The 288,358-nt window shown below is 39.7% G+C and overlaps 3 protein-coding genes across 4 annotated transcripts; 2 read left to right on the top strand and 1 right to left on the bottom strand.

Annotated features, from left to right (window-relative positions):
• Positions 1-16,013: 16,013 nt before the first annotated feature.
• LOC134527897 (skin secretory protein xP2-like) lies at positions 16,014-17,006 on the top strand. Its single transcript, XM_063360908.1, has one exon. The coding sequence runs from the start codon at positions 16,014-16,016 to the stop codon at positions 17,004-17,006; it is 993 nt and encodes a 330-aa protein (XP_063216978.1).
• A 96,784-nt stretch (positions 17,007-113,790) lies between these two features.
• Positions 113,791-280,806, top strand: LOC134527890 (synapsin). Its single transcript, XM_063360895.1, has 10 exons — positions 113,791-113,883; positions 121,394-121,464; positions 128,253-128,554; positions 140,358-140,457; positions 143,930-144,215; positions 152,196-152,300; positions 267,772-267,977; positions 269,675-269,939; positions 271,254-271,437; positions 280,640-280,806. Exons 1-10 carry the CDS (start codon positions 113,791-113,793, stop codon positions 280,804-280,806), a joined length of 1,779 nt encoding a protein of 592 aa, XP_063216965.1.
• Positions 154,234-258,883, bottom strand: LOC134527865 (metalloproteinase inhibitor 3). 2 transcript variants are annotated; one of them, XM_063360844.1, is made up of 6 exons: positions 258,766-258,883; positions 225,899-225,944; positions 175,870-176,002; positions 172,541-172,620; positions 170,836-171,066; positions 154,234-159,340 (listed from the first exon to the last, which is right to left on the bottom strand). In XM_063360844.1, exons 3-6 carry the CDS (start codon positions 176,000-176,002, stop codon positions 159,089-159,091), a joined length of 696 nt encoding a protein of 231 aa, XP_063216914.1. In that variant the 5' UTR covers positions 225,899-225,944; positions 258,766-258,883; the 3' UTR covers positions 154,234-159,088. The 2 variants fall into 2 exon arrangements, with proteins under 2 accessions (XP_063216914.1, XP_063216915.1); XM_063360845.1 differs by lacking the exon at positions 258,766-258,883 and adding an exon at positions 236,370-236,646.
• Positions 280,807-288,358: the final 7,552 nt, after the last annotated feature.

Below are 288,358 nucleotides of genomic sequence, written 5' to 3'. Positions count from 1 at the left end.
ACAAACAATGTTCCTGAGGAATTTTTCATTACGATGGTTCTGCGTTATTTGGAAATAAAAGAGTTTATTAAATTATCTTTGTTTATTTCTTTTAAAAAAAAAATGTTTTTTCTCATCGTTACATGGCCTCAGTACACAATTTTACAAATGAATTCAGTTAGAAAAACTTCGTTACTTGCACAGTTTTTGTCTTTTCTTATACAAATTTTAACGATGTCTTTGAATTTTGATAAGATGAGGTCCAAATGCATACCACAGCACCATACATCTTGCTGTTGATGGTCGAGGAGTCTTGTCACTCGCCAAAGAAAAAAAAACTTAGTAATGTCCCTTGGTTAATTACATAACTCAAGGTACCGTCGATCGCGGACCGAAATAACACGAAGTCGGGCCGATGCCGACGCCTAGGGCCTAAATTTATAGTTAATTAGTCCGAAAAAACAATGAACTTAGGTTGAAAAAATACGGCCTGGCCCCAGCCCCTAGGCGTTAAATTGTCTCTTAGTAACTTTCCATGATGTCTTGCGACTTGCCGACGACGCAACCGGCTTCGGCGACGATCGAGCAACAAGTGACTTGGTCGACGAGATTACCTTCCCTTGTTAAGGTGAAAACAAGGGAGGCAACCCCGTGGGCCAACTGACCAATCAGCACACATAATTCCAAAACATGACCATATAAGGAAATTCGTACGGGAACATCACTTGACGCCAGGGCTCGCCCTGATTGGCTGGCTAGTGGTAGCCTCCAGAGACCCTTCCAGACGGTCGCTACAGCTGTGCGTACGTGACGCGTAAATCCCAAACACGCATTTACAAAGTGAAAAATAACTTTCTGGTGCCAGAGTGTCGCGCCTGTCCGCTCTTCCTTCTGTACCTTCCAGACTATTCTCAAAATATTACACTAGCAATATCCAATAAAATATAAAATTACCCAAAAAAATTCAAATACAATGTACAAAATTTAGTAAACAAAGTTGAAATTCATACCATATTAAAAACTTTTGTTTGAAAATGATGTCCTGTAAAATTATAATCTATACTGCTTTAAACAAAACAATTACTGACATTAATTATCAAATATCAAAATTAATTATTATGAACTGGAGTTAACCCTCATATTAATAATTAAGTATCTCAAGGAAATAAGTATTTTAAGGCTTTCCATGAAATTTAACCAAAGTAATTAATAACAACTCTGAACTATCCTTATCTACATATTAAATAATTACTATCTTTCATATCAAAGTTACTCTTAATCAATATTCTTATGACCAATAAATATATATATGTATATGGCATACTCATTGTGCAATGCTACATAACCCCCCTACTTTTTGATTGAATTTATAAAAAATTAAATCAAAAAGTACAAAAGTGTCAATTGAAACAAACGATATACCATGACAAATCAACAAAGTGTAAACAAATGCAACAAATTAACCTGACCATGAGTATTGCAAGATCTTTTTAACACAATAACAACATACCATTACTTTTCATATGATTATAACTCCTTAAAACAAATTTACAAAATTATAACCCAAACATTGAAAAATTACATACACAAAATTATTTCAATTCTCCATACCAAATTAAAAAGTGACAAATAATCGAACAAAAAACACAATTAACACTTGATTATAGAGCACTCCATATCAAATTAAAAAGTGACAAATCAATCTTGCCCAAGAACACAATTAACACTTGATTATAGAGCAAATGTAACCCTTAACAGGTTATACGTCGACACTACCAACCATTTCGTTGGAATTTCATGTTCATTTGTCATTTAAACAATATGCAATTATTCACTATACTTAAGTGAGTGTCTCTAGTCCAACATGATAAAATTCTTGATCACATTTATATACAATATCAACATAAAGATACCTTACACAATAATCAAACCTTGTACAGTTGATTGTCCATAAAAATATTTCATTGAACTATACAAAAAAAAAAAAGTACATACACAACCTGCTTAAATTTATTAATTTTTTTTTTAAATTTTTCCATTCATTCTTCTTATGCATCGCCCACTGCATTGCAACCCCATCCAATTTAGTGATAAACAATTCTACCTGTTGCTCATCCGAACCACTAAAATAGCTAACTACTTTCTCACATTTGGTTACAAATTGTATCGGAGTGACCCCTCGATCATCTCCAAAAAATTTAATCACTGTCCCTTCAAAAGTGTTCACTTCATCTACAGTCAAAACTGAACCTCCAATGCTACCCTGTCCATCCCCTCCAATCTTACTCAGCCCTTCCTCGATTTCCTGTAAACATTCTCTACCCACATCATACCTAAAATTCTCCAACTGGCCACACACCTTTGAACTTCCTGTAAACGTCCTTTCAACATCAGCTCCAATATTCCCTTTAATTTCCTGAACCACTTTCAACTGTAAATCTGTGACATCATCTTGATTTTCGAGAATTCTGTTTTGTACACCCTCACTATGTTGTACCAACTCAGAAATTTTTTTACTATGCTCCTGAACTGTTTCACCTGTTTGTATCAAATTTTCCTGAACTGGGCCCACTATTCCTTCACATGTTTTTAACCTAGACTGTGCCTCCTCCATCTGCACTTCACAATTATTTACTTTACAGACAGAGGAAGAAATTTGTTCATTAAGATCATTCCTAAGTACATTAAATCCTATCTCAACTGTCTTGGTTAGTTCTCGTCTTACTTGTACAATTTCCTGTGTAAAGACATCTAATTTTTGTTCCATCATCTGTCTGAATTCAGTCTGACCCTGTAACATGTTATGCATCATTATCATTAATTTTTTTAACATTTGATTAGACCTTTCTGACCCCCCCATAACCTCTACTGGACTACCATTTGCAGACTGTTCCATGTTTTCCGACTGCTCCTGTATCAATCCAATATTCAAATTCGGGTCGGAATTTCCTGAAGTTTCAGGAAAACCCGCAAGGTCATCCTGACTGTCTGTACTCATTTTTTTACTATTATAAATTACCAAAAAACGTAAACAACCCTTGAAAAACACATTTAAAAAAAACTTGAAACAATACCACAAATACAAAAATTTAGACCATAAGAATGTAAGTTTCTGTCCAATTTAGACTTGCTGTTTCCGGCGATTCATCCCTCGTTGTCCCGCGAAGTACCGATTCATCCCTCGTCCCGCGAAGTACCGAGATGATTTATGTTGCTGGAATCGTGTCCCACGATGTTCTGCGAAGCGCTGTTCTACGATGTCCTAAAATGTAGTTCTCGTCGCATTCCTTTCCCACGATGTCCCGCGATGTCCTTATACGGTGAATGCTGGCTTCTCACGCTCGTTTTCGTTTGTTGATGTTTACAAGTACGACGCGAAGATCACACGATGCACTCTCGAATCACTCGTTCACAAGTTATAATTTTGCCGATGTTCCAAAAGGTATTTCCACAGTTAATTTAGACATGATTGGCTTTTACTTGATAAGTTTTTAATGAAGTTAACTGTTTTTTTTTTCAAATGTTTATTTTATTATCATCAGGCAGTGTCTAAATTCGTGCCCCACGACTGGGCAGCCATGTTGTTACGTTGTATGTTTTTGCCCGGCTAAGCACACAGAGAAACGTAACAAAACAAAACAAACAATGTTCCTGAGGAATTTTTCATTACGATGGTTCTGCGTTATTTGGAAATAAAAGAGTTTATTAAATTATCTTTGTTTATTTCTTTTAAAAAAAAAATGTTTTTTCTCATCGTTACATGGCCTCAGTACACAATTTTACAAATGAATTCAGTTAGAAAAACTTCGTTACTTGCACAGTTTTTGTCTTTTCTTATACAAATTTTAACGATGTCTTTGAATTTTGATAAGATGAGGTCCAAATGCATACCACAGCACCATACATCTTGCTGTTGATGGTCGAGGAGTCTTGTCACTCGCCAAAGAAAAAAAAACTTAGTAATGTCCCTTGGTTAATTACATAACTCAAGGTACCGTCGATCGCGGACCGAAATAACACGAAGTCAGGCCGATGCCGACGCCTAGGGCCTAAATTTATAGTTAATTAGTCCGAAAAAACAATGAACTTAGGTTGAAAAAATACGGCCTGGCCCCAGCCCCTAGGCGTTAAATTGTCTCTTAGTAACTTTCCATGATGTCTTGCGACTTGCCGACGACGCAACCGGCTTCGGCTCAGTATCAGTGCTTAATGAAGCACCCCCCCCCCCCCCCCAGCAGACTCTCGTCTGACTGATAAAGGGATAACATCATCGCCAGTGAGGGCCGCGGGGCCCGAATGCCGCAACTTGGCATCGAACTCCGCGACACTTTAGGAGTACCAGGTGGCTTCCTGCCACCCCTAACCTCCTGTTTTGACCTATGTGAGTTCAGTTTTGACTTTTGTAAATGACTTTCTAAATAAGCTGCGAAGCTGTGTTTTGTTGCAAATGGCCTGGTGTAATCTACTTTAATTTCGTGTGGTGACTCTACTTTAAACTCGTGTGTTGTCCAGCCCTCCCTTTAAGTTTAAAATTTAAATTCAAAGGGGTGGGAAGGTGGGTGAATATTAATTTAAGCTGAGCAGTTGGCCTTGGCTGCTCAGTTTGTTTTGATTATTATTTTGTTATTTAAAACGTGTTGAATTATTTATTGCGTGTGGGCAAAGGCTGGACTAATTTACTGTGTTAGCTAAGTGTGTTGTCTGTGTGGCGAGATTCCTAGACCGTGGGCTGCTGACCCCCTCCCTTTAACGGGAGAAAGGGCTAGGCCGGCGGAGGGGACGAGTCCCCTCTGCCCACGGCTGGCTCGTGGTGTACCTGTGACGGCTCAGCACCGCAGCTAGCATTTCTGCCAACTGCAGCACTGCGCCGCGAGGGGTTGGTTGCAGCTCGTCTTGGCCCCAGGCCCTGGGGAGCTGCGGCTTGGAGTGTGCAGCCTCTGCTGCGTAGTGGGCGCCTCTGATGGTGAGGCCGGCCTCTAGCAGGCGAGTGGCCTCCTGAACAGTGGCGAAGGCCACTCTGTAGAGGCCGGTGAGGCGCCCTGTTGCTCTGCTGCAGATTCTCCAGCACCTGGTCGGCATGTGGTCGGCCGAGCGCAAGGCTGCTTCTATTTCTGCTGCAGGCACCCCAGCCCCTCTGCCGTCCCTGAGGACGACAAAGTGCCAGGGCGCGCGGTGTTCTTGTGGCGGCTGTCTGGGCTGCTCCTTTGCAGGCTGCCGCGCCGATTTCCCCGCAGCTGAGGCCGCCTTGGGGGCGGTCTGTGTAGCCGCAGAAGCTACCGGCGGCGGCAGCAGCGGAGAGAACTCTGGTGCCACGTGGAGAGCTGCAGTGGTGCTCTTCTGAGCTGTTGCAACTGCTACTTGAGTGCCAGTTTCCTGGCATATTTCTGGGGCGGGCGTCTGGCACCACTGGTGCCGCGACGATCGAGCAACAAGTGACTTGGTCGACGAGATTACCTTCCCTTGTTAAGGTGAAAACAAGGGAGGCAACCCCGTGGGCCAACTGACCAATCAGCACACATAATTCCAAAACATGACCATATAAGGAAATTCGTACGGGAACATCACTTGACGCCAGGGCTCGCCCTGATTGGCTGGCTAGTGGTAGCCTCCAGAGACCCTTCCAGACGGTCGCTACAGCTGTGCGTACGTGACGCGTAAATCCCAAACACGCATTTACAAAGTGAAAAATAACTTTCTGGCGCCAGAGTGTCGCGCCTGTCCGCTCTTCCTTCTGTACCTTCCAGACTATTCTCAAAATATTACACTAGCAATATCCAATAAAATATAAAATTACCCAAAAAAATTCAAATACAATGTACAAAATTTAGTAAACAAAGTTGAAATTCATACCATATTAAAAACTTTTGTTTAAAAATGATGTCCTGTAAAATTATAATCTATACTGCTTTAAACAAAACAATTACTGACATTAATTATCAAATATCAAAATTAATTATTATGAACTGGAGCTAACCCTCAAATTAATAATTAATTATCTCAAGGAAATAAGTATTTTAAGGCTTTCCATGAAATTTAACCAAAGTAATTAATAACAACTCTGAACTATCCTTATCTACATATTAAATAATTACTATCTTTCATATCAAAGTTACTCTTAATCAATATTCTTATGACCCAAAAAATATATATGTATATAGCATACTCATTGTGCAATGCTACAATTTGTTCTTCATTCCCATCCCCATAAAAAATTTCAATTTTAACTACATATTCTAACATTCATCATGCTTTTCTAAACCTAATAAAACGTTATTTTCATATCCAGATATACAAATGTTAAGTCCATTAGATAGAAAAGTTTTTGTGAAATTTTTTAATTTAAAATTCCAGTAATTTTACAAATTTTTTTCACAAAATAAATTATTTAAATTTTTTAAACTTTTATACTGATAGGCTATTGGCTATCATAGAAAGTGATTCTGAATATTTAAAACAAGATCTTATAACGGAAAATCTAAAGCTCTTTCAAATTGTGTAATTGTATTTACGTATTTCTGAAATTACTACCGTTTTATACGGAAATGTTTGATGATAAGTTGAAGAAAAAAAGTGAAATATCTCCTGTACGTAGAATTTTTCTAGAAAATGCTACAAAGCAATTCGTATTGGTTTTAAACTGTAAAATTGATTTCCAGGATTTGGCCATAAGTAACTGAGGCATTTTGCATACATTTTTTGCTGCCATTACATGTGCACCAAACATACGTCAGTCATCAATGTTTAGAGTTGTTTTAATCGAAATGTTTTGGAGAAATATGTTTAATTAAAATTGAACATATATTATGAAAAACCACTGGACGTCAACACATTTCCAATATTTCACAAATCAGATTAGTAAAAAAAAAAAAACACAAATTACACAAATATTATTTTTCATTACCAATGCACCAGTTATTTCTTAAACGAACTTCTGACGCTTATTTCAATAACTTTGTATGTGGTGAAATTGAAAACCTTTCTAATTGTAAATTCTGTCGAGCTTCGAATTTCGTTGCGTTCATGTCACAGATCTGTAGAACGTGATTGGCTAGGAAAGCATGTCAGCATCAGCGGACATGAAAAATTACGCGCTCGATGTTCACAAATGGCGCTGTTGTGTAATTATAGCAAGTATGTTCTAAAGGCAATGTCACACTTTCAAATTTTTGCTTCCAACACCGTCCAATATGTTGTGTCAAATAAAGTTGGAGGTTTGTGACGTCACCTAAAACGTCACTAGAGCAGGCATGTTTGTTTGATTAGTTGGATGACTTGAGTTTCTATCAAATATTTTACATATAGAATGGGTTCTAAAATAAGTTGGATGTTGGATGCGCTCGGTCAATCCAAATCGTGCATAGCGAAAACGGAAGTGACATCCGTTCCCGCCTCTACTATTCTTTAAAATGGCGACGAGCACATGGCCTATTAAAGAGGTCAAATAAAAGTTGAATAACTGAAAAAAATGGTTAGTATGAATTTCGTATGCGAAAACATTTTATGCGTAAAAATGAAATTATGTTTCAATAACTTTAAAAAATCTCAGAAAATTGATTTCGTTGTGTAACGAATATCATTGAGATTCAAATGAAATTATGAGTAGTATATAATAGTTCTTCCGGCGCCAGGCTTCAGGCTGTGGTGCCTGTGGTGCCGACCGCCATCTCGGATTGTGACGTCACGGCGGCCATCTTGGATGAGTGTGACCTTGACCTTGACCCCGGCTGACATTTTGTATCCGCCATCTTGGATCCGCCATTTTTAAATCGAGGACCCCACTCACTCTTGATGAAATTTTCGTCATGGTCGCCATATTGGTTTTTTATGTTCCGCTGGAGGCCGCCATCTTGGATGCCGTCTCGACTTAGTTTCTGTTCTTTGTTCCTAGAGAGCGCCAGCGATGCTCTTGATTTTTTCTGTTCCACTGGAGGCCGCCATCTTGGATACCGTCGACTTTGTTTCTGCTGTTTGTTCCTAGAGAGCGCTAGCGTCGCTCTGTCTCATCACATATGGTCGATGTTCCATTACCTACCATAGCTATTATGGTCCTTATCGACATATTAAATTTAATTTTTTATGCAAAATACATTGGAAGCGCTGTGATTCGAACCATCGCAGCTCTGATCTCTAGGTTGGAAAACATAAGCCTTTAACCGCACGGCCATCGAGACATTTACCAGACTGAGAATTATATAAGGTATATATAAAAATAACATGCATATTCGTACATGTAATTTTTTTTTAATTTGAAGTAATACTATCATCACCTGTTCGAGACAGAACCACCATCTTGTATTAAGAAGTAACTGTTGCAATTATCGTTACGGTCGCCATCTTGAAAATCTGCAATTTTTATGCTAGAAATTCCGAAAAAATTCCAAAAAATATTTTAATAATTGCCTACTTCAAATGTTTAGTTTTTAAAACGATTTCGGTCCTCGGTTCGATTTCCGGCGAAAGTAAACCAGTAATTTATTAATATATTTAAAACATTCTTAATAAAAAGGAATAAAAACATCTTACACCACACACGACATTCTGAATTGTCACCACTGTATCAATTATCGTTTCGGACGTCATCTTGAAAATCTTTATTTATTATCCGATTTAAATGAAAAAAATTCTAAAGTTCATTAATTTAATTGGTAATCATTATACTGATTGATTATATCGATTCCCGTCCTCGGTTCAATTCCCGGCGAGAGTAAATGGCTGATCCTTCCTCCATGGAAGCTACCTAGACGGACCTCACACCACCAATACCAAGGTATATGTCGTCAACTGGTATGTCATGTCCGCCACCTTGTCTTCGTCCGCTGGAGGCCGACATCATGTTTTCGTATGCTAGAGTGTGCTGGCAACATGCCAGTATAATTTTGTGATCACCATACCTTTGACCTCGACTGTTGTTATTGAACTTTGACCTTGATATTTGACCTTGACTTTGACCCTGGTGACCATCATGGATCCGACATTTTGCGTTTAGTACATACTACCAGGAGCTACCACCTGCTAGAGGACATTGCCGCCATCTTTTTTTTCGTCTGCTGGAGGACACCATCTTGCGTGTGTACTCGTCTCTACCATCAATACCATCATTACCATCATGCTAGTTTTATTCTAACCCGCTAGAGTGCAGTAATAATTTATTATTACTGAGGTGCACACCATCTTGAAATTCGGGCGCCATATTGGAATCGTGTAATTATTTAGCTAGAAATGCGGGAAAAATTCCAGAATACACCAAAAAAATTTACAATTAATTTACAAATTGATTCTATCAATTCCTGTCCTTGGCTCGATACTTGAACAGTGACAAGTGTAACTAAATATTAAATAAATTTTAGATTCTGTTTTCCATTACCTTTCGCGGAGTTTATTAATCATTCTCTCTTCAAAAATAAAACTCAAGACAATGTACGACAATGTTCGACGAATTAAATACGTTGCCGATAAGCCCAACATGAAAGTCTAGTTTTTCGATAGTCTGAATAACCTCCAAACCGTTTATGTACAAAGCCATACATGCAGGCCAATTGTCGTCGGACCACGAGACCGGGTCATAAACAATTTCAGACGTATAGATCAGTCATTTCCGAACCTCACGTCCTTCTTCATCGACAGATAATTATATTAAATTACACCAACGTAACATGTTTTTACGCTTACAAGAGGACCAAGAATCCCATCAAAAAGGCAGCACATTTTGGAAGCACAATCATAAAAGGAAGCACATTTTGGAAGCACCGTCAACAAAAAGGCAGCACATTTGGAAGCACAATAAAAAAAGGAAGCACATTTTGGAAGCACCATCAACAAAAAGGCAGCACATTTTGGAAGCACAATCAAAAAAGGAAGCACATTTGGAAGCACCATCAACAAAAGACAGCACATTTTGGAAGCACAAACAGAAAGGAAGCACAATTTTAAGCACAAACAAAAAGGAAATACATTTTGGAAGCACAATAAAAAAGAAGCACCTTTTGGAAGCACCATCAACAAAAAAGGTAGCACATTTGGAAGCACCATCAACAAAAAGGCAGCACATTTGGAAGCACAATCAACAAAAAAGAAGCGCATTTGGAAGCACAATCAAAAAGGCAGCACATTTTGGAAGCACAATAAAAAAGGAAGCACATTTTGGAAGCACCATCAACAAAAAGGCAGCACATTTGTAAGCACCATCAACAAAAAGGCAGCACATTTGGAAGCACAAGTTACGAGAACTAAGTCTTAGTAAATAAGAATACAAGAAATAAAAACATTAAATTTTTACTTTCAATATTTAATTTATTTCTCAACATTATACAAATGCAAGTAAAACAAGCCATTATTGTATGTAGCCAGCTTTCCTCAGTTCTTTGAGTATGAAGGATATTTCTTTGATGCTCGAATAGTTTCCTGCACAAAGCGAACCATGTAGAAGTCTTAGCAGGTGAACCAATATGTTTCGATCCTTCCATGATGTGTAATAAATCTGTTCTACCACCATCTTACTTGCTTGTTTATTATAAATACTTTTAATATCACAATCGTCCCAGTTATCAGAATAAGCTTTATCTGATTTATTTACTATAACATGCCGTTTCCATCGTTTCGGTCTCAGGACACCACCACATTCTTCGATCTTGTCAGCTTTAGGTGCTTCATCACAGTCTATGCCTTTGTCAACAGCCTCAGAGTCACTATAGCAATCAACGTAGAAGGCATAGTCTTCACCCAGATTACCGTAAGAATTCGATATCGATGATGTCGAAGTGTCTTCATCGTCTTCATGCTTCCTTTTTCGGAGTTCATCATTTTTACAAAGAAGGAAAGATCTACTTGAATTCGGCTGGAATGTATTCTCACTTTTCACGTTAAGGAATCTTCCATTGTCTTCATTCTTCCATAAATCATCAACGTCCTTCAATTTAAGTTCTTTGTCGAGATCGGAAGAGCCACGAACATAATCTCTCCCAAGACAAGAAAACTTATTGTCGTAATGCAGATCACTCTACCTTAGTCTAATAGGTCCATCGTTTCCTCTAGCGTGTACGCAGGCTTGGCGTTACAAGTTCTGTCATGTCTTTTTAAGCTCTATCTCCACGTAAACGACTTGCTACATCGAACACAACTTATCATATTGCGTAGTGGATGTTTAACACGGTCATTCTTCTCGTGTTCTCTTCCATTCTTTCTCAAGATAAATTCTTTGCTGCAAAACTTACACCTGTGTTCTTTCGAGACAATGTCAGACACCGAATCAGGATTCATATTAGTTACTGAGACTAATGCCAGATGCAAAACTGAGTGTTTTAAATTAGATCCATTACTTATATATAATTTTTTTCATATTTCATCAGCGAGAATTAAGTTACCTCATACAAAAGAACTTGTTACAAGTATCCCGATTATTAGCATGAGATGTCGCCACGTGTTGTGTTGAGTCATAATTTATTTAGTTCTTTTATGTGGGATGCGGGATGCTCACTAACGATCGCAAAAGAAGGGTGGCTTCGCTAGACACCAAGGAGTAGGAAGTTCGTCTTGTATGTTAGTGCTTCACAGATGTCTCATGGTATATGATTTGACTGTTTATTTTTTTTAAATTCCACCTGGTAAAAAAAATTGCAAGTGAGGATTTAGTAGCAGAAATTAACGAATTAAATGTAACTCCAAATAAAATGTCATGACATATTAGGTAAAAAATCCTTAATGCAGAGAGCTGTTTCTCAGAATAGACAGAAGCACTTGAAGAAACCACACGGATTATCAGGAGCACACGGAGTAAACCATAAACATATTGAAAATAATATTCAGGAGCAAACGTAAAGACAAGAATAATCGGGAACACACGGAGAAATCCATCAAAATATTGACTAGAATAATCAGGAGCAAATGTATTGACAAGAATAATCGGGAGCACACGGAGAAAACCATTACACTTTTATTTGATATCATAAAAATACAGAAAAAAATATTTAATAAATAAAAATAAATTATAAAAAAAATTAATGAAAAAATATTACAAAAAATACATAAACAGATTCTGCTAGCTTGTGAACTTCTCATTGTTGAGCAAAGATAGAGTTCTAGTACAAGCCAGAAGTTTATGTATTTTTTGTAATAATTAGTGAAGATCAAATTGTGTGTGGATCATCAGAAGAAAGTAACAGCTAGATCCCTTAGGCCACGAGGCACGAACCCTACTCTACTCCACTGAGCAGCCGGAGACGCGCCACTAGTAACAGGGACTAGCCGCGGCCTTGTCATCCACCGCGGGCGGTCCGAGACAGGTGTCTCGAGTCGGTCGGCCGTGGTGCGGTGCTGCTCTCTAGCGTCCTAGTCCGCAAGTACCGTCTCCGAGAGGAGGTGCCGGAAGACTCATCACAAAGTAAAAACAAGCGAATGTCGGCTGCAAGCTTCAGCCAAGCGGAGAGCACGAAAAGATACAACGCAAACTCACAGTTAAAGTGTTCTAGGGAAGACTGACTTAAAGTGTCATGAACCTCATTATCCCAACAAAACTTTAAAAGAATGAGGGTAGTCTGTCTGTGTAACAAATATTTATTAATTTCGATATGTCAATACCAGAGAGAAGATTATATATATATATAGTTAATATGGTATGTATTAATGAAATTTTGTGGCGAAAGGTTTACAATATTATTCTTGGAGAAAAAGGACCCATAGCAGTATAGATCTATATTCCTCTCAACTCTACTAATTAATTCCGCACGAAACAAAACAGCAGAATTACGTCCCACACGATGCAATTCGTTACAAGAAACGGTGAACTAAATTTTATTTTTCTTTAGCTGTTACTCAATTTCCTCCGTTTTATCAAACGTCCTTGAAACAATACCTTCCTCCGTCTAGTTACCTGCGCTTCGGCCCACTTTCCTTTGAAAAAGACGGTTTATCATCGCTGGCCCACACTGTACTGGTTGGTGTTACTGATGGGTCTTCGGTGCCATATAACTGTTCTTGCATCTTTTGGAACTGTTATACGTTATGTTCATAAAAGGTTTCCCATTTTCAATGATATGTTATAACAGTTTAGTTTATACTATTTGCAACAAATCGTACATCAAAATGAAGGTAAACAAACCTAGTTTTTTTTCTTACGAATGTTCAATATGTGCACCTTAAGATAAACAGCACATATCCAATCTAAAGTCACATTCTTACCACACTTTGGTTAACAAGTCCGGAGTGATGGCAGCGATAGCCGCGTCAACTCTGTGTCTCAACTCTGGCAAATCATTTGGTAGCGGCGGAACGTAGACACGATCTTTTATAAAGACTCAAAGGGGGAAAAAAATCGCAAGGCGTTATGTCAGGTGAACGTGGAGGCCAGCGAAAAAGAGCTCTGTCGTCTCGACCATTACGACCAATCCAACTGTCATCTGGGTTTAAAGCATGCAGCAACTGTAACCGACACGGACTTTCAAACGAAGTGAACGCTGAACTGAAATTACAGATTCACTCTTAGGAAACTGCAGAACACAAAAAAGCTTCACGCTTCAGGAGTGGCAATTTCGCGTAGTAGGTAGAGAGAAAACAACAAAGCAGTGGTACCTCGCACATGCGCTTATTCAAAACTGTTTTGAGTAACTCTGTAATTGCGACATTGAACACTCTATATCGCTTACAAGCAGGGGCGCAACAACTAAATTTCCGAAGGGGGGGCAATATACCTTTTTATAAAGAATCATCGATCCCCCCTATTGAAGCGGGGGGTCCGGGGACCCTCCCCCGGGAAAATTTGTATTTCAAGGTGGAAAATGGTGCTATTTAAGCAGTTTTATATCTAAAAATTAATTACACATCACTTTCTTTGCCCTCGTTTGCCCCCACTTCAAGGTTTCAGAAGGGGGGGAGGCAAAATACCATTTCCCCCCCCCCCCACTGTTGTTGCGCCCCTGCTTACAAGTAGACGCTATTTAAGTTTATAACTGGGATATATATTTTTTTACAGACACACTGGCTTGTAGAGCTCTGTGTGCGGATCACCCCTGCTGCAGAACTGCCGCAATGGGCGCGGACCGTTAGCCGATGGCGCGGCGCGGGGCGGGCAGATAAGCCCGGCCAAGTGTGCCAGCGGTACCGTAGCCGTCTCCATTGTGGCCGGCGCGGTCCAGCTGCCCGGGGTCTGCGCATCCGGCCGGAAGAGCGCGGCCCCCGGACTCGGGCTTATCCGCCGGCGCCGGACACGGGCTTCGGGCTGCATGCAGCGCCGGTTTCCCCCAAGATACACCATACTCATTTAAAATATTTTTAATCAATATCAAGTTCCAATTATTTTTTACTTGGCTCTCAACTTCTAATTTATTTAAACATTTATAAAATAACAACTTTACGGCGAAGGTAATTACGGACATTACAGATGTTTAAGGCAACAGATAAAATACTAACATCAGAGTAGAGATTTATACCTTTTATGCGTGCGCTCTTCGAACAGTAGTTGATAAAAACATTGACATACATTCGTCACATTTATGAAAATAAAATAATTTGTCTTTTTTTGACGCGACAACGTCTAATAAATCGATGAACGCCGGCTGCACGCACGAAAAGTTGTCCCATTACGCTGTGTCGTGTGTCCCGTTACGCTCCTTGTACGCTTGCGCCGCATCTAACTCTCTTCCACTCGATCGGCCTATGCGTCCGAGGAGAAGAAAGTCAGCGGCAGCACACAACTTACATCTACACGTGAACTGTTTCGTCGACTGGTTATAAAGTGAAGTGAAAAGTTAATGTGGTTTTCATTGCTTATTACAACAACAATTTCGGCAATAAAGGTTAATTATTCTTGCATTTTAAAAATCTGATTACTAGTATAATTTCAAGTATTTATTCTTTTATTATTAAAATAAAAATGATTCAATTTTATTCATAAAAGTATATGCAATCATTTCATCAATGTTTTGTTATGACGTCACGTTAAACTATCGTCCGAAAACCAACTATACAGACAACCAATTTTTTTTTTTCAGGGTAATTTGTATTGCTCATGAAACATGAATTTGTAATGGCATAAGTATTGAATATTTTTAACTAACGAATTGCATGTGATAAAATCCAATATGGCTGCCTAGACTCAGATTGAGCTTCTCTTTGAGGAAAATTTACCTTTGGTACATTTTTGAGGATTTGGAAATTTTTTTTTTAAGAAAAATTAAATTTTGCTCTTGAAATATACACATTTAGTGTAATTCTGAGTAATTTTCAGTCTCTTTGAGCGAGAAAAACGGGGATTATGGAAGGTGCAGTGCTGTAGCCTGCTGGCCTCTCGAAGGGAAAGCCTAAGAATCACAACATTCCGTTCCGAGGCCCGAACTGTTCCGAAAGTCACCAAAGTTCACCGCTCACTCGTGGCACATACTATAAGATAAAAATGCACGGGTAAGACGTCGAGATCGTTTTTCATATACTTCAGTAAAGGATAAATTAGACGATTGTCAAGCTGCATAAAAAATACTTTAAATAAATGCGGACATTTGAATAGCTTACGTACAATAAAAAATACTGTCAAATCGTGTGAATGGTTGGTTAGGTTAGGTTGGCTAAATCACAAATTTTATGGACTATTAAGGGCAATTGACTTCGCTAAGTTAGCTGCATCTTAAATGGGTAGTTCTTAATGAACCGTTAAAATTTATTTTACAATATTTTTAATGCAGCTATTCACGCCTAAACAACAATTACCTAACCCAACCAACTCTTAACAATATTGTAAGTATTTTTAACGTAGCTAACCTAACCTAACCGACCAATAACAAACATTATTAATATTTACACCTAGTCTTTAAATGATTAACTACTTTCTTTATGGAATTTTTAATTTGAATTTCCATTAAATTGTCCTTCCTTCAGAATTACTAATCTTTGAAATAATCAACATTATATTTCTAGCCATGTTTGTTATAAATCGAGCTAACAGTTCATATTCTCAACGTGTTGAATGCGTGTAAACAGAGAGAGAGTGCATGTCGGTCGCCCGGCGGGCGGCAACAATGCGCGGGTTGCCCGGGGACGAGCCCGCAGGCATGGCCGCGCAGGACGGGCCGGCGGGCTTCCTCGCGGCGCTGGACGCGCTGGACCAGAAGGTGGGCGCCATATGCGAGGACGTGAAGAGCACGGCGGGCGAGCTGGAGGCGCTGCTGGACCAGGCGCTGGCGGCCGCGGGGGAGGACGGCCCGGGGCTGGAGGCCCAGCGCGCGGCGGCCCTGGCCGTGAGGGACGCGGCCTCCGTGGCCCTGGACGCCGCCCAGGCGACCTTGCTCGTGGTGCAGGCCGTGCGGCTGCTGGGCGAGAAGGGCCCCGACGACCTGAAGCAGACCATCGTCGCGGCCATCGCCCAGGTCAAGAAGCTGATCCAGGACGCCTTCGACGCGGCGGGCCGCGCCAGGAAGGCCCTCGCAGTGCTGAAGGAGCCCGGCTCGGCGGCCCCCGAGCCGGAGGTCGCGGGCGAGGACAAGGCGAGCTGGCGCCGGCAGGTGGTGGACGCCGCCAGGGACGCCCTGAGGCAGGCCGAGGCGGCCAGGGCCGCGGAGCCCGCCCCGGAGGCAGGCGAGGCCGCAGCTCAGCCCGGCGAGCCAGAGGCCCAGCCTCAAGCAGACGACGGCGAGGGCCAGGCCGAGGCGCCGCCTGCGCCCGAGGCCCCGGAAGACGGGGAGCAGGCACAGCCGCCCCCGGAGGACGGTGCGGAGGCACAGCCGCCTCCAGATGACGGCGAGCAGGCAGAACCGCCCCCGGATGACAGTGCAGAGGCACAGCCGCCTCCAGAGGACGGTGCAGAGGCACAGCCGCCCCCAGAGGACGGTGCAGAGGCACAGCCGCCCCCGGAGGACGGTGCGGAGGCACAGCCGCCCCCAGAGGAGGGAGAGCAGGCAGAACCGCCCCCGGAGGACGGCGCCACAGCCGATGCGGACGCAGCCGAGGACGGCGAGAAGGCTGAGGCTGTCCCAGAGGAGACGCCGGCTCCAGAACAGCCGGAGGAGGGGGAGGCTGCCCCTGAACAGGCGGAGGAAGGTGAATAACCAGGAGATGAACAACGGCGAAAATATATTTCCTTTCAGTCGGCTGGATGCTTGGGTTATTTGGAACAATATCGTGTGTTAACGACGCACTATATCACCGAGAAAAAGGCGGTATCAGGACTCTCAGTAAACTTTTACCAAAGCGCCTTTTAATGTTCTTCCGAAATTTAGATACAATAATATAATAAAATGAAACAGAAATCACCAAAATACTGTATTTATTCCTGCAAATGGTGTCACATCAGGGCTTCGACACCCACTGAAGGTTTAGAGGTGTCAACTCAAGCTTCATGCCACACAAAATCATATCGCTAAATTTATAATATCTGAACGTATTTAAAGTTTTATTTTAATGATGTGTTTACGTTAGCGCTACTGATACGATGCGACAGCCAATAATCGCTTTATTGTGAAGATGTGGCTTTTAGCCGCGAGAAAAATATAAACATACAACAAGATATGAAACATGTCTTGCCATTTGGTTTGCACTACATATACGACCGCTAATAATGTTAACAAGTTTGTTTTAACGAATCTGTTCGTAAACATTTTTCTAATACAAATTAACTACTTATTCGGAAAAATAATTAAACTTGAATATATGAAAAAAATTCACAAACGAATTTAGTAAGCAACACCTAAAACAAAATACACAAAATATAATTATTTAACTGAAACACAAAGTTAATTATCGTTCGACTGCAAAATTTTGATGCTAAATTCAAGAACATCGCTAACGCGATGAGATGGAAACAGAACAACTTTTCTAATCTGAATGTCTGTCGGTCCGCGAATTTGGTCACACTGAGGTCACAGATGTGTAGAACGTGACACTATCATCAGTTGCCAGTTGGCGATAAGGCAGTCTGGCTGTGATGTAACCAGTGTAACTGATCATCATGATCCATGATGATGGCGATTGTAAAGACAACCGAAGCAACGTCGACTTAAACGGCGATGATATTTTGCTTCGACGCGGCTACAACCCAGAAGCCAAGCAAATCCAAGTGTTTTGTTTTGTTCGAACACTGACTCTCCTGGAATACAATGTTTCACTGCAGGAAGCGGAACATCCGAAGTCCGCCGCTGACTCGCTTAAAAAAATTATATATTTATACAACATTTTGAGAGAACAGTTTGGTTTTACGATTTAAGAGTACCTATTTTTAATGTCGCCGACCTGACCTTGCATAACAAATCTAACATGTTAGTACTGTGACGTGTGTGTCACGTCACATTTGGTGGCGGTTATTTTTGTGTACTGGCGCAGTGTTATTTACCGTTAGCCGTGTGGCGGCGCGAGCCGTACCCTCAGATTTGGTGTTTTGGCCGGTGTGGATCTAGGAGCGCGGGCACGTTTCAGATTGTCAGGATCTAGAGCCGATCGTGCTCTTGTGAGGCTCTGATCGGCAATTTTCGGTACTCGGTGTTTGCGTTTGTCATGTGTTTTCCTTTTGGTGGGTTGAGGTTGGTACCTGTGGCGCGCTGGGTTGTTGACGAGTTTTCTCTGGGGAGGGTCTGTCTGCTACGAGCCATGGCCTGAGTGGGTTATCTTTTTTACTGCTGATGGAGTGGCTGCGGTAATGAAATTCATGGCTGTAACTTTTTGTGGAAGTTTGGTAAACCTTGGTGGAATATAAAAACTTAAGTTACGGCAGGTTTTGCTCCGTCGGTTACACCATGTTCGAGTGCAGCAGTGTTCTACGCAGTTATTACCAATGAGGAGAAAAATTTTATTTTTAGTATATTGAGAATTTTAAATTTTTGTAGAGTGAGCCTAGTCGCTAATGTCGTGGATGTCAAATGGTGCCGTGCGTGCTGCTGATCCTCCTTCAGCCCGGTTAAGGCTTGTCTGCGAGGAAGTGTAAATGCTTGATTTTGAGGCTTCTTGATTGGATATCTCCGGAAGCAGATGGCAACAGACAAACTGTAAGTTTTTAAATTTAGTCTTCGTCTAGATTACGTCAGACGGACCTTCTGTGGACCTTCGCTGGGTAGACCTTGTGGGCTACGCTACGCCGGTATTTTTCACCTTCGAGATAACGTTTGGATATAACTGTAATTTTTTGAAGCAATTTTTTTTTTTGATTAGACACAGCTGCAAGTAACTACGTCGTCAAGTCTGGAATTGAGTCGTTACCTATTTGGGAGGGAAATTGTTAATATTTTGTACCTTTCATGCGAGTTATGCGCACTGGGTATTTTTTTTAATGAGATTTTATTGTAATTTTTTTTGCAATTTTTATAACATTATAAATTTTTATGTAGCTATTTATCAAGTTAATTTCGAAAGGTGTGTAGTCAGGTGCTCGATAGGGTATTTTGTGAGGCAGAAAATTGGCTGTGAACTATTATACTCATTTATCGTATATAAATATTTTTTCTTTACTGCCTGATCATGAACTTTCGAATTGGACTGGAAGAGTTTGAGGCAACAAGTAATTAATTTGCCAAAAACATTGAATGAGTAGATTAACTGAACCAAGCACCTAATTTATTTTGTGAAAGGTGGTAATATTATATATATATATATTAGGTTGCAGTTTTAAGTGATATTGTTTTTTAAGTAATATTGTATTTTATATTTATTGTGGTGGTTTTTGATGTTAACCAAGTTAGTAAAGGAACATCTAGTTCATGTGCGACACCCGTGGTGCACCGGGGTGGTATAGGTATACTTGTTATTTTATTGCGTTATGTACTTCTAGTCAAGAGGGGCGAAGCCTGATATACCCTGTTGTTAATTGTTAAATTTAATATACTTATATATTGTTTGGCATGTTCTGCTTATATTTGTTTTATGGTCATATAAATAACCAAATAATACATAATTAACTCACTATTTCGCTGTCAATTCTTTGTATCCTGCCTTCCGCAAATTTTTGGTCTAAGGGGGGGTTCAGTACTGTCACCTAAACGTGCGAATTCCCACCCTCCATAGGAAAAAAATTGCGAGAATTTTATTTATGTAACAGATCTAACCTAACTTACCTTTTACTTTTACATCGGCGCAAAAAAAATCCGAACATGCGCTTAAGCTGATTATTCATGCGCATTATTACCTGTCTATGAATATTATGATTCACTTCGCAGTGCGTGCGAGCGCCAGTAGACTTGTCGTAGGAGGCAGGCTGTTACTGTGGCTGGTACTACAGTGGTTTTAACAGTTTTTATACCATTTTTATTGTGATGTATTGAAAATTTGCCTTCTTTAATGCATACATTGCACATTCAAACATTTTCGAAGATCAAAACTTAGCATATTTGGACAGTATGATTACAATTGTAAACATTACAAAATATGAACAAAATAATAATCATTATGTATTCACGGGGGAGACGATTTGTAGCAGCGAACCACTTTTGACTTCAGGCGTTCCAATTAAATAATTATATAGTAGGCCTTAACGAAGCCAAATATTAAATATAAAAATATGAAAACTTGTAAAAACAGTTGAAACTAAGATGGCGTTTTCTGGTTTCTGCCTCTCCATATTAAGTAAAAATGGCCTTCACCTTTATACTGCGGAAGGAAGTGGCGAACCACTGCAGTATCTTCTCGACTAGTGCAGCCCCAGCCACGCCATGGTCATAACGCTGCAGAGATTACTGGGGTGCGGAAGCCGTCTCTGCTGACTTCCTATTGGCTGACAGTTCTATGCAGACGTCGTTGAGATAATATCCCACACGTCTGCACATCAGGAAGTGATCCTACACGACATGATAATGAACAGCTTAGTCACAATACACACGTCTATGTTTTTTATGTTCACGTCGAACAAAACTTGCAAATCGAATCTTGTTTAGGCATGTGTAATGTCTATGCAATAATAATGTTCACAATCGAACATCTTTGTACGATATTCGATCGAGTAAAGCGAGGTTTTCCACACAATAATCGGAAAATTTGGCGTTTTTATGTATTTGACTTTGTCCAACGATAACTGTAGCGCCATTGATCAGATTTTCACGAAATTTGGTGCGTGTAGCTAGATGTAGATGTAGATGTAGATGTGGCCCATGGAATTTAAAGTTCGTGTATGAGCAAAAACGGTCTAGGGATTTTGATATATCTAACAAAATACACATTTAGCTTTCAAAATCACACGCATTACTTTAAATTCTGGCTTAGAATCCAAAGAGAATATTGTCCATAGAAATCATGATACTGCATGCCTCAGCGCGAAATAAAGACAATAGCAAGCAATTAAATGTAGATGAATTTAATTTATGGACTTGGAATCCAAACAGGATAGTGTCCATAGATATCATGATAATAAGTAAGCAGGAACGTCCCTTGATTATAAATAATAATTATGGAAGTCACCAAGCCATTGAGATTTTTCATTTTAGAACGCATCAGGACTGCCAGACACGAGATGGCATTGTTATCACCGCGTCAAGCTGGTGGCGCCGTGGTGCGGTGGGCCGGGAAAGTTATCATTCATTCATAATTCCGTTGTTTTATTTTTGTCTTAGATATTGCGTTTGCTGTTTTCATAAATGTCCCTAGAAAAAAAAACAGACTAAGGATGAAGCTGCATGCGGCCTCCTTGGGATATCAAAGGGTTATGTTAATTGGCTTGAGGTTCAATGTTTTACATTTAGCGATTTATTTTATACTTAAAACGGGAGCACATCTATCACTTATGTTACTTGTGTGCTGATATTCTGACTGTGATTATTTTGAAATATACATTTTGCAATGAAAACTTTGAAATCTGAAGAACTTTACAAATTGCATCATAACGTGAAACAACCAAAACTTTCTACATATAAATCCAATGAAATATTAAATGAAAATATCTTAATACATTTTTAAATTTAACTCTCCCGATTGTTCTGATAATAGCTTAAGTTTAAAATCTATAGATTTTGTGGTAGAAGATTCATTTACCTGTAATTCGAAAGTAGAAAGTGGGACTTATCAAACACAATCCAATATCACACAACCTTTAAAAGTGAATTTCTCACAATCATTAATTTCAGCATAGGGAATTTGTTTTCTATTAATCTTTATAATTTAGACTTTTGTTTAGGTATTGGATGCTATAGCCAGGAAGAAAAGTGCACAATAATGTTGACTAAATGTCACGAACATTTTTCTGACCGTAAGACCATGTTTTCATTTTTTCGCGAGAAAAAAAAACTCTAATGTGAAATATTTAGGCGTTTTCCAATACTGTTTTTCACTAGGTTGTTAAGTTTGGAAATATTGTTTGTCTGGTAAGAAGGAGGTTTCCGTTTCTTGACGATAACCATTGAATTTGCACTTCATAAACTGGTTTAATCTTGTGTTGTCTTGAACGTGCTTTATATATATATACATACATATATATACATAAACATGTGGTTATACAATAACACATGGCTATACAATAAGATGACTAAATTTTGTCTCATTTTTACTCCTGCGATTTGCAACAGAAGTGTCAAATTAGTAAATGAATTCTTGTAAACGGCCCCCTTACCTAGAAAAAAAACCTTTCATATTGCTGAATGTGTTTTAACGCGTGATTAGCCTAAACTACTGCCTGTGTTTTCTTTCTTGCAAAGAATATCTGAGACAACAAGTGCATACATTCCTCATTTATTTTGTGTAAAATGCACAGAGAAGCTATAAAAATGGCACTTTTATCAATTCGGACATTTTTTAATGAAGTAAACTTTGAAAAATAAACAATGAAAAGCATACTTACATAATTTTTATATTTATAATAAAAACTTCGCTTCCCTATTTATATTATAAACGCTGAGAAAAAAGTCAAGCCGCAAATACCGATTTAAATAAAATATTACTAGGAAGTTCCTTAAATATATCACAGCGTTTAAAACAAATTAATTACACAGTGAATATTTTTGTATAAATCTTTTAAAGGTAAAAAAGAATAAGTTTTTCCTTCTTTATAAAACGTGATTATAGAAATAAACGTCTTGAAGCTCAAACAGTTTTATTTCATGCACTCATGCTTATAATTGACAAAATGAAGCTCATATATAAAATTTTACAAATTTCTTTTGCTGAACTTTTGTGACGGTAGAGTTGAAACTTGTTAAGTCTAATAACTCACAATTATACAAATCTATAGTAAGAACGTCTATATATCTGCATTTTGCTTAAACTAAAGTGCAAGATTGCGACTCGTGTATTGAACTGTTGCGATTATATCAATATATAAAATCTCTTTATTTTCAAATGCAATTAAATATTTGGCACATCTTATTTGCGCATCACTCATTTGCTGTTCAGTGAAAATAGAGACAATTACTGGAATATAAATGCAGTGAGCAGGTGAAAACACTTAAAGCTGGTTAACGATTGGAAACTTAAGAATTATCGTTAATAGTTAGTCGTGTACGAAATATGACACTATGTAAACTAGTATAATAGTTTATGATTGCCATGTAGAAGTTTTGACGGGTCGTGTGCGAATTAGCAGCTGACTTAAGAATTAATGTCTACTTTGCTTTTGTATACCAAAGAGCAAGAAAGTTAAAAAAAAAAACAATAACTTTTCTCCTTATCAATTAATACATTCGAAATTTTTAATCTTACTTCGGTTTACTAGCTGGCATACGAATCCAACGAGGTTTTTGTAAAAATTTGTCTTGAGTTCCCGCTACAGCGATGAAACACAGTATTTAACTATGTTATGTAGTAATGTTTGGAGGATAACATTTTACGAATTATGGCTTCCAAATGTTTTCATTGAATAAATTTTTCGGATATGTTTGAAAACTTGTCAGATATATTTTAACTATGATTGGTAAAAAATTTAATTTGAAATGTATTATAATTTGTAATAATGCATCATAACGCCGTACGGAAAAACTATTAATGTATGAAGTTTTTAAAGCATTTATTGGAATTTTGTTAGTGTATGGGCTGCAGGGATTGCTAATACGTAGGGTCAATGTATTCCAGACCAGATATGTGTTAAAACTTTGTAGCATTTTCTGGTTTCGTGGTTAGCTGGGTGCATGTTTACTGTCGGCACACCAACCACAGGCAGTGCGGAAGCAAACACGTCCTGATTGGGCTGGTCTCTTACTATATAATATGTAATTTGTATCTCAGAGGATTAAAACTTTAACAAGAAATTATAAAGTTGATTATTCCGGAGGCTGACTTGGAGCAACAGTAATGAAAATATAACAGCGTCGCGTGGCCAATCTTTAGATGAAGGCGTGGTCGATCGTGTAATGGCTGTTTATTCTTGGGTAATGATTGGTGAATTGCGATCCACCGCACTGCTGTCTAGCTCGGCTGTCTGGTTGGCGTGTACGGCGGGAGCTCGCGATGGACAGGATAGTTTCGCTTCTGGATGCTCAGACGTTCTCAGCTTGAGCTTCTGAGAAGGGTCCAGCCCAACTAGGATACTCTCCGCGTAATAAAACCCCTTTTTTCACAATCTTGAAAGATACGTAGGTTTCCGTCGGTCTGAGGGTTTTCTTGGTGTATTTGGTATTCCTGTTTCCCCACTTATCAATGCATTACGATGCCGCTTCGTCTCACTGTGGCTTCAACAGTCTCTAAAGACTTCATGTCGGCGAGACGTTATAAATTCATGATGTATCTATTCCATAAGTCGGACCCAGCCCTCCATCTTGGACCTCCTGTCCGAAACTGCTCATGGCTTCACCGCCCAAGCCGACATTGAAGGTGTTTTCTGGCTTGCACGCCCACGCGGAGATTAAACCATCAAGCACGTGCAGGAACACAAGTGCAAGCCGTTGTACACACATTTCCACGTACATCAACTGTAGGTATAGACAATTCTCTACCGTACTCTTCTGTCAAGCAGCTTTTAAAGGCTCATTAAATTTTCAGCGTTTAAATCCTTCTCTAGCCCCTGATGTTAGGTATCAATCACACAATATTTTATCAAACCAAAGTAATTATTATTCTGCTTGACATGAAAAAGTACTTTTTTATTTTTCTTCTCGCGTGTTGATCAGACAGAGCGATATTTTAAGGTAATTTCCCTGCTCACCGCACAACGGCGCCACCAGCTTGCCGGACGATTACAAGGCCATTTCCTGTCAGGAAACCCTGCTAGCTTTCTTAAGTGTAATAAAAACTCCCAATTACTTAGCGACTTCTATACGTATTATTTATAGTAAATGGCACTACTAACCTTGGTCATTACGTAACGTAACTCTGTGAGATCTCAGTTCGGGGTAAAGTACTAGTCAAAAGCTAGTTGGTTACTGAATCTCCCTGCAAGTCATTGTTTGAATGTTGACATTATCTCGGTGTTCCTCCTCTGATTGTTTCGCCCGCGCCGGCACCGTGGCGCGGTCTCGCTGCTCGCCCCTGACCGACACAGAGCAGGCAGCCGGCGGTACTCGACCATAGCGAGGGCGCACATTGCTTTAGGGGCAGGGCACGTTCCGGGCCACAAAGTGTGAGTTTGCGACCCATGTTTACAAACCAAACACGATACTTACTACAGAAGATATTTTTGTGAAATCGGTATTTCAATTTTTTTTCGTGGTGGCTGAATTTTTTGAATTTTTTTTCTAGAACTACAAAGAAATTGTAAGTAGTAGTCAGGACTCATTTTCTTAATGATGCCATTATTTAGGTACAGCGGATGGAGTTTCTCTCTAATCCATACCACCGCTGAACTCTCGATGCTGCTGATTGGCTCTCTGCATGGCATCTCCTCCTCAGCTGTCTGTTTCAGTCGTACAGCCGACACTTCCCTGCCTTTCCGATTAGGCCACTTTATTTATACCTGCGTCTGGCTCGTCCTGCTTCCACTGTATCTTCATGTGACTGCGACTTTTGACGTGAAACGTCTTTAATATCAAACAAAAATGGTATTGCCTTAATAATTACCTAACTATTAGTCTTAGAGACGTAAGAGTGGTGTCATTGTGTCAGCTGATACGACCTTGAGCTTGCGTCGCAGGCGGGCGAATTGGTGGGGAAGGGGAACTGCGTAGAACCAGTGCTCTCGCTCCTTTCTACTCAGCGCAGTTAGTGACTCAGACATGATACCGTGGTGATTCGTGTGTTTGTGTATAGAGTTCGTTTAGAGAGATCGATTTAAGCCAAAAACAGTGTATTTCGGAAAATGTTTATATTTAAAACTGTTAATTTAGCTCATAAAAAGTATTAAAATACACTATATCAGCCTCAGCTCGTGCAAGAGCCTGCCTAAAACAAATCACGTCGATCGTTGGAGGGAGGAGTCTGTGCCACGCACAGGCGCCCCAGTGTCCGGTGCCGGCACAGAGACTGTCTAGATAGCGTTGCACAGCCGCCGCGGAGAGCTCAGTGATCAACACCGACTCCGCGAGCTCCTCCTCCGCTGTAGTGCCTGCACCAGTGGACACATCGAGAGAAGATGGCACCCACACATCTGTCGAAGACGTCTCCGAACTGAGGTATGTGAACATCAGTCGAAGTGAAGTGATGCAGGAACACAGATGTTTCACGTTATTCCAAAATCCGCGTGTCTCTTAGACAGTCCCACCCAATTTTCTTTTATACTATAATGAGCGACAGTTTTTTTTTTCAAATGTATGAACGCAAGGCTCTAAATGGCAGTGAACTTGCCCTCAGAGTTGTGTTCTACGGGCTAGGGCAATTCTCTCGCCCCGGGCCCCGCATTGCACCGCACTACCGCTCCGAGTATGCAACGCTGCGACTCCTCTGTCCCTCGCTATGCTTCCAGCTACAGTCTCCAGCTGCCAGGGTTGCAGGCGCCATCACTTCGCTGCGACTCCTCTGTCTCTCGCTGTGCTTCCATCTCCTGTCTCCAGCTGCCAGGGTTGCAGGCGCCATCACTTCGCTGCGACTCCTCTGTCTCTCGCTGTGCTTCCATCTCCTGTCTCCAGCTGCCAGGGTTGCAGGCGCCATCACTTTGCTGCGACTCCTCTGTCCCTCGCTGTGCTTCCAGCTCCAGTCTCCAGCTGCCAGGGTTGCAGGCGCCATCACTTCGCTGCGACTCCTCTGTCTCTCGCTGTGCTTCCATCTCCTGTCTCCAGCTGCCAGGGTTGCAGGCGCCATCACTTTGCTGCGATTCCTCTGTCACTCGCTGTGCTTCTATCTCCTGTCTCCAGCTGCCAGGGTTGCAGGCGCCATCACTTCGTTGCGACTCCTCTGTCCCTCGCTGTGCTTCCAGCTCCAGTCTCCAGCTGCCAGGGTTGCAGGCGCCATCACTTCGCTGCGACTCCTCTGTCTCTCGCTGTGCTTCCATCTCCTGTCTCCAGCTGCCAGGGTTGCAGGCGCCATCACTTTGCTGCGACTCCTCTGTCCCTCGCTGTGCTTCCAGCTCCTGTCTCCAGCTGCCAGGGTTGCAGGCGCCATCACTTCGCTGCGACTCCTCTGTCCCTCGCTGTGCTTCCAGCTCCAGTCTCCAGCTGCCAGGGTTGCAGGCGCCATCACTTCGCTGCGACTCCTCTGTCCCTCGCTGTGCTTCCATCTCCTGTCTCCAGCTGCCAGGGTTGCAGGCGCCATCACTTCGCTGCGACTCCTCTGTCCCTCGCTGTGCTTCTATCTCCTGTCTCCAGCTGCCAGGGTTGCAGGCGCCATCACTTCGCTGCGACTCCTCTGTCCCTCGCTGTGCTTCTATCTCCTGTCTCCAGCTGCCAGGGTTGCAGGCGCCATCACTTCGTTGCGACTCCTCTGTCCCTCGCTGTGCTTCCAGCTCCAGTCTCCAGCTGCCAGGGTTGCAGGCGCCATCACTTTGCTGCGACTCCTCTGTCACTCGCTGTGCTTCTATCTCCTGTCTCCAGCTGCCAGGGTTGCAGGCGCCATCACTTCGCTGCGACTCCTCTGTCCCTCGCTGTGCTTCTATCTCCTGTCTCCAGCTGCCAGGGTTGCAGGCGCCATCACTTCGTTGCGACTCCTCTGTCCCTCGCTGTGCTTCCAGCTCCAGTCTCCAGCTGCCAGGGTTGCAGGCGCCATCACTTCGCTGCGACTCCTCTGTCTCTCGCTGTGCTTCCATCTCCTGTCTCCAGCTGCCAGGGTTGCAGGCGCCATCACTTTGCTGCGACTCCTCTGTCCCTCGCTGTGCTTCCAGCTCCAGTCTCCAGCTGCCAGGGTTGCAGGTGCCATCACTTCGCTGCGACTCCTCTGTCCCTCGCTGTGCTTCCATCTCCTGTCTCCAGCTGCCAGGGTTGCAGGCGCCATCACTTTGCTGCGACTCCTCTGTCCCTCGCCGTGCTTCCAGCTCCAGTCTCCAGCTGCCAGGGTTGCAGGCGCCATCACTTCGCTGCGACTCCTCTGTCCATCGCTGTGCTTCCAGCTCCTGTCTCCAGCTGCCAGGGTTGCAGGCGCCATCACTTCGTTGCGACTCCTCTGTCCCTCGCTGTGCTTCCAGCTCCAGTCTCCAGCTGCCAGGGTTGCAGGCGCCATCACTTCGCTGCGACTCCTCTGTCTCTCGCTGTGCTTCCATCTCCTGTCTCCAGCTGCCAGGGTTGCAGGCGCCATCACTTTGCTGCGACTCCTCTGTCCCTCGCTGTGCTTCCAGCTCCTGTCTCCAGCTGCCAGGGTTGCAGGCGCCATCACTTCGCTGCGACTCCTCTGTCCCTCGCTGTGCTTCCATCTCCTGTCTCCAGCTGCCAGGGTTGCAGGCGCCATCACTTTGCTGCGACTCCTCTGTCCCTCGCCGTGCTTCCAGCTCCAGTCTCCAGCTGCCAGGGTTGCAGGCGCCATCACTTCGCTGCGACTCCTCTGTCCCTCGCTGTGCTTCCAGCTCCTGTCTCCAGCTGCCAGGGTTGCAGGCGCCATCACTTTGCTGCGACTCCTCTGTCACTCGCTGTGCTTCTATCTCCTGTCTCCAGCTGCCAGGGTTGCAGGCGCCATCACTTCGCTGCGACTCCTCTGTCCCTCGCTGTGCTTCTATCTCCTGTCTCCAGCTGCCAGGGTTGCAGGCGCCATCACTTCGTTGCGACTCCTCTGTCCCTCGCTGTGCTTCCAGCTCCAGTCTCCAGCTGCCAGGGTTGCAGGCGCCATCACTTCGCTGCGACTCCTCTTTCTCTCGCTGTGCTTCCATCTCCTGTCTCCAGCTGCCAGGGTTGCAGGCGCCATCACTTTGCTGCGACTCCTCTGTCCCTCGCTGTGCTTCCAGCTCCAGTCTCCAGCTGCCAGGGTTGCAGGTGCCATCACTTCGCTGCGACTCCTCTGTCCCTCGCTGTGCTTCCATCTCCTGTCTCCAGCTGCCAGGGTTGCAGGCGCCATCACTTTGCTGCGACTCCTCTGTCCCTCGCCGTGCTTCCAGCTCCAGTCTCCAGCTGCCAGGGTTGCAGGCGCCATCACTTCGCTGCGACTCCTCTGTCCATCGCTGTGCTTCCAGCTCCTGTCTCCAGCTGCCAGGGTTGCAGGCGCCATCACTTCGTTGCGACTCCTCTGTCCCTCGCTGTGCTTCCAGCTCCAGTCTCCAGCTGCCAGGGTTGCAGGCGCCATCACTTCGCTGCGACTCCTCTGTCTCTCGCTGTGCTTCCATCTCCTGTCTCCAGCTGCCAGGGTTGCAGGCGCCATCACTTTGCTGCGACTCCTCTGTTCCTCGCTGTGCTTCCAGCTCCAGTCTCCAGCTGCCAGGGTTGCAGGCGCCATCACTTCGCTGCGACTCCTCTGTCCCTCGCTGTGCTTCCATCTCCTGTCTCCAGCTGCCAGGGTTGCAGGCGCCATCACTTTGCTGCGACTCCCTTGTCCCTCGCTGTGCTTCCATCTCCTGTCTCCAGCTGCCAGGGTTGCAGGCGCCATCACTTCGCTGCGACTCCTCTGTCCATCGCTGTGCTTCCAGCTGAAGTCTTCAGCTGCCAGGGCTGCATGCTTCATTACATCGCAGTTGTTTCCTTGCGTCGCTTCCAGACAAGAGCCTGTTAGTGAATATTTTTTTTTTGCTACAATGTGTAAGGTCTGAGAGATATAATTTATGCCTTAACATTCCAAAAATTGGTATTAATAGTTTAAAATTAGAAACATAGTATAAAAAGATAGACAAATCTAAGTTGGCAGGCCTTAATCCCCCTTAAGCTTCGCTCAGTGGCCATTATAACTATGAGCTCGAGTCTAGAAAAATATTATAACTTCCTAATTTGCTACTATTCCTATCTTTTTAAAATATGTTTAGCCACATAACCATATTAAACATTGAACAAAACATTTAATAAATCGCAAAGGCAGAAAGATAGTAGCATGCAATAGGAGAGCGTAAACATTTTATAAATGTTTCTCAATTTGGTACCAAGATTTATTGTATGACAGAAGATGATTTAAAATAACTTATTCTGATATGTATGTTAAAATAGTTGAAAACTGTTATTTAAAAGCTATGAATAATTTTTGTTCTTATCAGGGTCGAAACCCGGTAATATAAATTCACAAAATTTAATTGTTAATTGTATCCAAAATGTTTATTTATTGATAATTTATAAACATTTTATATTGGAATTAGCTGATAAGTAACTTTAAATTCATATAATTTGTATATGAATAAGATTACTGGCAAAGAAAAATATATTTTACATTTTGAGTGAATGGTTTATTGTGGTGGTGGCTGATTGATGGTTATAATTTATAAGTATTTAAGTTGAAAAATGTTTAGGTCATTTTAATTTCTTTTAAGTTTAAAACATTAATTTTTAATAATTTACTGATTCTCTCATAAATTAATCCCTCATTAATGTGACTTCGTTAATTAAGATTATTTATTTTAACCAGCAGGTAAGCAGAAATTTTGTAGCGCGTTCCAACTTATCCAGAAACAAAGTTGGGTGGGGCTATAAACCTTCAATTGAACAGATTGAAAAATATTTTTGTCTAAATGTGCCCTCCTTCAAATGTAATCATCCAGAATACACTTATCCACGGCAAAATGTTTTTATAATTTTTCTAAGGATTACTTTTAGACTTCGCATTATTTATCACGTTGACAGGATAATTGACACAGGTTATTTAGACAGAAAATTTGGATAGTTAGTTTTTAATTAATATATCCACCTTAGTTAAGGCTTAGTTAAATCTCACCTAAAAAATGACAATTTTTTGGTTTCAAGTTTTAAAATAATTTATAACAAAGTATATAAATAACATACGCTCATTATTATGCATTAACTCTAACCTTTTATTTACCAACCCCTTGTAACTGTTTTGTTCCTTGTATAGCAATTTTAGTATAAAATAATAGTTCTTAAATGATTTATAAAAACATCTTTAAAAAGGTTAACACTGATGGTGGAACTGTGACGTGAGTTAATGCAATAGCCCTCATTGGTCGTTGCGCCCTACATAACGTCAAGACACATCGAAGGTCAGGAACACACGGAAACCTACACAAGACCCAGCCACATCGAATTGCTTTATTCACGGCACTGCGCTATTAGGTTACGAATGATAAAAAAAACACGTTTTCGTAAATGATTTTATATATAAAAATTATTAATATGTAACAAAACTAATAAGGTAGATAAATTTAAAAAATATATATATTCGGGTGCATGGCTACGCTAGCTGATATGTCCATGCTTCGCTACGACAGTCTGCAGACGAAACCCACCGGAAACTCAAATAATGTTGGCGGCCACACACTACTGCAGTAAATAAAGCAATAAAAATGAAATATGCTGAAAATAAAATATTTAAACTGTAAAAATGTAGCAAAGATGCTTGCAGTTTCATCTACTTAAATTTTTGTAAGGGCTTCAATAATTGCTAAAAAAAATTTATTTATTTACTTTTCAAGTTGCATACAACCCCCCTGAAGAATCCATGTACAAAATGTCACGGCTATAGAACTTTCCATCTCCCTGCTTAAATTTATTATAAAATTTAAACAAATAATACCTACATAGCTATGAGTATTTCATGTTCATAAATTTATATCATTAAATGTAAATATTAATTATGATTATAAATGGTTGGTTCCATCAAAAGAGAAGTTTATCGTTAATACATATGTCATTTTAGTAGCATGATAAAAATCCAAAAATTAAGAGTGCAAAGAAAAAGTTTACCATGCACAAATAATTGTTGAAATATTAAAAACGAATTACTATAAAGTACTTATATGATTGTAAAATGTTCAAAGCAAAAACACTATTTGTTAATAATACATGCTAATAGTTGTTAGAAGTGTGGAAATGACGAAAACTCGCGTGGTGGGGTTGGCCGAAATGAAATTTTTTTTTAAATAATGACTCCTAGTCAAAAACAAAAAAAGAAGAAAATATAGGAACAGGCTTATCAGTACGGCGCATCAAAACGCTGCTACAACACTGTCACAATGCTGCCACAAGGTTGCCACAAGACCACAACAATGCTACTTCAAGCCTGTCACAATGCTGCCACAATGTTTAAACAACATTGGCACAGCCACAAGGCTGCCACAATGCTACTAAAACACTGTCGCAATGCTGCCACAATGTTGTCACAAAACTACCACAGCCACAATGCTGTTACAGTGCACCTACAACATTGTCACAACACTGCCACAATGCTGTCAGAACACTGTCACAAAGCTGCCACAACACGCTACACGAGACAGCACATTCAGCCCAGCATGGCTGCGTCATGACAAGCAGCTCCTATTGGAATTAGCTGATAAGTAACTTCAAACGCATATAATTTGTATGAATAAGATTAGATGAATAAGATTTAGCGAACCGCTAAAACATCAAATATTTCCAAAATAAACATTGCATTGTTGCATAATTTTAACATCACAAAATATAGTTGCAATAAGAAACTAAATATTTATAAAATAACTAAATATTTATAAAATAATAATTTATGAATTTTTCGTAAAAGAAGATTGGGGAACAAAGACATATATTATTTAAAGCAATTACAAAATTTATGACCACAATAAAATAGAAGCAAGAGCTGGACATGGCACAGAACACATATACATATGTAATACGACGCATCCAATGAAACTGTTATTTGACCACTCCCTAACATGACTATATTTATTAAAACGAATTTTTATTAAAAATTTTATTTTCGAAAGTATTGGTAAGAACTATTTAAATATGTTTAACACCAATGGAGGAACGCAAAAATGAAATATTACGCATTACGTCTTAAATGTTATCTTTGAAAGATTTGTGCAATGAGAGTGCATGACTTGATGTAAGTTTTTAGACATACGCCATTGCTAAGAACTTTTCTGTTGAAGAAAAACTAAAAAATAAAAAATACATGAATAAATAAATAAAAATACCCAAAAAAAGACAAAAAACACAAAATTAGGCAAAAAATTGCTGTTGTCAACAAGGATATAAGCACCTCAAAATATTCCGTAACAGGAATATGGTCAACAAACAAAGAAAAACAGAGAAAAATGTACTAAGAGAACGAAAAGAAAAACCCACAAATGATGACACAGAAATATTGAACCCAAAAAATTCAGCACAACGGTTGAAACGAAACAAAAACACGACAATTTGTTGACCATATTCCTGTTACGGAATATTTTGTGGTATTTATATCTTTGTTGACAACAGCAATTTTTTGCCTAATTTTGTGTTTTTTGTCTTCTTTTGGGTATTTTTATTCATTTATTCATTTATTTTTTAGTTTTTAGTTTTTCTTCAACAGAAAAGTTCTTAGCAATGGCGTATGTCCAAAAACTTACATCAAGTCATGCACTCCCATTGCACAAATCTTTCAAAGATAACATCAATACCCGGTATGGACCCGGTATGCATATTTCTCTGAGGACGTCTTAACTGTTGTATATTAACATACATTAAACTATTTTGTTATTATAATGGCAAATTTTTATTAAAAATAACACTGTAGAAATAATTGATAAGAATTCCCTAAATAAGTTAAACAGTAAAAAGAGACCATTCATATATAAAATATTACGAATCTTATCAAAACTTATATTTATTAATCCCTTGTAACAATTTTGTTTCCTGTGTATACAAATTTTTATATAAATTAAGGTCACACCATTATAATTTATTAAGTTTAAGACTAATGAGTGACCACATGAAATCTAAACGGGTTTTTTAATAACCTTATAGAAACTTTTTTATTGTACCTATTTTAATAATAAAACTTCTCTATATAAAAAGTACGTTTCTTGGGTGAAATTATGGGGAAACTATTCGGAAATGGCTATTTACATTATATAAAACTGAAAAATTAAATTCTAAACTTTTTGTATGTTTGTCCCTTTTGTTTGTCTGTTTGTTCTGGTATCAATAGAAAACTACTTGAAGCAATTTGATAAGAAAATTATTAATAATATATTTTGTTAACTTAAGCACTAGGCTATATACCATTACAAATTTAAACCCCTAAAAATATAAAAAAAGGGTTAATATGGTTTTATAACTTTTTTAATATCTCCGAATCAAATCAAGCGAAAGAAAAGATATTGGGTATCAATAATAAAAAAAAACACAGATATCAAAATTTTTTCTCTCACCATTTTAAGAATTTCCACTTGAAAATAAATTGGTTTCTTGTACAGAAGATTTTATTCAAACAAGAGTTTTGAACTTATATTTATTTTTTTAATTTCTTACTTGAACCACTGAGAGCAAACCTGTCATGGACGAGCAGATACCAACACGACGTGGCAGTGCGCGGTGCTGTGCTCTGGCAAAGAGCCAGTCTCAACCACCACATGGCTCTAAGCATCAGTTACTGGCCAAGAGCAGAAGGTATGCAGTGCTTGATTACATTACGAGCGAAGTTCAGGCCATTTACAACAGCTGCAACGTAGCACATAGTCCGGTCAATTTAGACATCCAAGGTTACAAAAATTCCCACTTGGCTGAAAATTGGTAGGATTTTTCCATACACTATTATAAAGGAAATGTGAAAAGTCCTCATCGATCCGGCAGGTGCAAAAAAATTTACTCGGGGTCAAAGGTCACAAAAACGGTTTTTTTTTCGCGATTTTCAGCAAAACGGCAAGTTTTATCATAAAATTAGTTTGGACAAAAATTGTAGATGAGATAATTATCAATAAAAAATGAAAAAAATACTTGTTTTCCTAAGAGCCACCGTTTTTGAGATATAACGATTCAAAAAGTTCAAAGAGTTGTAATCGTCATAATATGCACACGTTTCCACGCCACCTTTGAGGTAGTGTACTTAGCGCGTTTTATTAAATGTGGTTTCCCCGGTAGGCCTATTCCACTGATCTGTTGTGATTCTGTTTAATTTGAAACTATTGAATAACTGTAGATATTGGCAAGGGTTGAAAATGATTAAAGGGTTGTAAATTGAAAAAATAGGAAAATTGATACATCTGAATCTAAATTATCAGAAACTTGTTTCCTCTTCTCCTTGTTATTATTCTTCTTGTTCTTCTTTTTATCCTTGTTTATATTCTTCATTCTGGGTGTAGTAAATTGCCCCAATAATGACACATCGCATGTCTCTTCGTTAGCATCAAATGAATCTTCAATTGTTGGTGGTTCAACATTGGAGCATGACCGGCCTTGATAATTTGTACATGCTACAGAACAAAAGAGTCCAACTTTTTTGCAACCACATTTAGCACTACATCCCTTTTTACAGTTGCATAAAATTGTGTTTAGTAGTTTTTATGGTGCAGGTGGGAGTAAAGTTTGAACTGGCTCTAATGAATTGTCGACCAACTTCCAACCCCAGTCTTTTGGGTCTAACTGATAACCAAGCCACACTTGAACTTGGTAATATACCCGAGAAAGATGTTGATGAGCAGCCGCTGAGGTTGGAGGAAGACATGCTAACTGCACTTGTTTTTTATTTCGAGTATTTTTAACGAAACATGCATATATAAACTTATCTAAGCACGTAATTATTTTAGGAGCTCTATACATAGAGAGAAGAAAGCGAATTTCGTTGGTGATAACTTCTTGTGGAGTTGAATTACTCTTTTTAAAAACTTTTTGAATCGTTATATCTCAAAAACGGTGGCTCTTAGGAAAAATAGTACTTAGACATTTTTATAGATAATTATCTAATATACAAGTTTTGTCCAAGATAATTTTATGATAAAACTTACCGTTTTGCTGAAATCGCGAAAAACCCGTTTTTGTGACCTTTGACCCAGAGTAAATTTTTTTGCACGTGCCGGATCGATGAGGACTTTTCACATTTCATTTATAATAGTGTATTGAACAATTCTACCAATTTTCAGCCAAGTGGGAATTTTTGTAACCTCACCCCTATTTTTTAGTCTAATTTGACCGGACTACACAGCGCGGAACTCAGCAGGTGTGACATGTGTATGCTTGTGTACATGTGCATACCTCACAACTGGGAAATTTACAGGTGAGTAATTGTATTAGCTCTTTCAAATGTTACAGTGTTTGCCAGTAATTTCCATCTGCTTGTAACCGGCAAGAAGGAACTTATTAATGATTTCTTAAAAAAAGGGGGGGGGGGGGGAGGAGGACTTATCCCAACAGCCACAGCAACATAGGTAACATTGTAACGACTTACGTATTGTCTGAATCGAATAAAGCTCGGATCTTTGTCTCTTATAACTCTCGTTAAATGCTTTAGAAAAATGTTTGTTTGAGTTACGATGTTCGGGTTCGATTGAAAACGAACCTTAAGACATAGCCTGAAATAATATTAATATCACCAAATTTTGACTTAGGTTCTTTGGTTCTGAGATACAGATATTCGACTAAGATGACATTTTCTTGAGATAGGTTATAAATAATTCGTTCGTGCAATCATCTTTATTAAAACATTTCTAATGTAAGTTAATTTTTTTTAAATTAGGAATTTTTATTACCTGTGTTAATAAAGCCTTCATTGGCTTAAGGTGGGGATCAATTTACATGGCAAAGGAATACCTTTCCCCGGAAATCCGGGGCAAACTAATTACGGGGGGGAGGAGGAGGGGAGATAATTGCCTCCTTCCTCGATTAATTCGTATTCGGTTAGACACCCTTTCCCCTTTACCGGCTTAAGCCCTTTGAATAAGGCAGTTTTGACAGAATACACCGAGGATTTCTTTAACTTTTTGAGTTAGCTTAGCATTTGTTTCAAGGGTATCTACTCTCGAGATCAACTAAAAGTGTTTAATATGAATTTCCTGCAATTGAAAAAAAGGTATTGGCTTTTAAGTTTAGGATAAGTCCGTAGAAATAAATGTGCCCAACGTTTCGATATGCCTTTTTGTAACCATATTCAGCGAAGACCTACTGTCATGGCACAGTGTTTTTATAGTGTCATTCACATCCGAGCTGTGATTAGTCCCTATTGTTGGTCATGAATGGAGGGTCTGGCCAACCAGCATGTATCTACTTGCTAGGACAGTGGCTAATTCTTGGATGGTGACGTTTCATGATTATGGTGAAACAAATAATTTCAAATATTACTTAATCTGTACCCATCTTCTCTGGTGATGATATTGGTTTATATATTTCTACAATAAAATATATATGTTTTCTCAGTAAAAACCATTAAAAAGTATCTGTATTCACTCTCTAGGGCAGGAAATTCACTGAAGGTATTTGCTATCTGATGGGACAGAGGTCTGTCGCATGTCTGAGCGCGGGCTGTTACGTCGCCAAGTCACGCACGAGAGCTCGAGGTGAACTCTGAGATCACGCTGAGATCTGCGCTCATGACCGCGAGGCACGCCGGGTGTGGCTACGGCACCCACGACCCTCGCCGTAACAGCGAGATGCCCTAGCGATCACGGTCACCGAGGTAGGCGTGTGGCTAAGCGTGAATGCTTTGGAGCCATGACGACTCCTGTCCTTGACTGACAGTTCTGCCTTATCACGGCCTGTGTCCGTTAGAGGTGTAAAAGTAACGAAAAAAAGCGTACCCGTATGTATTCGTTACTATAATAATTAGTACTCGTTACTATCGTATCGTTACGTTACTCGTTACTTCTGATACCGCATAACATGATATGTTATGTTGCAGCAACGAATCGAGTCGTATTGCGTACGCGTACAGTATGACGTCGCGTAAATAATAATTAATAGAATATAAACAATTAATATTTGATAGTTAACAGTTTTTGTTAACCAAGAAACAATAAATCACATTAGAGCGGCTTTTATTATCTCTTTTAAGATAACAAAAAAACGTGAAAATACGCGATTATAAAAAACAAAAACATACATATTTCTAATTTGTAAAAAATACTTTCTTACGTTGTTTCTGTTCCAATCTCAAACTTTGTCTACAGACACAATACCTTTAATAAACAGTAAAAAACTTGGACGACGAATTTCCAAATTATACTTTACTTAATAAACAAACATCGTTCTTTGTAACGTAAATTCATCGAATATGCGCGCGCATGCGTAAAACATACGAAAAATGCGAGTAACGAAATGCATTCGTGTGTAACGTTTCGTTACTCGTTACTAGATGGCGCACCCGTTACTCAGTACCGAATACATACGGTTTGCTACAGCTCTAGTGTCCGTATCACTGGCAGAAGTGCTCGTGCCGCTAGCAACGCATACGAGAGCTCAAGTCGGCTTGGCCTCCGTGCGCGGGTAGGTTTCAAGTTCATATATTTTTCGAGAACATTCGGAGTGTAAGAGAACAATGGAACATTCGGAAAACTTATGTACAAATCGTTCTACATGTTCTTCAACATTCCGCAAGGATATCAGTTTCCCATGCTGCCAAAATGTTCCAAATGTTCTCCATACAATGCATCTACCAATGTTTTAAAAAAACCTTTAGAATAAAAGGTTTGGCACTACTTTTAGGAGGTAAAATTACACTTTACAGGTGCAGTTTTTTAATACAAAATGATTTATGGTAATTCTCGTATTATTTTATAAAATCCATGAAACCATCTTTTTTGTCTGTCTGACTTTGTCCATTTAAGAACTTGACCCAGATTTTCCATCTTCGTATTTTATGTATCAGTGTGGAAGCAGTTAGTGCGAAATTGTGGCAGTTATCGTGTTCATCAAGAGTGCTTGATATATTTTAATATATATACATATATATTTTTATGGCCTAAGAATTATTAAATTAATAACTATGTTAAAATTTTTCGGAAGTGGCAAATTAGTAACGATCTCAATGCATAATCTTTATTCGAAGTCTACTTCAAATAATTCCCCTGGAGACACGATATAGACCAACAAGATTGAAACTTCAAACACTGAGTTCACTCAAAGGTTGAAGAAGCTGCGTTAAAAAGTTGAAATTTGTAAAAAATTGGTTCTCTGTAAAGTCGGTTTACGGACGATATTTTAACGTGACAACGTCATAACAAAATATTTATGAAATGATTGCATACTTTTATGAATAAAATTGAATCATTTTTATTGAATTATCACTATTTTGTATGGATATAAAGGAGTGAAATGAAATCTACAATTTAATTGATAAATTTACTTTTATTTGCATTCATTAATTCAAATATGTTTATTACTTTAACGAAGAGATTATTTTAAATATAACTTTTATACATGTTTGCTATTTAGGTAACTTCTTCCAATCTGTGTTATTATGTTAAGGATAGGACGATGATAGGAAAAGTAGGAAACGAATGGGAGTGTTTCAAGTTTAATGTGCCTCGAAAAAGTCAATTCGATGGTTGTTCCAATCGAGTGGAAGAGAGATGGGGCGCAAGCGTACAATGAGCGTAGTGGGACACAGCGTAACGGGACAATGTGCGTTACGGGACACTTTTTCGTGCGTGCAGCCGGCGTTCATCGATTTATTAGGCGTTGTCACGTCAAAAAGTTAATTAGTACGCAGATCGAAGAGGTGTTGGCACAGACGCTAAGTCGAGCCAGCTAGAGGTACCGTGAACGTTGCCCCTGACTGAACACATTCCGCAACCTAGCAGTACACTTCTGCTTCACTAGTTGCAGGTGTACGAAAATTTAGGGACAATCATAGCATAGCCAAGGAATTTTATTTTTTAAGGAATAAGGGTTGTAAATGTGAATTTACGGTTTTTGTCACGGACATAAGCGCTGCACGCACAAGGCGATGAAACCTCCGAGATCACAGCGGCTCCGAACCACTTGGTTCTTAATGAGACGTGCCGGAGTTGAAATAGAGCCACAGACCTTACATACTGTTCAATGGGCGCATTTGATTTCTACTTGGTCTCGTCTACAGCGAGGAGTATAGGGACTGATAAACTCAACACAAAGTTCAAGGCCACTGTCAAAAAAACGGGTCAAGTCTATATTAAACAACTATTTTGAAATAGTTACTTCCTGGTTAAAATGAAAAACAATTAAATGTTCAAAATTAAAAAAAAAAAATGTCCAGCGTCACTGCAATTAAAAAAAAAAATGATTCCAAATATAATAGTTTTTTCAAGTGCATGCAAACATTTATATGAAAGTTTCCAAATGATTGTGTCAAAAAAAAGTACAGATGGGTCTAAAGTATCCCAAATATCTTGGGAGAATAGCTAGGTATATTTTCATTTTTATTTTGCGAATTTATAATATAAATACCGTCATTACTTAGAATTTTATTTTTTTACCAATCATACGACATGTGGTAGGAGTATTTTCGTGATGGAACGGAAGTCGAATGAACGGAAATGTGTTACCACGGTGTTGAAGTCTTCAAGGTGGCTGACCCACGTGTAACAACATAAACACGTATATAGTCACTTTCGTAAACATTAGGGGACATACCAAAAGTATTGGTGTGCTAAGTGAAACTTTATGATAGTGAAACTACCCAGGAATTTATTTGTTAAATTAAAATAGTCATAATTAAAAATAATTACAAGTTTTCAAATACTAAGAAAACTGAAATTACATTAAATATAATATATACTCTCTTTGCAAAATCCAAACAGGTTCAGTAATACACTGATAGATCACTTTTAAAGCTCAAAGACAAATATTATATGTGGATTTTTACCTGGTCACTCGAAAAAAAAATTACTTTTTATAACTTAATAATATTATGTAACAATAATGTTGAATCAACTAAATAAGGTTAAGGTTTGTTTGTAGGAAGTAGTTTCAGACTGATTTCAGTCATTTAAGAAAGAAAAAATACAAACATATACTTAGTGTTGTAATATGTGTTTTAATATGTTTAAAGTTTATATTTTAGTAATCTCATAGAAGTACAACTTAAAATGTGTGCGGAAATTTATAGTATTAACTATTTACAAGATAGGTATTGTTTTAATAAAATTCCTTGTCGAAAAACAGGTCTAATGCCGGTGTTTAGGATTTTTTTTCAAGTATTTTTCGCTTTGTATTTTAATAGTTTAAAATTTCCATGTGTCTCGTGCTGGTGGCAAGCAGAGTATACGATTCAGGCAGAGAATTATAGTGGCAAGCACAGAAGTTCGTGTGTGATTAGCACCAGAAATTTTGGTATTTTAAAAGTGAATATATTATTTTTTAGTACATTTATTACGCTCGGCATTATTTTAAAGAATTATACGTTAAACTTCGTGTCCGAGTTTTGTATAATAAGTTTATTTGCAACATGAACAACATGAGAACACACTAATTTTCTCGTTACCGAGGTTAGATGTTTACACATCCCTGGCGAGTACTGAAAGAATACTCCCAATTTTTTTAGTGTTTTTTTTTTTTTTAGAATTTAAAAACCAATTTAACTATGATCCAAACATGAATTAAATCACGTGATATAAAGTTTTGTATTTACTTTTTGTGCATAGGATTCACCGAGAAACTTATCAGTGTTAGTTTATCACTTCTTAAGTAATAGTAACCTGAGTTTTTTTTAGGACTTTAAGTAAAACTATCTTTTTTATATTTTAAGGGTGTTACAAAAGAAGGTTTTAAGCACCTTAAAACATCTGTACACAACACGGTTTCATGTTCTCGACTAAAAAGCAAAGTGGCCATTAGGGCTTTGAAAACTATCAAACAAACACCTGTCGAATTGTTATAACGTATTATTAACATTACCGATGATTATTAATTTATTGAAAAAAAAGAGAGATTCCATGAACTGATAAGAGCAACATGGTTTAGGATGCTGCCCAATTGAGTTATTGTATATTCGTTCGTTGATTCAGTGTGACAATGTGACCGTCAGGCGCAGCGATGTGCAGTCACGCAGGCACTGTCACTGGCGGGTAGGCACCCCCTCCCCTCCCCCCCCCTCTGTTGGGTGCCGCTGTGATAGCGGAGCGGCTTCTACGACCCTCCCCTGACCGCCGCGTGGTTGCGCGCGCCGCCGCCAGGGCGCAGGCTCGCCAACCCGCCGGGGAAACGGGCCGAGGAGCACTACAGACGCTACCTCCCTCTGACTGGCGGTTTACAGTCACATGTGTTTCTGTTACGCTTCAGCCGGCTCCACTGATAAGGGAGCACGATGCATTCCAATTTTTGAGTTTCAAGTTTGTTTTAAATTCTCAATTTTCTGGTTTTAATTTTTTTACTCAGTGTTGTGTAAACACTATATAGCATCTGAAAAGCGACACTGGTGTGTGTGTTTTTTTTTTTTACTTAACTTGCCGCAACACTAGTTATTCGCAGTATAAAGTAACTAAAAGTGTCACATGCTCCCGTTCCTCTGTAGGGCTCGACGCATGCGCCATGTTTGCCGTGCGAGCGGCACTGCCCGGACGTGGGTCAGTGGATGGACAGTCTTCACTGGCGGCTGGTCGCTCCAGCGAGCACCGCTGACTGCGTCACTGCCAGCCACGGTACCGCCCCCCCCCTACTGACACAGTGTCTGCCAGGCCTCTCCAGGGCGACTCTGTGGGTGTTCTCGGAGTGCTCCCGCCTCCTGCACGGGCTTCCCGGCGCTGGCCGGCCACTGTAGGCCAGATCCTATTGGCCACTTTGGGGAAACTAAATTGGTGCGTGTACTGACGTACGCGCGTTAGAAGCTATTCTTACTTGGTGTAATTAAAAACTAACTTTAATTTTGAATGCAAATAATTAATAGAAATAAAATACTAAAAGGACTGGAGTGATATTATAAATACGGTTGGTAAAGTATAAATCCAATCAAATAATAAAATGTAAATAAATAATCAGTATTAAATATTAATGTAAACACGTACATAAAATTAATAATTTAATATGGTAAAATAAATTAAATATTTTTTTATTAATAATGAAAATCAATAAATATTTTGAATGTTTATTCTAATTTATTAATTTTAATTATTTATTAAATAATAATAAAATAAATAATAATGCAAATAAAATGTATACATGAAAACATAATATCACTTATGTAAATACACTTGAAAATACATTTGAAAACATTTATAAACACAATTTATATCTCTAATATTCACAATAAATAAATGTTTTTAATGATATGGACCAGTATTCAATGTCAATCATTAAAGTATAAGATTTAATGCATATATATAGTTTTTATTTGCATGGAGTTTTTACTATAAACAGTTTTTTTTCATCTTGTGAAAATTTCGTTGCATGATGCGTGCGCATCGTAAAATTTCAATCTAATTTTTTTTCATAACGCGCCTAAAGAAATATAACTTAAATAATGTTTTAAAATTTTGTCAAAATAATTTTTCCACTTACTGTCTGAAGATGGGTTGAATTCCGCCTCGAACAAAAAAAAATTAAAAACCATCTTATTTATGGTTAGGTAAAATAAATAATAGTACTAAATTCAGTTACAAAATTTTAATAAAATAAATTAAAACATGTATTAAACTAACAATAAATCCCACGGTTAGCCGTCTCCTGAGGAACAAATATCAAACTAATGGCTTATCGGAACAGCCAGTATTTAAGTTCCTGAATTTCTTAAACCATGGAATTGCAACGCACATTTTTCTGTCCCACACAAAGCCGTTTGAAGCACAGATGAAAGGTATAGGTTTAAAAAATAAAATAAAAGCTTTTCACTCGGCCTACAAATGCACGTAGATATCGAAGTCCATTTTAACCAAATGTCACTTCATGCAGTAATAGTTGATTTTAAAACCTGTTTAAAAATAAAGTCTTGGACAGTGTTCGGAAGGTTCACAATCATTTTAAATGGATTTGATACTGTTTCTACTATGTGACTTAGTCCTTAAATACTTATTTTTAACTATCCCTTGAGCTAGTGGTTTGTGCTACCAGAAAACCCTTTAAACAAAAGTTACCGGCACTACTCTTAGGTTACGTTATAATCCAAACGTATTAAAAAAACGTTATCGTATTAAGGGAGTTAAAGTAATATTTCCATTTTCAAATACTTTTCCACCTTTGGCCATATATTCCTCAATAACCAACCCAACATATTTTCTACTATTTATTTTCTGTATCGGACTAGAATAAATTTTTGGAAAAATTAGGGCTGCTATCTTGTCCGTAAAAGCTATATATATACATACATAGCCTAAATAAACTTTTGAAATGACTATGTCATTGGGGACTAGGAATGATGAAACAATGAACTACACATTATTCCCGGAAGTTGCTCCATGCTGACAGTAGTATAGGAAAGGGGCTTCTGGCACAGGTGCCAGGCGCTGGAGCCAGGAGCAGAACCGCCATCTTGGATTCTGACGTCACGGCAGCCATAATGGATGACCTTGATCATTAACCATGAACGTGACCTTAATATTCAAAATTTGCCAAAAATTTTCTAAAATTCGCCAAAATTTCCAGTTTTTTTGGGAAAAAAATTCTCTTTTCGAGGAAAACTTTCTCGTTTTATACCTCAAAAATTCAAAAAATAGGATTTAGAAAAACCTCAAAAGTCATTTTGCCTTAGAAAGAACACAATGTCCATATAGAGGCTTAAGCATCCATTTCTACAGCCTCCGATAAGCCTCTGATGTCATCATTGATTATGTCATCATGGAATATGATGTCTCCGTTGCAATTTACGTATTGGCCGCCATCTTGAATATCATTATTTATTATCCGATTTAAATGAAAAAATTAAAATTTATAAAAAAATCAATAAAAATAAATTTTTATAAAAAATTTAAAAAACATACATTTACGACATGGAGCTTGGAGTCCTCGGTTCGAACCCGACGAGGTCAAAAATAAAAATAAATGATGTCAGGTCCTTCCTCTAGGCAAGACACCGGCATACATACCTCCCAACACTTATGTCAAGATATATATATATATATCGTCATCTAGTATGATTTAATGTCCGCCATCTTGAAAATACGCAATTCTTATGTTAGAAAATCGGGAATTTTTTTAAAAATCATTAAAAAAAATTAATCAATCGAATTTAATAATAAAAATCTAATAAAATATTATTAAAATATCACCATTGCACATATTGTTATGGTCGCCATACTGGAATATATAAATGTTGCATGTTTCGTTACGCCCACCATCGTGGTTGAGTACGATGCCATCGTTACACTTTTCATTACAGCGGTCATATTGGATTATATTAATGTTGCTTGTTTCGTTAAGGCAGCCATCTTGAAAATCCGTAATTCAATGCTAGAAATTCCGAAAAAATTCCAAAAAATATTTTAAAAATTGCCTACTTCAAATGTTTTTTTTTTTTATTATTCAAACGATTTCGGTCCTTGGTTCGATTTCCGGCGAGAGTAAACCAGTAATGTATTAATATATTTAAAAATTCTCAATAAAATGTAATTAAAACTTCTTACACCACACCCGACATTTTGAATTGTCAGCACTGTATCAATTATCGTTGCGGACGCCATCTTGAAAATCTTTATTTATTATCCGATTTTAATGAAAAAGTTTATAATTAATAAAAAAATAACTTATAAGAATACTGATTCATTAGATTAATTACCGTCCTCGGTTCGAACCCAGTAAGAGCAAAAATAAAAAAAATGACGATAGATCCTTCTTACATGGAAGCCACCTACAGACTGACCTCCCTCCACCAGTACCAAGGTATATATCGTCAGCTGGTATGACGCCATGTCCGCCATCTTGTCTTCGTCCGATGGAGACCATCATCTTGTTTCATCTGCTAGAGTGTGCTGACACCATGTTAGTATAATTTTTGTTCACCATACCTTTGACCTCGATTGTTGACACTGATCTTTGACCTTGACCTTGAACTTTGACTTTGACCTTGAAATTTGACCTGGACCTTGAAGTTTGACCTGGACCTTGAAATTTGACCTTGTCCTTGACGACCATCTGAGATCCACCATTTTGTGTTTAGTACTCGCTACCAGGAACGATAGTCAAATATATTACCTGCTAGAGGACATTGTCACCATCTTGTTTTCATCTGCTGGAGGACTCCATCTTGTGTGTGTACTTGTCTGATAGAGCGCACTACCATCATGTTAGTGTAATTTTTACACACCAGAGTACAGTAATCAATTATAATTACTGAGGCACCAGCCATCTTTAAATTTGGAAACCATCTTGAAATTGTGTAATTATTTAGCTAGGGATTCGGGAAAAAATCCAAAATTCATAAATAAATTCGCAATAAATATACTTATTGATTCGATCGATTCCTGTTCTTGGTTCGATCCTTGGTCAATACAAAAAAATTTAATTTTATGTAAAAAATAATAACTTCTATAAATCATGTTCATAATCCTAAAAGAGGCTACCAGCCTCCAGTAAGCCATTTGGACTGCCATCCTGAAAAATTGTATTTATTGACCTACAAATTCGAGAAAAATTCCAAAATTCACCGAAAAAATAACTCCTTAATTTACATATTGAATCGATGGATTCCTGTCTTCGGTTTGCTTCTTGACCAGTGACAAGTGCAACTAAATATTAAATAAGTTTTATATTTTGGTTTCCATTACCTTTCGCGGAGTTTATCAATCATTCACTCTACGAAAAACAACTCAAGACAGTATACGACAATATTCGACGAATTAAATACGGTGCCGATATGCCTAACATTAAAGTTTAGTTTTTCGATACTTAGAATAACATCTAAACTGTTCATGTACAAAGCCATTCATACATATAGACCAAGCGTCTTCGGACCGCGAGACCGGGCCATGAAAAATGTCAGACATATAGACCATGAACACCCAATACACACAGTACACACAGGAAACGGAATGAACACACAGTACACCCAGGAAACGGAATGAATACACAGTACACACAGGAAACAGAATGAAAAATGAGTACACACACAGTACACACAGGAAACGGAATGAAAATTAAAAATAAAAACAAAAAATTACAAAACAGATTCGCTCTCATTGTTGTGCAAAGTTAGAGTTCTAGTACAAGCCAGAATTTTTGTATTTTTTTTTTGTTTTTATTTAAAATATTTTATTAATTTTTTAATGTAATTTTATGATATCAAAGAAAACTTGCGGCGGTTTTCTCCGTGTGCTTACGATTATTCTTGTCAATATTATGGTGGTTTTCTCCTGATTAATCTTGTCAATATTTTGATGAATGAATGGAATATGTAATAAAATCTTTCATTCAATTTCTACCCACTTTACGACGTCTGAATGTTATTGAAATTATACATTAATATAAAGAACGACTGAGAATACAATATTTTGATAACTTAAGACCTTAGAGTTAAGGGGGGATGGGAGGCCAGAGGGTCAAATACCACTAATTTCGAGATGGGGGTTCAGAGCGTAAAACTAAAACCACTAATTTTTAAATATGGGTAATAACCATGCTTTTTGTGTATTCATAAAGTCGGGACATTGTGGGAATTTGGTCCGGGGGTGCCCCTAGGGTGGGGTTTAAAAACCCAAAATTTCAAAATTTTTAAAAATCAAAGCTTTTTCTATTTGGAGCGTTTCTGTTCCAAAAGGTCGGATTATGATGGAAAATGTGCCGGGGAAGGTGTTAGAGCCCTAAAATCATTAACGCTCCCGTAACCCGCCTTGGAGGCTGATTTGAGGAAAACCCCGTGTTAAGTTAATGTAAATGTAATATAAAGAATATCCCTGCCAAGTTTAAAGCCTGTAGACATATACTTGAAATACGATTAAGAGCTTTCATTTTACCTAGAACTATCAAATTTAGATCATTCTTCATTTAAATTAGTTTTTCAAAACTATAAATGTGTGTTATTTTTTAATAACAATTTTTAACTGTCAACATAAAACCATGGTCGACTTAATTTTTATTTATTAATTAATGCCTATAGTACTGTGGTAGTGCTGAAGTGCTAATGTGCTGTGGTAAACAATAAAGTACGAAATGGGTAATGACAATTGTATCAAAAATGTCATTTAATTTTGAGACTAAAAATAGTAAATAAACTTATTGTTTAAAGAACTAAAAAAGAGCTTTTATCTTTGAATGAAGTTATATTAAAAAATAAAATTTAAATTTAGTTTTTTTGTCCAGCAACCAAATAATGCACCACAACTCTATACAACTAAAAGTATTGGGTGCAGTCTTATTTCATTTTAGTAATATCTATATCCTAAAATTTTTGTAATGGCTATTACATAAAATAAGTGACAGAAAATTGATAACAAATCATATTGTTATTACTGATAGAAAATTTAAGACAAATGGTATCAAGCACCCTTTGCTTTTAGTTTTACAGAGTTGTGGTGCATTATTTGGCTGTTGTGCAAAAAACTGAAAATTAATTTTTTTTAAATATTAGTTTATCAAACGATAAATATTGTTTTAGTATTTTAAACTATAAGTTTATTTTTTAGTATTATATATGTAATTATTACCTGCAAGGAAACTTAACAGTTTGGTACAACATTTATAAAAGTAATTTCACGTTAATCAAATATCAGACAAATTTGAGGGAAATGACCTTGTTATGTCTGCCAACTCTATATGATGTTCTGGCACAACCCAGTGTATTCAGAAATTTTACTCTGGCATAACGATGAGTAGGAGCAGGTAGTTTTCGTGAAAAAACAAAACAATTCTGCCGCAATAAGGTGTGCCAGGGCTAGCGGTTTCTACCTCGTAATTGGTGGCCGCCTGCAAAAGAAGCCATCGACGACTAATTCGGCCGGGCCATTCAGGACACGTTTGCTCCCGCACTGAATGGCTGTGATTCGTTTGCCGACAGTGGGCAGTGGAAGAAAGTCAACCAATCACGAAACACAGCAGAGACTACAGAGTTTTAACACGCAGCCTATGTAGAAAATTTTTCGCAAAAAAAAAAAAACATGACGCTAAAAATAACGTGTTTTAGCATTTTAGTTTTCCAAACGTTTCTCTTGTAGACAGTATAAAAAAAATGTTTTATTTCGTGTGCAGATTTATAAATGCACCATTGTTTTTCGACTTCCCATAGGATTCGTAATATGTCCCCAAATGAATTTCCAAAAATACCCTAGTTCAGTGCATATATTATTAAGAAACTATGTCAGCATTTATAGTAATACATAAAAGAAAGTATTTTTTTCAAGAGTTAGTAAGACGTATCTAGTTTTTTTTTAAATTTTAAGTGAAGATATTCTCTTCAATAATTTGTTTCAAACTGGTGACATAATATTTGTAGATAAGATGTTTTTTTTTCAAGCAATAGTAATAGTTTGTTAAAGACACGGTTATTTTGTGGATTTATTTAATTCCAGACTAGACTCAACTTGCCTATTATAATCAAACATTTTCAGTGCTCATAGGTCGACAGCAAAATCACATATTTTGACGGGCTACACGTGAGTGGGGAAGCAATTCTTCTTCTCTTTTTTTTTCCTAACCTAACTAATTACTAAGTGTATTTGGGAGGGGTCTGGGTAGGGAAGACTCTAAGTGCGTCTCAGGCCGAAGCCTATACTCTCTAAGCATGCAGGTTATGAACCATGCAGGAGAGGAAGCATGCATCATGTGCTAGGAGGGGATTGGCCAGCCATGGCAACGTTTTAGCCATGACTAACTCCCCTCACTGACTATTCTAGACTATAACTAGATAAGATGGGCCCAGGTAAAACCTGCATAGACACAGGGAAAACCCTGGGCACTGGCATGCGGGATGCAAAATTTCATGCATTAATTACAAGCAGGTTGGTTACAGGAACAGAAGGATGGTTCTGGAAGAAGAGTTGGACAGAGTAGAAATGCTACTATGCAAATGGGTGGGAGCTTGGACATTTTGTCCGCATTTGGTTTTGGTGGCACTGGTTGTTTTGGGGGCGACTTTAGTCGTTTCCCGCCAGGCTGCCAGCCAGCCGAATAGTTGAAGAAGTATTATATTATAATTATACGACCGCAGCGCCCAGGTTGCCCCAGTTGCCGCGGTCGTGTGTGTCGACTCATTGTGCTGCCAGCCTGAGCATGTCAATCATCGGCTAGTTCAATGTTGCATATTTGCGCCGCAGGACGTGGTCAGGCACATGGTCAGACACCTATTATTCAATAGTGAGGCTGCTCACTGAATATATTTTAATCTAAGGGTCAGTAAATGTCAGGACACATGTGTGTAATTCATTAGAGCCCCGCTGGGCCAAAACGCGACTGGTTTCATTAGAGCCCTGCCGGGCCAAAACGCGACTGGTTTCATTAGAACCCCGCTGGGTCAAAAACACGACTAGATTCAGCGAGCGGCGCGACGAGTGTACTGGGGGGTTGTGGGGGCCTTAATTCTTCTTGTTTATGACAGGCTTAGTGACTTAAAGGGCATGTCAAGAGCCCTGTAGCCCCATTGTAAACGTGGCGCTTCTCTTGGCTCTATAGCTATATCCGAATAGATAGGGAAGCTCCCATAGCACACACATTCCTACGTCCCGTAGCAAATGCAGCCACAATGTATAGGACGCATTTCTAATGGATGGATGGTTTCCAAAGACATTTACTGCTAGCACCACCTGTTGACAGTTGGTCTTACTAATGTTCACATAGCCATTTTGAGTCGTGATAACTACGAATATTGAGCAAAACGTAAATAACAACGACCAATTAAAAAAAAAAGTAATGCAGCGTGACTGTTATACATGTCAGCGATCAAAATTAAATTTTTATTATGAATTTCAAAATATTAAAAATACTTATAATGATAATTAAATACCGTTATAAATTTACGTTCGCTTTTCGGAAATTTTAATTGAGATTTTTATTCGTCTCTATTTGAGTTCCCTTATGCTTACAAGGTTTTTTTTTTTAAATATGCTAAATTAAAACACAATTCCGAAGCTAATGTATGTAGGGGCGCATTAATGGATTCCCCTAGTAACCTTGATTTTAGTGGACGCATGACGGGACGCCGTTGCATCCCTTGTGAGAATTCGGAAGCAACGAATAGATGGCCGCGACCACTACGATGCACTTCTTCGGACGCAGCTGAAGATAGTATGTATTGCCCCGTGTCGGCGTGCGACTGTAAGACATGTGGTGCGGTCACCGCGGGGTTGGCAGCCCTGCGGGCGCCGGCAGTATCGATCCAGCGCCGCTCGCCGCGCGGAGCGCTGGTGTCGCGGGCAGGCAGTCGAGTAGCGGGCGAGCGAGTGACTCAGGGATCGTCTGTTGTTCCCGGGAGCCAGCCCCTTGTCTCCAGGACCCCGTGCGGGCGCAGCCTCTCTAGCGGACTCCAGGCGCCCAGAGAACCAGGTGAGTGCGTCTCGGGGTGTCTCGGAGGGCCACGGCAGAACAGCGCTGACGCAGCTCCCCGCAGTAGTCGATGCTGGTTCCTCCCGGTCGCCACACGCCTCCCTGTACGCTGTTAAATTTCACCTTCGACTTACGAAGAATGCTGGTTACGAATTATCCAGGGATCTCGTAAATTTACGGCTAGTTTCGTAAATTTACCAACACTGTTCACAAACTTAGAAAATAAAAAAATATATTTTTGGTATATTAACAGAACATATCAGAAACTGGTTGAATATACAGCAAGAAAACTCTTCTTTTGCCAACGTGTGTGTTTCCCTTCGTTAAAAACGAAACATACAACTCGGAATTCGAAATACAGCGTAATTTCTACGAAAATTCAGTTATTTGAAATCACGAAGAACTCTTTGTTTATTCCAGTTGAATTATTTCTTAAAAAGCCCGCAAATTTACTGTAATTTCTAACAGTGTAAACGAGGCGTGGCGTTAAAATACATTTGATAATGAACATTATCATAGAAACAAAATGAAAAAAAAAATTGCATTGAAATGTTGCGAGAAAAATATTAAGTCACAGCTTTTCAAAGCATGTGCGTAGAAAATCATCTGGTCTTACCAGGTCTTCACCATTCTTAGTTTTAATTACCCAACAGCAACAGATACAAGTATTTTGCTGTTAACAATGACACCAAATTGTACTTTCCAAAATGTTTTCATGTCTGAAACATCCAAGAGAAACACGCTTTGCACTTCCTGACTTCTTCCACACACGATACCGTTCTCTTCGCCCGGGATATTACGAAACACCATGTGAAACTGGACTACAAACTTCCCCCCCCCCCCCCCCCCCAAAGATGTAGTCTCATCTCATTTGCCAAAAAAATATATATAATAATTTCCCTCTTGTAATTTAACAAAAAAAAGTATGAAACTACTTCTAAAAAATATTCGTGATATTGTAAGAAAGATTTATGCTTAGATGTTTATGTTGAAGTCACTATTTGTGAAGAATATAGAAGATTTTTAACCGTAATATTGTAATAAATAACAGTTCTGGTAAAAACAAATGTTGATTTAAAATTGCCATTTTAACTTTCTAAACGCAATTCATTGGCAAAGGATGGCCGTTAAACGAAGGTTTCTATATAGAGACCATATACGCAATTCTACCTCTTGTACCCCTGAGAAGGGGTCAATTCACCATAGCCTGCCACAAGCAGACTGCCTCTAGCAGATTACCTCTATGAGACATGCCTCTATCAGACTGCCTCTATGAGACATGCCTATATCAGACTGCCTCTAGCAAAATGCCTCTAGCAAACTGCTTCTAGGAGACTGCCTATAACAGACTGCGTCCGGAAAAACTTTAAAATGTTGACTTGGGCAGCTTATTTTGTAAAAAACATATGATTTAGAATATATATATATATATATATATATATATATATATATATATATATACTCGTCTTATAAATCGTAGCCAATTAAAATAATTCTGGTTTTACAGTGTTTAACGTAACTATCCAATGGTGACCTGAAATATGCTATCGCTAACTTAAGGGGGAGTCAAACAAACCATGAATAATTACGAATGATATTTAATTGATTTCAAAGGTTTTAAACTATTACTGTTGTAACATGTCCTGTTTAGATCTTCTGGGACGGAAAAATAAGGTTTCTTTTTTTATTAAAACATTTTATGTTATTTAAAACGAACTAATACTGAAGAGAGAAATACTCCTTCACAAACATAACTATTTGTAGAGTTTTAGTCTTACATTTAATAAATTCAATGACGACAGAGTTAATCGGGTTCAGTTGTTTCTTTTTAACGTCATAAAAGTAGTTAAAGAAAAGAATCTATCTCAAATTCTTTATCCAAAGTATATTAATCAATCCGGTGATGAGTCTTTACTGTAATTGCAGGTCAGTGATCTGAATGTCATCCTTTTCGTAAACATTTTTGTTGACCAATCAGTGGCAGAAACATGTCCATGACAATCAGTATGCTTTGTAGACCATCTAGGGAACATTATGAGAGCCGATAGGTACGAGCTTTTGCAACTCATCACTGAGGGGAAAGGTCTGTTGGGAGGAGGGCATACTGAGAGGTACAACTGCACGTCAGACTGCAACATATATAGTATATAGTGTTCATTGAAACACTTTTTATAATAGTTGTGGGTAACACCTTTATGTTCCATTCATTTTTGTGGCACATTGATACGTCCAATGTCGTTGTGATTCTGTGGCGACAAGGAGAGAAATACTAAATTCAATATTTGTTCTTAACTTCTTATATATGTATAACCTGAAACTTTAAATATCTACTTGAAACCACTGGAATAAAAGTTACACTCTTCAAAAGATGTCAAGAACAATTACTTTGTACCTGTACTGTGTTTCTCTGTACACTATATGTGCTTCTCTTTCCGCCAGCCCGCGCATGTCGTCCATCTCGCTGGAGATAAACAGCCATCAAGCGCTTCACTGGTTCAGTTCCGAGCATTCGTTATATGGTGACTTGTGCCTTGCCCAGTTGCGTTCTATCACTTCCTTTGAACTTTAAATAGCCTGTGTATCGCGAATAGTACAACTTATACCTATCATAACATAACATACAATTTTGTGTGTGCTTTTAATGCCTAAGAACCGATCAAAATTTAACCATAAAAAAAGTAAACTAGCGTGTTGGTTTAGTGTCGATGGTTGAATACAATAATTGTTTACAGTGAAGCAGTAATGCGCTTGTGTAGTCGTCTCCTTAAGGAGTCTTCTCCTAACGGAGGTGGACGCCCACGCAGCCAGCTCTGACGTGCAGTTGTACCTCTCAGTATGCCCTCCTCCCAACAGACCTTTCCCCTCAGTGATGAGTTGCAACAGCTCGTACCTATCGGCTCTCATAATGTTCCCTAGATGGTCTACAAAGCATACTGATTGTCATGGACATGTTTCTGCCACTGATTGGTCAACAAAAATGTTTACGAAAAGGATGACATTCAGATCACTGACCTGCAATTACAGTAAAGACTCATCACCGGATTGATTAATATACTTTGGATAAAGAATTTGAGATAGATTCTTTTCTTTAACTACTTTTATGACGTTAAAAAGAAACAACTGAACCCGATTCACTCTGTCGTCATTGAATTTATTAAATGTAAGACTAAAACTCTACAAATAGTTATGTTAGTTATAATAGTGTTTCATAATAGTGTAATAGTGTTGAAGTGTTTCAATGAAATCATTTTGGGACAGCCACAAGTTTTACGAGGGTTGTAGAACTTGGTTAAATAAAAAATTATCTAGACTCTAAGTATCATTTCCTTACTATGTGCCATTAACCAGTCATTCAGCTAAAACTCCAAAGGAATAGACTAGAACTCAAGACCATAAATTGAATGAAGGGGAAATCCTTAGGCATACTTCTTGCTTTATTCTGGAGAGTCATCATCTAACTTAAATATGTTTTATAAGTTTCGTAACTCAGAAAGAAACATATATTGTGATGTATAAATTTGTATTAGGGTAAGAAACCACCTAATTGATTTTTTAGTACGTAAACAAACGTAGTAACATCCTCAATTTACTTTTCGCACGAGAGAAGAAAAATAAATAATTAATGATTTTATTTTATGGTTGACGAAATACTTAAATTAATAACAGTTGTCAATATCTGTAATTCTATCAAGGCTGGAGCTAAAATAGATAACTGTCAAATTAAGTTGTGGAGAAATGTACAAACATTCAAAATGTAGTAGACCTACCCAATTGGGTTGATGAAATAAAATCGTGATTTATATTCTCTAACCGGTTTGGTGAGGCACAATTTTCGCCTATGTCAAGAAGAAACACGGTTAAGCAATATTTAAAAATCGACTGAACTTTCTGGACGCGCACTGTACTAAATGTTTATAGAAATTCATTAATTGAACATTGGCCATAATTTTTTAGTAATAATTAAATTATACAATTAAAATTTATAGTTTTCTACGATTATTTATGGTGAGTTATAAAATTAAAAAAATATTAATATTTAAATCAATCTTTTCATCTCGCACAAGTTTCGTTGTTCTATTAATCACACTACAAAGTTTTTGTACCATATAATATTTATAGCCTACAAAAAAAATTAAAACTAAAGCCGTATATAGTAATACATAACTATTAATAACATTACGAAGGGTTAACAAATCATTTTCAGTTTCGTATGCTTCTATAAAAGCTCAGTACAATGTACGATCATAAGATATCACCCGATTTTAAAATCAATTATGTAATTTTTGTCATCAGTTATGGAAAAAAATATTTCCTCACCATAGTAATTCGAAGAAACTTACTTATTTTTAATCCACTCAGCCATCCAAATAAGTCCGCGCAGCTCTGACGCGCGCGCCCGACCTTTATGACAAGCCACGCCCTTCACCTCGTCTGGCACAGGCAGGGACAGTCGGCGTTCACCCCGGGTATATGCCCCTCACCCCGGTTATATACCCCTCACCCCGGTTATATGTCCCTCACCCCGGTTATATGTCCCTCACCCCGGTTATATGTCCCTCATCCCGGTTATATGCCCCTGCACTTGCCGATTAGACGGGATGTTAGTACTCATTTTCCTTGGGGATAAATTAACGATGCTAGGTCTTTTATTCTTCCATCTCCTGTCTCATATCGCCAGAGCTACTCTGCACTTAATGCCACTCAGATACTATTAACTGTTTGCTTTATTCAATACTTTAAATAAGCGGCCTCTTCATGCGGTGTTACATCATTGACAATCATAGCAACTTATCATTGCATCGAATGAAGGTACAAATTTTTAAAGAAGTTTTAGTTGACTGCAGGCTTTCGAAGGAATTTTATAATAAGCTAACTTAGTTTCCGAGGCTGGACCATGTTGCATTGGTAGTGCTTACCGACGTTTCGATCAGCTTTGCAGCAGGAATCTTATTTGTTGAGGTCAACTGAGAGCTGGGAAGCGGTATGGATGTATGTCTGTATACTTGTCAAGGGTCTTCTTCAGGATGTCTCTCGTGAATTGGATTCTTGGAGAAACTCCTCTCAATAATATGTACATGCCTACCGTCGATTATATCTAAGATCATTGTCTGAAGATGCTTGCTGCAATGAGGAGCGAAACGTCGGTAAACACTACCACTGCTACGCGGTTAATCTTCTAAGGAACTGTTTCTGTAACAGAGTCATTAGGAGCGTATAAAATTGCCTGCGACATAAGTATGTTCAAGTATTCGTATGAACGTAAATACAAGTTTCTGAAATGTTAACCCGACACGGATTAATTACAGGAATGATTCAGAAATATTAATAGTATTAATAGATCATGTTATATCTAATCCATAAATATAACATGCTTACTTTCCTTGTACGAAATACAATACCTATAACTTGAGCATTTCTTTTTCTTTACTTAAATTAGTCAGCATCACACAATTGCAGTGCCGGCTTAATTCAGACAAAACCCGCTAGGCTGCGCTGTTTCCGCACGAGGGATGACGTCAGACGCTGTCAAGTCTGCGCGACACAATACTATCAGAAGAGAGAATGTTGTGCGTTCACCGTAAAACAATATAGTTTTGCTAAGCCGTTATTTGAAAACTAGCTGCAAAAGTCTTTAGGGTACTTGTGAATCTCCAAATATAAGCGTGTATAGTGCACGTAAAATTAGTGTGGGATTTCAAAATTAATGTTTAACATGAAAAAACAAGTTTTTATATATACTTAATTTTGTTAAACTTGGAATTACACCATACATTATGTGACGATCGCAGGAATGTGTTAGCACTCGTACGAATTTTCATTTACTGGAACACAATAATGCACCTGAATCGCTGGTTTTAAAAAAATAAAAAAAACATTATTTTTTGCTCTGTGTATTGTTAGACTCGACAACACCGCGCGTTCCCTCTTGCCACGCCTTCTTCGACCAATAATAACATTTCTACTTCGTGGGAATTGGCACGTCATTGGCTGAGTCCTCGCGTCCCAGTCAGAGCGATGTTTCTATGGCAACGGGGTTGATATCGTGACGTCAAGATCGTGCGCGAGTTTGTAAATGCAAGCTTCCAAAACCTTATGACTTTTCTTCTTGAAAAACTAAAACTAAAAATATAACTTAATAATTTAATAGTTATGAGATTTCTGGAATATCTATGTAGCATTTTTTCTGCTAGCTAATATAAATTAATTTTTCTTTTAATCATTATTTTTAAAAATTTTGATTTTGAAAAACAAACTTATATAACAATTAATTACAATTTCATACAGCTGCCATTAAAATAATGTGAGCGATTCTTTCTGTACTTGCCAGTGATGTGTAACATCTAACTTCGGTAGCGAGTGAATTAATGTGTTCTCGTGTTACAAATATACTTAAAATACGCAAACTTGAAAGTCTTTAAAATAATGACGAGCGTGATAAATATAAGCAAATTGTGTTTTCAACTTCATTTCTAGACGAAAATCACACGTAGTTTCCGCACCCGCCGCTAGAATTCGCTTCCGTAGAAGCTGTGTCAGTCATTTGATTAGTAGACCGAAATTTTAAACTATATAATGAAACGGCTCCGATAAAAGTTAAAATTCGCTACAATGTTTTTGACATACACTATATAATTTTTTGCACTTTTTGTCATAGAAAAAATTCATGAATGCAAAATAATTAAATAAAAATGAAGAAACAAACACACCGAAAACAAGCCTAAATCAACTTATGTTGACCAACTGGATCCAACGGTGAAACTAAACATGTATTAAGGACTACAAAACAACGAAACCACCGACGAATACAGTAGGTTACCTATGACAAAGCAGTTGCGACGTTTCGGGAACTGGCATCCGTTATCGTTATCATGCACAAACAAATTAGTTTCGTCGTTGTGTCCATCTGTTCGACATCAGCTCATTTAGGCTTGTTCTCTGTGGAATATGCATTATTGAATTTTTTCCATGACAAATAGTGAAATACTGCAATGGCGTATATCCAAAAACTTTTCTTAAATCAAAATTCCCCATTCATAAATCATAAAAAAAAAGCGAAAAAGAATTGAAAAAATACCAAAACCCGTCTTTGGACCTGATTTTCGACAAGGAATTTTATTAAAATACTGCCCATCTCGTTAAAATTCATTAAACATTTCCTTTTGGCTTTGCGACCTCTGGTTCGCGCCATCCTCCACAGATGGCAGCACCGCGGTTGTTACACATTTCCGTTCCTAGACTTCCGACACAATTACAAAACTACTCCCACCAAATGCCGTATATCGAGAGCTAAGACATTACACATCAATAATTAATACTTTTTTGCGTTTTATTTTACATAATGGTTTATATAAGGGTACGTAGATATAAGAATAAAGAAATTAAGTAGGTAAATATTAACAATAATAATAATAAAATCTACTATGTCGTTTAAAGAGAAGTATTGTTAGCATTAATTTACAAGCTATTTTTGCGTTATGTTTGTTTCTTGTAAAAATAGTCTTTAATTGTATAAATGAGGTCAAAAAGGAACATAATAAAAAGTTGAAAAGGATCTTCAATTGCGACGAAGGCCATACACGATGTACAAAGCCGCCCAGTAGGAACATAAACGGGAACACTATACAGATCGCAGAGGGGCGACAGAGCAGTCTCGAATTACAAGTCGTAAAGCTGGGCCAGGCGTCGGAAGAGGAGGGGAGGAAAGAATCTAGATTACTGGCTGCAGATAGAACCACTCTACTCCTTCGTAGCCAGGGTCGATAAAATAAACCAATAAAACAAAGTGAAGAGGAGGCTATTTTTTGCGAGAATTCGTACCGCCCGATTCGACTGCAGTAAGGTACGATCATGCCAAAGGTTTCTTCCCTGTAATTGGCGACCGTCTGCAAGAGAAGCCATTGCCTTATCTGTCCCGACCAATCAGGACGCGCTTGCTTCCGCACTGAGTGTCTGTGACTGGTGGGTCGACAGTGGGCGTGTACCTGAAGGAAACTCAACCATTCACGAAACACAGACAATGTTACTATGCTTTAATATACAGCTGCTCATAACCCTAATAATATGGCCGACTTTCCAACGGAAAACAATCATTTATACTAGTTATGTGTTTAGCTTATCGTCGCCCATTTCCCCATATAATTTTTGAAAGAGATGAGTTATGTAAGTACTAAATAGAATTGCTTGCCTTAACTTAGGCAAAAAAATATGTAGCTGTTGAACAGTTTATTGGGCGCCACAACTTTTTGACGTGATAACGTCTTATAAATTGATGAACGCCGCGCCGGCTGCACGCTCGAAAAAGCATTACTCATTGTCACGTTCCGCCTGAGCCGAGCGTACAGAACCGGCCAACCACCGTACGAGAAAATCTTCTATAAAATCAAACAGGTTAAGTCGGGCTTTTTAAAAGCAGCAATTTAAAAAATTTGATATGACGTTATCACGTAAAATTATCGTCCGTAAACCGACTTTACAGACAACCCCCCCCCCCCCCATTTTTTTTATAAGTATTCAACCTGTTAAAAAGGCCATGGTTTTTGCATTAAAGAAGACGTGGTTATGAATAAAAAGATTGCGGTGTTACTGAAATTTATTGGTAACCTACAGAAACAGGTACAAGAGTTTTGCTGTCAGTTTGAAAAAAAATTTAAATTACAAAAATCCATGAAATATTTGTACATTTCCTTACTTTTTATGAAACAGAAACCGTTTTCTTCGGATAGGCACTCGTTTTATCATCAGGCTTCAGAAACTTGGCGTACCTACTTTATTCCATTTACCGCACAATATGCGTGGCCTCTTAATAATTATTTTGCCGTAAGCACAAAATATTTGGCCGTTAGAGTGAACAATTAGCGAAATAATTTGTAACAGTGACAAAGCCCTGGTGTCACTTTGGTTAAGAATTTTTCCTGTCCAAGGGTGTCAGACAGGCTGATGATGGAAGACCATGTTGTTTCGGGAGACGTCATCATTAATTACATGTAAAAATACTTTCTTTGTCACAACAAATGGTTTGTTGAGAAAAAATTAGAAAAACTTTCTGCCAGCCATAATTGTAGTAAGAATTTTTTTTCATTTTGAAAACTATGATGGAGCAAGTCTCCACAATACACGACGTTTCAACTGCAAGTGTTCCAAGTGATGAACTTGTCACTCCTTGCTGCCAACTGTCACTTGTGTTCAGTGCTGTTGGTTTGAACTGCAGTAGTGTATAATGGCCGATTAAAAAAACAATGTTTTATCTTATGGGGCTGCGGTTTGTTGGCTTGCTCGGCTGTGGCTGGACATTCGCAATCATTGGGCCCTGTTCAGGCGTATCCGTACCTCGATGCTCATTACCTTGTGGCCCTTTCCTAGGCCGCAATAAATATAGGGAGTATATTTTAGGTCTTTTAATTCTTGGCACTCTTTTTTTTATTTTTGTAGTTATTTTATTGTAATTCTTAATATCTCACAGGCAGCTCTAATATGTAGGTAATGGTAATTTAATAAATGTACGCAGCAGCTCTTTACACTTGTCGATACTTATTTATTTCATGGTGTATTTTATTGTGGGTTCGTCAGCGACGATGATATAAATATTGAGAGTGAGCAGAAACGGTAACTGTTGGGTGGGAGTTTGGAAACTTGTCGGTAGTGCGGCGCTGATTGGACTCCGGAAATTGAACAGCGTGGTCGTGTGGTGACAGATGGCAGTAACGCGCGGAAAGAAGAGGGGGAGACCTCGGCGCACTCGACAGTCGCCTCGTGGCGCGAACCCGTGCAGCATAGAGTAACGGTCGTCGACTGTTCGGCGCACGGCCGTGATGACGCTCTTGGCTGCGATTAATGCTGGAACGAACATGCACACTGGGCGTGTGTCGCCTACGACATGTGGAGAGAAACTGCAAATTTACAATTTTATATTGCTCGTGCCAACTTCAGCCCGGTCCCTGGAGGACAGCAGAGATTCAGGCGGGGACTTCGAAAAGGATCAGTTTCAAAATTCGTGAAGCTGTTAACGTAAATACGGAATATTACGTCGCCGAGTGTAGTTAAAAAATTGCTGTGCAAATTTTGTAGCTTTACCGTGTAAAATCTTTAGTGTATATCTGCTGTCAGTAACTTCCCCATTAGACTGGAGAGACATGTTCATGGAAAGTGACTACGATTTTAGCTTTAAAAAAATGGTTCGCTCACAGAAGTTACGAGTGGATAATTTTTGTGTTATTAACAATTTGGGTACCCACATTGGCGACATTTCTGATTATTAAAAAAATTTAGTAAATGGTTAGGCAGGGAAATTTTGAGGAAATTTAATATATTTGAAAATCTTTCCACTCATAATTTTTTAAGAAGATTAAATTGTAAACCTGATGATCTTTTTAAATTCATAAATATTTAATATTTTTTTAGGTTTTTAGGCTAGAGCTGTCCGCCTTTTTTTTAAAGCCAGTAAGTGTAAACGTAAATATTGTAATATTTATCATAATTTTAATGTTCTTTATTTTAATGTCAGTCTTTTATATAATTTTATTAAGAGGTGCCGATTATTATTTTAATAGCATTATAGGGTTTTTGGTAACAGCCATTTGACACGGAGTAATTGATGTAGTTCTGTTCTGAGTTAGCTGGTCAGTAAATATACGCATTATTCAACTGAAGTTAATAAGTATGATTGAGTTAGCACTGTTTACCTTTTCGGTCGTTTCCGAGCAGTTCTGCTGTTTGAGTATTTCTGAACTCGTGGAGTCACTAGGACCGTCGCCCGGAGAGTCGGCAATGCGCGGCTCGTGTTGAGCGCGGCCCGCCCGAGTGTGGCGCCCCCGCGCTCGCCCGCGGGCCCTGGCCTCAGCCTCCACTTCCACCTTTACCTTCAGTATTGTCCTGAAGTCTCCCTGAACCAACTCGAAGTCTTCTGTTTTTGAATCAAATATTCCCGCAAACATTTCTCAAAACATTTGAAAATTCAAAATTACCAAAAATGGCACAAATTTCCCCTTTTCGAGAAAAACAAAATGCAATTTTTGAAAAACATTTTTCTGCTTTGGACTTTAAAAATGTCGGTGGATTTAAATATCCACATAGCGGCTTTAATTCTCCCTCCCTTAGCTACCAGTAAGAGCCCCCTCCCGGAAAAGGGAAGGAGGGGGGGGGGGGGGGGGGCCTTATGTCATTGAACTGGGACAATACGTGGTTTGAACTCACGAGAAGTTAAAAATTTTAATTTAAGCCACTATAAGGATATTTCATACCACCGACATTTTTGAAGAACAAAACGGTTAATTTTATCTGAAAAAAAAGGATTATTTCCCTAGAAAAAAAAAAGAAATTTTTTAGTCATTTTGGGGAAGTTTGAGTCAGTTTTAAAGGTAAAAAGTCAAGGTCATAAACATCGAGCAACCGTTACCCCCGAACATGGCGTAAGGATTGCCAATGCCAAGCCACAGCCAATCAAGCTATTAAATCATAGTTCCATAAGAAAAACATTGTTCCAGAATTGGTTATTTTATACTACTACCTGTTCCAAGACGATAGACCTGGCAACACTGAGCCTGTCGTATGGGCTTCCTTCTCCAAGGTCCACGCTACCAACGAGACTTAAGCCCAAATGAGCAGAGATCGGACAAATCCACATTATCATTTCGCGACAGACTGAAATTATAACAGCTTTATCCTTGGGCTGCTTCAGCGATTTGTCCCAAAAGTTTGTGTGGACAGCTCTGGGGGCAATGAGATACCTCAACGAGAGAACGTCGCATCACGTTGGGATGTCTCTCAAACTGCTTATAAGCCAATGGACAGGTGACATTTTTACTGAGTGTCCAGATGATTTTGGAGTCCATCCTGGAGATCGTCAAACCCACAGATGTTTTCAGTCCCTGCAAAAAAATTAAGACCAAACTCTCACTGATACGCACGGTGTTAGCACCGCCGATGACAGGACGACTGCCATTGGCAACTAGTGATGGTCCAAAGAAATAAGGCGTTTGCAAGGCAGCATGGTGGCAAAAATGTACCATGAAATAATGGAAAAGTCAGAATTGTGCCTCGCTGTTCGTTTTCCCGAGGACCGCAGCCGTGTTCGTTCATCCCTTCATTTCCGTCTTCGCGAAAAGGAGAAAGGAAAAAAAAGATTGGATTAGCATTCAGCGTAATTGAAACGAGACAGCTTATCCACGCAGTCAGAGAAGGGAGGGGAGGAAGCCCGTGCTCCCGCTGGGAGGCGACCCAGAGGGTCGTGCACGAGCGAGCACAGGCGCTGAGCTGGCTGCCCCGGGCCACATGGCCAGCTGCTGGCCGTGTGGCCTGCCGTTCGCCGCATGCACGACTGCCTCGAGACTCCTCTTTCATTCGGCTGCTGCTCATAGTGCAATTTTACACTAATGTTCTCGGAAAACCAAAATTACACTACGAGGGATATTCGTAAAGTAAGCTTCGTTTGGTCATTAAAAAAAATTAACTCGTGAGACAGTGAAAGTGTTAGATTACTACAGATCTACTTCACATTTTCACACAATCGCCATTCGGTTCCAAGCACTTTTCGTAACGCTTTAACATTTTCTTAACCCCCTTGCATAGATTTTTGCCGTCTGGAAATTAAACCAGTTTAAAATCGTAATTGTTTTTAGTTTTTGCTGTAATTGTTGACCGACGTTTAATTAAATCTACCAAAAGGACACCCTTTTCCTAAAAAAAAAAAAAAAAAAGAGGTACCTATCATTTTTTGACTCTAGTATGGAGATTGCTTAAACGTTTTCAAGGGATGTTTACTAGGCGCCTGCGCGTAGGCTACACGCATTGTGTATTTGAGGTCCACGATGCCTATGGCCAAGGCGTCCATTTCATTCCCAGGCGGTGATCTATGCAGAGGGGTTAAAGAAACTGGTGCAGCGTTACGAAAAGTGTTTGAAACCGAATAGCGATTATGTTTAAATGTGAAGTAGAAATTTAATAAACTAAAACTTTCTATCAAAACCTTTTTCTCACTAGTTAATTTTTTCTTATATCCAAACGGAGCTTACTTTACGAATATTTCTCGTACAAGCCTTGATTAGATAGAGAGAATGATCATCTTCAATTACCATAACTAAATTGTACATTTGGATGTATATGTGAAAATACATCTACGATGAGTCTTTAATCGTTTGAGGGACGTGTTATTATCTCTGCACTGTGTTAGTTAAGCCAAACTTAAGCCTACGTCATTCTAAAGTGCATAATAATCGTCAGTAAATTTACAACAAATAAATATATTTTTCATATTGAAAAAATCATATTAAATAAACATATTTAAGATTATTGTTAATAAATCACTAGTTCGATACATCATTATGCTCGTGCTGTTCACATTACTTCGTGCTTTCTGAGCTCATGAGTTCAAAATTCTACCAATTCACCCAGTTCAATGAAAGTGTTCTTTAAATATTACTAACATTCAACTATCTTTAAAGTATACAATATGAATCAATAAGACTTTGTTACTAAAATGTTAACGAAATAATAACAGCTTTAGAAATTTATCGTTTGTGTGAATTTTCTAAAAATTGTATTCTAAATAACTGGAATTTCTGGTAAATTTATAAACTACGGAGTATTAATACGCTAACTACCACTGCATATTCACAATATAATGGCAATCGTACATTCACGCCTTTGATAGTATTTGTATTCCAGCAAAAGAGCAAAGATACACCAAAAAGCGTATGTGTAGTATTTCAGTAAAATGCTGTCACATAATACACTTTGAGTAGAATTACGCAGATCTGTGCAGACGCACCTGTAGGCGTGTGCCCGGTACACACTTAGCCAATCACGGAACACGATGAAACATTTTTTAAACACAGAGCTATGTCTGGAAATTGTTTTAGGGGCAAATACGAGCCCCTAAGTGCCAGAAACAGTAATATCCATCAAAATGTTTTTCGAAGCAAACAAATCTAAAATTAAATATAGATAGTATTAAATGCTTGTATAAAAATTATGGTAATTTTTATATATATTTAGTTTATTTGAAAAGTAATTTTACTTTGGTATCATTAATTTGTATTTGTAACACCAGCTTTTCTTTATAGCAATATGTAAGGGACTTAATCTTCATTAGGACATTTTCTGCACTATTTTATTTTCAGTGTTATTCAGTTACAACTCAGTTTAGCAGTAAGCTGCCTTCAGTACCTCTGTGTAAGACAACAATATCTCCACAGTGCACATAGTCTGACTCCTCGGCCGGCCTGGCTGAGTGCTCGTGAGGTGGAGGCTGGAGGAGAGAGAGGAGACAGCAGGAGATAGCAGGAGACTGGGTAACAAGGTTACCGCATAACGAAGTAAAGGCGTGGAAAACGAGCCATTAGAACTGTTTTCAGGAAATTACGGAAGAAGTGTCGGCTAAAACTCTCTAGAAACCTCTATAGAGTTTCAGAAATTGCCATGAATTACGCAACTATTTTCTCAAACATCAAGTTTCATTTTCTGATACGGTGAATATACTGTATAAAAAGTTAATTTAACAACAAACTGAAGTGGTTTTGACTATAACGTAAATAAAACAAAATGAAAGTTTTGTCTTTGTTTCTGTTATCGTACTAAATTTTCGTACAATAAATAGGAAAACGTTTGTATTTATACAAATAATTCGAAAAGCATAAGTTTTCTGCCATTTTCAAGATTTTCAAGAGTATTATCAGGGCTGGGTATTTTTCCCGAAAAAAAATCTAACGACTCACTACAATTACAATAGTTATGTCTACGCCAGCGGTTTCTTTCTTGCAATTGGCGGTCGTCTGCGAGAGAAGCCACTGAATTTAATGGTCGGGTCATTCAGGACGCGTTTGCTTCCGCACTGAGTGCTGACAGTGGGCGTGTACTTGAAAGAGACGCAACCAATCACGTAACACAGACAATGCTGCAGTGTTTTGACACACAACTAGTATCGAAGCCTTTCCGCGAAAAGTGCATGCCCCTAAGTAATTTCCATTTCTGCTGGTTTATTGTCACGTGTAATGTTGTAGAAACAGCATATTTTTGGGCTCACTGGCCCAAAAGCTGAGTGTGCACTTGTAAGCTGCCACGTGGTTATCTTGATGCAGATACAGGATCATTTTCATTCAAGATTATATTCTTGAATAACCGCACAGCAAGGTTGGACACGTTCAGGGATATTCTCGTACGTCACACGGGCGCCGATATGTGTACTCTACACAAGCAGCAACGTTCCTTCATCTTAAACACGCTTTCCCGGCTAACCATGGATGTATTTTATAAATAAAGGAACGAAAATATTATACGCCAATCATGCTGACCCTGTAGCATATTTATATGCAGAACTAAGAACAAATTTACAACTAAACCATATTATTATTTTTTTAAATTAGCATAAAAAGTCAGTCAGCCTCAAAGAGTACATACATGAATTACTAGTCTAGAAAGTGTATACCTATAAGCGTGGTTGTGCAGGAATTTTTTTTTTAATGAGGTAGCTGCTAAAAGTTAATAAATTACTTTTGGTGGCTTTAAGCCAAACGACCTTTTAAAACCTTTCCTCTCTTTCGTTCGTTGACATTTTTATCTTGTTTTCCTTATTGACTGAAGAGCATCGTGAGCTTAATTGGTGGTGTGCTTTTTTTGTGTTATCTTCTGAGCGAGACACAAGGAAAAATATTACTATATACGCATTTATTTAATTCTTGTATTTATAATTTTTTTTCCTCATCCCCTGCAACCATTTGTGAGTGTATTAATAGCGAAATTTTATGTCTCATTAAACAACTTACCACTTGGTGTTAATTTCCTGGTATTGAATTAATTAAAATAAGCATAATGTGAATATGCTCGCGCTAGACAGTTCTTAAAATAGTTTCTGCAATATGTTGGTATGTATGAGTGACGCCGTTCAACAATTTCTTTTTCACAGAGCCTAAATATTCGTGGTGAAATTGTTAGAACACACGTCAGGCAGCGCAAGTTAAAGTCTCCCATACATATTCACCCAACTAGAGAGTATATTGTATTATACTGGTTTCACAGTTTCTACCGCTCGTTTGGAAAGATTGGCGTGAACTCGCCAGCGTGGTGAAGGTCGAGCACAAGAGCTCTGAGACTCGTGACGTAGCCGCTACTGCGGCAGCCCGAGTCACCGAGAGCTCGCGCACTTCGTGTTGCAAGGTCAGGCCGAGACAACGAGCGCATAAGAATAAACCTCGTCATGAATTATGCAGAAGAAAACGTGGCGTAAAATGAAAGAAAACGTTTTTAAATTTCGGCTCGGCAGCTGCGCTAAATAAAATGCCAGAATGTCTCCCTCTCCACAGTCGAATAAAACCGCAAAACACATAATTCAGTAAAAAAAAAAATCCAATATCAAAAAAAAATTGTTAAAATTAAATAAATAAAACATCATTTTGGGCGGAGTTTATGTATTTTACATGCTTCAAAGTTAATTTTTTTAACACAAACATTTTTTCAAAACCATTCTATTTTGTAAGTAAAAATTATTGCACTATTTTAATGACATTAAATAGAAGCGTCTACTGTAAATTTTCACGTCGAACAAACGTTTGTGTGCAGCAACTGAACTCTGTAGCGAATCACACCCAAAAAAAAACTATGCAGTGACGAGGAGATTACACGCCCACTGCTAGCACAGCCCTCGCAGCAAACCTGCGCAGAAGAAAACGCCGGTCGAACTAGGCAGACGCACCAATCACAAGGAAGAAGCACTGGCGCGGGCATACCTTGTTGCAGTCCAATGAGCAGTAATACATATACATACTTAGGGGCAGGCATTTTTCGCGAATAAATCTGAATGCTTATTGGACTGCAACAATGTATACCTGCACCAGCGTTTTCTTTTTTGTGATTGGCGGCCGTCTGCGAGTGAAGTCGTTGCCTATTTGTTTGGGCCACTCAAGGACGCATTTATTTGCACTGAATAACTCTGATTGGTGTTGTAACAAACGACGTGGGCCTGAAAGAAACTCACCCAATCACGGCAAACAGACGATGCTACAGTGTTTGAACTTTCAGCTAGTCTCGGAATCTTTTCGCGAAATATCCACGGTCCTACATATACTGAACGTTAGTAGCAGCTAGCTTGTAAACTGTTACAGAGCAGTTGTCTGTTATTTTCGCCAGTGTTGAGGGAGTGGTTTAAGGTTAATGGTCTGCGGGACGCCTCACCGGCTCCCTGGGGCTTCCGAAACTTGGGTCAACTCGTCAGCCCCCGCCGACCAATTAGCGTCTAGTCGAGCACCCGCCCTCTGCCAGGCGATCCCCGGCGCGACTCTGATTAAGGGTGTAGCAGCGCCGGGCCGGGCTGGAGCTGTGATGCGGGTGTAATAGCCAGCCAGGGGCGGCGCTTCACGCGGCTCCTCTGCAGCCGGGCTGCGCTCAGTTCGTGGAATATTATAAACTGATAGAAAAAGCTTGGCTGGTTATCATATTAACTGGGTTCTATTAAAAATGCATTATTATGTTTAAATCGTTTGATTATAATCTTATATTTTTTAATACACAAAATTTTTGGAGCGCATACTTAATAATTATTTTGATATTTTAATTTTTTATACTGGTGTAGTGAATGCATGCAAGGAATATACTTAATACAAGCATTTTACATATTTTATTTTAGACCAAGTTAATCCTGCTGTTTATATCAACGTTATAATTGTTAGAACATGCAAATAAAATAAGCAGTTCATTTGCAAAACAATATTTACCAAGGATTATAATAAAATATGGCTTTCATTAGATACGCATGTGTTTCGAGGTAAATATTTTGTTTGCAACACTTTCGCAAACTGCGTAGAATTGTTCAAATTACTCCTCTTATTTGCCGTATTCGGTCACTGCACTTGGTTAGCCAATGAGACCGTGGTTACTGTACTGCTGGGCATCCATGACATCCGTGACATAGCTAAGTTATGTTGAACATCACTTAACAGAACACAACACTTAGAATGAGCTATGATATGTTGAGAAATATCCTGATACGAAAAGTTTTCGTAAGGTATATTTATTTCAACTAAAAAGGTTTTTAAATTAACAGTATTAAAAAAATATATATTGTGGCCGATGGTCTCTGTCAAACTTCAAAATTAATTTTTATTGTAAAAATTTTATGAAGTACCTATTCCTCTACTGGCATGTTTTTGTTTTAACTTTTGATTGTTTCTCATGAATATAAGTCCTTAAGCCATTTTTATTACTTTCTTTAATATTGAGTTTTAATGTTGATAATTAACAAATGCAAATTATTTATATATATATATATATCTTTCATGTTACAAAATTTTTTATGTCAGCTGAATGGGAGTTGGCTATGCGCAGAAATGTATTGGTGGCACGTAAAACGCCGTGAGCAGTGACGTGTGACGAAAAAGCAACAAACTGCGCCCATCTGCTGGGCGGTATGAAATTGGGCAATTAATGTTGACTATATGATATTCATTATTTCAGTGACTTCATAAAAACGAACTGATGAGTAATTTGAAAGCTACTGGTGTGGAGTTCAGTGGGAATGAAGAAATATACATATTACGTAAGAAGCTTGCAATGCATATTAGAGGAGGCTATTTTTAAAATGTAGGCGAAAAAAGGTAGGTGGTTTGAATAGTTTGGTGGATGTGCCAGTATTGAAAGCATAATTTCAGTGCATAATTTAGGTGATATTCCTATGTTACAAAATACCAATACCAAGGAATTTACACATTTTTGCTTGGCTGCTGATAAAGTTAAAGAACTGCAGTTTATGTTAAAGACAGCGGAGTTAGCAAAATGATTAACTGGTAAATGCTCTGGAATAGCTCTTGATATTACCAAGTTGTTTTACATAAGGATGTGAAGTTGAGTTATGTTGAAAGTAAGTTGTGGGAAACATTTGTGCCCCAGACAGGTAAAACAGGGTTTAGTGAACGAGTATGTTTACTGTTTTCAGAAGGCTGGTGGGAACCACTGTAAATTTTGTGCAAAACGTTATTATGCTAATGTGTTTGGTAATATTTTTGATTATCAATAACTTATGGTCTTGTTAGTGAAAAATATGAATCCTAAAATCATAGTGATGCTCTTTTGTTTCGCGGCCAGTTACTCTGAGTCAAGCAATGAACAGTTGTTACTGCGCCCGACCTGAGCCTGATCAAAGTCAATAAGAAAAGCAGTAGAAAGCATTAGATGAACAGCTTAGTCAGAAAGTAAATGAAAGGTTGCAAAAACCCAAGTTATTTAGTTTTAAATGTGACAAAGAGGGGCATTTTTCCAGAGCACTGCAGTGAGTTGTGTGATAGTACAAATGTGTTAGATGTGCGGGGAAAAGTGGACATTTGTTAGATACCTATGTGTAGTAAAAATAAGATGGTGTAGAAAATTTGCGGGTTTTATGAAAAATTGGGAACTTGTGCCGAAGGTGTGAATTTAAGGCTAAAGATAAGACGGCCAAGTTTGAAAATAAGCGTAGGTTAGCCGTGTCGAGAAGTAGAAATTTTTGTGTGAAAACCAAAATGTATGGAAATGAAGTGGATTAGCTGCAGATTTATAAAAACCAAAGATTTTCGAGCAAATTTACTTAAGGAAAGGAAATATAAAAATATACGTTGAAAACACAAAAGGGCATAAGAATACATATCTGGTGGATGTAAAAGTGCACCGGGTAAAAAAAGGGTGGTTTTGTATTTTAAAATAAACATATTTTTGTGGACCTGTAAATTATAGGTGATTCCAAACTGCATTTAAGAGCTTATATTTGGAATAGGATTTTTACGAGACTCACAAGCTGTGATTGGTTGAAAACAAAAAACCCTAAAAAATCTTGTTTGACCAAAAGATAAATATTAATATTTGTTGTAAATCTAGGAAGAAAATGGTGGTGCGTGGCGGTACTGAGGGAGTAAACGGGTGCTTAGGAAACAAGGAAGTCAAACAAATTGAAGATTTTATTACTGAATTTAGTAACGTGATAACAAATAGAGATGGTATATGTACCTTGATACCATAAAAAGTTTAAGTTAAAGATGAAGAACGTGTGCATTGCGTACTGTATCAGTGTTTTCGCCGAGAATGAAAACCTTCAGGGAGATTATAAACGAATTGGAATTTATTCTAAGTAAAATGACGCTTCCCCAGTATTTTTAGTGAGTAATATAAATAAGGGGAAATATCGTTTGGTACTGGACTCTAGATTTTTGAATGAAAAATTTAAATTGGATTAGTATCTGGGAAAAGCCAAATTAGGTATATTTCGAAAAAATTAAATACTACCTATTGTAGCCGTTACTATGGTGCAACTTACGGAAAATTTTACATAGTTTTTCGTTTCATGATCCATAAACACCATCGTCAACTCAAAAGTTATATATAGATATCACAATTTTAGAAACACGATAACTGCCGTTATTTTTCATAAATCACTTCCAAACTGATACATAAAATATAATCATGGAAAATATCTGTTGAGTTCGTTAATGGGACATATCTAACCAAAGTTGTAGAAATGGGGAAGGTTTTTTTTGAAAAACAGAAAAATCTCAATAATTCCCATAATATGTTAAATATTACTTCCGTTTGAAAGTATTATAACTCGTAGGGGTAATATCAAAAACTTTTGTCTAAATACATTTTTTATACGACCAATCATAACTGCAAGGGGTGGAAAAAACAAGGGGTTGAGGACAAAACAATTTATAACTCCCTTAGTAAGCACACTATCGGATCCGTTCAAATTATTTGTAAATGGTATAATTTTTATCTAAAATATTTGTCTAAAATGATTTTTAATAAAACGAACCATTGCAGAAACGGGATTAAAAACAGGGTTACAATCCAAAAAAAATCATAGATTTTGTATCCTGTACACTATTAAATCCATTCTTATTTACTGTAAAACCATAAGTGATTATCTAAAATTTTCGTCGGAAATAATTTTTTTATAACCAACTATTAATGCAAGGGGTGGAAAGTATCAGGGGTCGGACAAAAATTATAACTCTCTTAGTAATTACAACATTAAATCCTTTAAAATGTTTTGCAAAATTTATAAATATTGTATAATCATTGATACAACTATCCATTGATGCAAAGGGTGGATAAATATGGGTTAAAATACGAAAATAAAATCATAACTGCCTTAGTAATCACACCATCAAATCAGTTTGAATTGTTGATAAATATTTTAATTTTTATATAAAAATATTATCTTGAAAATGTTTTTATAAGATGAGCCAATGCTGCAAGGGGGTTGAAAAAACATGGGTAGAAATAAAAATAAATTCATAACTTCCGTACCATGTATACTATCAAATTCGTTCTAATTTACTGCAAAACCATGAATTATTATCCAAAACTTTAATTTGAAATATTTTTTATATGGCCTACCATTACTGCAAGGGGTGTAATAACAAGGGGTGAATGACAACAAATTTCATAATTCCGTTGATAAGCACAATATAAAATTCGATTAAATGTTTACAAATTCTACAAATATTACCTAAAACATTTGTCTGAAACAATTTCTGATACAACCAACCACTGCAAATTATGGATTAAAAGGGGTTAAATTACGAAAATAATTTCATAACTCCGTTCGTAAGCATACCATCAAAACAGTTAAAATGGTTTGTAAATCTAAAACTGTATTCTGAAACAATTTTTGACAATACAAACGATTATTCCAAGGAGTAAAAGAATCCTGGGGCTGTACGCTATGGAATATATTCTTATTTTTGTTTTACTTTCTAAATATTGTCTAAAACTATTGTTAAAATAATTTTTTATCTAACAATTACTGCAAGAGGTGGAAATAAAAAGGTTTGAAAGTATACTGTCAAATCCGCTATAATTTATTGTATAAATCCTAAATTTGATTTAAACGTTCATGTGAAATTTTTTTGATGATACGAAATATTAATGTAAAAACAGGGGTTGAAATTTAAACAATTCAAACTTTCTTAACATCAATTCCGATCGAATTTATAAAGCTGAGTGGTGGCAAATTGGCTACAAGCAGGAATTTCTTGGTTGCAAGCAAAACGCGGCGTCCAGAGGCAAGTCGAAGATGTAACATCGTGAGCTTTATTGGTCCGAGGCTCTAACTACGTCTGGTTATCTGGGTTGAGTCCGCATCCACGAGAACTTTGTTTCGGCATGTCTTATTACAGCCATCTGCCAGCGCGATTACCAACTGAGAGACTGGTGTTCATGCACAGTTTATATATACGAAAATTCACAACCGAGCTGTTATTGGTTATTGCGAAAACCATGATCGGTATCTGAATCCCGATTGTCCAGAACATATTCCAATCATAGTATTCCATAGAGCTATATAAATAGCCTAATGCGACATAAAGACCTTCAGTTGTTAATTGCCCTTGAAGATAACTTTAACAAGGATGCCTAAACATCGGAGCACACAATCATTTTACAGACGGGCCTCAACCTAGAAGCCAAGAAGCACACTAAATTAATTTTAGTATAACATTGCACTGGTCTCTGGTTTTCGTACATGAAATTCAAGCATACTAGATAAAAGAATAATGCAAAGTGCAAAATGATTGCAGTGTAATCTTGGCATTGGATTGCACGTGTTGCTCTCAAGCTGAAGATTCAACTCTGGACTCTGGACCCTGGCCTTTTCTCACTGTTATATGGACTCTGGGACCTAGACACTGTTCCCTGTATTCTGGACTCTAGACAGTGATCCCTGAACTTTGAACTCTAGACACTGTTTCGGACTCTGGACTCTGGATTCTGGATTCTGGATTCTGTACACTGTTTCGAACTCTGGACTCTGTACTTTTCACACTGATTTATGGATTATGTACTCTACACAAATTTTCCTCGTTTCTGGACTCTAGACACAGTTCCGGCCTGGGGACTCTGGACTATACAAACTGATTCTTAGATTCTAGAGTCTAGACACTATTCCATACTGTATACTCTAGACTCTACACACTAATCCCTGGAATCTAGACTCTAGAAACCGGTTCCTGTACTTTAGACTCTGGACTAGGATCTCTTGGCGCTGGACTCCAGGCACTATTACCGGTATTCTGGAAACTAGACACTGTTTCCTGGAAGGTGGACTATTGACACTGCTACTTGAACTCTAGACTATAGACAATGTTCCGTATACTTTGGACTCTGACACAGCTCTTTGGACACTGGAATCTGAACTATAGACTGTACTCAGGATTTTATATGCTGTTCAGTGGACTCTGGACTATAGATACTGTTCTCTGGACGGACTCTGGATCCTGGACTCTGGAATCTATACTCTGGACTGCCGGCTAGCGGTCGATTGGGGCGGGCGGGCCGCGAGGGTGTAATGGCGCGAGTGCGTGTGAGCAGGCGGAGGGACTGCGTCTGGGATCAATACCCCCACCCCTCTGCTGAGCACCCACCCCTCGCCCCTGCCACCCTCCACCCGCGTGCCTTCCTCGCGGGCTGCTTCTCGCCGAAGCGGGGGTCGCCAATATATTTCTCGCCGACGTGTCTCTCCCTCGACGCCCGACACTCCTTCGCAACTCATATTGGAAAGAAGAAAAGATATTCCTTCCCGTGGAAAAACGAAATATTGACATTTCTCCGTCACCCACAACCACGGAACTTGGAATGTTTGTTGTACTTTCCCACTGAAGACAACGAGAATTTTTTGTTACAATACAATATGGATCAAAAATATTTTCTTCGCATTTTTACTCAAAAATATTTTCTATAATTGCGTTCTTTCTTCAAGGCATATTACGAGTTTTGTATAAACCTAAAGGATTAATTTTTCGACAGACTAAAATTCAAATCTTTATATATTTAAGCTGGTTCTTATATTTACCTCACAGTTAAACGGGAAGATTCAAATTAAGAAGAGTCAAATTATTGCCTAACCAGTGGGGATTCTCATAAGTTATCAGTCAATGAACAGGGAAAATTATCTCCAGTGTTCAGAGGACATCAAAATATTTCCTTGGGGTAATTTAACCCACTAATATCCCCCGTCTTTACCTGTAGAGACTCTTTAACATTGCCTATTATTTTACCAGCAGGATGGGCTTAGAACAGCTCTAGAATTTATTCTTCACGTGTGTGGTTCGTAGGAACTGAAATAAATGTGGTGGGTTCAATGACCTCTATGATGGTCTCCAAAATCGTTTGAGTACTCAGGAAAATGACATCAGCTCATTGGCTGTTGGCTTGAGAGAATCTGCTGGGCACCCTATGACCAAATGCTTATTTGGTTGAAAATTTCATATGGGCCCAGAGCCCTGCGGGTCCAAAGTGAGTTTGTACCAGAAACAGCAGTAAGACTTAAAGTTGTTGTAGCTTATCACGTTTTGAATTCACGCGTGTGTCACGACTCTAATGTTTGTCCACAAAAATAAATTAAGTATTAACCCCTGTGACCTCACTATTTGTAGAAGCCAGTCACTTTCAACTTCAGGCCTTCCGCTGAATTGTGTACTATGCTTGAAAAAAAAAGTGTCAAATTCGGACAATCGATCGATAAAAAAGCGTTATGTCAAAAAAAACTGTAGAGACAAGTGTGGCTATCGCTCGCAGATTAGCGACAAGATGAACACAGAACACCTGAGGGTTTCTGCAGTGTTTCAACACGCAAGCCCCGAGCCCCGGAGAAGGCGCGCCGTGTGCGGGCACTAGGCCGAGACGGCTCGTGGAGCCAGGCGCACGGCTCTGCCTGGTGAGCGCAGGCAGACTGGACATGACCATCCTGGCCCTAGCCTCGCCTTGCTGGGGCGGGCTTCTTCGCTGTCCTAGCTTCTCGTGGGGAGTGGCTCCAGGGTTAGGATGCTGCCAACACTCATGAAACTAACAGAGAAGATTCAAGTATGAATACTTACTTAAATGATTGCAAATAAAACATGACTAGAAGCAGAGATTTAGAAAACAAATTTACAACAAAACATAATTTGCATTTATTTTATATAGGGACTGAAAATATTTCGCAGTGTCAATGACTTCTAGGATGGACTCCACAATCTTCTATGCACTCGCGGGCAAACACCGCTCGGTAGTTGACTGCTGACTTTTGAGAAATGTTAACTGGTATGCTTGTGATTCAGTACTTCTTTTGTTTGATCTCTATATAAACTAATGATGAATGTATGATTTTTTTGCGAATTATCTTTCCTCCAGGTTAGACTCATGTTACCTACCAATATATAACTAAGCCTAATTAAAATGCTCACTGGACGATAAAAAGTATCATATTTTTTGGCTGGTAAAACAAGATTGGATAACTACTTATGTCCGTATTATCTTTAAGCATTATGTTAATATATAGGTAAGCGTTTTCGAAGCCAGATTAAAAAAATTAAACAACAGAAAATTGTCATGACTTAAATACTGTTGAAATCAAACTGTTTTGGTTCCTATTCCTCCCCCGTAATAATTTCAACTGGACAGGCACAGCAGACATAACATCAGCTCTTGGAACACACAGCCTTGCGCGCGAGTTGCACTAATGCAGTAACGGAACTCGGCTGACATGGCGGCGCAATACGGCGCGGCGAGCGCAGAGGTCAGAGGTCACCGCCTGCTGCTATCGGTCGACAGGTCTTTGCAGAGTGGCGCCTGCAGGATGCGCCCGGCAGGGTTATTGCTAGCGCTCCCCCATTACCGCCCGCGCGCTGCCTTGGCGGACCTAGGCGCGTGGTCCTGCTCTGAGCTCCAGCCCACGGCAACTCAGAGATCATACCAGCTGGCCAACATCGGCGAATACAGGGGGAGTCTGTTATAGGCAAGGAAGACTTTATTTCTGACAAAGGGAAATATATTAGGTATTAGAATTGAAATAATATATTTATGCAAGATATTACAAATACCGCCCAATCACTTACTCCACTTACTCTCTCACTCATCGTGAAATATTCCAAACTATAGGGCCTGTGAAACTGAATGTTTTGCATGAATACTTCTTTTAGCTTCTGTGTGCTCTGTAAGAACTGGTTTTAAAATGCAAACACGGAAGTGGTGAAATTGTGAGGAGGAGAGTATTTATGAAAATTCTAAACATTAGGCCTAAAAATTATGGAATTTAATTTTTTTAAATCATTCATAATGTGCGCGCATCATGTAGAAACCATTTTTCGAAAATAAGCTTCTGGGAAGTAGAAATGGGGTTTGGTTTCAATACTAAGTACACTGTAAATATATAATATTTATCTACAGTAGCCTTTTTGGAGACGAACTTTTAAATATTGTTTATGTTGTTAATATATATTTGCGTTGACGAGTAAAATTCCTTAAAATTAAAAGTACTGTTTACCAAAATTTATAAATGTTGGGGAAAACATTCGGTAGTATCGAGCTCAGCTCAAGAGTTGAGTCAGTTCAAGAGCTGAGTCAGTTCAAGAGTTGAGTCAGTTATGTGTTGAGTCAGTTAAGGAATAGTCAGTTCAAGAGTTGAGTTAGTTCAATTGAAGTAGTATTATTGTAAAAGTGGATGCGCGATGATTATAATGGTTGAATAAACAGTTGTAACTAAAGAAGTTCACGTTCGTTGCCGAAAAGTAAAAACTCTTGGTGATGGAGCGTTCTTTCCGTCCTATCTGTTGTATTGTACGACAACGTCTCATTGACTGCCCAAACTGGGGCTGAAGTTGTGTGTCACGTGACCGACAACAGGCAGAGATTCAAGCCCTCCACCCGGTGTGGCGTGGCGTTCTCTGATGCAAGGACGCTCTTTTCAAGCTCCCCAGATGCGAGGCTATGCCCATATGCCTGCGGATGGTTCCATTTGACCAGTTCATTCAAGTGGCCAGTGATTGTAGCCTCGTGCACAGGAGCTTGAAAATAGACACTATGTTGTCGTGAGCGACTAGCTGCGTTCGAACTCCCGCCTGTGGCTTATCGTTATTTGAGAATACCACAATGAGGCCCACAAGTGTGACCCAGTGTTCACTAGTTCACCTTTTTTTATGCCTGTTGATCTTTTGTTGCATTTAATTTTTCTGGGTTTCGCGTGATTTTATATTAGTATTTTCGTATAGAGTTCATTTATTTAAATTTTTCCGTTTTAAGTATTTGCACTTTGCCTTGGTGAGTTTTTGTTAAAGTTGGTACAACTGGCAAGATGGTTTCTGGAACGATACGGTAGGTTTTTTATTTGAAAGTAGTGTATTTTATATTTTAGTATAATGGAATTTTGGAAACTGTATTTTCGTTTGTAATTATTTTTATATTTATTTTTATATTTACGTATTTTTATATAAACTTTCTGCTTGGTAAAATGGCTGCTGTGGTCGGTGACGTGCAAGGTGCAGGGGAAAGAGGCCGGCGCTCGGGGAAGGGGAGGGGCAGCCCAGCGGTCGAGGCGGACTGACGGGCGCCGCGCCGCGGGGAAACAGCTGACAGGCAGGCAGAGCGACTGCCTCGCGGGATGTTGCGCGCCTGGCGTGAGGTAGATTAGTTAACAGGAATTTCCTTCGAGTTTGCTAATTACGTGAAACTGTTTCGCGCAGCAGCAAAATACGTCGCAACGAGTTAAGTTACCTAACGTGTTACGGGAGAGTTAACTTCTCGCAAGGTTGCAGCAAGAAACGGTATCGTCGCTTCGCTACGAGCGCATCGGGGTTTAGAGATCGGTATTGAATTTGAGGGCGCAAGTTTCTGGTCCGAGCCTACAAGAGCTCGGGTCGTGGCCGTGGTTTTCGACGGTACGCCACAATGCGAGGGTGTAATCGCCAAGTTACTATAATCAAGTGACAGCATTGCCATCGCCCATTCCCTATTCGACGGCTACCTGCATCGAGCCCAGTCACGTTCCGTGGCATATATCTGTTACGGAAGAATTTTACAAGTCTGTTTTCATGCTCACAATTCACCGCTAAATGCACGCAAGCCTTAAAACATTTATGATACAGTTGCGAACTTTCATTTGTTTCGCTTCTCTCGCTTTTTTGATAGACTGAGACTGTTTTTTGCGAAATATAATAAAATCGTAAATCAATGGCCGTTGAAAAAAAAAGACCTAGTTTAAAGGAAAATGTACAGTGATATTGCTTGTTGGACACAAAAAAAAATTTGAGCAATTTTTACCAAATTGTAATGTGATGGATGATAAATGTATTTAAATTTGGTGTAGGTCAGAGAAAATAAAATACTTACGCGCTTAAGTTTTAATTGTGAGAACTTGAAGTTCAAAATATTTTTTTATTATATACTAGCTGCAGTACCCGCCGTTTCTTGGGCAGAACACATGTTATTATATTTTGTCCGCGAGTTAAAGTAAAATGGATATCGTGAAAATATCCTCTGTGTGCAAATATATATGCATACCAATTTTTGTGGAGATCGGGTGAACGGCGCTGCAGAACAATCTAGTGTCCAGTTACAAAAAAAAAAATGGATAGCATGAAAACCTTCTCCATGGAAAAACACTTCGATGTGCCCACTTTTATGGCGATCGGTCAAACGGTGTCGGAGTTTATCAATTTCATACATACATGCATACATACATGCATACATACATACATACATACAAACAAACATTTGTTCAAAAAATTATACCCGTCCTCTCCTCGGAAAAATATCAGCGGGTATTGTAATGCATCCCTACGAACGATGGGTTTCGCAGATACGCTGAAGGTTATAACCACCACGTCGTCGAATCACAATGTCGCGAGACATCAAATTCTCATCAACAACCACAATGGCAACTTCATTTAACGTCGGTGCATTGAAGTGTCTTTCACAATGCTCCCGCACGATGGTGAATTTGTCCCTGAATCTGTAAAATAGAAAACAAATACTTGATTTAAGAGCCTCGGTGAAACGTTGTGTGATGTGTTTGTGTATGTGATATGTGATGCAGTCGAAAAGGAATTTACCTTAAAAGTTGGTTTGAACCCTCATTCTTCGATAATATTCAACCTAAACGATGTCATTTGAGAGGAATTGTACTTTTGTATATTCTGCAAGAAATGCTTCGATAGAGGTTCTTGGCCAGAAAATAATTATGTCAGTGGCTCTGGAGGTGGCAATTTGACCTTTCCACTCGCACAATATAATCCTGGTGGTTCATGTGTAAATCTCAAAGCATTGCAATGTTGACAAACAGTGCTCATTGTTCCGAAGTCGACCGATACATTCGCGGCGTAATTGACTGTTGGATCATATCTGAATGCCAAACGTTTATGTCATAATGTCACGCTTGACAGTCTGCTTTGTCGCCGTTCCAAATTATTTTGTGTGTAGGCTCCAACTGAGCGAGTCGAACTCAACTGTATTCGCTGTTCTGGAGTCATAATGGATCGCGCTTGAGAAATTCTTATTGGATTTTCTTCCAAACAGTTTCTACGCTCTTCGTCAGTCTCAGTTACTCGACAATACGTAGTTGGCTTGCGTTGCGCGTACGCCGACCGATATTTCGGTGCCTCACTGCTGGCATTTATATCAATTAACTAAAAACTGAAATCAATGTAATGTTCCAATTTGATAATTTTAACGGTTATGTTATGCTATGGAAACATGTTGTGGTTTTGAATGTACCAAAATATGATAACTACTGATTAAACACTGAAATATTTAAGGCCAATTTTTTTGTTCTTATGAAAACCTGTGACAGCAGAACTCTCAAACTGAACAAATTTTTCAGAATTTTCCGGTGAATTTTCCAATAATATTCTTTCTTACAAACCTTGTCTTGACAATTACGAGCACTCGAAAAAATAACAATGATATCGAAGGAGTATTTCTCAAGTGATGATCTTTCATACATGCGGCAATTTATATATATATTATGTATGTATGTATGTATGTATGTATGTATGTATGTATATATATATATATATATATATATATATAGTAAGATTTATTACCGTATTGATACAATATTAACCCAGCTCATCTTCTGTGTAAAAAATCATTTCAAATTAAAGAACTCTAATATATTTATTATAAGAGATTGAAAACCATTTTTTGGGGAATTTAATTTGATATATTTCCTGCAATCATTTGTAACTATCATGTTTCTACTAAATAGTTTATAAAACAAAAAGATTTATAATTGTACTGGCTCACACACTTAAGGGTAACGTACAGATAACAAAGCATAATGTTTTTTTTTTTTTTTACAATTTTATGAAAACAGTCAGGTATATAATAGCAGTAGTATATAAATGTATGTTCTGGCACAATGTTATATTTATGGGACCATGGCTTAGTGGCTTACTCAGTTGAAACTTGCCGATCGGAAAAATTCGGCCATGTTCGGGAGTGTCCGTCCCTGGTTGCTTATGATCGGGACCTCGTCGGTCATTTTAGATGACTCGGCATCTGCCATCTTGGAATCCTCAACACTGAAAATCTGTATTTGTTTAGCTATAAATTCGGGAAAAAATTCCGAAAATCATCTAAACATTAGCTTATTCAAATAATTATTGATCCGATTAATTTTTATCCGTGATTCATTCCTTTCTCGATGCAAAAATTGTAATTGCAAGTCAAAATATATTTATTTATTAAAATATGGTAGACAACGAAGCTACAGTACTACAAGACTAAAGGCTAAGCAGCTATAAGACTACAAGTCTACAATATTCCAACTGGCTACGAGGTTATAAGGTTACGTGGCTATAAGGCTACATGGCTACGACGATACGAGTTTGCAAGGATGCAAATGGCTACAATAGCTCCATTCAGCAGCAAGAATTAATTTATCTCATGCAAATAACTTGTTGCAAGTAGTTCCTATTCTGGCAACAGTTGACGCCACATTCTGTGTTATAAAAGCAGTCGCTCTTTCATGTGGGATGCGGGATGCTCACTTACGATCGCAAGAGAAGGAATGGAGCTGAATGAAGCTGTAGCCAGTTGATCTTTGTAGACTCGTATCGTCGTAGCCATGTAGCCTCGTAGCCAGTTGGAGCCTTGCTGTCTCGTAGTACTGAAGCCCCGTAGCCATGTAACCTTGTAGCCTCGTATCCTTGTAACTTCTTAAGCCAGTTGGAACCTTGTAGACTCGTAGCCTTGTAGCTTCGTAGCCTCGTATCCTTGTAACTTCTTAAGCCAGTTGGAACCTTGTAGACTCGTAGCCTTGTAGCTTCGTAGCCTTTTAGTCTTGTAGTATTGTAGCCTCATAGTCTCGTAGCCTCGTAGTCTTGTAGTATTGTAGCTTAGTAGCCAAGTCGCCTTGTAGCCAAATGTTGTTGGATTAAGCCAGCTGAGTCAATGACTTTAGAAGCCAATAACGTTTGGAGCTAAGGTCTGTTGGAGCCAATGACGTTTGTAGACAAAAGCTGTTGGAGCCAAAGACTTTTAGAACCAATGACTTTTAAAGCCAAAGATTGTTGGAGCAAAAGACTATCAGAGCCAAAGGCTTTTGGAGCCGATGACATTTGGAGCCAAAGACTGGAGGAGAGACTTCTCGTTCGGGTTCGTACTCTAGGAGCCTGAAGCATTTTGTGGTTTACTTATTTCATAGTTAAATTATAATCTATGATCATTTCGAGAATCGGTTATGCATTTTTTCATTCATTTTCATTACTTTATTTTGGCACTATATTCTTTCATTACTTCATTATATATGTGTTTTGGAGCCAATGATATTTGGAACCAATGACATTAGAAGGCAAACACTGTTGGAGCCAAATACTCTTGGAGCCAAAGGCAGTTGGAATCAAAGACACTTGAGCAATGACATTTGCAGCCAAAGACTGTTGGAGCCAAAGACACTTGGAGGAATTGTAACTTACCGTAAGTAGTCGATCGCATCCTACTGAGTTGAATGCTCGTGAAAATGTACATCCTTTTCGTTAAATGTACGTAGTAAAGCCTGTATTATCGTATCTTACTGATGAGATCGTATCATTGTGCCGTATTCCTGCGACGAGATTGTATCCATGAGACCAGTTGTATCCCTGTGGCTAAATCGTATTCCTGTGCCGTATCCCTTCGACGAGTTCGTATCCTACCACATTGAATTTTCGTACAATTATGTGTCCTTTTCGTTAAATGTGCTTCCTTTTTTAATGATCTTCCTTTTTTGAATGTGCTTCTAAATCTGCTTCTTTTTTGACGAATGTGTTTCCTTTTCTTGAATGCGCTTCTGATTGTGCTTTTTTTTAAAATGTGCTTCCAAATTTGCTTCCATTTCGTTGATTAAGCTTCCGATTATGCTTCCTTTTCTTTGATTGTGCTTGTTTTTTATTGTGCTTCCTTTTTTATTGTGCTTTCTTTTCGTTGATTGTTCTGCCGATTGTGTTTCCTTTTTAAATTGTGCTTCCGATTATGTATCCTCTTTTTAAATTTACTTCCTCTTTGTCTAATGTGATTAACTTTTTGATTGTGCTTGCGATTGAGCTTTATTTTCGTTGTTTGTGCTTCCGAATGTTCTTCCTTTTCATTGATTGAGCTTCCGATCGTGCTTCCTTTTTTTTTATTGTGCTTCCAATTTTGCTTCCTTTACGTTTATTGTGCTTCCGATAAAGCTTCCTTTTTTAAATGTGCTTCCTGTTTTGATTATGCTTCCTTTCTTATTGTGCTTCCTTTCTTATTGTGCTTCCTTTCTTATTGTGCTTCCAAATGTGCTTCATTTTCATTGTTTGTGGATCATTAAGTCTGTACTCAGGACATGATTGGTCTCGAGGTTCGGAGATGCCTGGTATAAACGTCTGACATTGGACATGGCCTGTTTAAAATGTTCGTCTAGTATCATAGAAAATACCTCTTGTTTCGGAGATGCTAACATTGTACAAGACCTGGTTGATACGTAATCCAAGTATCGAAAAATTAGACTCCGAAGGTAAGCACAGCGAAAACATATTTATTTCTTAGGACAGGTATCTTGTACAGTGTCGTTTTTCGTAGGGAGAATGATTATTAAACTCCACGAAAGGTAATAGGAAACATAATTTAAAATATATTTTAAGCTTTAGTTACTCTTATCACTGGCCGAAAATAAAACTGAGGACGGAAATAGATCGAGTCAATCTTACATTAATAAACACGTTTTTAAAATGGTTTTAGAATTTTTTCCGAATTTCTAGGTTAATTGTTACGAATTTCCAATATGGCGACCAATATGTCATCGTTGGTTTACTGGAGTTGGTAGATGAAAAATTTAAGCCACTTTTATAATTTATCACCATATTTTATTTAATAATTTTTTTTACCTGAAATTAACCTTTTTAATCAGTCAAGTATTGAACCAAGGACGGATATCGATCCAATAAATTATTATTTTAACAAGCTTTTTTTAAATTATTTTTGGAATTTCTTCCCAATTTCTAGGTTAATAATTAGAATTTGCATTATGGCAGCCATACCGGCTTACTGAAGGCTAGTAGATGAGGAACTTAAGCAGTTTTTAGGATTTTGAACCTTTTTTATTAAATAAGTATTTATTGTTTAAAAAAACTTTTTTAATCGAGCAAGCATTGAACCTAGGACAAGAATCAAACGTATTAATTGGAGAATGGTAGATGAGGAATTTTTATCTCTTTTAGGATTTTTTCACAATATTTTGTAAATAAATATTTTTTTACCTGAAATTACAATTTTTGAATTGAGGAAGGATAGAATCAAGGACTGAAATCAATCGAAACAATAATTATTTTAAGAAGCTAATGTTTTGATAAACTGTGGAAGTTTTTCCGAATTTGTAGCTAATTAATTACAGATTTTCAATCTTGTGGATTCCAAGATGGCGGGTGTAGAGTCATTTAAAATGGCCAACGAGTTCCTGATCAATAAGCAACCAGCGATGGACACGCCCGAACACGGCCGAATCTTTCCGATTGGCAAGCCACAACTGAGTAAGCCACCAAGCCTTAAGTCTCATAAGAGTTACATTGTGCCAGAACATACATTAGATACTACATATAGCCATTATGGTATTGAGACGTTGTCCTAGTGTGTGGGGACGTGTGCCACAGGCCCTCTTAAATAAAGGGAGCGGGGTTTGCCACACAAACGGGAGAACATGACATCATTACCGCCGAACAGAAGATGACGGACCAACGTGTTGCAGCATACACGAAGTCTACTATACACAAAGTCTTTGCAACACGCCCGAATATTTACCTTCGAATAACGTATCTTTACGTCGAAGACACCGCGGGACTTAAGCCATTTAAAGCGAGAAAAATGTTTCAAAATTATGGTAGTATTTTCGTTACGTCACTCGATAATTTTCGCTTCACGACAAATTCTGTTTTCAAGGTCATTGTAATATTTGAGGCCAGTTGTTTGCAAGCACAGTAGGGACTCACGCACGGCGATGCCCTCGTAACTGCAAAGGTGAATGTTAAACGGATAATTACACGTAAAGTAATAAAAAATAAGGCCAAGTTACTCGAAGGCAAGATTTCCGATGTGTGTGACAGAATATGTGAATCGTGTGGACCAGGGGACGCACCAACAGTGTTGGTGTGGTGTCAAATGAAACTTAATAATAGCAAAATTATCCGGAAATACAGTAGTCATAGCAAGAAGTATTCACAACTTAAAAAAATACGATAGAAAACTAGTATTATTTTCTTGACTGCACGCAACTGTGGCGTGTGGCTTCGCTGCCTCCTGCGAGCTCCGTGTGCAAGAGACGCGAGGCCTAGCTCCTGTCTCGTCGCAAGGGCGCAGCACGGTCGCTCGAGCGAGGTAATGCCCCGGGGGGGGGGGGGGGGGAGGGTGTGCTCGAGCGATGAACGACCGCGAGGGGCTGGTGGTCTCGGCCCGGAGCCGAGGGACTGTCGAGGCCTTCATGAATCATTCACTTCCTCAAGGATGTGGTTGAAGCGGAAAATATACTGCCAGATCGCAGGCACAGTGCTGGCGACAACCACTTGCCATGTCCGCTTCGACAAGTAGGCAAGGAAATTAATAGAATAAAACATAACCTTGGTGGTATAGCACGATACAGCAGTCAAGCTATTTAAACTTGATCAATGAACTCTGTTTCATGTCACCGGTGTTGCAGTACAGCTAGACGCAAAGTGCATAAAAATTGTTCATACAACATTCCTACTTAAACATTAAAATTTGTGAACCCCTGAGAGGAGCAACAAAGAATTTAAACCGAACGAACACAATAACCGTGCTGATTGAATCGTATTTTTTTTACAAGTAAATCAAGCACACAAAATTCACAATAGTTGTTTGAAATAACACATGTTCTCTTGTTCTGAAATACAATCTTACTGTTATACCCAGGACTCGCTTTCGAATAAATAATTTTGACAAACAAAGAAGAAAAAATTAATAATTATCATAACCAACGATTTAAACTTATAAAAATTTAAAAGACTTCTTCAAAAATATCTGGTAAATATTTAGCTTGAGCTAAAGACACATTTTATTACAAGGCTGTCTGAAAGAAAACTGGCTGTTTTTCTTGAAGAGCATTAATGTCAAACCACTAATTTGACTTGGTCGTGGGAGCCACAGCAATGTAAACAACCTCCCTATTCAAATCGTTTAAGAAAATAGCTCATTTTATAATTATCTCCAAAATAATTATACCAGGTAAAATGTTGGATACACTGGATACTTATCACGAGGTAGGTAATACAAACAATATATGAACATAAATGACTTTTACAAATTCCTACAATCACTAATCATCCCCCTCTGAAGCTAGGGATTTTCGAAGGTGGTCACTCGTCTCAAAATCCTGTAGACGTCCAATCCCGGGTCTGCGGTGAGTCGTTTTCCTGCGCCAGTAGCACTCTCCTTCCCCCACAGCGCTCTTTCCGGACTGAGTGGGCGGGAACAGCTAGTGCGAGCTCCTCAAGACGCCCCTCTGGAAGGCACGACCACTTGGACGAAGGACTGGCCACGATAGTAGTAAGTAAATGGCGGTACTGGACCTTGAGTTGGAGTGTGGATTGTGGATGGGGTCAATGACCGACTGCCCTGACGTTAGGCACAGTTTTTTTGGTGTAAAATTTTCTTCAAAATTCCTCAAAAAATGACTAAGAATGACTCCAAGTTCCGAAAAATTTCCCTTTTCGGCGAGAAAAAAGTGTCAAATCGTCGGCGAGTCTTCTAAAGTACCAGGTGTAATTCTGACCACCTTACTGTACCCAAATACGATGAGCGAGTTTTCGCAACTTACTCACTCAGCCGAGTACCAACTTGCCAGAGCGAGTTGAGTAAATCAGTCCTCGAGAGAGTTACCTTCACACACTGCAGCACTCACTCCCCGATGGCAGTCACTTCCTTCCTCGTGGCCGCTGGTTCTAAGTCCTAACACATGATTAGGTCAAGTGTCTCTCATCCAAATCTGTGGTTAAGCCCAGCATCGGGCATCACGTGGATTCCGGCAGCATGGCGGCGGCGTGACGTTCTTCTGTGCTTCTGTTGTTCGGCAGTTCTCTGTGGCCCCTCAAAGGGGTATAAGTACATACCCAACAGCTCGGCGCCCAGAATGAACCCGTAAAATCGCGCAACCAGCAGAAGTATCGCTCCGCGTCCAGAGTTAGGAGTAGGGGTCGCGAACAGTCTCGCAACGTAAATATTTGCCGGTCACATGACTCGGTCACATGACCCGGTTAAATGACTGGTGCAGACTTCTTTTGGTAGTTAGGCAACCGTAAATGCTTCTATGTATGGCGGGTGGTAAGCACTCAGGGGTTAACATGATACTACATAAGTCTGGAAGGAAGGAAAATCGTTGCGGGCGGCAAGATTACACCCGGAACAAATTAATTGTGTATTTTTATTCCACATTCAAGTTTTATCATTGGCAAGGATGTCTTCAATCACCCGATCTGAAATAACCTTGGTGTAAGAGCTTACTGCAACGAAGCGTACGCCTTTTGCGTCTCTGCCCGGTACAGATGCAAGTTACCAGACTGCGAGTCAATGAAACCACCCCCACCCCAGAGAACTTGTGATGCAAGCAAAACGGACCTGGTGTAAGATAATGTAGTGGATCCCTGGTCTACATAAGAAGGTTATTCCTAGGGAGTACATAAGGTCGCCGAAGAGGCGACTCATCAGGAGTCACCAGGAGACACCAGCTCATCACACATTGACGACGCCAGGAGTCAACCAGGACCAGCCCGACGCCGCCATAAAAGATGGCGACATGATGCTGATCGGCGTCACTGATGACGTGATGAGAGATCTCCACCAACGAGTATCAGCTCCCTGGGATTGGCTCGAGTGCAGCAACCGCGACCGCCCTCTCGCTGAGCGAGTCACGCCCCATTTGCCGGAAGGAGACGATGAAGCAGAGGAACCGCCCCGAGGTCCGACCCAGAGCTGGACGAGCGACGGGTGAGCCATCCGTGGCGAAGACTCCTGGGAAGATTGTGCGAGGAAAGACGAGCACCATCGCCAGTATTTGCCCACGTCACTCTGCGGTGGTTACAGAATTCTTCCCCTCATCTTGTATTGTAAATTTAATGTTCAAGTTACCTCCACAATGATACAGAACCTGAATTCAGAGAGAGTTTGCATAACACAATATAATAATTGTTTTGAAGAAGTATTTAACATTTTAATTCTTGCGAGCGCTGTCTAGTAACTATGGCGAGTGCCGTCTTTTAGTTCATTTAATAATCTTTATAAAGCGTATTTCCAAAGAGAATTTACTGACTTTTTAAACAAGCAGGAAATTATTTGTATAAGTTATATGGATCCCAGATGTTTTTACAGCCTAAAGAGAATATTTGGTTAGGATTCTAGTCGCAGGAAGCGAACGCACTATTCGTGCAGAACTAATATATTGCCGATCTTTAGTGAATTTTATTTAACGTATCATTGTAATTAACAAACAAATAGGAACGTATGATTCTTTTATCAGTCCACCCGTAGTTTACTTATAACCCCGTTGTTGTGTGTTCAACATAACACCTATCGCATAACTACCAACATTACAATTTCTAGGATAAGGAAAAGTAATTTTTTCCTACACATTAACATATCTTAATGCGGTGTGTAGGATCCTAAGACTTTCTGTGCGTATTTATTCAATCTTGGTTCAATTGTATTCCAGATAGATGTGACTTATGTGAATTCATTCGTTGCATGAACCTCATGTCTATAGCATAAAGATTTTTTTCTTTTAAATTGTTTTAATGTGAAGCAGTTTACGTAACTTCAAACTCTAACTTCTTCACACAGTGTTAAACAAAGGCGAGCTACACTGAAAAAATCATGGTTGTGTGGGGACAAGCTCACACAGTAGGTGTTAAAATAGATAACACTCACATAAGGTGTTAGTATAGGAACAACTCACATAGGATATTAGTTTAGGAACAACCTGCATAGGGTGTTAGTATAGGGACAACTCATTTAGGTTGTTGGTATAGAAACAACCCACATAGGTTTTTAGTGTAGGGACAACCCTCAAAGGTTGTTAATACAGGAACAACCTCCATCATAGTACATTACTTCATTATAGTACTGTAACCGATCCGGACACACCAGGTCGGCCACAACCACTAAGCGGACATATCACCCTTATACACTTCACTAGTGAAACACTAGTTCGGCAAGCACTGTAAGTGTGAGTTAAAGACGTAATGGGGCTGACCCTAACGAACAGACTTAAAACAAGAGGTACCAAAATATATATTTTATTTTATAACGATTCAGAACAATATCATCACAAATAACAAATGTATAAGATATTTATATAGTGGAAATAGATACATTCATATAAAACAAATTTATGTTAAACGCCCATGTCTATATGAATTGCGCTATAATTACGGGCGCACAGTCACATACGACTTACAAATGCAACACACATATATGTCTGCAAAATCTGACTTACTTCCTCTAGACCTTAGCCTTAATAACGTTAGTAATCAATAAGTTAGAGCGCATATACAAATCAACGCACTTGTACAAACAGTACATGCCTTAAACGCATACTTATGTACGCCATTCAAGTGTTTGGTAGCTAAGTAAATTATCATGAACAAACATAAATATACCCGTATAAATATCTGTAATTAAGAAATCTTAGTACACAACACGAATAAAACAGAATGCATCTCCTACTAAAGTTAGATGAGCCTAACCGCCCCTACCAAATTTAAGAACGTAAGGAGGTACTATACCCGAAATTACAATAGAAACACCGGACATGTGTAGCACAAAGACCGTCAAAGACAGACACCGAAAAACGGAAAGTCCAAGTACAACCTCAAAATATAAACACCTAATGAAAACGCGCCCGAAGAAATCCGCAAATCCCGAACACAGACCACTAGCTGTGTTTGCAAAAGGAAAAACGCGCAGCTAATAAAGCGCAGTTAATAAAGACGCGGCTCTATGTTCAAACATAGTAACGGCTTACAACAACTGCCATAAGGGCGATCAAGGAGCCAACGGGCATAGTAACGGTGTCATAACGAGCTCGTAGTGCACATGTCGGTGGACAGCCTTGCTCAGAGGGAGCGATGACTGCAAGGAATAGCCTCAGGCCAGGGGCTTAAATACCAGCAAAAACTAAGCCGATAGGGGCGCTAAAATCGCGGTACACAGGGGAAAGGAGGAGAAAAGAGGGGAAGGAGGGGCGGCATAGCTGGACTAGAGGTGGGGCGGGCAAGTTTAAGAAGGAGAGGGCAGGGAAAGTATTGGCGGGCCGCCGGGGCTTGCTGAAATTGGCTACAATTCATTAGTAAAGGGACAACCTACATAGGGTATTAGTATAGAAACAGACCACACAGTGTGTTAGTATAGGGATAACCCACACATTGTGTTATGTTAGTTTAGGGACAACCTACATATGATGTTAGAATAGGGACAGCTCACAGAGGGTCTTAGTATAGGAAAAACCCACATAGGGTATTAGTATAGGTACAAGTCACATAGGGTGTTAAATGCCATTTGTTTTATGAATTGTTAGACCCATTTAACTGTTCGCACAACACACAGAACTGATATATACTGTTATCTGATGTACTCGTGCTTTTCTGCGGCAATCTACAGAGAGAAAACTGTCGCATTGCTCGTTATACATGCCCCTCCTCGTGGGTACGCCACTGCCGCACCTTGATCGAAAATTAATTAATTAAATGTTTAAAATCACCTTACGAAACAAAAAAAATAGAATTGTTAGAACTAAGATAAACTAGAATAAATATTAAACCAAAACCCTATCATAAATTCAACAGTTCTTACGGCGCTATCGTGAGTTGGAAAAATCTCCAAAAATAAAAAATTAAAATTAAAAACCTTAATCTAATTTTGAAAAACAAAATACTTAGAGATACTCATGGACCCCGCCTGAAGGATCTATCTACCATATATTAATGCTCTAGGTCTTACTACCTCCGAGCTACGCGAGCGACAGTCGGGCAGAAGGACAAATGCTCTCATGTAATACAATACATGGCAAAGAATATGAAAATAAACAAAGATCTCTGTTGTGGGTACAGGAGTTTGGTCGCTGATACAGTGAAATCCTGTTATACAAATGTTTTGTTTTTCCTTTGCTTGCTCATTGTTCTCGATGTACATTTGAGTTCAGGGCTTATTCCACCTCAACACGCCCTCCATAGCGTGCGTGCCTTCAGTTGTGAATCCTTCGGGTGTCGTAGAACCAGACGATATGACAAAAACGTGATTCTCATTTAGAATCAACTCTAAAAGCCTTTAGCTGTTGGTAACTATACAATTAGATATTTACTCTGAAATATTTAAACTGAAAGAAATTAAATGCCATTAATACTCATGGTTTAAACTAAGCGATTTAGCCAAAATGTTTGATGGTTCTGCGTAGAGAATGTAGAGATGCATGCCATTAACCTGCGGCATTTGTTTGTATTCTTGTACTGGCCCGGCAAAACTAGTTGTGTCTCTAAAGGTTGTGTCTCTGTAGTCATTTCATCTAAGGAACTTGCTCTACAGTACGACTAAAAACTATAATCAAAACACTTATTTCATGCCTCAGGAGGAACACGTTTGATGAGCAGTTTGTTTATTGTATCGTCGAGGATATGAGCCTCCCTGACTATCAATGGGCTTGGAGAAGAACAGTTTACAAACCAAATGTTGCTTGCGTAATGGCAGACAATCTGCACTTAGGCATTATCATGAAGGTCATGAGGATGAACCTAATGTGTCAGGGTTTATACCTTATTTTGTATACTGAAATAAAGGTATCAAGGTGAGGTATGCTAAGTACAATTTATTCACAAATATCTCATTCTCTGTTCCAAATATCCCAAAGTCAGACATGTCAACAGCGCTCTGTGAACTTGAGGAGGTTTTCCCTCGACAGCAAGACATTAGGTTTTGATGGCTAGAAGGCTCGTTCACACGAGGCGCTGAAACAGGATAATAATACAGAATTAAACTTTTTCATTGAAATTCATTTTGCGTACAAATTCCATGTAATATATTCTTAAGGGAGCCTTTCACAAACAATATTGTACATACAAAATTATGTGTGGTGACATCCAAACACTTGGGGTTAAACTATTTAAATCAGACTTCAGCTTAACATATAACATTGAATGTATGTGTCGCTCTTATCCCTACACATTCTGCGTTGCGACTAGGTGTTAGAAAATAATGTTTACTACAAACTGTGCACACTGATTAACGGCCTCAATGCTTACTTCACAACAAAGCCTCATTTATTTACAATTAAAAATTGATTTACAATATTTACTTCAAGATATAGTTTGTTTCCCGTACTTAAACTCTCAAAGTATTTTTTTTTCCAATGAAAATTTTAAGTTTTTATATAGAACTCGTTTACGTAAAACCCCGCTGATGCTAGCGGGAAGGTACTCGTCGTCACTTGCCTTGTAATTGCCGTAGCAGTCCTTCCCTGGCCACACCATCACTGATGACGTCGTCGTCCCTGGTTCCGCCTTAGGCAGCTGCTCGGAACTCGGGCGAGTCGCGCTCGTGACGTGGCCCCTGGGGTCGCGATGTTCGCCGGGAGCAGGGACTTCAACTACACCCGCCTGGGCTCCGAAGTGGTCCCCCAGTAACTGCTGCACCTCTTGAGCTGGGCGGCTGCACTCCGCTCGTTCGCCGGCGTCCCTCTTCGGAACGAGCTGGTGCCGCCTCTCCCCTGGTGCGGCCGCTGGTTGACACGTGGGCCGGCTCGCCGGCGACGTCCGCTTTGTTGCGACTGCCTCCAGCTCGTTACAGGGCTTGGATCTTCGTCTCCTGGCGTTTCTGCAAAACTCATCGTCCTAGGGGGGCCACGTTATGCTTGTGGCACCTCATTACACGTTCGGTCGTCACCGGGGGTTTTCTAGAGCCACTCCGAAATGTTCCGATTTCTTCTGCTACTACTATGCAGCCCGCTGACGAACACTATGCTCTAGCGTTACGTCTCATGTCACTACGTAACCTACTTAATGTCTCTCTTTCTTCAGCGTCAGACTGATCCGTGCTAACGTCTGCGTAAATCTCCCGATGCATCTTCCGCTTCCGTGTAAACCGCGCTTTGTTAAGTTTAGTTCTGTCACTCTCGTTCGGGTGTCTTGTCTCACTTCTTTCTGCAGTGACACGGAGTCGATGACTTGTGCCGTCTTCTGCTACCGCGGCCCTGTTCATACAGATGGTCCGCGGATGGTTGTGCCACAATGCGTCACATTCAATCAGAACGTCTTATTCAAAAATATCTGCATTGCAGATAGTTGTGTGGCTGGTTGCATAACTCCTGGACGTTCCGCCGGTTCCACCTGCACTGGTTGCCTATCCATTAGGGATGCCGCTCGATCGCCACCAGGAGTCTCTAAACTGGCTACGGGTGTGGTGCTGCTGGTCACACCACAACACAGCCATTGTAATTACTTTCACCGACCTGGGGTTCGACAGCGGCTGGCATTTCGGCGGACACCGAGACCAATCAGGTCAGCCAACCACTCTTTTTTAGTCATATAAAGTATTTGGGAAGTTAAAAATGTACGAAGACTCGTCTGTAGTGTTATACTGCTGGTCAAGGAGCCTGGGTCCCTACGGGAAATGATTGCTGACCAACGACGTGTCGGAGCTGTAGCCGGCTCTAGTATCTGAGTGATGCGAAACGGGCGTGCTTTGCGAATATATAGCCTCTCCCGCTTACAGCAACCCATAACCTTCTCGTGGCGCCAGTGTTGTTATACAAATAGGGAAATGCCGGGGGTGCTCACTCCTCTGACTTCCTCGGTGTGTCGGGACGAGTATTCTGGTAGACTTGTAGGCTGTGGACGGGTGGCTGCGCCGAGGACCGGCCGAAAAGCTATCGGGGGATTTTGGACCCCCAAACCCTAGGTGGTGTCGCTAGACATCGGGTTCGCTGTGAAGAACCACTGGTGTGTATGGAATAGCGAAGGGCTGCTGAGAGACCCGAGGGTCGCCGTGGTCGCGGACAACCCGGGCCTTAAGTGGCTGTAACCCATAGGCGGGGGAGATTCCAGGTGGGTAACTGAGGATACCCCTGCCCCCGAGGGCGTCGGTCGTTGCGCCTGTAGGCAGAGCTGGGAAAGCACTCTGTCTGAAGATGAAGGGTACCATGGGACTGATCCTTTAATGGGACAGATCCCCGCTGAGGTTTTCTCTAACGGCCCTGATCAGAATTGAACATGGATTCGTGGTGGTAGTGGTAGCTACTATCGCTTGGACCACACTCAGAGGAGTCCCCAATTCGTTGACGAGTGGAGGTGGTGAGCTACTTAACGCTCGGGTACTAGCCTGCAAAGCTAGTAGAGGGGGGCACCCTCAGCTGGATCACGAGCAACTGGGTGACCGGGGGGTCCCAGGGATGTGAGAGGCATGGGTCGTGTCGGTACTTACCAGGCCCACAGTGGGGGCAAGCACTGGTAGTTCCCGGGGGTATTCGGCGGCTGGGGGCAGTCCGGTGGCGTAGCAAGTTGGGATGGGTTCTCCTCAATCTTTAGAACCATGCTGCGTTTGAATAGCGTATCATTCCAGGTCCGCCGGACCCGTGGTAGGGGTGGGCACTTGTGCTCACTCCGGCCATGTAAAAAAGATCCACCACGGAGCAAAACCCCGGATTCAGCCCATAGGGAGTAGGTACCGGGTTCCTGGTGCCGTGCACAGCTAATAGGTCTGCGACTAATCTGTAGTGTTATATTGCTAAGTGAAAATGTGCATTTAAAAAATTGTAGCTGCGTCAATACATATTTATCATGAGACACAATAAGAAAGAAAACAAATATTTATTGTTTAGAGCTTTTTTTCTGTAACTGATATGTAAAGGCAGTTTAAAGTCACGAAAAAATCTGACTGCTTATTAGATTGCAGTAAGAGTTTGCTCTCGCCAGTGGTTTCATCCTTCTGATTGGCTGAGTTTGCAAAAGATGTCATTGCCTTATTTGGCCGGGTCTTTCTGGTATTCTTATTCATTGAATGGCTGTGATTGGTGTGCTGACAGTGGGCGTGTATCTAAAATAAATTCAACCAATCAGGAATCACAGATTATGCTACAGTGTTTTTTACATACAGCCGATCTCGAAATAATTCGAAGACAATATATGCCCCTACTGATAAGCCACCGTCAACCCAAGATATTTGGCAGGGTTTATTTTGCGGAGGTCAGAAAGTCCTTCCCCTCCCTTCTGTGCTTGTTTGGTCCTGTGATGCGATGTAGGAATGCTCTCCTTGTAGGACGAGAGATTTTCACGCAGTTCCGTCTTTTGTGCGCGGTTGCCGTGGCGACCAGGCGACGCGCGGTCAGGGGCGTCACCGCAGAGGCACCCCTCCCCCCGCCTACCGGAGTAGCGCGGGTTGCCCTGCTGCCCTCACCGCCCGCCGCTAGCGCTAGTGCAGAGACCTGGCGAGTCACCGGATTAATTTAACGAAGGCGCGACTTCAGAAGCCCGCGCGGCTCTGCAATCAGGTCACAGCTTTTCTCTTGTTTCGCCGCGTGTAAAGGCACGGGGGGAGCTATTAACAAACCGCAGGAATGAAGCGAAGTGTGGTGCAGTGGTAACACAACGTACTCGCATTTCGGAATGACAGGAAACAAATGAATTAAGGAAAATGTTTAACTCAACAACTTCAACTACACGAATCCCTCATCACAACAACTATGTACTTAAAGTTACTGCCGCCAACAGTGACGCAGGCTGTTCTCACGTCTTGTTGGTAAAAGTGCTCTGTTCACTCTGTGCTTCCCTCGCCCTTCAGTCCGCCAGCCGCGCCTGTGATGCGTCGGCCTTCTCTAGACCCGAGCGCATCCACCTCGCTGGTGATACACGGCACAGGTGACGGCTTGGAAGCGATCTCTAACGCTTCACGGATTCAGTTCTGAGCATACATAGTACGGTAACTTGTTCTTGTTATGTTGCGCTATATCACTCTGGGAGCTGTGCTATTACTTCCAGCGAGTGACTTACGTCCCCTGCGACCTGCTTGTGTCCTCAGCGGCATCATGACATTTTCGAGGAATGCCCGTAAAATAAGTATCGTTTGGTCATTAAAAAAAATAAACTCGTGTGAAATAGTTTTTATTGTCAGCTTTAGTTAACTACATATATACTTCACATTTTCACATAGTTACCACTCAGTTCCAAGCACTTTTCGTAACACTGCACCAGTTTATTTAACCTCCCTACAAAGACGTTTGCTGCCTGGGAATGTATCGGACGCCTTGAACATATGCAGCATGAACTTAGAGTACACAATGCGTGTAGCCTAGGCACAGGCGCTCAGTAAACTTCTCTGGAAAACGTTTAAGCGATCTACGCACTAGAGTTGAAAAATGATGGCTACTGTTTTTTGAAACGAAAAAGTCGTAATTTTGGATGTTTTAATGAAACGTGGTCAACAATTAGCACAAAAATTAAAAATTACGATTGTCAACTGTTTAATTTCCTGGGGGCGAATTTTTAAGCAGAGGTGTTAAAGAAACTGGTGCAGCGTTACAAAAAGTGCTTGGAACTGAGTGGTGACTATGTGAAAATTTTAAGTCTATATGTAGTAAATAAAAACTGCCAATAAAAACTATTTCTCACGAGTTTCTTTTTTAATGACCAAACGGTCCTTTCTTGATGGATATCACTGGCATATTTAAAAGTAATTATGGGCCACCTGAGCATTAAAAACGCTCCGACAGCAAAAGGGTGTGAGCCCAAAACAAAACAAAAAAATAACTGCTGTTCAAATTTAAAAAAAATCAGAATATTAGGCAATGTGATAGTAGCATAGAATATAAAAATCATAGAGTAACTTCCTGAGCAATTAATATAACTTTAAAAGTAAGTATATCCGTACCACAAACCAATTTTAACAAACATAAAAATGCAATAATGTTTCTTTTTGTTTAGTTTTTAGAGTTACTTAAAAATATTTACCATTAAATAGCATACATCTTAAAATATAACACTTACATACGTGATAATGTATAATATATGCTTAAAGTATTTATCAAGTATTTATTCTTTTATTATTAAAATAAAAATGATTCAATTTTATTCATAAAAGTATGCAATCATTTCATCAATGTTTTGTTATGACGTCACGTTAAACTATCGTCCGTAAAAACTCACTAGATCGTTCCAGAAGGTGTCTAAGCATTGTTACCAATTTGTACAAAAAAAATCAAGAAAAAGTGACAGCCAAAATGTAAAAAAAATATATATAAATAAAAAACTCACAAAAGCAAATATATAAAAATTACGTGGAATACAATATAAAAAAATTATTGTAAATACATACCAACAGTAAAAAAGCTTAAAAAATTAAATTGTGAACTAGTGGGCACTATGTAACAAATGCAAAAAAAAAACACGAATAGAATGATGTGTGACCCGGAGAGAAGGTAAAAATTTTCAGCAGCCAATAAACACTAGGGCAGCGACTTGATAAATGCAAACGTCTGTGTATTCTAACCTGGCGCCAAAACAACGCGAATCCTGCATGTCCATAAATATAATATAAAAAAACACGAAATATAATCTGAAGACGCAAGTATAAAGGTGTCTCAAATTAAAACATGCATGTGAAACTCAGGGGAGAGATTTTAAGTCAGGACCGGGGAAAGGCAAATAGACGGCCTCTTCATTTGCGTGCTCCAGAGAGTCATCCGTGAATGGCACAAAGAAATGAGCAACAAAGGGGTAAACGTGAAGCTGGCAGTTGACTGTCTAGCCTTCGCAGATAATCGTGCAATTATTTCAGATTGCCTCCACAAAGCAGCTCAACCAACTCCAGACACAAATAGATCTCCTTTGAGAAAACACAACTCACCACTGTCATCAAGCCAGCGCCCAGAGAGTCGGATGTGGGACAGGGGACGATCAAGAGGACAGGAAAGTTCAAATTTCCGGGTCGAGTGGCTAGAGCCCAACATCTCTGAGAAGGAAGCCTTCGCGTCACGGATCAGGACAATGGAAATGACACACCACCTAATTAAGGGCATCTGCAACAAGAGATCAATATCCCGAAATGCCAAGCTCAGACACCACTACACAGTCATCCGACCGGAGACCCTATACGCTGCAGAGTGCCTTGCGATGTGTTGGAAAGGACTAATGTTAAAAATTTAAATTAAAGAAAGTAATATCTTGGACCCTGTGAAATAAATACGGCACAGCTCTACGCACACGTAAAAAAAACTGATGATAAGGAGGATTGCATTTATGGTCACATAGCACGAATGAGCCCAACGAGATTGGCGAATAGGAGTTTTACCTTCTTTTTAGAAAATAAATCCAAGGGGACCTGCTTCACTAAGGTGGAAATAGATTTCCAAGAAGTGGGGATTACACGTAATAATGTCCGAGAAGAAAATTAAAGCACACCGGATATTCCAGGGAAAGCCTGAGCTCAAAACAATCAAGACGTGGACTCAAGAAATGAAGCAACAACATGGAGAACGAGTGCGGCAGTGCTGGGCAAATGTTGAATCCCGAGGAAGGAAGCAGTAATAATAACGTGTTCCATACCTGGCTGAAACGACACGAACGAACGAAACATGCATTTGAGCGCGTTAATTTTGTAATTCGTTCGGAATCATGTTAGAAAGTGTACAATTATTTTTCTTACAGAAGTAAAATATTTTGGATAAAAATGTTTTAAATCATATTTCATAAACACGCACACAAAATATACGCGTATTCAAACTGTGTGTGTGTGTGTGTGTGTGTGTGTGTGTGTGTGTGTGTGTATATATATATATATATATATATATATATATATATACAAAAAACGTACATACAAATATTTAAATTTATATACATCCATACATGTATAATACCCACACAATACATGCTTATATAACATTAACTCAAGTATATGAATTCATTATTTGGACTGTTTACCAACGATTGGGAAGAATTACGAGTGTACATGCCTCAACACCTGAGCGTTGAACCAACAGATTTTTCAAACATAATTTACAACTAAATAAATAAACATTTCTCACCACGTGGGAGAGTTCGCAGTCACATGTGTCATGCGCTCCATGTTCGTACATAAACGCGCAAATAACAATAAATGTCTTATGGCCACTACTACATATAATCACTGGTTACAAAAAATCTAGGCCCTCGTTAAACTCGTTCGATATGGTAAACAAAAAGTCTGACTCTCTCAACGGAAAGGCCAACTGTTCTTCTTTACTGTCGGCTCTTGTTCATAGACTGCCAAGATGTTGGTGCTAAAAAGAATGTTTATACTTACGTTTTTGGTTGCGTCACAATGACTGCGAGCTTCCCGAACCTGGTGCGGCGTTTGAAGCATGTCTCAAGTGAAAACAACCACACAGCTTGAGCTCCACTTTAACTTGCCGTACGTGAGCAGACGAGTAGTCGAGTACTCGGGGAACCACACATAACTTAGAAACACACAACTTAAAACAGTCATAACTTAGAAACCTCGAAAAAATCCACGTAACTTAGAACTGTCATAAGTTATAACGATCATAACTTAGAAACACATAACTTAGAAACACGAAACGCAGAACCACACAACTTAGAAACGTCGTAACGTAGAAAGTCATAACTTAGAACTATCACAACTTAGAAACACACAACTTAGAACTGTCATAACTTAGAAACACGTAACTTAGAAACGCGCAACGCAAAACCACACAACTTAGAACTGTCATAACTTAGAAACACGTAACTTAGAAACACGCAACGCAGAACCACACAACTTAGAAACGTCGTAACGTAGAAAGTCATAACCTAGAACTATCATAACTTAGAAACACATAACTTAGAACTGTCATAACTTAGAAACACTTTACTTAGAAACACGCAACGCAGAACCACACAACTTAGAAACGTCGTAACGTAGAAAGTCATAACTTAGAAATATCACAGCATAGAAACACACAACTCAGAACTGTCATAACTTAGAAACACACAACTTAGAACAGGCATAACTTAGAAGATTCTATCGTGTGTGTTTCTAAGTTAAGTGTTTCTAAGTTGTGTGTTTATAAGTTGTAACAGCACCCCGTGCAGCCCTAGGACCGCTGTCGGGTCTAGTATCCCAGTGAAATTTTCTCGCCAACCGATTGTGGCTCTTGCACACGCTGTATGTATGCCGCCCTGCCGGGCTGTTGATTGCTGCGCAGTCCCCCTTCGGACAGCTGACTCACCACCCAGTCAAGTATACACCCCGAAGCCTACACTAGGCGACTCTGCTCGCCACTCGACGTTGCTAGTAGGACCGTCACACAAATGAGCGCCGTGTAACGGGCGTACGCTCCGTTTCAATGCAAACGCGCATTTGATCAGAGTCCTATTATGAGTATGTACACGTAGGGAAATGTTTAATTTTCTTCGGTGCATTATTATATTGAACTTACGCGTTTGAATATTGTATTTTCTCATAATTTATCAGTATTTGTATGCCTTGGTTATTTCCTACATGGTTTGTATTTATGGGTGCAGGCTTAGAAGAAAAATTTGGCCTTTTTTCTGCTTTAAGTTGGAGCAGTTTACCCCAAAAGTTACCATCTTCAATTTAAAATTGTCATAACAATTTATTTTACTATGTTGTTGAAAATTTTATTTAGTTAAAGAATGAAACACAATTTGAACGAATGCCTGTAGTTGACACTGATGAGTAGAGACTTTACAAGTTCATATTATTTCCCGGTGCCAGTTTAGTCTCCACTATGTTGGGCATAATCAAGTCTCTGCCAGGTGTTCATAAGCTGCTGCCACAGTTAACCTTCTCTCCGGGTTGCACTTGACCGCTGCTACTGACTTGTTTCAGGTGTTTGTCATGGGCTGCCAGTCCTTCAGGGCGTGTCTGACAACCCCCTATCCAATGCCAAGGGTCTTAAGTGCACAAACATGATAGGCTTCAACAAGCAGTTTTTACTGTGAAATAATTTGGGATTCAGGGTGTAATTTATTTCAAATAATGACTACAACTGTAAAAATATTAGTAGTAGTATGTTTTGGTATGTCCTGTGCCAGGCGCCAGGTGGTGGTTTGTGGGAGTTTCTGCTGCCTTGGAACCTACATCTCCGATGACGTCACGGCGGCCATATTGGATTCTGCAAGCTTGTGAACTTCAAATTGTTGAGCAAAGATAGAGTTCTAGTACAAGCCAGAAGTTCATGTATTTTTGTATTTTTTTCATTTTAAATTTATTATTAATTTATTTTTATTTATTAAAAAAAATTTCTGTAATTTTATTATATTTATAAGAAAATTGTGGTGGTTTTCTCCGTGTGCTCCCGATTATTCTTGTCAATACGTTTGCTCCTGAATATTCTTGTGGTTTCTTCAAGTGCTTCTGTCTATTCTGAGAAACCACTCTCTGCATGAAGGATTTTTTACCCAATGAGTCATGACATTTTATTTGAAGTTACATTTAATTCGTGAATTTCTGCTACTAAATCAGCAATCGCAATTTTTTTACCAGGTGGAATTTAAAAAAAAACATTACTCAGCCAAATAATATACCATGAAACATCTGTTAAGCACTAACATAGAAGACGAACTTCCTTCTCATTGGTGTCTAGCGAAGCCATCCTTCTTTTGCGATCGTTAGTGAACATCTCGCATCCCACATAAAATAAATAATTAAATTATGACTCAACACAACACGTGACATCTCATGCTAATAATCGGGACTACTTGTAACAAGTTCTTTTGTATGAGATAACTTAACTCTCGCTGGTGAAATATTAAAAAATATCTATTTTAGTAATGGATCTAATTTAAAACACTCAGTTTGCATCTGACATTAGTCTCAGTAACTAATATGAATCCTAATTCAGTGTCTGTCGCTGTATCGAAAGGACACAGGTGTACGTTTTGCAGCAAAGAATTTATCTTGAGAAAGAATGGAAGACAACACGAGAAGAATGACTGTTAAAAATCCACTACGCAATATGAGAAGTTGTGTTCGATGTAGCAAGTAGTTTACGTGGAGAGAGAGCTTAAAAAGACATGACAGAACTTGTAACGCCAAGCCAGCGTACAAGCTAGAGGACAACGATGGATCTACTAGACTAAGTAAGAGCGATCTGCATTACGACAATAATTTTCCTTGTCTCGGGAGAGATTATGTTCGTGGCTCTTCTGATATCGACAAAGAACTTAAATTGAAGGACGTTGATGATTTATGGAAGAATGAAGACAATGGAAGAATCATTAACGTTAAAAGTGAGAATACATTCCAGCCGAATTCAAGCAGATCTTTCCTACTTTGTAAAAATGATGGACTCCTAAAATGGAAGCATGAAGACGATGAAGACACTTCGACATCATCGATATCGAATTCTTACGGTAATCTGGGTGAAGACGATGCCTTCTACGGTGATTGCTACAGCGACTCTGAGGCTGTTGACAAAGGCATAGACTGTGATGAAGCACCTAAAGCTGACAAGATCGAAGAATGTGGCGGTTTACTGAGACCGAAACGATGGAAACGACGTGTTATAATAAATAAATCTGATAGAGCTTATTATGATCACTGGGACGATTGTGATATTAAAAGTGTTTATAATAAACAAGCAAGGAAGATGGTGGTAGAAGAGATTGAATACACATCATGGAAAGATCCAAACATGTAGGTTGACCGGCTAAGACTTCTACATGACTCGCTTTGTGCAGGAAACTGTTCGTGCATCAAAGAAATATCCTTCATACTCAAAGAATAGAGGGAATTTGGCTACATTCAATAATTGATTGTTTTACTTGCATTTGTATAATAATGAGAAATAAATTAAATCCCACCAAAAACATTCTGTAAAAAAATTAGCCAAGTCTCGATGGAGCTGCTTGTTTATCTCTAAAAAGTAATGAAATCTAGACAAAGTCGTGCCAAGTCTAAGGTCCCTTACTGCGAGTTCTTTATTATTATAGGTAATGTTGTGTGACTTGGCCGTTGAACATTCTTTATACGTTAGTGGGTACAAGTCAATTTTGTTTACACGTAATGTTATATCTGTTTGTTAAGCGAGATAATAGCCCATACTGGTATTGGTAATTGGACGCTAGTGTCTCATTTTAAGCTGTTGTTGATTGTGCAACACATGCATTCAGCATTGACAATGCTGACTTCTGCTCTCTTCTTTTTGGAGCGTCAAATCGACCACCGATCTAACATAAAATAGACGTACAGACGGACTTCTATCAATGATTAGAAGTCTGTCTGTACTGGAAATAATTTTTATACTGTTTGTTTCAGGCTCGCCTACACATAAGTATTATTGAAATACGCAGCTTTATCAAGCCTACAATTTACTGGTTATTGAATCAACGTTTTCCAAGTGGAAATTTTCCATCGTCAATGGGTAGCGGTTCTGGCGACAGATTGGTGCAATTGTGTCATGGAGCACCTGGTTTTGTACCCTTGTGTACCCTTCAACGGCCAAGTCACACAACATTAACTATAATAATAAAGAAATCGCAGTAAGGAACCTTAGACTTTGCACGACTTTGTCTAGATTTCATTACTTTTTAGAGATAAACAAGCAGCTCCATCGAGACTTGGCTAAATTTTTTACGGAATGTTTTTGGTGGGATTTCACTTCTTTTTGTAGAAACGTGAGCATATTGATTTATTTTATTAGATTTTCTTATTTGATATTTTTTTTTTCTTTTTAAGATAATTTTTTTATTATTACAAATCTTTCTTTTCTTTTTTTCCGGTTCTGATTCTTGTACAGTAGCAACAGTTTTTCGTATTGCCCATTCGCGTTCATTATTTATTCTTTTAGACGGTTTAGACGGTTTAATTTCTGAAAGATTGGCGCGGTATTTACGCCTAGTGGCCGCTTAAGTAACTACCGGTAAAACGTAAACACTTTTTTTTGGCCAGCATCGTCAAAGGAACCTCTTAGTATACCGTTCTCATACACTTAAAGTGAAGGGAAAGATTTTTCCAGCAGCCATAAGCTCAGAAGCTGAGCCGTAGGTAGTGGGTTTCATCATATCGCTCTTGTAGGATTGCGCGCTCGTGTACACTTGCATTTCGTCCCAATTTTCAGCAACGTATGCAACTATAGCAGATATGATACTGCAAGTTGAGTCAGTTCTACCATACACCAAGAAAGATATTGAATGGAAGAGACAAGATCCGTCTTTGCGCATACCAACTACTTGGTAGTCACTAAGTTCATCGTCGTCTTTTAATATTATCGACATTTTTTACGATATTATCTTGCGAAATCAAACACAAATAAACTCAACGACCTTTAGTAAATGGACAACAAATCAGAAATACCGATAATATTTAGACTAAAACAATAATAACCTATATCTTTAAGACTTATGTTGTCTTAATAAAAAAACTCAAAGATAATATTATACTCAGCCTACTCAATCTATACAAACTATAAACAAAACTTTAACTCTTAATTATTAGACAAGTGTCAATATAATTAATTATCAATGAACTTTGTACCAAAGTTATTACCTACCTAGTACTGAAATACAGCTATATTAATGATATTTTTAAACGAAACACAGTAATATCTACCTAAATAAACTAAACCTAGAATACTAGAAAAGTACTTACTTATAAACACGAACGCGATTCGAAGTACTGCCTAACTGTAAATTAAACCTAGAAAACTAAGTGTACTAAATAACTAACAATTAAATAAAGTATTCTATTAAAAGTACTTTTAAATCTAATAATTAAGTAATAATCAGTAATCCGTCACTAATTATAAATTTCCTAACCTATTAAAATCTTCGAATTTTTCTAATAACAACCTGATAATTAACCTTAGCAAACCTCACGAAATAATAAGCGGAATCAACGAAATGCAAATAATCCCTCCTAATCCCTAGCAAACGTTTTCAAGCGCAGTAGAAGAATGTCGTAAACGACTGTAACGCGGCCGATTGCCACTTCGCCATATAAGGTTATCGGAAAAACAAACGTAAGCGCGTTTTAAAATACAGTCAGCGCCATCTAGCGACGTGTGCGGGTATCACCGCCACTCTTAGTCCAATGAATGATATTTTGAACAAATTCTGAGCGAAATTAATTAATATTTTAGTGTAATTTGTTTATTTAATGTGTGTAATGTTCGAGTAGAATAACGTTAATCGTTCGACTATTTCTTCTTGTGAACTTGTAAATATAAGTATAAAAGCCAGTCTAGTCTTATCCAGAGTTTTCCTTTAATTTTATTTATATGCGTATTAAAAGCAGAAGGGGAGGCATTCACCCAGCAGTGGGAAGCAATAGGCTAGATTAAATTAGAAGATGTGTCCCACTACGCTGGATTTTTCAATGACAGTCGATTTTTTTAGGGGGCATTACCATATCTCTAATACAGCTGAGACAAGCTGAAGGTTCTTCATCAGATACTTCAGACCTTCGATTTTTGACTTCGAATGAAGAGGCAAACAAAGTTGAATATTTTTTGTAAAGGTGGTATGTCGATATTTAATAGTTCGGTTGGGCTCTTGTGTTTTCAATAAGGGCCACCAGGTACTCCAGATGTTCGATTATCCTAGTTTTTATAGTTTTCCCTTTATGTGGCCATTAAACCCTAAATCTGTACCAAATTTCAGCTCTCTGAGTTTATGGGAAGTACTAGTTCTATTCTGATGATCATGAGTGAGTGAGTGAGTGAGTGTCATAAATGCGAAACTTTGCTTTCACTTAACTTCGGAACTAAATGACCTACAGAAATGAAATTTTATTTTTAAGTATGTGATTTTATAGCTTACTGAATGACGAACATTTCTGCGTTCTGGTCTTATCCAGAGGTTCTCAAATAGGGGCCTGAAAATGCGGCGAAATGGTTCCAGTAAAGGATGGTACGGCAATGTTTGCTTCGCGCTCGACTTGGCGGGGGCACTGCCGTGCCCCCCGATTTTTAAAGTAAAAATTTAATGTTTCATTTCTTGTATTCTGATTTCTAACTAAGAATTAGTTCTCGTAACACAGCTGCCTTTTTGATTGTACTTCCAAAATGTGCTGCCTTTTTGTTGATGGTGCTTCCAAAATGTGCTGCCTTTTTGTTGATGGTGCTTCCAAAATGAGCTGCCTTTTTGTTGATGGTGCTTCCAAAATGTGCTGCTTTTTTGTTGATGGTTCTTACAAAATGTGCTGCCTTTTCGTTGATGGTGCTTACAAAATGTGCTGCATTTTTGTTTATGGTGCTTCCAAAATGTGCTGCCTTTTTGATTAAGCTTCCAAAATGTGCTTCCTTTTTTGTTGATGGTGCTTCCAAATGTGCTGCCTTTTTGATTAAGCTTCCAAAATGTAGTGTCTTTTTGTTGATGGTGCTTCCAAAATGTGCTGCCTTTTTTATTGTGTTTCCAAAATGTGCTGCCTTTTTGTTTGTTCTTCCAAAATGTGCTGCCTTTTTGATTGTGCTTCCAAATGTGCTTCCTTTTTGTTGATGGTGCTTCCAAAATGTGCTGCCTTTTTTATTGTGATTCCAAATGTGCTGCCTTTTTGATTGTGCTTCCAAATGTGCTGCCTTTTTGATTGTGCTTCCAAATGTGCTGCCTTTTCGTTTATGGTGCTTACAAAATGTGCTGCCTTTTTGTTGATGGTGCTTCCTTTTTGGCCTGTATGTATGGCTTTTTACATGAACGATTTAAAGGTATTCAGATTATCGAAAAACTATACTTTCATGTTGGGCTTATCGGCAATGTATTTAATTCGTCGAAAATTGTCGTATATTGTCTTGAGTTTTATTTTTGAAGAGAGAATGATTAATAAACTCCGCGAAAGGTAATGGAAAACAGAATCTAAAATTTCTTTAATATATAGTTACACTTGTCACTGTTCAAGTATCGAGCCAAGGACAGTAATTGATAGAATTAATTTGTAAATTAATTGTAAATTTTTTTGGTGTATTAAGGAATTCTTCCCGCATTTATAGCTAAATAATTACATGATTCCAAGATGGTGCCCAAATTTCAAGATGGCGAGCACCTCAGTATAAGTAAATGATTACTGCACTCTAGTGGGTTATAATAAAACTAGCATGATGGTAATGTACTTTATAAGACGAGTACACACACAAGATGGTGACCTCCAGCAGACGAAAACATAATGGTGGCAATGTCCTCTAGCAGGTGGTAGCTCCTGGTAGCATGTACTGAACATGAAATGTCGGATCCATGATGGTCGTCAAGGTCTAAGTCAAATTTCAAGGTCAAGGCCAATTTCAAGGTCAAGGTCAAATTTCAAGGTCAAGAACAATTTTCAAGGTCAAGGTCAAATTTCAATGCATGATGGTAATGTACTCTATAAGACGAGTACACACACAAGAGGTTGTCCTCCAGCAGACGAATACAATATGGTGGTAATGTCCTCTAGCATGTGGTAGCTCCTGGTAGCATGTACTGAACATAAAATGTCGTATCCATGATGCTCGTCAAGGTCAAAGGCAAATTTCAAGGTTAAGGTCTAATTTCAAGGTCAAGGTCAAATTTTCAGGGTCAAGGTCAAATTTCAAGGTCAACATCAAAGTTCAATGCCAACAGTCGAGGTCATAGGTATGGTGAACAAAAAATTATACTAATATGGTGTCAACACACTCTAGTAGACGAAAACAAGATGGTGGCCTACAGCAGACAAAGGCAAGGTGGCGGACATGACGTCATACCAGCTGAAGATATATACCTTGGTACTGGTGGCAGTGTTGCCAACCGTAGCATAATTATGCTACATGTAGCAGAATTTGTTGTTGCTGTAGCATGTAGCATATGAAGCCAGTTATGCTACGCAAAAGTAGCATAATTTCTTTTTTAAGAAGAAATGAACTGTAAAGAATCGAGTTCAAAAGCTACAAATGTAACCAAATACAGTAGATAACACCGTTTCGGTGCTACATGCAAGGACTGGGATCTCTGATTACACAGCCACACACACTGCTATCTTTCAGCGACGTCTTGAAAGCGGTATCGTTTGTAGGGAAATGATGATTACTTCCACGATCAATGGAACACTTCTAGCAAGACAAACAGTGAAGATGTCTGGATGTTGTACAGGCTTCACTCCAACCAAAAGCATGGTTGGCCGCATGACAAATACATCTTTGTATCCCAGGACCAGAACTTTGACTTCTGCGAATGTGCTAAATTCTGCTGACGACAGCAGTACAGAGGATGAAGCTTTTCCTTAGCTGTATTTGGCTATTAATATGTATGTGTGTGTGTAAAGAAAAACAGCTTGGACTAAAAAGCAAAAGGATATTAATTTATAATAATACATATTATCATAATTTATGGGTAATATTAATTTTGGCAAATTTTTACAGTTTTATTATTTTGCATCGTAAAATCAATGTTTTTCTACCTTAATAAATAACTTAAAAGAAAATTGGTTAAATGTAGCATAATTTTTCTCAAAATAGCATATGTTTTTCTGAGTTGTAGCATAAATATGTTTCAAAAGGTTGGCAACACTGACTGGTGGAGGGAAGTCAGTCTGTAGGTGGCTTCTGTGGAGGAAGGATCTGTTTTTATTTTTTATTTTTTGCTCTTACCGGTTTCGAACCAAGGACGGGAATCTATCTTATCAATCAGTATTATAATAAGTTAATTTTTTGGTGAATTTTGAACTTTTTTTTATTAAAATCGGATAATAAATAAAGATTTTCAAGATGGCGTCCGTAACGATAATTTATACAGTGGTGACATAATTCAAAATGTCGTGTGTGGTGTAAAACATTTTTATTACTTTTTATTGAGAATTTTTCAAATATATTAATAAATTACTGGTTTACTCTCGCCGGATATCGAACCGAGAACCGAAATCGATTAAATAACTAAACATATAAAGTAGGCAATTTTTAAAATATTTTTTGGGATTTTGTTTGGAATTTCTAAAATTGAAATTACGGATTTTAAAGATGGCTGCCGTAATGAAATATGCAACAGTTGTGACTTATTACAATATGGTGGTTCTGTCTCGAACAAGTGGTGCTATTATTACTTAAAATTAAAAAAAATTACAAGTCCGAATATGCATGTTATTTTTATATATACCTTATTTAATTCTCAGTCTGGTAAATGTCTCGATGGCCGTGCGGTTAAAGGCGTATGTTTTGTAACCTAGAGATGAGAGCTGCGATTGTTCTAATCACAGTGCTTCCAATGTATTTTTCCATAAAAAATTAAATTTAATATGGCAATAAGGACCATAATAGCTCTGGTAGGTCATGGAACATCGACCTTATATGATGAGACAGAGCGAGGCTGGCGATCTCTAGGAACAAACAGCAGAAACAAAGTCGGTGGTATCCAAAATGGCAGCCTCCAGCAGAACAGAAAAAAAATCAAGAGCGACGCTGGCACTCTCTAGGAACAAACAGCAGAAACAAAGTCGATGGCATCCAAGATGACGGCCTCCAGCGTAACAGAATAAAATCAATATGGCAACCAAGACGAAAATTTCATCATGAGTGAGTGGGGCGCTCGATTTAAAGATGGCGGATCCAAGATGGCGGATCCAATATGGCCACAGGAGTCAAGGTCAAAGGTCAAGGTCAAGGTCAAAGGTCAAGGTCACGACCATCCAATATGGCCGCCGTGACGTCGTCGGAGATTTAGGTTCCAAGGCAGCAGAAACCGCCACAAACCACCGCTAGGCGCCTGGTGCAGGACATATCAAAATATACTACTATTATTAGTTGTTACTTTTTGAGTCTCAAAATATGTCTTAATGTGTGCTCTTTGTCTTTACTAAGATGAATCTTTACTAAGATGAATGAAAGTAATAAAAATAATGAAGTCATCAATACAAATAAACAAAATTAAATTGTATGTTGGTGTTGTTCCAATTACAAAAAAAAAAAAAAAAAACTTTTTTTTCCTGTTATTAAATACGATACCTAAACCAAATCTAACATTAGAAAAAACAGATGTGTCTGTTGGTCTTTCTGTACGAAAAATTTAACTCAATATCATCAGCTGATGTTATTGATTTTAAATTCAAACACGTTGTTGGTAGTAACCCCCCGGAGTTAATTATGTCTTATTTAACTGCAATATATCAAAAGGTTCCGTAGCTATTATGATCATTTTAAGCAAAAAGTGAACTACTGCAAAGCATTATAACGCGGAGTTATAACTCCTTGCTAGCTCCTAAACGTAAAACAAAAAAAAAGTTGTTAACGTGGAAGGTCAAACGTGAACTTATCTTTAACGTTAGTGCACATAATAAACAAACATTAATTATTATTTTATAAAAAATTTCTATCTTAAATAATTTAGTGAATTACTGTGCATTCGCAATTTAAGACACAGGCATAGCCAAGGACCTATAAAAATAGTTGATGCTATAAAAATGGTTAAATACAAGATGGCGTCATACGAGTTTTAATTCCCCGTATAAATGGGCCTCTGTTAAGAAGGAATTCACCGTACAATCGACAGGAGTGTAAACAGGACATGTTAAGTGGTGATCGTTAGTGACGGAGGAAGGGACAGTGTTGTAAATGAACATTCTCCTGAGGATTTATGTGCGTGGATTCAGTTTTATCCGTGGGCGCCAGCTGGCGTGGAACCAAGCCCCACAGCCTCGCCCACACAAGGAGCGCCACGACCTTTCCTGCAGTGCCGCGGGGTCAACGACCCTTGTTATCGCAGTTGCCGGCACAACTAGTGGCCTGATATAGAAGCAATTCAAGCTGGAACACTTAGAGCGTCTAGATGTTTGATTGGACAAAGTTCTACAACCACCGTAAAACATGTCGTTGTGAACTGATTTAATTGAAATAATGGTGGAGGGTGGTGGCGCCATGCATGTGTGTGTATTTCTCTGCGGTTGTGTGAGCCGCCCTTACGCGCCACTTCGACATCTCGCTCATCCTTGTGGTTCGATTCCCAGCCGCCAGAGCGCTCCGCCGCAGGGGCTGAAGGGCGCGGCCCTAGTTCATGGGCGGAGAGAGGGGGGACTTTGTGGCGCGCCGCCAGCCGCCGACGCCCTTCACCCTTTGCCATAGTGGGTCAGTGTGTGGGTGCGCATGTTCCAGCATCATGCAAAAACTACTCCATGAGCTTCGATGAAACTTTTACCCCTAAAGTAAAGTCTTCAGCTTACTTAAACACTAGGCTACATACGATAACGAAATTATAAACCTAGGGAGGAAATAATACCGGGTTTTTAGTTTTATGAATACGAAATTATCACATCTCCAAATAAATCGGTACAAAATGAAGATTGAAGACTAAAATAAACTGTAAATAGGTGTTTCTATATAATTTTTTGATATAATTCTTAAGGCGTTAAAAAAAAGGGGGGGAGGATGTTCGCTTGTATGGTAAAATATTATGCTTTGAAGTTCATTATGTATGAGATAAATGATTGGGAATGAATAATAAATACACAGTAATCTCAAATTCCTTTTTATTTATTTTTTTCGCTAGTGTTTTCACCCTAAAGAAGAAGAACACGAGTATATTTGATTTTGCAATAAGAAATCAACTCTCCGAAGCAAATCAAGTTGAAGTTACATATAGTATGAATAATAAACATGCAAAATGTACAAACTTCACTATGCCCCTTCTGAAGGGATTTCAAGGAAGTATGTTCGGGTGTTGAAAAATAAAAATAATAAAATATACCAGAATCTGCTAGAGCGGGAAATAACAAACTGACAAAGAAGAATATAGATAAACAGTAACATAATGAGTATCTGATAAGTTACGTAGCTGAAAAAAGTTTTGTTTAAATGCAAATGTGAATTGAAATTAAAATCATGCAATAATTTTCTTAATGATAGAATTATCTACTATTGTTCTAAAATGCGTTTTAATTACAATATAAGTTATTTTAAAGTAGATGCATTATTGATTTTTGGATAAACTAGTAATTTGAAAGAAAACTTGTACCAGCAACACTCATACGTAGTGTCCGGCCGGGCGCTATGTAAATGAGCCTGGCGATACGTGGATAGGCAACCAGCGTGGCACGCAAGACCTGCCGGTTGCCTGTAAACCTAGTACACTGTACGTGTTCCCCGAGAGTTGGAGACTGTTGGAACAATCGAAAGCATATTTCTGGTTATAAACATCAGTTATAAATACATTTTTTCAAAACATTATTTTGTGTGTTTCGAAAAACACGTAGAAAAAATATCTGCTACATCAACACTGTGAGTTTCAAAGAATTTCAATTAGTAAATAAATTTGTAGAAACGGTATTTTTTGTATTGTACAATATTAAACCACTGTGACACCGCTTGGTCATCTTTTAAAACCGTAAAATTTTTTTTTAAATTTCCTTTTTCAGGTCAATTATTGCTTCGTGGGTTAAATTTTGTAAATAAATAAAGTGAAACTAATAAGAAAAAATTATCATATTGTCTCTTAACGGAAGCAGCTTTCTTTACTATGACGATGTTTTTTACTCCCCACGAGGAACAACAAGGATGTTTTTCTATTATAGAACGATAAATTAGAAAGCATTGTTAATTTATTAACAATAGTGACCAATTAAATAAACAATACGCTAGACGTTTGAAATTGAACATGTTCTCTTGCTTACATTGGAATATCTCATTATTCTTTCTCATTACTGGAATACTCGCTGTCAGGCCTCGACTAGCTACAATTAAAGAAAACACTGAGTTAATAGATAGCATATTAAACGATCATAAAAGCCTCAGAAAATATTTATAAATAACAACAAAGGCATGTTCAAATTTTCCAAAAATTAACAATACCTATAAATATCGGTTAAACTACTATAAAAATGCGTAGGAAACCAGTTGCGTTAGTTCGTAATCACCTTTTTTTCATACAATCGCCACTTTAACAAACATGGCGATGTTGATTTAACTATGTTGCACAGCTAAAGATATTTACCAACACCAATCGCCATTATAACCACGATTAGTAACATATGAAATACAACATATTATATTTTATAAAATATTATACAATAATTATAAAACTGATATAGCAATCAGGGGAAAAACTTGAATATAAATAACTCTACCTCAAAAATAAAGTTCGTTACGACCAAAAGGTTAATTACGAAAACACCAAACAAGTTACTCTGTTGAATAAGACACCCACTGAGCTTAAAGCGTTTACACGTTCAACACTTGCCTTAAAATTGACGCTGAGATGTCTCGCCGGGAAACCACAGCGAGCCGCCTTCTTCCACCTACTCGCCTGTCGAGTAGCACCCTCCCTCCCTTACGATGCTCCTCGCAGACTTCGATGGCGGCGGTACCTTCCGGAGCACCAGCATCGACCCGTTCACCGCGACGAGATCTCGGCACGATTCTTCAGCCGTGACTCCCAGCAAGCACAACTCGCTCGCTGCTTTACCCTCGTATCAGTACGGTCCCAATCATCAGTGTTGTGATGGCATTTCCAGGGGCATGACACTATCAGATATTTATTAATCGATAACTATTAATAGACACCGAAACTATTTACGCCGCTCTTGAACTACCAGCCCTTCTTGCTCGTTGCTACCACGATGCAACTTATACCACTCTTGAACCAGCCTTAAGCACCCTACTCGCTTCCTCGTTACTCGCTCGACGAGTAACAATTTTCGTTCGTCGGCGGGAAGTAATTTAAGATACCTTCGGGTTCCCTACACCTCTAGTACCTTTGAATTCTGAGGAGTTTTTACCATTTACTCGCTTAGGTGTCGACTCATATAGCGAGTGTTCTCTTACACTCTTAGGCTGGTATTTATAGTCGCATCTTGAGCAAAGTCTTGAGACCGTCTTGACGAAGACGGTCTTGTTTCTCAAGGCAGCGATTTCAATCTCCATGTTTCATAGTCCGCGAACAAGACGAGCTTCATGAAGACAGCATGCTCAAGCAAGAGCTTGTTTGCCGTACTTATGGCTTGACGAAGATTTTTTTTTTTCCTAACCTAACTAAAACTAAGTGTATTTTGGAGGGGTCCGGGTTAGGGAGGGACCTAGGTGCGTCTCAGGCCGAAGCCTATACGCCTAGTCATGCTGGGATTAGCCATGCAAGGAGAGGGTCGCATGCATCATGTGCTAGGAGGGGATTGGCCAGCCATGGCAGCGATTGGCGCCATGACTAACTCCCCTCACTCTTAAATCTAGACTATAACTAGAGATAGGTTGGGCCCAGGTAAAACCTGCATAGACACAGGGAAAACCCTGGGCACATTCATGCGGGATGCAAATTGGCATGCATTACGTGTAGGAATTTACAGGAGACAGAGGATGGTCTGGATGAAGTGTTGGACAGAGTAGAAAAGAGTCTACCATGCGGGGGTTGGGCACTTGGACTCGTGGTCCGCTTTTCCAGTTGTCCAGTACTGGATTTAGTGACCAGGGACGCAAGCGCCCCTGGTGGTGAGTGGTTGCACTGACCACTCACTCCGCCGCCAGTCAGCACCTAAAAAACTAAGAAACTAAAACAGAAAAAAGATAAATGACTTACAAACTAGGCATTTCGTTACGAAATATGCAAACACCCAACTCAGGGATGGACGTGCAGTGCTTATGATAAAACTAAAATAAGAACTAAAAATATTTTTTTTATTTTTTTTTTTTATTTTTTTATTTTAGATTTTTTATTATTATTTTAGAAATATATATTTTTGATTACTATTACTAAGTATCTAGGACTTATTACTAAATTACAAATCTCTAATATCTACTATACTACTAGTTAAATATAGAGGAACTGTCGGTGTATAAAGTTACAGGTGAATTAAGTCAAGACCTATTCGCATTCTGGCATTTGTTGCAAGCTTGCAATTCAAAATCCCATGTCTTTCAGAAACACAACCGGCACTGGAGGTGAAGCCTGCCAGGCGGGCCATGCCCATCGGACATAGGGAGTCAGCCCTAACAGCACAGGCAGTGGAACTCCCGGGAGCCAAACCTACACCTGCGTGCTTCGGACCATTTTGAATTAGCTAATTATTCATTAATGTCTATAATTTAGGTTTCAACTCGCGGGAGACTGATTGGCCGATCGCTCAGCCAGCCACAGCACACTACGGAGGTCTGTGAGCCAAGATTGAATTTGGCATTTTATATTTTCCATGCAACTCTGGATCTTGTTCGCCCAGTGATGAAATATATGGGTTTCTGCTTATGGCACATTTATCATAGAATTTTTGCGCAGTTCGGAAATAATAATGTTTTAAAAGTTCAAGTTTGAGCTCTCTGTGCATAGCCCTTACGGGGCAATACACAGGCGCATCTGTCGCAATACGAATACTCTTATTCTGAATTCTCTGTAGCTTGATTAAGTGAGATTCCGCTGCTGTTGCCCACACCGGCGCTGCATACGTGATTATTGGTTTTATTAGTGCGTTATAAATTATTATTCCGTTTTTAACAGAGCTACCTAAACGTCTGCTCATGACGGGGTAGAGGGCCATGAGCCTAGTGAAAGCTGTTTTTCTTTTCGCCTCTATGTGATCGCGCCATAGTAGTTTCCTATCCATGTGCACGCCTAAATATTTAACAACATTTTTGTGAGGAATTTGCTCATTGAAAAGTGTTAGTCGTGGTCTATCTTCGAGTGGCGGGAGATGTTTACGCGTAAAAACTATAGCTTCTGATTTAGTAGGGTTTACCTTAATTCGCCATTTTGTGCACCACTGTTCTATTGAATTTAACGCGGTTTGCAATCTGCCTGCTGCGAGTTCTAGAATACTAGATCTGCTAAACAATACCGTATCGTCCGCGTAGCAGCCAAACTGAACTGATCGGTGTGCGGGCTTAGGTATATCATGGATATAAATATTGAATAAAACCGGCTCCAAAATGCTGCCTTGTGGGACTCCTGCTTTAATTATTTTTAAATCGGACTGTGCTCCTTCTGTCGTGACTTTAAACGATCGATTTTCTAAGTACGAGGCCAGTAATTTAATATAACAATCGGGGAAGCCAGTTTTATATAATTTATAAAGTAAGCCTTCATGAAGTACTCTATCAAAGGCTTTTTCTATGTCCAAAAACGCTGCGAGATTATAGCTATTCTGATTGAACGCAGTTATTATTTGTTCTGTCAAACGGACCAGTTGATGCGTTGTTGAATGCGCGCTGCGAAAACCAAATTGTTCGTCCGGCAGTACGTTATTTTCTTTAATGTGAGCATTTAGTCGCTGCAGAATTATGCATTCGGCTACTTTTGACAATGTACTCAGCAGACTAATGGGCCTATAATTTTGGGGCAGTGTCTTATCTTTTCCGGATTTATGAAAAACTATCACATTCGCTTCTTTCCACTGCAATGGAAAATACTGTAGTTTAAGTATTTCATTTATTAATTGAGCTAGGTATTCCAAAATTTCGTCGGGCAGTTTCTTAAGGACTACTGCCTGAATGCCATCGTTTCCCGGTGCCTTACGTGGTTTCATACGCCTGATAGCCTGTTTAACTTCCTGAGATTGAGTTAAGTAAGGTTTTGAAGTTAAAGGCTGATTAAGTTTAATTGTAAGGTCTCTGTATATTCCGGCATTAAATTGCGGGTCACAGGGTTCGATATTAGGTTGAAAGGCTAATTCAAGGGTATTCGCGAAGGCTTGTGCCTTGTCTGTCGGTGTAAAAGCGAACCCAGTGCGAGTTTGTAGCGGAGGTATTTTATCTATCTTATGAAGGAATCGCTTTGTCATACTCCAGGTGCTACCATCTTGCACCTGTAGCTGAGAGACTTTCGTCTCCCATTGGCTGCTCCTCCATAGAGTTATTTCATCGGAAATTATTTTCTGTAATTCATTAATTCTCGCTTTAATGTCGCACTGCCTACGTCGAGTATATTCGCGCCTTAATCTATTTTTCTGAGAAATTAAATCCCTAATATACACCGGCAGTACATCTTGCTTAAATCTAACCACCTTTTCTGGGATGCACGAGTTAATTGCAGTTTGAATTTTAACTGTAAGTTCAGTGACTGCTGATTCGATGTTATCTTTCGTTTCGAAGTTGGCAGCATCGGCTGCAGGCAAATTATCGACTAAATACGACGAAGCACTTACTTGAGACAGCCGAAAAGACACGAGCTTACACGAACTTTGCCGATTGAACTGTTTTCGTTAAATATTCTGGTACTATTCACACCAAGCACTGAAACCCCAGAATTTGAGGCTATTTATAGTAACAAGATTTAGTGAGTATATATCACTACATTCGAAGTGCGTTTGTGCGTTGATGTGAGGAATTCGTTTATTGTTTTAATACTCTTGAATCACACATTGAAAAATTGATGTTTTGCGACCACAAATATGCAAACCTTCTAGTACATCTCAGCTTGTGTCACTTGAGATGAATGAAATTAAGAACTTTATAGACTTTTGTCTTTCCTGTGCTAGTTTAACATTAAGAAATTATGTATCTAACGATTTAATAATACCCTTTTAAAAAATAATAAAATTAAGTTAGCATCTTCAGAACTGTTAATACTGAATTACTACTTGTTTAAAAGCTACCTGTCTTTACAGAATTATCAAAAAATATTTCAGGTAGTGAAAAACTTTTTTTGATAAAATGTCACTCTGCTTCAGCTTCAGGATAAGGTACAGTAAATGTTAGTTTATTAAAAATATCAGATTTAACTACACAGTAAAAGAAATTTTTAATTTAAGTAAGAAAAATGTATGTTTAGAATTGTAACAATAAGTTTGAACGAATCTGACAAGGGTACATAGTAAGGAACTTAAAATTTTGTAAACTCCTTTATAAAGTGTTTGATCATCAATAATATAAGACATTAATTTCCTCATATGATAGGTTAGTTTTTCTTGTTCAAATTACTTGTGATTCTATAATTTAATCGTATTATAAGTAAAATATATAGACTACAGTATGTCTCAAAGCCTACTGTGTATGAAATAACCAAATCATTAAAATGAGCTATGTATTTAAATATATTATAACAATTATATTTTAAAAATTTAATCTAATAAAATTTCTCTTAAAGCTATATTTGCATTTTTCATTTACTGTAACTATAAAAAAAATATATTGTCAGTGCCAGGATTTGAACCACATTCGCATTGTTTTCTCAATATACGGACGTGATCCTATCTCCCTAACCATTACACTACGAAACCTCTAACGAGTTTTTTGTGGAAAATTATGGCATATCAACAGTGTAATGCCACTTTTTCTTAAATTATTTTTAATGTATTTTGGGTGTCACGAATGTAGAATTAAATTTTCTGATTGTGATATGTACCATCAACCATCATTATACGCATCGTTTTCCACATCCATGGTACTCGTTCTGTGATCGATACGTAAATAAACGTGACTGTTTAGCACTTTAAAATGTAACCACTGGTCACAAACAAACACTAAACTCATTTAAAATACATATAAAATTGCTTCAGCACTTCATACAGGATTTATTTAAGTTTAAAAATACGAGGTTCACGAGAATCCGCCATTTTATACATTGCGATCAGAACAAGCAATTGCTTGAGACATGCCTACAGTGGTCTTGGCAAAGACGATCTTATTCGTGTTCTTAAGCACGGTCTCAGCGACTATGAAACATGCTTCTACGATGGTGTGCTCAAGCAACGACTATGAGACAGGAGAATGCCCTCTCATAAATAAGAAATATGGGACTATCATAAGATGGTCTTCATCAAGATTGTCTTGTTTGCGATCACTTGAGATCATCTCAAGCAACCTCTATGGCACACAAATGTTAAATAAGAATGCATATAAGAATTTCTTGACGAAGGAATTGCTCAAGACGTGAATATAAATACCACCCTTAGAGCGAGATACCTTTCACTTGTAGTCTCCCTTCTCTTCTAAGAAGGCCACTGGCGGCCTATACTGCTGCTCTGCTAAGCCCGTCTTTACTTGTAACAGAGATGGCGCTTAGCAATGTCAGAGGCTAAATCCAAACTTCGGGCAGCGTGACGTCATGCAGGCGGGCGGTGATCAAGGCAGCTGCGGAGCGGTGTTTTTGTCTCGTGGTCTCTCTTCCTTCTCTGTTGTGCTCTGTATTGTCTCGGCCAGCGGAGGGTTATACATACCCGCCCAAGAACCGACAAAAACGATCGATGAAAAACTCGTGCCGGAACTAGTTACCGGCCACGTGGTCTGACGTGGAGCATGGCGGCGTAGTCTACCCTCTCCAGGATGAGCTGAAAGCCACTACACAATCAGCGGAGTGAGGCGGTATGTGTACCAGCAGGGATTAACACCAGCTGCAACCGGGCGGGAAGGAAGAGATTTACGGGCGTGAACATTACCCCCATAACATATAACACATATATAGTTTCGAATAAGTATGTTTTGCTGCAGGCTTATCCAGTAATACAAAACCAAATACAAACTCCTTTATTTTAAACAAAACCAAAGTATCACTGATTTGGAGCAGTTACAAGTTACCATCGACAGGTAAATCAGGGAACTCCACTATGATCTCAAAAATAACTATTTTTTAATGTTTTACAGTAAAAACAAGAGGGAATTTTTTATAATCCAGTAGAACTCACTCACAAAGAAGTAAAATACTGCAAATAGGTCTGAAGACAGTACCCTGAGTTAGTTGTTTTAAAACTTTCATAGTTTTATATCCCTAAATTTCAGAAATTGGACGTGTTATAAGTACAGCCACGATGATTTCGCGTATTCATTTCACTTCACAAGCTAGACTCAACTTGCCTATCGATAATAAACTTTTTTTAATTGGACGATAACGAAGTCATATCTTTTGGCACGTGATTGCGTAACCACTTATTCCCTTTTTTTATAACTGGCCGAGCGTCTCGAGGGCTTTACAAGAGCACTGTAGTCCAATCATCAACGCGAAGAGGGTGTGGGAATCTTCAGCCCGCTCCTCCGACGGTTGGGTCGCCATACGACGGAGCCATCCACAATCGAAACGTCTCGACCACTTCAAAAAACCGCCACCTCTTATGTGAACCCAGGTAGGAGCATCGGAACAATATCCATTGGTTACATGACCGCTTTCCCGCGAGATGCTCTGCTCTCGTGATACACGTATTGCTTCGCAAAGAGAGTGCTCGCGGATTGCCGACAACATGGCACCCCGGGAATCTTCAACCCGCTTTCCCAAAGGGTGGATTCCCGGACGACGATGTTCCACGATAAGAAGTAGCAAATGCCGACCGCTGCTGCCAACCGCCGCGGTCGGCAGTTCCAGCGAAATAGTACCTTTAGACTGCTTACGGCATCGCCGTCACAAATGAGAACCCGGGGTTTAAGCATCAGAACGAGGCCCGACTGGTGACACATCCGCTTTCTTGCGATAGCGATATCTCTCAGTGTAGTTCGCTGATTGCTGCTCAACCAAGGTGCTCTCCCACTTCTCATGCCACTTTTCGTCTAACCCCCGCCACTTACAATTTTAAGGAGCCAGCGACCTCACACATCTTACAACACGGCATGGGGCAACACTATTAACTTCAATCTCTCTAGCGAATGATACCCATGTCGATCTGAGGGATGGCCCAGTCATGTTTGACGAGAAATAACCGTCTAACCGACTGTCACAAGGTCCAGGTGGTTCCCATACCTGAAGCGCAGTGGTTGGCTTTTATTTTCGGAACCTTTAGGGTGAGCAGTGCTCGGGGGAACTCCCTTCTTAACCACGTACACATTTATTTGATAATCCAGTAATTCTCATGTGCTTCACGTCTACCTGTCTTCGTGATGAACACAGTTGTGTACTGAGTGTGTGTCGTGTTGCAGGCCGCAGAGACCGGCGCGACGTGATTGGTCGAACGAGGAGCAGGCAGAGCCAATCACAGCGCGCCGACCACCTCGCTGAAACATTCCGTCCATCTGCTCTCGTTTCTGCGCGCCGCAGCCAGCCGCCAACATTTCCTTCTCAAGCTTCAAGCAGTCCTTCACTTCCAATGTCAACTACTTGAAACGAAGGTAGCTCCCTCCTTCCCTCCACTGCATCGCACACTGCGACTTGGTGATGACAGAAGTCGCTCTTTGTTTCAAATAATTTTTTCAAGCACTCCCTACATTAAAGGAATCTATCGAGTGTTACTACTCTTTAAACTCTCTATCACTTACATGTTAGTGACTGAAAATTCGTTCTTATGATGTATAGCAGTAATTATTTGTGCCAAAACGTAATTGTAACATTATGCTTAATATTTACTACAAAACTAAATATATATACAAATATAATAAACGGAGAAATAAAGATACATTATTCCAATTGGACACTGAATAAGATTTATCTTAAAATATTATTATTTTGCAAGTTATACAAAAAAAGTTGAACAAAAATTGTAATAATTTAACCAAACTCACTGCGTTATAGTCTCTAAATGATAAAACAGTTTATATATATAACATAATAACCATGTCGTAGCAGCACATTGTGCACAAGTGCATTCTAAATAAGCTGCAATATACATACATATTACACATAACAGCTGAAAGTACCCAGCGTTGCCAGGGCATAACACATAGTGAAAAGGCTTCTTTAACTGCGATTCTTACGTAATAAAAGAAATTACCTGCTGAGTTTCATGTTTAAGGATTTTATTGTGGATATCGTTAAATTTTTATCCTTAACACCCCAAAGCCCAAACTTCCCTTGAAAGCTGATTTTCGTTAAATAGGTTTTTAGCGGATGTCTACGTAACGAAAAAAATATACACGCCAAATTTCAAATCTGTAGGTCTTATAGTTCCCCAGAATTCGTGGTGAGTCAGTGAGAGGTATTTTTCTTTTATATACCTAGAATCATATAGGTATATCTGATACACATCTTACAAAATAAACATAATTTTTGGATCTTGATCTAATATTTCGGTAATTATGTTTTCCATAATGTAAGCAACTTTAGGTTAGATTAATTTAAATTTGAAGATCTAGTACGGAAAAAAATTACTAGAGATTAATTTTGATATCAATTTAAAAAGTATTTCTTAAAAATCTCGCGCTGTTAAAATTCTTTATACCTCGTGTATGGCTAGGTACCTTAACTACGTCCTCATAAGAATCTTTAGTAGTGTGGTTAGGTCCCGCCCATTTCACACAGAGCCATTTTATTTCTCTTTGTTATACGGTATTTGTACTTGGTCTCAGTTGTACATACTATCTGTAAATTAGTTTGAGAAAACTTGTAGTAACATCCAAAATTCTTCCTTAAACTTCCCTGCATACATACGTAACACAAAATATAATTTACGTTAGCAAACTCAAATGAACAAACCTGGTTTATTATTATAAAATATTTATTTATATAATTACTCGTCCTATTTTTAATTAGGCGAAGTTAAAGCTCTAAACACAAGGTCTTACACTTATTACTTTTGTTAATAAGAAAAATAAATATTTTAATTAACATTAGTGAAAGTTAGTATAATTCAGATCTAAGATAGCAACTCATACAAAAGTAACTAAACTAAAATAAATTTTTAACTAATAATATAAATAGATGATTTTTTAATTAAGGACCATTAATTGGTCTAATATTTACTGTGAAATCTTTGACAATAATATAACAATTAAAAATTGTATTTAATATGAAGGCAAACTTCCACACAAAAAAGGACTACAGTAGTTACGTTTGAAATAAAAAAAAATGTTTATAAATAAACTGTAAATCTATAACCATTTATGCTATTACAATACGCCATGTCTTAACTTCACCACATGAAATAAGTCAATTAAACAAAAAAACCACACTTGTAAACACTCTTTACGAAGTTACATGGAAATAAAAATCACATCCACTACTCATTAAAAAATTCAGTATTTTTTCTACTTGTTTTAAAATCTGAGTGCAAAATTTTTGCCTTATGAGCTCTTTAAGTGTATTACAAATCTAAAAAATAAAAAAATATTGTTGCTGCTACAATGTCTGTGTTCAAACTAATTAATCCATTTGAATAACATTATTTAATTAGTTTGGCACAATGTAAAGAAATATCTGCAACACCACCTATCGTTTCTCTCATTTAAAACGTAAGGTTCAAGTTAAACTTGTGACTAAATCTACATCGTATTGTTCGCTACAAGTAGAATCAATGAGTCTCAATGACTGCGAAGTTTTGCTAACGTTATTAATCATTCTGAAACGGGGAAATTCGAAAGTACATTTACTAAGAAAACTTCAAATTACAGAAGCTCTACCGGCCTTTTCAAAACCTCAGCAAAGTCTTCACAATAGCCAAAATGAATGGTCGTTTCGGTTGATGGTTAGAGTGATCGTTATTTACTTGTTTATTTCTTCCCTCAGCTCTTTGGCAGGTTCTCCAACCGTTATGCAATGACTTATGTTCTTCGCAGGAAAAGTTCTCAGCCAAAGAAAGTGTTTCTTTTTTACCCTCTTTGGTAAGTTGGAATCGTTTTTGGCCGTTAAAAACTTTATACGTGTGTACAATACTGTCGCAGTGCGCTTCATAAGTTCACTTACAACCACCGGACACAGGAAATATACGTCCAACTTCACTTTGTGCTGAGCACAGTTTATAAATGACGCGTGAATTCAGCCCATTTTTCGTGAATTCAATCCCTTTTGTTCCCCCCTTTCTTAGCGGCACTACACTTCAAACACACACAAAGTTTCACCAATGGAGAGTATGTTTATAAGACTTCCCTTGCGGACTCTTAACCATTAATAAAGAACTTGAAATATATTGCTAGAATACTCAAGGCCTACAACACAGTCTATGAAATGAGTTATTTCTACTGCGCTCTCCTTAAGTACTACTAGTCTTGAGTGCGTACTTGTCATTAATAAAAATGTGTACTTGCGGTTAAAAAGCGAACTTCTGGCGTAAAGAATTCCAAAGAGTGTAGTGAGGCTCGTTGCTTGTACTTCGTGAACATTCGTGCCACACGCACAGTTTCACCAACACACTGCTGAGTATCTTCTGAGGAGGCCTGCATTGACGCTTGTTACAAATGCCACAATCAGCCCAAAATTTTAAGTATTAAGATTTGTTTGCCTTTATAAGCAACATTTTTTGACTGAGATGGAATATTATTCATCTGTAACTAATGAGGTATAAGTGTAACTTCTTTACTATTATAAAATTGTAATTTGTCTGTTTGTTTGTTCGAGGTTGACGCACAAACTACTGCACCGATTTTGATGAAACCTTCTGTGTTTAAAAGCTTATGGTTATACTTAAAAGATGGATTATATTTTATCCATCTATAGTGAAGGGAACCAGAGATATAAGAATAAAACCACATTTAATTGATGATATTTACTTCGTTTCCATGGCAACGGCTTCTGCAACGACAGTAGCGCACCCACGTGGGCGTGTATAATAAGTGCGAGTATTCAGCCTACAGACTGCTGCAGCGACTAGTTTGATATACATGTAAAATAACTGTTGACTGACTTCGCGTACCCATGCGAAGTCAGTCAACAGTATATATATAATTCTACAGTTATTTTCATCAGTTATAGAATCACAGTTTCTTATGGAATAGACATTACATTTAATTTATAAATAAAACACATAGTAACACGAACCACAATAGCGATACGAATAGGGACTAACCTATTATCTGTGTTTAAAGTTTAAATAAATATTTCGTTTGTATTATTGTGTAAATTATAAAATTTTTATATCCACGTTATATCTGTAACTTTTTGCTTGTCCTAAGCTAGCGAAAGCAGTTAATAAAGTCATTTTTCTGTAGTTTTACGTAATAATATTTCTATATATTATGGAACTATCATTTATAAAAATCAAACATTACCTTTGTTCATCTGGAATAATGATGCTATATGAAAGTTAAAAAAATTTTTTTTTTGAAATTGGTCAGGTAGTGTAGCACTCTAACTCTCTCTTTATAATAACAGTATGGACGTTCGATGGAGGTTCCAGCGTAAGGATTGACGGTTGTTGGGGTTCCGCCATCTTGGATGATGTTACAGTTGCCATCTTAGAACAACCTTGACTCCGATGACTTAGAACTTTGCTGTCATCTTGAATTCTAGAATATTCTGACATTTAAAATTTCAGAGTATTACACACGCCGCCATCTTGAATGTATATTAAAAATTCTTGTATAGTTTTTTTAATTTATTTAAAATTATATAAATAAGAAAGAATATAAATAATTCTTAAATAAAAAAATCACTAACGTAATCAAGTGTGAAGTCCTCGGCTCGAGCCCAAGAAGGGCCATCAACAAAATTAATACAAATTAAAAAAAAAATCAAATAAAAAAATTATAAAACACTTTACCACATTATAGGATTGAAAGTAACTGGTTTAAAACTGGCAAGTAAAAACATAAAATACAATAATTAAAAATAAATATAAAATATAAAAAATAAAAACTTAAAATGGTTTTATAAACGTTTATTTAAAAGAATTATATTGCATTACGTACTTTGGAGACACAGAGTTCTATCCTAGATGGATGCTCTTGCAAATAATAGCAACACAGCCTTCATGCATGGTGTGCACCAACAGACTAACCCTAGCCACTTACCCCTAGACTTATTTAACTCCCACCAATGTGACGTCATGCCAGCCATGTTGATCGCCACATTGCCTGCCATATTAAATTCTTTTCCGTCCGCTAGATTGTGCTATAGTATATGAGTGCCCTACCGCTAATTACCAGATCGGCAGGCACCGTACGAAACCCATCTTGTCAGCCATATCGGCAGCCATATTGAACAATATTTAAGAATCACCCAAAATTTTTGTAATTTGTTTAATTTTTTTTGGAAAATAATATATTTATTGATTTGGTTCATTGCGATCCTCTTTTAGATGTGTCATCAGCGCATAAATGTAACTTAAGCTTCAAAAAATATATATTAATAATATATTGAAATAAATATCGTCTACTTAATGAATTTCTGTTTTCTGGGTTGAGTCATGTGTGAAATCGTAAATGACAAACCTTTTAGAGCAGCCTTCTATTCCATAAAGCCGAAGGAAGCACTTACACCCTAAGTCGAATGTATGTATATATCTACTATTTATTTTTCGTTATGATCCTTAGTTTAAGTTTGTCAGCCGAATTCTGACTTATTCTATACAGAGCACTTAATGCCAATTGCTTTCATTTAAATACTGATTTTTTTAGAACTCGGTGGGACCCATACCATCAGCTTCGGTGACTTCAATTATCAAAGAGGCATTAACTGGTGATATTCCTTCACCAAACAGTGCCTACTGTAGTAATGCCGTAAACTTGAATGGGCGTAGGTGTGTGATAACGCGATTGTAATAATTCTGAACGTGTTTGGTATCAGTGCAGTAAATGTTGTAGCCAGTTTATGTATGGAACTATAGAAGACCTCTTTATGTGTTGGCAAATGAATGGTTGTACATACATCAGGACCTAACTGTAACTTCTTTGGCAAGACATTTACACACGTTTTTAGTGTAAAGTCTCATGAATTATTAAACTATCCAACAAAATCCACAGAAAAATCTCAGCTGTGTAAAAATATGCTGTGAAACAACCTGTCGTTCATTACTTAGCCTGGCCGCTGTCTTGTAAAGAGCCATTGTTTGTTGTGATGACGACTAGTGTTCTCAGTGATGTGAAATATAAGGTTGCACTAACAGTTCCTCATTTGCGATTTCACCCATGATTCAACCCGGAAAACACTCTTTATGGTGTAAGTAGAAATTCACTAAGTGAGACGATATTATCTTGAATACATTATTAATAAATATTTTTGAAACCTAAGTTAAATTTTTTAGCTATTCATTGATATAACCAAGGATCGTAATCAATCATATCAATAAATATCATACAAGATTTTTAAATTTTTTTTAGAATGTTTTGCAGAATGTTTGGGTGATTCTATAAAGAGTTTCAATATGGCTGTCAAGGTAAGTTCGATATGGTGTCTGGCGATCTGATGATTGACAATAGTGTGTTATAGCGAATAACAACATATGGGGATCGATCCTAACACACTAGTGGGCAGAAGAGAATTAAATATGGCAGTCAATAAAACTACTAACATGGCGAAATGACGTCACTTTTTTGGCACTTATTTTGCCATAGTAAATGTAGTGGGAGTTAAATTGCTAGCAGACACAACGGAGGACATATGTGTAGCCATTTTTACAAATTGCATCATTCAAAGATTGAACCCTGACCCTTAAAGTTGGTGATGTAAGTTATAATGTATACATTTTAAATAAAATTTAATTTGACTTTTTATATTTTGAAATGACGAATTTTATATTATTTATTGATTTATTATGAATTTTTTTGTACTTATTATGTTCGAAACAAGTACTCCGATGTAGATGATGTGAGCAACTGATTAGTATATTTCCAAAAGATTTTTGATTTCCTATAATTTTTTTATATTTGTTATTTTTTTTATAAAATTGCCTACGTATGGTTAAAACCGAGGACTCCAAACTCGATAACTGGATGACATGAGTGCTTTATATATATATATATTTATGATAGCAGCCAAAATGGCAGTTAATTGTAACAGCTTATTAAAAATATCGATATTTTCTAGAGTCTAATATGGCGGCCAAGGTCAAGGTAAAATATATAGGTCATTCAGTATAGTGGCTATGCCGTCATAAAGATAGCAGCCGTAAAATCATAAAACCAAGGGGAAAAAACCAAGAAAACCACGAATCATAAACTGTGAAAAGGAACTTACCGTCGAGCATTGTCCACGTGTATTCACTACTGACACATCACAGTAGAGCCGGGTTCACATGACCTCGCCTCCCCAGGTTCTCGTCGGGCGACCTCTCCTCCGAGTTCGATGACGCGCCCGACGACGCCTCCACCACGTCCAGCACGCACGAGACGCAGTCGCAGAAGCACGCGCCGGCCTACCAGCCGCCGCCCGCCGCGCCGCCGGCCGGCCCCCAGCCGCCCCCCAGCGGCGGGGGCGGCGACCTGTCCCTGAACCTGCGAGGCAGCTCGCGCACTACCAGCGCGCCCTCCTCGCCCGCCAAGACCAGGGAGTCCCTGCTGCAGAGGGTGCAGTCCCTGACGGGAGCGGCGCGCGACCAGGGCGCCTCCATCCTGGGTGAGTGCGCGACATCTCGTGTAGTCGGCCAGACCCCATGGAGTCTGTAGCAGGGGCCGCTAACACAAACAAAAACCAAGGTTTTGTTCGTGCGGACTGTGATGGGTATCCTCGGCCTCTCGGTAGAGCCTCCCTTACCGCCTCCAAATTGCGAATAAATGCCATAGACATTCCCCCATGGCTTATCAGGAGCCCGTGTCGCCGTGTATCTAACATACAGAGGGTGTACATGCACATAAAGGCATGTTAAAGAAAGTTGCATAGAAATGACGATGAATAATCTGTAACTTTTCTCGGGGTATTACCGCGAACCTTTGGAAAGTGCCCGCACTGGTACTTGGGTCTTGTACATTAGCTCAATGAGGTGTCTCGCTTGCATTGCGAGCCGTTTGCTAGTTACTGTGCAGTCCGAACTGTGAGCTCTCCTGTTGCTCTTCGGAGTATCGGTGAAGAGGTTCAGTACTTAACACTCTACTTCTTCATGGTGTAGTGTTGGTAAATAAGGTGGGTAACATAACAACTAGACACAAATAAGGCAGTGTGTTGCTAATTCCTAAATTAGAGGACTCTCTGTCACGGCAAAGCGAGTGAACATTGGGTAGTTTATGTGCTGTGGGATCCTAGACCCCAAAGCGAACTCAAGGAGAGATGACTGTAGTCAAAAATGAGCACAAAGCCTTCCTCAGCCTGTGAAACTGGCAGCAACCCCAGAAATATTACCTTATGTCGGGACGTGATGTCTAGTCTGTTCAGCATCTTCCTGCAACTGACACCTCTGAAGTTGTCAGTCATATGGAAAGTGAGGACCCTTCAAAGAATAGTTGTGGGCGCCTGGTCTAACTGACAGATAAGAGCAATGCTGCACAGAATAGAAAATTGAATAAGTTAATGACAAAAAGAGAATTCAATGTAATAGTATAGGTACGTGATCCAGAAAAGGCACAAAATGAGGAGATACATAGGAGTGGGCAAACCACTAGAACTGGTGAAAGACCAAGTAGAATGGATATGCTTGAGGAAACCCTCATCAGCTGCTGTTGATCATATGTCCTTGCACCCCACTCCCCAGAATTATCACCCCCTGGCTCCGGGTCTAATACTACGGAAGTGCAGAATGTCACACCAATATTACTGTGCGAGGTGACTCTGATCACCAACTGTATGGTGGCAGAGTTGCGCAGCCTTTGTGCAGTGATCTGATCAAGGTGATGGGTAGTACATGTCTTGAGATAGGCTTTGGAGTGCAAGATCTGGCAGGTAATTGTACTTCTCACTCTCGCTGACCTGTGCTTACTTGGGCTGCAAGGTGCCTTAAAGGAGGCGCAAACAAGGGATGTACCGAAGTCATATGCCTCTGCAGTGGCTGCGGATTGTGGTGTGGAGAAGCAGGCAACCATTGGTTGAGTTCAAATTTGCCCAGCTTGCAAGATCCTTGTGGTATTTCCTGTGGATAATACATCTTCCAGAAAGGGTGCACAGTGGCCTAATAACAATGGAAAGTTATCTCCGCAAATAAGGGTATGCACTGGTCGTCCGTGGATACGTGGCATTTGAAGTGGGTAATTAAGCTACTGTCACCACCCTCCATACAAAAATGGCAGATGAATCAGATGAGTCCAAGTAAATGAGCCCTGATGTTTGCTGATAGAGGTTCTAATGTACGATGTGCCTCGATAACTGGCAATGTGTGTATAGGCAGTCTTGGTGCATGCCAAGAACTTTGTGGATGGTTTAATGTCGCTGTGGTATGTCAAGTAGAACTTTCGGATAAAGCAGTTGATTTGTAACCGCAAATATTACGAAGTTCACATGGTCCTGCAGTGCTTAGCAATTACCCATAGAATGTTTCTGGATGCATGCAGAGCATACCTAGGATACACCTCCAGTAAAGTGGTGAACTACCTATGTCCACTGCGGTGCTACAACTAGCAGCGGTATGGACACCACTTTTTCGCATGCAAAAAAAGTGCGAAGTTGTGTTGAGGGGGACACTACAACTATTGCACCCTGGATACCCCCATGTTATGTATCAAATACTCCCGAGAAGTCAATGGAGAAAGAGTGCACCATACACAGTTACCTCTTGGGATTGCCCCGTTCATGAGACGTCAGTTTCCCTGGAATCATTTGGAGTCGAGTTACGTTTCTTCAGCTGTACATCCAGAGATCAACAGTTTCCATGGCTGAGCTGGAGGCCTATTGTCAGGTCCACCACTTGGACTAATACAGAAGCTTTTCTCTGTTAAGGGCAGGTTTCCAGGCCTGTTTAGGTGATAAAAAGCAGAGCTGGGAGAACATCCCCAGATGGTGGTCGTGACACGCAATGATGGCCTTGATAGGTTGGTGAGAGGTGAGTTTTCTACCACACATCACAAGGTGATGAAGCTCACTGACTCTTTGAGAGTCACAGTTTACTTTGTCTCGTCCTACTCTTAGCAAGCAAACGAGATAAGGACCCACCTTAAACAGTGGGCAAGAATCCTCATGACACTTAGAAGGAAAATAATCAGCATTATGGCACTCTCCTACCATGGGTGTGAGTTCCTAATGATGCAGGATCTGAATGCCATGAATTACCCTGGACATCTGGCAACATATGTTTCGGTTGCACATGGAACTGTGTCACACCTAGATGGGAAATTGAGCTCCCACCATAGCCACGGAATGCTTACTGTCTGTCCAGTGATAGAGGACTTCACCAGCGATTATCGTGAGTTAGCTTTTCTCTTAGTATAATAAAATAATGCCGATTCGACAAGGTCGACACAATACCAAGAACCTGCTACATATACAAAGGTACTGAATGGAGGCAGTTCGAGTTGGTGTTAATGCAAAACACTTGGGTCAAGATAAAAAACCTTAAAAATGTTTCGGTCGTTTAGAGGGACAAGCCTATCACTAACTTCCTACAGGATACTGCCTAAGAAGTGTTTAAAAATGTGAACAGACTGCTTACAAAATGCCTTAGTGGACAGAAGAACTGAAGGACATTCGCAGTGAACTCACTGGAAGAAGGCAAGTAATGCAGCAATTGTAGGGACTATCTTGGGACCATGCATCTGCATTGCATTGAACCAGAGCTGGTATATTCGTGACAGTTTGTGGAAATGGAGAGCAGTGCGAATCTATGGGGCATGGTGTACCGAATTTTAGCTGGCAAACTATTGATGCCGACCTTGATGCATATCCATAGGTTTAGGCGAGATGGTGTCGCGAATATAGACATTCTGGAGAGCACTACATGACTACTCAATGAGCTGCCTCCTAACGATAATCCATTGGTTGAGCTTCCTGTGCATGCATGGATTTGTGAGCCCTCTACCCTCCCATGTGATGTGATAGACACTGCCAGATTTGATATGGACGACATAAAGGATGCAGTTCATTCGTTGAAAAACATGAGGTCCTCAGGTCTGGATGGAATTAAGGCTCAGCATCTGAAATATGCCTATTTACGAAACATGCCTTCCCTTCATGAAACTTTGCAATGAATGCTTAGCCAATGGCACATCCCCTACAATCTAGAATATCTATGAATGCGATAAAAAAGACATAGAAGAGGCTAAGTAGTACAGTTAACTTGTGTTTCTCTCAGTTCTCACGAAGTTACTGGAAAAAATAAACGAATATGTGACTGACACAGTTTCTGGATGCTGTGGAAGGACTTATCTTCTGTCAATACTGCTTCCGACACAGCATGGATATTGCAGTATGTCCTGACACACATAGATGTAACTTGAAGTAAGTACCTGGTTGGGATATTTCTCGATGCATAGGGTGCCTTCAATAATGCCTGGTGGCCAGCTATCCTTGGGCATCTGCATGACTTCAGATGTCCGCCCAACATTCACAAACTTCTGATGGACTAGTTTAAGAACTGAATGGGAGAATCAGGTTGCCCACTGCCACTGTTGAAAAGAGATTAGCCAAGAGATGGGTACACAGAGGCTTATACTAATCCATGGAAGACAAGAGAGGAGCTTGAACACAAAGAAGCAGACGTAACCAAACAAGTCGAGGAATGGTCTGTAGCCCACCATATGCTCCAAGGGAGATGGCCCCACTTTACGCGGGTCTCGCACGCCGGCGATTGCCTAAAGTTTGTAATGCTCATCAAGTATTTGGATATGGTGCAGGATGGAAAGCTGACATTCACCCAACACATCGCTTGTGTCTGAGAAAGAAGTTGCAGTGTTTCAACTACTGCAGAGCTTGGCCCTGAGCAATTGGAGTCTTGACCCAGCTTGCTATTGATTTTGTACAGCATTATTTTTCTCCCAATCACGACATATGGAGCCATCGCATGGTTCAGGAGGGCGAATGTGATCAACACATGGAGGAAGCTTAAATCAGCACAGCAAATTGCACTACTGACCATAACAACAGCATATAAGACTGTGTTGGGCTAATTACCAACTGTTCAGATTGCATGCAGGGTGAACTAACATAAATCATCAATGTTTCATTAATGAATTATTACAATATTATTTATAACCATATATATGTACACACATCACTATCATACAACTGAATTAACTTCTCATAATTTAGACGACTATGCAGGCACTTAAATATCAGCATGAGCCCGGTCCTGGCGAACACAAAATTCATTACAATTATACTTACGTCTAGTTAATTATACAAATAGACATTATATACTTCTTGTGAGTCTGGGTCTATGTTGCGAGTACACTGTAAACTCGCTACAAGACCAAGACCCACTTACATGTTACTAATAAACTCTCAGGAAGGTAATCAACTAAAGTTATACTTTACTCTACAGTTTTCCTTGCTCTAGTCATACATCAGGTGTTGGCTCATGGGCCAGCTGAGAGAGTTACTTACTGTTCATCCAAAGTTATATCTTAAGCAATGGCTATTGATAGTGAAGCGACTGTCAGTATTATTTAACGATAGTTTTAAAGTGACGATGAGCCCCACGGACACCATAGCCACAATACCAGTCGCGTACTCGCCTTGACCCTCATGCTAGCTGCTCCGGACTCACTGTTCTACCGCAGCTCTGCATCCCCTGGTATCGGGAACACTACTTGCTCCTCCTGTTGGACTCGCTCCCGGGCTCCACCTCGAGCTAGTCCCGGCGGATTCACTCCCGAGCTCCAGGGTTTGGTGAGAGCGTGGGACTTGCTCCCGGACTCCTCATCCGGACAGGTCCTTAGTCAGCACCATTGGTCGGTGCTGCTCAGGCCTCCTCAACCTGGTGCACCGGTGCACCCTTCCCACGACTGAGGCCACTGGAAGGCAGGTGGCACCCCAGCTCCTGCCTCCTCGCTGCCTTAGTAGTCAGTTATCGCTCCTCCCCAGAGAGTAAGTTGCGGGCAGAACAGCTTGTATAGATACTTCCCTGTTACACGCCGATTAATTTGATACGCCGTTTCCCTTTGGACCATCTGGCTCATTGCCTAAGTTTCATGGTCCGAAGGTTACGTTATGCGAATCTCGTCGCCTGCTGACACTTTCCATGCTTGAAGGACCATCATGAAAATGAGTGATGGAAAAAGGGGCGTACGCCCCATTACAACTATTTCCAGTGATGCACTCTAGGTTCTAACTGGGGATATATAACTCGATTTGATCTTGCCCCTTCTGAAGTGAAGTCTTTGTTGCCGTAAGACCCGAGGTCATTTCGGGAGAGGAGCTGAGTGAGTGGCAACTGCGATGGGATTATTCAGTGAAGGGTCGGCATATCTGCTGTCCAAGCCCATGCTACATATGTCCACTGTCAGGTTGACCCTCCTATTGCCCAGCTCCTCTCTGTACATGGAGGATTTGGGGAGCAGCTGCACCGGCTGGCTTGGCGGATGACACTTTCCGTCGCTACTGCGGAGTGCTAGATGACAACCAACATGTCCTGAGAGATTGTGGATAGGTTGAGGACCTCCTATAGAGCCTCCAACCCCAGTCCTTGCTCTATGTTGTTGCAGACCAACTGTGCGAGTTTGTGAATATTTGCCCAAAAAACGTGGTATTGTGGCTAGAGGTGGCAAAAATGCTTCTCCATCCCTCCCCTTGACCAAGGAAATAAATAATATGTCCTTGTGGCTTCTGAGGACACCTGACAAAGGCTTGGAAATGTATTGCACGAGGTGAGAGCCTGGTGACATTCGGAAGTCTGGCCACAGCAGAGTTCTAATGACTGCTCGTCTGGGCGGAGTTAGCTAATGCACCCTGTCCCTGGCACGATGCTCCTGTTTTTGTAGTCGGCTGTCTAGTGACGTACTCAGGTGGTATAGCAGTGAGTTCGGGGGCGTGGCATGGATGTTGAGCCCCTGAAAGTGCCTCTACGGATTTCTTTAGGTGATCCTCACAACGCTCTGGCACTCTGGGCCCTCTTGTAGGCCCACTGAGACCATGCTGAGACCCCCCTTATTGGCAGCGAGGCATGGGGCGCTGTGTTGCTGTCAGCAGGCACACACATATTCCTAAGGGGAAGGTGAAGGTCATCCTAGTGCAGAGGCATTGGTCCGTGGATGCCCCCTGACTTTTGACACGGCCCTCACCCTGTAGTGAGCACTCGCGTGTCCTGCGACCATGATGCGCGTACCTCCTGGACAGCGGCGACTGCCTGTGTCCTTCAGGCACGTCTGTAAGGGCATGCCAGCTATCTCCCTAGGTGTCTCAAGTGTGCAGCGCCGACCAAGGTATGTCCTGCATATCTGTGCTCCCCATCCGCTGTTCCGCCGTACAGGGGTCCTTGGTGTGTAGCCTGGGTCCAGACACTTGTACGCTCACAACAACACGTCTAGTCAGTGGTTCCCTGTGTGACGTGCATGTGCAGTGAGGGCGGGATGTGGAGGGTCGGACATGAGCCGGGAAACATGTACCTTTACGACTTCTGCGCCCAACTGTAGCCAAGCAGCAACCCGGCGTGCTGGTTGCCGGCAGTATACAGGTCCCACCAAAGGTTTAAGAACGTTCATAGATTAAAATGATTAATTTTGTGCTACAAAAACCTTTAGTAAATTCAATTCATAGTAGACGTTTATTATTAATAATCAAACAAAGTTTAGAGTTGTATAAAATCTATGCTACATTTTTGAGTTTTTTAAATGTTTTGTAACATTGGACATTTTGTATACCCAGACATGCGTGTTTTAAATAACTTTTTTCAGTTTTTTTTATTTAAACATGGTAATAACTAAATAAAGCTGTGCAACTAATATCAGTTATCAAATACAATTTATTATAAATTTTATTTTGTTTTATAGACTTTACAAACTGCGCATTAAATGTCATGAAATGTACAACTCCTAAAAAGTAAAAGTGGTTGTGGTAGACGAGCTACCAGTGTCAGAATTGTTTCAGACTGTAAAATTATGAGTACTACGCAATCAGTCAATAATATCATTTATGCAATAACCAAAAATTAGAATTAAAATAAAAAAGTGTCATTTAATACGTGATTTGTTGGCTTTATAAAACGCAAAATTAAAATGATAATAAATGTTTATCATGGCTAATGTAAGTATATACAGTTTTAATAACCAATACGATATTACAAATAACTATCACAGCAATTTTGCATCAGGTATATTATACATCATGTCTGTCCCAGTATGAAAAAGTGCGCGTGCACGCCAGTGTTTCAAAAAAAATTTAAAAAACGTAGCGAGAAATGTAATAACGAATTTCTAGTGCTATAAATATTATTCTATTTATGTTTACTAAAAAATAATAACATATTTTTAGCATTTGTTTAGAACCAAAATATTATATTCTAAGATCTACTAATGGTCTTAAACTTTAAGTGGGACGTTTGATTACCTGTAATAGTTCTACTGGCAAGTGCAACTACTACCTCTGCACCTGCGTGCTACAGCCACATGCACTCGGGAGGTAGTGTGAGGTAGTGAGTTGTTGGATAATAGAGTTTATAGAACCGGATTCGTAATGTTGCATTTTGAAATGGGTTAACCATAAAATAATACAACATTTAAGGAAAAATACCATTCATAACCAAATTAAATAGTTAAAAGGCTCGAAAACAATTTTACACATTCAAGCAAATTAAAGTAAATATAAAATTTAATGAGCACCTATCCATTGGGGTTGTAATATTTACACCCTTCGTACGTTCTACATCAACTGCTCACCCACTTTTTTTTTTGGGTGAAGTTATCTTAAAAAGTGCAGCCCGCGCGAACAAAGGCCGAGTCATCCGAGAGGTTAACCCTCCATTGGCCGGGCTCTCCGCCAATCACGCGGCTCTCAGAGGCGGCGCGCTGCAGAGGCACCTGGCGGCTGCACGGGGAACCACACACAGCTCGGCCGTCTAATTGGGTCGCTGACTGTCCGCGTCAGTTGCGTGACGTCACGGCTGGATAACTGAGTATCCAGTGACTCTGTTACGAGCTGAACCGAAATGTCACTTCTTGTACAGTGAGCTCCGCTTCAAAGGACGCGGGAGTGGATTAGATTACGCTTCGTTATCTCTAATCAGGCCACCGCACGGAGCGGGCACAGATAATAAAAGCCTAATTTATCTTGCGGAAAATGTCATTGTGCACTACACAGATTGTGTAAACTCGACGGATAAACTTCTGCGTTAGGTTCATCGAAAAGAAAAGCTGAAAATGTATGTAAGACTTACTGTCTAAAAAGATACACAAATCCTTTTAAGTTGTAGCTGAATAAATTGTTTATTGCAAATAATATAGGTGGTATTTAAGTGTCTGGATTTTGTTTGGTTTAACAGATTTATAAAAACACCGCAAATTTGTCGCTGTCGCGAAACTATTTCAATAAAATAATTGGGCGTAACAACACGTCACAAAGAATAACAGGAAGTAATGATTTTATCCCAAACAATTTCAAAGAAATTGTTTTACGACAGCGATAAATTTAGTGATGGTGGTATGAATTTCTTTAATAGAATTTTATCCAGACGCTCAGTGTTCCATCTTAAATGCATTCTCTGTTGTTTGCAATAAATCAGTTGTCTGCGATAAACCAGTTGTCCACCAGTTGTAAGGCATATACCAGCCTGGAACCACTTTATACCATAAGTCGCACATATTTTTATTTTATTTTATTGACTTATTTTATGTAACGAAGTTAACTTTCTTGTTTTACACTTAACAACATAAATGTTTAAAAAATAACATGTAAAGTGGTGTTAATAAAACAAAACGTAAATATGTTAAGTAGGCCTATAAAAATATGTGGCCAAAAAAACAAAACAAAAATAAAACTTACAGACACATTGCAATACAAACTAAAATAAAATGCTAGAAAGTACAAAAAATAGTAAAAAATTGAAACATAATAGATACAAAAAACGATTTAAGATATTTAAAAGATACTAAAAATGGGATTTCAAATTTATTTTACATTATTACAGACAAGACCTATGATCGGGGAAAAAAAAGTTAAAAAATATATCTGTAATGCTATAATTATAACTTCCTATAGAAAACCTGTGTGAAAGAACATTTTATAAAACTTAACCAAAGACATGAACCATCCTAAAAATACAAAATCATTTTCTGATAATAAGTCCTACAAATTCAGACACCTTTACGCACAAATATTCACACGTCACTGATACCACAGCTAAAACTGAGAATAGGATTTAAGTTAGTGCCTGAATAATGTTTACTTAAACATCGAAAGAGAATTATGAAGCCTGGTTGAATCGGGTAGTCATTCTAGGAACGTACAGTAGCCACAGAAAAAGATTTCGCTCATGTAGCTATCTTGTGTCGTAGTATGAACAACGTGTGTCTATACCATGTCGGGAACCGAGGTATTGATGGATGGATGCGGGGTCCCAATGTTTTATTAAGCAGTAAAAGGCAATAGAATTTGTATTGTGTACAGTTTTAGGACCATCTAAATTAAAAATAAACCGGACACACGTGTCCGATTCGTGATGAACTTGCAGGGTAGGTTTATCAGGTGAATTCAGACTAACTCTGTATAGAGAACTTAATACCAACTACCGTGCGTTACTGCCAATGAAATTGACACAAAATTCAGTGACATAGAATAACATTTCTTAATGGCTACGGCCAATAATAAATTCACATGTGTGTATATCTTACAATATATTATTTTGTACCACGTAGCTGAGACAAAAGATCGGACTTCTGACTTGAAGCAAGCATACTTGCAGTGATGAGCGCGAAGGCGCGCGGCAATACGTGTGCAATACTTGTAATACTTGTAGTACTTGTAGTACTTGTAATACTTGTGATACTTGTAATGAGATCAAATGCAATATTGCAGTGCAGCAGCCAGGCAGTGAGCTACAGATATTTCCCTCCAAATCACAGTTGATTTCATTTTTAGGTATTCATCCCCTTAAACAGCACATGACGTCACTTACACGTCACAACCGCTGCCACCTAGTCGGTAAAGCGACTGGATGCTCCGATTCCATTACATATTTTCGTTCCGGGTATGTTCTAAATTTTTATTGAAAGTAAATTTTCATCGATCGCTATAAAACTGCTTTAGTAATTTTATGTTGTGTTCTGGAAACCAGCCATTTAATTTTATGAAATTGATTTAATGTTGTATTGTGTATTGAGTAATAAAAGGATATCGTAACCTAAACAAACGTGAGCATAGATACAATAAATTTTAATTGTGCAGAAAAAATATATAAGCATGTTCCTCAACAGATAATTATGTATTTAAAATAATTCAAACGAAATTCTGAAAGTAAAACACGGTTATTTAAAACCACAAAATACAGGATGTCCATATTTACAACAAATCTTACATCAAATTGCAGGTAAACTAACCTAGTTTTTCTTATAAATTTTCAGGATGTGCACTTACAATTATAAGGCACACATCCAACGTAAAGTCAAATTCTTCACACACCTTGTTTAACAAATACGGAGTAATGTAAGCAATAACCTCTTCAATCCTGTGGCTCAACTCTAACAAATAATTAGGTTGCGGCGGAACTTAGGCACGATCTTTTACAAAGCGCCAAAGAAAAAAAATATCGCATGGCGTTATGTCAGGTGAACGTGGAGACCAGCGAAAAAGAACTCGGTCGTCTCGAGCATTTCGGCCAATCCAGCGGCCAGGGACTTCGGCGTTGAACCACTCTCGCACAAACGAAACGCACGTTGAACTGAAACCGCAGATTCACTCTTAGCTAATTGCAGAACACAAAATGCCTTACGCTCACGAGTCGCCATGTTGCGTGGGTGGCGCTGCAAGCGAGAAAATAAACAAAGAAGTACTCGCGCATGCGCTTATTTAAAACTGTTTGAGTTACTCCTTAATTGTGACTTGATGTAAGCTTTTGGACATACGCCATTGCTAAAGCACATGTATGTATGTAGAAGAAAACTACAAAAAACACAAAAGACATAAACACAAATTAAGCAAAAAATTGCTGTTGTTAACAGGATATAAACACCACATAATATTCCATAACAGGAATATGGTCAACAAACAAAGAAAAACAAAGAAAATGGAATAACAGAACGAAAAAAAAACAAATAATGACAGCACAAAAATATTGTCTTTTGTGTTTTTTTGTAGTTTTCTTCTACAGACATACATGTGATTTAGCAATGACGTATGTCCAAAAGCTTACATCAAGTCATGCACTCCCATTGCACAAATCTTTCAAAGATAACTTAATTGTGACCTTGAACGAAAACTCTACAACGCTTACAGTTGATACTATAACTGTTTTTTATGGACGTACTGTATTTCGTATGAATTCTTGAAATGCCTCTCAAATAACCAATTTCCATTTTCGTTTGACGGAATGTTGAAAGTGCACGGACAGGAAGTGTGTGTGTCGGTGTCGCAGGCGCTGCGGTGTCGGGCGCAGGGGTGGCCAGCGGGAGACCCGCCTACAACAAGGACCGCTGCTTCACGCTGCTCGTCATAGACGACCAGAACACTGACTGGTGAGTGCGCGCTCTCCTCTAGGCCCGGCCCACGGGCGCACGCGTCCTTTCAAACACTCTCCAACATTCCACAAACTCACGGAACATCCTGAAAAAAAAACTTTATTTACAAAAGCACACTATTCCAGAACGATTGATCAACAAAGCTAGCATCTTACACGCAGCTAAAATGTTTCGGATGTCTTGTATTAAATGCATCCAGCGTTGTTGTAGAGTTTCTAGTGTATCCTCGGTAAGATGATATGGACACAGGCGTGCCACCAGTCTGGCGCAGGAGGTCCTCAGCTGCGCTGCTAAAGGAACCTCCCACATTAACTTACCCATTTTGTATCATGAGCTAAGCATTAAACGAATTTATTCACTCCTCGCGCCAAAAGTTTCTGGTATAAAAACACTCAGTTTTTTTCGTAATATATATAATATTTACAACAATCTATAACGATCTCGATTCAGTGTCTAGTAAGGGAGTAATGAATTATTTTGTCCTTCAAATCCAGTTATACCAAGCCTTGCAGTCGTGGTTGGTCTTGCTGCGTCTCTGGTTCAGGAAAGACTCCCACCTACAACACCAGGTGCCTATAACTAGTGCTTAGCAACACCTGCAGTGTGACATCTCTCGCAGCATGGACCGGATTGTAACGCATGATCTCCGCCTGGGACAGCTGCAACTCATGTAGCTTTACTGCTTGGCAGTGAACATACCCCTCAGGCGCTCAACGCTACCTGCGCAGAGCCACAAATATATCTGCCCGAGTGTGTTTGAGCTATTGTAGCCCTTCGTAATATCGTTACATCGGCGAATTACAGATGTGATATTGCAAAGGGAGTCTTTAAAGTATATCTGCGTTTCATATTTTACGTAAACCTATTGGCTATCTTGTAATGTAGGGATACTGTCAAACACTATACATGAAAAGGCTTGGATTTTATTAAGTTAAAAATCCATAGTTTTAAAAAAAGTGAAACACCACATTTTATTTTCATAATTTGTGTGCGGCTATTGTATTACAGTGAATATTGTATACCAAACCCCTGATAAAATGTTTATTTATAAACACTAGTGATAGTTCGAAACTCTTTTTTTTCAATCTAAATCTCGGATTCGATTTTTAAAATAGTGTCTCGAACTATACTCTAAATTTCCAGAGCTAAGAAAAAAAATAATATGTGAGTTAAAACACAGATAATTTATTATTTTCCTAGAAATTTTTCACCCATAACTTTTTTTAATGTAAGAATAAAAAAAGCGCGTGTAAATCAGTACACGTCATAGACGCGAAACTTATATGGCCATTAAAATCTCGACTAGTAAATATATCTTAAGAGGTAAAACGGCAGAGAGAGAGAGAGAGAGAGAGAGAGAGAGAGAGAGAGGAGAGAAAGAAGACAATTGCCTAAATAAAAATTAATTAACAAAAATTTTACTCACTTCCCAATAGCTGCTCAAGATATTAATAATTATTGAATAATCAATATTGATTAATTAACAACTATTACTCACTATTGAAATATTTCATAAAGGAAATTTGTTTTGTAAATATAAAAACTATGATTATTATAATAAATTAGTTTTTAATTTACTTTTATAATTGGGTATAGTTTAGATATGATCAAGCATTGTTATAGACTGATTTTGTAGTACTGAAAATATCACCTTATCATTGAGTTATAGTGCAACAGAGTGTGCCAATAGACTACATAGACATACTGCAATACATTCATAGGCACTGGTAATGTTCTGCCGTTGAATGAATGAACAATGACAACATGTCCGCCGCTCTATGACGCGAAAAATAAACGGCAAGGACCTTCACGGTAATTCTTTACATTATAACCATATTGCCACAAAGTTGAAATAAAAACAATTAAATTCTACGCACGGTATTTATTTAAACTTTTTTAAACTGGGCTGATAATTATATTATGGTGTGTGATTAATCAAATAATAATTCGTGATAAATAATTTCCCTGCCAAACTAAAAAGTAAAGATCATTACACCAATAAAAAATGAAGTTACACAAGTAAAAAAAATTCATTTAATACTATTTAACAATGCTGATTCACACAAGTACTTAAAATATGGGCCATGCCACGGTGCACAGTAAGCTCAAACTCCGTTGTGTTTCCCTGAGCCCGAATACTACCTCTTTTCTACTCTGTCCAGCTCTTCTTCCAGAACCATCCTTCTTTTTCCCGTAACCAACCTGCTTGATATTAATGCATAATAGTTTTGCATCCTGCATGTAAGTACCCAGGGTTTTCCCTGTATTTATGCAGTTTTTACGTGGGCCCAACTTATCTAGTTTTAGTCTAGAACAGTCAGGGAGGGGAGTCATGACCTTGACCTTGAAATATGACACCAAAACTTTCATTCGTCACATCAATTGAAATTTTACACCTCGATCTCTGTTTTAAATAAAAACCAACAAATGATAAGGTATATATATATATATATATTAATAAAAGGACTTTGTACTAAAGAGTTCAGAGATCCTTGTTAGAACCCAATAGATGCAATTTAATAATAATATTTATATATATTTTTTATCATAAGAAATATTAAAGAATATTAAAATAAAAAGTACTTTTATGTCATGCATTTTGGAGTTACTAGGTTCTATTTCCAATGGATGAACTAGTAAAAATTACCTTCATTATTGTTTCCAAAATATTTACCAGGTGGCATATATTAATCCCGCCAATGTGATGTCACGGCGGCCGTATTAGATGCCGCCTTGTTGGATTCTCTTTCGTCTGCTATAAGGTGCTATTGGAGATCGACATATTGGTTTATTTTTTACCTGCCAGAGCACACTAGTGTCATTCTAAGATATTCAATTCAGTAGACTTAAAGGTATAAACAAAAACGTTTTTACACAAATTATTTATTTTGTAAATTCTAAACTACTTCACGTGGACATGCCAAAGTAAACATGCCAATATAGATGTGTATACAAACATTTACTTCCATAGGTGATGATGATGTTGCTGTGGCACTGATGCTAACGCGATTGGAGCGAGTTTGTTGCAATGGAACACACCTGGTAAAGTTCTGGCTGGCTGCTGTTTCGCGAGGTGCGAGACGGCCCAGCCAGGTCGCCGCCGAGCTACGTCTTTGCGCGCCGCGCCCTTGGCCGCCCGCTCCCTCCCCCTCACCCCATGGCTCTGTCTCTCGCCGCTCCGGCGCTCCACTCGATCCTCGCGCTGCGCCGCGGCCGTCACGAGAAACACACACCCGGCACAGAGCGTAGCTGGCCGTAGAACCAACCTTTCTCTTACACAGTCTTTTTTTTTTCAATAAAGTTTAAAAACCAAACTTTAAAAATTTACATAAAACTAGAACAAATTACCGTTGAACTTATTAACCAACTGACTTATTAACCGGATACGAAGTCAAAGAATTAAAAAAATTAAATCATGACGATAAAAGAGGTGAGGAATGCCAATCCCCACACGAGCACTGGCCCCCAGGTCCAAGTACTTCCGCGGCAAGAGGCTGCACGGCGACTACGACATCCGCGTGGAGCAGGCGGAGTTCCGGGAGCTGTCCCTGACGGCGGGCGGCGAGGCGGGGGTCGTGGTCAGCATGGCCGTGTTCCGCAACGGCACCAAGGTGGTGCGCTCCTTCCGACCCGACTTCCTGCTGGTGCGCCAGAACCTGCGCGACGCCGGCGAGGACCACAAGCCGCTGCTGCTGGGCTTCACGTACGGCGGCGTGCCGAGCGTCAACTCGCTGCACGCCATCTACAACTTCCAGGTCAGCCGACAAACATTCTTGCACTTGAAAAACAACCAATATAAACCAGATATCTCTATAAAAAAAATGAATAAAATGATGATGGAAAGCTATACCCTGGAAACTTGAATAATCCAGATAAAAGGAACCGATTTATTTATTATATAATATAAACTGTATCATATTATATAATATATATAATCTTGTGTGTGTCTATTATAATTTGTGTACTACAATTAAAATATACTACTCTTGCAAACCTTGAAAAAGGATTATATCCAGAGTAGTTTTAAGTAATATATATATAACCCATAATACATTTCTTTATATAAGCTATAAGATAATCTGAGCCGACACCTCGCCGCTGCGTTTGCAACTCTCCCTTGCCGCACGCAACTCCCCTGTGAGCGGACAAACATTCCTCGTCGTGACGTGTACTCATTCCAATAAACAGCACAGGCTTTCTCGGCCGTTGCTCCGTGATAATGGCGATTGCAACGGTTGACCGAAACGTCGGTGATATCTTCGCCTTCGTTGCGGCTACAACTCGGAATCCCAGCAACTCCGTAGTAAGGACAACCTATAAAACTTCCATGTAAGCAGTCAAAACTCTTGTTTGACGCGCTGACGCAATGAAATACTCTAGGACTACCACTAGAAACATCCTGTACAAATTTCCGGAGAAATTACAATCAGTAATTTTTTTCACCAAGAGTATATTTCAATATTTAACTCTTGTAACATACTACAACTTACTGGTTAGAATTCAAACACTTAACTTTCTCACATCAACATAATTCAATACTACCTCTACAACTTACTGGTTAATATATTGCAACAAGCTTGTACAACTTCCCGTTGAGTGATTATAACTCTAAGACAACATATGCCAATACTACCACTTCAAACAACCTATAAAACTTCACAGTGAGCAGTCAAGCACTTTTCTTTGCCACATCAAAATAATTCAATACCAGTGGGTGGTAAAAAGCTCTTATATGCCACGTCAACATATTTAAAAACTACCTCTGGTAAGTCAATTCAACGTCAGGGCGAGCAGTCAAAAATATATCTTTATCGCGTCAACGTTTTACCAATACAACCGCTAGGAGCAATTAAACAATTTTATTGTGAGTAGTCAATTTCTTCCCAACTACTTCAACGTGTTACAAAAATATTTTTAAAAATAGCCTTTACAATTTCACGGTGAGCGGTTAAAAACCTCCCTTTGCCATATCAACATATTTGAATACTACCGTTAACTTCACGGTGAGCAGTTAAACACTCATTTTTGCTACGTTAATATATTTCAATAATATTACTACAAATAGCAAACACAATTCTCTGTGAGTGATCAAACACTCATATTTGCAACGTAAATATAGTGCACTACGGTACTACCGCTAGTAACAACAGACAACTTCGTGGTGAGACGTCGAGCTCCCCTCTTTATCATATTAACATATTCCAACACTACCGTTAGAATAAGTACATGCCACTTCCCAGTGAGTGGTCGGATACTTATATGTGCCACATTAAAAATATTCCAGTACATCAGCTTATAAAACTGTCATGTGCAAAAGCTCCAACACTTCCCTTAACCATGAGTTAAATATTCTAGTATAATGACTAAGAACGTCTTATATCAATTTATATTTTCCTTGTTGTCTCTTTTTCTCATTACCCAGGTCATACACAATTCCTCCTTAATATTTAGCTAACTCTTCTTCTACGTACCGATTTTTTGTGTAGAGAACTGTGGGATTATCAGTAAAGTCAAGAGAATGAGTTATAATTTGACTTCAACTGCAGCTTACCTACGAAAAAAAAAGTTGAATAAATGTATTATACTTATGGTATAAAATGTTTCCTTTTGAATTTGTAGCTGAAAATCTAGTTTTTCATTAATAAACGAGCATGTATTTAAGATGTACTGAGAATCTGTATAGTTTGGTTGATAAAAATACTGCAAAACGTTTTTTAAGTAATTTGTTATCAACAGTCACACAAATATTTGGGAAATTGATTGTTACGACAGCGACCAGTTTTGCGGTGTTTGATCAAGCAAGTATTATCAGGACGCTCGGGGTTGCCTCTTGAATACAACAAAATAATTGTTCAGCTCCAACGTCAGACCGTAAGCAATCTTAAATGGTTTCAATGTATTTATTTATTATTTTTTCGGAAATAAGCTGCGGTAGTAATTTGTGGGTTGAATTCGGACTCAGCCTGTAGGTAGTACCGTACAAATCATGTAATCCCTCGTTCTTCCGCCGACTGATCGGCCGGCAAGCGACAGGGGCACAGTGTGAGCTGTGTTCCCGGAGTCGCGCTGATAGGAGCCATGGTGCGCCTGTGTCCAGGCTCAACAGAAGCGACGCGCAGTCGGGCCCGGCTGTGCCGGCGGCCTGGTGGCGCAGGTCAACCCGACCAGGCTCGTGAATAATTCACGCGAACATCAGCCTCGTGAGCAACTTGGCTCACGGCCCGTTACGTTAATTACTCTCGCGCCGGACCCGCTGATGATGTGGACGTTTAGCGCCGACCACGGACCGCTTCGCCCGCCCGGTCTGACGGCGCCCCAGAGCACGAGTAGAACAAACACTCCCGTCGTGTCGCGCACCAAGGCGACGTCGAAGGGAGTTTTGTCACGGTGGTCTGCCGGCTTATGACAGTTACAGGAAAATAACTTATTTCGCTAACGTTCTTTTGACGTAAAACGCCTTTCAAATCAGATCGAATCTAAGGGGTACTAAAAATAACAGAAGAGTCTAGCGACAGCAATGCTACCTTCCTGCAACTGGCAACTCAACTGGCTCGTTCCGGGGTCGGCTGCCGCACCGCTCACGCTCGTTCCGGGGCCGGCGGCACGATCATATATGTCATCTGAAACTTATATTTGTCAAATATGGCCTCGTGGCTGAGCGCTTAGCGGCGCTATCATATAATCGTAAGGTTGCCGATTCGAATCCCGGCAGGTGCGAATTTTTTTTGTACTTGTAAAAATAAATACGAGCACGTATAATTTCAAAAGTAATAAATATATTTGAATAATGAATGCAAATAAAAGTAAATTTATTAATTAAATTGTAATTTTCAGATAAGGACATGATAACTAATGATCAATTAGGTTAGGTTAGCTACATTATAAATACTTTAAAACTTTGAGGACGGTTGATTTGGTTAGGATAGTTACATTAAAGATACTTGGAAATCAAACATCCAGGGGGTAGGCGCTCCCGATCGGCCAACTTCGGAGAGGATCGGCATTTGCAGCCAGTTGCAGGACGGTAGCATTGCTGTCGCTAGACTCTTGTAAAATAACTATTTAGATTGGATCGTAACGAAGCAACTTTATCGTCTCGCCATAATAGATTCTAAAATATTAGCCTCGAATATGCAAGTTCTGTCGTTCCTCAGCATATTTGGTCAGCTCTTAATACATTAGTTTCCGACACGGGCGAGCAATATCTTTAGGGGGGGGGGGGGGGGGCAGAGTTAACCAATGAAAACTAGCTTTCACTGTCCTTTCCGCTATGTTCAACTTGCCCATCTATTTCAAATTCACTAAAAAGTTAATACTATAAAGTTTTCCATACTTTAGAAGTTATACTTTTTATGGCATTACTTTAAAACACATATTATAAAACTAAGTATATGCTCGTATATTTATTTTTACTGAAACGACTGAAATCAGTCTATAAATACTTTATAAAAAAAACAAACGTTAACCTTATTGGGTTGATGCAACATTATTATAATATTATTATTTTATAATGCAATTAAAAAGAGTAAAAAAAATTTCCAAGACGAGATTTGAACCACGCCCCTTGAGATTACCAAGCGCGCGCTCTGCCGCTCTCGGAGAGTCCATGTGCAAAGCTGGACATCATGTCGGCTTCTGTGCGCACATCAGCCAGCCGGGTTGATGTTTCATGAAAACTATTTATACTTTACATATTTAGTGGAAATATTATGTAAACAAGTAATACTCCTGTTATTGCTTTAACTAGGAAATAAATTAGCTGTATGTTTATGCCCAGATATTTGGAATTATATTTTACAGTACCATAGGTATTGGAGTTAAGAACTAATGATTAAGTCAAAATTATTGCAGTTCTTCTTGAGAATTAAAAATACACGATAATATTTTGAACGTTTTTAAATCAATGCATCTATCACTGAATAGCTTACAATGAATTCAATATTATGCCTACTAAAGTAGTTATGAATTTTTTTGACCATCAAATACTATATTTTCATCCCTTGCACTAATTTGCTTTGGAATAAGGTTTCAGATAAAATTAAGTAGGTTTAACACAAATTCGAACGAATTTGATAGTAAGGAAGTTTTTTCTTCAATCCATGCTCTTATGTTAATAGATCGTTTCATATAAAATTTTCCAGTCAAATGTTTTAGGTAATGTTTAGAATTTTTGCTATAAATTATAACGGATTTGATATTACACCTACTAAAAATTATTATTTTTTTTACGTGGTACGGAATTTTCATTTATGCGGTGGCCATTACGGGGGTTCTCCGGGTTCGCGGAGTTTTGCAAAAAATATTTATTTAGTTATGTAGCGTTTTAGTTTTTAGCAACTGCAGTATTATCATTCCACCATGTTATAAATAAAGCTCCAACAAACATTTAAAACATTTTTGCTTTTGTACATAAAATATTTGAATTAATTGTATATCAGTCAGTGTGTTTTAAAGAAGCAGAATAATATGCTACGCATAGTAGTATATTTTTATTTTCTTATATAAAAAATACTTTAATTTTAGTAAGGTTAATTTTGAAAGACTTCAAGCCTGTGCAAAGCCCACCAACATTTGATGTACGAGCCTATGTCTCTCCCCTAGAGCACCTGTGCTGCTTGACCTGTGCCTTCTACACTACACAAAAATATTTCCCTCACATTTCAGCATCTTAAAAATACATTTTGTAGACTTTAAATAATTTAAAATGGATATTAAAAACCTTAATATCTGAGTTTTTTGTGTTCTATCACCATAATAATGAAAACATTACATAAGAAAACCCTCAAATATTTGCGTTGGATTTGTACTCATTAAATAATTATCTACAATTATTTAAATTATTCCAGTGTGCAAAAATTTAAATTCTATGAAAATTTTACTAGTTAGGCCGTTTTCCTCATTCCGTAGAATGTATAAGAAACTTTGGCAGAATTCCCCTTCGTCCTTTTAAGTTATGGCAGTTTTATATTATGGTACTTTTCCGTCGCCTCCGTCAAAACAGGAGGAAAAAATTCCATCATGGAAAACTACAATTTTTTTTTTTTTACAAATAACACATTTTTGGAAAAATTTCTTTTTTCTCGTGCGCGATCTTATGCGGTGATATGTGATTGCAACTATCACAGTAAGAAGTATTATCTGTAGGCTTTAAAGTTAACCTGAGAAACAGTTAAAGTGTTGATAGCGCTACCTACCGAGTATTCTATTCACTACTTTGAGAGAAATGCTGCTGTACTATTTCCATGGATATTTAAAGAAAATATGACAGAATTACGTCTCGTTATGGCAGTTTTCTGTTATGGTACTTTTCCGCTTTTTTTCGAAGAAGCCAGGTGGAACACTTTCATTATGGTAGTTTTCCAGTATGGCAGTCTTCCGCGCCCCTGAGGCGGCTCTTGCATGTTCTGGGGCGGCATGTCCATCGACGGTAAGACCGACCTGGTGTGCGTTTCCCGGACTGGCGGTGCTCGAGGACCAGGATCGCTGACTGCTCGTCGATGCATCGCCGAGATCCTGCAAGAGCATGTGGTCGCACATGCGGGGTTTGCTGGCGACGGGTTCACATTAATGCACGACCACGCTCGTTCCACACTGCATTAACTGTAAGGGATTATCCGGAAGAGTTTTGGATCCGTGTTATGCCGGCGAGAAGTCCAGGCCTCAATTCTTTTTCTGAACACTGATAAACAAAAAACATATAACATTTAACTTATTTATTTTTTAAGTTGATGGTGCGATTTTTGTAATGCGGACTGTATGGTTCAATTTAATTTTTTACGTATTGTTTATGTAAATAAAAATGGTACTTACACGAGAAATTGTCTGATGGTATCTAATATATTTCCTGGTGGACATTTACTAGTAGCTGTAAGTTTTCAGAAGCACTTGCATTAGATTATATTCCTGCAATTACAACCCCCCCTTTTTCCCCCATCGAAGTTACGTGCAGCTTTTCTTTAACAGTATTTATGACGACAATAAACCAAAACGTAACATAAAGTTTGATTTCACAAACGTATATTTTTACAGAAAATAATTTACTCACACATACTTACATACGTAGTGACTCTGGCCTGCGCCTCTTTTTTCCTGTACGGTGATGAAAACAACATGTAGGTATTTTCTAGACTTCCGAGCCACTGATAGCAATATCTCCTTTCTTCTCGTCAGTAGCGAAACTCAGTTCTGGGGCAGCCGCAGGTAGTGCCAGCCCCCACCACCTGCTCTCTTCCCTGTTGCCAGGCTCAGACAGAACCAGGCGCCCAGCAGGGGGACTCTCGCCGTCTGCCTATCTTCTTCCCTTCCCTGCCTCCCACCCGTTTCTCAAGCTACGAGGACTTGCTCGCCTAGCAATGTGTGCATTGCTTTAGAAAAAAATCTGTGACGATGATAGGGAAACCCTGAACAATGGTTTCATAAAGGGCTTAACAAGGCTCCTATAAAAATAACCCCAGAACTTATAAAAACTAGGCTTATAAACAGTACTTTCACTAAGGAATAAAAATGATTTAAAAATAAAAATCACATTTTGTCCACAAGAGTCCATGGGTTCTCTATAGTGTATTTTTTAGACTTTTAATAATATGTATATTTATGCAAATTATTGAGAAACTTTGGAGACTCTGTAATACACAGGTTCAGCAGCTGTGCTGAATCCTCTTAAGGTTGATAAGTCTTTTCTTCAAGTCAAGGAGTGTTTAAATATTTGAACTACTTGTCCTAGCTTCCCGAGCGCCCATCGCTGCTAAGTGACGCTCTTGAGGCGAGGTCGTGGGTTCGATCCCAACACCACGATGTGACTCATATTCATGAGCAATGAGTCGGCGGCCAGACGCTTCGGAGCCATGTGTAATCTTGGAGGTCTCCCACCCCTGTGCGTTACCGCGGGGCTTTACATCCATTACATGTTGCAAGACTGGCCGCTTGCCGGAAATGTACCAGACATGTTATGTTTTGGCGAAACATGTGTAATTGTGACCATGCATTACTGTCGAAAGTTAGTTCCGAGTGATTCAATTTATCTTGAATGTAGGTACTGTTCAACTGTTAGGTTCGCAGAAGGTGGTTTTCCAAGGAACCTAAATGCCACACCCCCCTCCACCCAACCCGAAATATGTGTGTTCACACTAGAATAAAACTGGCTGGTATGTATAAAGGTAAGGATTACTAATACATATGTTTTGATTCAACTTAAAGCATTGTGACTAAGTGTAACCTTGTTGTATCAAAGTGACAAACAGCGAGAGTCGGGTTCCAGAAAGCATTCCAGTCACTGAATGACACTGGCCTACTCGGGATGCGACCATTTCATTCCCATCAATAATCAGTTTAGGAAATTCAATATGATGTAACGACAGATTAATGTAAAACATTTGCTTATATTGTAAGATTTTTGGCATGTGGTTTTCGAAAAACATTAAAAAGATAAATTCCAGAAGTGTTCAAATGTACTTAAACGCGCTGTATTAAGAATCTACAATAAGAATTCACACCAGATGAAACAAGAATGAGAGCGGTGAGACAGCTGTGTTTGTTGTCCCAGGACGAGCCATAGGTGTTCGCACATCTGCTGCAGCTGCAGCAGTGCGACAGCTGTGTTTGTTGCCTAAGAACAAGCAGTGGGTGTTCTCAGAACTGCTGCACCTATGTGAGAGCTCTGTTGTCTCAGGAGAAGCCATGGGTGTTCGCACATCTGCTGCAGCTGCAGTGATGTGACAACTGTGTTGTTATTCCAGGACAAGCCGTGGGTGTTCGCACATCTGCTGCAGCTGCAGCGGCGACTCGGCAAGGACAGCTTCCCGCTCATCGAGCAGACCTTCTACCCCAACTACAAGGAGATGGTGAGTGACCAACAAATTGCACTAATCGATCAAAGTTGTAGTTCTCCTGTAAACGTTATCGTGATTTATCGGTTCATTTCTAAAATTCATTGTTAAGGCATTTTAATAATTATGGACTCAGTGTTGTTTTGACAGCTATTTGCTGTGGCCACAACATGATGTGGATCAGTTTCCTCAGCGAAATTGTGAGTGGTAACAAACCAAAAATTAAAATTAGCTCTTAAAATAATTTCGATTTAAAAAACTTCAAAATGAAAAGAACTCTCAAGTAGTTTTTTTTATATTTTAATCCTGTATTCTGATGTCATGACGAAATTTACCAAAGACCTAACAATCCCGATAAAAAATGACGATCTCACACGGTAGCAGACAACTATTTTGTGAATATTATTAAGAAGTTTGTTCACAAGGTTCTTTTTCATTTCCAAAGCAATAATGTTTTTAAAATATTTGTTTCAATATTAACGATGTACTTGTATTCAATCAAGAGTTAAGAAACTTTTGGGGCTCTTTGGGGGCACTGTTGAGGTCAGTTGGGGCTTTGCAGGGGCGCACGGACTGTGGGTACCCGTTGATTTTTGTGTCAATAAAGAAGTGTAAAAATTACTTATTTTAGCTAAATACTTATGTAGGAATTAAATCTGTTTATAGACTAAATTAATGACAAACACCTGTTTGTCTGGCTAAAATCCTTTGTGGAGGCCAAAAATTGTACCGTCCTAACTACCATGGCACACACAAGGGCAAGAGTGAACTTAAGTTTGGACACGGCCTGTGTTTGACACCATCTGCCTTGGATGCGTTGAAACCAACTGGGGAATACGCCAAAAACACGGCGGGATACGTGCATATGTACTCTGGGAAACAAAATCAGACTCCTGTACAACACTGCTAATAGTTTGTAATGCTCTATGGAAGCCCCACTACAATTAGGGGGGGAGGGGCAACCCCCACAGGTGAAAATTGTACTTGAGTAGTTTTCACAGCCAGTATGGTTTGGAGGGTTGTGCGTAGTTGTGGTGTGTGTCTTCTATGGCATTACGGCATAGCAAACATGTATTATCATTAAGATATCCCTGCATGCGGTGTGCCGCGGGTCCGTCGCATTGAGTTGTTTACTGAGCGAGTACGTCTTCTTGCGTCTGCATGGGCCTGGTTGACCTGTGTTGTTACACTGGCAAGCTTTCAAATTATTTTGCCCTGCCGTCTTCTTAACATTCATTTTAAAGTCAGTTCTAGTTATGCTTATTTCTATTACTAAGGGAGCAATGTGCTACTTTTGGGGTGTGTTTGTAATTATTCTTTGTATATTATCAGGTATTCAAACTATTGGAATGGCTTGGATGCGATTTTTTTATGTGTGTTTATAACCTTCATATATTACTTGCCTATTGATTGTGGATGATTCAAGTTTAATGATTAACTCTAGTTACGAGTTTCTATGCCGAATGTGTCGGTTCTCTCTGGTCGCAACACGAGGTGAGCACTGTAGCGAGTCCTTCCATCGAAACATGTTCTTGTTTATTTATTTTATTAACTAATTAGGGGCGATGGATTTGAAACGTTTTTACCCTGCGCTCAACATTTCTAATATCCATCCATACACCATCATGCACATATTACTGATACCAGCTGAACATAGCTTGTACTCTACGTAACTGGCACTCGCTGAGCGAGTTGTGTGCTTAAACAGGCATAGTTTATGTCGCAGACGAGTAGATATAAAACTCGCTATATGGAATTAAGGCATTATGTATCCTCAACATTGGTCAGTGAGAGAATACATGTCTTAGAGTATTTCAGTATTAAGTGCAACAGCTGTGGCATCTAAGGCTATACGCTGCATTTTGATTCGAAGAAATTTTGCAAACTATAACTTTTAATTTTATTGTTTCTGAAAGGATTTTTATTAAGGAAATGATAGATAGGCAACTTATGTAAATATATTTATTGATTAAATTTCAATACATCTTTCATAATTCAGAGCGTTACTATTGTTTCACAAGACTGAGTTGTAACATACAAAAGTAAACTAAGTTAGAAACTAGAATACATGTTGCCTGACGAAGTCACACAGTGACTAAAGATGTTACATTTTTGGAAAGTGAGTTGAAGTTAGAACAAAATGATAATTCCAAGTTAAAACTCTTAAATATAATGTATTACAAAGAACCCGTGTGTTCTAAAACTACAAAACTAAAATTACATTCAGATCTAAAAGCCGTGGTCGGCAATTGTTATTCATTCACAAAAGAAATTTCAAAGAAAATTCTTGCACTAAAAAATAATACCCAAGTTAAAAGGAAAAGTTTTTGTACACCCTAAAATTAATATTAACCCTAAAATTGCCATGCTTGACAAAACACACACGAGAAATAGGTACCATTCTGTTTATTTACAATAAATAAGTTATTTGTGGACACCCTATCATTTAGAGTAATATCTTACTAGCAGGCTGAACTCAAACAGTTTTTCATTTATTCTTTGAGTCTGATTGGACCATTGGTATCTGACACGCCCCAGGATGTCCATGAAATAATGTCCCAGTTTCAATGGGTATATTATAAAAGTTTAATTTAGACTATTTACAACAAATCATTCATCAAACTCTTATAAATGTTGCAAATGTTCAATAAATGCACCTTTAGTAGTACGGCAAACATCCCAAATGAAGTCACATTCTTCTCACACTTTGGTTAATAAGTCTTCAATTCTGAATCTCAACTCTGGCAAATCATTAGGTAGCGGCGGAACATAGACACGATCTTTTATAAACCTCCAAAGGAAAAAAATCGCAATATGTTATATCAGGTGAACGTGGAGGCCAGCAAAGAAAAAAAAAAAAAGCTATGTCGTCTCGAATTGCCTATACCATTGGCGGATTATTTTGCTGGAGGATCACAATTAAACTTTAAACTAAACGCACGTTGAACTGAAATTACATATTCACTCTTAGCAAATTGCAGCACAGAACGCTTTGCGCTCAAGAGTCACCATTTTGCGTGGGTGGTGCTGCAAGTGAGAAAACAACATGCCCTTTTCTATCACTGTTTTAGTTACTCTTTGATTGTGACCTTGAAACAACACTCTACAACGCTTACAGTTGATACTATTACAATGTATAACTGGGGTATTTCTTTAAGGACATAGGCCTACTACTGTATGTTAGAAGCCAAAGCGACTCCTAGCAGTGAGAGCCAATGGTAAACTGACCAACTACCGACGCTCCACAGGATAGTGCAGCCTTGCCTGAGGGGTGAACATGCCAAGAAATCACAGGGTGTCCAGTTATTTGTACACATTTGTAGCTGCGACGTGCCGAACAAAGAGTGACCGAAATAGTTGGATTTCCTGACGCATCGTCGCTGTATGCGTCAGCGAGAGTTCGTTGACCTACCACGAACAAAGGTCATTGCATGTAACTGTCACAGGTCTCATATTGTGACGTTTACGAACGTTCGATGTAACTCATTTTTCTTTTATTATTCTGTCTTGTTTCCCCATTATAATAATTTAATTAAAAATAATAAAACCAGGGTTTATAGAATATAAAATATTTTGTTCATAAAAATAGTAATTATTTAACGTTTTTAAAACCATTAACAGGCAATTTATGTTTCAATCCCAGCACAAAATAAGAAAACGTAATCAGGTTTTTAAATTTTTGAATTTCCCGTTTCTGTGTAGTCTTTGTCATCAAACTCTTTAGGTTATGGATGTCTTTCATAAATATAAAAAAAAAAGTTTTCACAAATTTTTTGAATTACGTTTTTTTTTTAATAATGTATTTGTGGAAAAAATGAAGTGTTTATATATTTACTATTGATAGCCTATTGTTAAAGAGTTAAACAACAATGACTATTTACGGACGGTTAATAAAAAAATTAGTGTTTTTATGTGCTCCCAATTCATGCTTGGGTTGAAAAATAAAGTTGTCTTTATCTTTCTTAAAACCTTTAAATAAATTCATATTGAAATTATGAAACAATTTTTTTTTTAGAATAAAACAAAACAAACCTTATTACAACGTGGTCTGTAACACAATATTACAAAAGCAAGACAATCTAGGATACTACTCACATAAGCTGTTCAGTCCCTTGCTGACTAAAAACTGAAATCTGTCGTGGTTTGTACTGCAGTTTCAGTGAGTCGTGTACAACTAGCTTTCTGCAGGCAGTGAAGTTCACGCGAATAGGATACCTGGTAAGAATACTAGCGTACTTTGTGCCAAGGATACTCGGTGAGAATAAATCAGGAAACACATGGACGGACATGGACTGCGCTGTGTATCAGTGACGACATCAAGGAGAGGGTGGGTTAATTCCCCCCCCCCCCTCCTTAGCTAAGAATAAGGGGACAATGTAGAATAACCTTTCGCATTTTTAACTTCAAAATTTATGATTATATTTCCCACGATATTAAAAAACAATGTTTTTCGTGCTCACGCTGTATCGGTCAAGTGCTTTGTTGTTCGTTGTTTTACACTTATTGTGTCACATGTGTTTAGTACTACTATGTAACCAGATTACGCTATTGTTTTTTTTATTCTTTACCCGGGTTATTAAGTCGCTGGTTTGGGGTCATTTAATTAATTGGGTTCTTTTAATTGTACCTTGAATAATTTTCCGTAAGGTATTTATTTATCTTGCGCTTGTTTGCAGTAATGTACCTTGTTATGTACGATCAGATCTTCTATTTTTATAAATTTATGTCTATATTACAAATTCTTTTGCGTTGTCCTGCTGTTATATTTATGACCTCGTGCTAAGGAGTACATAAAATAAATTTTCTTACGCCTAATAAAATTGTTTTTAGAACACTGACATCTCATGGATATTGCCTAGTGTACTTGTGCACTTGCTTATTTACACAACCATGCTAGCACGTTAATATCACGTAAAGAGTAATGGCTGAACTCAACATGCTACGACTGATAAAGGCTGTTTCTGAGTTCCACCGAGCATCTTCCGCTGCAGGTTCGTTGGAAAAATACACGAATAATGTCTAAAGTTGCTCCCGAGGCTGAAATACACACTTGAACTTGGAGCTGAACAAATGGTTTATTGCAATTAAAACAGAAAGTATCTAAGACGAATCTCTGAGCGTCTTGTTGTTCTTGAACAAATTTTGATAACCACCGCAAAACTTTTCGCTGTCGTAAAATTATTTCATTGAAATAATCGGGAGTTACACTAGCCATTACATTCAATACATTTATATGACGCGGAAATGTCCTGCGGTTTTTAAAGGTAGATTATTAATCCACAAGTTCAAACTAACTTTAATTATTAATTAAATGTTTTCTGTAAAACACCTTCGCACGCGTGTCCCTCCCTAACTAGCAATGCCCCTTATGTGAGGCAGCTCTAGCATCCTGGGTGCTGTGCGTGTTGCATGCCTGCCAGGCTCTCGCTCTCAGTTCGGAACCAGCGGTTCCCGAACACGGTGGAGCGAAGGTCACACAAAATGTTCAAATAAACGCTATCCACAAGCATAGAGTTTCATCTAAATTAGTTTATGTATTATTTGCAACTTCGGGAAGAACTTCAGACCATTAGTAGTATTTTTTCAACTTCTATTTTTCGCGACGAATCTACTGCCCATGTTTGCTTGTCGTATTCAGATTTATCATGCATTTATGAGAATCACGACGATAGCAGTTCGAATACATTCGCCACGACTCAAGCCTATCAGTGCTTAACTAACGTAAACTTTTAAATTAAGCTGCTGAGTCGTATTCAGATCTGCAGAGTGCGAGTAATGAGGTGATAAAAAAACACATTCGCGGTTTATAAATATTTAGCGGCAAGATGCCGTACATATTCACAGCGAGACACGGCGAGACACGCATAATAACACACGCTGTACTTCGCTAGGGAAACAGAAATAGAGAAAGATAAAAAATCGAGATAAATGGACCACCAACCAGTTAAGGTTATTTATTCAGTTAAACTGCACCAAAACCACGGCAATTAATACCACTGAAAAACTTAAATCTGCGTTTAAATCAGTGAGAGACTAAGTAAATCAGCTTTTTTTTACTGCACGTTTTCAGTAGGTAAAACACAAACTTTTAAAAACACTTTTCCATTGCATGGGGGAAAACATTACAAAATAAGAATCATGAAATATTAGTGAACCACTTGCAAACAATATTGCAGGAATATTTCCATACATTGTATCAGACATGTATTTATAAAATGTATCAGAAAGGTCTTAATAAATTGTTTTAGAAAGGTTTCGATGAAATGTTTCTGCAATGTTGTAGACAGTTTTTTAAAAATTATTCCTGAAACGTCGCAGGAACGTATATCTGAAACTATGCATTTTGCGTGTAACGTGGAGGCAGTATGAACGAGGTTGCAGGAGAACGTCTGGGCACGCCACAGCCGGGGGCGAGTGTCCTGGCGGCCAGGGCGAGTGTCCTGGCGGTCAGGGCGAGTTGCCTGGCGGTCAGGGCGAGTTGCCTGGCGGCCAGGGCGAGTGTCCTGGCGGTCAGGGCGAGTTGCCTGGCGGTCAGGGCGAGTGTCCTGCCGGCCAGGGCGAGTGTCCTGGCGGCCAGGGCGAGTGTCCTGGCGGTCAGGGCGAGTTGCCTGGCGGTCAGGGCGAGTTGCCTGGCGGTCAGGGCGAGTTGCCTGGCGGCCAGGGCGAGTTGCCTGGCGGCCAGGGTTAGTTGCCTGGCGGCCAGGGTTAGTTGCCTGGCGGTCAGTGCTAGTGGCCTGGCGGTCAGTGCTAGTGGCCTGGCGTCAGGGCGAGTTGCCTGGCGGCCAGGGCGAGTGTCCTGGCGATCAAGGCTCGCGGGAGAGCTGCTCGTCGCGTATTCGGCGCCGCGTCTTCATGCAGCCCTTGTAGTGCTTGTCGGCGGCCCAGGCGCAGGCGCCCGAGGCGGTGCGCAGGCACACGGCGTGCTGCTCCTGGCAGTCGGGCAGCGTGTGGTCGGACAGCATGCTGGTCTCCCAGCGGCAGGCGTCGCCGAGCGCCCCAGAGTCGCCGCTCAGCGTGGCGTTGCTGCAGTCGCGCCACCACGGGCAGTGCACGATCTGCGGGCAACACACTCGCTCAGCGTCCAACACGCACATCTACCGCATCTACACACTTGTGCACCGATGGCTATTGATTAAACGCATGGAAAATTAGCTCAAGTCCGATGCCAAATACTTGTAGAGGCATTCCGCTTGAATTGCAGTCATAATGTATCTATTGCTATTAGTGTAACACAGGTATGCAAACGTCTTAGTTTTTATGGTATCTTAATAGATAATGCGAAGTGAAAGCGAATCTAAATCCAAATAATCAAATGCAGTATCAATTTTATTGAGACTTAGATGCTCAGAGCTCCAATGAAAGCGAGCTCTCCTCTTCCTTCTTAATCCACACACTGATTCAGATCAGGGTGCGTACTACGATTTTATAAGTGATGGCTAAATAAATTTGCGACATACGACAGCGCAAGTATATTTTGAAGGTTTTGTTTCAGAAAACCCACCATCAAGACAAATAAAATCGAAGTAATTGATATTTATACCACGCGTGTGCTATTTAACGCTTTATACTTAGAACTTTTTATTTCATATTGTTTCGGGGATCCTAGAGGCGAGGCAACAAGGCAGGCCAGTCGACTCGGCGCAGCAGGGGGTACAGGGGAGACCCCGCCTCCCGGAGAGGTTGCGCCCGACCCTTTGCAGTAATCCCACAAGGAGCGGTGCCTCTCCCCCTGTATCTCGAGGGTTCGGCACGTTCCCAGAGCACCGTCTGCGTGAAGTGGCGTAACTAGGACGCCATAGTTCTCGATGCTTCGAGTGTTCAATCAGGGATTGTGTTGACCGAATACTTAGAAGGGCTCACAGACCTTTTCAGAGCGGAACTGAGAGGTATGTAAATAGCGAGGTTTTTCTGCAAGGCAGTGATGTGAAAAGGGCGCGTACCCCTTGGCGAGCGATGGCGGTCGGCGAGGGACGAGCTTCGTGTGCGAAGACTGGTGCATCTGGACGGTGTTGTGTGTGAAAGAACGAGTGAGTAGTGTAAAAAATTGACCAACTTACGTGAAATTAATTTGTGGACGAACATTTATATAGTTGTAAATTAGTCAACAGTATAATTATTAGTTAATGAAAGTGTAGTTAATTATTTGACCTAATATTTACGAACCTGTTTTCCCCACTCATATCAATATTTAATTTGACACAATGACACTTACAAATTATGAAAGTTAATAAAATGCTAGGGAAAACTTTATCAACGTTGGTACACATCTGAGTAAAGGTTGTTTTAGCAATGGACTACAACACAGCATGTTCTCGAGTTAGAGATCTCACTAAATGTTTGTGCTTGCTCCTGAACTTAAATAAAAAATACGTTTACAGGGAAGCTGTGGTGTTACTTAAATTTTAGTGTTGGAATTAATGAAAACCAACCGTCCGACTTTTCTATTAAAATAAACTGTGTAAAATATTTTGAGTGCTCGGCTAGTTGAATATAAAATAACACGCACACAATGCTGTTTCCAAATATCTTCTCTGAAGACCCTTTAGTGTAAAGGATCCTTGGGAATTACATTTAAAGGATGACAGTCATTCTAGTTGATATTCCGAATGGTCGCAAGGATCTTCTCCGAACTATAGGTGCAGCCTTCCGTTTAAGCCATCAAGGGCGTGTGGCGCTTTCTTTAATAAAACTATAACTGTAGTAAGTTTCTTAGCCAGCCAACTGCTGTCTACGCCCTTCAATGTGCGTTACAGTCAAATGATTAACTCGAACGAGTAAAAAATTTAAGAATGCCTGAAAATTGAATGCGAGAATTTTTTTAATGCAAACTTAGGAACTGCCAAAAAAGGTATTTATTTGTTGGTACCCAAGTCTGTGTTCACGTCGAAATAACATGGCTAATTTCTCACTGAATGCACATCGAAATTAAATGGTTCTTGGCTTAAGGCTGCATTGGGAAATGACACGTCCTTGCACTATTATAAATCATAGTAAATTTACGGGGTTTTCAATGAAGAATTAACTGAAATAAATGAAGAATTCTTCGCATTCTCAGATAACCGGATGTTCGTATAAACTACGTTTGTTTCAGACTTTCGAGTTTAATGTTTCATTGTAAACAAGATAAACATAATGCGGGGTATCTGCTTTATATTCAACAAGATTTATATTGCTTTCTTAATCTAAATTTATCATTGTTGGTTTTAATCAAAATAAGTTAACTCAGTACAACCGTAAATTTTCGGAGATAAACCGTAAATTTACGAAGATCCCTGGATAATTTGTAACAAGCATTCTTCGTAAATTTGAGTTGAACATTTTTTTAACAGTTTACCATTCGGAAATACCAATAGTGTCTTGAAAAAGAGCATCCATTTGAATATGATTTGTAGCTGTGACTGATACTTGTAGCCACGCGATGAGTACGGTCACGAGCTACTACACGTGACGTCGGCCATGATGCAACACTGCCTCGCCACCGAGACCCGCGCAGCTGGCTGCCAGCCAGCTCTCGAGAGCCACGTTAATACTTCAAGACGGTTTTCAGGAACACTCGAGCTTCCATAAAGTAGCGTGTGTGGTAATCACTGTAATCTTCGGCAGCATAACTCAAACTGAATTTCGCATTGCATCCATCAACTTGCAATTGAGAATATTAATCATGCACGCAAAGGTAGTTAGTAACAGCTAATTTTTGCACCTTATAATTAAGTAATTTTTATTTAGAAATGGGGAGCTTAAAATAAAATACAAAAAATATAAAACTGAGTTAATTACTTTCAATTGCAAGAAGAATGCATAGTAACAGAGATTTGAAAAATTATTTTAAAACTCTGTTCATAAGAAAAACCGTTACCATTGTTTCTTCAATTAATACAGCGCAGAAATAACCTGGCAGCGAGTGTTTAGGATTATATGTAAAAAAAGAGCATATTATAGCAATAAAAGTAGTGCGAAACAAAGAAACACACCGCAAGAAGATTTAAATTTTTTAGACGCTTTTATTAAAAAAAAATGTATTTTGAAAAGCCATATGGTGCACCGATCCCTGGTAAAAAAAAAAGTTGTTTGGCAGTACAGACTCCACCAAAAAGAGCGATTGTTTCACCAAAACTCTCCATATATATAATATGTGTGTGAGTTTTTAAGTTCCAACTACAAAGTAACATGCAGTCGCAAAATGTCCGAACTTTTGACAAAGCTCCCGTGCAATAACAAAAATATGTAAGCATGAATTGAAAAGAATAGCAAGACTTAAAACTACTTATAATGTGTTATAATAATAATAATAATAATATAATTACAATTTTAAAACAACTAACATATTATTGGCCTTAAAAATGGTTGTATTTATAAGGCATATTTTTTATCTCAGACAAGTTATCTGGTGGTTTTTTCTCAGTATTCGGAAAGGAGTTTCCGATTGTAAAATGACGACTATCGGACGATTTCTCGTGTTTGATATTCCAAGTCAGGTGTGGGCTCTCAGTTCTCGTGTTTGGAATTGCAAGTAAGGCGTGGGCTCTCAGTTCTCGTTTTTGGTATTCCCAGTCAGGTGTGGGCTCTCAGTTCTCGTGTTTGGTATTCCAAGTCAGGTGTGGGCTTTCAGTTCTCGTGTTTGGTATTCCAAGTCAAGTGTGGGCTCTCAGTTCTCATGTTTGGTATTCCAATTCAGGTGTGGGCTCTCAGTTCTCATGTTTGGTATTCCAAGTCATCAGGTGTAGGCTCTCAGTTCTCGTGTTTGGTATTCCAAGTCAGGTGTGGGCTCTCAGTTCTCGTGTTTGGAATTCCAAGTCAGGCGTGAGCTCTCAGTTCTCGTTTTTGGAATTCCAAGTCAGGCGTGAGCTCTCAGTTCTCGTGTTTGGTATTCCAAGTCAGGTGTGGGCTCTCAGTTCTCGTGTTTGGTATTCCCAGTCAGGTGTGGGCTCTCAGTTCTCGTGTTTGGTATTCCAAGTCAGGTGTGGGCTTTCAGTTCTCCTGTTTGGTATTCCAAGTCAGGTGTGGGCTCTCAGTTCTCGTGTTTGGTATTCCAATTCAGGTGTGGGCAATCAGTTCTCATGTTTGGTATTCCAAGTCATCAGGTGTAGGCTCTCAGTTCTCGTGTTTGGTATTCCAAGTCAGGTGTGGGCTCTCAGTTCTCGTGTTTGGTATTCCAAGTCAGGTGTGGGCTCTCAGTACTCGTGTTTGGTATTTCAAGTCAGGTGTGGACTCTCAGTTCTCGTGTTTGGAATTCCAATTCAGGTGTGGGCTCTCTCAGTTCTCATGTTTGGTATTCCAATTCAGGTGTGGGCAATCAGTTCTCATGTTTGGTATTCCAAGTCAGGTGGAGGCTCTCAGTTCTCGTGTTTGGTATTCCAAGTCAGGTGTGGGCTCTCAGTTCTCGTGTTTGGTATTCCAAGTCAGGTGTGGGCTCTCAGTTCTCGTGTTTGGTATTCCAAGTCAGGTGTGGGCTCTCAGTTCTCGTGTTTGGTATTCCAAGTCAGGTGTGGGCTCTCAGTTCTTGTGTTTGGAATTCCAAGTCAGGCGTGGGCTCTCAGTTCTCGTGTTTGGTATTCCAAGTCAGGTGTGGGCTCTCAGTTCTTGTGTTTGGTATTCCAAGTCAAGTGTGGGCTCTCAGTTCTCGTGTTTGGTATTCCAAGTCAGGTATGAACTCTCAGTTCTTGGTGGCCGCCGGCCGGGAGAGCCAGACCGATCCTGGGCTGTCGGAACCTGACTTTACGGTCCGCAACTCGCTCTCAGACATGACCGCTTGGACGCGTGCTCACAACGTTCACGAATAAGATTGATATTCCCGCATTCACTGTTAGGCACTACTCACATTATTCTTAATGAAAATTTTAACACATATACATAATTATTGTTCAACTATCTGTTATTTTTAGTACAACAAATATACTACAGTTTTCTTTCGTTTTCGTGCTGGGTAGGAATGGCAGATGCCAAAAGACGCGGAAGGGCTACTTTCTAAAATAATTATTATTACGAGTTCAAATAACTCCTTTTATGTACATATATTTTTTGTTTCGAAATTATGAAGGCTTCATTGTTGTTCAAACAAATAAAAAAAAACTTTAAATTTTTTTGGTGCCTAGACTTAGTATTAAGCTTTTTCTGCCTACCTTTACCGGCAGACTCAAGCATTCTTTCATAGGTATATTTTAGTATTTCAACTAATTTATTCTTTTTAATTAAAAATAAAAATTCTGTATATCATAGTGTTAGAAAATCTTCAATTCATATTTATATTTTTTTAGTAATAAAATTAATATTTTCAAGACTTGCATAGTTAAAAATGCTTTCTTGTTTTTAACCATGATGTAAATCTTTGTTTTTATTAAAACAAAGATTAGCAGACATTGCATAGATAAAGTAAGGTACGGAGGTAGATGTTATTACGTAGGCATTCGCTAAGAAAGGATTTTGATTAATTCTACCCCCAAGGGGATATAATACCACTCACTGACTCACTTATTACGAGATCTCTAAAACTATACACCCGATTGACTTGAAATTTAGCATAGTTACTCATTTTGTGATGTAGACGCTCACTAAGAACGGATTCTGCGGAAATCCGATCCCAAGGGAAGTTTCGGGGGCGTAATATATCAAAATTTCCAGTTTTTGGTAGGAAATCACCATGGCAACGGCTGTTGCTTTGTTGATGCTTCATTCGTATCTATGGCAACGACTATTTCATTGTTAGTGCAGTCCTCATCACCGTTGAAATTTTTGGCGGGTACTTTAAATATCAAAAATTGCCCTTTTTTTTTCAAGTATATATAATTTACAGACTTGAAACTTCACAGTAATGTACCTTATGTTACGCAGGATGTCATTTTCCGAAAATTAGATCCCATGGGTGGTTAAAACCAGGCAACAGTGGGTACTTGGTCTGCATGAGAACAGGATTTTGCATTATTCATGCCTTCTGAGTCTCCATGGCAACGGGCATCGCGCGGCAGTGGCGTACCCACAAGGAGGGGCATGTATAATGAGCGGCGCAAGAGTGATCTGCCTGTAGACTGCCGTAGCAAAGTACGGGTACATCAGTTGTACGTTGCGTGCACGAGTCGGGAAACCATCGGTGCTATTCATTTTCTCTCCGGTACATTATACAGCATTGTAATAAATTTTCACTGAATTTTTTTAAATTTACCATTACTGTAAACGGGAGATGTGGCTTAATTTTTTTCCATTAGTATAGCCGTGCGAAGCCGGGTCGGGCAGCTAGTTATAATATAAAATTATGCACCAATTTTCGTAAAAAAATAGTCAGTATTACCCCGAAACACGTAATTCATACATGCAAAAATAACCATAGCTATATGTTGTAACAAAATTACAATATCTTTCTTGTATTACAAACTATTTCTTGTAAACTGGTTTCTAAAGGAATCTTTTGTAAAAGAATAGAATATATTTTTCTGTGCACACAGCTAAACCTTATGAATTTTAATACACGTATATCATCATACATAAATTTCCATGTTTAAATATACAGTATTAATACTGTAATTTTTTTTATCGGTTTTTAGTATTAAATTTTATATAATAGTTAGTTTTAAAATTGTTTTAATGTACAAATGAGCAACTCGGCGAGTGTGTCTAGTAGGCTTAAAAATTAACTTTATTTAACTTAAATGTCAAGCAGACATAAAAAATGCGCTACATTTTTTTTTAGCAAGTTATCCCTTGTGTAAATAGCGCAGGATTCTTTGTAAGACGAATACGGTTTCCCATTGCCCCTTCCTAATACAACCAAAATGCACACGGGTTGATGCATATAAAGTTTTGTCAGCATACAGGGAGGAACTTCACATTAATTTTCTATTGTTTCGTACTAAACAAAAACAAGATATTTCTTCCATACACGATATTGTATGCTGTTCTAATTTTGACAGTATCTAAAAGTTTTGCTAGTGCAGAGTTAAATGAATACCTACGACTTTTTGATAAATGAAGAATACTAACCTAACGGCTGCTCATTGTCGCCATGTTGTTTGCTGTAACTCTGGAGGGGGGAGGGGGGCAGAAGAGAAGGGACGGGTATTCCTCAGACATCGCCGAGAGAGCGGACACTTGTCAGCCAAACTGATTGTTCCGATCATGGAGCGAGCATTGCGTCGAGAGTTTACGATAGAATAGACGAGAAACTTGTTCGGCAGTGTGTGATCGTTACAAGTGCATCCCCTCTGTAACACTACAAGTAAAATAATAGCTAATCTCCGGCCGAAAAACTTCAGTTGGTTTACCATTGGTAAAAAATAAGGGGAAAACATGTCTACGACTTACAATTTGACGGTGAACATCTCATTTTTATTACAAATAATGGAGAAAGTATTTGAGACGGAACGCTCAGCGTCTGAAAAGAGTTTTAATTAAACAATGTTTTTCATCCACCGCAAAATATGTAGCTACAGTAACATGATATTCAAGTAATGTCACGAAAAGCACTTCAGAAATAATTTATAACAAATAAGGGTGTTACCCTCAATCATTTTAATCAAACAATGTTACGACACCGACGAGTTTTGCTTTTGATAGTAGAACTTTGTTAAACTGACATTAATAAAACGCTTAGTGTTCCACATTATAACTTTTTTATTGCTCTACTATTTACAACAAACCAGTTGTACAGCTCTAGCTTCAAAAGGCGCATAACGGCCATGGAAAGAACTTTGCAGCATTAAGACGTATCAGTGGTATCAACTTACTTTTTCGCGATGAATCTGTAGCGAAAGTTTGTCGGGCGAATCCTGACTAACCCTGTACAGAAGACGTGGCTTGGATAATAATGATCACACGAAGATGTCTCGTATACGAAGGAAGCTATAGGGAATTCAGCAAGCAAAGATATCGGCATTAGCTCTAATGGAATATGAAGAGAGTAGCCAATAACACAAAAAAGCACTCAGATGCGCGATGTTCTTTACAAAAACCTTAATTTTGTCCTCTCATCATGTTTTGGCAAAATAACGACGTAAAAGCAGAACACGACAAAGATAAATAGCCAGGCATTCGACTACGTAGAGTAGTTGTTTATTAAAATCTCGCCAGTTGGAAATAGTATGCCGTTATTCCTTCTGTGAGTAGCTGAGTGGCCATTTAGTCAGTCATCTGTTACTGACAAACATATCTTATATTGGTCCATGTAATGCTTATGCAACAAGAGTAAATATTTTAAAAATATTTTCTCAAATACTTAACTTATTTAATCAAGTAAATAAACATATATGTTTTTGTATAATTTTTTTAAAATATAATTTCTAGACCAAAATAAATAATTTTAAAATAAACACTAATAAATTGCATAAACCATATGTACAAGAATACATGCCAAACCAATTTTAAGATTTTTGCATAAAAGTTCAATAAAATATTCATAAAACTCTTTTTAATATCACAGGGAAATTATATAAGTAGGGAGAACGAGATGTTCCTAATACATTTCTACGGTAAATCCAATAATATTGGCATGGGACTTATGGGTGAGTAAAGTCACAGACATTTAGATTTGACCTGACATACAGTTATAAACCATAGGTTTTCGGCATTATCTTAGCATTCGAAACTAGATCACAAGTTTTAAGCGTGATGCTACACAGTAACATTTTCATAATTTTACAATAACATTCACTGGAAAGTTATTGTCAGAATAGTTATTATTAATGCCACAAGCCTAGTATAGTTGGTTGTACAGTGGGGTTCAATGAATTTTGAACATGCTAGTATTTTAGACTCAGTGATTATCAGAAACATAGAGCTACTGTATTAACTGTTGCAGTGTTGTAGTATGCAATGTCAAAAAAATTGAACTAGTATTCAAGAAATTATTTTGTAATATTGCGAAAACCATTACTAAGTGGCAATAATACCCGAACTTCATGTTTTCAGCAGGAAGTCAAGGGTTAATGAATGAATCATAAGTGTTGAGAGTTAGTATACACAATTTTGACTTGATTAATCACAGATAGTTCAACATGAGCTGAGTGTTCACAGGTGGAACACAGTAGTTAAATTAAGCTTTAGTATTTATTTACTAATGACAAGCGATCAACATTACTAAAATTCACAAGAATAGTTAACATAAAACAAGGATGCACTATTTGATCATTGGGATGCTGCATAAACTACAGATTTTCTGGTTTCGTGACTAACTTTTATAACAAAAAAGTATGATTCATAGCTTGATCCACAGTGCTGATTTTGAATACAGGCCTTACAGGTACATAGCAGGTGTTCAGGTTGAACTCAGAGTTCACATGTGTATCACACATGTTCAGGATGAACACTGGAAATCTTGATGAATCACATGTGTTCAGGATGAATCTAGGATGATTTTCGAGTTTCCACTCAGCATTAACCTAGCATTCACAGAATTATAAGCTCAGTAAGCTTGAAGAAGGAGCACAGGTATACAAAATTCACTTAAGATTCAATGGTGTATAAGATGTGTTAAGAATGAACCCTTTATCTTTGGGTAGTTCACATGGGCCTAGAATAACATGTATATCAGAGATTTCAGGATATGTTGTGTATCTTAGGTGTTGAGCATGAACCTATGGTTAATAGTAATTTCAGGAGCTATATACAAGAGTTTGGCTAAGGAGGACATCGTGATATATCCTCAATCTAAAATTCTAAACCACAAAGGTACTCTTTGCTTTTCTATTAATTGCATTTCAAATATTGTTGCCTATGACGAAAGTTAAGTAACAAATCCCCCCCCCCCCCGCTTCTGCCATATGAAACTAGACAATCATGGTATATCTAGCAGGAAATGTTCACTGTTTACTGTATTTTAAAATGGAGTGTAAATGTTTTCACTTTGTTTTATTTCTACACTGTGATATGCGGGAAGTGCTTTTCTGCACTTGAAAAGGCCAATTAGAACAAGGTTACCCGTACTATGGAATATCTATTTTTCACTGTATAAGATATAACCTACTGTGTTTTGAGAAATATCACGACATGAAACATTTTAGATATGTAGCTACAGATGTCTAGTTATGAGTCTATGTAGGATTCCCAGGCGTATCTTAGATGTTATACATAAATCCAAGACTAAAATGCAGACCGAAAAATTTCAGGGTGAACATTTTTTTCAAACAAAACCTGAAATTTGGGATGTTTTACAGTTGTTGATCACACAACCATACATTACAGGTGAACTGGAGGTGTTCAGAGTAGATTTATGATTCACAAGTGAATCATAGGTGTTCAACAATATTAGGGTGCATACACAGAAGCATAGCTATAAGGACATAAAAAACCATGCCCACCCCTAACCAAATCTCAAACATTCTACAGAATGTAGGTAATATTAGCTCATGTTGGGACATAACATATTATAGGCACTGAAAAGTGAAGTTACAAAAATATCCACCTCCAGAAGATAATGTTGGCTATGTAACTGAGATAATATTTGAGACAAGCCTCACTGGAAAAGCCCTGGCAGCAAAGGTAGAAAATGGTCAGTGGTTGTGCAGAGTTGTTCGGCATGAGCCATAAATTAAATCTGAATTAGAGGCATTCGTGATAAACCTAGAATTAACGAATGTATCACAGACGTTGATCATTGATTATTGATAAGGGTTGGTAGAAACATACGAACGGCACTCTAGACTTTCTTGGTAGGAGCAACCCTGACGGTAGAGCAGGCGAAAGGGACATAAGAGTGGTGCAAATGGCTCACCTGGCAGGAGCAGCCTTAGCAGTAGAGCAGGCAGAAGGGACATGGCTCACCTGGCAAGAGCAGCCTTAGCAGTAGAGCAGGCAGAAGGGACATGGCTCACCTGGCAAGAGCAGCCCTGGCGGTAGAGCAGGCGAAAGGGACATAAGAGTGGTGCAAATGGCTCACCTGGCAGGAGCAGCCTTAGCAGTAGAGCAGGCAGAAGGGACATAAGAGTGGTGCAAATGGCTCACCTGGCAGGAGCAGCCTTAGCAGTAGAGCAGGCAGAAGGGACATGGCTCACCTGGCAAGAGCAGCCCTGGCGGTAGAGCAGGCGAAAGGGACATAAGAGTGGTGCAAATGGCTCACCTGGCAGGAGCAGCCTTAGCAGTAGAGCAGGCAGAAGGGACATGGCTCACCTGGCAAGAGCAGCCCTGGCGGTAGAGCAGGCGAAAGGGACATAAGAGTGGTGCAAATGGCTCACCTGGCAGGAGCAGCCTTAGCAGTAGAGCAGGCAGAAGGGACATGGCTCACCTGGCAAGAGCAGCCCTGGCGGTAGAGCAGGCGAAAGGGACATAAGAGTGGTGCAAATGGCTCACCTGGCAGGAGCAGCCTTAGCAGTAGAGCAGGCAGAAGGGACATGGCTCACCTGGCAAGAGCAGCCCTGGCGGTAGAGCAGGCGAAAGGGACATAAGAGTGGTGCAAATGGCTCACCTGGCAGGAGCAGCCTTAGCAGTAGAGCAGGCAGAAGGGACATGGCTCACCTGGCAAGAGCAGCCCTGGCGGTAGAGCAGGCGAAAGGGACATAAGAGTGGTGCAAATGGCTCACCTGGCAGGAGCAGCCTTAGCAGTAGAGCAGGCAGAAGGGACATGGCTCACCTGGCAAGAGCAGCCCTGGCGGTAGAGCAGGCGGAAGCCCTTGCGCTGGCGGGCGGTGAGCTCCTTCCAGGGCCGTGTGTAGCCACATAGAGAGACGCGCGCCTGGCCGGCCACCACGCGCCCTGTCACCAGATACGTCTCGTCGCGCTTCAGGTCCAGCCCGCACATGGACGAGCCGGCTGCTGTCGCCAGCTTACCCGCCTTCAGCGCCGCCCGCGCCTTTTCCTGCATCTGCAACCCGCGGAGCACACGTGTGAGGCGGGCGTGTCTGTCTACCGGGCGCTGCTCGTCCAGAACCAATACGCTTGCCCTACTCCCCCAGAATGGCACATACAGTGTTATACGTGTGCCTTGAAGTGTTTTGTTCAACGTGCTCGGGGAGCAAATTATATTTCTCTCGTTGTGCGCGAAGGAAGTGAACAGAGTTAAAAATCCGGTCACATAACCGCAAATTGGCGGGCATATTAGCTTCTTTTACAGTTTTAAGTGAAGTTGGGTCATGCCATATCAGTAATTAAGAACTTTTCCCTCCCCGTCCGCCCACCAAAAAAGTTTTTTTTTTACTAAGCCAACCCATTGTCTTGGCAATTCATTTTTATTAAAGATGTAAGCCCAATTAAAACTTTGAAGTAGTGATGAAAAAAACGCACAGAACTCTCAGAATAATGTCTGTTAATACCGAAACATTACTTAGAACGACATATTTTCGGGTTAAATAAGAACATGGTTCATTTCTATAGGCAGCGAGTAAAGATTTTCACGCATGAAAATTATGTATCAATGCCTGTTTTCATCAAATATGCGCACTTCCAACTGCTCGGTCCAAAGGAGTGGGGTAGACCTGAAGGATGACACGCTATCAACAGTTTTAAACGCTGTAAAAGATTTCAAACATTTATATTGAAGATTTAACTTTCTGAAGACACAAAACACACACTAAGAAAAGTACGATCACTATATTTTAGTGTCTGTTGACAGTATTTGATTATTATAGTTGTAGAATTACATAATAAAAGCAATTGACTTTACAGGAAAAACTATCCGTTGCAGCCAGTCATTATGCATTTCAAGCTCTGCAATTAATTGTTTACTATTATTAATAACGTTGCCAAATTTTGGAAATCAAACGAGAAAAATATTGTATGAATCCTGTTGAAAATAAAATGGCGTCTTTCGGTTCCTATCATTTCCCCCTAATGACTTCCCCTTAATGGTTTCACATTAAGGCTCCACCAACTGGGTCTGTATTCATACACATGTTTACACATTATGCACAACGTTTATTATCTTCTATGATTCATTATGAGTGATGGCACTGACGGGTCATATTCCAAATTTTTAATGAAGCGTCAAATCCATTTAAGAGTGAAAAATTAATTTGTTTCCTAATCTTGCTAAAAGTTTTTTCCTTATATGGCTACCGGTTATTCCTGTATAAACTTGTGCCCACGGAACATTAATTAAAGTCAACACACTTGATTACATGCTGCAAACCCAGAGATACGATTATGTGAGCAAAAAACTATCCATGTTTACGGGAAAGTATCGTCGACGAAGAATAATGCAAATATCCCCCCCCCCCCCCCTTACAGATGTTCTGGAGTAACGGTTTATAGACCCCTTACAGCATTTAAGTGAAATTTAAAAACTACACACACCTAATTAAAAAAAATACAATTACGGTTATTTTATTACGAAAACTCACCTTGAATTCTTTCTTCACTTTCACTTTGTATATCTTGGTGTGGTCGGACATGAAGACTTTCTTCACTCTCGCCACGATCACTGCAACAGAGACCAAAACTTGTGGTAGCTGAGACGTTACAAACACGCTCCCTTTACCCGCGCGAACAAATAAAAGATGTGTGTTCAGTCTATCATGTAGCTTAGCTTGCGGAGAGGCACGCTGCTTTAGTAATTAGTGTTAGTTGGACGTAACCTTGTACCAGTTATACTGCAAGGTCGACATACACACTGTCACCGAGCAAATCTTCGCCTCTACGATCTACGAGCGCAGACCTACTGTACTGCCGGGTTCGATGACCTCCAGGATAGACCACGCTCCTCTAGACCAGGGGCGTAGCCAGGGGGGGTTTTAGGGGTTCAACCCCCCCCCCCCTAGCATTAAATCTATAATTAATGTCTTATTCATCACTGAAACAAATTTCATATTAAAATTAATAAAAATTTTACCATTACAATATTCAAATTTAAGTACCGAAAACAGCTAAAATAGCACTATTTTACACCTTAAAATCCAAATTTTCCCGGGGGAGGACCCCCCCCCCCCACCCCCCGCTTTAATTGGGGGGGGGGCGGCAATCTTCTTAACATCCCCCATACACAAATCCTGGCTACGCCACTGCTCTAGACGCTATGACTTGTTGCTCTCTACTGCACACTACTGGTCACTACTGTTAACTGATACGCACTACTACTTACTACTGCTCACTAATGTTCACTACTGTTCTCTAATGCTCACCTGTGAGGTACCAACCTTACTTTACGTACATTTTGTGGTGTGATTTTACCTCTAACTATTTCAATGAAATATTTTTACAAAGTTACATGCTTTGCTGTTTTTGTGGAGCTTCATCAATTAACATTATGCAGACGCTCAGTGTTGGATCTAAAATACTTTCTGTGTTATCCACAATAAACCAGTTGCTCAGCTGCAACTGCAAAGGTCTGTACATTGGAGAGCACTGTACGTCGCGCACATGTAACCAACTTATTTTATTCCTGATGAACCTGCAGCAGAAGTTTATGGGTAGAATTTTGACTCATACTGTATATGCTATAAGGAAATTACAGTAAGTTTAGGACTTTCCAACTAAGAATCAATTTCGAATAAAGTATCGGTTTCTCATGATTCCACTGAACTGGATTTTCGTATGCTGTTGACAATTGTCGCCTTAAATTTAAAAAGAACACGGGTATCAAATTATCCATTTATCCATAAATTTACAGTTTGATACCGCTTCCAATAATTCTTTGGTAGTAGGGCTTAGCTTTGCCTACTTTTTGGAGAAAACACTTGTAAACTGGTGTGATCATTATGATAGTTGTAGTCGCCCGCGTGAAATAATAACTTATTTCCTTGCGGTGCTTACAGACTAGAACGTGTTAGTAAATGTGTGGTTACAACAAGGTACGGAAGGTCTGGGAGATATGATTTATACCTTGATATACCAACAATTCGGATAAATTGTTTAAAATAAGAATTATAGCAAAATAATAATGCAAGATGGCGGGATCTAGTACCCCTTAACATAACATGCAATAACCATTGATGAGGGATTCTAGACGACGGGGGTATTACACGTAACAACATGACGGCCTTTTGTTTACAATTGTATCAGCTTTACCTGTATTGGAGGTTAAATCGGAGAAAAATAACTCATAGCATTGCATTTGTATTATGAAGAATGGTTTAGGACTTTTATTATATGTGTGTGTATTTATATTAACCAGTAATATTTTGATCTTATTTTCTTCCAAACAGCTTAATTACAATCATTAATTAAAGCAGGCTGGAACAGCTGACACAAATATGAACAAACGTCTGCCAATTGGTATGTAAAAATCAGGAGGAAAAATACGAGTAAAAAACTGACGACTAAGTTCCATCAGTATTATTTACTAATCTCTGGCAATAACTTGGAATGTCCCACAGCCACAAAGCTGCCGCCATTAACGCGCGCGCTCGCCTGTTGCTGCGGAATGCACAACACCCAGAATTTGTAGTACGAATATGGGTGTACGAAGTTCCCGTTACGTGGAAGTACGAACATCTCTTCCATTATTTTTAAGTAGTATATACTTCGTTGAGAAGTACGTATATTTACTAGACATTAAAGAATTGTTTTCATGTATTTAAGTTGATCTTTTTTGTCAGTGTATATGCTAAACGGTTTTTGCTATTTATGAAAGGTAAGGCACGTGTCCATGACTAAATATTCTTGTTTATTTAGTTACGTCATTAAACTCACTAGAAAATTTTTTTGTGTGTGTTTTACACGATTAGGCAACAAGTTTCATTTCCAAAATGTGTGTTTATAAAATATACGAGAGTTTTAAAAACCTATTACAAACAACGTTGCTTATAAGCAAGAGGATTAAAAGAGCAGGTTTATAAATTATTTATTCGTTAAATTAAATTGATCGGTAATTTTAAAAATAATATACAATAATTAAATCTAGGTAATAGTTTATAAATGTTTTTAACAATTAAATTCATTATTTAATCGTTTTTATAAACTTAAGTGTCAAATTATATTCAAAATAAAATAATAGCGTGTAATCATGTGGTAAACACTTTTGAATGAACCGTTCGTATGTATCAATTTATCGTATAACTCTTCATTTTCAGTAAATCATTTTTAAATCAATGAACTTTGGTTTGCTCACAGTACTCTAAAACTGAAGTTTTTTTTTTTACTATTTCAAACCATTTCCAAGCAATTGTGCGTGGTTATATGAGTTGAGAACCTTTCAGGAATATAGCCGGCCACCTAGATGAAGCACGCACGACGCCAGAATGTCTGGATCGCCGCTGACGCCCGGCCGAGATGTGGCGAGGCTGATTGGCTTGAGGCAGCCCGCTGGGACCGACCAGAGTGCCCTCTGGGGTCGGGTATGTGAACTGTCCGGGCCCGCCAGAAGCGACGCTGATTGCTGTTTACTGCCACTCACGCAGTTACGCCCCAGGGCTAAGCCACGCCGCAGTGGCACAGTCTGGAAGCTGTTACTGCACGGCTTCGCCGCTGATAGAATAGCGTGTGGAATGCGTCAATGATTTCATTCTAGGGGATGGCTATAATTGTAACAGGACTGTCAATAAACACTATGTTTGCACCCTGCCTCAACGAAGGCAAATTTTCAATGCTAAACCAAAAAAAACATTTTTGGTTGTTGCGTAAAAAATGGATGAAACCAGTGAGGTGTCTTTCAGCTGCATTCCCCCGCGCCTAGGTGAGACCTATAGTGATAGCCTTCACGGGACAGGTGAAGGGAGGAGAAGCGAGTACGTACCAAAGTCCGCGGTGCAGGCGTGAGTCTGCGAGTGCTCCAGCATGCAGGAGCACGCAAGCACGGAGGAGTAGCCCAGTGCTCCGAGGAGCACCAGCGCGAAGCACGCTGCCGCGGAGCCGCTGCACCACGCCATCTGCAACACGTCCACAGTGCTGTACACGCTCCAGGGATGGCTGTCGCTAGTGCTGGACACTGGCTAGCGCTGGTGCAATCACGCGAGGCGCAGGAGAGCACATGTTTCTGCAGGGTAGCTTGGTGCCGTGGTGTGCCAAGGGATGTTGTTTTGCTAATGTTTCAATAACTAATATTCATGCCAACCCTTATATCTAACGTGTTAACTTAGTACATTCGAATATGAAGATATTTCGCGCATAAATTTATTTGTGGTATTTTAATTACGTAAATATTATTGTTTTAATAATTTATATTATTAAATGTGTATTTAATTTATATGAATAATTTATACTAGTTGAGTTTCTCGAGAGTTTCTCGGGTTGTACTAACTTTGCAAGCTGATCTTCGGAAAAAAACACGTTCTCATTTGATGACTATGTAATGTAAGAAACGTCACTGCCGAGTTTCAAGTCCGTGGGACACATACTTGTAAAACTGGGTATTTTGATTTTTAACACCCCGAAGAATTTTATAGAGCTTATTTTTTTTATAAAACGTGACAATATGATCTTAAACGTTCACGCAACCCCTCCTGGGAGATGATTTCCGTAAATTTCGTTCTTAGCTGGTGTCTACGTAGCAAAAGGAGTTACACGCAAGTTTTAAAGTGTATAGGTCTTATAGTTCCAATTAATTCCGTTGAGTTGTTAAAAATAATGACGAGCGTGATAAATATAAGCTAATTGTGTTTTAAAAAATTTATTGACGCGAATAGCATGTAGTTTTTGAATCCGCCGCTAGAAAAAGGCTGCCAGAGCAGCTACGTCAACTGTTAAATCATTTGATTAGCAGAGAGAAATTTTAAAATATATAATTGAACGTCTCCGATAAAAGCGAAAAAAACGTGAAAATATTCCAAAACTCCTGTTTTGGATCACATTTTCGACAATAAGTTTTATTGAAATACTGCCAATTCGTTATAATTCATTAAGAAATTAATACTTTAAAGATTTCCTTTGTCTTTGTGAAATTTGTTTATCACCATCTGCCACAGATGGCAGCATCGTAGTTACACATTACCATTCCATGCGAATTCCGTCGCATTCAAGAAATTACTCAATGACAGCCCCGTGACTACATATTTCCGTTCCATTCTAATTCCGTCGCATTCACGAAATGACTCCTACCAAATGCCGAATACCGAGAGCTAAGATGTTTTCCATCAATAAATGCTGCTGATAGGAAAAGCTTGAGTGCCCCTGCCAGGACGGGTTCCGCAACTCTGCACACGATCCCGTACAGCCGGTTGCGTCACTGCAGGCGCCGCTCTACCCTGCGCGGGTTACTTGGCATCGCATGCCTAGCTTCACTTAGGGCTGTAGTGATCCAAAACACGCATAGCAGATTCAAGGGGGAAAATTCCTGCACTACATAATTTCATTATTTCCTTAATTCGTGTGCTCACAGCTGGTCAGTGATTACACGTCAATAACCATAGTCAAGAGTAACCGGATTTTTATAAGCTGTGCACGCAGAGACTATACACGGCAGACGGAATTTTAATAAACACTTGTCTTGTCAAAAGAAATGCCTCAACACGCAGTGGTTTTCAGTTGAACAGATTTCGAGACTGTTTGTGTATTAAAACCCTGTAGAAAAGACCGTGTTTCGCTATTGTTTTAGTTTCTCTCAGGAAAACGCCCACCATCGGCATACGAAACACGGCCATTCGGTGCGGAAGCAAACACGCGGCCAAACAAGGCAATGGCTTCCCTCGCAGCCGGTCGCCAATCACAAGAAACCACTGGTGCGGGCACGCCTTAGTGCAGTATAGCGGGCGGTCCTTTTTTTTCATGAAAAATACCTACTTATTCTATTAGTAAAATAAATAGGATCAGCAATCGCCTTTGAAGATGGCTGCAACAAGACATGCTAAAACTTCAGGCACACCACCATCTCCGCGGCCGTGGCCAGAACCCAGAGCCCAGACCCAGAAATAGTTATTGGTTTGAGTTTTAAAAAAAAAAGAGCACGTGTAACTCAGTAAACAAGATGGGCTAGAAGTGAAACATCTTTGCCAGTTAAAACCTAGACTATATATCCATTTGGCCAAGTACCTATTCTCTGTCCTTTCCTTAGAAACGTTTCACAAGAATGTATCACGAAAAAGTTTCATTAAAATTCGGCCTTCGAAATATTTCTGCAATCGCGCCCAAAAACGTTTCACTTCAATAAAAATGATTTTATGTTTAAAACACAAGAATAATGCGTTTTTATCATTTTAAACAAGGACGTGTTCTCTTAGACTTTTTCCTCTTCGTTCACAGACGCGAGCGCAGTTGCTATCTCAGACGCGAACCTCTCCCACGAGACGCTCCGGGGTAGGACGTGTGACGTGCGACGTGTGACGTCTGACGTCTGACGGAGGGAAAACAAACTCCCTTTGCGTCGGGTGCGCGCACAAACCAGCGAGTGTTCGCGCTGGGAGCTTCTGGCGCGACCTTCGCTTGTTGCCTCGTCCCCCAGTTGGCAGCCCGTGGCGGGTCCGGCCGGCAGACAGGCGGGGCTCAAGGCCGCTGGGGCTCCTGCGACAGGGGTGTGCGCGCGACAGCATCATCACGTATCACGGGCCTGGAAGGTCTCCTCCGGGCAGCGACGTGTTTGTTGGAGTGGGACAGGACGAATATGTGGTTACTTGGCAAAAAAACAAAAAAAACATTGCCAAATATATTTTGAAACAAAAGTAGTTTTGGAGCTAGAGATGGACAATACCAAGAATTCCAAGCAGTAACATGTGATTGTAATTTCTGATTATTCCTGTAAATATTTCGTAGGTTTTCTTCGTGTGCTACTGATTATCCCTGTCAATATTTTTTTTTTCTTCTGTGAGTGTTTTCGGTTATTCCCGAGAAAAAAATCACTGCGTGTATTTTTTTTCGTAAAAAGACAAGTAATTTTATTCAGAATTTCGTTTGATTAGTTATTTCTCTTACCAAATCAGCACTTACAATATTTTTTATCAGGTGGATTTCAGACAAAAAAATATATATTCACTACCAAAGCGATTACTATGTCTTGAGACAGTTGAGAAACGCTATGGTGTAAGACGAACTTCCTTCTCCTTGATGTCTAGCGAAGCCCTCCTCTTGCGATCGTAATTGGGCATCCCGCATCCCAATTGAAAAATAAATTACATGTACCTCAACACATCACGTGGCAACATCTGTTGTTGAAAAGCAGAACTATTTTGCAACGAGTATTTATAAATTGAAAATTAACTCTCGATGATGGATTTTTCAAATTCGTATTTAAGTGACTGTTTCAAAATTTCAGTGTGCATCTGATATTAGTCACAGAAGCTATTTCGAAAGTGAGAGTCTTCGACCTTGGTTGGATCATTTTCTGTTTGTAAAATTGAAGACGATTTTGATAACATATCAAGAACAGTCAGCGTGGTTCTTAAAGCAGTTGTGTCATCGTCGGGATATATGTGTCGGTACTGTTGCATTTCGTTTACAGAAACCAACAATTATTGATGTCATAAGATAGGTAATTGTGCAAAGAGTCCTTTGCGGGAAATTCTACGTTGCGGCATTTGCGGTTTTCAGTTTGGATAAAGTGATAAATTAAAAAAAAAAACACCAAAACCTGCGAAGGTACACTTTTTTCGTTTACTGCGGAAAATTCTGTATTTGGACAGAATGTATGTGGAATTGGCAAAAATCTGCATCGCCTGCATTGAAATGTAATTAGATCCCGCATCGAAGAAACGGCGCCAAGGTACAGTACTACGGGAAGAAAATGATGACCAGTTTCCTAAGATGAGTTAAGGGGATTGGTGCACCAGCATCGTATTATAAAAAACAATATATTTGTGAATGATTCAGCTGCTAGAGAAGATTTGAACCATTCTGGTGTAAAATTTATTTTTTTATTTTTTTATTTTAATTAGATTATTGCTGATTTTCGGGAATTTTTTAAATTCAAGCTTTATTAAAAAACTATAAAGAATTCAGTGGTAAAACTTTCGCAGATAAATTTTCAGACACGGGAGATATGACTGTGAGCATTATTTTATCTGTAATCATTATTAATTTAACGTATTTACAATTTAAATTTTAATAAATGAGCTGCTACGAAATTGCGTGATATTCATTTGCGAATTTAATAACATTCGCGTTTTCATTTGTAATTCAAACGCCTACATATCTGTCGGCTGAATGATTGACTTTATTTTAGTCTTTAGCTTATTGCAGTCGGACCTAAAGTAAAAACGTAGCTGTAGATGTTTGAGCCGCGTGCAAGCTCGGATACGAGAAATTATGGAGCGCGCTGGACAGTAGTGACACCTTGCGACAGTTTCCCGAACTTGTTGCAGCCCGTTCCCACCCTGCCACAGCTGTCTGCTGTTTACGAAGGGGAGACGGGATTTCGCGTGAAACTGATATGAAGTCAACGTATTCATTTTCAGTAGATAAGAGAACGTGTTTGGTCTAGCTCGGCGTATAATTGAATGGTTATTCTCTGTTATTATTGAGCACAGTGATTTAGCTAGATGTTTTTTGTTGTAAGCGTGAGATTTATTCAGGAATAAAATGCCGAAGAAGCAGAGTACACAAAAGAACAAAACTATCGAAAGCCATTAGAGCGCTTAGAAAAAAGAATAAAGAAAGATAAGATATTATTTTATTATAGCTTTTTTTGCCATACATTTATTTTTCAGAGTTGCGTATGTACAACGCGATGGACGCGATGCGACAACAAAAAGATGTGTAAAATTGTAAACATGTTTTTTTTTCCAGCAATGCGTGAACCATTCATAAACTATACTCAACATGTATACGTATAATTACGTTTGAATTTTTTTTATGAGAGGCATCAATGTTAACAAGTTTTTTAAGCCACAATAGACTTTTTTCAGAAAAATAAGTGTAGCAGAAAACACTCAACATAGTCTCACACAAAATCAGTTTACATGAATGCAGTTTTAAGAAGTAAGCTACGTAAATAATAGTTAAACATTATTTAATATCTGCTGGTAACGTTTCCAAAGTATCAGCTTCGCCTTCATTCACGAACAATATTCGTGAGCTTATTTATTTATTTTACTGGCGTTTCGTTGGTGACTGTTAGGACTGCAAAATTAGTAAACATTTTTCACCCTATCCTGAGTTAAATATAAGTGTGCGCGGTTAGATGAGGACCTAGATGTGTCTCATGCTTACGCCTTTACACTCTACTCATGCGGGGTATTAACCATGCGCGTAAGGGCGCGTTGCCAATGACCTGTAGGATAGTCTCAACAATCCTCTACGGACTCGAAAAATGTCACCTGCTCATTGGCTACTTGACTTGTGACAACTGTTTGTTGTAATGCCTGTGATTCATCGTTGATTTTGTTGAGGAGTTTTCAGTGATTCAGAGCCTCCCATTTAACTGTGGCCGAATTGAAGAAGCAGTACAAATGTTACATGCTTGAATTCATAGCGAATGGAAACCACAAATATTTACTGATGTAGTGGTTGGTAAAAAAAAAAATATTATTCGTATCGCGTCCATCGCTTCGCGCCATGTTGGCTACTATATTATATGGATTTACAAAATATAACGATTCATTTACGACACTTAAGATAAGGTGTGTAGGATTTTAAGAATTCACTTGAATTAATATTTAAGAACATATTTCAGGATAACTTGTGAAGACGCTCGTACAGACGGCACCGGTTGTGATGACTCATTGTTACCAGAGCAGGTATATACGAAGTGGCATGTGAAACCTCAACACAACTCGAAAATCACTAAGTGTTACATTGAAATGTGTCCGCTACAAATGTTCAGGAATTATAATTTTGAAATCGAGTAGAAATATTCCTGCAATTAGCATTAGGTATATTTTAATAGACATTGAAAGCGAATCATTAAGTAGCTTCAAAATCCAAATACCAGAATACAGATAGTCTGTAACAAAACAGACCTCACCGACTAGATATGGTCCAGATTGTTAATACTAACACATTTGAAAAAACTGACCAGTTACTGAATATGTTTAAAATTTTTAAACCTGTTTAGATGATTGGTGATGTAATAATGTCTCTTGGAAACTACATAAGATTTTAACTGCTTTTATTTCTCCATAAATTCGCAAATCACCATGGCGGCCATTTTACGATCACGATTTAGTTCTTAAATTTTAAATTAGTTTATTTGTTGAGAGCCTGGTACAATGTGTCTGACCACTAAAGCGATCCGAGCCGCATAGTGTATACTACTGCGAGGTTGCTGAAGTAGGCTCGGGTCGGGACGAATTTCGCTGTGAAGAAACAAAGGTTTTTAATACATGTAAAATTATCCCAAAGCCGAAAATTTGTACAGTAGTAGAATGAACATTTCTTAGTAACACGTCAAAAGTTTAAGTACAGCCGCAAACCTTGTGCGTCACACCAGGGGCGCAACAACAAGGGGGGGGGGGGGGCAAGGGTATTTTGCCCCCCCCCCCCTCTGAAACATTGAAGTGGGGGCAAACGGGGGCAAAGAAAGTGCTGTGTAATCAATTTTTAGATAATAAAACTGCTTAAATAGCACCATTTTCCACCTTGAAATACAAATTTTCTAGGGGGAGGACCCCCGGACCCCCACGCTTCAATAGGGAGGATCGATGATTCTTTATAAAAAGGTATATTCCCCCCCCCCTTTGGAAATTTAGTTGTTCCGCCCCTGCGTCACACCAAAAACGAGCAGTTAAGTACAAAATGACAATTTTTTGAAACGATCCACAATAATGGATATTGCTAATGCAGTTTATGGAGTAGACCGTCAGTATGGGACCAAAAATAATCTAGAAACATTGCCCTATCTGAGGATAGTGATAAAAAGCACAAAGTTTAAACATGTTTCTATAAAATAGACCTTTTAAATCATTAAAGGTAACGAATTAACTTTCATTCAATTTTAAGGAAATATAAATACATCTTACATAAACTTAAAGAGCCCAACGTGGAAATCGCTTGAAGTAAACGTTGTTGCATATTTATTCATCTTTAAATTGGTATATTTTTTAAGTGTCTCATACAATTAGTCTGACCACTAAAGCGATCCGAGCGCGTAGTGTATACTACTGCGAGGTTGTCGAAGTAGGCTCGGGTCGGGACGAATTTCGCTGTTAAGAAACAAAAATTTTTAATACATGGAAAATTATCCCAAAGCAAAAATTTTGTACAGTAGTAGAATGAACATTTCTTAGTAACACGTCAAACGTTTACCGATGAAACCTTGTGATCACACCAATAATGAGCAGTTCAGTCCTTAATGATAATTTCTACAATGATCCACAAAAATGTTTCGTAAACTTAATAACTTTAATACTTTTTTAAGTCGGTTCTCATTATGACACCAATGTAATATAAAAGAATGCCCTACATGGTAATTGTGATAAACACCTCAAAGTTTAAACGTCATATTATTAAATTGGTAATTTTAATCATAAAAGGTAAGAAAAAAATATATTTTTATAGAAATTTGACTACATGTTACATAAATTAAATATGTTGAGCGTAGCGTCAAAATCACTTCATAAATATTGTCTGTGTGTGTGTTTTTTTTAAAGGTTTAAATGTGTATATTTTGAGTGTCTGGTACAATAGTCTGACCACTGATGTATTTCAAGCTGCGTAGTGTGTGTGCAGCAGTGTTAAAGTCGCTCGTGCTGGGACGTTTTTTGCTACAGAAAACTAAGGTTTTTAATGTATGGTAATTCCAGACTGAATTTTACTCTGAAAGAATAAAAGTTTCCTAACTACAAGTGATTTTTGCTGCAAACGTAGATAAAAATCTTCCAGGATGCGATTTGCTTAGGTAAAAGTGTTAGTATGATAAATTCTTTAATTTCTAAATTATTAATAAATAACAACAATAGAACTTCCCAGAAAGTTGTGATAAACTGACGATATTGCGCGAGTAGCAGACCCGTACGTGAGTACAGAGAAAGGCTATTTTCCTTGACCGTTAGGATTTCTGGGACAAACACCCTCTCACAGCTAGGGTCATAAAATACGGTCAAACTCTTGCAAAAACATCCACCACCGCTCTTTGCCACTAGCAATTCAACGAAGTAAGCTAGGCGCAGCACTCCAATGAATTAACTTAGAAAAAAAAAATACTAAATATGTAATTCTATCAATACATTTTACAACACAACTTATGTTTTATTTATTTTCTGGAAAAAAATAATATTATCATACGAATTATGTTATAAAAGTGACAAAACTCAATAAGTACATTTACGGTGTATGGTTTTCTTCAATTGTTATGTAGTAAACTAATTTTATACAATGAAATATATATATATTATAATATAGGCTACATTAAAATTTTGCATAGTTCTGATCGAAAATAATATAGTGTACTAGCTGCCCGACCCGGCTTCGCACGGTTGTATTTATGGGGGGGAAAATGAGACCAAATCGAATAGCACCGATGGTTTCCCGACTCTCAAGCACGCAACGTTGTCATGGAAACGAAGTACCCACTGTTTCCCGGGCTTAAACACCAATCAACATTGATAATCAGTTTATTATTAATTATAAATTATTAAGACTATTAATCGAAATAAAAACTACCCTATCTCTCAAGTTGGAAACAATTACACATAAATGCCAATTTTCATCTAAATCGGTTGACTTGGTAAAGAGTTCACTGGACCTTTTTAGAAATCAGATGTAGTTAGTAATTGTCTTCTTAATTTGAATAATTTATATCACTTTCAAATCCCGACCGACTTTGTTCTACCAGTGTATAGTTATTTACCTGTATATATCTAAAAATTAGTGGTCTGTATTTAATGAGTGATGAGGACTACACTAACAATGAAATAGTCGTTGCCATGGAGACGAATGAAGCATCAACAATGCTACAGCCGTTGCCGTGGTGATTTTCTGCCAACTCATACATACATCACATTAGAAAACTCTAAAATTATCAGATTAAGACCATTAATCGAAATAAAAACTATCCTATCTCTCAAGTTGGAAAAAATTACACATAAATGCCAATTTTCATCGAAATCGGTTAAGTGGTTTAGGAGTCCATTGAGGACAAACATTGTGACACGAGATTTATATATATTAAGATTAGAAATAAAACATAATTATATTTTTTGGTATTAAAATCATTTTGAATAATAAAATTTTTGTAACAAAATACGAACACACATATATATAAAACCAGAGGTCCTCTAGAATTTTGATTTACAAGTTCCAAGCAGAAATTGTTTATTATTAATTTTATTGTATCAAAAATCATTCATATAAGAAAAAAGAATATGTATATCTCAATAGATGTAACATGAATACACCATATCATATGCATTAAATATATTTTAAGTAATCCGTAAATAAGACTAAGTTTATTGAGTGTCGCAGTACGCAGCGTGTTTCAAAGCCCGCCGGCCGTGAAAGATCAGTACGGCCGCAGTACACTGCAACGCTCGGGCAGCTTTAATGAGGCAAATAATTATGCTAGACTCTTTATAAATATACTATCTTAAAGCTAAAAGTATAATTAAAAAACATTAGACATTTTTTCGCATTGGGCTCTTCAAATCGGTGTAAATCGTATTTTTATCTGGGTGGCAAAGATAAAAAAATATATGTCGTGAATTAATCGCTTTATATCATATCTTAAATATTAAAAATTTATTTATTTTCTAACATTAATGGGTGTATTACAGTTTCTAGATTATTTTGGTAAGTTTACGGACAGTCAAAATTAAAAACTGTATAAATGGGTAGCATTTTAATGGACTGATGCAAGTTGCTGTCACCTAGGACTTAAATGCAAATTTTCGGTGATAACGTACAAAGTCTACAGCGGTAAACTTTCTGTATGTTATTAAGCATAGTCAACTCTACCACAGTACAAAAATTCAGCTTTGGACAAATTTTTCACAGGTTTGTGCATTTTTAAGTCTTGGTTTCCTGGAGTAACACGAAAGTCTACGCGGGGTAGGGCGGCTACCTGATCCGAGAATGAAGGATAGGGCGAGATGGGAAGCGAAGATAATAGCTGGTTATCGCGGTTCGCTTTCCGTCCGTGTTGGAGAGAGAGAGAGAGAGAGAGAGAGAGAGAGAGAGAGAGAGAAAGGCGATATTGTGGAAGACCTTCGAAAGATTCCCGCTAGATGGCAGGCCTCAGAGCTGCGACCTTCGACAACCTCCACCCACAGAAGCTCTCTCGCCACTAACTCGCCAAATCTAACCCGCTAGCTTATATACGTGCTGGCTGGCCTTACAGTAGTAATAAACAAGCATTTATGAAACACTTAAGCTCATTTCCAACAAATTCTGGCGAATGACTGTTTTTTGTCCTGCACCAATCCCCTTAAGAAGGATTTTATCTTCCTACTGAATTATCTGATGGATTTACTGTTACTCAAGCTGAAGGATTAAATAATGTTACTAGAAACCATGGTATCAACAAAAGCTTTACAGAAAATACAAACAAATAAAAAGAATTTGAAGCTAGTAATGACTATGCACTGAGGTAAAAATGATGGAAACTACGCATTAAAATAAATTATTCTGATCAAGCTTATGATGGTCACTGGAACGATGATTACAGTGACTTTGAGGCTGGTGTTAAAACGGAAGACTTCAGATATATTAAAAATTTGAATAACAAACATTCCAGAAAGATGATATCAGCAGAAGAGATCGATTACACATCATGGAAAGATCCTAACATATTGGTCAATCGTCTGAGAATATTGATGGCTTCGCTTAGGGCAGGAAACTACTCGCACCACAATTAAGTAGCTTTCATATTCAAAGAACTGTCAGACCTGGCTACTTTCAATAATGACTTGTTTTACCTGCTTGTATGTATATAAAATTGAAAGAAAAAGTCAATTATTTGGATTTCAAAAATGTATTGTTTTATTTCTCCTAATCTGATTTCTAACCAAGACTTAGTTCTCGTTGTAACCTACCAGTCGTATTCAAGAGATAACGTCGTATCTCTCCGATGAGATCGTATCCCTGCGATGATATCCTATCCCTGTACCTATTCCTGCGACGAGATAGTATACCTCTGATTATATTGTATCATTGTAATGAGATTGTATCCTACCAAGCTGAATTTTCGTACAAGTGTGTATCCTTTTGGTTAAATGTGCTGCCTTTTTTTAACGTGCTGCCTTTTTTTTTAACGTGCTGCCTTTATGACGAATGTGCTTTCTTTTTATTTTAGAATGTGGTTTCTCTTTTTAATATTCGACAAGACTGTAGTCAGGCCATAATATACCTTGAGGTTCGTAGACGACTGGTCTATACTCCAGATAGGTATTGAAAATGACCTGTTTAAATTGTTAGTCGCGTATCGACGAATAATACGTATTGGTTCGGAGACACTTGACCTATACGCCTAAAATTGCACATAAACTGGTTGAAAGGTATTCTATGCATCGAAAAATAAGACTTCCATAGTAGACATAGTGACAATATATTTATTTCGTTATATAGGTATCTTGTATCAAGTCGTTTTTCGTAGAGAAAATTATTAATTAATTCCACGAAATGTAATGGGAAACAGTATGTCATCGTTGGTTAACTGGAGACAGGTAGACTAGAAACCTAAACTGATTTTTTTGTTTCTTCGCCCTATTTTATTGAATAAATATTTATTACCTAAAATTACCTTTTTCGCATAGTCCAGGGATTTGACCGAGAACAGGAGTTGATTGAAACAATCATTATTTTAATTAGTGAATATTTGGATGAATTATGGAATTTTTTTCGGAATTTCTAACTAAATAATTACGGATTTTCAATACGGCGACCAAGACGGCAAAAATATGGCGGATACAATAATAGTTCACTGTCTGTTTATAAATAATACTACACTCTAGCGGCTAAGAAATAATCTAAAATGGCGGCAAAAAAACTCCAGCCGTTGGAATGTATACTACATGGCACTAGCGCTTCTTTAATCTATTGCTAAAAACAAGATGGCGGCATCGCTCTCTAGCAGGTGATGTGTGTTAACTTGCGTTCATGGTAGCATGAATTGAAAAATTAAATATGGTGGTTCTGTCTCGAACAATTAATGATATTTATTTTTCCTTCAAATTAAAAAAAAATACAAGTCCGAAGATGTGTGATTTTTTATAAACCTTATTTAATTCTCGGCCTGGTAACTGTCTCGATTGCCGTGCGGTTAAAGGCGTATGTTTTCCAACCTAGAGGTCTAAGCTGCCATGGTTAGAATCGCCGCAATTCCAGTGTACTTAGTTTAAAAAAATTATTTTTAATATGTTGTAAGGACCACAATAAAACTGGCAGGTAATGTAACATCTACCTATGTGCATGAGACAGAGCGATGCTGGTGCTATTAACAAACAGCAGAAACAAATATGTCGATATCTATGATGGTGACCTCCAGCAGAACAGAAAAAACCCAGATGGCGAATGTGACATCATCCAAGATGATGGCCGTCAGCAGAAGACAACAAGATGGCGTCCATAACGGAAATTCCAATGTTCTATAACCCAATATGGCGACTATAACTAAAAGTTCAATAATTCATACACATCCAAGATGGCGGGCATTATGAAAAGTGCAACGTTCGGGAAAGGGGACAATCGATTTCCAGATGACGAATGAGCTCAAAGGTCAAGGTCAAAGTTCAAAGTCAAATGTCAAGGTCATCCAAAATGGCCGCCGTGATGTCACAATTCAAGATATTGGTCGGCACCATAACCTGTAACCTGACGCAATATGCCCTATTATATACTACTATAATACTATTAATAGCTGTTATTTATATATAGTGCTAAAGTAATAGCCATAAATATTTTGTATCTAATTTTTTGGCTTCGGTTTTTCGCGCGATGTTCTAAATAATGTGATATTTGCTATCACATTTCTCCTGTCGCGCCATTTGGATCTCAGCGTGATTGTCTTTGGTATTATTGGATATGAATGTTTTGAATGGGATACTGCAACTGTAAGACTGTAACTGTAAGCTCTACGCTACAGCTGCAGATCAGTTGGAACCGGCGGGGGGTGATTAGCAGCGCTCCTCGCCGATTATCGCAGGAAATGGCTCCTTTACACTAACAGTTCTTCAACCAATACTCTCTCGTCAGCCGCGGTTGTAACGGGACTCACTGCGGGATGACCTAGCTAGAGTCCAGCGCGGGGCATAACGCTCCATGTCTCATTGGCTCGCACTTCATCCCACTCCCCGCTGTGTCGAGGGAGATGCACTTGTCTCTCGCTGCTACGTCCCGCGGAACACACAGGCACGCGCGCCACCAATATGGCGCCACTGTTCAACATGGCGGAACAACTGACCAGGGGCACAGCATAAGTAGGAAATCGGTTTACCTTGGTGGCGGCCAATTTTGAAACGGGGGACTGTGCTAAGCGTTAATCTTTGTTGCAATCAGAGCGCGAGTTAGCTGAAATCAAAGAGACCGACACTCAACGAAGCTTCTGTACGTACTTATTATGTGCCAGGGGCGAACTGGCAGGTGCCACAGAGGGGAGTGATCAATCAGAAGCCAGGCTGGCTCAGCCTAAAAACTAATCAGGCGGCAACCCGTCAGCACGGGGCTGGCCTGCAGCATTCCACACAGTCTACTGTCACGGGTAGACCAGCGCAGAGTGGCGCATCAGACGTCTACAACCTCCTGACTGCTCCTTCGCGCCAGGTACGTGAATAACTGGCTGTCTTCCTGTTTACCTTCCTTCTCTCCGGGTCGCACACGATTTGGCCAGATTGTCGTCAAATAACAACGCGAACCTCGCAGAAGTTATTTGGGCGGTTACGACTCGCCTCGGAGATTTATTCGCAACAAGCTCGCTCCAATCAGCCAATAACCACGCGATGAGCACGAACCACGGCCGCGGGCGAGGAGGGCGAGGGAAGATTGCCGGTATGAGGCGGGGGAACACCCGCTACAGGCGATTAGCGGCCCGAGCACGAGGGGTCACGGAGATGGCGATGAGAGATTGCAAGCTGGAGAAAGCCCGGACTCGGCGCGGGCCGAGCTCAGGCCGCAGAGCAGCCGGCCTTACAGAGGAGGAAACACCGCACGCACCCCTCGCGGCGACACGATCCCGCTCGTGGATACTGGAAACATTCGCCGGTCAACGGCCTCTATAATAGACTCCACATCTCATGCATGCTCCGCCCGTTGCCACCTGCCCACTCGCTACTTACTGCCTTGTCAGACATCTTGACTTTGTACCTTGTTACTCATTACGTCTTCGGTTGACGGTTTGTCATTGGCCAAGAGTTCTTACTGTGAGCCAATAAAAGAAACCGCGTAAAATCTCTCAATATGAAATTTTATCATTACGCGACTATATTCACCTGAATTTATGTCAGTGAGAGACGGAGATGGCGTCCAACATAAGCGGCACCCCTCCAGTGTGTACATGGCTGTGAAGTCTACCCTGTGGGTCGAATATACCGCGAGATGATAGTGTCTGCTATTAAGCATGGTCCTGCCGAAATTCGCGGTTTTTACTAAGCGACGGTCAAGCATACTGGGACTGGTGCGTGGATTGTGGATGGAGTATGTAATATATTCATTGGCATTAGTGGTAAAATGTGAGACTGATTTCTAATGAAAATTACGGATTTTCAAGATGACAGCTGTAACGAAAAGTGCAACGTTTCAGAATCAACGATAGTTGATGTGATGTAGGCATGATATTTCTATAAAATTTTATTTAAATTGTAATTAAGTTTTTTTATCAATAAATTACATTTTTACCCTCGCCGGGAATAAACAGTTGTAGTAAACCATTTTTTTTTAATATTTTTGGGATTTTTTTTGCTTAAAAATTAAATTATTTCAAGTTTACGGTCAAGGTAAGAGCTTTCCTCCAGTGGATAATCGGAGGCTTGTCGATGGGAAATTTTTTCACCTCTATGATAACATTTTATTCTTTCAAATGCAAATAACATTTGAAGCATTTCAAATTTAGAATTTTTGAATTTTTGAGGAATAAAAAAGAAAATTTTCCTAAATCGGTATTTATTTCTCTTGAAATTGGAAAACATTTTTTTTATGTATTCAAAGGAATTTTTGACACTAATATGGCCGCCCTGACGTAAGGGCTGTCGATCATTGACCCCACCCACAATCCGCGCACCGGGACTAGTCCCAGTATGTACATTTATACACAACTCTTGTAATTGGATAGCGGGTTATCAAACACACCTGGAAATTCATAAAACAAATCTTCAGAACGAATGACTTGCGACCCGGAGATGAAGTTAACATCCTAGGAAAACTGTGGGTAAAATTCAATATGCCAATTTTTGTGGAGACTGGTGCAGGACCAGAAAATAACGAGAATTTTGCATATCTTTACAAAACGGAGACGTGCGTATTTTCGCAAAAATGTCGGGACCAGTTGCGTATTAAGAACGCTGTAGCATCGATGGTTGAGTCCACTGTTGTCACACTATCCACAGCCACCCAGTGGGAGGCAAGCTGCTCATGGCCTTATTGCGGTCCCATGAGTGGTCGGATAGTTTCGCGAACAAGGCCTGCGCCCGGCGGGTCCGGCCGCGCGCCGCCTACACACGCCGCGAGGGGCTCCGGCGGGGACCACCGGCGGAGAAGCGCGAGTCACGCCGGGGAATTCAGACTAATGATCCCTTTACGAGCGAGAGTGGTGACAGGAGCTGGTGAGGAACAGGCGTAATTACCCGGCCATTACGGAGCGCCTTGCGAGTTGCATTATTGTACAGCCCACGCGCTGGCCACAAGCTCGATAGCTTGTAAAGGTTTGCAGTGGTCATATCTAACCCTCCCTTCTGTCACCTTTGAACATTTTATAAATAACCGAACCACAAGCCTTTGACACTGGATGAGCTAAAAACCTCCAATAACCAGCGGTTTCTTCCTTGTAATTAGCGGCCTGCTGCAAGAAGAGCCATCTTCTCATTTGCCACCCAGCCACTACTGCGCAGAATTGCTGTGATTCATGTGTGGACAGTACACATTGTACGTGAATGAAACTCCGCCACTCACGAAACACAAAACATGCTACGACGTTTCAACACACAGCTAGTCTTTAAATTATTTCACGAAAAATACCTGCCCCTATGCAAGTTCAGCTGGAGCTCGCGATGAACAAAGTATGGCCGAGTACTGTGCGGCGATGCTCAGAGCTAGACCACCATTCTCGCGAGGCGGACCAGGCAGTAGATGTCGCGATGCAACGGAGTCTCCTCCATCTCGACCGCGCTCGCAGGGCGAGTTGCTCAGTGTTTCCGTCACGGGCTGTTGTGCTGCACCCTCCACGCCCTCCGAACTGTCTCCGCCAATCTGCATACATTTCACGCGCGTTGCCATCAAGTGCCGTCACAGGCACCGCTGCGACAGCACTTGCAGGAGACCTGGAGTATCCTCACTGTCCCCCGCCCACCAGGCTAGACGGCTGTCGTTTGCGCTGAACATCACGTATCTCAACACTGGCGGATACGGTGATTTGTAGAGGCCTGCTATTGGTAGTGTACCCGCGTGCTGAATGTGTCCCACAGTTTCACGAGCAGACTCTGCGCCAATAACACACCTGCCACTGAAGAAGTGGCAAATAACAAGCAACCCACTAATAGGGGCATGCATTTTTCGCGAAAAGATCTGAACACTTATAAGACTGCAACACGGTATAACCGCACCTGCGGTTTCTGCCTTGTGATTGGCGGCCGTCTGCGAGATAAGTCGTTGCCTTATTTGACCGAGCCACTCAGGACGCGTTTGCTTCCACACTGGATTATCGTGATTGGTGTTGTTACGAAATACGTGTACCTGAAAGAAACTCACCCAATCACGAAACACAGACGATGCTACAGTGTTTTAACTTTCAGCTAGTCTCGAAATCTTTTCGCGAAATCTGCATGCCCCTACCCACTACAGACCCTCACGACATAGGCCCGAGTGTACATAGGAATATGTGGTCCGTCCTGCGGGCGACTTACTCACGAATTGTTCCAGTCTCTATTGAATAATCTAGAATTTTTTTCCGCCAAGATAGCCTTCAATTGTGGTTGGATGAACTAAGTTATACATGGCAAAGTTATTTTATAGCGACCACGTACGTTCTGTATTGCAGTGTGTAGTTCCTTATTGGCTGAATGCGACGCGAGCGTAGTTCGCCGAATAGAGCCAGAGCCAATGAGAAGAGCAGCTTTTCGTGTGGGTAGCCTATCAAACGGGCGAGTTTTCCGGCGATAAAGGACCTTCTTTATCTGCATCTGAATATTTTCCCGCTCTATTTCCTACATCAATAAGTGTATCGTGGTGTTATTGAAACAAGTTGGTATGTCCGATTTCTTTACCCGGTATTTCGTAAAATCAAGGCAAAGATAACGGTTTATGTGTTCGTAAGGCGTCAGGAAGTGAGGTGACCCAAGCACTCACTGCGAGCAAATCTCTATTATTTACTAACGACCAACACTAACAGGCAAAACTTGCTTACCCAGATGGGGCCTAATCTGCATATAGATTTCAAACAGTAAATAACATATGTCAACAAACATTGAGGAGCGGCAAACATTAACAACAGTCTGCATCAAATCATTATTCAAAACATCATAAATGATCAAGAAAAAAACTATTTTACATCCATAACTTTAGGGTTAATGTTATGGTATTTGTAGAGCTAAAATATTTTCCTGAAAACAAGATGGCCAGTAAAGGTACATTTTGTATCGCTATAAAAAATGCAGATCAGTACAGAAAAGTGCACAAATGATAAACTAACTCTATGATCCAAAGAAAGCATCATCGTAACAAGTGAAAAACAATGCAAACGATTACCACACCAAGATTGAAACTCAAACTCTGAAACATTACTGGCCATTACAGAAAAAATAAATACAAAATATAATACTTATTTCTCCAAACTCCACCTTTTCATTGTCCCCGCCACCCCCACCCTCTCTAACAAAGTGCTCTCTCTCTCTCTCTCTCTCGTGTGTCTGCACCACGATTCCTTCCTCTCTGCCCCATGTTATTTTCAAGTAAGTTAATTATACTTATCATATTATCCTTAACCATGTCATTCGTGTCGGACAACATAATTACAAAATTAAGGTTTTTCGTGACCTCACACCCGGTCACAAAGGTCGAAACGTGTATATTTCGCATGTTTCAGACATTAAAGTGCTCGCCAAGTCAGAGGTGTATTTGTATTAATGAGGCGGGATGATGAGCGCGACGTTCGCTGGTGCTTCTAGCGCGGTATCGCCTCTAAGCGCAAGGATCTGAACTGACGCGTCTTCTCATGCATAGGCAAGTATGAAATCTGAGAGGTGACCGTAACATTTTATGGCGGAAAAATGAAGATGAAAGTGCAATGCAAGTTTCTTAAGTGCTCTTAAGAATTATTTGTACCCGTTGTTTTATGCCTAAAAAATTCTCTGAAAACACGCCTTTGGCCATTTGAACTCTAATCTGGAAACAAAACTACTTATCGACCCTCAGAAAATTCTTAAATGCTTTTTCGTAAACAGACTCTACGCGGATATCTTGATTAGTTTTCAAATCGCGTTGTTTTTCCTGAAGCTGTGCGCACCCCGCGTGAGCCCGGGCAGGCGGGGCACTCCAGAGGTTTATCTCATTGTTGCCAGCAAAATACTTGTAGACTACCAGTGACTGTGAGCTACCGACTTTTCCTAGAAACCCCATGATATTCGCCAATAAACATAATCAGAAGCCAAAAATACAGGACATTGTTCGTGAGAGGCCGGTGGCCGAGGGGCAGCTATTCCTGGACTGTATTGTAGGCACCACGAAAGTAGCGAGCTGCATCCCATAGTTCCGACAACAAACATTGCTCGGCACGGATCGGCAGAACGAAGCAGGGCGGCGCGCACGGAACTAGGCACGGCCCGGCTATATATTAGGCGTTATAAAAACATACAGCGCAGTAATGAAAGCGCAACATTTAATTGTGTATCTGTAAAAACGTAATGGCATTTTGTTACACTGAACACATATAAATGGACACTTGTAATTCTAACATGACGTGACTGTAAAAAAAATTTGACTAAAGTTTCGAAACTCACCACAGTGAAGGCAGTGTTGGTTAGATCCGCAGCTCATGTAAGCCAAGAGTGGCAAAATTGCACCTCTTAGTTATGTGAAACGAGGCGATATGGAAACATTAAAATATTACCAGAGCTCTATAAGTCAAAGAATAAATTCCAGTTCTTACAAAGGCTGAGCCAAACACGATGTAGCACTGTCAGTATCACTATTTTCATCACTGTTGTCCATTACACTGTTACTTGTTGATAAAAGGAATTCGTCATCGTCACTGTCGTCATGTAAATTTATTAAGAACTGGTCCATTGCCATGTCTATGATGCAGTCCCTCTTCCAGTATTCGTCTGCTAATTTTTGAACATGATTGCAGTAGCCTACCCAGTCATCCTTTGTTACAGAGTTAACAGCATCCAGTGTGTGCGTCTGAAGTGCTTGCGCAGAGAACTCTCCCACGGTATTACATTCCCGAATGCACCTCTTTATCTTTGCCCACGCTAATTCAATAGCGTTGAACTCACACATGCATGGTGGGCGTCGAATGACATGAAGTCCTGCATTTTTTAAAAGTTGATCAACCCGAAATATTTTCTCCTTTGGTTTGTGTTTTTCTACGAGTTCCATCAACATACATTTCAGCATTTTTTCATCACACTCTACACTTCTGCGTTTTAGCCATGTAATCATTTCGTTTTTTGTACTGTATTTCGAAGGAGGCTTATAATCTTGTTTGGAGTGATATGGCGCATTGTCCATTACTACAGCAGAAGATGGCGGCAAGTTTGGTAGAACACGTTCGGACAGCCATTTTTCAAAATTAGCAGCATTCATTTCCCCATGATAATCTCCGACTGTCGTACCTGACTTGTATATCAATAATCCCCCTGGGAGAAATCCATATTTTGAACCAATATGAACCAATATTAGCCTCTTGGTTGCATTTCCTTTAGTTACTCCCGTTACGTCATTTTTGCGTTGCCAACATTTCTGGAATGTAAGATTAGTATCCACCCACGACTCACTTCCTTACCTTCAGGCCTACACTGTCTAATTTGAGTGAGGTACGTACTTGGAGCGCCACATCACTATGTCAGCTCGTTCGATTAACAAACGCCGCCTGTCTTCGCACTGTTTCCAGACGAAGCCCATACTTCGCAATAATCTCTTGAGCGACGAAGGGCTCCACTGCCAACCTATCTTTTCCTTTAATACGGGAATCAATTTGCGTACTGTGGGTACAACTTTTTTAACCGCATAGAATTCCTGGATTGTGTCTCTTATGACACGTTTATCGAAGCTGTCGATCTCAATCTTGCGTTTTTTTTCGTGGCCTGCACATAAAAAAATTATGCTGTAGCAATCTTAATAATAAAAAAAACATATGCACGTCTGATATATTTTGAAAAAATAGCATAACCAATGATAAATACCCTTTGTTTAATATCACTGATGCACATTACACATGTTTAAAATGCATGGCTTACCTCTTTTTCCCTGGTGTTGTATGCGGTTCATTTGGCATTGCAATTTGTTTCTTTCGAATACGCATCACTGTTGCTTTGCTTACATCTGTATAATTTGCAGCACCTTCCGTTGCTTTGTGAATAGGAATCGAAAGGCATTTTTCACGACCTTCTTGATCACAAATTGTTATTACTTTACTAATAATTTCTCTCTATTTGCTGTGATTCACTGTGTTACTTTTCCTACGCTTTACATTCGCCTCCATTACTCGTCGCACACTACAATGCGACAACGAACAAAAGAGCGTTCTCAGATTTTCCTCTGCGCATTCACAGATTTCCCCTACCACGGAGGGAAAGGAGGGGTGGCAAACCAACCCGTCACGCCTGAGCCCGTCTTACACGAACACCAATGGCGTGCTTATGCATTTCATTTCATCATTTGACCACAGTGGCAACTAAATTGCGCCTCAGAATTTTTAAATTAGTTTTCCAGATTAAAGTCTACGTCCCTCATGGTGTAGCATTATTGTTATTGTTTTTCCCATTTTGATGTTTAATTTTATGAAGGTGTTTTGATTGAAGATTCATGTATCGAATCGTCGTTTAAATAACAAACATTTAAAACTTTTAATATATATAAATTTAAAGGCTCATTCAAATGCATGGTTGAAGAAACTTAGATTCACCGAGTCTAATTTATTGCGTAGGAAGTTAAAAATTATATTTGCGCAAAGATTATACTGAAGTGGTTTAGAATCCATTTTAAATGTAAGTACTGCTTCAAAACATTGAAACAGGCATAGAAAATAACCCCTTCGTACACAATGAAAAAAAGCTAGCCCACAATTAACATACTCACCTATTCCGAATCACAAAGACTGCTTTCCTCACTGTCTGTATCGCTTGCAGTGTTCGTGTCACTTGAACATCCGACATTTATTATTATTTTATCAATTTCAATGTCAATTCTCCTGTCCACTTCAATATTTTTCACATGCTTGCAACACTCTTTCAATTTGTCCACAGAATAGCTGCTGAACAATTCCTCACACAACTTTCTTTTATCATCTAGCGATGAAGAGATTCCTTCCCGAATTTTGTTTTTGATGTCTGCCCATACCAGCTCAATCGGATTCAAATCAGCATGGTATGGAGGCAGGCGAATGACATCATGGCCACACTACGTGATTAACGCATCTATTTTAAATTGTTTCTTTACTGGCGCACTTTTTACTATAAGCAGAAAACTCGCTTTGGTCATTGTTAAAGAGAATGAAATACTGTTTTTACATGCTTTATATTAGCTTCACCTGTATGTTTGTCTGTCCGTCTGTAACTCTTTCGACTAAGAGTGAGTGGCTCATCACTGTAAAATGTCCCACCAATTTTATTACGTTCGTTAGCCGAGCGGTCTAAGGCGCGCGACTTCTGTGACGTCAGCATGGGGCGCTTAATATACAAAAAATATGGCACAAAGCGCCTCAAGCTTTTTTCTCATTTATACTAGTATTGCTTATATACTATTGTCATAAATTAAATTTTAAAATTATTTTTAACTTTTTAGTTTGATAATCTTTAAAAGCATGTTTCTTTAGTTTTTTAAACTATATTTATTTGCTAGCCAGTTTTGTATGTCTTGTTGTAAAGATGATGCTGTAGGTTTTATGTTTAGCTGTGCATTATGATAACTGGCGTTGTCCAGAACTACAACACATTTTTTAGGTAAATTTGGCAGTAATTTACTTTTCACCCACATTGAAAAGTTTTCAAAATTCATATCGTCGTGGTAGTCTCCAGATTTTTGTTTTGACTTAAAATTAAGTAAAGCATTCGGAACAAAGCCTTCTTCTCCACCCGCATGAACAATAATTAATCTTGGACCTTTCCCAATGGATTATGTGACGCCTATTTCCGTATCTGACTGCCAACAAGAACTTACGCTGTGTGTAGCATGAACATAAGTTTCGTCAACATAAACTACGGTTCTGCCAGCCTCACGTAACTCACGCATTTGTTCAAGATAGCGCCCTCTCCAAGCAGCTATTTCTGGCTTTACAATCAAAATCTTTCTCTTCGATTGACACTTTTTCCAGCGAAACCCTAACTTTTTCAACAACTTTCGCAAGTATTCCCTGCTACAGTTCAAAACGTCTTCTTGCAAAGCCTTAGTCAACTTATTTAATGTCGGAACCAATTTCCTTACTGTATAAAACTCGTGAATTTTTCTCTGCATGGCACCACATGTAAAATCGTCTACTTCGATTATTTTCCTATGCACTGTTTTCTTACCCGTCGGTGTCGAAAAAGCTAAACTGGTTTTGCTCTTTAATTTCGCCTTACCTTCTGCTAGAATTCGTCTAACTGTTGATACTGAGACACCTGTTGCAGCACTTGTTGTTTCAGCGACATTGTACGTCCATTTATACAACTGTTTTTGTTTACTGAGATGTGTTGCAACATTGTAAACAATCTCACGAGCTTGTCCCCGCACTGGCGTGCAGATTTAATACGTGATTTAAATCCCGACGTAGAAGCCATTACGTAGATTGGTTCGTGTAATACGGACTGCGAGACAGCCGAGCGCGAAGGTGTTATCAGCCAAGACAGCGGCTCCATTACTAACCCCCTCCACTTCCTGACGCGCTCATCATGTGACCGTCTGCTGGCAATGAGATCTGCGCAGGTTCTTTTCCTTATTGTCGCACTATACCTGCCAATATACTTACACGGTTAGTAACGCAGGAAGGGAGACGGAATTTCCTATCGCATGACACTCCCTTCCCCTGCCGGCCTTGAACCACTATTTCCCCTTCACCCCCGCGAAGACAGCTCGCAAGATTCCTGGCCCATGGCCCATACAGTACGAGTAGTACGACACAACCACCAGTCGCCAGCTGACACCACCGGCTCCCCGCGCTGCACAGGGTCGGCGGCTGAAGACGTGGCACCAGCTCCGCCCGAGGCGTCGCGTCGCGTCGGGGCGATGTCCAAATATCTGCTCCCGAAAAAAAAAATTAAATAGTCTGTAAGTTGACGTCGTTTTTTTGTAGGCGTTCCCGAGGCCAGAAGCGGAGAGCCACTAAAGCGTGTTATTTATGTCTCATTCGCTCGAAATGCTGCGTGTAAATAGCTATAAAACGCATCGCTCGATTAGGTGATTTTTAGTCCCTTCGTAACTTTCCCCCATCCCCCTCTTTATCTTCTCGATGCCTTCTGCAGACATCATGGCGTCTGAGAGTGTAAACGCATGGACGAATCAACGCCGAGAAGTCGTAGATTCTCTCTCTCTCTCTCTGGCCGAGATAAATGAACATCGCACAGCGCTGAGCGGCTGTCGTATTTATACTGGCGTCGCTTCCAAAGGCCCCATTCGACGGTTTCGAAATAGATAAAAGAAGAAGGCCAGAACGGCAGAGGGCGGCGCCATTTGATGGTCGGAATATTTTTACGTGGCGGCCCAGCGCGCTGAACAGCCCGGCCAGGAGAGTGGTCCACGGGTAACTGCGATGCTGGAGTCGCGATGGCGCGACGGGACGATGCCATGGAAGGTGCGCAGATGACATGTTTTCCCAGCTAATCCACGTTCCACAAATCTAAGACTCCAGCGTGATAAAATTCGCTAACGCCACAGACTTCCCGAATAAAAAAGTTACTCTAATTCCATCCCTTCGCAGACTTGATATTTCTGAAATAAATGTAGATATATGATTTTCGAAAGAGTGTTTAACTGGCGTATTGCTAATCAAATTATTTGACACCTATTTGTGAGATTTTACTTTGGATAAGTTAGCCATATTGCACAACACAGACTCTTTTGCAGACGGTAAATATATGGCCAAATTTGGCCACCCTGTCAGAACACGGATTCACTCGCAAGCAGTGGAGAAGTCACCAAGTTGGCCTCCCTGCAGTTCTACAGAACACGGACTCGCTGCCTGTAGTCCGTCATTCCACGGCCAGGAGGAGCCACGCGTGGCGCGCGACGCTCATGTGTTTCTCGTTTGCCGGTGTGACGTCACCCTCGCGACTACCTAGCGCCGCATCCTCCCGGGATAACACACGCTTGCGCCACTGCCGCGAGTCGCTAGTGACAGGAGCTACGGTTAATACACGGATTAAATTTTCTCCAGGCTGGCTCAACTGACCCATATATAATCGACGCTCGGTCACGCCTACCACTGCCCAACTGGAGCGCCGGCAGATGGCAGCAGCTCTGCTGTATGAGCGGGTGGGCGGAGGCGTTGGGCCCGCGAGGTAGTTGGTATCTCCAGCGCGGGAGGCGTGGTCGCGGCATGAATCACCCACAGAGCACCGCGCCGGGCTAGCAGACCACGGAGCGAGCTGTGTGGCAGCTCTGGCCTGGCGTCTGATTGTGCCGCGCCCGACTTAACGACATCGTGCAGTAGAAGCTCTTAAATACGGCACCACGGCCGTGTCGGATTATCGGCACCACGGCCGTGTTGGATTATCGAACGTCATTAGCCTTTTAACGAGAATACTGCTGATGAAACGAAATTGTGGTTTATCCGCAAAATGAATGTACAGGTGATACATAGACCTCATAAAGCATTCAATCGGTTTGCTAAGAAAACGTTGGACAATTTTTTTTTCAGAGAAAGATTATTTTATTTAAATATAGTACTTCTTCCCAAAAATCCATACTTTGTAATGGAATATCGACGCTCTCAGTAGAAAAGTGTCTATCTCCACCTTTTTTTTTTTTTTTCGAATATCGTTTAGTTTATATTTTCTGTTGAGATATATCATTCTTCATGTGCCCTGACTTTGGTAAGCGCGTAGTTCAAATTTTTCAGTTCAAAAAGTTGCCGCACGAAAATTGTCTAACTGTGGCGCACAAATCTTCACAATAAGAAAACCACCTAACTCCAGTAAAATGTGTCAAGCTCTGTTAGTTAAAATTCTTGTAATTCATTTATCAAGTTTATGGCTTTTTTATTAATATCATAACTGAAAAATTTGTGATTTACATCTTAATAAAAGGTATTTATAATATTTGATTATTTAATTCTTAATGATACCTTATTATTATATGTCTTAAATTATAGGTTATGTGTATTGTTATTTTTTTAAACAGATGGAATGAACAAAACAACTGACAGGATTATATTTTAAAGATGACAACAATGAAGTTCAAGTGTTTCTATTTTATATAAACAAATCAATATTAATGATTCATCAACAAGTGAAGTTGTGGAATATTCAAACAAGCATGCCAATTCAACCGCTAAAAAAACTTGTCTATTGATGATTCTGATGCACCGGGACTTATACCGTATTCTTTTTCAGAAAGTTCGGATTTTGAAGAAAAAAAAAAGTAAATATTCCAAGAAAACTATGTAAAAAACGTGCTGTAAATAAAATGAATTGGAAATCAATAAAAATAAATTCAACGGGCAACATGGGGGTAACTATTCAATCAAAAATAGATGAAAACAGTTGGAATTATGATGTCACTAAAAAAGCAAAAAATTTGAAACATATCTGTTATTGTGCTCTGAGTGAAAAAAAAAATATCTCAAATCTTTAGAGTTTAACGAAGATCAAAGGACTGATATTTTCTAAAGGTTTTGGAAAATGAGTTGGAGTGGAAAAAAAGTTTTCGTAGATGGAACAGTAGAAAGTTGTTGTGTTAAACGTGAGCGTGACCAAAAAAAAGTGATAATTTGCGACGTAATTTAACTTTTAAATACAGTTTACCTTTATTAGGCGGAAAAAAAGTTTGCAAAACTATGTACTGTAATACTCTATGTATTGGACCAACAACTATTCAAAATTGGAAAAATCAGTTGGTGCAACTAAATCAACTTCAAACGTGAATAGTACTGCTCCAGAAGAAAATTCAAAGGCAAGAGAAAGAATATGAAGAGTTAGAATTGTTTTTCGAATCCTTACCAAAAATGGAGTTGCATTATTGTAGAGCTTCGTCATCAAAATTATATTTGCAGCCAGAGTGGCAGTCGCAAAAAAACTTTGTATGAATTTTATGTACAGAATTGGTGTGCAGATCGTAATATTAAAACTTTATCTTTAATTACTTTTTATCCACTAATGGAAGAAAAAAATATCGAGTTGTATGCACTGAAATAAGACATTTATGTTCGTTATAGAGTAGGAAATTTTAATGAGAATGATTATAAAGCACATAAAAAATAAAGAAGATTCTAGGAATGAAAAAGATTTGGATAAATTGAATAAAGATTTTGTTTTTACAATGGATTTGCATTCGGTACTTTTATCACCAAAATCTCAAGGGTCGTCATTGTATTATAAAACAAAACATTCAGTTCATAATTTTTGTTTGTTTAATTTGAAAACTTCCAATGGGTGGTGTTACATATGGAATGAAACAGAAGGAGGTTTTAACTCTCACGAGTTTGCTTCAATTATTTTTAAATTTATTTCAACACATGTCGTGCCTTTTCTACCAGAGTCAAATAAAAAAATAATATTTTACTCTGATGGATGTACATATCAAAACCGCAATTTTACTCTAAGTAATGCTCTTGTTAATGCTGCAAAATTATTTGATATTACAATTGAGCAAAAGTACTTAGAAAAAGGGCATACACAAAATGAAGCTGATTCTACGCATGCAAAGATAGAAAGAAAATTAAAGAATAAAATAATCAATGTTCCAGTAGACTATTATGATGTACGTAAAACTGCAACGAAGAAAGCATACAGAGTGGAATACTTGAATTGCAAAGATTTTATTTAAATCATTTAGTAAAATAAAATTTTATTCTTCAATATGCCCAGGAAAAAAAAGAGATGATCCAGTTGTTACTAATATAAGAGGAATAAAATAAACACCTGATGGTGATATTTACTATAAATTAAATTTTTCGAATCAATGGACTATACTACCTCAAAGAAAAAATAAAGTAAAATCCTTTTTGACTCATAAATAACTACCCAGACTTTATCGCACTAGACTCAAAATAAAGAAAAGAAAATATGAAGATTTGCAAGAATTGAAGAAAACATTGCCCATTGACTATCATTAGTTTTATGATAATCTTCCGTATGAAAAATAAATGGTGATTTTTTTACGTATTATTAAAATTATAAGCAGATTATTTAACATAAATTTGCAATTATAAGACGATGTTAAGCTAATTTTACCAAATATTACAAATTTACTTTGCCAAATATTATACCAAAGATTTATAATCTCGTTTAGACTAAATTTCGTTGAGTATTAAAGAATTAATACACAATATAATTTTATTATAGTTAAAGTTACTGATATTTATAAATTTACCTATTTGTTAATATAGGTTAATCTGATAAAAAAATTAATTTAATAAATATAAAATATTACAATCGATTTAATTGATTACTTTAATTCCTATCTACATTTTAATTTCAGGATGCAAATTGTCTAACGCATCTAATTTTAGAATTTCAGGATGAAAATTGTCTAACTCCAAAAAAAGCTTCTTAGCTGATACAATTTTAGTACGTCGACATATATTTATATCTATACTCAACAATAAACACATTTTTAATAATATTCAAGTTTTTTATTAATTATTTTATCATTTTTCCATTAATGAAACGTTTCTTGGCTCTCATGAAAAATTTACAAAAATGGAGTCAGACACTTTTCTACAGAGAGCGTCGATATATAAAATCTTTAATCGCCAAAGGAAATACAAACCTCGTGTCCAGCGAGTTCCTTATAAAATATAATTAGTCGTTTCCTACTTTTTGTTTCATAATTGTATGCAGTGTTAAGACTTATTGCCTAAAGCAGTTTTATTATTAGGATGACAGCGTCTGAAGATGAACTTTGGTATGATGCAACGCACATTAAAACTGTCAGATAGTGCGACCTCTCGACATCTTATAAGCTGCTGACACAACACTGACTCACTCAGGTTTCACAACACTGCAGTTCTTAAAAGCAGATATGTAAAGTAGTTTACTTGTTACTATTCCGTTCTGCAGAAGATCTATGACTCAGTGCTCGTAAACGATATCGGAACACGCCTGTATAAACGCTTATTGAGCTGCTTTTAAAATCATATTTTAAATTAAGTTTGTGATTGCATACGAATATTATGATCGGAACAGTCGTATAACTTAATTAGTGAATTTGTCCGCACAATACCACTAAAAGTGTCCATTCTTATCTATAAAGTGTCACTTCTTATCTATTTTAATTGTGTGTTTCTTCACGCATAACGCAAAAAGTACTGAACAAATTTAAATTAAACCATATTTCGTTCACTTTTTTGCCAGATTGAACATCAGACTATATATTTACACGAAATTTCACCGCTAAGTGGGATAAAAAGGGTACATTTTGGTTTTATGAACAACAATTTGTAATTTGGAATCTGATGATGACCCATCACCGGGTGTCGCGAGCACAGGCGAGCCACGGTGATACAGCCGTGACGCCCCTGAGCCTGCCGGGCAGGGTGACTCCGCAATGGTTCGCCATCGCCTTCCGCGGGACGACGGTGTAAGGGCATCACCAACACCAGTCCTGAGCCGGGGAGGTTTCCCCGGCCGGGAATAATCTTGTCTAGGAGAGTGTAAATAAGAAACTGAGCACGAATAATGCTCATGAAGAGTTGCTTTAAGTATTTTTTTTTATATAAATTTGACCACAATGGGGTTGAAATTATTGCACGTTTAATTTTATTATAAAAAGAAAATTAAGTGGGATGTGAGACACTAAAAATATATATAAGTAACATAAAGACAACCTAAGGAAAGTTTTTTTTTAATTATTAAAAATTATACCACTAAGGAGGTGAAACAGTATAGTTTGTCAGCATATGAAAAGTTAGTATTAATTATTTATGCATATTAGCCTATTTCCAATGTTTAAGGTTTCAGTCATCTTCACTTGCATTAATATTTTGTTAAAATTGTATTACAAAAAATTTAAAATATTTAAATTATGATTTATCATCACATAGTGATTTTACTGTGGATATCAGTAGGCCTGATTTTCATAGCGGTAGAGTGCTCGGGAATTGCGAATACATTTCATAGTTGGTAGGAATGGCAAAACAGGCTACTTGCGGGAGACGGTGGGAGAGAGGCGGGAGAGAGTGGGAGAGAGGGAGGCGACGAGTAGGTACGCACGCCTGAGTAGATGGAGCTATGGAACGCGCCCTGCTTCCCAGAAGCGGGCGAAACAAGCGATGGTTCACACACCCGACAGCCCGCTGTGACTCACGCCGCTAACAAACACCGGCTTCTATTTACTATGCATGCTTGGTTAGGTGTGCTTTCGTTACGTGTGCAGAGCTCGGAGATATTCTCGGATCCATGATGCAATATTACCCAATTACTCACTGAAACTAAAACAACTTCATTCTTAGGCTGCTTCAGATATTTGTCCGCAAAGTTTGTATAGTGAGAGCTAAAGCAATGAGATCACTCAAGGAACGAGTATCGCATCACGTTGAGATGTCTCTCAAACGAGAAGCCAGCCGTGACGTTTGCCTGAGTTCCCAGATAATTTTGGAGTCTATCCTGGACCCGCGCGTTTACCTAGGTTTTACTTATTGGAACTGAAAAATATGCGGTTACCTTCACTTCAAAGTTCGACGAAGAAAACCTTTGGAAAAGGCCAGCGTTCAATGGAACCTGATTTGCGAGTTAGAACTGAAACAATCCGCGGGCTCAAAGACCTCCAGGTTAGACTCCACAGTCCACTTTTGAGTACTCAGGAAAATGTCACCTGTTCACCGGCTACCGACTTATTAGACGTCTGTACTGGTTAGCCAGTGATATGCTCTTTCTTTTGCTGTAGGTTTCTCATTGGCCCAGAGTCCCCCTGATGAACTGTGAGGGGTCCCAGTGTAATGTGGTAGAACGGAGTAGGCGCCAGCAATGCTGACAACGTCAAAGAGCTCAGGACGCAGCCAATTGTCTGGTTAGCTGAGTGAGGCAGGGGGTGAAGGTGGTGACTAAGCTGGGATGGGCAGCCTCAGCCTCTGGTCATAGCTGGATCGCTAACACCTCTGCCGTTTCACGTGTACGGCGTATCCGTATCCACGCCCATGATGCTAAGAGGGCTGGGTTAAAAAACCAAGGGTGAGCAATCCCTTATGATGTTAATGTTAATGATGAACTGTGAGCCAACTGGGAGCAGTACAAAGGTATCAGAAATGACGTTAATTTCTTTCTAATAAACAGTGTCGTTAGCGAGGAGTGTGTCTCGCACAGCTGTGCGGGCGGGACTCCAACCCAGCCGGCGGGCTGATTACTAACACTCGCGGAGACTCGCGGTATTCTCCGCGCTCCACCGAAACACCAGGTGCCGCTATTGGTGATTACGAACCAACATGCGGAGTGCGTTTCGTTATGATCTGCGAGACTTGAGGGCCACGGTATTAACCAGTGACGTCAAAGGCCAGCAATCTCTGAACAATTAACGTGAGCGTGAAATAGACTACCACGTCAGTGAAATATTTAAAAAAAAAAAAAAAGTGTCCGCTAATAATTTTAATATACCTATTCCGGATTTTATTTTTATTTCAGGCATTTAAACTATCAGGGATTTTTATTCATAATTATTTAATTTAAATATGGAGTAAAATTTTTGCCGTCAATGTTGCAATACAGTACTTCTGTATTGCCATAGCAAAAATAAAACTATACTTTAAAAAAAAACTACCGTAACAGTTCCTAACCTCAATTTTTTTTTACGTTACACTTTCTTGTAAATAGTCGCAGCTGTGACAAAAAGAAAATCATGCCGCTAAATTTTCACATTATTTAATACTTATTATATGTAGTTGAATTACATCGCTAACCTCACACCAAAAACTGAGATAACACGTGGTATATCACGTAGCACCGGTGCGATAAACGTCAGCACGTCATCGATGGTCGGAGTTGAACCAAGCAAGTAGTGTTCTTCCCGCGGTGGTCGCCACGACCCTCGCGCGGCAGGTGTGCGCGTCCAGGCCACGTGACGCGGCGAGGCCCCAGCCCTCCCCGCGCCCATGCACTGCGGCACTTGGCTCCGATTGCAACCGGGAAAACGCCACTGGCTCTTATTTTTTTTTATCGGCATAGAGAATACGCAAAAATTTAAAGATAATTTTGTGGCGTTAATATAACCATTCATAAATGACAACAATAGCGAGTTGTCGCTAACATGTAGAGGAACGTAAATTACGCGAATAAATTTCGAAGACTAGTTGGGTGTTTTAAAAAAAAATGTAGCATCGTCTGTGTTTCGTTATCGGCAGTGTTCCTCTCAGGCACACGCCCGCTGTCGGCACTCACAGCCACTCGGTGCGGGAGCCAGCGCGTCCTGAATAGGGCGCTGGCTTCTCTTTCAGGCGGCGGCCAATTACAAGAAGAAACCTCTGTTGCGGGCACACCTCAGTGCATTCACTGAGTGGTCTGATTTTTTTCTCAAAAATAATACCTGTCTTTAAATATGCATTGTCCTATTAATAAAAATCTGGATTGCATGCCAAGTTTTTTAGTGCACGATTCTCCACACATTGTAAAGGCCCCTTACAGAGTCTCCTTGTAGAGTCCACTTTGTAAAGGCCCTTTGCAGAGGCTTCCTTGTAGAGGCCCCTTGCAGAGGCTCCTTGTAGCTTCTAGGCCACTGAGCTTGGCAGAGCTGCAGAGCCGAGGCGCGTGGTGATAGTCATCTGGGATGCTGTGCCTCGGAGGCAGCAGTGAAGTGCGTGGGCCAGATGGCGCGATAGCAGCTTGTGGCGCGCTCTGTCCCGCCACGCACGTAACAGCCCGCTGCAGGTTATGGAGACACGTGGATATAAACCTGCCAGGTGAGCTGCAGGTAAGACTGCTGTATAGCGCCGCGCTTCCTGCGGGCACAGAGCACTCGCAGTCTAGAAGCCAAGCGCTGGCTCCGCGCCACTGGGCGGGCCCGACACTCCGCCATGTTGCTGGCGACAGGGGCGTACCTAGTCTTTGCGGGGGCTTATCGGGGGTCGGGGGAACATGGACTAGTCCCAGATAATAGCAAGAGTGGTTAAGGGCCCCTCCCCGGAAAATTGGAAAAATAACGTTCTCAAATCAATCGGGAACTAAAATTTTGACGATAGTTTTTCTAATTTATATGAAAAATAAATTAATATCCTTTAGCGATAAATTAAACGCAGGTTACTTTGGTAAATGTTAACGATTAAATTACGATGAACTCGTAAAGATTTTTTTTACTAAAAAATCATGAAAGCTTAATTGTAATCGAAAAGTATTGGCAAATTCTTTTAACAACATGCTCAAAACAATGTAATCCTACCTTTTCCCACTAATGGCAGTCCAGACAAGCAAGGAGAACGCAAATGAACAGTCGGGCCGTGGGTCGGCCTGGCTGGCAGGTCAGGCTTTCTCCGGAGAGACCCGGTTCCAGCGAGCTCCAGGGTCGACTCCACTGTGCTACGTCACTCAGGTCCAGGTCAATTTCTCATTGACTGCTCACTTCCAAGACGTCCTGACTGGATAACCTGTTACTAGAGGGGACCATTCTTTGATAACTGCAATAAGCGTTGTCCATATCTGATACATTTCTCTCGTTATCGGCTTTGATCGGCGAGAGACGCTAGCTGTGCAATTAACTCGGCCAGGGAGGTAACTGGTACCAACTACTGCAGTACAAAAACGTACGAAATCCGCTCTAAAGCAGGAAATGAAAGGGTTACGGTAATATTTTTATACTCCCGTTTCCTTGCGGTCCCTGCTGGTCACGTGTCCACGCTGCCCGCGCTGATTGGCCCACACGCAAGGCACGTCACTACATCACTCCCCCGCCATTAAGATGTCAGACTCGTCTCCACAAGTTGCTGCCATGTGTCCATTGGCCGCTTGCTTTTAGGGGCGTCTCGGAAACCCGTGCTACAGCTAAGTGTAGGCACACTATGGCATCTCACCACTGACTCGAGTGCGCAGACAGCTGATGCCGAGCTGTGTTCCTGGGCCTAGCGAGGTCAGTGCGGGGCTCAGTCAGCTGGCAACACGCGCTCTTATCTCGCTCGTGCGAGCGCGCGGTGTGCCCCACAGACTGTTTGTTCTTACCGCGATCAAACAAGGAACAAGGCCGCTCGCCGCTCCACAGCTGTGCTGGTGTTCTCGATCCACCGAGTGTCGCTACGTGCGTTTCGTTAATAAGGGCCGTGCACTTTCAGTGAAAGTGTATTTTGACCGACCGTGTGAAAACAAACACTTCAGCATCGTTCCGTGTTTCGTGATTGGTTGAGTTTCTTCAAGGTACACGCCCACAGTCGGCACGCGAATCGCAGCCACTCGGTGCGGAAGCAAACGCGTCGTGGATGTCTTCTTCTGCAGACCAGGAAGAAACCGTTGGCAAAGCTATACGTACTTTGCTGTAGACCAATGACAGTAAAGATATTTTGGCTCTTTGTGGGTTTATTTTTAAGGAGTGGCATTCTAGTTAACTAGAATCATGCGCGAAGTTTAAATAATATTTAACATCACTGTAAAAAATCTTGACAATAAATAAAAGCATAATAGTCTTTACGTGTGCAGAAAGTAATTTCGTCGCCATATCTACAGCAGTGTTGTTGGTATTACAAGAATACCACCACAGCACTCAAACACCGGACTGTACAGGACATGCACTGCATGGCCACCGCGTGAAGCGCGCCATGTTAGCAGGACGACAGAACATTGGCTCAAGTGTAGTGTTGCGCTGCGAGAACAGTTATATATGGCTTTTTTATATGGAAGTAACTCAGTTTAACGATGTAAATACTTATTCATACTTATTATCCGTGGAATAGTCAAGCACCTTTCCGGAAACATACTGGATGTTGCAATAAGGCGATGATGAGACAGCAAGTGACTTCAACTGCGTCAAAGAAAGCCATCTCCTGACAGTTCCCACCCCCACAGGACTGTAAAGCACTCTCTGATGGTGACAGGTCGCCTGCTCTGGGCGACAGCAGCTACTGAAGGGAGGCGGTACTGATGGAAGTGTAGTGGTGGCTGTGACTGCATCTCCAGGTCTGAGCTGCAGCTAGAAGGTCATAGGAAGATGGTGTCCTTCAGCAGTACACAACTCGGACGGAAGTCGAGGACTTTAAGACGTGTCGCCGCTGAGAAACAATTCAACTGTCTAATATAAACCCTGCATAATGTTCTGTATTGATAAGGGCTGTAAATATTCCCTCTAGGATAGACTCTATTTTCATATGCATACTCGAGCAAATGTCACAAGTTCGTTGGCTGCTGAAAAGTGAGACGTCTCAACTGGATTTCTTGAGATTCCATACTTGTTTGGCTAGCGCCTCTCAGTGACTCAGAGTTCTCTCTCCAGTAATGTGAGCCAATAGAGAAGGATCGCAAGTATCGTATTAAGTATTTGAAATTTAGCCTATTGCAAAATGAATCACTCCAATGTTTCCTCTCTCAATGTATAGATAACAGGATGATAATTTTGTAATCTCAACAAAATCACTTTGCTACCCAAGGAGGTCGAGAAATTATCGAGGCTAAAATCAAAGTACTGAGAACTGTGCAGGTCTCTATGAGATATTCACATCTCCCTGGAAGTCATCTTCCCTTTGACCTCCGCGAAGCAAGCAGGCCATCGTCACTTAGAGAAGGGGGTGGGGGGTTGCTCCAAACGACGCTGTGATTGGGCGACGTGACATTCGACACGAGCTGACGCAAGCGGGCGTCTCACAGTGTGTCCAGCCGGCCAATCAGAGCACTTGTACTAACCGTAGAGTCCTCTCTGAAATTCAATCGTAATACAATGCGCTCAGAGGCATAACCTTCGATGAGAAAATTCCCACATAAGGACAAACATATAAACCAGATGGGATATTGCTTGGTCGTGCAAGTGTCGACAATGCGGTGTGGTGCAGATGGCTACCGCGATCACCAGACTTAACTCCGTGTAATTTCTTTCTGTGGCGTTTTGTCAAGGACAAAGTGTTCTTGCCATCTCTGCAACTATCTTTGCCGGATCTGAGATAGCGAATCACAGTGGCAGTTGAGTCCAGCTCCGCCGACACTTTGCACAAAATGTGGGACAAGTGTGAATACCGCCTCGATGTTTGCCGCGTAAATCGAGGAGCTGTAAGAAATAATAACTTTCAAAATTCTCTATTGACTGAAAAATCGTTTCTGGTAAATTCGCCACACCGTTAAATTTTTATGATATTTTGGAAGTGTACTGATCATTTGTGCTCATCTTTTATAAGTAGAGGGAGATATTTTTTCGAAAGAAAAAAAGTGAACGCTTGTTAGACTGTAAGAAAATATGTTTGGAATTAGTTAGACTAAGGGAAGCCACTGCCATTCTGGTGCGATCTCTTCCGCACAGAATTGTTGTGATTCGTGTGCCGATGGTAGATATGTGCCTGAAGGAAACTCGACCAACCACGAAGCACAGACGATACCACAGTTTTTTTTACACTGCTGGTCTCCAAATATTTTCGGAGAAAATATATAAACTCAGTCTGATCTCACAGTTTAAAACGCCTCAATCGAGATTCCAACCCTTCACACAGATTGAAGTGGACTGGATGTCACTGAAGCCTCGAGTGTTTCCCCAGTTTGCCACGTCACGGTAGGGCGATACTGAGAGAACAGTGAACAGGCACTGCGCTCAGCCAACCACGACACGGCTTCACGGCGAGCCAGTGTCTCGTCGGAGCTGGCTCCACGGCCACTGGGACCAGTGCTTGCCCCGGTGTTGCGTCACTGGCTCCCAGACTGTGGCGATGAGGCGTGTGGTCACTGCCGACACCTGCAGTCGGCAGAGACGCCATGGTTCTGTACACACTCCAGGAATGGCTGTCGCCTGTGTTAGACATCTCCGCCTCTCACTGATACACACGGCGTTAGCATGTACTAATTGTGTGTTACAGCACTGTGTTTCTTGATTGGCTGAGTCTACTGTCGTCACATGAATCACAGCAATTTTGTGCGGCAGCAAACTCTTACAGAATGGCCCGGCCAAAATAAGGAAATGGCATATCTTTAAGTCGGCTGCCAATCACAAGACGCAGGACAAGGTGTAGGAATGAGTGGCCCAATGTTCTTAGAGCTGGTCGAAGTGGAATGCACAGAGGTGACAGAAGCACAGGCAGCTGCGAGCTGGGAGCGGGCGTGGTGTCTGCGTCCTGCCCCGGTGCGGGCACTAACCCACACGCCAGGCTGGACTCAAGTCGCTGCCGAGCTCCCATTGGCTACTCCTCTCCGGGGCGCACGCGAGACCTTCTGATCACTGTTTTATGTGTTTGTCATCTGTCGTTCAGTAATAGTGCCGAGTTCCGCAGGTGTGTAGCTCCGTGGAGAGGCAGAGATTTCTCGCGAAACAACTTGATCGCTCACTATTCTGCAATACGACATCTCTGCGACTGCAAGTTCTGATTTGTGATTGGCAGCCGTCTGCAAGAGAAGCCAATGCATTATTTGGCCGAACTATTCGGGACGCGATTGCTTCCGATTCTGTTAGTGCCTACAGTGGCCTGAAATTAACTCAACCAATCACGAAACTAAGACAATGCTTACAGCTAGTCTCAAAATACTTTCTCGGAAAATCACTGGCTCTAGCTGTAAATTACTGAAGCAGCTGCAAAATATATTTCAGGGGCAACCTTTATTTCGCGGATTCGTATCACACCACGCAAGGTTAGAGTTTTCTACCTACAATCAAGCCATTTTAGAGTTGCTCCTTGGTAGATGACACGGGCACAGTCTTTGGCGGGTTACAGGTGATTGGCTAACCTCTTGTTCTGATTGGTTATAACTGGCTCAGGGTCGTCAAGAGTACTGCAGTGCAATCAGCACGGCCAACCAATGAAACTGCGCAGTGCCGTTGCTGTTTACACTACCAAGCAGAGAGCCCTACAGATACTCTCGTGACTAGGGGCGGGTATTTGACCGGCACAAATCTGACCGCTCATTAGACTGCAATAAGATATGCCTGCGCCAGTAATATCCTCGTGGTGATTGTTTGGCCGAACTATTCAGGACGCGTGGTGGCTTGATAGGTGTGCCGCAAAGGGCGTGTACCCGAGAAAAAAACCCAACCAATCACGAAACACAGGCGATGATAAAGTGATTTATCACTCGGGTATCTCGAAATCCTTTCGCAAAAACACATGGCCTCACAATAAATTACGGACGAAAACATTATTTTTTTGAGCCCATAATGGAAATATTAATTTTCCTTTCAATTTCCGTTGAAAAACAATGTTTCAATGGACTGCCTTCCTAGTGGTGTCGTGACTTGCTGGAGTGTGCAGACGGTTCCGACGATGGTGATGAATTCTCCGGCGAAGTGTGTTTATTTGCTCGTCTATCAGCAGGAGCCTCGTGCACCCCCCCTCCCCCACAAGCTTCAAAGGAACGCCCGTCCAGATGAGGTCAGCAGCGGCTTTATTAACTTCTGAAGGGAGCCGCCCACCGAAGTAAATAAAGCCCTTCACACTCGGTTCAAAGGCCAGCTCGAGAGCCTCAGAGGAGGCGGGGTTTTGAAACCGCCTACCAGAGATGATCGCTCTTTTACAATCATTTTGTTTTAAAAAAAAGCCCAGGGCCAATTATAGGCCAGGACTCTAAAGGTGCGGCACGGCTGAAATATTCTGCGTGTTTACAGCCGAGAATATAGTAGATGCGATTATGACAGAAATATAGAAGCAGTATACATAATACACAGAGACATTAAAAATTCGCGATATTTTCTGATTCCAAGTTATAATTTTCAAAACAGAACATAATCGAGAAACTGCGGCTACATTCCCCGTTAACCTTTTCACGTGAATCAGTCATGTTTGTTCATGTGTTTGTCGTGAGTGGCCGAGCCAGTGTTAGTCCGATTCGCGCCTGCAAACCTCTAGCCAATTGCAGTCTTACAGCCATCAACGGTGCTAGCCCCGTGGGGATCAGCGAGGGAAAGGGTTGTCCAACACAGGCGACATCTACAATGGATACAAATCAAGCACGTTCTGCAGTACAGGTCTCCTCATTGGTTGAAAGGAACGCGCGGAACAAGCTACTATTTCTGATCAGAGCCAATGAGAGAAGACGTGTTGCAGATATGGACAAGGCGTGTACAAGTCTATGAAGCGGCGGAGTCCCCCAGAGATAACCATCATCTCCACCCATGGCCGACTGACAACTCCTCCCAGCATGCCCGGCTAGACGGACAAGTGCTCGCGGGCACTCTTGGCTCTCGCAGCTCGGCCGAGCGACCAATCAGGGCCTCGCAGAGGGTGCGAATCCTCTTTTTGCGGCGGGCGGCGGACGAGCTCGCATCAGCGGACAAGGAACAGCTCTGTCGGCGCGCTTCGCAGAGACCTCCAGGCAGTCAGTTCGGGAAGGACCCAGGGACCCAGCCGATGTATAGTATCTTAACAGTCATAAAGAGAGTCACGAATATTTCAAGCATTTATGAAGAAGCAAAGAAGACTTGAAGCACATATACTTCTGCTTGACGTTGATGACTGGTCTACAGTGCTCTCGACACTACCTCGACGACCCTGAGCCAGATGTTAAACAAGGAGAAGAAGTAGTTACCCAATCAAGTTTAACTAACCAAAGGATATTACCTAATTATCTATGAGGCTTGATTGTTTACAGGTAATTTAAGTCTAACATGGAGTGAAATAAATTCACGAAATAAACGTATATCTAACATTAAATACAAGAACAACTATAATATGCAGAATAATTTTTGTAAAGATAAGTACTTTTCTCAAAAAAAAAAAATCTCACCGCTCATTAGACTGCAATAAGGTACACCCACGCCAGCGGTTCCTTCCTTGTAATTGACGGCCTTCTGTAAGATAAGCCATTGCCTTGTTTGGTCGGGCCATTCAGGACTGGTTTGCTTCCGCACTAAATTGCTTTGATATGTGTGCCTAAGAGTAAGTAGACCAATCACGGAACAAAGACTGAGCAAATTTTTTTTAACTCGAAATGTTTACAAAAATACCTTCTCCTAGCTAAAATTTAGCTTAACATCTGCACAACTAGATATAGTCAAATTCGCACAATTATTTGGATACCAACTATAATGTATACCAGTATACATTTTAATTGTGTGTCATAGTTTGGTTCGTTATTTTAACACGCCACTAGGAGCAAGATATGAATTGGATAATATTTCCATTATACATTTTAATTATGTGTCATAGTTTGGTTCGTTATTTTAACACGCCACTAGGAATAAGAAATGAATTGGATAATATTTAATACTTTATTAAGCAACCATATAGAATACACACATAAGGTAAGGAACTAAAGACATGGACTGGTTTAGCACAAGTGTGTGAGTTCTAACATGGTGTTGTACAAGTTTGTGAACTCCAGCCTGATTTTGTGCAAGTGTGTGAACTCCAGCCTGGTGTTGTGCAAGTGTGGGAAATCCAGCCTGTTTTTGTACAAGGATGTGAACTCCAGGCTGGTTTTGTAAAAGTGTGTAATCTAGCCTGGTGTAGTACAACTGTGTGAACTTCAGCCTGGTGTTGTGCAAGTGTGTGAAATCCAGCCTGTTTTTGTACAAGGGTGTAAACTTCAGACTGGTTTCGTACAAGTGTGTAATCTAGCCTGGTGTTGTACAAATGTGTAAACACTATCCTGATGTTGGAAAATAACGCGAATTTTACATTTCTCTATCAATGTCTCAAAATTTAAATAGTATGAACACTTTGAAAAAATAATCTAAAATAACTGGGCCTAATCCCATTTAAAAAGAAAAGTTTTTTTGCATTATTCATTTTTTTTTTTTTGTGTTTTAATGTTGGTCCCTCTCACATCGCCCTATACAGAAATGCGGTACAGAAAGCAGCCACATCACAAATCTATCGCTATTGCTGACGTCCAAGCTCGTAAAAGCAAGTGGGTTTATGGACTAGACAGTAAAATTTACGATTCCGAACAACACAGCAACAACTGTACCCTAGCCCTACTTTCCCCAGGCCGCGAGTCTCAATAAACACGAGTGAACACTTCTGTCTCATTGACCATCACTGGATAGCGGTAAGATGTGTTACAGACACGTAAACCTAACACTTAGAGACTTGCCAAATAAACAACTACTCTGGTGCCAGACTTTATCCCACAAATATAGGATTTCTCATTTTTATGTCATGTGTTCATTCGCTCCTGCCACATTTTACTTTCTCTAACGGATCGTAAATGTTTGGATAAGAGTTTATTATTTGCTTTTAGTCGTTCATGGCGTGCAAAAATTTTGTCATATAATGATAAAGTTTCAAGCGTTTAATAATTTGCAATCCAAACTGCCACATGGTATTACCATGAAATTCACATGTCCGCAGTAACACTGTCTGACTAGCAATAACATTCAATAAAGACTTATTATAGATTCTTATTAAGTATACGAATTTTAAATATAACTATTAAATGTTGGACATATATTAAGATACTTAATTACAGAAGCGTGAAATGCACATGTAATTACCACGAAAAATATTTTAACGCTCATTGGAGTGCAATGTATTATGTCCGTGTCAGCGGTTTCTTCTTTGTAATTGGCTGCCGTCTGCAAGAGAAGCCATTGCCTTATTTAGTCGAGCCATTCAGGACGCGTTTGCTTCCACAATGAATGACTGTGATTGGTGTGCTGACAGTGGGCGTGTACCTGAAAGATAATCAACCAATCACGAAGCTACAGTGTTTTAACACCAGGTGGTCTTAAAATATTTTCGCGAAAAACACATCCCAATCGGCACCTTAAAAAGACCATAACTAACAACAAATCAAGCAGTACAATACTTTAACACACCGTGTTGACTACTACCGACAAGCCAAGTTTTCCTGTAAATTTGTTTTTATGGTAGCTGTTTATTATAAAGAGGTATACTATAACTTATCACATGGGTGAATATCCTGCAATACCTTTTAGTTTGACATTGCGCGTGTGTTTACATTTGCGGGTGCATATATAGCAATCTGCCTGTGCATGAAGTGTAAAAAATATTTCCTGTAAAAATTTGCATGTTTAAGACCACTAGGATGGACTTCACAGTCCTGTGCATACTCGGCTTGAAGGCCCATGTCCATTGGCTGCTGCCTTGTGAGACGTCTCAGCTGGGTAGCTGGTAATTGGACATCGTCAGGTTGCATTTATATCTGGTCATTTGTCCTCCATACAATTTGTGAGCCAATTGCAAACAAGCACAAAGGTATCAGTATTTGGATTTAAGACCCCCGCGTAACCGGGCACGCAGAAGGTGTGCAGAGCAGAAAACAATCGTGTATTTAAATACTGTTCAGGATATCCTCGTGATGTCTGTTTACGAAAAGCATTTAAAGATTCGCTGAGGGCGGATGAGTACTTCTGTTTCCGTATTTCGTTTTTAAACTGTAAGTATTTTTAGAGAGTCAAAACTGCTAAAATGCTTGTACTTTCAGACATTAAATTTCCGGTAAAGCACTCTAAACGCCATATCATGTTATGGTTATCGCTCAAATGTCATAGAAGCCCTATGCACAGGAACCGGAAAAATTCGCGGGTTCAATAACCTCCAGTATAGACTCCACGGTCCACTACATACTCGGGCAAACGTCGCCTGTTCATGGGCTGCTGACTTGTGTGACGTCTCGACTGGGTTACTTTGATTCGATACTTCGTTGATTGAAGGTCTGAATTGGCCCAGAGTCCTCCAGTTTTAACAGTGAACCAATGGCAGAAGCAGCAGAAAATTATAATTATTTGAATGTTATCTTGTAACGAAATGAATCCGCGAATATTTCCGGTCTCTACCTATGCACGACGAGAACTGCGCGCCAGTTCGGAGGAGACGTGGCGCTAGAAGCACCAGCGCCGCCTCACTAACACGAGTACATCCCTGATCAGGCGGGGCCGTGAGTGGAGTCCAAGAATTGTTCCGGTGTGTGGCGCAATGTTCTGTCGTGAAGACAACTAACTGCCTCCCGCGCGAGCACAGAGCGCCAGCAGTGTGGCTGGCGTGGAGAGCGCCAGTGGCACAAGGCCGAGAGGGAGACATGAATGAAGCCGTCCCTCTCCGAGTTGGTCACTTCTCACTCTCTCACTCTCGGCAGCTGGTCAGGCCGCGCGCCTCAGCGCTCGCACAAACCGCCGCAGCTAGCGACGCTGCAGCATCGATCTGTGTTTCGAGGATGGCCGAGTTTCTTCCAGGCACGCTCCCGCTGACGACACACCAATCACAGACACTCAGTGCGGAATAAATCGCGTGTTTGAATGAACCCGGTCAAATAAGGCAACGGCTTCCCTTGCAGACGGTCGCCAATCACAAGGAAGAAAGCGCTGGCGCGGGGATATCTTGTCGCAGTCTAATCAGTGGTGGGATGTTTCCGCGGGATATACCTGCACCTGCCAGTTTTCTGCACCAGCGGAAACGAATGTTTGATTATCCAGTGGACGACGGAATAATCAGACATCTAGAAGCGAGATGCGTTCTCGGCGTCCGTTGGCCGAGTCGAGCTGATGCGGGTACGACCTGGCGTCCGATTGGTCGCTTGCCGCTACGGCCGGGCAGACGCCTGGCCAGCTAGCCCCGGGGTGGTGGTGATTGGCGGAGTGTTTTTTCTGGCCAGTGGCGCCATCTTGGTGGCGTGCGCAGCTGTAGCTAGTTCCACTTCCGCATGCCTGAGAGTCCTGCGGCTGGATCACGTGAACGGCGAATCACCACAAACATTCGGGTCGTCAGCTAGAGTATGTTGCATGTGCCTTTTCTCCACTTTGACAGTTCACACAAGCAGTACCAGAGGCATCCATTTCCCAAATGTCATTTTCAAATAAAATCACGTGATCATGAACACTGACAACCCACGAGGTTGTTTACAAACACTGTTGGCACAACAGGCGGATGCGTGATAATGCCAAGAAATGTAAAATATCAGAAAAGTGACAATGAGAGGAGTTGGTTACCGTCTCGTGTTCCAGACTGTTCTACCAGCTCAGTCAGGATACATGGCTCTGAGTCGATATAGAATATACTTTCTTCAGGCGAATCGTAGTCTTTTCTCAGAACAAAACACGCAATCTTAATGGCTCACTTCTTTCCTGGGGGGGGGAGGGGGGGGGGGGCGGCGAATATTTCACATAGGTTATTAGGACCGAAAACAATACTCAATAACTTATACTTAAATGAAAGTCAATTAAACCTTTCCTGTAGCCTACTTCGTATTTTACGTTCAGGAGCCAGCACAAACAATTTATTGGTATGTATCTATAACTGCAGAACATTTAACGTATAGTTTCAATTGCCGAAATTGTGTTTACTCAATGACTTTTACGACAACACATAAACAAAAATATTTTCAGACAAAAAATATAAAATTACAATAAATCAAGTAATTGCATCGATTTTTTTTAACTTACAAACCAATGTTTTTTTTTTTGTTATTCCTTGCCTTCATCAACTTATAACTCCACGTTGTAATGCTTTATGAAAATCTATTTTTCAAATATACTATTCACGTTATGATCGGAACAGTTTGTGGTATCACAATAAAATAAAAATTAAAACATTATAAAACTTGTTTGAATTTCACATCAAAAGTTACACCTGTTCGTATAAACAAACCAATTTTTAGTCGGATTTGGTTTTGAGCATTCAATTTTATAGCAGTAAAAATATTTTATATGTAATAGTTCGACAATCACATGCTGCCACTGTCATTTTATTTATTTATTTTAAGTCTTCATTGAAGAATGTGAAGAGCTCCTCCCGCCATTGAAGACGTAAGCCGTAGCGTTTCCACGGGGAGGGGGGGAATTAATCCCACCCCCTGCTTCTAAAAGCATCTAAGTCCATTCTTGACAAATCACAAATTAAACTTGATATTATTCTACTCTCTTAGTACTACACTACCTACAGTTCAATTTTCATACGTACTTAATCCTTTTTAAGTAGGTACAGTATGCTTTCAAATGTTAAATTTCTTTGAGAATGCCCTTAGCTGGCTCAAGCCACTCCCAAACCACAATCCTGGACCCACCACTGGACGTCAGCACAGTATTCCGGAGGCCAGCAAGCAATAGAATCTTCCCTGGAAACACTGAGCTGATGTATTTCTGCAGATCACACAGGCAGCTGAGGAGCCGCTAAGCAGTTCCCGCGTGAACACATGGCTGCGGGCGCTATTCTGGAGGTGAAGCCACAGGCAGACACCTGCGATTATTTGGAGAGAGGCTGGAATGTAAGCCATTATGCACTCGAACCGCACCATCGAACCACAGGTATTTCGGACACGTCACAAGGAGAAGAAACAAAAAAATACCTACTTCAAAACCCAATTATCGGTTCACGTGCAGGCTGGCTGGAAGGTAGAATGTGGCGGTAGCCAACGGACTGTAGACAACAACGTGTTTATGCACAGGTGTGTGCAGTTCATCCGCGCGCAAGAAAAACTAACGTGAATTTTGCCGCTCTCCAACGAAAGACTATCTGCAACTAAATAATAATAATATGAAATATATTAGGTTGTTTCAAATTTTATAAGCGCACATTTAAGAATCAGCCGTTTTCATGAAAATTTCCCGTGGATTTAGGGATTTTTTTCAAAAGGTTGTGTGAATCGTTAGTCACGCTAAGGTGACATCAATCAGAGGGAGAGAAGTAATCGTGCTACTGACTATCACAATGGCGAGGGCCTCCGGCGTGCAGGCAGGTGGAAGATTGTCCGGTGATAGGAGGAAATTACGCCCGGTGAAGAATAAAAAAACAGTGGCTAATCGTTATTGTAACGACAGAATAATCTTCTTTTGAATTTCATGGCTGTCGCAGGGACCATTGTTCAGATAAGTGGTGTGATGGCGGGTGCTAGCGCTGCAAACCAACGACTTCGTGTTCAAGCTAGTCACGAAGTAAAGATCGCCAGTCACGAAGTAAATTCGCCAGCGTCGTGTCTTGAGAGCCTGTGGAGGGGGTCGGGGATATGTAGATTTCGCGTTATTATCAGGTGACAGTCCAGGCTGCAAAATATTGTACATCTTGGTGCACTCTTGCTCATTGACCTCCAGGATGGACTCCACTGTCCTCTGGGTGCTCATTAGCTGCTGACTTGAGAGGCGTCTCAACTGGGTAGCTTCTTCGGTTGAGTATTTCTCATTGGCCCAAGAGTCCTCCAGGTAAACTGTGGGATAACGGGAGAAGCAGCTCAAAGATATAAGTATTTAGATTTCAGGTTATTTTTGCGGCTTCTAATCGGATGTTGTGTGGCACTCCCTGAAGGACCACCAACCAGTCACAGACTTGCAAGGAGCGTGTCGCGAGGCGCCAGGACACTGAGAGTAGAGGGTGGCGTGCCCCCCTCTCTCTCTCTCTCTCTCTCTCTCTCTCTCTGCCGAGGACATGCGCTATCGCACCATCAGCTCCCGGGTCGCCGCCGGCTCCACCAGTCCTCCCGGCCCAGGAGAAAGCTGAGCCGAACTGTGCCCTTCTCCTCCCCCTCTTATTGACCCCCTCCCCACTCCCCCTTCCGACAAACAAGGAGATAATGCCTGGAGTGATGAGAGCCTGCAAGAGCGAGCTGCGCAGCATGCCTTATAGGAGAGATATTTGTATCCTCACGTTCGACACGTTAAAATATAAGGATTATTAACGGCACTACCATTTATCATTAAAATTCATAAAGATTTTAAGACATTAAGATACTACATAGAATAAAATGGTACTGATAGTGTTTTGTAACAAAGATATTGTCAAATTTCATGTGTTCCCGGGTGTTTATTTCCCTGCATTTTACCAGCTTTCCAGATTATAGCCGTCTGCGGGAACATAAAAATTTATCCATATGTAAAAACTTGTTAATTATATATGTACTGTAGTGACTTCTCCGTGGCAGATTACCTTCTAATTTCATACTCTTGTGACTTCTCAGTGTCAGATGACCTTCTCTCATAATATCAAATTACAGTTCCATTAGTTTATGAAGCCGTATGTTCTGTAATTGGTCGGTAACGAGGACAATATTTTTTGGGCTAATCTTAGATCAAGACAAACTGAAATGCAGAGGGTGTCGTTCTGCTGATTGGACCAGTGTTCAGAAACGCCCTCTGTGACCAAGCGTCAGCAGCGAAGAAACGAACTTAAGATGGCTGCCTGCGTGAGCCGCCAAACGGCGTCAACGCACCCTGTTTACAAGACATTCTAGAGTTACTAAGGTGTCTGGTTACGAATAGCATTCTAGCACCATTGCACTTTTTATGGTAGTTTCGTTTCATGGTTCCTTTTTAATGTGTATTTTTTGGACAGCGAAAAAGGCTAAAGCGTATGTTTTCACTGATGCCTTTATATGTGAACAATTTTGTACCCAGAATTTTAAGTAGGATAGGGACGTTCATAAAACTTGCTTTTAATATTTCAGCATTGATTTCTTAGGCCACCTCATAAAGTCCCGTAGACGACAATATATTAAATATTCCCCGAAAGTAAATCAGCTAACGAAAAGTAAATGCAGTTCTAGAAAAGTGTGCTTGTCTCGTCAAGTTTGGCTCATCAACAAGTCAACTACATGTAATTATTCCATCTACATACACGATGATGTTTCTTTAAAATGGTTTTTCAATGACGTGTTATTTTTAGAAAGATAATGTATTCAAATTTTTATCAAAGAGAATGTTTTCTCCTACGTATACTGTAATATATATTTTTTTCTTTTGGTGAAATATTTCAATTTGGAAGTCTAAATTAACAACAATGAAGTTCATTATGTTATGCTGGTATGGAAAGAATATCCGTTGGTTTTTTAAGTCACTAAATTACGGAAAAGAAAGTCTGCCGGTATTTTCAAATCCCGTCTTGACAGAGGCGTCTGTGCTTCTGGGAGATCCAGGCGACAATCCAGGGCTGGCACCCGACAACAATGAAACATAACTATCCTGCAATAAAACCAATACAACAGCAAGTTTATCCGCCCATTAAGTCGTACACTGAGCTAGCGACGGCCTTGCACCCAGGGTATGGCTTGTAATGCCCACATTGCTGCAGATAAATCCACCGGAGACAGCTCCACGCGGCCCTTGAGGTCTGGTCAGAATGTTCCGCCCGACTGCTCCAGCTAAAGGTTACACATGGAGTGGCTGTCCGCCTCACCCGGACACGACTAGCATTGTCAGACATGACTTAGCACGGCACTGGAGATAGATGGCGACATTTCGGGGGAAATTCTATGTTTGGCCACGGGTGATTGTCTAGTAACACCCGGCTAACAATTTCAGGACCTTTTAATTAAATGTTCTTATCACATTTTCAACATCACACGGTAACTGTGTGTAATAAGTAAATTCAAACACAACACCAAACAGATCTACTGTTCGCAGGAAAGTGCTGATTTGTTAAAAAGAACCTTAAAACATATTCAAAAATAATTTCCTCATGATTTCAGTTGACAGATTCCAAATATTTATATGTAACTTACGGCCATATGCAAAGTGAGGCAACATAAACAAAATGCTGGTAAGAAAAATGCAAATAAGGAAAATGTATGTAAAGAAAATGAAAGTAAGGAAAATGCACGTCATGAAAATGTAAATACGAAAAATGCTACTGGAAATTAAAGTCTCGTGACTACCAGCATCGTCACAATTTATTTCGGAAATTTATATAAATCAGTCTCTATTTTGTAAGTTCCTCGTGACTTTGATGACATGCAGACACCCTAGCGGATGTTGTGGACCCCACTCTGTGTTCACCGACAATACTGGCAGTGAACACGAGTGTCTCGAGTCCAGTCGCAGGACTAGTGTAGCAGAGCTGCCAGCACCTGGCATGCTCCTCCTGTGACCCGTGTGATGGTGATGGAGCAATGACAGAATGAACAGGTGCAGTAACAGAAGTGTCCCCCCACCTCACGGCAACCTCCGCCACGTCTTCCACTGACGAAGACTCTTGTCGAAGATCGAACTGACCTCTGGCCCTGGCCCCACGACTGCAGAGGCAGTGGACGACATGGTGAACTGTGTCGGCACAGTATGCTTCGGCTGCAGGTTCATCACGAAAACATGGACTGAAGACGGTACGACTTAAGTCTCGAGTGCTTCCCAAGGTTGATACACGCCTTTGAAGTTGGCGTTCAAAAAAAATGTTTTATTGCAAACAATGGAGTAAGTAGTTCTTTAAGTCGGAGCACTGAGCGTCTGGAATATGTGTGATTGAACGAATTTATACAATCTCTGCAAAACTTGTCGCTTGAAATAAATGTGGGATTACAAACCGTCAGAAAAATTTATGAAATTAAAAGCATAAAAGAATACAAATAATGTACGTGGCCGCCACAGTATAGAAGTATAAGAATGTAATTCTAAGCAAAACAAATAACGCCCAATCGAGTCTACACTGAAATGAGTAAAGTTTACCTTCCAAACATATTAAAAATGTGTTACAACTGAAATGCTGCAAGCGAAATGTGTTTTTACTGTAGTTATACGTCAGCTCACCAACAGAATTGCTTGCAGCTCTTCTAATGTCATCTATGTGAGACGGGCTGGAAATAAGTTTCACTTCAAAATATCCAATAATTCACTTGAACGCAAAAGTAAACAATAACTTTCACAATAGAGGTTTACTATTGTTAAAAACAATGGGACGAAAAACCTGTGAAGGACCTTACCTTACCACCTGTGAAGAACTTTCATTTTAAAACATGCAATAATTCACTCTAACTATTAAATAAAACAAAGTATACAATTAATGTTCACAATTGTAACAAACATGGCGACGAAATCCTGAAACTTTTTCTATATTTGGATTACTCTCTACTCTGTTTGTTTATTCGCCTCCCAACCTTTTTTCTTAATGGGGATTAGACCTCGCCATCTTGCAATTTAAAATATTCGGATACCGATTGCAATAAAACTTCCGTGCTGAGTTTTTTGGGTCGACATGGCATAGGACTTAGCTTTGGCTGCTTGTTGAAGAAAGCTAGTGAACTGATGTGATTATCATGATAGTTGCAGTCGCCCGCGTGAAATAAGTTGTTTCCTCGCGGCGCTTACAGACTAGGGGCTGTTAGCAAATGTGGGGTGGCAACAAATAATAGGTCTGGGTGATATAATTTAGGCCTTGACATATCAAAAAAAAATTGAGATAAATGGTTCAAAATTAGAATAAGAGCACAAAAGAGGGAAAAATTCTAGATTGCGGTGCCTAATCCCCCATAAAACCCCGCGCAATCGAGCTATATTCGTTACATACGTTACACAAGTTAACTCCATGAGCCACTCACTTCCGTTACTCTGTGATTCTGATTTTACTCTGCTGTTTGTAAAAAACAGTTTCACTTCAAAAAGGTTGACGCCAATTTTATATAACACGTATTTTAAGAAGAAGAAAAACCAAAGACCTTATTTTAGGAGATGTTAAATTTAACATGATAAAAATATTCAGTCCCAAAATGTACTAATATTTTTCAACTTACGTATTTTGCAGCTCGAAGAATGGAAATATCAAAGGACTTTCACCACCTGAAACAAAAAAGGTTATCCTAAATAGTCTTTCATTTGTACGATAAGTTAGTACCAGTCTATATAACGAGGCCGTTCACAAGAGCGTGACAGCAATGGAGACGAAACTAAAACACCCACTCCATCCAAACTGAGCAACTGGTGGATGTGAGACGAATGCGTGTTACCACACGCAGGACAAGTAATTATCTCTCATTCAAATCAATACATTCCACCCCCTTTTTTTTTAGCAAATAAGATACCAAAATACCTTTAAAAACACTTTGTGTTCTGTCAGTACGAAATTATTTAAATCAAAAATTGCTAAACGATAATTTCATTTTATAACAGAAAAAATCATAGGTCATAGACATACAAATAGTGAGTGAGTGTCATTTCTCATACACATAGTAAGGTCTGGCAAATTAATATTTTTCTCCTTGGTGAGACCAGTCCGCTTAGTGGAGCTCGCAGCGGCTAGCAAAATAAAGGCGCTAATAACAGCTTTGTTCTTAACTTCGTCAATAGATATAGTTGCCTTGAATTTTAAACGCAACATCATTTGATGCGTTTGTCATGTCTTTAATTTTCGTTTGTTTGTGCCGTATGCGTTCCTCTACCATTCATCCGATTGCGATGAAATTTTGGTGATTTGTTATGCGCATGCCCATGAAGGTTACTTAGACGGTATAACTATTTTTCAATAGTTGGAGCACGAATCGTGTTAAAAAAATGTGTTTATTTCATTTTATATAGCGGCACTTCGTCTGTTTTTGTTGTATAAGTGCGCACGCAAAACACAATTTATTTAAATATAAAAGAGAGACAGCGATAGAGTGATATATATATATATACATATATAGTGAGATAGAGACGGAGAGACAAGTTGAGATAGAGCGAGGTATAGAGAATGAAATGGGTTAGATAAAGAGATATACCTATAGATGTATATAGCTATATAGAGACTTATATATAGAAGATATAGAGATAGTGGGAAGTATAAATGTAGATATAAAGAGATAAATAGAGATAGATACATAGATGTATATAGATGTAGATAGAGATAAATATATAGAGAGAGATGGATAGATGATTTGTATATGCGGAACTACTTCAAACATATTACAAAACAAAACTGAATGAAACATTGCAATGCAGGCCGAGCATTAGCTAGATAATGTAATCTTTTCAATATTAGTAATCTCTTATTTTTCAGCTTTTTTCTATGTTGCTTTATAAAGTCTAAATTACTTACAGACCAGGTAAATAACTATAAACTGGCAGAACAACGTCTGTCGGGATCTGAAAGTAATATAAATTAATTTTCACACTTGACATTCAAATTAAGAAGACAATTACTAACTACAGCCTGTGTTCAGCCCGGGCAACGCCGGGTATTGCAGCTAGTTTTATTCATAAAAGTATGCAATAATTTCATCAATGTTTTGTTATGACGTTGTCACGTTAAACTATCGTCCGTAAACCGACTTTACAGACAACCAATTGTTTTTAAATAATTGACTTTTTATATATATATATATTTATATAAATGTTGCAGCAATTGGTGAGTGAAATAGTAATAGTTTTGAACGATTAAACAATTTTTATTGACCAAAAGTTAAAAGATCATAATTTCTATAACAATTTTTATTGCAAAATGTATCTTCTAATGTGAACAAATCAATTTTTTCTCAGCCTTGCGTCCATCTTTAATTTTGGAAAGAAAAAAAGTTTTAACAAATAATTGAAAGAAATATGTTATCTAAAGAATACTGGCGCAACAACCCCAGACACGCGCACAGCAGTACGAACACAGACTGGCGACTGAGAAACGCAGACTCGCTCCTCTCGTTCCGCCCGCATCGATCGTCTCGCCAGAGGAGAGTAGCAAATGAAAGTAACCTAAACTGAAAAAAGAAAAGAAAAAAAAACAGTAATTTTATGTTGTGGATGTCGAGTCGCAAAAGTACCGAAAGAACCTGGAATCGATTTTACATTCCGGGTTATTTTACTGTACCAAAAATACCAGGAATTCCCGGTATTTTCGGGACTGGGATTTCCCGAGTTTGAACCCTAGTGAAAACATGGCGTTGTTCTCACGTCAGTCCGATAGATGGCAGACGACATGCCCAGGATGAACAATGTAGCTGTTTAATACATATGGTACCAACATTATGACCACGAAAACAACATTTATCTCTTATAAAAACTTATTTAAAACTTATTTATGGGGGAGGGGGAAGGAAATAAACATTCAGTGTCTCAAATTTCTATAAAATAAGTTAATCATTTGACACTCGAAAATATAATATATAATTTAACGATTTACCTATAAAATATTTCTGTAATGACACCTTTTGCCACTAGGTTATTTACCTTACTATCACCTGTGTTGTTAGTATATAGCTGTCTGCTATTATTCCCTAGTGTATTTGGTATAAGCCCTGTACAACTGGTACAACTGGTCTGTTCGAGGCGCCCAGCACCGCCTCCAAGGACCTCCTGACCGTGGGAGACGCCCCACGACTTCATTAGGCTCGTCATCTGGTTGATTGCGCGCGGCGGGGGGTGGCGCCTCGGTCCATAGGGACGCTTTCCGCGTGCTCTCCCCTTCCCTCCCTGAGAGGCCGGGCCCTGACCCATAGCGGGTCATGCCGCTCCTAGGAGGAGGAAGTCTGCAGGACTCACAGCACGAGCGCCACTTCACAGCCACGCTGCCCTGCAAACACCTGTGCCTTTGTACGTCTCGTGCGACTAGCCGGATCCACACACAACTTACACTACTACGGTCATATCTTGGAATTATAGAAAGTATCCATATAACTTAGAACTGTCATAACTTAGAAACACAACTTAGAACTGTCATAACTTGGAAACACTCAACGCCGAACCACTCAACTTAAAATCATCATAACTTAGAAACAAGCAATTTAGAACAGGTATAACTTAGATAATTGTCTTGTGTGTTTCTGAATTGTTTTTCTAAGTTTTGTGTTTCTAAGTTATGACAGCAACCCTTGACTAACATCATGGCATCATTATGTATACATCAGTTTCGAATGAACCGTTCGTGTGTAGCCATTGTCGTAATATTCTTTTGTTTTTCGTAAATCATTCATAATCAACATGAATGACATTTGGTTTTCCCAAAATAATAGTAAACCGAGGTTTTTTTTTAAGCTTTTAAGAAATCAAAGTTATTATTGATTTATAAACGATGTATTACTACAAATAAAGAGTTTGACGAGAAAGTCTGCATACAAACGATTAATTCAAAGCTGTATGTCAAGTGATTCCTCATTCTTAATTTAAGGTGTGTGTATATATATATATATATGTATATATATGTATGTATATATTTAGTCTTTAAAGTTCTCCTAATCTTAATTAAATCTTACTGAATTGACATAACATTTTATAAACAACTATTATTACGTATATTTTAATTCATTTTAAACATCATGAGCTAATTAATGGACTTACGGAAGCAAAATAATTTAAGTTATTATCCCCTTGACTTGAATTTCGCTAGAAGACGTCGAACTAGAGGCCCATTTAGTGTCAGGCCCTGCTCACATTTGTTTTCCTATTGGCTGATATTTTACTGCAGACTCTCCCCTTCTTTGTAGTGTGTCCACATTATTCGGCAACACTTCTGCCAACTGGTTGCTGACCGGTCCACAGTCGTAGACGGGAGCAAGGGCGCAAATATGAAGACTTCTCGAGTGGGGCCCGCGCGTTGGGTTAGCCGATACCAGTCAGACTGTTTTATAGTGTCCATGGTTTTGCCTGTATTCGTGCAGTAAGTATAAAACATTATAATATACACAGTAAGTTTCCCATAGAACATAGTTTTGACGTTTACATTTATTCACCCCGTTTCGCAGTTACTATTTTGCAAGCGCAAAAGGCTTGTCTCCCCCCCCCCCCCCACCCCCCATTTTCCCTCGAATCTACGCCAATGGAAGGGAGCGTCCAAACATTTACTATCCAATCATCAAAGCAACACAATAAGGTATAAATGTTTTGCAGTCTCCTTTGAAACTAAAATAATCCACGAAATTTCCAGGTCTTTTATCTCGAACCAATGGCCATCTTTCAATAATCGACCATGTACAGTTTACCGCGTTTCGAGTGTAAGTAGTGCTGTGGAGTCTACACTTGCGTTCGAGTACACAGCGAGGTGGTACGGTCGCTAATCATAGAGATGATGATATCGCTAAATTGTTCCAGTCAAGATAGTCTGGAAAACACTGAAGTTGCTAATATATTGGTCGGAACAAGAATGTAGGATAAGTAGTTATTTCCAGACGAATCAACAGCTGCGCTCGCATTGGCCCAATAACGAACCATACAAGCTTCTGTCTCTGGTTTTGAATCTTGCAGTCGTAACCGAAGAGCTCTGAAGCTAAGCAGTCATATTTTATGCAGTGTTTCGCCATTTATAGGCTTAGATTTTAAAAAATATGGCCAATAAATATGATGGATATCTTTTAATGCTATACACTAAAGAAAAATGTATTGACAAAAATAATATTTTGTTCTTAATGATACATCTTTAGTATAGACTTCAACAGTTATTCGTATACTTGGGAAATGTCGCCAAATAGACACCCCAACGTAGCAACCTGTAATTATATTGGTTGAGGATTTCTCATTGAACCAGGACTACGATTAACTATTTGAATTTTAACTCCTCGTGAAAAGAATCCGCGAAATTCCCCGGTCCTTAACGATCCCTGAAAAATATTTGCAGAGCGAGTATGTAATGTCACAGCATTTAGCAAGGAATCTGTTCCATCACAATACTTGGTATTGACCACAATTTATTTTCAAAAGTGCAATGACCACATCCAGATGCAGACATCTGCGTCGCACATTCGTCAGTCCCGACTCGGGGCAGCTTGCCGACTCGGTCTTCGAGGCAAAGCAGTTGAGATAATGGAAGCACTGAGTGCCGGCGCTGCTCGCTAGGTCGCAGCACTGTCGAGCCCAGGGGAAACGCAATCACGTCCCGACCGTAAATCAAAAGGCGGCAGTTTCGTTAGGAGCTAGCCCGGGCGAACATCAATTAAGTGCCTCGCACAGACAATGTGCTACATTTCTCGTAGTATAAATATGAGGACGAGAGGACAGGCTTCAAGCTGGGGAGTATGTAGTGGGTACTGACCGGCCGACATCTTGGATTTAGGTGACCTTGATTATACATTGACGCAGCTGGTTAAATTAGATATTGTTTTTGCCTAGTAACTAAAATAAAAAATAAAAAATACAAAAACTCCGTACTTTACCGCTTGTTTTTAACGCCTCAATTTACGATAATACTAGGATTTTTAATTACATTTTTTTTATAAAAGCACTTACGTAATTGTGTTTTGAGAACTCGGTTCGATGTCGATGAGAGCAATACAGTTAAATAATTAATGGACTCGATGCAACCTCGGTGAAATGACTTGCGACATACAAACTGTTGTAACCACGGTGCGTCTTGCGGTTGCTCTCCCCACCTCACTTCTCGGGCAGCGATCCCAGAGTGCTGTGCGTTCACCCGCCGTATATCACTCCTGAGGCGAGCCGTGTCAGTCAGCTGCGCGCTGATTAACTGCCGGCCTACTTCAGCGCTAACACTCTCTCTCCCTCCCTCTCTCTCTCAGGGGCAGTCGCCGACACGGTGCTGCTGTACGTCAGCTCTGAAGGCAGAGTCTGAATTAGACCGACATCGACTGCAGGTTCACAGCGAAAAAAAAAAATTATGTTGAAAACATTTAAGCGACTAATTATGGTACAAAGTGCTACCCAAAACTGGCATAAGCCTATGAACTTGGAGCTGAAAATTTGGTATTACAAATAATAAAGAAAGTAAGTATAATAGAACACTAAGATTCGGATAATGTTTAATTTAACAAAATTCTAAAATAACAGCGAAACCTGTCACTGTCTGAACATCTTGAAATGATTTCATTAAGAAATAGCATTTTACTTCTTGAATTTATTTAAATCAACACATCGTCTGGAAAAAAATTACATAGCCTGGATAATTCTGTTTTTGGATAAATTGCTCCAGAAAGTTCTTCCTCTCTTTCGAATGCAATTCCTCTAAAAAAAATGAAAACTTATTTTTCCACCAGGTATATTGATTTAAAATTTTTAAGAACATTTTATTCTTAATGTAAATGTTTTGTTTTTAATTGTTGTTAAAAATTAGAAGTACTTGTTATTTTGGGTTACTAACGAGTTGTTGTTCATTCCCTTTCCTTCCTAAGATATAATTTCTAACTAAGTTTTCTAACATTCAATAATCATTTTATAACACTACTACAACGTTATTTTTATATTTGGACGTACAAATGTAACGTCCATTAGATGAAGAGTTATTTGTAAAATTTGTTAAGTTGTAGGTATTTTGTTTTTAAAAAACCAATAAGGGTACAATATATTTCAAATGTTTGAAATCTACAAATGTTTAAACTGATGTTGGCCGCCTTTTAAATGAATTTGACTATATAAATAAATACATAAATATATACCTATCTGACGGTCAATCTAACGCTCTTTTAAATGGTGTAATCAGGTTTGTAGTTATCTAAGTATATCTGAAAATATTAGTATTTTTCTACGGTAAGGTAGTGAAAATTAAAAAAAAAAAAAAAAAAACCTAAACGAAGGATTTTTCGAAAAGTTAAAACAAGTAATTATTTTAATAATATACCTATATAACTACAGCAGTAATATTCGTGGTTGTTATACAAATGAGCACTTTTTTTCAACTAAACATTAGCCAGATGCTCATGTTCTATTTTAAACGCTTTCTCTATTATTTGTACTGAACCAGTTGTTCAGCTCCACCTTGGAATGTACATGCCATCCTTGGAAGCACGTGTTCTCGACTTACTCCTCGACATGTACCTGCGCCTGCAGTTGGACTGCGATCGCCGTCTCAACGACCCTCAGCAGTCGGGAGACGAGACACGAGGCTCTCCCGGCTATCGACGTGGTCTACTCTCGCACCTCACTGCTAGAAAAACGCACTACGGTCATGGGCTTTTGAATGAAGAACTCACCTAAAATAAACGATAAACTTCTCGTAGTTGCAGACTGTGGCATCTTCTTAGAAACCAGACCAGAACCTGACCTCCGTCGTATCTAGAGTGAAAGTACACCTGGGAGGAATAAGAGTGGGTTCGCTGCGCTGTGAACAAGTTTCTGGAGGTTTCGTCTCTGCTCCAAGATCACTGCCGTGAGTTCATGTTGTAATATCTCTACTTTCACTAATATACCCGTGTATTCGTGAAGCTATCATAAGATGTTTTTGTTAATTTAAGGTGAAATTTTTTTTAACAGAGTATCTTTTCACATCAGGTGAAACTCGACCGTCTGCATTGTGCTAGCACAGCCAGTTCGTGGTACATTCCACCACCGAGCTGACCTAGGAACACTTGTGGTACTAACCAGCTCTAAAGCCAGCCCCACACGATACCCATTGCCTTAGCAGTTTTCATACCTATTTTCTGTCAGTGAGCCTGCTCTCGCGTGGATAACACGTCAGCACCTTTCCAAGTGGTCTGGCTCTGGGTATAAAAGTTTTCATACCCGAAATCTTAGCCAAAACCGTAAAAGAACGTGTTCTACTTTCCTGCTATACACACGAGCGGAAGTCGTCAAGATGGCGGATCCACGTGTAGTAATATAAACTCGTATACATATGGTCCCTTTTTGTAAACTTTAGGGGAAATAACAAACGTAATGGTTTGCCAAATAAAATTTTATGATACTAAATCTACCCTGGAATATATTTTGTAAACTAAAATAGTCACTGAAAGAAGTAATAGTAAGTTTTCAAATACGTATATATGGCGTTGCCTTTAATTTTAAACGCCTATCGAATGGGGCGTCCGTCACGTCTTGAATCTTCGTTCGTTTGTCCCATATGCGTTCCTATACCATTCAGACAAGTGCGATTAAATTTTGGTGAGTAGTTATGCGCATGCCCGCTAATGTTTCTACAACTATTTTACAATAGGTGGCGCACGAATAGTTTCAAAAAATGGGTGTAGTTTGGCGGTATTTCGTGTGTTTTTGGTATATGAGTGCACACGCATTACAGAAATAAAATGAATTAAATAGAAACAGCGATATTTCACAGAATTGAATTCAATAAAATATAAACAGCGATATTTCAATTCGTGTGCGATATAAACAATAGGTAGCCCAAGAATCGTTTCAAAAATGTGTTTATTTCCTATTGTATAGCAGCAGTTCGTCTTTTTTCGTAGTATGAGTGCGCACGCATGACACAATTGAATTAAATATAAAAGAGAGACAGAGATATAGAGTGATAGATATAGGGTGAGAAGAGAGATAGAGGGAGATAGAGCGAGGTATAGATAATGAAATTGAGTTAGATAAAGAGATATATAGAGCTATAAAGATGTAGAGATTGGCATATAGAGGAGAGAGATAGAGATAGTGGGAGATATAGATGTGTATATATAGTGATATAGAGCTAACTAGATATAGATGTAGATAGAGATAAATATATATATTTATAAATATATATGGAGAGAGATATAGAGATATGTATAGATATAGAGTTAGGTATACATAGAGATAGAGATGCTTTCTATATGTGTACCTACGTCAAACAAATTACAAAATAAAGATGTATCAGGCATTGCAAAGCATGCCGAGCATTAGCTTGATAATGGAATCTTTTAATATCAGTATTTTTTTGTTTTTCCTCTTTTTTCTATAGTGCCTTATAGAGTGTTGATTACATACAGACCATCCATATATATATATATATATATATATATATATATATATATATATATATATATATATATATATATATATATATATATATATATATATAGCGGTAAATAACTACACCATGCCAGAACAACATCCGCCGGGTTTTTCCAGTGATAGAAATTATTTTGCACACTTGAAATTCCATTAAGAAGACAATAACTGATAACATCTGATTACGAAAAAAGTCTCCTTCGCCCTGTGTTCAGTCCGGGCAACGCCGGCTACTGCAGCTAGTATATCATAAATAAACTGCATTAAAGCAAACCGAATTTCAAACTATCCTTAAATTTTATACTACTAGATTTTGAAAATAAGCTACCAATAAAAATACAATTCCGTAAAATTTAAATTGCTCTGTATTTGTTTTTAAATACTAAACCAACTTTGATAATTTCCTACCCCGGTATGCTTTCTTTGATCGCCCACTGCGTTGGCTAGTTTTCTTTTAACATTCTAGGTATGGTGTTCATGAAGTTCAGAATTAGTTCTTCTCTCCTGCTATACAAACATTTATACCCATGGTTATAACAGAAGATATAGCAGAAAATCGGCATCGTGTGGAGTGGGCTTAACACACCTTGAGGAGCCAGTAGAAGTGATCCAGCCATCGGTCCAATCCCATGTGTATCAGTGAGAGATGGAGAAGTCTGACACAAGCGACAGCCAATGAACAGTATACCATTCGTCCAGTGTGTACAGGACTGTGGAGTCTAACCTAGTGGTCGAATACACCGCGGAATAGTTGGGTCTACTCCGATGGTGATTTATAGCGAAAATATTTTACTGTTTGTTTTGCTTTAATACTCTTTCTCCCTATTTGCTACATTTAATTTCCCATTGGCTCTGATCGGCGAATGAATCTCGCGTCACACTCAGCTTAGCCAATGAGTAGAGACCTGCAAAATTCGCGGTTTCGATGGCCTTCAGGATAGACTGCACATACCCCTGTACACTCGGGAAAATAGCGTAAGTTCATTGGCTGCAGACTTGTAAGTCGTCTCAGCTGGTTTGTCTGTGATTCGATCCTTCTTTGGTTGAGGGTTTATAAGTGGTTGAGATTCGTCCAGATGAACAGTAAGCCAATAGCAAAATTATCTAAGAGGTATATGTGTTTGAATTCTATCCTATCACCGAATGAATCCGCGAATTTTGCAGGTCTCTACCAATGAGTAGAGACCTGCCAAATTCGCGGATTCATTCGGTGATAGGCTAGAATTCAAACACATATTATACCTCTTAGATAATTTTTCTATTGGCTATTCATCTGGACGAATCTCAACCAATTATAAACCCTCAACCAAAGAAGGATCGAATCACAGACAAACCAGCTGAGACGACTTACAAGTCGGCAGCCATTGAACTTGCGTTATTTGCCCGAGTGTACAGGGGTATGTGCAGTCTATCCTGAAGGCCATCGAAACCGCGAATTTTGCAGGTCTCAACCAATGAGGAAACATGCTGCAACACAGAACGACCGAGATTCGTCATAAAACAACAATACCGTTCAAAATATAATTCGTATTATAATTAGGAGCATGCACTTTTCAGGAAACGGTTTCGAGACTTACTGTGTGTTAAAACACTGTATCATCGACTGTGTTTCCTGACTGGTTGAGTTTCTGCCAGGTACATTACCTTCATCTACTGTCAGCACACCAATCACAGCCGCTCAGTGCGGGAGCAAACGCGTCCCGAATGGCCCGGCAGGAGGAGGACATGGCTTCCCTTGCCGACGGAAGAAACCGCTGGTGTGTCAGGTCGGTGTTGGCCATCGGGACCCCGGGTATGTAGGGCAGAGCAAGTTTCAGGGTGTCCGACTGTGACTCGCTCCTGCCGGCAGCTCGCGCGTGACGTGCCAGTCAACACGAGGGACGGGAGAACGTGCCTAGGCACCGCGCCCCAGTGACACGCGCCCACCAGACAGCTTCGCACGACGCGTGGCCACCGCTCACCGGCCCGCAACAAGGGTCGCCCGTGATTGGCCGCCGCCTGCAAGAGAAGCCATCGCCCTACTCGGCCAGGCCGTTCTGGGCGCGTTCACTTCCGAACTGAGTGCCGTCGGTGGGCGCGTGCCCGAGGGAACTACGTTGCTGCAGCGTTGAAACTCACAGCTTGTCTGTGGACGACAGGTCCCGCTCACGACACCCTGTCGGCTGGGGGAAGGCTCTGGACCAGGGGCGGGTGACGTGTCCGCCAGCTGCCAGGAGCCACATCCGGTCGAGGTGCGCGCGACGCCCGAAATAAAAAGCTTTTCCGCGGGCCGCGTCACTCCATCCGCTGGCAGTCGCTGACATTTCCCACCCGAGGGACAGAGGGGGGGAGGGGACCGACGACGTGTGTTTTGTGGAAATACTCCCGAGACCAGTTGTCTGTTTAAACACGCTAGCATTGTGTTTCGTGGTTGGTTGAGATTCTTTTCAGATGCACGCCCACTGTCGACACATCAATCACAGCCATTCAGTGGGGGGTGTAAAGGCCCCTAAATATGATTGACAATTCGACAATTCTGGTAGACACGGCGGGTTTATTCATTATTATTATTTTTATGTTACCGGTATTTGTACCGTTGGTTTCAAACCTAAACCGAGATTCGCTCCTAATGATCTTACAATAGCTAACTGGATCAACCCTTTCGTTCGTAAACCGCTATCGCTTTCTTTTTCTCTAGATCTTCGGTTCAGCGAAAGTGCTTTGCCGTAAAAAAAAACCATTCGCAATAAAACAGACACATGTGATTACAGAGAAAAAAAACAATTGCGTCATCACTTTTAATCTTTCCGCTGTCGGTTTTCATAACGAGACCGCCGCTTCTTTGAGCGGCGCTGATGCTGCCGTCTGGAGCAGAATGGGCTCATTGTAGTGATGATGGCACGTGACAAATTGATTTTGTTAATTGGAAATTATAAAAAAAACAGCGTATTTTTTTTTTTTTTAATTTTCAAATGTGGCATGCTGCGAACGCTGATGGAGTGACTACGTAGAAAATACTGTGCAATTTTACACAAAATGTGTGTGGTAGCAGATCCCCACCTACAAGCGCTGGCGTAGTTCTACTCTTGCGCTCAGTTATAACTGTAACACAAGTGTGAAAGTACTCGAATCAATAAGCCATAGATTTGGTTGGTGTTTGCTCCGTGAATATAAATATACATTTACCATGCATGTGCAATTTTACCACAACTACCAGTCATTTAATAGAGTTACACAAACAATGAACATGTAAGTTTTTTACTACTTCCAAAATAATATTTTTGTTAAATATAGCTGTTTATGATCAATGTGACTTTAAAACATTTTTATCGCCATTTAATGATCGAGCAAACACTTGTACCAATCTGGCGCAGCACCCGAGCTGATCACTGAGCATCGAGACACCACTTTCACAACGACGTGATTGACTGCTGCTGTATAACCCACCAGCAACTTTTAATTAAATGGGTTTTTGGAGATATGCATTTATAATTTTGCAGTTACTTGATCTTTGTAAATTCACACTGACAGATATTACGCACTTTTACAGTTACATATGCGTATTACATACGTGTACTGGTAAAAAAAAACCTAAAATAACAACACTTGAATGTGTAATTTATCATATAGCCTATATCCAAATGTATAATTTAAAAAAAAAATGTGTTATTGAAATAGATGTACATTCGTGAATACTACAGTGAATACTACTGTAGCACGATGTGGTTTTATGAAAAAATTTGTGTAACATCACGCACATTGTACTTGTATATAAAAAACACATAAATGTCAAATTACTGAACCTTTGTAAATTTAACTAACGATTTGTTTAAGTATATTTTATCGAAATAACTGCAAGTTGGTGGAAAACAAGTCAAAAATGGGTATGTTAGGAATTAACGTTCATTAAAATATTTAAAATATCTCTCAAACTCACTTGTTATGCAAATCCTTTAAAAAAAACACGAAATATACTTAATTGTGTAATTACAAAAGCGCCAGTTTTACCAACACTCCCGAGTACAATTCTGACGCTTATTTCAGTAACACCACGTTCGCGAGTTTGGCATTACGCGAAGTTTGTCGCGCTGACGTAAAAGTGTGTCGAACGTGACTGGTTAGGAAAAAAAAATCTTTCTTGTCGCGTCCATCGCGTCGCGCCAGTCGCGCGGTGGTGCCGTCTCGCGCGGCGAAGCTCACGTCGTTTCCGCCGATATTGTTCTACTTTTAACAGTAACATTTCTCTTTCTCAGGCGTCCCGATGAAGGGTTCCACGGAGACGAAGACGGACTTAATGAGCCGCTATCATGAAGCTGTTTGTACACACACAGGGCCATTATGTAAACACGCGGAGAAAATTGAAGAGTAAATGCGTCAGAGGAGGGGTTCATGGGGGAAAGCCGACGAATTACATACTACGTGACGCGGAAGAATTTGTAATCAACCAGAATTTGTAGTCTTTTTTCATCCTCCTTCCAGCTCTCTCCTCGGCATTTTGGAGATGGATGATAAACATTCCTGAGCGAAGTGCTGTGTCGCTGATAGCACGCGCATAACAATCTGCTTAAAGGTATATTTTCCTACACTTTTGCATCTATAATTTTGCATTTCTGCTGGTTTTTTTTTTTTTTTTTAACTGAATTAACAGCATAACAATAATTCATAGTTTATAAAAGGTTTTATCATGTCGATAAGTGTTATTTAACGGTTAGGAAACCCTTAAAAGCCAATTCAAATTTCAATACTAGAAGGAATTTAAAGCATGTATTCACGCGGTTTACAAGTTTGAACTAGCCTCCTGTAAGCTTTGTTTCAGGGGTGTAGTATCATAAATCCTTAGGTTTTTATAAACACGTATTTTCTCACGATTTAATTGAATTCATAACACAAGTGTGGGTAAATGTTTTAAATTTGTTTTATCATTTAAATTAGTGTTTATTTAATACATTTGAGAAATTTAAAGTCCAGTTTATATTTCAAACCTGGCATGAATGAAAGAGTATTTTTTTAATTAAACGTCTTTATGTCGCTTTTGTCGTACAACTCTTTCATTTTTACGACAAAGGCTACGTAGAACGGTTACATAATTCGAACTTGTAAACCACGTGATTAAATGGTTTAAATTGCTTCGTTTAAGCCTTAAATGTAGTTGAATGGAATATATGTTATATATGTATACATAGATAGATAGATAGATACAAACACACTTTAATTTGTAATGATTTAATGAATGATCTCTTCCTTAAAGAAGGTAAATTTTCAACATTAAACCATGAACATATGTCGGTTAATACCTTTCCCCCTAGACGTGTCCGCTAATTGGTAGACACACTCACTGCGCAGGACGACGACGCCTTGGGAGCGCAGTGTTGGCAACCCTGCGCCAGGAACTCACCTTGAACTTGAGTCACGCTGTTCCCGGGCTTCGCGCTCGACGTAAGAAGTGCCAGATAACGTAACGGCTGTCGTAAAACCACAGCGCGCTGTCGCGTGCCCAACACGCTCAAGGCTTCCTCGGAAATAATAATAATAAAAAGGAGACACCGGATGTCGTCACGAGTGAGTCAGCAACGGGAATAACTGTGGGCGCGCGGTCGGTTACAGCGAGTGACGTCGCCTGGATGACGGCAACAAGAACTGAGCGGTGACGCTCTCCTTGTGACGACGTGAACGTGGCGGGAAGCGCCGTGACGCGGGCACGCGCGTCAGTAGAGCGACACGGGAGATTCTGCGCCAGGCGCTCAACTAACTGACCTCCCCCCGCCTGATATTTACACTAATTCAATTAAGGCCAAGCAACAAGCGACAGCTTTTTGACTCCCTACAGGACCGTGAGCCACCTTAAATTTAAATTCACACACTTCGCGCCCCGCCGTCGTTTCCTGTGATTCGAACAAAGTGACGGGGTCGCATTCTTGATTGATGTCCCACATGGCGAGTTATGGGAACATAACAGTTCCCGGTATCGCTGACGCACGCTCCCGGCCGAGCATATGAGGAACCGGCGGCGGCTCACGATAGCCAGGGTGACCCGAGCTTGGCGCCCGGCGGGGTCGAGTGGGGAGCGTGGCGGACGTTGCCGTGAACCGATAGGGTTTCCTCGAGGTTCTCCCGTTGCCCCAGAAGGGTGTCCGTAAATACCTGGTGGATCAGTTTCGGCGCTTTTCCAGGACATTTAAATGAAGCCATTAAAGGGTCATTTTTAATATATAATTAACAGAAAAAAAACATAACAATATTTATATGCACTACTATGTAGATAATAACCCGCAATTTCGCTCGCGCAATTTCAGAGTACTGCTGATATTTTACAATTGTAAGAAAACTTTGTACTTCTAAACTTTTTAACTTAAGAAATGGACACAATAAAATATCAGGTGTATATAAATAAGATTTAATTTATAACAAAAACCGTTTAGGAACGATCTTTTCTAAAGTGGCAATGTGTAAGCCCGTTTTTAATGTTGTATATAGATTAAGTATGCCATTTTATAATTACTGTTTTAGTGTATTCGAGGATATATTTTGCCTTGACGAAAATACACTTATCTCCTACTCATTACACGAGGTAGAACATTCAAAAAATGGTGAAACGTGAAACCTTTTTCGTTTTTTAATTAATATTATGTCATAGTTTGCACTAAAACTTTAATTTATTTTGTTATATTTATGATAAGAATTAAAGATTTAATTTCATTACAGATACCTACAATAATTTAATTTTTTTTAACATTCGCATCTTTATGTGTAATGCAGATTACAGGTATCAAATTTCCTATCTCAAGTATTAGTTTATTACTAGTTTTTTTTTTAGTAGTACTTGAAAAAAAAATGCTCTAATTTTTAACCCCTCTTTTCTTTTTTCCCAGTGATGCCTATACAAAAAGAGAGAACTACAGATTTTGTAAACATGGTAATATCCATTCACCAAATGTAACCAAACTCATCCAGTTTATTTACAGCATATGTGAGATTAAAAATATTTTTAATACACTTACATTATTTTTATAATTTTAGTTTATCTTGCCAACATTTATTTAGTTGATTCCATTCTTTTTTTTTTTTAATTTTATGCGCCTCTGTTACAACTTAAGAGGCAATATTTCGGAAAACCTTTAATAAGTGAAGGTAGCTTAAAGTATGCTTAATAATCGTTGCCAAAATATTAAAATAAGGTCTATTGGATCCCTTCTTGGTGTCCAATTTCCTCAAAAGTGAATCAAATTCCCTAATTTGAGGGGAAAATTCCCGTTTTGGGGAAAATATTTCCCATTTTTTCCCCTCAAAAACTCAAAAATTTTGAATTGGAAAAACCTTAAAAGTCATTTGCCTTAGAAAAAAATGAAAATTCCCCATTGAGGTTTAAATTTCCCATGGGCAAGCCTCCAATAAGTCTCTGGTGGGTAGCTTTGATCTTGACCATAAACTTAAATATTTAATTTTCAACCAAAAATTCCGAAAAAATTATAACAAATATTGGAAATACTTACTTCAAATGTATAGTTACTTAATCGATTTCGGTCCTTGGTTCGATTCCCGGCAAGAGTTAACATATAATTTGTTAATAATTTGTTTTTAAATCTTAATAATAATTTAATTTAATTTAGAAAAATTCTTGCTTGAGTCACATCTGCCATCTTAGATTCTGGAAGGTTGCACTTTTCGTTACGGCCGACATCTTGAAAATCCGTAATTTTTATATGATATTAATAAAAATTAATAAAATTGTATAAAACAATCATTCCGCTATTTTGAAATTCGTCCGCCATATTGGAAATTCCGTAATTTTTATCCGAATTTAATGGAAAAAAATTTTTAAAAAAATTCGGCATCTCCGGCACCTCCTTACGAAGCCTGTCCCCGGAGCCTCTTTTAGATATTACTAGTACGATTATCTTTCTAATGTTAAAACCATATTTCAACATTTTCACCCCTGTAAGAGTAAAATTCAGCAAATATTAAAATTAGTGTCGGTAGTTTTCGTATGTTTATAAATATTACCGGAAAACATACCTCCCGCTTATTTAATTTCAGAGATATGACTTTTTTAATAAAACAAAACTGACCGCCTTTTTACCCCTTTAGCGGTCTAATGTAGAAAAATGGTAAATGTAAAACGATGCTATGAAATCATCTAATGTAAGTTATTCTTGATTAGTTTTATAATTTGCTTAATTTCTTTGTAAATAAAATTTATTACTATAAAAACAAACGTTGTTCTACCTGTTACATTTCGAAGAATGATTAAAGCACACTATTTAACTGTAGGTTTAAGTTATTCTTCTCAGCTTCTTAACTTTCGCTTGATTTTCTTTGGATAAATTTTTTACTGAAAAAAAAAAAAACCTAAGTACTAATCTCAGTTCAAACCCTTTTGCAGTCAAATCTATATAAAAAAAACATCCCAGGTAACTCGTATATGTTATTTGAGCTCAGGTTCTTACCTCCAGCTTGATTGTTTTGGAGATATGATTTTTTTTAGATAAATCAAACCTACCCCTACATTCGCGCTGATCCTTCTTAGTTTCTAGCCTCGAATAGATTCGGAAGCATTCATTTCTTTGAAAGCAAAACTTAACTCTTTTACATCCCTTGGGGGTTGAATTTCTTAAAATAGTAAAACTGTAGTTGGTAATTTTGGTATCTTTATTTATCATTGACATAAAATATATTTTCATTTGCTTGAATAGTTTCTGAGATTTAATTAACTATTTCAAAACCATATTTATTCATACCCTCCGGGATGAAATTTTGTAATTTTGTAGTTTACAAGTTAGTCGAAAACCTAACTGATAAAAACGTTTCATCGAAATCCGTCAAATAGTTTTCAATTGATGCTGAAACAAACAGACAAAACGACTAAATTTTCAAAAATGAAATTTTTGTGTTCTTAATAGTGTAAATCATCATTTCCAACAGTTTTTTTTTTCATCATTTAATTTAATGTACATTATTTTTACTTCAAACGGTATTTCTATTAGAATATATTCACAGGAAAGTGCAGATATTTATGTTAGAAGGCTAAAACATTTTCTGAGATATTTTGCACATGATTTAAGTGAACAGTCTCCAAATATTTATATTAAGTGTGAGACTATAACATACGCGAGGCACCAAAAAACAAAATTCATGTTAGCAAAATGTTGTTAGACATTAAAGTTTCGTGACTTCCAGCTTCGTTACTTTTCATGACTTCGTGACTAGCAGACCCCCGGGCCCGCCACCCAGGCCCTGTAGCAGTCTCTCTGCTGGCCTCGCCGTGCAGACGCTTACTGCAAGAACACACAGGTGTCTGCAGCGCTGCTGGCAGGGAGTACACTACGAAGTGACCCGGGCACACATACCGTGTGCACAGCTTCAGGAAAAACCACGCGATTTCAAAACCGCTCACGATTTTCGAATGAGGTCTGTTTACGAAAAGCTTTTAAGAATTCGCTGAGGGCGGATAATTAGTTTTTTTTTTTTTTCAGGAATAAATTTTTTGAAATGTATTTTTAGACGAGTTTAAATGGCTAAAACATGTGTTCTCAAAGTAATTTTTTGTCATTAAAAAAAACAGTACAGATTGTTGAAAGTACTTAAGGGACTTGCATTACACCTTTATCTTCATTTATCCGCCATATAATGTTACGGTTACCGCTCAAATGCCATAGTTGCACGACGAGAAGACTAGAGGAGTTCAGGGGCGATACCGCGCTGGGAGACCAGCAACGCCTCACTGACGCAAGTATACGCCAGACCAGGCGGGTCCCTCGACCACCGAACACACGGCTGACGGCCAGCTACGGCATCACAGCTCAGGCGTGACTCCGTTTCCCAACTTTGGTGACCACGGTTCGACCACCTTTCCGGTCGCACCTTGTGCTGCGAGCGCCGAGCGAGGATCACAGGTGACCAGCAGATGAGTCGACCGACATGGCGGTGCAACACGATGGTCTCGGACTTAAAGCGAGTCATTGTCGCAATCAGACGTGAACATTGGCCCAATTATTTACAATGTTTCAGATCATGTATCGTACTCGTATGAAAATTCTGCTTTTTATAGCGTTACAACAAGGAAACAAGCGAGTATACACGACAAGGGCGTACATCTGTGGGAATCTCAGGGGACTGGCAGGATTTGCGGACATCGTCCCCGATTTCAGAAGCGCAAGCGGGGCCGTACTATTGCGCTGAGGGGCTTTTTAATTAACCCCCATCCCCTATTTTTATCATATATCAACGCCCATGCCACATCAAACGACAATAGTTTATTTGGATGCTTTAGAAGGCTTTTCATTTCGTTACTTTGTTATCCACAACAAATCTATGCTTTAATTTTTTTATAATTAATAATGTTTCGGTTTTATCTATTTTCTGTAAAACAAGTATGAAACTCGGCACAGACGAGCAGCGACCGCCCGAGCTGCTCTCTCGTGGCCACTGCATGAACCACCTGCTGCTTGCCGCGGGCTCGGCTCCCGTGCAGCGAGCTAGAGCCTAGAGGGCTCCCTGTACCGTTGCTATAGTCTGGTTCACGCTTAGATGCTACCCGAGTTGTTAAAATTAAAAGTCTTATTTAGTATACCATCGTTGATCATAATAATTTTTAACATATATTTTAATTGTACTATTTCTTGATTTTTCTAAGACCATTAAGTAGGGTCTACTGACAGTATTATTGCAGTTGTAGTCGTTCTGACAGAAAAAAAATAACTAAATTCTAAACACCAATAATTATTTCACAGGATAAACTATTTGTAACAGAGTTACTTTCAATAACAGGGCAGTCCATTAAAGTATGTGCAATGCCGAAATAAACCAAACTTCTTAAAATTAAATGATATAAACAAAATGTTAACAAAAAAACGTTGTAATCAAAATTGCTTCTTCCAATTACATCTCCTTATAATAAAAATAAATAAATGGAAATCATCAGATGATGGATGCTCTTGATTAAATACACCAGGAAAATGTATTTCCGCAATTCTCATTTCAAGTTTGACCTCGCGAAATAGAATTTTTCCGATTCATTAAACAAATATTCGCTACGTAACAAAGTTGTGTCTGAAGTTTTTGCTCTCTATGGCGTGCATCTGGCAACAGAGCACACCGAAACGAGGACAGATATCGTGAATGGGAAAGAGAAAGTCAATGCACACAGCTATATCAAGATGAGACGAGACGCGCCGCACATGAAGAGCAGAGCGGCGCAGGCCGCAGCCAGGAGAGTGGGGGCAGCGGTGACCTTGAACACGCGCAGGCAAGCAAACACACGCCGGCCGGTTGCCGCGCCGCGCGGGCGGTAATAAGGCCACAAGGCCACGGAGCGTCTTCCCACGGTGCCGCCACATGGCCGGGAAAACTGCGTCCGAGCGGTTGGCAGGCCTGCAGGGGCTCGACCACTAGCACGGCGCCCGCCTGCGATGCTAAAATAAACACCCCGCGGTTACGACTGTCTCTTAAACGCTTTTACAGACTGTAATAACAACATTTGAAGTCAAACTTATTTACAACCAGTATGGTGAGTAGAGATGATCTATAGAACGTAACGAAAATTGCAACGATCGGGAGTGGGGCTTTCTATGGCGGAGAGAAGGGGAAGGTGAATAACAAATTAAGTATAATCAGACAACTGCAAGACTCTTTGCATGATTTCCATAGCCATGAAGTAAACCCCCGTTGTGTAATTTACTGTTTATTTTTATCGTTCAAATAAATGATTGAATATTTTGTTTTATTGTTCAGGTGGCCGTTGAGCGGTGAATTTTCACTTTTTAAGAAAGTAACGAAAAACCAAATTATATATTTTATTATATACTATGTTCCTGTTGTTAACCGTGACATATATAAGGTCACGCATTTTTCTTTAAAATATTTCCAGACCAGCTGTGTGTCACAACATTGTAGGATTGTTACTGTTTCGTGGTTGGCTGGGTTTATGTCAGGTACATGTCTACTGTCAGCACGCCAATCACAGCCATCCAGTACGGAAGTAAATGCGTTCTGAATGACCCGACCACGTAGGTCAATGGATTCTCTTGCAGACGACCGCCAATCACAAAGAAACATTCACTACCGCGAGCATAATAAACTGCAGTCTGAAGTGCGAACATATATTTATTTTCGCAAAAAAATACTTGCCCCGAGGGATATACAGTTCAGTGTGTAGTAACAAGTACATTGTGTTTTCAAGCTGCAATACAGACCGTCCGTGGTTCGTCATGAAATTACTACAACATGAGAGATATACGAGCTGTGGTCAAAAAATACTGTGAATGCATTTTTATTGCAGCAACTGCTGGCGCTAAATTTTTTAGAAGTAATGAGCCCGAACACCTGATCCGTTGACAGTCAGTGTCAAGTTTGAACAAGTTGTGACTTGTCAGTCAGCTTCCAGAGTCGGAAGAGACCCGGAAAATTTCACAAATTAGTTTGGCCTCAGAGTATAATTCTAAGTCATAGGTGTGCTCAACTATTGTTTTCTTTCCCATTGGTTGATTTCTTAGCTGGGCATCGTTGGCTCACGGTCGTAGGGGGCGTGTCCAAATAACTGCGGTCCAATCGTGAACACACTGTGAGTGTGTGAAGTCTAACTTGCGACTTATTGAATGCGCGAAATTTCCGTATCTGTAACCATGGATTTCGAACAACGCGTTTTGTTTGTGAAACGGAGACCAGAGACATGGGTCCAAGGCTATCTCCTTCATCACAACACGCCGTGCCACGCCTTCTTCCTGATCAGCGGGTTTTTGACCGAACAAATCCACACCCAGAAATGCTTCCAATTAAGGAATCAACATTGGGATTAGTGTCGCTAGTGAAAGAGAGTATTTTGATGGAGATTAGTTCAAATTTGATGTAACCTTATTACTTTGTTTGTAATAAAAATTGTATCACGCCTCGTAAACTCCCAACCACAGAAGCCAGAAGAAGTTGGAGTCCTGCAGACTATCCTGATCCTACTGATGGCGTCGTAAGGAATTCCTTGCTGAGCCACAAACACGGGGAGATGGAGCGGAGACACGTCACCGCCCGAAGTGTAGCAGCGAGTGGCCCGGGACGCCGGCCTGGAGATGTGCCAAGTGTATCAGCCACGGCCTTGTCCCCTGGGAGCCGCCCTCGCTTCCGAGAAGCCGTGAGTCGCGCGCCCACCGCGTGGTTCGGGGACCCGGGCCGCGGGGAGCGCGTCAGCCCCGCGCGCGGCAGTCGCGTCACCGCTCGCGAGGCCCCGGTGCGCTCCCGCCACAGCCACTGGCCACGACGTGCGGCAGCCGTCGACATCACGAGTTTCAATAGATCTTTGTTTAATTTATCAGTTGTTCGGGAAAAAAAAGACAATGTGCGTAAACATATTTCAAAGATTTAAGAAAAAAAAATATTATAAAACAATAATAATAGTATCTAATTTTTAGGGGAAAAAATCAGAACATCATTTTAGTAAATATTCTGAACGGGGAAGTCTTTAGCGTCCGCGAAATCTGTGGCTCTTGACGTCACATATTTGTCGAACGTGATCGGCTGGAAAATTATTTTACTCCGTGTCGCGTGCATTGCGCTATTGAGAGCCCCAACATGACGAGCCAGACTCAGTTACAAGAGTTCGTGCACGTCCGAGCGAGTTGCCGCCAGCTCGGCGAGTGAAGACTACGCAGCGCTCAGACAAGACAACGGTTACTAGCTGTTCTGCAAACACCTGTGCGTTTATGCGGCTTTATGCCAGCTTCTTTCGCTCGCCGGACAGTCACCAAGATAACAACACTGGTACGAGATTTCACCTTAAATTCACGAAGAACACTTATAAGTTATCATGGGATCTTAGTTAATTTACGGTTATCTTGGTAAGTTTGGGATAATCTAGATCATTGCAGGATGTTTTTACATATAGTTTCCAGAACGTACAGTGTGCACTGCTGGTACATGGAGCTTCTAGAACGTCCTCAATGGTCGCAGAAAGGCTTCCTTCAGTATGGGAATGTACCTGCGCCCAGATGCAATGTCTCCTCTCGCCCTCAACAACTGAGGCTAGGATCGAAACAAGGATAGAGTTTTCCCTAGGATCGTTTTAACTGATGTTGGGAGAGACTCGGTCGTCAGTACTCAGCGATGCGTGGCTTGTCTCAGGTCCACAGTTCCGAACAAGTGCCAGCTGTTCACTCGCGATGCTCTGTGGACGGAACAGAGGCAGGAGGACTGTCAAGTCAGCCCCGCAGGCTCTGCGCGTCATGACGTCACGTCGCCTGCTGGCTGAACATTCAAGTACGCCGGGCTCCAGCACCCAGACCTGCCGACGGGGAATATTCCGAGTTTAAAACAGCTAGTTAGCAACCGAAAAATGCTATCTTGGTGACAATTTTTTTTTTTTAATGCTTAGTACTAAAAATTGACTTCACTAAAACTTAGTATATAGTTTAGTGGGATGTCTGAAGTCAAACCTGACTAATTGCTACAAATAGTTTCGCCTGTGAAGTCACTGACATTTGGGTTTGAAGTCCCGCTTGGCTGTAAAATGACGCACAGCATTTAAACGGACGAGTCATGTGCGTTTGTGCTTATCTCTAGCCCGACTGCATCTTAAACATTAGCCGATTATGAAGCAGTTTTGCTGTGTTCGACAGGCTGTTTTTATGAGCCCGTATATGCTTAAATTATTTGGTTCGTATATTTTAGTAAACACAATTTGGAGGGAGCGGGGATTGAAGTATTTTAAATAAATATAAATATACTTTAAAATCCATTGTGAAATGTTCCATATTTTAATCATTCGAAACAGCATTTCACTTTTTTGTTGTTGATGGAAATCTCACGAAACGAGGCGAATGCCCAGATATGGCCACGCTGCCTCCGCCGTGACGTCACTTCTCGGCAGTGACTCACGCCTGCAGGTCTCAGTGAACTCACGAGCAGTAGCATACATGCTTATGGCACTGTGATGTCAGGTCTGACTGCACACTAGCCGTCATACGCTTGGGAGGCACACGCAGATACTTGTTTTTTGTGTTTAGGAAGGGAAGCGCAACAGCCAATGACACCACAGCAGAGTGGCATTTTGGCAGGAGTTTAGAACTACACTAAACTTCCGGTAGTTCGGCAGCCAACGATCCCGGAATGCCCGATGTTCATGCACCAATGATAATTAGCGAACTCAAGCAAATCCTACAATTTTCAGGTACAGTCGAGACCGCTTTTGCAGTACGCACATGAGTAAAGTTGGAAGCGGTCAGTCGGGGGGTTTAGCCGCTGTTCGGGATCGCTCGGCAGTTCATCAGCAGGACTCGGCAGTTCTTCAGCAACACTCGGCAGTTTTTCAGCAGCACTCTGCAGTTATTCAGCAGGACTTGGCAGTTCTTCAGCAGTACTCGGCAATCGTTGACAGCCAGTTTAGTTTTGGCCTGTCATTTCATTATGTTCCTACTAAACAATATTTTATGTCAAAAAAACTTCTTACAGACGGTTTTGCTACACAACTGAGCGTTTAGCGATTGCGGGCGATACCATCCGATAATCCGGCACTTCCAGTAATACAGCAACGGCAAAGTGCCTACAGTGCCCGACTATCGGAAATCTACTGGACTATATCATATGGAAGCAAGAAACTGTCCAGATGCAACATTGCTCAGGTAATGGTGCTGCGCCCTGGAACAACAGCAATGACAAGGCAGTGAGGTCACCAACAAGGCGCGTGGGGACGAGCCCTGGCACATGTCACGTGGGAAACGAGAGGTCGGCTGACAGATGGCCGCCTCACTCGCTCCGGTCACGCTCGCGAGGCGAGTGACTGTCACGCATCAGGACTTGTGCGGCTCGGCGGACCACACGCGAGCTCGCATTCCCCGATATGGCAGTGTGACGTCACCACCAGCTGCCCTCGTCCGCGGCGCATCCCTCACAGCGTGCATGCTGGAGGGTTGCGTCACTAGCGCGGCCATGTTTGTTCCTCGAGTTGGGAGACTCAACTTACCGTCAGGTATTTCGTACATAGGACTGGATATAAATGTCCGACGTTTGACGGAATCAGCCGATCAGACTCGCATCCGGCGATAACGTAAATAGCCTAAGTTTGCGACCCAACGATTTTTTTTTTTTTAACTGGAAGAGAACACGTGGGCGTAAAGCAGTTATGGACGTTAAAGTTTAATATGAATGTCGCATGTGAAGTAATTTATCTCTAGCATGGCACATTATGTTTCAATAGATTTAATTTGAAAATGCAACGATTATTAATATGATTTAAAATTAAGGATTTTTAAAATTTAATTAATGACTAAAAGCATAGCAAGCTCAATCTTTTCATTCATCACAGCAATAAATATCTATTATTTTCAAAATAAGATACAAATTAAAATATTAAGCTAGCTCAGTCCATAAACAAAATTTGATAGTGATAAGGGGTTTAAAACATATTTGAAGTTACATGTCCAGACATTTTTCTGATGGAGAAACTGAAAAGGACTTCTCCACTGGACCTAACAGGGCAGACACGCATGGCAGAGGAACAAGTGTGTTTTTGCTCGACTTGGCAAGTGTTTGAAGGTTATGTGTACACTCCAATATTCTGTTCAAAGACAGTCGACTCGTTTACCCGTGTATTTACGAAGACATCAGTAATTGAAGACGATCCCTGGACAGCGTATAGCCAGAGTTCTTGTTAGATCGACTTGGTGCCTCAAGCAGGCCTAGGTAGCAAAGTTAGTTGGTATTTGTCTTAAATAACCACACATATACAACATACAAAATATATTGACGCTCATCACCGACTCTGTAACGCTGTACGGCAGTGCCTGCATGCGGAATGCCAGCGTGCGACGGGAAGTTGCCAACCAGGAGTCTAATGCCGGCATTCTGCAGGTTGCTGCACTTGGAGTTCACACAAATTTACACTTTCATTTTTTAAAACAATTCCACTTTAATTTTTTTTATTATGTGGTAAGGAGTGCATTTGAATTTTTAACCAAAATATGGCACTAGAATTTAGAGAAAAGCTTTTTTAAAATTTTTGAGTTTTTAATCATTCTTCTACTCCTCGAATTTGATTAATTAACTTCGCAAAGTAATTAAATATTCAATTTATCGCTGGAAATCATTTTTGATTACGTGAGTATGTGGTTAAAATTCATTAAAGATTACTAAATGAGATAATTCACACGCAATGTAGTTTTTCAAGAGGTTATTCATTAAAATAAATTTTCTTCTTTAAAATATTATGTATATATGAAATATGTAAAAAATAATTATCATTTGCACAATATTAAAATTAATTTAATTTTTAATAAATATTTCGTGTACATTAAATTAAGGTGTTATATTCATCATTTTTCAAAGGGTGTCTTAGGCGCCTTGCAACTAACTAGTTGTCAAGGAATTATCAAATGATAAACTGTACGCAACGTGTTTAACACGTCATTACGGGGGTAACAGCCTCTGGCTGGTGAGCCGAAGGTACTGGTTCGATTCCTATCCGGGCCGGAAATTGTTCACTAGTAGGAATGCTCTCCCCGGTCCAACTTTGAGAGTTGTGTTGCCTCTTCGCCTCCGGCCACGGAAGTGAGTTGCAAACCACGCCAGTCACTTAGTTTCCCGCCAATTGAAGGCACAATTGTTTGGAAGTGTGTGTAAAAGTTGGGATATTGTGAAACGTGAATGAACTTGCCAGTCCCAGGCGTGGTCTGGCGATGCAGTCTGTGTGGAGGCACGCAGGGGTGGCCAACTAATAAAAAAATTGAAATTTTGCGTTTGTTAATTTTTATATACCCCCTTCCTCTTCCAATTTTCCTCAATGGCGTAATTGCACCATCACCATCCCCCCCCCCCTTCTATCCCTTTGTGGGTGGCCTCAATTATTATAAATAATCATCATTAATCATCGTAAATGATTATTAATAATAAGTTATCGTCAATCATAATCGATGATCAGTAATCGTCGTAAATTATTATTCACCAATCAAAATAAATCATCATCGATCATAATCAATCATCAATCAACATCAGTCATCTTCAACCAGGCCCTGTCTGCGAGCACACCCAGCTGACACAGGTACTACATGAACGCGGCTGTCGAGCGCAGTGTGCGCGACCTGGCTCGAACGTAAACGAGCGGCTACCGGAGGCTCGCAAAGTCAACACTCGGTGCTGGCAGCGCTCGGGCCAGGACACAGTGATGACGCGACAGGTCCGGCCGCGCGGTGCTGAGGCAGCTGACTCGCCGACACTCGTCCCCAGCGACACCGCGCAGTGGCGTGGCCGGGTGGGTTCCTTTCAGGGGATGCGACTTGCTGCGTCCGAACACCCCGGCGTACATAGTCCGTGGAGTTTCCTCCAGGCACGCGCCCACTGTCGGCACACCTGACTGGCCCGGCCGAATACGGCAATGGCTTCTCCCGCAGTCGACTGCCAGTCACAACGAAGAAACCATACCTTGTAGTCTAATGAGCGGTCAGATTGTTTCGTGATAAATGATCGTCTCCAGTAACGAGTCAAGAGGAATTTTGTTTTGAATGATTTGAATATGGGATGTTTCACATTTGTGTGTGTGTGTTGTTTTGTTCCTTAAAACACTTTGTTTCTGTTTATAAGATGATAACCTAATTAGATCTAGGCATATGCGGCTTGTCCGAGCCACATAGCTCGGACAAGATTGCACTCCTACAGTAACGGCTATTCTGCAACAAGTATTCTTTGTTAGAGATAAGCACACACACGCCAAAGAAGATATAACAGGTGCGGCAGAAAAACGACCAATTTTGAAAGGGCTGTAAAATATAACGTAATCATAGTATCCAAAATTTATTTCCATCTCCGTGAAGTACATAAAAAGAAATTTACGAAACGTAACTTTGCATTATATCATGAAAATAACGTCGAGAAGATGACGTCCGTCCAACCGCACACATTCTTCTAGCCAGGCCCTGAAGTGCCCCGTTACATTTCGCAGCATTTCCGGCGTGATGCGAGCCACTTCGTGACGAACACGAGCTTTTAATTATTCAAAACTCCTTGTGTTTCAAATAGCCCCGCAGGAGAATGTCACAGGCTGTGGGTTCAGGGAACGTGGGGGCCATGCAATATGCTGTTTTATGTACTTAAAGCGAGTGGTAATACATTTTGGAATTAATGATGTATTGGAATCCTATATCAGGCGCTCCAATTATATTCGGTAATAATCAATAACCAATTAATATTTACAGCCCTTTCAAAATCGTCGTTTTTCTGCCACACCTGGTGATACCATCTGGAAAAATATTTTAATTGTTACATTGAAAACCCAGTCATGCAAATGGTGTGGGATATTTAACGGCTTAATTGAAGAACTACTAATTGATAGAGCTGCCCCAGTAAGACAGAAAAGCCTCGTGACTGGGCTGGAGAGAAACCGACATTCGCTGACGTCATCGGATTTTTTTAATGCCTGCTGCTGCAAAAATTACATTAGGTATAATTGTTTCCCAAGAGAATATTTTATCGCACATCTACAATCTAGATAAACGTAACTACAGTAATCTGTATACTAGGGTTGTCATTGGCTCGCCCCAGGCTCACCCCAGACTTGCACCAGAATTTCCCCAGGCTTGCCCCAGGTTACACTAGACATCCTGGAGTTGTCATAGGCTTTTCCCAGCAGGTTGCACCAGACTCGCCCCACACTCGCCCCAGATTCGCACCAGGCTCGCATATGACTCGCCACAGATTCGCATCAGGGTCACACCTGACTCGCTCCAGACTCGCCACAGATTCGCGTCAAGCTCGCACCAGACTTTCCCCAGACTTACCCCGGTTTTCCCTAGGTTCTCCTGGGTTTGCCATAGGCTTATCGCAGGCTATCCCCCGACTCGTATCAGACTTTCCTCAGTCTCAGACCAATTTAGCTCCAGACTTTATGGGGTTACAATAGGCTTGTATCAGCAGGTTTGCCTTAGGCTCGCCCCAGACTAGCTCCAGACTCACCTCAGAATCTCCCCAGTCTCGCTCCAGATGCCCTAGACTCTCCTGGAATTGCCATAGGCTTGCCCCAGCATGCAGGTCACAGACTCGTCCCAGGCTTGCCACAGACTCGTCCTAAGCTCGCCACAGACTCGCCCCAGACTCGCTCTTGACTCACCCAAGGCTCACCCCACACTCGCCCCAGGCTCTCCTTGGGTTGTCATAGGCCTGTCTCAGCAGGCATGCCCCAGCAGGGTAGCCCCAGGCTCTACTGGGCTGGACCACTACCCCACGACGGATCAAGGCTACCGATGGCCATGTGATTAGGACCCCGGCCAGCCTGGGTCAGGACGACACAAATAACCCCGGCCTGTGGCTGACCTCAGCTAGTAAATAAACTCCCTCACTGGCCAGTAGCGTTGCGTCACCTGCCAGGTGCTCAGAGAGTTCCATAGTCTCATCTTCAGTGGCTTTGTTATCTTGTTAAACCTCCAACACTTCTGTGCAAATGATCACGAAGTAGTTTTCGGATAATACTGTTTGGTTTACTACATTTATGTTATTTTTTAGTGACCAAAAATGTTTGTTAATGATATTTAGCTAACCGGGTCGTCTGTGTTTCGTGATTCACGTACACTCTACTATCGGCACACGAATCACAGCCACTCAGTGCTAAAGCAAACGCGTCCTCAATAGCCACTCAAATAAGGCAGTGGCTTCTCTCGCAGACGGCCGCCAATCACAAGGTAGAAACATCTGGCGCGGGGGTATACCTTGTTGCAGTGTAGTGAGCGGTCGCATAGAGCCTACAACACTGCCCCTGTGCATACACAATTCTTAAGACACACCTGACTTTCGCAAAAACCTATCAGTGAGCGTGTACCTGAAAGAAACTCAACCAATCACGAAACACAGGCGATGTAACAGTGTTTTACCACACGACTAGTATTGGTAAAAATATTTCGCTAAAATTACATGCCCCTACGTATTGTTGCAATTTTCCCCACCACGCTGCCCTGCAAACATTTGTGTGAGTGAACATCGTTAACCTGCGCTAGCAGACCACGGCCGAGCGAGACGGAGATGGCGTCTAACAAGCAGCAGCCTCGAGTGTGAACAGTGCTGTGGAGTCTAGCCTGTAGTTCGACTGTACCGCGCGATCACGAGTGGAGTGCCGCATGCTTCAGAGCCTAAAGATAGACTCCTGGAGCGGACCCGCCAGCACTAAATCACGGACGGGAATTTCATTCATGAATTTTTCCCCTCGCCGCGCGGTAATTGCGAGCTGGGCTCCCGTTAGGTCGCCTCCCGGGCGTGTACATGACCGGTTCCCGAAGCTCCGTCAGGCGTGCGGATCAGAGCAGACCTGCGCTGTTGCCCGGCGACAGCCTGGCTCGCAAGCACGTGTCCACTCGACTGACCCGTCGCTGCATCGCGGGTCACCTACACGCCCCGCCAGTCACTAGAGATACGGTAATTTCGCGCATTCACTAAGTCGCAAGTTAGAATGCAAAATTCAAACCCTCGCACTGTGCTCATGATTGGACTGAAGTTACTTGGACACGCCCCTCTACAACTGTGAGCCAACAATGCCCAGTTAGGAGAAAAGTAAGCGAATCAGGTAGTGTAAATCAACAAAGATAAAAAGAATGTTCTCGGTAAGAAATCAACCAATAAAAAAGCAAACATGGATTGAGCACACCTATGTATGGCTTTGTATTCTACCGTGAGGCCAGAAAAATCCGCAAAATTAGTTATAAGTTAAAACACTGAAGCATCGCCTGTGTTTCGTGATTGGGTGAATTTCTTTCAGGCGCATGTTGATTGTTACACACCAATGACAGTAATTCAGTGCGAAAGCAAACGCATCCTCAGTGGCTCGGTCAAAAAAAGAAACGACTTCTCTCGCAGACGGCCGCCAATCACAAGGAAGAAACCTCTGGTGCGGGTATACCTTGTTGCAATCTAATAGGCGTTCAGATTTATTCGCGAAAATTGCCTGCCCCTACCGATGACAAACAACTGGAAAGTCTTCCGAAGTAGTCATGTGCGACATGCCTCAGCAGACAATCCACACGACAGCGACTTGGTGTCGCACATTCCTGTGCAGACTAGCCTGTACCAGAAAACAAAAACCAGAATTGAGCAGGTTTCTGTTAATTGGTAGGGATCATAAAATTCGCAGTTTCAGTGACCTATAGAATTTACTCCACAGTCATCTACGCACTGGAGCAGATTTCCCCTGCTCATTGGCTGCTGATTGGACACTTCCTTGGCTGAGGGTCTCCCATCGGCCCAGTCCTCCAGTTAGAATCTCGGTTATTTCACGGACTTGTTTATTTCTAGATGGACTCAACCTGCCTTTATATAATCAAACCTTTCGAGAGATCTCTCATAGTTCGATAACAATGTAGTACTATCCTTTGACGATTTACACTGATTATGTAACCAGTCCTTCTTGTTTACATTTGGCTCAGGGTCGTCAAGGACACTGTAGTCCAATCACCAATAAAACCGCAAAATAATCGTGGTTGGAACATTGGTCATTGATGTATTAAAGTAAGTTTGTTACATGCACCGATACAGTCAGGTATTGTTTCTTATCTATAAATTGTCACCAATATCGTCGTAGTTATTACAATTTCAGGGACTCCAAATACGTTTGAAGTAAACAGTTTGTTTGATCTTTAGTCAACAACGGAACAAACTTCTGTAAACCTTCTCTGGAGGATTATACTTATCTGTGTTATCACACACGCGAGCATGCAACAAATATCCTAGTGGCATGGTGTGACACTACATTTATATTTTATTAGTTACCGTATAGTTAAACAATGTATTATATATTGTGACCATAAATACATTTCACTTATATTACGAAATTACAAACTCTGAAGGTTTACTTTTACAGTAAGTAACGATAAAAATGTAATGCAAAGTAAAAACTTTGACTATAATAATAACTACATATAATGGTATTGCTAATTTTAAACAAATGTGGTAGTATAAATAATACTGCACATATCTCGTGCCATGTTATACTGGTGTGGCCACAACGGTCGAAGTGTCGCAAATATATCCGGAAGCTACAGTAGGTTGGTTTATAGAGTAAAATTGCTGAATACAGTTGGTAAAAGTGCACTAAGTTACAATGACAGTCCCGGCATCCGGGTACATTTGACCACCACGCTGCCTTCGAACATCTTTACGAGGAACATATTGGTGAATTTTCGTTGACCAATTACTTAGACCCGGAATAACACTTAATTGGAATTCCCAATTTCAGTTCTCTATTAGAAAATTCCCAATTTTTCAAGCTTTTATCAATTCGTATTAGCTTATTTTCATAAGTTATTTGATAAGTTACCTATGCTAAAAATACCAATACGCTTCAAAACATTTGTTGAAAATTTTTCATTTATAATTTGAACCACATTAGAGGAATACAATAAAACATTTAACGAAGACCAAAAATATATATAGATACTATTATTATCCTAAAGACGAGAGAAATTATGATTTTGAGATATTTTCTTAGTAAAAGACATTTGGAACATTTAATCAATTAGTTTGTGTCCTAAATTAAGTAGGCTTATTGACTAATTTAAACTTAATTTTAGAGTGGTAATCAAAATAATACAAAATAAATAAATATTGCAATATGCACGTTATTAAATTAAAACTATCATGAAATTATATACGTTTCGGTTGGGTATTTTAAAGATGAACCTATTTAATAAAAATTAACGAGACAGTGACACTTTGAAACTCAGTTACTGCTCAACGCCGATGATTCCCGCCGCAATGCAAAGCGAAACGTCGGTGCCATCAACCACTCCGACACAGCTCAATCGGAAGCCATGCATTAATTTTTCTCTTCCAATGTGATTTAAATTGTTTTGAGTGTATGTGTATACACATCAGCGATCCACTGTCGCCCTGCAACCAAGGACTGGAACCATTCGGGAGGTTCATTTCGCGATAGCATGAAATTAAAAAAATATACCTCTAAGCCAATTTCGATATTGGCACCCAGTACGTAATACTCCCGGCCAATGAGGAAGACTCAACTAAAGAATTACCGTCTCGTCAGCCGGCGGCTGCCCGAGTGTACACAGGAATGTGGAGTATAAGCAAGAGGTCTCGCCGACAGGCGTGTACTCACGTGTGCCAGACCCCGGCGCTGACAGCTGCCACTCACACGTCACGCGAGCCACGAGCCACGAACCACGAGCCACGAGCCACGCCACTCGGAGTCGGCGAGGCGAGTGAATTGGCGCGCTCTGCTCGTGACTTACCATAGCCCTTGGAGCGCAGAGGGGTGTGGAGGGAGAAGAGGGGAGCCCCACCCCTCCTTGCTCTTGATTGGGAGGGGGGAGGGGTGGCGTGGGGACACCCAGCAGCCGCGAAATGCGAAATCGGCCGGAACTGCATCCTTCCCCTTCCCGCTTCTCCTTGTAGTGTTCTGGGGAAACAGTATTCACCGACCTAAAGTCAGACGCCAAGTAATTCGCAGTTAAGGGGCCCGCCTCGTCAGGGGTGTATGTGTGTTAGTGAGGCGGGATGATAAGCGCGACGCTCGCTGGTGCTTCCAGCGCGGTATAGCCTCTAAGCGCAAGTCTCTGAACTGGCGCGCATTCGTCTCGTCGTCACAGGATAACTGTGAAATTTGAGCGGTGACCGTAACATTATATGGCGGAGAAATGAAGATAAAGGTGTTATGCAAGCCCCTTAAGTGCTTTCAAGAATCTGTACTGATTGTTTTATGCCTAAAAATTACTCTGAAAACACGCGTTTTAGGCATTTTAACGCTTCTAAAAATATAGTTTAAAAACTTAATCCGAAATTAAAAGTACTTTTCGGCCCTCAGCGAACTCTTAAATGCTATTCGTAAATAGGCCCCACTCGGATATCTTGAGTAGTTTTGAAATCGCGTTGTTTTTCCTGAAGCTCTGCACACCGTATGTGTGCCCAGGTAGGCGGGCCCCTTAACTCAAGGGGCTTCAAGAGTCGCAGCAGACATTTTCAGGGTTAACTTCACTAGACAGTAGTGGCAATGTCGCTGAAGGCTGCAAACTGCTTTAATATTCTTGGTAAGAATCTTTGTTTATTCATTTTAACCCTCTAGAATAAGTTTCCGCACGTCTACCTTTACTAAAATTAAAGTTTGGTTAAGTTCAGCCAGCGACAATGTACAAAATCTCGATTTCTTTTTTTATGTTTATTTAACATCTTAGCTCTCCGTTTACGGCATTCGGTAGGAGTAATTTCATGAAAATGGAACGGAAGTCGATGAACGGAAATGTAGGACAAAGATGGCGTACCCACGTGTAGCAACATAAACCCATATATAGTCGCTTTTGTAAAATTAGGGTACATTCCAAACGCATTGGTGTGCCAAATGAAACTTTAAAAGTGAAACTACCCTGGAATATATTTATAATTATTGCGTGTTGAAGTTTTCGCTCGTGTATTGTTACCAACGATACTGTTTTGTGTGTATACCAAGATTTACAAGGTACGCCTGACCTGCATTGAAACATATCCTTCCTTTATTCTATTTTTGTGCCACGAATCAATTTATTCATTCTTTTCGACTCTGGCATTAATTTGCAGGTTTTTAGTCATTATGTCATACTTACTTGTCAATTGTTTGCATGAAAAATACTGTGCTTTCATAATTGTCGTTATACAAATATTATATGATTTTTTTTCCCCCTTCAAACATTGGGACATGTTTGAGTAGAATGTCGCGTGGCATAGAATAACAGAATGAAGCCAACGTTGCTTACAAAACTTGCCCACATCATGCGCACTAAAGCGTCGCAGCTGTTCCGAAACCCCACGTAGTGAATCAAGTACTCCAACTTTACATTTTGTTCTTTTCAGTTACCCTCCCTACACCAGCGCACGAAATGCATCAGAACTATTCCGAAACTACCCGAAGCGCATCAAATGCACCGATTTTGAGAAAAATTGTGGGAAATAAATAAAAAATTACCCTAACCTACCTGGATTGGGTTGGGTTTATTTCGGTTAGGTTACTACCATATTGTTAAACAGAACTATAGTTAGGTTTTAAAAAATGATTTTTTTTTTACTTTTTTTTCTTTCCTAAAAGGAATAATTTTCGTATATTTATCACGCTCAGCTTTATTTTAGAGAATTATACGTTGAATTTCGTGTTGAGTTTCGTATTATAGGTTTATTTTCAACATGAAAACACATGGATCCTGCTCGCTATCGAGTTTAGATGTTTACACGTCACTGACGAGCACTGATAGACTCGCTCACAGTTTTATTTTATTAAGAAATATCCCGACTGCCAAAGTGTGATCTCGGGATATTCTCGGGACTGACCGGGGGTCGGTGAAACTATGAAAACCCGTGTTCCAACTTAACCCACTTCCCACTTGACAGTTGCGAACCGCTTCCGACCGAGTCCAGATTGCGGCGAGCTGAAGCGGTACTCGCAGTGCAGTCGTGTGTGTTTGGTGTCGACACTCCGCTCCTATCGTCTCGCGGTGTAGTAGACCGTCACGCTAGACTCTCAAGTCCTGTACACACACCGGGGATGGCCGTCACGTGTTGTAGACATCTCCGTCGCTCACCGGTACACACGCGGTCAGCACCACCGAGGGCTGGATGACTGCTACCGGCTCGAGGTCTGCTGAAGTCTTCCCAACCACACAAGACCTAACAGCACACGTGTGTTTGCAAGACAGCCTGGTGGTATCTTAGCAATTGATAGACACTTGTACTTGGCGAAATTGCTTTGGTTCATACTTGTGGGATGTCTTACGCACAAGTAAATACCAATGACAAGCATTAAGGACAACAATCTCCTACCCTCCAGGATGACTTAACGATTACTAAATGGTATTAACAAGTTTCCAAATCATGAGGCCTATAGGCCCAACAGTTCCCAAAACTTGGTGAACATTAGTGAACATCTGGCGATTAAATAGTGTGAGAGCCATCATGACAAGTGAGCGCATGAATGGTGTTCGAATGACAGAACTGAAACGAAAATAAATAACCAATGCAGCGTATTACTTGGTGAACATTAGTGAACATCTGGCGATTAAATATTGTGAGAGCTATCATGACAAGTGAGCTCAGGAATGGTGTACGAGTGACAGAACTGACACGAAAATAAATAACCAATGCAGCGTATGAAACTCCTTGCTCAGGGAGACTGATCTAAGTGAACGGTATGAGCAACTGGTCTAAGTAACTGGTCTGAGCCACTGGTAAGTGACTTGTCTGGGCGATTGGTCTAAATTAGTAGTCTGAGAGACTGGTCTGAAAGACCAGACTCAGACTGATCTGAGAAACTGGTATGATTGACTGGTCTGTGTAATTGGTTTAAACGACTGGTCTAATTGGTCTAAACGACTGGTCTGATTGACTGGTTTGAGTGACTAGCCTGAACGAATGGTATGGCCGACTGGTCTTAGCCACAGTTATGAGTGACTGGTATGTACGACTGATTATAGAGTGCCTAGTCTGAGTAACTGGTCTGAGTGACTTGTTTGATTGACTGGTCTGATCAACTGACCTGTGCGACAGCTCTGAGAGACTGGTCTGAGTGACTCTACAGAGCGAAGTGTTGGTCCTGCTTGATGGGGGGAGAGAGGAAGCACCGGATGGTATTGGGTAGTATGTGATATCTCTCAGTTCCTTGTGTAATCCTAAAAATAATAAAAAAAGCATCAATAGCCTCTTTAAAGAATTTTTATGCATTGCTGACGACAAGTCAACTTAAGTTCAACTAACCAGTAGTAGCAAAAAAAATGTAAAATGTATCATTTTCAGGATTAAAAAGAGGACCTAACTGAAAGGTCAGGTGCGACTTGGAGTATATAATATAATGTTACCCCTCCTGTTTTGTTAAATCTGTGTGGTGATTGGTTAGAACTGCCACTGGTCGGTAAAGTGGGACAGTTCTAAAGTTGCTATAGGTACGCTGAACTGATCCTTGGAGGAAAAAAAATTGAACAAAACACTTTGTTACGTGTTTTTAAGACATTAATTATTTTATTTCAATTAGTTTCAATTTTTATGAAACGTCCAGAAGTTAATACTTTAAATATTGTATTTTAATTTATTTAACACGTGATGCACACACAGTATCTTGACATATCGAAGAAGATAAGATGGTGCAAGGGGCCCCACACAGAACAGCGAGCCACGGCGAGTAGGGCTACCCCCCTCCCCCTCCAGACCCAACAAATTCACCAACCTGACCAGACACGCTACAGGCTCCAGCGACCACACACAATGTAGTCTGTTCCGCCCACTGCCCGAGCCCCATTTACGAAAATCGTTTCCTCCCCGGTCACCCAAAAATGTCTTCACATTCCCGCCCCTCCCTTTTCAACCCCTTGCCATAATTGTCCTGGCCCGAGCACCGACGAGACCTTTTGTGTTCGGCTGTGTCTCGCTGGACTTCTGTGTTCGGCTGTGTCTCGCTGGACTTCTGTGTTTGGCTGTGTCTCGCTGGACTTCTGTGTTTGGCTGTGTCTCGCTGGACTTCTGTGTTTGGCTGTGTCTCGCTGGACTGCTGTGTTTGGCTGTGTCTCGCTGGACTTCTGTGTTTGGCTGTGTCTCGCTAGACTTCTGTGTTCGGCTGTGTCTCACTGTACTACTGTGTTTGGCCGTGTCTCGCTGGACTTCTGTGTTTGGCTGTGTCTCGCTGGACTTCTGTGTTCGGCTGTGTCTCGCTGGACTTCTGTGTTTGGCTGTGTCTCGCTGGACTTCTGTGTTCGGCTGTGTCTCGCTGGACTTCTGTGTTTGGCTGTGTCTCGCTGGACTTATGTGTTCGGCTGTGTCTCGCTGGACTTCTGTGTTTGGCTGTGTCTCACTGGACTTCTGTGTTTGGCTGTGTCTCGCTGGACAGCTGTGTTTGGCTGTATCTCGCTGTAATATCTCTTGCCAGCACGGGCCCTTGCTGAGAGCTCCCCATGGGCCCGATAAATGCCGTATTTTTGGACAAGTCATGTCCAAAATGATAAATAAAATACGGTAATGGAAATTCTCGGTCGAGTAGTTATGGGAAAAATCCAAACAATTGGGTCGAAATAGGGAAGATTTTTTGAAAAACAGAAAAATCGCAACAACTCCCATAATATGAATAATATCGAATCCGTTTTAACGTATGATAACTCGGATTACCTAATGCCGAAAAATGTTTTCTAAATAAATTTTTGATACGACCAGCCATAACTGCATGGGTTCGAAAAATATTTTCACCGGACAAAAAAAACGTAACTGCCTTAGTAGACACCTTATCAAAACTGTTTAAATTGTTTGTAAATATCATAATTATTTTCCGAAACTTTGTCAAAAACAATGATTGATAAGATGCTTGGTGTTGGGAAGGATAGAAAAATAATTCAAAATTTTGTACCATCATCGCTATTAAATTCCTTCGTATTTATTTCATACATTTTACATATTATGTTCAAGATTCGATTAAAATATATTTTGTAACAACCATTACTGCAAGGGGAAGAAAAAAATATGGCTTTAAGGATATAAAAATCCCTTTTTGTTCTAATGTAAAGAAATATAATAATCAAAATCTTCCTGCGCCTTTAGGCTGTGCCGATAAGGAATTTCTTTTTTAACTTTAACTCACAACAAGAATCTGTTCACACACATTTCATTCATAGGAATTTATACGATAAATGTAACGTTAACTTAATTAAGAAATTAATAACATCACATACCTTTTAATCACTATCGCTACCGCTGACCAATGTTGATACCCCTTCCATAAGAGTAGCACAGAGCTGACCAGAAGAATGGTAAGCTTCCTTAATTGCATTGCACACACTCATATTTTTTGAAAAATACTCAAATACATTCAACACAATCTTGCGCTCCCTCCCGCGTAGCCTACCGATATAATTTCTTTTCGGTGTTCTAACTTCCATATTTTATATGTACGTAATAAAAATAAATGTATAAAATAAAATCACGTATGTTAATATATAATTTGTTTGTCAAAATTATAACTGTAACGAGTCAACGGACACAACGCGTTGCTTCGTCGCGAGACGCGATACTAACTGGCAGGCTGGTTTTCAGAAATGCGTGTCTAAGGAATACATGGTTGACTAAGGAAGCTATGTATTTGAAATTGCTTGCAGGATAGAACCCCACTTATCTAAACACACGACCCTGTTTCCTCTTACGACGGCAGCTTGTGAGAGAAACCTCTATTGCAGCGCGCTCTTGTACTGATAAGACACATCTTTAACAGCTATTTCCACAGAAACTGTAGAAGCAATTGAGATGAAGCTGCTTTTAAAAAACTAATTCAATTCATTGTGAACATTTTTCACACTTTCGTCTCCCATCTATCTTTAATAGAAAAAAAGTTTTCCGCTGGTCAACGTTTTGATGTGTCAGTTTATGAGAAAATGCATTTCAATATATTAAAAAAATTATTTAAGTGAAACCAGTATAGTTTTTGTCTTAACATTTGTTCGGTGGCATCCTAAGACATTAATTTATTAATAAAAAAATCTGAATGAAATACACATGTAGGTTGTTTTTTTTTTTATGTGAAACATCTCGGAATACTTCAAAACAGTTCGCAGTGAATAAGTTATGTTTTTTAATTTTTTCCTACACTTAAAATATTGTTAAGTATTCAAAATACGCATTGCCTGATGCGTATTTCGATGCTATACAATATGAAAAAAAGCTTGGTCCAAAAATTAAAATTTTAATTTAGTTTGATATTTGGCAACAACGCACGAAGAAACAAGGACAGCGCTAACGGCAATCGGCGTGTGTTAGAGAGAGAGAGAATGCGCCCATTTACTTCCACACTGCAATCTAAGAGTGGGATGCTCTTATAGCATACCCCTCTAGCTAGTGGCAGTCATCCAACCATCGGCGGTGCTAATCCCGGGGATATCAGCGAGAAGAAAAGATGTCTAACACAAGCGACATCCTTATCTGGAGAGTCTACAGAACTGTGGAGTATAGGCTGGAGGTGGACTATACCACGGAATCGCAGCGCCCCTAAAATTATCGACACGTACTCACTGTTTAAGCCTATCATTAGAGACCCAGAAATTGCTTTGATTCGTCTGGCTTCAGGGTAGAATTCAAAGTCGTAGGTGTGTTCAACCGATGTAAGCTTTCCCATTGGTTGATTTCTTAACGAGAACATTTTTATCCTTGTTAACTGGCACTACCTGATTCGCTTACTTCCCTCCTAGCTGGGCATCGTTGGCTCACGGTCGTAGAGGGGTGTGTCCAATAACTGCGGTCCAGTCATGAACACAGTGAGGATGTGTGAATGCTTGCATTCTAACTTGCGATTTAATGAGCGCGCGAAATGTCCGTATCTCTACCTATCATGAACTGACTGTGCAGATTAGTTTAGTTCCCAAGTTTAACGTACATTTGTATCCCCCGAGACAACATGCCATGCCGTATCTAATCACTATCGCTGCAGACAGTTTAATTGCCCGGGAAAATGTGCAACTATTAATTTACCTTTGAGATGTTGTATGTACCTACCGCACTTTTATTATTTACCGGCTCAGGTCGTTGAGGGATGCCACATGGTACTAACTGTTCGGAAATGTGCGGCACTAATATATAAGCATAGTAAGAATTTACGAAGAGTAAAATATATTCGTATGAGACCAGGGGTGTAATACCAGAATTGTTAAAAAAAATATGTCACGTTCATAGGAAACTCGCCTGAAATGCTCTGGCATCAGAAGCAGGTCCACCATCTTAGATTTGTGATGTCATGACTACCATATTGGATGATGTCATGGACACCATCTTGAATCCATCACCTGGAAATCCGCCATATTGAATACTATACAATTCTAGAGGCCACCATTTTAAATTCCGTCAGCTTTGATTAAAAAAGAATAATAATAATTTGAAAATGACGAACGCAATATTTTATTAATGTAGGAATTGTTAGTTCGAAAACGAGAAGTGAAAACACTTCAATTATTTTATATATTTTTATATTTCATTAAAAAATACCTGTAAAAGAAACGGTAGCCCTACTGAACTCGATGTCTGAGATTCGAGTTGAACAGCCACGCCTGTCGTGCGAGCCCGAAGAAAAAGACGACGGTATATATTGCTGGTTGATGAGAACATTGTTGCGGCTTGCAGTGAAGTGCAGTTATCTCTAAAACTAGAGTCACAATGTCTCGACCAACACGACACGACAAATTCAATTATTATTTAAATATTTATTAATTGTTAATTTTTTTCCTAATTGTTTTGATAATAATTATGGATTTTCAATATGGCAGCCATTTTAATCACAATTCTTCAGAAATTCCATATTTGTAGTCTCACTATTTTGGTATTCCTAATCTGAAAAGACCAAAACGAATTCTCATTTTGGCCTAATTGCGAGCCATTCTCTTTCTCCTGTCGCTTCGGTATTCAAAGAGGCAGGGATGAATATATTGGCATTGATATTCCTTGGGGTAGTTCGCTTTGTGTTTCAACCTTAAAGCTTGCCTATCAGTTTCGCATTATCTAGGAGAATTTTATCCAAGTATCCTTTAAGCTGCACTATCCTAGGTGGTCAATGTGTTTAGTTGCGGCTTTATTGAATTTGAATGTTTCTGTCGTCGTATACTATGTAATCTTCTTCAATAATTGCATTGGCAAGCACATCTTGTTCTTTTCAGTTTGTGGTCACTTGTTCCACTTCTGAAGCTTCCTCAGACGTTTTATTCGAGGCTTTCTTATTCAATATCATCCGCACCGCAATCGGGTCTTCTCCATAGATAATTGGGTAGATGGCCATTAGCAATATTTTCCCCTGTTCAGATGGTGTAGGCACTGTCGCCCATAGGTTGGGCAAGTAATGTTTGCACAAAAATCTGAATGCTCAATAAATACACTGCAAAACAATCTTCTTCCTTCCAACTGGCAGCCGACTTCTAACTAAACCTTGCCTTATTTGGCCTGGTCATTCAGGACACATTTGCTTCTGCACTGGATGGTTATTTGCGAGCCAACAGCGGGCGTGTACCTGGAATGAAGTCAACCAATGACGAAACATAGGCGATGGTACGGTGCTGGTGTAGGTGCAGATGTAGATACCGACTTCCACGGGAACAGGCAGGGCTGTGGGGACTACTGACATTGTCGCTTGTTGCAGCTGAGCTCAGCGCGCTTCCCCGTGGTCTTCAAGCTGGGCCACGCGCATGGCGGCCTGGGCAAGGTGAAGGTGGACACGCACAGCGACTTCCAGGACATGGCATCTGTGGTGGCTGTGGCGGGCACGTACTGCACTACTGAGCCGTATGTCGACAGCAAGTACGACATTCACGTGCAGAAGATCGGGCCCAACTACAAGGCATTCATGTGAGTCATCCTTTCATTCATAATTATTGTAGTGACATACAAGCATAGCTGTTTATAAAAAAAACAGTTGTTCTTTTTAGAAGGATGAACCGCTTAGCTATCTTATGATACATCATATATTCTCCCGATTGATAAATATTTCGCTGTACTTAACTGTATGTAATATGTGCTTGCTTTGACCTCAAACAGATGGTTAAAAATATCCCAGAGGAGAAAAATCATTATTATCAGGGTATACGGCAATACATATAGTTTAAATCTTAAGGGAGTTTAAAAAATAAAAATAAAAATACAGATATGGCCTCGTAACCAGTGGCAATATCTACTAAGTGCATGCACCCCTACAAATTATATGAAAATACATACAGGAATGTGAAGTCTAGCCTGGCAGTCAAATATACAGTACACTCCCGATTATCCGCGAAATTAAGTGGCAGGGCCACCGCGGATAGTGAAAATCGCGTATAATCCACAAAAAGAGCCGAAAATGGGAAATAAAAAAAGGAAACATTAAATAGAACTTAAAAATCTACAAATTTATTTACAGTAAAAGTTACAATTAACTGTAAAAATTATTATATGATGCTAAAATTTTAGCACTTTACTGAATAATTAACATACAATACATTTCAGGGATGTAAACATAAAAGTGCTCGGTACTTACTTCGTAGCAAGGATACAGTACATAGACTTCATTAGACACTAAAAAAGCACAACTCTTTAAGTTTACAACTTTTTGAAAAAATCAGTCACTTGTGTTTGTTTCTTGCTTTGGAAACATATTTTCTTAATACTTGATTGAATTTCCGCAACATAAGTTTTTTAGCCAACTGCGCATCGTCGTCTTGTTCCTCTAATTAGTGAAGCAGTCCGACGATGTTTTGCAAAGCCGCTTCGTGAGTCATCTGCGCCTTCGCACTGAGCTCGCCTGTGGCGTTTTACTGTATACTGCACACAATAGACTCGTCAGTAGAGTTCAAATTTGCTCACTTGTAATAAAATACAGATTTAGATATTTGCTGTATTTTTTCGTAGCATACGCGGATAATAGGGAGTTTACTGTACAGTGAAATGGTGTAACATATAACAATATGTGATCACATGATTGCTCATATTTATTTATTTTTTAATGGAAGAAGAAACGAATGAAATTTTACGATAGGCTGGGGTAAAAGTATCATTCATTCTAGATTATGCGCATAAATAAAATTCTAGCTACAGCACTGAAACACTATAACAATATAACATCTTATTTTCAGTAAAATTATATGTGCATGTAGTTAATATTTAATACGTATAGAACTCTATAATAATTTCTCCGTTTAAACACTGCATGGTGTGTAATAATTTGACAAGAGTTTAACAAATACATTTTTTTTTTTTTCAGTTTAAGCAAGTCAGGATAGTTTCAACTGTTAATTGGAGGCTGACTTGTGAGACATCTCAACTAGTTAGCATGGGTTTCGTGCCTTTTTGGTGAGGGTTTCTCATTGGCCCATAGTCCTCAGATAAACATTAATCCGACATGCATGACCATGTTTGGTCAAATTTATGTCCACCTAATTCATATTTGCCAGTTTCATGTGCACACGATGTTCACTAGTATGTTCCACTGACAAAAGTTTTAACAATAATCAAGCGTATGGAGTAAGAGCAGATATTTCAGACTATATGGATGACTGTACGACACCTCGCAGGCGCAAGTCCATCTCGGGCAACTGGAAGACCAACACGGGCTCGGCCATGCTGGAGCAGATCCAGATGACGGACCACTACCGCGCGTGGGTGGACGAGGTGGCCGAGCTGTTCGGCGGCCTCGACATCTGCGCGCTGGAGATCATCGTGGGCAAGGACGGGCGCGAGTTCATCATCGAGGTGAACGACAGCGCGCTCACGCTCATGGGCGACTCTCAGGAGGAAGACCGGCGCTTCATCGCCGAGCTGGTCGCCTCCAAGATGCAGGTGAGCCGGCACCTTCCACGCGCCCCTCAGCTACAATGTCCACGTTCTCACTCGTGTTAGGTCCTCCTTTGGATAACATCACCTTCCATGTGACAATGAGCGAGTATAGGACCATGTTCTCCTCTTGACATGGAACTTGAGGTGCTTGCCCCTGCTGGTGGAGTTGTCCCACTTACAAAACAGTCACTGATCCTCATTTAAAAATGAGATAGCCTTCCTCCTCGTGGGTCCATACACATCAGCTATATCTTCACAAACACGACGCTGAATTGTAAAGGTGCCCCACTGAAATCATGGGTTCTCACTTGGATTGTGGAATTCTCCACACGCCTAGAGGCACCAGGTTTTTGCGAATTCATTTGGTAACAGCGTGGATTCAAGTACATATGCATCTGTTCTACGTTGGTTATTTGACCGAAGATCTTTTGACACACTCTGAACGACTCCGAGCCAGTTATTGACAGGGAGAGACAGTGTTGGCCCAATCACATTGATAACATTACACAAAATGAAAATATTCTTACCTTGATATGGGGAAACGAGAACTCTGAAGTGATTTGTATGTATTGTAATTAGTCAAGTCTCGCCTGAGTGGTAATAATATTTCGAATAACTATGTATCTACCATCTATAATTCAATGGCTACCTGGAACAACATTGTTACCTATGATACTAATATTATTTTTTCAGGAAAAAAGTAACTATTATATTGCATAAAATATTTCTCTTCCAAGGCAAATACTTTCAAGTAGATAATATTATATTTTTTTAGGTTTTAAAAGATTATTGCTAAAATACAGTTTTATTTAATAAAAATGTTTAAAACGTACGCAATAAATAGTGTTTGCTAAACGTTAAAACATGCAAGTTCATGCCCGTACAGCGTATACAGCTGGTTCAGCTCTTTGCCTAGTGGTTAATATTAATGATGTTTACAACTCTTCAGACATTCTCTGGCCGATCTGCTGGCTCAGAGATCAGAGCCTGAGGTTAAAGAGTCAGGATCGACTCCCAGTTGGGTCGGGGGTTCCTCACTTGTGGAAGACTTCATTCTCAGGTTGAAGAGTGAGTGTTTAGTGTCCCTTCACCACGTCACTTCAGTATCATCCCGCCCAGTGACTTTGACATGCAGTGGCTACAGCCACACTGCCGTCCGGGACATGTAGCATGCGTGTGGCCAGGAACTCACCACGAGCGTGCCATTCCAGATGTGCCCCACAGTCTTGTCACATCACCTAGCTCGGAGGACGGGGTGTGTGTTCTCCACCCGGACCAAGAGTACAGTGACGGCAGGAGATGGCGCTGTGTCCGCAGGCGCACTGCCGGCCGCCCATGATCAAGACCATGTCGCGTACCTCCATGTCGAGCCAGAGCGGTGTGGCGGGCAGCATTGCTTCGCCCATCGAGGAGCGGCCCGGCTCTGCGCTGTCTTCCACGGGCAGCACGGAGTCGCCCCTGCCCTTCAGCGGCGCCCCTCAGCCGCGCCGGGACTCGCAAGGTACGGCCAAGAGGCGGTACAGTCTGCAGCCGCAGCGCGCCGTCCACTAGGCCGGTCTCCCGAGCCCCGGCTAGCTGTCGTCTTGGAACCTCTTTCCTCTCCGCTGATCCAGCCTAGCTGCTCTCCTCACCTTTAGCAGTATCACCCTCCACATCATTACCTAAGCTCCTGCCTTTGCCATTACCTCCTCCACCACTATCCCAGCCTTCTGCTTCATAAACCCTAGCTGCTCTCCTCACCTTTAGCAGTATCACCCTCCACATCATTACTTAAGCACCTGCCTTTGCCATTACCTCCTCCACCACCATCCCAGCCTTCTGCTTCCTAATCCCTAGCTGCTCTCCTCACCTTTAGCAGTATCACCCTCCACATCATTACCTAAGCACCTGCCTTTGCCATTACCTCCTCCACCACTATCCCAGCCTTCTGCTTCATAAACCCTAGCTGCTATCCTCATCTTTAGCAGTATCACCCTCCACATCATTACCTAAGCTCCTGCCTTTGTCATTACCTCCTCCACTACTATCCCAGCCTTCTGCTTCTTAAACCGTAGCTGCTATCCCCATATTTAGCAGTATCACCCTCCACATCATTACCTAAGCCCCTGCCTTTGTCATTACCTCCTCCACTACTATCCCAGCCTTCTGCTTCATAAACCCTAGCTGCTCTCCTCACCTTTAGCAGTATCACCCTCCACATCATTACCTAAGCACCTGCCTTTGTCATTATCTCCTCCACCACCATCCCAGCCTTCTGCTTCCTAAACCTTAGCTGATATCCTCATCTTTAGCAGTATCACCCTCCACATCATTACCTAAGCTCCTGCCCTTGTCATTACCTCCTCCACCACTATCCCAGCCTTCTGCTTCATAAAACCTAGCTGCTATCCTCATCTTTAGCAGTATCACCCTCCACATCATTACCTAAGCTCCTGCCTTTGTCATTACCTCCTCCACCACCATCCCAGCCTTCTGCTTCCTAAACCCTAGCTGATATCCTCATATTTAGCAGTATCACCCTCCACATCATTACCTAAGCTCCTGCCCTTGTCATTACCTCCTCCATCACTATCCCAGCCTTCTGCTTCATAAAAACTAGCTGCTATCCTCACCTTTAGCAGTATCACCCTCCACATCATTACCTAAGCTCCTGCCTTTGTCATTATCTCCTCCACCACCATCCCAGCCCTCTGCTTCCTAATCCCTAGCTGCTATTCTCACCTTTAGCAGTATCACCCTCCACATCATTACCTAAGCTCCTGCCTTTGTCATTACCTCCTCCACCACTATCCCAGCCTTCTGCTTCCTAAAACCAAGCTGCTGTCCTCACCTGTAGCTTATCACCCTCCACATCATTACCTAAGCTCCTGCCTTTGTCATTACCTCCTCCACTACTATCCCAGCCTTCTGCTTCTTAAACCGTAGCTGCTATCCCCATATTTAGCAGTATCACCCTCCACATCATTACCTAAGCCCCTGCCTTTGTCATTACCTCCTCCACTACTATCCCAGCCTTCTGCTTCATAAACCCTAGCTGCTCTCCTCACCTTTAGCAGTATCACCCTCCACATCATTACCTAAGCACCTGCCTTTGTCATTATCTCCTCCACCACCATCCCAGCCTTCTGCTTCCTAAACCCTAGCTGATATCCTCATCTTTAGCAGTATCACCCTCCACATCATTACCTAAGCTCCTGCCCTTGTCATTACCTCCTCCACCACTATCTCAGCCTTCTGCTTCATAAAACCTAGCTGCTATCCTCATCTTTAGCAGTATCACCCTCCACATCATTACCTAAGCTCCTGCCCTTGTCATTACCTCCTCCATCACTATCCCAGCCTTCTGCTTCATAAAAACTAGCTGCTATCCTCACCTTTAGCAGTATCACCCTCCACATGATTACCTAAGCTCCTGCCTTTGTCATTATCTCCTCCACCACCATCCCAGCCCTCTGCTTCCTAATCCCTAGCTGCTATTCTCACCTTTAGCAGTATCACCCTCCACATCATTACCTAAGCTCCTGCCTTTGTCATTACCTCCTCCACCACTATACCAGCCTTCTGCTTCCTAAAACCAAGCTGCTGTCCTCACCTGTAGCTTATCACCCTCCACATCATTACCTAAGCTTCTGCCTTTGACAGTACCACCCCCTTCATCAATGTCTTAGATCGTACCTATTGTCCACAACTTTCCCCTTTTATTTCGCACAATTATTTACTAAATGTAACAACAGACTTTTTTTTTGTAAGCTGTTGTATAGTACGATGTTTACTTGTATTATCAATTGTAAGAATTTAATGTTTAGTTTTAAAATGGTTGCAGTTGTGCAATATTAACTTTAAAATGTTTTTAAACATTGAATGTATACATAGCAAAATAATGATGTTAAAAATTATAGACAATACTGTTCTACTGAAAGTCACTCGCAGTAATGATTATACCCTCAAAATATCACATGAAGCCAAGATACCAATATGTATGTAATAACCACCATAAATTTCTGTGCCAGTTGTTACTGATATATGTATATTTAAAACAAACTTTTTATGTAAAATATCGCAAGCTCTACTAAGATTCACTTGGTATATTTCTGTTGGTAATGTAAACATAGCTGTTTACACAATCTTCCCACACAATCTCAATACTTCCTGAAGTTGTGTGTAGACGTGGTTGTAGAATTCAATGTTGTTATCTCCCTATCGTAACACGTATGTGACTGGAGTAAATAAGGTTACAATACCACATTCCAGGACTTTCGGGCTGTACCATTCTGACCAACAAGTTTTTCCCCACTTCTCGTTGTTCTGTCCATAGCGTTTCTTTAGTGACACTCGAGAATCTAACATTTAGGACAGATGTGTACGGTCATAGTTAGGTACCAGTAAAGGATATTTCTAGCGTGTCACCTCTTTTGAAAGCTTCGATTTAATTCCTAAATTACCACTATGGGCCAAGTTGACAGCGCTGATTCTAATACGAAAAAGCAAAACTAAAATACAAAATTAAATTTTTAAAGACTGATTATATTTATGAAATTTTTTGCAATAAATTAATTTTCCATGTTATTTTCAGATTTATAGTGATAAAAATATTTCAGTAATCAATGATTTTTAATTCAAAACCCAGTCACTTATAGCTCAATGGATTCCAAATATTTAATTATGTATGTGATGTAAACATTGCATGTAAGAACATGCATTATTTTAATTACTTGTAGATAATTATTTTAACACCCTTGAAGCGGACGAGCTATAGGTGACTACGATGCTGGGAGGTAGTTTAATGACTGGAATTGCCCAGATACATGAACTAGGCTCATCACCAAATTAGTCTAAAATGTAACTCACAGAAAAACTTTTTTTTTTTACTTTCTAAGATAAGTGACAACATTTAATAATAATATATTATTTTATGAGCTTAAATTGAAATAATAAATTTTATATTAGGCATACACAAACGTATTTTTAAGTTAGCTTTAAGTTAATGAATTGAATTGGAACCTATGATTGCACTTGACTGTAAGATTAAGTTGAATGACAGTTCAGATGAATATTATTTTGTTTTTTATCTTACAAGACAATATTACTGAATAAAAATAGCTCAGTAAACACAAATTTAACTACTTTATTAAAAATATTAATAAACCAGTGTTAAAATACCTTGACCATTAAAACACCAATATAGTTAGTCCCTTCGAAATAAATATTATTTCTCTATTGAACGCAAGACTGAGTAAGTAATGCACTAAAAAAAACAACTAAAAAACATATCACCAATATGTGTCAAATTACATTATCTCAATCACCAGATTAGTTAAATCTGTTTGTGAGCAAAAACTGCCAAATTTATGTAGAATAAGTTTGTTACGTGTATTTCCAAAGAAATATTATCTTTTAACTGTGATATTTTTAAAATGGTTTTGGTCCTTTCAATAATTAAAAATCATGTTACAGTAGTACAACAAAGTATCAACAATGTGATGTTTAATGTTGGTAAAGATAGAGAGAGAAGATTGTCTCCCTATTGGTTAGTTTAAATGGGTGTTCAATTGTATTTCAAAATGATTAATCCACTGTAATGTTATGCTTCTATCATTAATTAATTTTTATTCATAAAATAAGAATGTTTGATAGCTTGTAAATAGTTTCATCAATTTAATAAGTATTTTAATTGCATTAAAAACTTTAAAAATGAATTTCTACTTGTATCCCAGCATGAAATGAGACAATAACATCGCATGGCGTACAGTTTTGAATCAACTATTCGTGTGTAACCATTTTATTTAAACCCTTATGTTTTAGAATATCGTTCATTAATCTCAAAAAATTTGTTTTCTCAAAATTCTGGAATCATTAATTATTCAGAATTTCGGGAAAACCAGGGTTTCTTTTAAATTTATGAATGATATTCCTACCCTGAAGTGTTTAACGACAAAGACTACATACAGACAGTCAATTAAAAACTGTGTATCATACGACTACATGCTGTCAATTCGTGATAGGTTCAAAATTTGAATTGACATGTGTTATATAAATCATTAAATAAGTTCTTATGGAATTGATAAAACCATTTATAAACAATTTGTAATTCTTCTAATATGAATCCAATGTAAAGCATAAGCATAGAAATGCACAAACAGATCCTTCAGGATACAAAAATAAGTTAGTTTACTCTGCCTCTTTCCATTTCTTCTGTGTCAATAATATATATTTTTTTCAGAACAAAATAAATATTCAATATTTAAGTGGAAGAGAGTGCATAGAACTTTCAATACGTCTGTAATTCAGAACAAATAGGGTAACTTCGGATAGTAAAACTACAGTTCATTCAAAGATAATGTAGTTTCCATCAACATCAGCTTATGTGTGGCTGTCAAGATGGAAGCTGTTGTTAATGTCTTCCAAATGTGCACTTTTCCAACACCCATAACAGTACACAACATTGTAACTGGTGTTAGTTTTGTGTGAGACAACTAAAGTTTTTTACTTATGCTCTCATAAGTATCGCTAAATGCTTTAGAATTGTTTTGAGTAAATTCTGATGTAATATATTTTAGGCATAAGTGTAATAAAATAGAAATTGAACTTAAACTTGTTTGGTTCTGAGTTAAAGATGTTATTTAAATACGTTGGCATTGACAAAAGAAGAAAGGATAAATTGATTTTTAACAATTCGACCATGCATATAAAGAAAATAATATAAACAACAAGAAATCTGTTGATGCTAATATAATAGAATGTAAGATTATTTTTTTCTTATATTTAAAAATAATCCACAAAAGTGTTTAGCTATTGCGAAATTCATATCATAACGATAAATTCTTCAGCAACAGTAATGAATCATCTTTTTAAAGTCTAAATGTTCTAAAAATCCATCTGTTGGCCGGAAAAAATGTTGACGTGTCTTACTGCTCTCTCCTCTGAGTTCCTTCCAAGTACAAAGTATGAGTGGCTTGAGTTGAGTCCACGTGACTGTGCTGACGCTCGTTTCAGATGTACTTAGGCCCTGTACTTGCTAGTGTGTGTATAGCAAAAAACTGGTTCCAGATTTTAATAGTTGTAGACTGCACATAAGTGGTGTTTGTAAGTTGTTTAGAGCTAAAGGTGTACATAGTAGCATATTTCAATCTGAAATTGCAAGTCCGTACTTAAAGTTTTTTTTGTTTATAAATTAGAAAACATTTTCAATTTTAACTTTTGGTGTAGAAGTGCCTTTTCAAAAACTATTCACGCCTATATTCGTATGGTCACGCCTTTATTTACAATGCTCCGTAGTTATTATTTTTAATATCAGAACCATGTTCACACAATAAAAAAAAGCAAAAAAGCATACAAAATAATATCGTGAATACAATATTATTATTAAATACCTATTCGAATAGCTATTATTTTAAAATCATAATACCTATTCGAATAGCTATTATTTTAAAATCATTTGGATCCTTTGAACACAAACTTGGGATTCTGGTCGAGCATATACTTGTGAAATGACAGTGCAACAGGTTTCCAACCATATCCTGCTACAGGCAGGTCATGGCATAAACTCTATTGCAAGTACGGTCCTGCAATGCTGCAATGTAAATGTAATGTATTATTAGTGTTGAGCCAAGCATGGTTAAGTAATATTTGTATGTAAGGAACAAGACAAACGTGTTTTAAAATGTTTGCTGTTAATGATGTGCGTTTTGTCAATCTCTTTATTGTACTTTGTGTGTTGAAATTGGAAGCCTCATTGTACGTATTCCTAGTATTAGAAAAATACACTTATGCAAAAGAAAAAGTAGGAAACAAAATGAAAAAAAATTCTATTTCTAAGATGGTGATAAGCATACTTCAATAAAAAAAATGTACTTTCCATTTTTATTGTTTATTTTACATTATCTTGCATTTTACTTACTTAGTCACAAATATTATTTTTATGTCTTAGGTACAGTTAGCCCTGCTATGGCGTTGGTCTGTTGGTCTAAAACTCTACTTTATTAAAAATCACAAATTTCGTATAACACGTGGTCTGCTGTTTCCAATTTAGGCTAGAATTGAAATATATTTTGGCATTGAAGGTTCTAAAAAAAAACTATTAAGTAAATTTTTTATTTCTTAAAATCGTTGAATATTATCAACTATTGCTACATTATTGATTCAATTTAATTCACTAGTAACAAATACAAAATTATAAATGAGGAAAATAGCCCCTTATGTGCCCAGACACACCAGATTATCGATTATCTTAGTAACATTTCCTAAGCGGGGTACATACTCAAGGTATCAAATATTTCCACATCACAGAAATCAGTGGGTATATTTGAAATTAAAATGATTGTAATTTCCAATAACAAAATGGAAAAAAAAATCTTTATAAGATCTTTTCACTTGTGTCACAGTCCCATATTAAAAGTTTTTCGCGAAGCATAAACTATGAATGTTTTGTTCTAAGTCTATGTTTTATCTTTTAAGGTTGGAAAACACTATTGGTGGTATCTCTACCATTACATTAAATAATATATATTTTTAAGAAACTGACAAATTGAGATAATACATTATAAGACAAGGCGTTAGCAAATTGTGCCTCACGCCTGGTAGGTATGCAGGTCACTATGCGCACAGGAGTCGCTTGCTGCCTACCTCACTAGGCGCTGTATCTGGTGTTTGCATTTATTTTTAAGGCATTTGTAATCTTAACTCCCCCTATAGCTTAGACACGCGCTATCTGTATTTTAATCGCAAGGAAATGACGGGTACTACACTGTCGCAGTTCGGTAACTCAGCCTCCGACACAGTCCCACTGCCTCGACCGTATGCAGCACGAGGCTCTTATGCGCCACGCAGCTTGCCTATCCACCTGCCACAAGGGGGCAGCATCGTAGCTACGCTTCTCGGGTAACTTAATCCTTGTGACCAGACCAGCAGTCTCTCGAAGGAATGATTCGGAAACAGTCTTTGTAACGCGAGCGGACGATTAAGAAGATTTTAGCTAGAGTAAAAATGAGGACGGGAAACTAACATTGCTATTAAGCCCGTATTTTGTAAGTGATTATGTTTTATAATCTGTTACAACACCATCCAAGTGGAAGGACTTTGGCAACATAATGAGTACAGGGAACGCGGTGTTGTTGGATGACAGTCACGGTGCCTAACATTGTAGCAGGGTGTACTGTGCTTGGTGATCTGGAACACTGTCATGTTTCATTTATTAGCTTAGTTGTTACATATAACTAACTACACAAGATATTTGCCACCACAGTGACAACGGATCATGAAAAGACTATGTGTAATTCATCTTGAGCTCTCAGGTACAGTTGTTTCACGATCAAACTGAGCACCAAGTCCCACATACACCGTTATACAGACACAGCAATGTCGGGGGTTCGTTTAGCACGAGTCCTGCGTATAACGAACAGTTTTGTTTCCTCTCTGCTTTGGACTAAGCCTTAGTGGACCACCAATCACTTTTTCTGCTGGGCTGCAAATGAGTTCATCTGCATCACGGATAATTCATCACACGCTCTTCATCAATTCCCGCAAACCTAATTACCCTTTTCTCTGATCTCTCCGGGTCTTTTATAAATTTTTCCACTACATTTCAGTTAATATTTCCATAGAAAACAATATAAATTTTACCAATTCTTGCTAACACCACAATAATCACGTCACACTCGTGGATTATTCAATGTCGTGACAAAACTGTGCACACAATGACAACTATGCACAATGAAAAGTAGCTCACTTGATTGTGAACCAACTTGAACCTGCGCAACTGTCTGAGAAGTGTCCTGTCTGACACCATGTGAAACATTTGTGTTGGTCAAAGACTGTCGTGTTCTCGGAGGTGGACCAGTGGAGATCAGCGAGTCCTGTTGGTAGATGATCTGCTTGTCTCCAAATCAAGAATTTCTGAGAAGATAAAGATCACAGTATGTCACAGCCACTATTTATATTCGATAAGCTCCTGAACTGCGGCCGAATCGATGTTGTGTAACACTGTTGATTTTGCAGTCGCCATCTTCAAGGTATCCGTGTGGTTCCCTGACTTTCACATAATCTTGCGCGTGCAAGGTGTCCTTTATAATTTTTTAAACGAACCGGCCAATGAGGCAAGAGTCCCCTAACTGATCAAAAGCTATAGCCAATCACGAAGCACGCCTTACACTGACGACATGGAGAGCTACAGATCCCCATATAGCCTATTGGCTGTGACACACTTAATTACTCCCATTAACTCCTATTCGATTATTTATTAAAAGGAACCCCCATTAACTTCTGCCGTGCAGGGCGAGAAAGAAAAGATCCTTGGAGAAGGCGGACGCAACGTCGACCTGAAATTACGAAGAGTTGTTTCTCGTCCCGGCTGGGCAACAGCCCCAACAAGAAGTCGCGAAGACTGACTGAAATATGCTGGCAAGTACATCATTCCAAACTTAAAACGTCGGAGCCTCTACCTTCTTATGACTTTGGAGACACGGGTTAAGCAGACAGATCTGCAGGTCATTCCATCACGTTACATCTGCAATTTTGGTGATTGCTACGCAAAGTCTTCAGACCATCCCAAACCGGCAGAGTTCACTGGTCCAGCTCTGTAGCATGTTGCTCTTGTTGAAGCTGTAGTACCGCGCTTGTAAAGTTTGATTTTTGGAAATAAAAGTCTTGTTGGCACTACACTCTGCGTGTTTCATTAATCCCCCGGGGGTGTTCCCGTGTGGTTGCAGCCTCGCAGTCGAGCGCCACGGGCGCCGCCCCCGCACAGCCGCCCCCGCCGCCGCAGCGGTCCGTGTTCAGCCGCCAGGGGTCCGCGGCCGGCGGCAACGGCGAGGACTCGGAGGACACCATGAAGAACCTGCGCAAGACCTTCGCCGGCATCTTCGGCGACATGTAGAGCCGGCCGCGCTCCACCGCCTGTTCTTGCGAGAAGCGCGCGCTCCAAAGATGAAACCAACGGTCCTGAGCGGGCTCTGGATGCACCCATGATCCCAATACCTCGGCGCAAGCGCCCCAGGAGTTGGAAGTTATGCAGAACATTGACTTGTTTTTCTTCTTACAAACTTACTAACTCTTAAACACACACATCAAAGGTCGAGGTACATGGAATTGTTAGTCTGACAACAATTGGCGAGTGTCTTTGCAAAAATTCTGTTCGTGCCCTAAGTTTATTCAATCAGTACAATGCATGTTAAACGTTAACATATTTTAAAATTCGAAACTGAAGTAGTGGGTCCATTCGATGAAGTTCATCCCAAGCCCCGAGACACCTGTTGGCAGGCATGCTTCGGTACCCCGTGACTGCAATCAGAGATAACACTACGGAACAACTATAAACAGGTCTTTAGAAACACAGCACCGTCAGAATACTAATCAGCAAGGTATAGAATTTGAGGGCAATGCTTTTCGATTCCAATCAGATAGGAACAGAACTTCGATAACTTGATCCTGACTTAGTTACAACCAGTTACATACGGGACTTTCAAGCCTAGATACCAGCATGATGCAAACCTCAATTGCATCGTGACTCAGATCGGCCGTGTGGGGCATCGATTTCCTCGAGACTTCAGTCAGACAGATACAGGACTTTGTTACCTTGTCGGTCTTGGTTGCAGTCAATCAGTTAAGTACACAAGCCTGATCAGTGGCGTAGCCAGGATTTGTGTATGGGGGGTGTTAAGAAGCATGGCGGCCCCCCCCCCCCCCCCCCCCCCTGTATTAAAGCGGGTGGTCCGGGAAAATTTGGATTTTAAGGTGTAAAATTGTGCTATTTTAGCAGTTTTCGGTACTAAAATTTAAATATTGTAATGGTAAAAATTTTATTAATTTTAATATGAAATTTGTTTGAGTGATGAATAAGAAATTAATTAAAGATTTGGTGCTAAGGGGGGGGGGGGGGGGGTTTGAACCCCTAAACCCCCCCCCCCCCCCTGGCTATGCCCCTGAGCCTGATAATATCACCATTACAATTATTTGTATATGTGACTTTCATACTGCGATTACGACACTGGCGGATCCAGAAGGGGGGAATCGTGGATATGGGACTTAATTATATTGATACCATCGAGGTTGCAATCATTTAAAAACAGGACTCTGATACAAGTGTGATTCATGTCGGTTACAAACGCAACTCTGAAGCTTTGGTCCTCTGCTCCAGGCAGACATGATTTGTTATTGATATTAAAGTGAAATTTAAATTTAATCTAGTAATTACAAACTGAACATTCATAACAAAAACTGAAACAAGGGTGTAAGATTGGACACCAGTTTGTTTTAGAAGTTAATTTCAAATTGAGTAACAACAGTCATTGGGTTTGAATCAAAATTAATTTTTCATTATTTCAGATAATCACAAGAATTATTCTAATAATGGATAGGTAGTCTATTTTATCCTGTGGCCGATTAGTTTTACAGTGTACATTATCATTTTTAGACACTTAAATTCATTAAAAAAATTATTTATATTTCATGCCAAGGTACAGTTTATTATTAAGTGGAAATAAACAACATTATTAAATTGATATTATTTTTCCAATGACAATATAATGGTGGGCTTCTGTACATATTAGAAAGTTATAAAGAGCTATATTTAGAATGCAATTATTGGTTATTATCTGTCTGTGAGGTTTTCTTTACATTCACATACTAGGTACTGTAGTATTCTCTGTGCTACAGATCAAATCTTTTGTTAGCAGCCATTGAATAACTAAGTATCGTAAAATTAATATATTTAATATCCTCTTTTAAACAGATAAGTCTCGATCAAAATGAATCAATAAGAACCTGTCACTTTCTCAGTTTACAAGTTGTTGCTACTTGCTACTCAGTGGCGCACACACAAATTCTTCTACTTGGTGAATTGTTGATGAGTGAGAAGGTAGTGTGGGGGGGGGGGGGGGGGGGGGGGGGGTGTTTGAGAAAAAAAAAACAATATACAAGTTATTCTATTTTTCTACTGTCTTCCACGTGTGCAAACCACAGATTGGGGATACATACAAACAGTACAAATAAATAATGTTTTATACACATTTTATTTAAATGTAAATAGTGAATTTGATAAATTACATACATAAAGAATGATCTTACACTCAGTTATTTCCTTATCTTAAAGGTGGTCAGGAGAAGGACAAATCCATGTGTGTGCCCTTGCTGACGACAGAATCACTGAAATTCACTGCAAATAAGCAGACATCACTGCTGTGTCTGTCACTCGGATGGTCCATAAAGGGTACAATGGTTCCAGTGGGAGTGGTTTCTGATTGGCATGTTTCACAGGCGCGTAGCCAATCTCTCAATTGGTTTCAACTTTGGAGCGCAGGTCGGCAAAATGAAAAATGTTTTTGCAACGTTCAACCAAAGAAAGGCCTTCATTTTTGGATGATAAATATGTTGTTACAGCTGCTTTGCTTTCTCGATGATGATCCAAACCGTTCAGATATGTATATAATTAAAAATAAATAAAAAAACACATAAATGTTCATGTACTTTGTTGATGACATAGTAGAAAATTAGCATACCACATCACTACTTGTCCACAATAGGCCATGTTATAGTAGAGGTGTTGACTTTTCAAACTCCAGTAAACAATTTTCGAACAATTTTCATATTTAGTGACCATGTTTATCAAAACTAGTTACTTTGCGTGTACTGTGAGATAAATAGTCCATAAATCACAATTACAAATGTACTCTTTATGCTGAAATGAATATTGCCATCTCCAGGCTTTTACTAACCGACAACTTACATTACAAGAAATAATTGTAATTCTATAAATTTATAATCTATCGCTTTCTCATCTATGTGCAGCACAATGTTATCGGAAATATAGTATAAACCAATACCAGACAGCTCTATGTATCAACACAGGCAAGTGTGACACTGCAAATAATATTTTGTTAATGGTTATACTAAGTATTTTATTATCTGATGACAAATGTTTCTCACTTCTGTTAGGAAATTTGTATAATGAGAAAAACAATTTTGCTATAAGAAAATTTTTTTTGCTGTCATAAAGTAGGTATTGTAAATTGTAAAAAAAAAATACGTCAATACTGCGCATTGCTATTTATTGGACTGATTTGACAGCAACGGCAGGTTTGTTGTGCAAAAATCAATGCTTCCCTGTATTTGTTTCTATTTTAGTCAATTCATGCTTTTTTAAAATATGGATGACATTTTAACCCCAATCTATTTTCTATTAAGAAAGAGTACACATTGGGGGTCTGACTACCCTTCGCATGGTGAGCTTTTCCGGTGCTAAGAACTAGGTCGATCATTTTTTCAAGACCAAGATTTGCAATTTTTAAGTTTTAATCACAATCTGCCCCAAACATTAAAATGGGGAAAAATGCCATAGTTCATTCCCTCTTCACGCTACCAGCTACAATAACACCTCAGTTACCAATACTAGCTAATAAATGTGAAGTCGTAGTAAGAAACCATTAACGACATACATACTTGCTATTTCACAGCCATCTGTACTACAGTTTTAACACATGCGTGTTCACCTCCATGTCTAATTAGAGCTGGCGAGAAGTGCTGCAGTCTTGATGCCCTCTGTTGCCTTCGTGCTAATATACAGTTCCACACCAGTGCTCATAGAAATCCCCCTCACATGTGCGCTTTACACAAGTATGTCTACTATTGCTTACAAATTAAAATTCTGAACAGTCCTAAAATGTAAACAGGTAAACAATTACATTTTTAAAAAATGTTTGACAAGGAATCTACTACATTAATTATTTTATATATATATAATATATATATATATATATATACACACACACACACACACATATATATATATATATATATACAAACACACACACATATATATATATATATATATAATGTATTTTCTTAACATTAATTGAAAAATTTACCTACCACAAAAACTTGGTGCATTTCCTGTTCCATTTAACTTTTTCTTTTATAAATTTATGATATAGTTGAAAAAAGAAAAAACAACTTCACCATTTGTAATTCCATGCTAAACTCTACATTGGGTTTAGGACTTACAAATATATTTACTACAGGTGAATTTATTTCTATAGTGGGTTGTATATGACTTGTGCCCTTCATATCATACATTAAATATTTATAAAGCTATACATTAAGATAGCAAGGTTTGTAAAAAATTAAACTTTATTTTATTTTATACCCCTTCTACTCTTTATAAGAGTGCAATGTAAAACTTCATTTTATAACTTGCCAACTTACATCTATTGTGGATACAGAAAACTACATGTGTTGATCAAATGCTCTTTTTTTTTGTTTCTGTCAAAAATCTGAGGATCTCGGCCTCAAGACCATTGGCTTGAGACTCTTACAGTGCACATCACACATGTTATAATCCAATGGCAGATGGGTCAGGAATATAGATTGATTTTAATGTTCAACCTTTCATCATATCAATGGTCTATTGTTAGGGGAATGTACCATCCAAAAACAAATTTAAGATTAACAGCAAATTAAAAAAAATAATGCGTGTTCCTATAGTTCTAAATACTTTCTGATACATAAACATCTACTACCACCTATTACAGCTATTTTGGACAGAAGCAAATGTATCCTGAATGGCTCTACGAAATAATGAACTGGCTTTTCTAGCAGTCAACCACCAATTATAAGGAAGAAACTGATGTTAGTGACATACCTTATTGCAGTCTAATGAGCGTTCAGGTTTCTTTCAAAAAAATACCTGTCCCTACGTATTTTAAAACTAAACCGTAACACATTCCACCATCAATAAGTTTTTTGGAAAGCATGTTCAAAGGACCAGTATAATTGGGCACGTTAACATCTATTAACATGAAAATTCACTTGCTGCTAATGAACTCACATCTACGTAACAAAAAAAAAAGAAAAATGTTAAATGACACTTACACTGCTCTGGCCAGTGCAGTGCAAGCCTGAGGTACTACTTACTCCATGCTCACTCACTCCGAAGTTGTAATTGACACTCTGAGCTAGTGGCAACACTTACTCGCACGTGATTTTTCACGCCGATGAGTAACCATTAATCCTGCATATTTAAATCATCACTTGCACCAACAATACATTAACTTAAAAGTCAAATTTTGAAGTCCAGTAACTTTATCAAGATATACCTATGTATGACATGTAAAATATTTACAAAAATAATGGTTGTGGTGTAAAATTAAGAGCGCTGCTATGAAAAATCAAGTAGTGTATAAATTGAAAAATTGGTCACATATAAATGCTAGATTTGTATTAAGAAAAATCACCACTACAATGTACACAGTTGTATAAAATACACTCAAAGAATGGCTTTCGTTACTGTAATTTTTTGCAGAATATAATTTTTGACTCCGTCAATAACTTACGGCGAGTCGGATATGTTTGCAATAATATTTGCTAAATGCCCTTGATGGTAGCTAAAGTGTTTTACACAATGTTAATATTTTTGAGAAGATTGTGGCAATGTAATATATTTTAATGTATACTAATTTCTGTTTGTATTTGCCGCATGCGGTGTACAGAACGTGTTTGAAGTGCGTAGTTTACGTCTGTACCATTGCACGATGTTTAGAAACTTTAATGTATCATAATAAGAGATGGCAGTACGTTCTAGTGTTGATGTGCGCTAGCATTAAGCTTTGAAATACAGTGTTTTTGTATTCAGTTTCAAATTGTTGACGAGAAACTGTGTTGTCTCTGTTAATTATTGAAGTGCTTCATTGTTGATCACTTGTTCTGCACTGTTAACATATGAACAATGTTGTTGTTAATGCAATTCGCCTTCAAGCTGTATTGTGTGTGTTTGTGTGATTGTGCGCTGCACTTGTCTCATATGGATTCTCTTCAGTGCTTGTTTTCTCTTGCTTCATTACTTCTGTTACGTATGCCATAAGCACAACTGAAATTTCTTGGCGAATGTTTGGTAGTTATGATCACATTTTAGGTAAGAGGATAAATATGAATTGGTCACTGCTGTCATGTTGGATGTTAAATTCACAATTCAGGAGCGTATTTAAGTGCATGGCTCAATTTTTTTTAAGTTTTCAAGGAAAACTTGAAATTATTATTTATTTACACTTTAAACATCAGTTTAAACGGGAAGCGTATTGCACAATTTTAGAATAAATTTATTGGAATTAGATATCCATCCAGATTAAAATAAGTACATATATTTTGGCTCCAATATATACTTTCTAATTTATGTCATCACTGTTAAGCAGCAAGAAACAATCACAAGAGCTACTCATCCTCTCAAGAATAAAAAATTAAGATTGTACATTTTATGTAAAACACTCAACTAATAGAAATGCTACAAATGCAACACAAGAATCTCGTACTTACAACTTCAGATCTTTGGTAAATCTACATGTTGTTTGGTAAAATTTAGCTATAGTTTCATGCCCTCACCAGCAGATAGCTTTCAGTCATACGGAAAGCATCAATTCCATTTTTTACTCATTCATAATAAATTTTTTGTTTCAAAAAATACATCGAAAGTAAAAAAAATGTGTGTGAATGTCATCATTATTACTGTGTTTTCCCTTGTTGAAGACATAATAAAATGAAGTTAAACCATAAATATTTATTCGTAACACGTTACAAGATATTGATGTGCAAGTTAAGTACGAAATGTGATGTGTGATGTAATCATTTAAACAGTGCCAGTTAGAAGTAAGGAAGGTGACATAATCAGCAATATGTTTTAGAAGCTAACATGGGAAGTCTTACAAATCTTCAAGATAAATTGATTTTTACATGTTAAAAAAGTGTTGATATATTTGTAGCTGTAGCGAAATACTCACTAGACCTCTCATTAACATGTGCAATAATATAAATATTGTCTTTTCTTATATAAAACAATTTGTGTAACTCATTAGTGTACTTGTGTAATGACAATATTCAAATTAAATTTCATGATTATTGTAGTAACAGTTGGTATAGCATTTATTTCTAGGATTCCTGTTGTACATAAAAGAACAATATACTTTCAATCTTTTTGTTTTTAAATAAATTGTGTAATTCTTATTTTCAGACCAAACAGTCATAAGTCTTGTATTTTTTTACGTCCATCAGCATCATTAGGCTACTTATTCTAACATTTTTCTCCACCTAAACACAAAATGGCATTTTTTATTTTCACCACAATAAAATAACATTTTAAGTTATAATTCTTTAAGCACGTCGAGTGTGAAATTTTAGTAACTAACAGAAATGCAGTGAGGTATGTGTGCACGATGGACAGATGGAAAAGTTGCAATGTCTTGAGGCCACTCTGATATTTGTGGCTCAGAACAGTAACATCTTTGTACAGCTGATCAATTTTCTTGAAGGAACAAAGTACCCTAATGCTCATCAGCTCTGTACAAAATTGAGTAAACCTCAAACTGCTCTCGATGTCTTGGCTAAGGGAATATTTCCAGCAAATGTTGAAGACATTTTTGCTGAAAAGAAAGAGCCGTTCAAAAACA

This window comes from Bacillus rossius, chromosome 1, assembly GCF_032445375.1.
Source record: "Bacillus rossius redtenbacheri isolate Brsri chromosome 1, Brsri_v3, whole genome shotgun sequence".
Classification (NCBI taxonomy): Eukaryota; Metazoa; Arthropoda; class Insecta; order Phasmatodea; family Bacillidae; genus Bacillus; species Bacillus rossius.
Note: the sequence above shows the minus strand (reverse complement) of the source record. Positions and strands in the feature narration are given on the sequence as shown.

What these genes read in the sequence shown, in the direction of transcription:
- LOC134527897 (XM_063360908.1), top strand. Translation starts at nt 16,014, where the DNA reads ATGGCCGCGCAGGACGGGCCGGCGGGCTTCCTCGCGGCGCTGGACGCG.
- LOC134527865 (XM_063360844.1), bottom strand. Translation starts at nt 176,002, where the DNA reads ATGGCGTGGTGCAGCGGCTCCGCGGCAGCGTGCTTCGCGCTGGTGCTC. An exon ending in AAGTGAAGAAAGAATTCAAG is followed by an intron (nt 171,067 to 172,540) that starts GTGAGTTTTCGT and finishes CGCGGGTTGCAG; the next exon opens with ATGCAGGAAAAGGCGCGGGC. An exon ending in GCCAGGGCTGCTCTTGCCAG is followed by an intron (nt 159,341 to 170,835) that starts GTGAGCCATGTC and finishes TGTTGCCCGCAG; the next exon opens with ATCGTGCACTGCCCGTGGTG.
- LOC134527890 (XM_063360895.1), top strand. Translation starts at nt 113,791, where the DNA reads ATGCTCCTCGCAGACTTCGATGGCGGCGGTACCTTCCGGAGCACCAGC. An exon ending in GTCAACTACTTGAAACGAAG is followed by an intron (nt 121,465 to 128,252) that starts GTAGCTCCCTCC and finishes TCGCCTCCCCAG; the next exon opens with GTTCTCGTCGGGCGACCTCT. An exon ending in GACGACCAGAACACTGACTG is followed by an intron (nt 140,458 to 143,929) that starts GTGAGTGCGCGC and finishes ACTGGCCCCCAG; the next exon opens with GTCCAAGTACTTCCGCGGCA.